Source organism: Carcharhinus amblyrhynchos, chromosome 10 (assembly GCF_965287045.1).
Source record: "Carcharhinus amblyrhynchos chromosome 10, sCarAmb.v2.hapA, whole genome shotgun sequence".
Lineage (NCBI taxonomy): Eukaryota > Metazoa > Chordata > Chondrichthyes > Carcharhiniformes > Carcharhinidae > Carcharhinus > Carcharhinus amblyrhynchos.
The window spans coordinates 106382218-106599081 of NC_137333.1; the positions used below are offsets into that span (position 1 = coordinate 106382218).

At 47.4% G+C, this 216864-nt stretch overlaps 4 protein-coding genes and 1 non-coding gene across 9 annotated transcripts in view; 3 read left to right on the forward strand and 2 right to left on the reverse strand.

Moving 5' to 3' along the window:
- Positions 1-259: 259 nt before the first annotated feature.
- Positions 260-108006, reverse strand: nup98 (nucleoporin 98 and 96 precursor). 3 transcript variants are annotated; one of them, XM_080197732.1, is made up of 34 exons: positions 107756-108006; positions 98262-98362; positions 95151-95255; positions 90676-90849; positions 82527-82669; positions 79995-80102; positions 78481-78667; positions 76006-76071; positions 72959-73128; positions 71196-71333; positions 70155-70284; positions 66659-66748; positions 65255-65395; positions 59867-60000; positions 53501-53691; positions 36189-36308; positions 34505-34788; positions 31909-32022; positions 30986-31124; positions 30143-30320; positions 28030-28176; positions 26704-26880; positions 24290-24425; positions 22567-22993; positions 20298-20527; positions 18521-18790; positions 16526-16683; positions 15938-16078; positions 14807-14958; positions 14321-14542; positions 12618-12859; positions 11662-11816; positions 8793-8904; positions 260-3359 (listed from the first exon to the last, which is right to left on the reverse strand). In XM_080197732.1, exons 2-34 carry the CDS (start codon positions 98332-98334, stop codon positions 3145-3147), a joined length of 5469 nt encoding a protein of 1822 aa, XP_080053858.1. In that variant the 5' UTR covers positions 98335-98362; positions 107756-108006; the 3' UTR covers positions 260-3144. The 3 variants fall into 3 exon arrangements, with proteins under 3 accessions (XP_080053858.1, XP_080053857.1, XP_080053859.1); XM_080197731.1 differs by lacking the exon at positions 107756-108006 and adding an exon at positions 107461-107571; XM_080197733.1 differs by lacking the exons at positions 76006-76071; positions 107756-108006 and adding an exon at positions 107461-107571.
- A 10301-nt stretch (positions 108007-118307) lies between these two features.
- pgap2 (post-GPI attachment to proteins 2) lies at positions 118308-153935 on the forward strand. Of its 3 annotated transcripts, none has more exons than XM_080197748.1 (6): positions 118308-118589; positions 120903-121068; positions 129653-129905; positions 130058-130164; positions 145699-145807; positions 153379-153935. In XM_080197748.1, exons 1-6 carry the CDS (start codon positions 118579-118581, stop codon positions 153507-153509), a joined length of 777 nt encoding a protein of 258 aa, XP_080053874.1. In that variant the 5' UTR covers positions 118308-118578; the 3' UTR covers positions 153510-153935. The 3 variants fall into 3 exon arrangements, with proteins under 3 accessions (XP_080053874.1, XP_080053872.1, XP_080053873.1); XM_080197746.1 differs by lacking the exon at positions 118308-118589 and adding an exon at positions 119082-119414; XM_080197747.1 differs by lacking the exon at positions 118308-118589 and adding an exon at positions 119084-119414 and having other exon boundaries at positions 130058-130152.
- Positions 153936-167419: 13484 nt separating this feature from the next.
- Positions 167420-197660, reverse strand: rhogb (ras homolog family member Gb). The gene is made up of 2 exons (XM_080197754.1): positions 197568-197660; positions 167420-168285 (listed from the first exon to the last, which is right to left on the reverse strand). The coding sequence occupies exon 2, from the start codon at positions 168245-168247 to the stop codon at positions 167672-167674; it is 576 nt and encodes a 191-aa protein (XP_080053880.1). The 5' UTR covers positions 168248-168285; positions 197568-197660; the 3' UTR covers positions 167420-167671.
- On the forward strand, positions 172690-172883 carry LOC145349605 (U2 spliceosomal RNA). The gene has a single exon (XR_013888117.1). It is a non-coding gene; the product is annotated as a U2 spliceosomal RNA (small nuclear RNA).
- LOC145349322 (interferon-inducible GTPase 5-like) overlaps positions 178276-216864 on the forward strand; it is a 59000-nt gene continuing 20411 nt past the window's right edge. The window contains exon 1 of the mRNA XM_080197821.1: positions 178276-178367. Within this exon, the coding sequence (XP_080053947.1) occupies positions 178276-178367 (92 nt within the window). The remainder of the gene's footprint in view (positions 178368-216864) is intronic.

A 216864-nucleotide genomic window follows, 5' to 3' on the forward strand; every position in this document is an offset into this window, starting at 1 on the left:
TCCTCACCAAGTCATCACCACACCAACTCAAAACTACATTGCCTTTCCTTCACTGCCGCTGGGTCAAAATCCTGGAACTCTCTTCCTAACAGCACGGTGGGTGTACCTACACCACATGGACAGCAGCAGCACAGGAAGGCAGCAGCTCACCACTGCCTTTGCAACATAATGCAAAATGGGCACTAAATTCTAGCCCAGCCAGCGAAGCCCACATCCCGTGAAAGAAAACACACACACACAAATACAAAACTCCCAACAGTCATTGAAATTCGCACATTTATTAAAAAATATTGCATGTTCCCTCTCCCCACACAAAACAGTTAAAAAGAATACTCTTAACAATCTATGGAATTTACTTTATTTGCAATTTTGTTTTAATTAAAAAAACTTTTCAATGCATTTTTTTTTTAAATCACACCACCTGCAAGACACACACACACACACACACACACACACACCCCCCTCCCTCTCCTCACCACCACGAGAGCAGGAGCTGAGAATACCCAGAGGCAGAAAGGGGGATGAAGATGCTCATTTGCAATATGATAGCAGAAGTACTGTTATAAAGCATTTTGGGATATTGTGATACTGAGACCTGTATTCTACTGATTGACGAGTAACGTTCACATACACACAGACACCGACCTCACTGAGATCATAGTTTCCTTAAATTAAATGAACTGATCTTTACACGCTGCCTCCTGGGTTCTGATCAGAGATGTGCTGGGGTACAAGGTATCTGGGCTATATTGATGGAACCAAATTTCACCCCAACTATCTGGACAGTTCACAAGGAGGTGCCCAAATATCAGATCTCTCACCCCAGCCATCTTCCCTCCCCAAAAATTGAAGCAGGACCCAATAGTTCAACAGTAAAGCTGGAGTGGGAAATCTGGCAGATCAACAATCCAAACTAGAAAGCTTCACCAAACATCAATTCCAGAATGGTGTGGGGGAGGAAAATTCCTGAGATATTTCAGAAATCATATTGCTGTGCCCAAGAATTTAGCCTTGATAATTTCCCTTCTTTACCCTGGTGTTACTAATACCGCACTCTCTCTCCCTCTCTCTGTGACATGCCACTCTTATCATTTATTCATGGACACATTCTCTCTTCAGGTAACAGTCCTCCTTTCAGACACTACTCCAGATACTTCTGCCTTAGTGTCCTGGCTAAAACACGGATCTGGCTGCTGTGGCTTTCTGCAGTGTTTATAATAGAGGGAGGTGGATGGATCAAAAAATTTCTCAGTCCTCCCCATTGAAAGCTTTAGGAGATCCTGAGGTGTGACTGCCCACATAACCTTTAACAGTTGACAAGGGGTTGCTACCAGAGGATTTTATTTTAATTTAAAAGTACTTGATTTGGTTTTAATATTTGGACATTGCCAGTAAGGGTTGGATTAATTAACACAGACTTCAGGCAGCTCCTACTTGATGTCTCAATCAAGAAGTGAGGACGCAACACATCACCAGGGAGTGACGAGGAACAGACAGTCCAGTGGATTGTCCCTGCCCATTCATCCCTGCAGGGCTAAAGGCCAACTGCATTGCACCCTGTGTGGGTCACTGCTGAATGTAGATCAGTGAGAGGCGCATCAGAACAGGAGGTGGCTGGCTGAGTGTGGAGATATCACTGAGTCTTCCCTGGTTACTTTCATTGTCTACAATTCCATTTTTAAACAGATTAATTGGTTAGGTTTGAGTTAAGAAGCTCCACAAGGACAGTTAATGAAGTCCACTCTGGCACATCAAACTAATGCAACATTCCAGGATTCTCTCCAGCTGCTGGTTTCAGGAGACAGTTTGATAAAACCATCCACTGGCCAGAGAGATATTACAGGTGGTTGTGCAAGCATTATCCCAGCTTGCAGTCTGTTTAACACTCATTGCTCAGAACTCGGATCTCTGAAGCCTACTGTGGACTCCAGGACACATAGGACTGTAAATGGCGTGGCTGTAACCCGAGTGCTGTGTGGAACAAATCTCCCCTCTCCTCACGCTGCTGTGTGACCAATTTCACTCAGTCCAACTTGAGAATCCTTCCCAGCTCCCTTAACTTCAACATCCTCCCCTTTCCCAGAGGGGGTGGGGGGTTTATACAAACTTGTTCATTCTGATAGCATCAGAGGGGAGCGAAGCTGGATTTACAAGCGATCTGGGAAAGTTGCAAACAGGAAGAAAGCTCCTAAACACCACGTTGTTTGTGCTCAGAGGCAGTGAAGGCCAGCAGCAGGAGAGGACAGTTCCTTTACCATTGCCAGAGTGAGGAAAATCAGAGGGACCAGAGTTAGCACATACCAACAGCATTACAAATGAAATAACGGCCCCACTGCACAAGACAAACTATGGCAGTTCAGCCTATACAGAAACACCAAAGAATAACTCCCTAGGCAACAGTTAATGCACAGATCCACACATTACTGAAGGATTGGGAAATTCTGCACAAGGTCAGGGTGGGGGGAATGGGATAAGAAGGGAGTTGCTGAAGCTGCAGCTTTAAACAAGCAAATCTAAACTGTTTCTCTGATGTCTTGCATGCCTTGTGACTAAACCAAACTCCACAGCACATTTCCTTCCCCATTTCCTCGCTCTCTGGGGGTGGGATTACTGCACTGCTCACTGGCATCACCTAGTGACAGATATCGTCCAGCACAGGGGGATCTTCCACCTCACACCAATGTGTTATTATCAGGCAGATCGTGCAGCTGCACTAAACACAATTTAAAAAACAATGTTTATTGTCAGTTTGATCCCTCTCAAAGTGACAAATTATTTAGCCAGATGGTTTTAAGCAAACTAGCTCCCGGTATTGACAAGTTGCAGGCACTATTGCTGATCCTTCATCAACACTGCAAGACTTGGATAATGACTTAACTTAGAACAGAAGTAAATAAAAAGCGAGAAAGTCCCGCCAACATGCGAGCCACGTGGCACCTGGTAACATTCCGGGATACAGTCCTTGCTCAAGAAGCCGCCTCTCGATGTTTAAAAAAGGTCTTTGAATGATTCCTCTATTTAACAATGGCCAGTGAAGACTCGCGGCAGCATTGCAACTTTGTCAGAGGAACTTCAGCTCAAAGGGGGAAGCGTACAGGCGGAAAGGGCTAGAACTGTTCTCTCAGCCCTCAGCAGGACAGGAGGCTATGGGCTGACAACCAGCTCCCGCAGATAGGTCTGAGTCAGGCTGCGCAACTCCTCCAGAGCATAGTCTTCAGGCATGGGCAGTTTGCGGATGTAAGGAGCGAGCAAGCGTAGAGGAACATGTTGGAGACTGGGGGCCCTATCACCAGGTAATTCGGCACTGTGCTGCAGTCCGAGCACAGTACGCAGCATGTTAGCGATCTGTTTAGCCATGTCTGAGGAGAGAGAGAGAAAGAAAGAGAAACAAGTCAGAAACAACAGCAACTCCACTGCCACTCAACACATCATTAACAATACTCATATCTCCCTCCCAGTCTTGCCCACAGCGTCAATATTCACCTGAAAACATAGCAGCAATGCAACATTACTCAATAGGCTTTTGGAGGATGGTTTGGGAGGTGGCAGGAGATTATGCAATTAGAAATTCAGAACAGGCAAAACAGAGCAATAGTGAAATTGCGCCATCCCCAACTTGGACTCGTGGTCACAGCAGAGTTTTACAACATAGTAATAGGCCTTTCAACCCAACTTGTCCATGCCGCCCCACTTTTTTTTAAGCCACTAAATTAGTCCCAAGGTTCAGAGACTTGTAGAGAAAAGAGATTGCTCCCCTTCTCCAGAGAATACAGTACAAATCCAACTGCTGCACTGATCCTGGCCTCCACTCCCACCCAACTGAATCCAGTAATGCTGTAGGCACTGCACATAAACCAGATGACACTGTGCTCCAACAGAATGTACTGATGTAACTTGTAGCTCCTAATATTGGTAATGGAGGGACAATCTAATCAAAGTGATTAAAGCAAATCAAGCATCTGATCAACAGATTTCCCGCTGACTATTTGGGGCCCTATTGTACAACCCTATCAAAGTGATCTCTCCCTTATTTCACAGTTCTATCCATATAGACTCAGTGGGTGGATATACCCCTTTTCAGTACTGCCATGATGTTTTCCCTAATCAAAAGTGCAACTCCACCTCCTCTGAGCTGCTAGTCCTGCCCCTGCCTTAGCCATGTTTCAGTAATTGCTATAATATCCCAATCCCATGTACCCTTTCATGCTGAGTTCATCTGCCTTGCCCATCAGGCTCCACCGTCCTACCATTTGTTGGTCTGCAGTCTCAGAAATTAACAATACAGCAGCATCAGTATCAACCTCCATCCTAACAGGTTGTTCACTTAATTATGGAATCACCCAGGATCTATATGGATCACTGTGTGGATAAGATGTTCAGTGGAAGTGCTTCACCACATTTCTGGACAGTCTTTTCTTCCCATGTTGTAAATTATTTTTGTAGAACGCAACTTCTTGAAAGTACTCGGATTCTTCTTTCCCTGGAAAGAATATTCAGAAGCTGGTCTAGCCCAACAAGCTTTTGCAATGTCACCCATTTTGCCAAAATCCTTCAATGAATGTCCTTGCTCCAGTATTTATTTAGGCACATCTGTGACATGCTGATTGAGTTTTTAACTTCTTATGGCAGTTCCCAACTTGTGGATTTCAATGCCTGCACCAGATTATGAGGCATCTTTACAGCCAGTTCCATTGGCACTGCCATTTTGATTAGATTTACTGTCAGATATATTAATTAGTACACAGTGAAAAGTATTCTTTCTATAGAGAAAACATATCGTTCACAGGAAGGAGAGAATGCAGAAGGTAGTGTTACAGTCACAGCTAGGGTGTAGACAAAGATCAACTGAATACAAGGTAGGTCCATTCAAAAATCTGATGGCAGCAGGGAAGAAACTGTTCTTGAAATCGGTTTGTACGTGACCGCAAGGGTTTTGTACCTTTTTCCCAATGGAAGTAGATAGAAAAGAGTATATCTGGGTGCGTGGGGTCCTTGATTATGCTGACTGCTTTCTGAGGCAGTGGGAAGCGTAGACAGTGTCAATGGGTGGTTTGCGTGAAGGATTGGGTTTCACTCATGACCCGTTGCAGTTTCTTGGGCAGAGTAGGAGCCATACCAAGTTGTGATACAACCAGAAAGAATGCATTCTATGGCGCATCTGCAAAAGTTGGTGAGTCTCATAGCAGACATGATGAATTTCCTTAGCTTCCTGAGAAAGTAGAGGCATTGATGGACTTTCTGAACTATAGTGTCGGCAAGGAGGGACCAGGACAGATTGTTGGTGATCTGGACACCTAGAAATTTGAAGCTCTCAACCATTTCCACTTCATCCCGTTGATGTAGACAGGGGCATGTCCTCCACTGCTTCCTGAAGTCGATGACCACCTTCTTCATTTTGTTGAAATTGAAGACGAGATTACTGGACCCGCACCAGTTCACCAGATTCTCTCATTCCTGTACTCTGTTTCGTCATTGTTTGAGATCCGACCCACTATGATGGTATCAGTAAACTTGAAAATCGAGTTAGAGGGTAATTTGGCCACAGTCATAGGTGTATCAGGAGTATTATAGGGGGCTGAGGACACAGCCTTGTGGGGCACCAGTATTGAGGGTAATCATGGATTTCTACCTGACCTTAAAGTCAAAGCATGTTTAGTAAGCAAGCTTCTTTGGACAGCCTCATTTTGTAGACCACAAACTAGATAGTCTTGAAGAGCATCTTCTAATGACTCAAACTCAATGTTGTGCAGCCTTAAGGTAACCATAGATTCAACAATGCTTTCACGTTCCATTGGATTCCTTCAGTGGAAGCTGAACAGTTCCACGATGATCAATGATTTTGGACAGTAATGCTCTTCAAGGATTTTTAGCAAGTCATTATATGTTTCGTTTCCCAGCTTTGAACCAAGCTTCTGAGCAAACTGAAGGCTTCACTTTCTATTGTATGGAGAAAAGCTGATACGAGCAACTTGTCTGCCTCCTTATTCGCTTGTACAAAATACTGGAAATACTCTACATGCAAACACTCATGATACATTTTCTTCATTGAAAAGGCCATGGATCCTCAGTGACCCCTCATTTCTCTGGCAGGCACCAGCGAATCAAGGCTGCGCAGTATACATTTCTTAAACTGTCTTTCCAGTTCTCCCTTTTTTAACCCTGGCGACTGTTGCCTGGATAATATATTTTAAATCAAACCATTCCAGCTGTACAGTTAAGTATCCCTTCTTTTTAAATATGCCAGACACTGCCCAGGATCTCACTCTGATCAAAAAAACTCTTGAAGCCACATGGAGAGCTTACATCCATTTTGAACTGTGCAGCGAGTCTCCCGCTCTGCAGCTACACATTGCAACACGTGCAGGACGTTGTAGCTTACAGTCCACACAATTTATTTTTCAGGTAAGAAGCACAATTCCTCCCCCTCCACTTTTTTCTTTATTTGATCTTCTCTCATCTGCATTCTAATAAGAACATAAGAAATAGGAGCAGGAGTAGGCCATCTAGCCCTTCGAGCCTGCCCCGCCATTCAATAACATCATGGCTGATCTGTCGTGGCTCAGTTCCACTTTCCCGCCCTCTCCCCATAACCCTTAATCCCCTCGCTTATCAAAAACCCATCAACCCACGTCTTAAAAATATTTAGCGAGGCAGCCTCCACCACTTCAACGGGCAGAGAATTCCAGAGATTCACCACCCTTTGAGTGAAGAAGTTCCTCAACTCCGTTCTAAACTGCATCCCCCTTTATCTTGAGGCTGTGCCCCCTAGTCCTACTGTCCTTTCTGAGCAGGAAGAGTCTCTCCACCTCTATCCTATCCATCCCATTCATCATCTTATATGTCTCCTGTCATTGATTCTTCTCAGCCTTCTAATGCTTGAAGCACAAGGACAATTTTTTTTTTATAAACTGGAGGATCTTTTCTCAATGTTTTTGATGAAACAGAATCTCAACTCATTACTGATTTTCATTTTGTAATCTCCTAACTCTATTAGAGGTTGTGGATTTCCCGTTCACCTGTGGCTGTGTGTCTGTCCGTGACGCCAATATCATCAAGTTTGCGGACGACACTATGGTGGTAGTTCTGATCACTAATAATGAGTCAGCCTACAGGGAAGAAGTCCAACGTCTGGTGATGTGGAGTGCTGGAAACAACCTGGCCCTCAACACTAAGATGACCAAGGAACTCACTGTGGATTCAGGAAGTCTAGAGGCAGCACACACACTCATTTAAATCAATGGGGTAGAGGTGGAAAGGGTCCATAGTTTCAAATTCCTGGATATCCACATCACGGAGAACCTCCCCTGGTCCCTCAACTCCTCCTTCCTAGTGAAGGAGGCTCTGCAGCGCCTATACTTCCTGAGGAGGCTACACAGCCAATCTGCCCCTCCCAGCTTCTTTCAAACTTCTACCAGTGCACAATAGAGAGCATCTTGTCGAACTGCATCGCAGTGTGGTACAGCAGTCATTCCATTTCTGACCAAAAAGTCTGCTGCAGGTAGTCAAAACTGCCCAATACATCATCAGCACCCAATTAGCAACCATGAGGGAGGGGATTAAGGGTTATGGGGAGAGGGCGGGAATGTGGAACTGAGCCACGACAGATCAGCCATGATCTTATTGAATGGCGGGGCAGGCTCTGAGGGCTAGATGGCCTACTCCTGCTCCTATTTCTTATGTTTCATCACAAACGCTGTCTACGGAGATCCCTCAGCATCACCAGAGATCCCACCCATCCCAGCCTAAGACTGTTTGCCCCCTGCCATTTGGGAGGCGCTATAGATGCATTTGAGCCCATACAACCAGGTTCAGAAACAACTTCTTCCCCAGAGCTGGTAGCCAGTTGAACTCTATTCCCAGGCGATGGGCATTGTGCAACATGCGTGTTTACTTAATGACTATTGGCTCTATTTTATAATGATTACTTGCATTTGCTTTTTTCTTTGTATCTTGGGAGCCTGCAAGCTTACTTTTTGTTGTATTTATAGATTATATACTGACAATAAAGTTGAAATGAACTGAAGATGTAGTTTGTACACATAGATCCAAACTGACAGATTTATTCAGGTGCTTTTGCCTGTACAGACCGAAACAAACTAAGGAGAGGTTGGAGAAACTTGGTTTGTTCTCACTGGAACCATGGAAGTTGAGGGATGACCTAATAGAAGTCTACAATATTACGAGAGGCATGGACAGAGTGGATAGTCAGAAGCTTTTTCCCAGGATGGAAGAGTCAATTACTAGGGGGCACAGGTTTAAGGTGCGAGCGGCAAGGTTTAAAGGAAATGTACAAGGCAGGTTTTTTTTTAAACACAGAGGGTGGTGGGTGCCTGGAATTCGCTGCTGGGGGAGGGTGTGGAAGCAGATACAATAGTGAGTTTTAAGGGGTGTCTGGACAAATACATAATAGGATGGGAATAGAGGGATATGGTGCCGCGAAGGGGGTTTTAGTTAAGTCGGGCAGTGTGGTTGGTGCAGACTTGCAGGGCTGAAGGGCCTGTTCCTGTGCTGTAATTTTCCTTGTTCTAAAAGCAGCACCTCCATAACATCATAATAACATCACCATAAATCATGTGATGAACTCTTAAAGTTATCATACAACAACTAAAATATATAACACCCATGCACAAGGACACCTGGATTCCTCTGCATCTTGGATGTTATACATTGAGACACGCTACATTCCAAAAGTACTTGCATTGGTTATTGGAGATACAGTGCCTTTCACAATTTCTAAATTCCCATTCAAGAACAAAAGGGACAGAGAAAAACAAAAGCGTTAAAAGTGATACCAGATTGAGCCAGTCGATCTTTGGCTGAGAGACAGTCGATCAGTTCTATCCGGCTACACAGAGACATCACCTCAGTATGGATTCTCTCCAGCTCATAGGTCGGATTCTCCACCTACAGAACACAGGCAGTTAATTCTTTGCCATACATATAGCTTCCATATCGCTACCGAGAAAACAAACGCCCATTTCAGTGGCCTTTCCAGTGGACTGTATCAGTGAGAACGATTTCTGAATTAGGGAGGATGGTGAGAAAGCAGCACAAAGGAATTCCAAATTAGAAAATGGTAGTCACAACCTGACACACCCTACAGTGTGGGAGACATTGGATCATTGCAGCAATGATGCGTCTCTCCCGCCACCTCCCCTGTGACTCAGTGATGTCAACTGTTTCACACACTAACAATTCATCTTGCTTGTACTACACTGATGAGGAGAGGGGCTATTCTGATCTTGTGAGCCAGTGGGAGTCAATGGTGTAAATTGAAATGCTGCTGTACCGCTTCCCACCACCGGATGGCGAGAACTCCACAGTTTTGCCAGCACACACCCAGAATTGTTGGTGCATAAATTTCACTCCAGCGTCACAATGCCCTTTGGGTGTGAGATCACCCTCCAATACCACTGTGAACTGGAATTTATTCAAGCACAGAAAAGACTATTCAACTATAAGTAACATCAGAATTAAGCCTCACCCTGCCCTCCAAAAAGCAAAGAAAAGCACAATAACAGTGTTAAGTCACAGGACAGCATCAGCAGGTATAGAAACCTTGGGAACATTATACCACTGCTGTTAGACACAGCTTGCTGTGTACAAATCAGCTGCCCACGTTTCATACAACAGTAACTACACCTCAAGTGCTTCACTGGCTGGGTAGCAGACTGGGGTGTAATAGGGTCACAGAAGGCCCTATAAAATGCAAGCTTTCCTTTTCTTTCTATTCAATCACTGTTAACATCTCTTCACTGTCCTGTAGGCCACTTTCCACAAACACCAACATCTCCATTTTACCAGTGCTGCGGTGTCAGAGATGCTGAGTCTTTCAGATGCAACATTAAAATGAGGACTTGTTGGGATGGATATATTCCTGGGATGGAGGACTGATCTTATGAAGTGGAGATGCTGGCACTGGACTGGGGTGGGCACAGTAAGAAGTCTCACAACACCAGGTTAAAGTCCAACAGGATTATTTGATAGCACAAGCTTTTGGAGCGCTGCTCCTTCATCGGGTGAGTGGAATGAAGAAGGAGCAGCGCTCCAAAAGCTCATCCTATCAAATAAACCTGCCGGACTTTAACCTGGTGTTGTGAGACTTCTTACTGATCTTATGAAGAGAGGCTGAACAGGGTATGCCTTTACTCATTGGAGAATCATAGGTGAGGTTATTGAAACATAGAAGATTCTGAGGGGACGTGTGAGGGTGGATACCAGAAGGATGTCACTGGATTAGTAATCCAGAGACCCAGGGTAATGTTCTGGGGACCTGGGTTCAAATCCTGTCATGGCAGATGGTGAAATTTGAATTCAGTAAAAAAAATCTGGAATTAATCTACTGACGACCATGAAATTATTATCGATTGCTGTAAAAACCCATCTGATTCATGAATGTCCTTGAGGGAAGGAAATCTGCCGTCTGTACCCAGTCTGGCCTACATGCGACTCCAGAGCCACAGCAGCGTGGTTGACTCTTAACCGCTCTCTGAAATGGCCAAACAAGAGACAGTTCAAGGGCAATTAAGGATGGACAACAAATACTGGCCCAGCCGGCGACACCCATATCCCATGAATGAATAAAAAATATTTCCATCTGTGGAAAAATGATCAGGATAGATATATATTCCACTCCACAGCGAGGCACAGGATTCTCTTTTCACTTATCCTTGTTGGCTGTTGTTAATGAGCCCATTTGCTTTTGAACAAGTAGTTTATTTCTGTACAGCAAGATTCTATCAATGAGGTGGTCCTCATTTTATTCTTGGTGATGGACAGCACGACGGCACAGTGATTAGCACTGCTGCCTCACAGTGCCACAGACCTAGGTTCGAGGACAGTTGAAGAGGAGATGGAGAATTAGTTTCTCCCAGAGAGTTTAGTCTGTTGAAATTCTCTTTCTCAGAGCAGTGGTGGCTGGGTTGTTGAACACATTAGAAAGATTATTGTTAAGAGAATCAGGGTTATGGAGTAGATGGCAAAGAGGATTTGAGATTGAATATCAGCAAAGACTCAAAGGACTGTACGGCCCACTCTTGCTCCCAAGTCCTGAGAGAGTTGGCCTTTGATCTTGACCATTCACCTCACCCCACCGCCCCCCCCCCCCCCCCCACCCCCCAACCCTATCTTAAGTTTAAACTTTAAGTTCATTTATTAGTGTCATATGTAGGCTTACACTAACACTGCAATGAAGTTGCTGCGAAAATCCGAGTTGTCACACTGATGCCTTTCGGGTACACGGAGAGAATTTAGTCAATGCACCTAACCAGCACATCTTTTGGACTGTGGGGGGAAACCGGAGCACCCGGAGGAAACCCATGCAGACACAGGCAGAATGTGCAAACTACACACAGACAGCAACCCAAGCTGGGAATTGAACCTGGGTTCCTGGTGCTGTGAGGCAGCAGTGCTAATCACTGTGCCACCATGGCATCCATCACCAAGAGTAAAACGAGAACCATCTCATTGGTAGAATCTTGCTGTACAGAGAAATAAACTACTTGTTCAAAAGCAAATGGGCTCATTAACAACAGCCAACAAGGATATGACAGAAGAGAATCCTATGCCTCACTGTGGAGTGGAATATATATTTACCCTGATCATTGTTCCCTGTTATTCTTCAGAACAAGTGATACTGCCCCTCACGTCCACCCCGCATACCTTGTCAATTCCCCGCACTGTTTCCATGATTCGGATATAGTCGTAGAAAACTGCTCCAGCTGTCTCCCAGTCCTGTATCTGTAAGGTGCACTCTGGAGAGGCCAGCTTTTCCAGGAAGTATTTCAGGTAGCTGTAATTCTCATTGATGATGGCATCTAAGAAGGAGGAGGTTAAAAACACTGAGAGGAGGGAGGTGTACTCAGGAGCTATTCTGTTTCACATTCCACTGCTTACACCAGGTCAGATTTGTTCAGTGCTCAGCTTGTCAGTACAAGTGTGAAAGTGGCCACACTCTAAGTGTAGGTAACAGGGCTGAGAGTGGAAATCACTACCACAGAAAGTAGCTGAGGCCAAAACACTGAATATTTTCAAGAAGCAGATATGGCAATAGGTCTGCCTACTTCTCTCTCTCATGTTATCCAATTCAAGCTACTGCTGAATCCAGGCCTTTACCATCTCCAAAGCTGACTGAAGTGATTCAGAGCTGCCCTCCCAGCTCTCCGCCTCTACAAACCCGCACTCAGAAACCCCACTGCCTGTGCGCCAACTCTCACCTAATCCTGCTCATTTAGCACCTGTACTTTTAGTACTCCCCTCCAGTAAAGGAATATCTTTACTGTTATTTCTAAATCCCTATACAGCTTCTCTCAACGTCTGAGCCTCAAGCCCTAGTCCTCCAATTCTGGGCTATTATACAACCCTGATTTTTATCACTCGCCTGTGACCCTGTATCCACTGCCTGGGTCCCAAGCTCAGAAATTCTCTCCCTAAACCTCTCTGACCAAGCTTTAGGTGCCCTGTCTTGAATATCTCATGTGACAAGTCTGTTTGAGAACCGCTCCTTTGAAACGCCAAGATGGTTTATGTTGACAGTGCTTTATAAATGCGAGTCATTATTTTCAATCTTGCCGTGTTTCCTGGTTACTGCGATTGGTTTGAGCTACATTTCCTGTTACCTGATGCCAGATGTCTGACCACCAGTTGGTGACACCTGTTCCAGTGCCCTGCCTCGATCAGGTGAAGTGCTTCCTTGTGGATATCGCCGCATTGGTGAGCCCTCAGGCTCTTGGCATCGTGGATCCACTCTGGAGGGATACCGAGCTTCTCCTGCAGGAACAATTCCTTTGCCTTCTGCTCCTCCGTCTCCTCCAGGGTGCAATGCCTGTTCAGCTGCTCCCGCACTGCATTCATTCGCTGCCTATGGGAAGAGGGCAACTTGTTTAAACTGTTGCACTGATACAGTACGAAGCCTTCAACACTCTCTAACTGCCCTCGGGATATACATTAGCATGTGGAAAGCCTGTGATTGACACCACTAAAATACTTCTTTTTGGCAAGCTTCCTGTCCCACTATTCCAAACAACATACTGCTCATTAAATCTTCTCTAAGTAAGCTTTCATGATGACTGAGTTTATAACCTGGCTTGTGCTATGTTACTCATTTCAGCGTGGGCTATTGGAAGTTAGTGGGAAACAGAAGGAGAATCGATATTCTATCGTTAGGAGTTGTGCACCCAGCAACTCCCCTTACATCAAGTCATTAGATACTTATAATTTTTGATAGAACTGTAGACTAGGCAAAGTTTACACCCACAAAGAGGCCATTCAGCCCATTTGTACCTGATGGATCTCTGCTAGAACCAACCATCAATAATCCCACTTTCCTTATAACCATGTCAATCCTCATCGCACTCTCTTCTCTTAACCCTATATCAATCCCCAAACTAATCCCACTGCCCCACTCTCCCTATAGCCCTGTATCAATCCCAAACTAATCCCATTCTCTTGCTCTCTCCCCATAGCTCTGTATCAATCCCTAATGAATCCCATTCCTGCTCATAAGCCAGTTCTCTTCCATATTGCTGCATCTTTGCTTTAACCATTTATCCAAATTTTCCTTAAAAACTAATGACTTTTGCCACAAGCATTCAGTGATGAGACATTTAATACTCAACAGTCCTTTACCAACAGAAATTTCTACTGACAATTGTCCTCTAGTTTAGCACCATGACCTCACCATTACTGATGCCCTAATCCTAGAATCCTAACAGTGCAGGAGGAGGCCATTTGACCCATTGAGCCTGCACCACCAACAATCCCACCCTATCCATACAACCCCACATATTTACTCTGCTACACTCTTGACACTATGGGGTAATTTAGCATGGCCAATCAACCTAACCCATTCAGCTTTGGAGTGAGGGGAGAAACCGGAGCACCTGGAGGAAACCCACGCAGACACAGGGAGAACATGCAAACTCCACACAGACAATGACCCAAGCCAGGAATTGAATCTGGGTCCCTGGCGCTGAGAGGCAGCAGTGCTAACTGCTGTGCCACCGTGCTGCCCCAATGACAAGGATGTTTCTCAATTTGCTCTGTGCAAATCCTTCATAATTGGAAAAAGTTAGATTCCTCCTCTCTGTTCTGAGAATCACCCTGGTACCTCTAGTTATGAGGAGAGTGGGGAATGTCCAATTATGTTATTATTGTGTACCTGCTGTGGGTTGTGTCAGATCCATAACCAGACTCTAAAATGTGCACACAGTTCCATCAACTATCTAATACCCTGAATAAACTGTAACACTAACAGAGCGACTGGAGGCAATAGAGGCAAGATCCCAATATATCTGAAGTTGCGCTTTAGGACTAAACTTACTGAGAATTGGAAATGTGCAGCAAGACAAAGACTGCCCATTCCCAGAGGCCGGCTGCCTCGAGTTGAGCAGCGAAGCTGGTGTGCACCATAGCCTGGTGCTTGTCAGACAGGTGAGTGTAGTTCATTGCCTGTAGCACCATCCATAAGTGCCAGCTTAGCCGGTAATCCAAATGGTCTGCAGTCACAGTCCTTGGGTTCAGCAGCAGGTGCAGCTCATAGTGTCTGTGAAAAGGGAACAAGGAAACAAGAGTAAACCAAGGAAGGAATCGGAATCAGTACATAGTACAGAGTGTAGGTCAGGCATATCCTGTCGGCAGTTCAGGTACAGACAAAGTGGCAGTAAACCTGGTCTACCCTCAGAGGGGAGAGTTCAAATTAAATCCAACAGAGCTCACGTTGATAAACCTCAGACTGAGAATATAATACTCTCACTTCGGACAGCCGCTGATTGGAGGATATAATACTGATTGCGGAGGCCTTCTGTACCTGTCGCTGTAGAGTTTCAGTAAATGGTAACAGATGTCCTGATGGAGGGCACCTTCCTCTTCACTCTCAGGAACTTCAATCAGGTCAATATTAGTATCTTCCATGTAGGGAGGTAGTGGATAGCGTGCGTACTTCTGGACTTCTTCACTGCCCTGTAAATTCAGCCAGAACTTTAGTTGACAGAAATCTCTCATTTCTTACAATCACAGAATCCCTACAGTGCAGAAAGAAGCCATTCAGCCCATTGAGCCTGCACTGACAATAATCCCACTCAGACCCGATCCCCGTAACCCCACATGTTTACCTTGCTAATCTCCCTGACTACAAGAGGCACAGCCAATCATCCCAACCCACACATCTTTGGAGTGTGGGAGGAAACCCACGCAGACACAGAACATGAAACTCCTCACGGACACTCACCTGAGGCTGGAATTGAATCCGGGTCCGTGGCACTGAGAGGCAGCTGTGCTAGCCAATCTGCCACTTTCCTTCTCTTCAAGGCAGATGTAGAAGCAAAACTGTCCAATGCCCCAGTGGACAGTTAATGGACAGCTGTAGAGTGAATATACAGCCATTGTGGTCATTTATCAGAGTACAGCTTTGTAGCCTCCCACTCAGAAGACTGAGTGATAAATCCCATTGTCAGGGAGCGCACAGAATCCAGTGGTACAGAGGGAACACTGAACTGCTGGACATGCTGTCTTTTAAGAGAGACATTAAGCCAACATTCTGGGCCAATACTTTGCCTACAACCAGTTACACTCAAAAATAAAAGCTCATCTGTCATTGTCACACAGCACATTCATATCACCAAGGTGGGATCTAGCTGCCATGTTTCCACATTTGCAACTGAAATTATATTTCAGTAAGTATTTCTGGCTTGAGAGCAGAATGTGCTGTTCTGAAGTCAAAGATACAGAAGGGGATAAATAAATGTAAGTACTCACTTAACCGCTAAATGCTGTCTGGCACACAGCAAATTGCACCAAGAGAAACGACTGCCTTGAGTTCAGTGTTACGCACAGACAATAGTTCATCGTTCAGCAGTAGTCAGAATTGAACTAGAATCATTTAACTCTGTTACAGGAACAGAAAAAAATGGATTGATTCTTTGAGTAGATACTCTGATACCTGAAAAGCTTCACTGTACATGTTGAGAGCATCAGCAATGGAAGCTCTGGGTGGCAGCATGTACCAAAGATGGACAGCCAGGCAGCGCTTCCAGTCCAGCTGTGAGCAGATGTTAATGTAACCCTCTGACGATTGCCATACCTAAACAAAAACGCAAATAGCAATGTGAATGTTTGATGCTGAATGCACAGACTCTGGTGCAGTGTCCCCCATACACTCTCCAATAGTTGACTGTCTGGACAGCCCATACAGCAGGCAGGCTACCACCTAGACCCACTGTATTGATTCACCCCCTTCACTCTATCACCTTCCCTTCACACCCTCCCACAAACCCCTGCCACTCTCCCCTCCCCCCTCCCCCCAGGAACCCTGCCGCTCTCCCCTCCCCCAGAAACAGAATTATCTTTGGGTCCCACTGACATTTTTTGCTTCCACGTCACTCCCTGGGAGCAGGTTCCAAGATCCTATTCCTGATCATCAAGCCCGAAGGAACAATTACCAGAACTTTGTAATTTTCCCTTTAAAATCCACAAAATCTTTTCCAAACAGTAATCCTATGTCTGGAAGGTTAACAGAGAGAATACTTACTGGTTTTCCAGCCAGCAGGGCAAAGATCTTCAGCCTCTCCTCCTGGATGAAGGGGTCAGCCAACAGTTGGTTCCAGTCAGCCAGCTGCAAGCTGAGGAGCTCTCGGACCTGGTGGCCCCCAGCAGCCTGAGCTAGCAGCAAGGCCAGCCTGTGATCCCCTGTATCACACAAACAGCATGTCAGCACTCAGACACACATCACCCTCTTCCCCAACTGGCCCATGCACTGACACTCCCCTGGACCCACGCTCTCACCCACACCCCCCCAGTCTGCCCAGAGAGCTGCTGGGCCATTTCACATGATGGTTAAGAATCACCACATCACTGCAACAAGTAGGGAAGAACATTGCTGTACTTTAACTAGTCTTCTAACTACCTCTCAACACAGGAACTGCCTCCTTAGACTGGAAAACTGTATACATTACTCCACAGAAGTAAAGCAAGGGAGGAAAAGTGAGAAGGGGAAGTGTCGGTAAGTTAGTCTGTTGTCAGGAAGATGTTGGAATTGATAAGTAAGGCTAGGATGAAATGTTGAGCTGATGAGAAAGAGCCAGCCTGGATTAGTAAAGGATGAACCTGCCTGATGAACTGGGTTGAATTTTTGAAAAAGTGGCTAAAGCTTTGACAGGACATGTCGATGGAGGTTAGTTATAGGAACTTACAGTAAAGTCCCTCACTAGAGGCTATTGACTGAAGCTAAAGCTCCTGGAATTGTATGTAGCAAGTTATTGTTCAGGGTCAGTGATTGGCTCAGCAACAGGAGACAGAATAATGGATGTGATTCATAGCACACCAGAAGGATCCACAGATAAATACAAATTACTGCGGATGCTGGAATCTGAAACAAGAACAGAAAAAATGCTGGAAAATCTCAGCAGGTTTAACAGCCTCTGTGGAGAGAGAATACAGCCAACATTTCGAGTTTGGATGACCCTTTGTCAAGGATCCATGTTGGGTTCAAACTGGTCACCACATTAATAATGGGATAGAAGGCCACATACCCAAATTTATTGATAGGCTGCATTGTAAGCAGTATAGATGGAAGCAGAACATTATAAAATGATTAAGTGATCGGGCAACCAAAAGAGAAAATGTTGGATAATCTCAGCAGGTCTGGCAGCATCTGTAAGGAGAGAAGAGCTGACATTTCAAGTCCAGATGACCCTTTGTCAAAGCTAAAATGCTCAGAAAGTGGGAGATGTTTATACTGCAGAGCGAGAGGAATGAAAGATGAGTCACAGCCGTGGAAACCAGGGGAGAAGAGTTGGGGGGCTGTAGAAAAGAGGAAGCAGGGGGAGAAAAGCTAAGGGAAGGGGGATGAAGTAGGAGGAAGAAAAGAGTGGGGGTGGGGGAAAAAAATGAGGAAGACCACAAAGTAGTAAAAGATAGAGAACAGTAAAAAATGAAACAAAATAGAAAGCAAAGGGGGCCAAGGTGAGGTAGAGCAAATCATCTGAAATTGTTGAATTTGATGTTAAGACCAGAAGGCTGTAAGTGCCTAGCCACTGTTCCTCCCGTTTGCGTTGAGCTTCACTAGAACATTGCAGCAAGACAAAGATAGACATGTGGGCAATGAATAACTGAATGGGCAAATGGATTTCAGTGTAGATTAACTGAAGTCACCCATAGAGCTAGACCTTACAGGAGCGAAGCTAAAACTCTTCCACACACAAAGGTGAGTATGGGCTTGGAACTCTCTTCCACAAATGACAATTGATGCTAAATCAACTGTTAAATTTAAACCCATTGTTAGAATTTTGTTAACAAAAGTTATTATGGGATATGGGGCAATGGCGGGGATGTGGAGTTAAAATTCCAGACCGGCCATGAATGGTGAAACAGCCAACGAGGGGCTACAGTGTTGTGCCTCCTTGACTCTGGAAATCAAGAAAGTTGGGGGTCAAATTGTCAACCTCAATTCATCGCCCCAAACAAAAGGTACAGAAATGGCAGGAACAGCTGAAACTTGCTGGCAAAGCAGTGGATGTGTTTTTACCTTGCTGCTGTGCGAGCTTGCATGCCTCGCTGATCCTCTTCCCAGTCAGGTAGCTGAAGACAGCATCCACATGACTCTTGTGATGAGAGACTGCCACCTCCTCCTCGATCCTATCCTCCGCAACCTGAGACAGCCAGCGGGAGAATGCCCTGCGACGCTCTAACTGCTGGACGTACAGGCTGGGCTGTGAAAAGCTAGCATCCAGTTCGTTCAGGTCACCCCAGATGGCCTTGCACAGAGTCCATGCCAACGACCAATTCCTCACAATACCTGGAACAGTCACACTTGTTTAAATGAAGAGATAAAATGGAAAGGGGCTCAAAGACCTACCCTGGCTAAAACACCAGAACAAACCAGAGCTTATTTCATAAAAACCGTGACTGGGACTTCAAATTAAAGATTAAGCTTAGCCTGTTCCCAAATGCTGGATAGCTTAGCACATTTGAGTACTCTTACCAAAGTTCAATAAAGGTGTGTGGGGATAGGACTTAGAAAGGTCTGCAAACAGATTTCCTTTCTAACAAGGACATTACTGAAGAGGCTGGGTGTTTTGAATAATAGTGGTCATTGTTGCTAATGATGAGATTGTAAACTCTCAATTTCTGACCCAGAGTTCAGAGAGTAACCCATTGTACCAGTTGACTATTTTTAATATAAATTGATGGGTTTGAGACAGCAGTGCAGCAGGGGTGGTTAGGGTTTACCACGATGTGGAGATGCTGGCGTTGATCTGGGAAAGCACGGTAAGAAGTCTCACAACACCGTTCTGCACACATGAGGATGGCCTCAACCGGGATCTTGGGTTCATGTCACACTATCTGTAACTCCCATGACTTGACTGGGCTTGCACAATCTCACTAACTGTCCTGGCTGGAGACGATACACATCTCTTTAACCTGTGCTTAGCCTTCTCTGCACTCACATTGTCTGTATCTTTGAGACTTGATTACTTGTAAAGATTTACATTCCAGCCATTATCTTGTAAACTGAGTTTGTGTTTGTATATGACCTGTTTGTGAACACAAGTCCTCACTCAACTGATAAGAAGGAGCGTGGGACTCCGAAAGCTAGTGCCAAATAAAACCTGTTTGGACTTTAACCTGGTGTTGTGAGACTTCTCACTAGGGTTTATCATACAGCAGTTCCAAAAACCCTGATGTACCATTCCCACCCTGCCGTAGGAGGCAGTGATTAGGACAAATGCTCAAATCCTTGGTCAAAGAGATAGGCACTCCTTAAAACCTTTCTTAAAGGAAGATTGAGGATGAGAAATCAGCAAGTATTTTTTCCCACCAGTTGGTGAATTGTGCAACAAAAGAGCACAAAATGTTAACTCATATTTATATTACATGTTGAATGAAATGTCCAAGACCATTTCATAGGGGCCAGGTTACAAAAAACTTAGTCAGTCAAAGAGACAGTGTCTTAAAAGGAGGAAAGAGAGAGAGAGAGAGAGAGAGAGACACACACACACACACACACACACACACACACACACACACAGAGGGGAGGGGGGGGGCAGGGAAAAGAAAGAGAAAGAAATGGATGTAGAGGGGTGGAGAAGTTTAGGGAAAGAGTTCCTGAGCTTGGACTTCCACCAGTTGTAGAGCAGTTAAAATTGGGATGGGCAGGAGACTGGAATCAGAGGGGCGCAAAGATCTGAGAGGCTTGTGGGACTGGAGGGAATTACAGAGAAAGGGAGGAATGAGGCCATGGAGGGATTCGAAAACAAGGATGAGAATTTTGAAATGGAGGTGTGATTCCACTCTTCAAATACCTTCTGCCTTCTCACTCCTGTCTTCAGTCTCTTGGATCCAAGTTGCATATTCGTGCAAAGCTCCTACACCCTGCTCAGGTTCAACAAAGGGCAAGTCATCCTCAATTCCCAGGCGGCTGTGACGCAGAGCAATCTCCAGCTGCTCCGTGTACAGGGACACATCTTGCCTTGCTCGCTCTTCCTTCAGCATTACCTTCTCCACGTGCACCTTGAATGGAAGCTCTGAAACGCTGTATAATCCAAACACACAGACAATTCAAAGTCAGGCCAGAAATTGTTTACTCAGTATAATATATTCCTACCCTACCTTGCCTTTTCTCCCCCCGAAATTCTGTATCCAATTCCACAGGGTCCTCACGCAATTCTCAGCATCCTGACCAGCCAATTCACAACTGGATCTTGGTGCAAAAGATTGAGAAGTGGAGATGCCGCCATGGGACTGGGATAAGCACAGTAAGAAGTCTCGCAACATCAGGTTAAAGTCCAACAGGTTTATTTGGTAGCACAAGCCACAAGCTTTTGGTGCGCTGCCCCTTCATCAGGTTAATGGGAGTTCATTTCACACACAGGGCATATAAAGACACAAAGTCAATTTAGAAAATAATGGTTGGAATGCAAGTCTTTGATTACCTGTAAAGACTTGCATTCCAACCATTATTTTATAAGTTGAGCTTGTGTCTTTATGTGCCCTGTTTGTGAACAGAACCCCCACTAACTTGATGAAGGGGCAGCGCACCAAAAGCTTATGGCTCGTGCTACCAAATAAACCTGCTGGGCTTTAACCTGATGTTGTGAGACTTCTTACTGTGCAAAATACTGAGCCCAGTCCTCCAGCATTATTAAATGACTGATTCCCTCTCCAGATGCACATTAGTTTGTAATAAATCGGGAGCGGAGGTTAGGGAAATGGAGCAGATGGGACAAAGGGCCTGCTGCTGTGCTATCAACTCTCTGCACAATGGAAAATGGGGATGACACCTTGGTCTTCCCAATACTTGTAGCACTCAAGGCAATGACCACTCAACACAACGAGATGAATCACCTTCAGGCACTTCAGTCTGACTGTGCAGTCAAGGTTTCCCCCACACTCCCTCTTATAGCTTTAGGATGTGGACAATGCTACCACATAGCATACATTTGTGGTGTCTGAAGGCATTAAGGTTGGACACTGACTGCAGTTACTTGTTGGCCAGGCTGCGTAAGATTGCAGGTTCCTTGCTGGAAGGATTTTAATTTTCTGTTCAGGAATTTTCAACCTCATTACTCCCTGGTACCAAAACAAAAACTATTCACTGTGATGGTGGGCAGGGAGTGTAACCTCCTGGGAGCTAAACCAACTAAAAAAAATTCAGTAGCAGCTTTGGGAGAAGTTTGTTAGGGAATTTGGGAATGCAAGTGGGATGTTGAAGGTTTTTCCATTCACTGTGGAGAGAGATGGAGGCAAGAGGAGACTGAGAGAATGCAGGGCTCTCTGTTTGACCTCTCATCCTGTGTTTCCTCAGCCTGGAGTAAGAGTATTGGCCTGGATTCTGAGCTAAGGGCTTTACAGCGTTCTGACGCAGTTGGTGAGAGTGAGACTGACTGATCCACCGCTAGCAACAAGGTTAGGGCAGCGCTTGGGTAGTCTAATTTTGATAAAAGGGGGGAAGAAGGTAACGGGGGGCAGTCAGTGAAGACTGCCCCCTGGGAAAGTTCAGCAGAGGGTTTAGGGTGCTTCATTTAGCCACTAGTGGAAGCTCGTTCCTGGCTTGCTGATTATCGCAAACACCAAAAGAAAACAGCAAACCTGGTCAAGTCAGTTTCCTGCTGCCCATGGTACCTTGCAATGTGTTAAAATTAAACATTATCTAGGATTCGGTGACTGCCTGAAATTATCAAATACCCCACTGCCTTTCCAGGAGGCCTTCCCTCCTGTTTCAACATTTTCACTCCAGATCTTGACAAGTTTGATCAGACACCACAATAACCAGCATTTCACATCTCTAATATGGGAATACAAAATAACACTGAGCTACGTCAATGACTAAGAGCTCGGATTTAAGGAGCAACTTCTCAGAGCTTAAAGCTGAGGAAACTGAAGGTACAGTTGCCAATGATGGAGTAAAAGGTGAGGTATGGGGTAGATGGAGCAGAAAGGACAGAATTGAACAAACAATTCTAGCAGTGCTGGAGCCAATAACGTCACCAATGTCTGACTGAGTACCTGAGTTCAAATGAATATTAACATTTCACAATCAGACTCAAAGCCTCAGCAATTTCCGTTACTTACTGTTTGATCTTTGTAGGTTTTGGAAAGAAGTTATACTCCATGTCGCATGGATCAGAATCCTCCTCTGTCGTAGAGCACAGCTGATCCCCACTGTGACACAGTGTGCAATTGGGTGCCCACCCAACCCGGAATGAACGCCCAGCAAAAAGGGCCATGTCCATCAGGAGCTTTCCTTTGCCATTGGTAACTGACTCTTTCAAAGGCACTAGGCTCTGCTGCCGCCTAATTCCTACCGTCTTCAGCTGCACCTCAGGTGGGTGGCTGGAAATGGCAAAGGCAGAGGGTAGCTGGCCTGCCACCGGCCAGGAGTGAAGCAATGGTGAGCGAAGAGCCTCCACGCTGGCAGAAGATCGAAAACGCCTCGACTCCTGCTGCCCACAGCTAGGTAGAAGTGATTTGGCAAAGCTGCAATTAAATAGGCCTCCACCTGGAACAAATTCAACGAGAATAAGTTAAGTATCCTGCCTCACAATCACCTTCCAGACAGAGTGAGCATTCTAATGGTTACAATGCATTGCTAACAGCCAGAAGATTCTCATTTTACCAAGTCAATGAAATTCAATTCCAGAAAATGAAATGTGGTGCACTGCTATGAAAACTGAACAACACCTGACCCCATGGGAAGCAATGTATCAAAGTAATTGTCTCTTAGAAACCATAGAAAATTACAGTTCAGAAACAGGCCTTCTGGCCCTTCTTGTCTGTGCCGAACCATTTTTTGCCTAGTCCCACTGACCTGCACTTGAACCATATCCCTCCACAGACAAAAGTTGTAGGTAGGAGGATTGGAATGGAGGCACTCACTGAATATTAAAATGGGCAGCGCAGGCTTGTAGGGCCGAAGGGCCTGTTTCCTGTGCTGCATTGTTCTTTGTACCCCTCCCATCCATGAACCCGTCCAAGCTTTTCTTAAAAGTGACCCTGCATTTAGCGCTTTATTTGGCAGCTCATTCCACGCTCCCACCACTCTCTGCATGAAGAAGCCCCCCTCTAATATTCCCTTTAGACTTTTCTCCTTCCACCTTTAACCCATGCCCTCTGTTTTTTCCTTCTCTAACCTCAGTGGAAAAAGCCTGCTTGCATTCACTCTATCTATACCCTTCAAAATCTTATACACCTCTATCAAATCTCCCCTCATTCTTCTATGCTCCAGGGAATAAAGTCCTAACCTATTCAATCTCTCTCTGTAACTCAGCTTCTCAAGTCCCAGCAACATCCTTGTGAACCTTCTCTGCACTCTTTCAACCTTATTTACATGCTTCCTATAACTAGGTGACCAAAACTGTACACAATACTCTAAATTCGACCTCACCAATGCCTTATACAACCTTACCATAACACTCCAACTTTTATACTCGATACTCCGATTTATAAAGGCCAATGTGCCAAAAGCACTCTTTACGACCCTATCCCCCTGTGACGTCACTTTTAGGGAATTCTGTACCTGTATTCCCAGATCCCTCTGTTCAACTGCACTCTTCAGAGTCCTACCATTTAGCCTGGAATCTTTACGCTGAACCCCATCAAACACTCCCAGGACAGATACAGCATGGGGTTAGATTCAGAGTAATGTTCCCTTTAAACTGTCTGATGCTTAGAACAGCATTTTTGTTGAATCCACGTGACAATTTCAGACAGCTTGGGCAAAACCAGTGACAATCTGTTCTACTATCTCTACTCAATTGCCCCAGTCTTAAAGTTTTGAATTGAGAACAGTATTTACCCAAGCCCCTTGATCTTTGCAAAGCCTGCCGCGCTAACACCCTCTCGCAACCCTCTTCAGCTGTGCGCTGTGCAAAGCGGTGATCCTGCATTCCGTCCACTTCCTCATCTTCACTAAAAAGTGAGGCCTTCATTACCTGGAGGGGCAGAGAGCACAGAAAACAGGCTTAGATTTGAGATTCTAGTACAGGTTAAATAGTTTCACTGCAGTTGCAACAGGTGGGGTGGCATAGTGGACTAGTGATCCGGAGAGCATGGGCTTTAATCCCACCTGGCTGTTTGGGAATTTTTAATCAAAAATTGGGATCACTAAAAGTGATCATGAAGTTGTCAGAACCTGAGTAGCTCACCCCTGTTCCTTTAGGGAAGGAAATGTGCTGGTCCTTAACTGGCCTGGGGCTGTATACAACTTCAATCCAATGCCAGCTACCCTCTGAAGTGACCCATTAAGTCAGTCACTTAGTTGCATTAAATCAGTGAGACTGTCCATCACTTTCTCAGAGCAACAAAGGATAGGCATTAAATCTGGCCTTGCCAGTGACTCTCTCATCGCCACAACATATAAAAGGGCTCTTTTGTTAAACAATTAGGTGACTGTCAGACTCTCTAACATACTTCACAGGCTAGCCAGGGAAGCAAATATGGAAGTCAGATAAAACCATATCTTTTCTCACCCTATACATCCATCTCCCAGGAAAGCCTCACTAGAACCTGGAGTAAGAACAATCTTCTTCCCAGCCTCCATCTCCCAGTGATGCAGTAAGGACACCAAATGTCATTCTGCAACTCTGTCCTGGCAGGTAAGTTAGTAACAGATCAGGAAATACAGCTAGGTGGACCGAGTGGCTCTTGGTTCATACCGCTCAGAATACAGTGGTCTGTAAACTAAACAATGGGCAAGGTCCAAGGTCCAGCTGCTATCTGCTTCACTTTGCTCCACTCTGATGCATTGGCTTTAATTTTCCAAAACTCCCTAGACTGGGGGAAGGTTCCATTAGATTGAGTGATAGCAGATGTAACTCCTTTATTCAAAATGGGAGGGGGACAGAATGTGGGAAACTGCAGGCCAGTTAGCTTAACATCTGTCATTGAGAAAACGTTAGAAGCTATTCTTAAAGTTATAGCAGGGACTTGGAAAGATTCAATGCAATCAGGCAGAGTTAACATGATTGTGTGAAAAGGAAACCAACTTATTGGACTTCTTTGAGGAAGCGGTACGTGCTGCAGATAAAGGGGAACTGCGGATGCTGCACTGAGATTTGATAAGGTATCAAATCGAAGGTCGTTGAGGAAAATAAAAGCTCATGTTCTAGAGGTATATATTGGCACGGTTTGAAGACTGGCTGGCAAACAGGAATCAGTGAGTATGGACAATGGGTTATTTTCTGGTTAGCAGGATGTAATGAGTGCTGTGCCATAAGGATCAGTGCTGGGAGCTCAACTGTTTATAATTTATATTAAGTGACTTGGGTGAAGGAACGTTGTCAAATTTGCTGGTGACATAAAGATAGGAGTAAAGTAAGTTTGTGAAGGGGACATGGGGCTACAAAAAGTTAAGCAAACAGGCAAAGATCTGGCATACGGAACAATGTGGGAAAATGTGTAATTGTCCATTTTGACAGAAAGAATAAAACAGACACACATGATCCAAATGGTGAGAGATAGCAGAACTCAAGTGCAGAGGAATCTGGGAGTCCTAATGCATAAATCACAAAAGGCTCATATGCAGATACAGCAAGTCGTTAGAAATCTAATAGAATGTTATCATTTATTGCAAAGATGGAATATAAAAGTAGGGAGATTATGCTTCAGTTGTAGAGCACTAGTGAGACCATACCTGGAGTATTGTGTAAAGTATTGGTTACCTTATTTAAGGAAGGATATAAATGTGTTGGAAGCAGTTCAGGGAAGGTTTACCAGACTAATACAATGTGTGGGGCTGTCTTATTAGGAAGGGCTGGACAAGCGATGTTTGTATCTGCTGGAGTTAGAACAGTAAGAGGCAACTTGATTAAAACATGTAAAATCCTGAGTGGTATTGAACAAGGTGGATGTGGAGAGGTTGTGTCCTTTTGAGGGAGAATCTAGAACTTGGGGTCACTGTTTAAAAATGTGTTGCCCATTTAAAACAGAGATGAGGCAAAATTTGTTTGAGGGTGGTGAGTCTCTGGAACTCCCTTCCTGAAAAGGTGATGGAAGCAGGGTCTTAGAATGTTTTTAAGGCAGAGGTGGATATTCTTGGGAATCGAGGGGATGATTGGTTATCAGAGGTGGGCAGGATGCAGATTGAGGCTTGAGGGGCTGAATGGCCTTCTCCTGCTCCTTGTTCGTATGTTATGTACTGTGACCCCAACATCTGGGAGTACCACAGCAGAACATGCCTGGCCCCCAGCACTGTCATTCAGAATTGATTACCTGAAGAGTATGGGGGTTGATGCCTAAGCTGGATGCAATGTTGCTAGAAGCAGACACGGGGTCCTGTTCCTCTGTTATATCCTCATCCAAGAAACTGTCTGGCACAGGCTCCTGGGTGATGTCAGCCATGTCGCTGTCGAGCTCAGCCACACGTCCCATCTGCTGCAGCAGAGTGTTCTAGGGAGAAGTCAGACTCCATTAGGTTACAGAGAGAGAACTCAGGCTCACATCAGCAGAGTGAAAGCAGGGAGAGACACTCATTCTTTTATACTCAAAACTGGGGAAGAAAAGAACAAAAGATTGAAGTTTCCATTTTCTGAAAAAAATAAAAAATTCACTTTCCTGTAAGTGCCTTCACGATGTCAGAACATCAGTAAGCACTTTAAAGCCACTGGTTACATTTCAAGGGCGGCATGGTTGCAGTGGTTAGCACTGCTTCCTCACATGTTCAGGGACTGGGATTTAATTCCCGGCTTGGGTCATCGTCTGTGTGGAGTTTGCATGTTCTTCCTTGTCTCTCCTCCGGATGCTCCAGTTTTCTCCCACAGTCCAAAAATGTGCAGGTTAAGTGGATTGGCCATGCTAAATTGCCCCTCAGTGTCCCGGGACGCATAAGTTAGAGGCATTAGTGAGGAAAATATGTGAGGTTACGGGGAAAGGGCCTGGATGGATTGTGGTTGGTGCAGACTCGATTGGCCGAATGGCCTCCTTCTGCACTGTAGGGATTCTATTCTATTCTATGTCAATGTCCAGAACATGGATATTGATACATAGCAAGATCTCACACGCACAAATGCTAAAACAGCTAGACCAGCTTTTTCAGCACTGGCGGCTAATAGATAAATATGGGGCCAGGACACCAGGGAGAACACCTGACTCTACTTTCAAACAGTGCCCCAGGATCTTTTACAGCCACCTGAAAGAGTGGACAGGGCCTCAGCTCACTCCCTCAGTGCAGCACTGGACTGTCAACCTGAATTAGCTGCTCAAGTCTCTGGAGTAGAACTTGAATTCTCAACCTTTTGATTTAAGAGACTCGTTCGCTAACAGTGATGGCTGACTCAGCAGGAAGGCAGAAGCATTGGTTTGCATTTCCTGGACCATTATGTGGGAGTCCTGAAGTCTGGGAGAATTCACTCAGCAGGACTGCAGCGTCCAATGTGGATCTGACCTTCACAAAGCATGCTGTATAAAGGTACGTCGATAGAGTGGAGATGAGCATGGAGTAAATGAATGAGGGAATGCGGCAGACAGAATTCCACTGGGAGGGTGTCTGTTGGGAAGGAGTTACACGTAACCCAGCAGTAGAGTTTGGTGTGGTATTACCTCCATAAGCGGTTTGACAGGCTTGCAGACTGGTGCTGGTGGTTCAGTAGGAAGAGCCACCGTTTTCATCTTCTTGGTTTCAGCCTTCGAAGGCTCATTGTCCTCTTCATCTGAATCCTGCAGCCCATACTTGGAAAAATGTGTCACCTGGGATGGGGAAGGCAAGGATTAAAAGGTTAGCTCCAAGTAGCAGCTGCCTACAGCAGAAGGCACGCAGCCAGAAGAGAAGTTGTTTTGCAAAGAAGGGCATTCCTACAACTAGCACACACGGCGGCAAGGTGGCACAGTGGTTAGCACTGCTGCTTGAACGCGAGGGATCCAGGTTCAATTTCTGGCTTGGGTCACTGTCTAAGTGGAGTCTGCATGTTCTCCCTGTGTCTGCATGGGTTTCCTCCCAAAGTCCAAAGATGTGCGGGTTAAGTGCACTAGTAAATTGCCTCTTGTCAGGGGGAACAACAGGGTAAATAAATGGGGCTATGGCCTGGGTACGATTGTGGTTGGTGCAGATTTAATGGGCCAAATGGCATCTTTCTGCACTGTAGGGATTCTGTAATTCTAAAACTGCCTCTGACATGATTTAAGAGCAGCACAGCCACTGGAGGCTTCAGTTAATTGTAATGGTAAGAATTACATTTCTACATTTCACAGCCAATCAATATTTTAGTAGTGCAGGCACCGTTCTAGTGTAGAAACATAGGGGATATGCCCACAGCTGGACAGAACACAGAAGTGATTCATCATAGGGAAATAATGAACAGGTAGCCTGTTCTATTGATAGTAGAGGAATAAACATTGGTCAGAAGGTGAGGACGGTCTGGTCTTCTTTGAACAGTGGCCATTGGATCTTTTGTATCCACCTAAGAGAACAGATAGGGCCTCTAAACTGACACTGTGCTGCACCCCTCAATGCTGGCACTGAGCGATGGTCTCAGATCACTGAATACACAATCTTCTGAACCATGGCTGTGCCTTTTTACATCATGGAGACACCGAACACAAAAACTCCCCCCCCAAGACTTTTCCCTTTACCCTGAGCATCTTCAGCTGTAGGGGAAAGCACAGTTAATTAATGGCAATGGTAATATCACACGGTCTGGACATCACATATTAGCCTACAGTGAAAACCAAGTGCAGCTTTGCTTTGGTCAGTACCAGACTTTGAAGAGAGGCAGGGGAGAGTAGAGAAATGGAGATACAGTAGAGGAATCAGTAGGGATAGAATGAGAATAAGCATGCAGGAAAAAACTCGAGAAGAAAGGAAGCAGAAAATTGCACAAATAGCACACCTGCTCCTTATACAGCTGCAGTGTGGAGTCTTGTCAAAACAACAGACGAGATACAGGCAATAGTGAAATATTTAGATTAAACACTTCAGGAACTGGCATCAACTCTCTCTGCAGGTCTCTCACTGGATGTACTGTGGAGTCAGGAAATTTTTTTAAAAATCAATTTGCACTGCAGAAGAAGCCCCTCTACCTAAAATGGAGCTGTGCAAGAATTCACGGAGTGCTTTCTTGTCCTCTGTGGAAGCTACGTGAAGAGTTTTCCACTTCACCAAACTCATTGTCACCTCACGCTTACACTGAGCCCACAATTTGCATGTTTTTGGGTGCAGACAGTGATCTGTGGGGTGAAGCATCAGTGACCCAGACTGAAGTTCGAGCAGTACATTGCTATGGGCCGTGCCTCATGTTTTAACTTGCACTTGGTGCACTGGAGGCTCTTTATAATTGGTAATTATCTGTGGTTCTCAGGGTGCCTCTTGTATATTTTACCCTGCAAGATATTTGGGTCTCTATGTTTGAAAGAGAGCAGGATTCACTATAGTTCCACTCTAACAGGCAGCAAGGTGGGAGAAAGGAACCAAAGGGCAATAAAGCAGAGCAAGCTGCTGTGGGGATGGGGAGAACAGAAATTTTAATTAAAGGAGCAGAGCAGGAAGGTGCAGAACCAAATCTCTATCAGTCTGTAGCCTCAGCTAAGCAGGAAGCCAACGTGTAACCATGCCCTGATTCACAGCTAGCATGACAGTGTTTGACCCAATGACATTTTTGCACTAATCAAACGGGGTAAAGGAAACCGGAGGATGAAATGCAACAAAATCAGTCCTTACCTCAAATACCCAGGAGCCGGTTTCAGATCTGTATTCCAGGAAACGGGCTCCCTGCTTCCGGGATGAATTCTCCAAACGTTCCTCAAAACCCACCTCCATCAGCCGCTCGGGAGATTTGATCAGGCAGCGAGTGGTTTTATCGGTTGGCCAGATTCCATCCAATGTTACTTCAGCTCGCCTTTTCAGAGACAGAAAAGAGAGAGAGAGAGAGATGTGGGGGGGTGGAGAGAAAGAGACAGAGAGAGAGGGGGGGAGGGGGAGAGAGGGGGGGAGGGGGAAAGAGGGGGGGAGGGGGAAAGAAGGGGGGAGAGAGAGAGAGAGAGAGAGAAGGAGAGAGAGAGAGAGAGGAGAAGGGGAGAGAGAGAGAGAGAGAGAGAGAGAGAAGCGTTTTGCAGTCATCAAGTATTTTTGAAGTTTAGCTATTTAAGATTGAATATTTCACCCAAAGAATGAGCATTTAGCTGGAGCCCACCGAATTGCATCCCTGAAGGTATCAGTTGTAGATGTGATTTACTGGAGTGTTCCAAAGATGGGTGACTTCAGTTGTATGGAGATACAAAAGATTCTGGGATTGTTTGCCTCAGAACAGACAAGGTTCGGGGTTTTTTAACGTGTGTTCAGAATTATGAAGGGTTTTGGCAGTCTCTCCTCGGTGGTTTCTAATTGATATACTGAAACTAGCACTTGGAAATGAGATCTCACCAAAGCTCCCAGAGAACTTCAGCCCCCTTTGAATTTCACCCACCCACATGGGCCAAGGTCTGGACAATGTTAAATCCTAGTCACATTTCAAAAACTATTCCCTGAGATGCTATTGCTCAATAGCTCTACTCCAATGTTTACCTGTTCAGGCCCTCACCCACAGGGGGCTTTTTCTCATCATCCGGGTAAACTGTCACCTCCTTCCTGCGTATGTGCACAATGTCATCCAGGTTCATGTTGGTCAGATTCACAATGCCGGGGAAATACACCGAACCGTAACCTGGATTTTAAAAGAGGCAAGTTAGTGCTAGGCAGAAGCTCCCTTTTCTCACAGACACCCTTCTCACAACCCGTCTCACCAATCTCTCAACCCAGCAAGCACCCTCCTCAATCCCTCCCAACACTGACAGACAGATTCCACTTTACAGCACCGAAGAACAGGAGATGGCAGCTTTGTCAAAACTGAAAACGAGGCAAAAGGTTTCAAAGAAAGAGCAAGGGACTGTAGTCCATTGCACCAGAGTCCACAGTTACAAAATCAGATAACAGTGGGCCTTTCTTGTTCATTCAGTTCATTCACAGGAACGAGTGTCACTGGCAAGGCCAATAATATTGCCCACATCGGAGTTGTCTTCAAGATGATGATGATGAGACTTTTCATTGAAGCATTGCATCCAAGCAGTGCTGCATGGAATGGCTTTATGGAGTCAGGTGATATACCCAACCGCTGATCTGCTTTAGTAGCCATGGCATTTATGTAGCTGGTTCAGGTGAGTTTCTGGTCAGTGGATATTGATGGTGGGGATTCAGCAATGGTAATGCCATTGAAAATGAAGGGAAGATGGTTAGAGACTTTCCCTGGTTGGAGATGGTTATTGTCTGCTGTGTGAGAGATGCTTCTTCCCATTTCAGGCCAAGCCTAGAATGTTAGGTAGGTCTTGCTGTCCCCACATAAACTGCTTTATATTCTCAGGAGAGTTGTGAATAGCATTGAATACAGTTAGTTTACAACCTCAGTTTGTTGACTTCCCATCACCCAGTATAATCATTTATTGAGCACTGACCTTTGCGGCCGATGGTGAAGTTCTCCACGATACATTCTCCGTTCTCGCTTAGCTGCTGGGCCAATTCGTCCATGGAGGGGATGGTATAGTAACCAACTCGGGTCAGCACGATGCCTAGCAAACAGATTTCCCACAATCAACATGACAGACTTGGGTAAGAGACAAGTATTGCAAAGCTTTTTCATCTCCTAGCTTTGATCATTAAAAGGGTTTGAAAAGGAATTCCCTCAATAGTCATTCCCCTAAATTGCCTGGTTTTTACTTCTCTCAGTTCACATGGCTCTGGGTGGCCTGTCTTTTCCATTTAACAATGGGACTGCTGTGGACAAGGTCAGCGTTCATTACCCAGCCACGCTCATACTGAGTAAGAAACGTACGTTTGTAATATTGAACTGAATAAATGCAAAGATTTGATTACAGTGCTGTCCTTCAGCAGCTGGCTTTCTAGAGATGAAAGGTTAAGAACATAAGAACATAAGAAATAGGAGCAGGAGTAGGCCATCTAGCCCTTCGAGCCTGCCCCGCCATTCAATAAGATCATGGCTGATCTGTCGCTGCTCAGTTCCACTTTCCCGCCCTCTCCCCATAACCCTTAATCCCTTCTCTTATCAAAAACCCATCAACCCACGTCTTAAAAATATTTAGCGAGGTAGCCTCCACCACTTCAACGGGCAGAGAATTCCAGAGATTCACCACCCTTTGAGTGAAGAAGTTCCTCCTCAACTCCGTTCTAAACCGCCCCCCCTTTATCTTGAGGCTGTGCCCCCTAGTCCTACTGTCTTTTTTGAGCGGGAAGAGTCTCTCCACCTCTATCCTATCCATCCCATTCATCATCTTATACGTCTCAATGAGATCTCCCCTCATTCTTCTAAACTCTAACGAGTACAAGCCTAGTTTATTCAGCCTCTCCTCATAGCTCAACCCCCTCAACTCCGGTATCAGCCTAGTAAACCTCCTCTGCGCTCCCTCCAAGCCCAAAATATCCTTGCATAAGTACAGCGCCCAAAACTGCACACAGTACTCCAGCTGCGGCCTCACCAATGCCCTATACAGCTGCAGCAAGACCTCCCTACTTTTATATTCAATCCCCCTCGCTATGAAGGCCAGCATCCCATTCGCCTTCCTGACCACCTGCTGCACCTGCAAGCTGGGTTTTTGCGACTCATGCACAAGGACCCCTAGGTCCCTCTGCACCGTCGCCTGCTGCAGTTTTTCACCCCGTAAGTAATAGTCCTTCCTACCATTCTTCCTACCAAAGTGGACCACCTCACACTTGCCAACATTAAATTCCATTTGCCATTTCCTGGCCCATTCGCCCAGCCTATCTAGATCCTTCTGCAGACTCTCCACACCCTCCGCACAATTTGCCGTTCCCCCAATCTTGGTGTCATCAGCAAATTTCGACACCCTACACTCGGTTCCCTCCTCCAGATCATCTATATAAATGGTAAAAAGCTGAGGCCCCAGCACCAACCCTTGGGGCACTCCACTAGTCACCATCCGCCAATCCGAATAGCACCCGTTGACCCCCACTCTCTGCCTCCTATTTGACAACCAATCCTCTATCCACGCTAACACCCTACCCCCAACTCCATGTCCCTCGACCTTCTGCAATAACCTCTTGTGAGGTTACCTAGTCCACTTCATAGATCAGTAAAACTGTGAAGTGCATGTAGGTCAAAGCAGCAAGGACAACAGATTTTGAGTATTGTTGAAGGAGAGGCAGACACGCTATCGAAACTTTTCATCTTATTTATACTCATCAGGACAGACAGAAGAATGCCAAATTTCAAAGGGAGAATCAACATGAGCAAAAGGTGCCGAATAGTTGATGTGTTGACTGATTGGAGAATGCACGAGGAAACTAATACCCCTCCATGCTTCAGTTTAGTTTTTTTTTAAAAAAAAGGGCCTCATGCTGGACATGATCTTTTTCCCTGCACAGGACAGCTTCCGACATATAAATATTTGTAACGAGTGAGCTCCCGTATGAGTTTGGCGGATAATTCTAAATCAATTCTTAGCACACTTGGGATTGTTCAGCAAGTGCCGTCTAATCGCAGAATCATATCTAATGTCAGACATTTTGTTCTGAATTTTACTAGCATTAGTTAGTTGAGAACGGCCGAAGAGATGCACTATTTAATATGATTGAGTTATTGCGGTGTGCGGCCTGTATACGGGACACTGCACTGGCACTGAAATTCATACACCACATTACGCATGTGATAGGCACACTGTCTGGCTTCACAGCAAATTTCCTTTTAAAGGATATCAGTGAATCAGACTTTTTTTTATTTAAAGAAGTTCAAAGCCTGAGCTTTATTCCAGAATCAACATCACTTGTCCCACTGATATTGACTTATGTATTTTGCTGAATAAGAGAAACTTTAAATGATAATAAATGTATACGTAAGAAATAGAAAATACTTATATAAATTTGCTTTTGTACATTTGTACCCATTGTGCAAAACAATTGATTTTATTCTTAAACATAATAACAATGTGCCTCAGGTTCTGCCAATATCCTTGGGAGGTCAAAGGGGTTCTGTGGTTGGAAAAGTGTGGGAAAACTCCCTACCTCACAGTGACTCACCTGCTGGGTGAGGGGGCAAACTTTCGTCAATCTCAGATTCCCGCTCCTCATTCAGGGATCCATTGATGAAGCACGGATCCTCACTGCTCCCATCCAACGTGCCATTCCGCAACTTGTTCCTCAGGTTCATCTCGGTGATGGTGTCATCCATGGCACAATTCTGGTGCTTGATGCAGTTCATTCCTTCGGGTGTCTGTGGGATCGGCTTAACTATGGTGTTGGTGTAGCACTTATTCACTTCCTGCTGGTCATCATCCTCTCTCTCCAGCCGGCATTCCCGCTCACTGGGGAGGAACCAAAACACTGATTATCTGGAGTCTGTGTGTGAAGGAGGGAGGGAGATGGGAGCCAGCTTCCAAAGGTTTCTGGATACCAGAACGGTTCTAGAAGTTTCTTCGGTTGAAATTTGAGATTTGGAATAGGAACTGAATACTAATGAGAAAAGGCCTTGATCTTAAGAGGTTTCCTTACCACTGAAGTCAAACCAATCTGCAACAGCCAGCTTTATCCTTGCATCCCTTTTTGAACAATCCCCAATTCTCCAATCCTCTGGAACCACCCATGTCTAAAGAAGACTGGGAGATTTTCACTGGCGTCTCGGAAACTTCCATACACACTTCTGTGTCTCCTTGGATACATCTCAACAGATTGGGACCATATCTAAGTAAAGATAGCCTAATATCCTCTCCTTCCCCACTGTAAATTCCTTGAGAGTGTCAGTTACCTTTCTCACACCTTGGCCTGGGCAGATCCTCTTCCTTTATGAAGACGGATGCAAAGTGGTTAGTACCTCTGCTATTTCTCCTGCATTTGCTTGCACACCTTTCTTCATCCCTAATTAGGCTAATCCTTTCTTTTACCATCCTTTTGTATGCTTATAAGAGACTTTGGAATTCCATTTGCCAGACTTTAGGAAGTTAAATGCTTGAAAAGGAGAAAAGCATGGGATAAGAGCAGGGGAGTGGCACCGACTGGATAAAAGTACGATGAATGTGATTTTACCATTCCTTCCACTCTTCTAGTCTGTTATATATCAAGGTTCCTCTGCAGAACCATGTCAGTTTGATAGTTTAGGCGATGGGGTGAGTAATTCAGTCCCAAAGGAGTATCACATTGGACACAATGTTAACTGTTTCTCCCTTCACCAACGCTGCCAGATTTGAGTATTTCCAGCACTTGGTTTTTATTTCAACTTTCCAACCGGGCAGTATTTTGTTTTTATTTTCAGGGTTAGTGATGGTCTGACTTGTGAAGGCTGGCACTGTTTGGGTGCACTGAGCACACTTGGTGCCAATTGAGGATACCATCACCAATCCCAACCAGGTTTGGTACAACACATCTACTCACTGAGCCAAGCATTAGGGAACACGACAGTACAAGTGCCTGGAAATGCTATGCCCACTGCACCAGATTTACACAGGACAACTGGGATGGACGCTTCCTCTCAGCTGGGGAAACACTGAATTCTCCTGGTACTCCAGGCATACAGTTAGGAATCTTATGAAGAAGGTACAAGGCGACCTGGTGTTTCGAGATTCTGTTAGATTGCCTGGCCTGTGCTGAGGGACTATGGCAGAGTGCACATGGTACGCAGAGACTCCAAGACCAGGTCAGGTCCCCTTTCAGGACATGCTCCCCAACAAACAAAACACAGGCGTTGAGCAAAAGGCTAAGTTGTACTCACCTCTCCCCGTTTTCTGGATATTCAGAAGGTGATGCCAGGTCGTTAGGTTCCTTGCAGAGTACAGGTGAGCAGAGACTCGAATTATTCATGCTCTTTAGCACCAGTTTCTTGATGCTCTTTCTGTTGACAAGGACATTTGGTTAAGTAAGAGTTAAATGATTAGTGGGTATGGTAGCATAGTATTTATGTTGCTAATAATCCAGGCATCAGTTCAAATGGGGAATTATACTGGAATAAATTAGTAAACTGATAACCCTTAATTCCCACTGCCCTGCTCTCACCTTGAAGCACTTATCAATCCCAAACTAATCAAACATATGCATTAGGAGCAGGAGGCCGCCACTTGGCTACTTGAGTCTGCTCCACCATTCAGTAAGATCATGCCTGATCTAATTTAACCTAAACCTCACATTCCTGCCAACCCCCAATAACCGGTCAGTCCCTTACTTACCAAGAGCCTATTGACTTTGACCTGAAAGATTTTCAAAGACACCGTCTCAACCATCCTTTGGGGAAGAGAATTCAAGCTTCTCACGAAGCTCAGAGCAAAATTATTTCATCATCCAAATCTAAATTATTTTAGAACACTGACATGGTTCTTCATTCTCCTTCTCCCACAAGAGGAAACATCACCACATCCAGCCTGTCAATATCTCTCACTCATATCAATCAATATCAATCCAATTGCCTTTTGCTTTTCTACCCCAGTGAATACAAACCTAACCCACATAGCCTTTCCTCATGGAACGACACATCCATTCCAGGTATTAGCCTGGTAAACCTTCGCTGAATTGCTTCCAGCACATTTACACCATTCCTTAAATAAGGAGAGCAAGACTGTACTTCGTACAACTGAAGTATAACCTCTCTACTCATGTATTCAACTCTCTGTGCAATAAACTACAACATTCTTAGCTTTGCTAATTACTTGCTGTACGCTCACCCTTTCATGCACTCGGACACCCAGATTCCCTTTTGTAGCCTCATGTCCTCTTCACAACTTATTTTCCTATCCACCTTTGTTTCATCAGCAAATTTAGTAACCACACCAATGGTCCCTTCATCCAAATCTTTGATAAATTGTTAAAAAAAAAAAGAAACCGCAGCAATGAGACAAGGTACTGAAAGAAATGGCGGAGGTGATAGTGGATGCCTTGGTGGTTATGTTCCAAACGTCGTGAGCGGCTAATGTTACGCCGTTGTTTAAGAAGGGTGCCAGGCAAAAGGCAGGGAATTATAGGCTGGTTAGTTTAACGTCTGTTGTAGGTAAAATGTTAGAATCCGTCATCAAGGAGGAAATAGCGAGACATCTTGAGGGGAATTGCTTGATAGAGCAGACGCAGCACGGTTTCGTTAAGGGGAAGTCGTGTCTGACAAATTTATTGGAGTTCTATGAGGATGTGTCTAGGGCGGTGGGTAGAGGAGAGCCGGTGGATGTGGTCTTTCTTGATTTTCAGAAGGCGTCTGACAAGGTACCTCACAAGAGGTTATTGCAGAACGTAAGGGGGCATGGAGTTGGGGGTAGGGTGTTAGCGTGGATAGAGGATTGATTATCAAATAGGAGGCAGAGAGTGGGGGTTAATGGGTGCTATTCGGATTGGCGGTTGGTAACTAGTGGAGTGCCCCAGGGGTCGGTGCTGGGGCCTCAGCTATTTACCATTTATATAGATGATCTGGAGGAGGGAACCGGGTGTATGGTGTCGAAATTTGCCTTTGACACCAAGATTGGTGGAACAGCAAATTGTGCGGAGGGTGTGGAGAGTCTGCAGAAGGATCTAGATAGGCTGGGCGAATGGGCCAGGAAATGGCAAATGGAATTTAATGTTGGTAAGTACGAGGTGGTCCACTTTGGTAGGAATAATGGTAGGAAGGACTATTACTTACGTGGCGAAAAACTGGAGCAGGAGACGGTGCAGAGGGACCTCGGGGTCCTTGTGCATGAGTCGCAAAAACCCAGCCTGCAGGTGCAGCAGGTGGTCAGGAAGGTGAATGGGAATGCTGGCCTTCATAGCGAGGGGAATTGAATATAAAAGTAGGGAGGTCTTGCTGCGGCTGTATAGGGCATTGGTGAGGCCGCAGCTGGAGTACTGTGTGCATTTTTGGTCGCCGTACTTACGCAAGTATATTTTGGCCTTGGTGGGAGTGCAGAGGAGGTTTACTAGGCTGATACCGGAGTTGAGGGGGTTGAGCTATGAGGAGAGGCTGAATAAACTAGGCTTGTACTCGTTAGAGTTTAGAAGAATGAGGGGAGATCTCATTGAGACGTATAAGATGATGAATGGGATGGATAGGATAGAGGTGGAGAGACTCTTCCCGCTCAGAAAGGACAGTAGGACTAGGGGGCACAGCCTCAAGATAAAAGGGGGGCGGTTTAGAATGGAGTTGAGGAGGAACTTCTTCACTCAAAGAGTGGTGAATCTCTGGAATTCTCTGCCCGTTGAAGTGGTGGAGGCTGCCTCGCTAAATATTTTTAAGACGCGGGTTGATGGGTTTTTGATAAGTGAGGGGATTAAGGGTTATGGGGAGAGGGCGGGAATGTGGAACTGAGCCACGACAGATCAGCCATGATCTTATTGAATGGCGGGGCAGGCTCGAAGGGCTAGACGGCCTACTCCTGCTCCTATTTCTTATGTTCTTATGTACACAGCTTGTCACATTTTGCCATCCTGAAGATGGCCCATTTATACTTACTCTTATTTTTCAGCAATACTGGGAAACAAGGGTTTTTGTCAAAGCTTTGAATTTTGCACCCACCAGGAGTTATCAAGAATGCCATTCAAGGGAATCAACAGATTTATACTGTAAGAATGCTATTGGCTGGCAAGTGGAATGCGATTGTTAGAGGCGTTGCCATGGAGAATGCACCAATTGATGACAACTGTCAGTAACTGCCAAGCATTGTTTGAAATTTAAATCAGGCTGATTAGTCAAGGAAATAACCAATGAAAGGCTATCATTTATTTTGTTTCGCTGAAATAGGTTCAGTGCGTGTAAAGCAATTAGAAGAAAAGGAAAAGGAGTAAGGTGATTGCACATTTTGACATGAGAAATGGGGAGGTTTTGGAGGCTCTGATGGGCTTAAAAATGCACAAACCCCCAGGCTCGGATGAATTGCATCCCAGGTTGCTATGGGAGGTGAGGCGAAATTGCAGGGGCTGACAGGTTCCACTATTCAAGAAGGGTGATAGAGATGAACCAGGCAATTAGAGAGCGGTGAATCTCACATCAGTGGCAGGGAAACTACAGGAGAAAATTCTGATGGAGGAATTAATTTCCATTTGGAAAGGCATAGGTTGATTCGGGATAGACAGCATGGTTTTGTCAGAGGGAGATCATGCCTAACAAATTTGATAGGATTTTTCAAAAATATGATTTGAGTGTGTGGATGAGGGAAGTGCAGTTGATGTAGTTTATGTTGATTTTAGCAAATCCCACGAGATTGAAAAGGTTAAAGCACATGGAATTTAGGGAAACTTTGGCAAGAAGGATCAGAAATTGGCTTAGTAATAGGACACAAAGGCTAGTGGTGAAAGGCTGTTTGAGTGACTGAAGGCTGGTGTCCAGCGATTTTTTTTATTCAACCATGGGACATGGGCATCACTAGCTGGCCAGCATTTATTGCCCATCCCTAGTTGCCCATGAGAAGGTGGTGGTGAACTGCTTTCTTGAATTGCTGTAGTCCATGTTCTGTAGGTTGACCCATAGTGCCATTAGGGAGGGAATTCCAGGATTTTGACCCAGCGACAGTGAAGGAATGGCAATACATTTCCAAGTCAGGATGGTGAGTGGCTTGGAGGGGAGCCGGTGTTCTCATTTATCTGCTGCCCTTGTCCTTCAAGATGGAAGTAGTCATGAGTTTGGAAGGTGCTGTCTAAGAATGTTAGTAATACAATTGCACAGTACAGGGCACAGCCTTAAAATAAGGGGTGGGGTGGGGGGGGGCGGTGGGCAGTTTAGAACAGAGTTGAGGAGGAACTTCTTCTCTCAGAGGGTAGTGAATCTCTGGACTTCTCTGCCCATTAAAGTGGTGGAGGCTACCTCGTTGAATATGTTTAAGTCGCGGGTAGATAGATTTCTGATTGATAAGGGAATTAAGGGTTATGGGGAGCAGGCAGATAAGTGGAACTGATCCACTTCAGATCAGCCATGATCTTATTGAAAGGCAGGGCAGGCTCGAAGGCCTACTCCTGCTCCTATTTTTTATCTTCTTAAAGAGGCCATTTGCCCATCGAGTCTGTACTGACCACAATCCCACCCAGGCCCTATTCCCGCAACCCCATGAATTTGCCCTGCTAATATCCCTGACACTAGAGTCAATTTAGCATGGCCAATCCACCTAACCTGCACATTTTTGACCTGTGGGAGGAAACTCGCAGACACAGGGAGAATGAGCAAACTCCACATAGACAATGATCCGAGGCCAGAATTGAATCTGGGACCCTGGCGCTGAGAGGCAGCAATGCTAACCACTGTGCCACCATGCCGCCATTTGGTGAATTTGTATCTTTGGTGAATTGCTGCAGTGCATCTTCTAGATAGTACACCCTGCTGCTACTGAGTGCTCGGGGTGGAGGGATTGAATGTTTGTAGATGTGGTGCCAATCAAGCGGGCTGCTTTGTCCTGGATGGTATTAAGCTTCTTGAGTGCTGTTGGAACTGCACCCATCCAGACAAGTAGGGAGTATTCCATCACACTCCAGACGTGTGCCTTGTAGATGGTGGACAGGCTTTGGGGAGTCAGGAGGTGAGTTATTCACCACAGTATTCCTAGTCTCTGGCCTGCTCTTGTAGCCACTATTTATGTGGTGAATCCAGTTGAGTTTCTGGTCAATGGTAACCCCAAGGTGTAGCACAGGGATCAACACTGGAATCCTTATTGCTATACACATAAATGATATAGATGATAAAGTGAGAGAAATGATAAGCAAGTTTGCAGATGACAGCAAAGTTGGCAGGCACATTAATAGTGAAGGAGATTGTAGATTACAGGAAGATATAGATGGGTTGATCAGATGGGCAGAGTAGTGGCAGATGATATTTAACCCTGATAAGCGTGAGCTGCTGCACTTTGGAAGAAGTAACAAATTAAGGGCATATTGGGACAGGTGATCTTTGGGTACTTAGTCACAGATCTCTGAATGTGGCAGAGTGGGTGAGTAGGATAGATAAGAAGGCATGTTATTTTGGGTTCTGCAAGCATGGGCTGTTTGGGTACAGTCTGTATCTTGTTTTTTGTTGTGAACAGCAAGGGTCATGTTGTTTGATACAATCCGTCAGCTTTTGGAATGTACGTACCTGGCATCTAGAACGAGAAGTACACTGTTTAAAAATAAGGGGTCGCTCATTAAGACAATGATGAGGAGAATTTTTTTTTCTTTCAGACAGCCAATGTCTCTGGATTCTCTTCCTCAAAAAGCAGTAGGAGCTGAGTGAATCTGACTATTTTTAAGGCAGAGGTGGATAGATTTCTGATTAACAGGGAGGTGAAAGATTATCGGGGGGGGGGTGGTGGTGGTGATGAAAGATTATCGGGGGTGAGGAAGAGGCAGGAATGTGGGATTGAGATTGCAATCAGATCAATCATGATTTTATTGAATGGAGGAGGCGGCGCAAGGGGCCGAGTGGCCTACTACTCCTGGATCAATAATCCAGAGGCTGGGGCAATGATCTGGGGACATGGACTCAAATTTCAACATGGCAGCCAGTGGAATTTGAATTTAATAAATAAATCTGGAACAAAGAGCTCATCTCAGTAACAGTGACCATGACTACTATCACTGATTGCCACAAAAACTCATCTGCTTCACTAATGCCCTTTATGAAAGGAAACCAGTGCTAACCCACTGTGCCACTATGCCACCCCATAGTCCTGTATCAATACCCAAACTGCCCACTGTCCTTATCCTTCCTTGTGTGTGCTTGATGTCGCAATGACATCTGCACCAATTCCACACACAAACTGCACTTGTCTCCAAATCCCTCTAAGAATTTTAAATAGATCAACCTCATCACTTATTATTCACACAGAGAAAACCGTCCATAGCAGGGCATTCTGGGGACAATGAACAGCATGGTACCAACTACAGGATGAGGAGCTGCAAGCTGAGTACAGAAACTTGAGAGACAAATTAAAATGTAGTAACCTCAGGATGACTCCCAGTTTCATATGCTAGTAAGAGCAGGAACAAGAGGATAGACCAAATGAACACGTGGCTGGAGAGATGGCGAAGCTGGGAGGAACTTGGATTCTTGAAGCACTGGGACCTGTTCTGGGGAAGGTGGGACCTGTACAAACAGGGCGGGCTGCACCCAGGCAGAGCTGGGACTAATGTCCTTGCAGGGGTTTTGCTAGTTCTGTTGGGGAGTATTTAAACTAATGTGGCAGAGGATGGGATCCCAGGAGTAGAATTAGATCAGGAAAATTCAGATCAGGAAAATGGAGATAGAACATGAGCTAGTGAAAATGTAGTAACAGACTTGGATATACAGGAGAAGGAAAGTTTAAGAAGTGCCCAGCAAGGGCATCCCCCTCTGTAACTGTTGGGGGGGAGATAGTCTATCAGGGAATAACAGCATCAGCAACAAAAACAGTGGCACCACAGCTGGCTTTGTTGTTAAGCAGGGATGGACAAAGAACATAAGAAATAGGAGCAGGAGTCGGCCATCCAGCCCTTCGAGCCGGCCTTACCATTCAATAAGATCATGGCTGATCTGAAGTGGCTCAGTTCCACTTTCCCGCTTCCTCCCCATAACCCTTGATCCCCTTGCCTACCCGCGTCTTAAATATATTTAGCGAGGCAGCCTCCACCACTTCAACGGGGAGAGAATTCCAGAGATTCACCACCCTAAGTGAAGAAGTTCCTCTGTTCTAAACTGCAGCCCCCCCACCCCCCCGCCCTTTATCTTGAGGCTGTGCCCTCTAGTCCTGCTGTCCTTTGAGCAGGAAGAACCTCTCCACCTCTACCCTGTCCATCCCTTTCACCATCTGATACGTCTCAATGAGATCCCCCCTTATACTTTTAAACTCTAACGAGTACAAGCCCAGTCTATTCAGCCTCTCCTCATAGCTCAACCCCCTCAACTCTGGTATCAGCCCAGTGAACCTCCTCTGCACTCCCTCCAAGGCCAAAACATCCTTGCGCAAGTGAGGCGACCAAAACTGCACACAGTACTCCAGCTGCGGCCTCACCAGTGTCCTATACAGTTGCAGCAAGACCTCCCTACTTTTATATTTAATCCCCCTCGCTATGAAGGCCAGCATCCCATTTGCCTTCCTGACCACCTGCTGCACCTGTAGGCTGGGTTTTCGTGACTCATGCACAAGGACCCCCAGGTCCCTCTGCACCGTAGCATGCTGCAGCTTTTCACCCTGTAAGTAGTAGTCCTTCCTACTATTATTCCTACCAAAGTGGATAACCTCACACTTGCTAACATTGTATTCCATCTGCCAGGTCCCCGCCCAATTGCTCAGCCTATCTAGATCCCTCTGCAGACTTTCCACACCCTCCGCACAATTTGCTGTTCCACTTATCTTTGCGTCATCGGCAAATTTCGACACCTTACACTCGGCTCCCTCCTCCAGATCATCTATATAAATGGTAAATAGCTGAGGCCCCAGCACCGATCCCTGGGGCACTCCACTAGTCACCAACCGCCAATCCGAATAGCACCCATTGACACCCACTCTCTGCCTATTTGACAGCCAATCCCCTATCCACGCTAACACCTTACTCCCAACTCCATGCCCCCTGACCTTCTGTAATAACCTTTTGTGTGGCACCTTATCAAACGCCTTCTGAAAATCAAGAAACACCACATCCACCTGTTCCCCTCTATCCACCGCACTGGACACATCCTCAGAATTCCAATAAATTCGTCAGACACGACTTCCCCTTAACGAATCCGTGCTGTGTCTGCTCTATCAAACAATTCTTCTCAATATGCCTCGCTATTTTCTCTTTGATTACGGATTCAAGCATTTTTCCCAACTACAGACGTTAAACTAACCGGCCTATAATTCCCTGCCTTTTGCCTGCTACCCTTTTTAAACAGCGGCGTAACATTAGCCATTTTCCAATCTTCCGGCACTTCTCCGGAATCCAGAGAGGTTTGGAAAATAATCACCAAGGCGTCCACTATCACCTCTGCCATTTCCTTCAGAACCCTTGGGTGCATTCCATCCGGTCCTGGGGACTTGTCCACCATCAGTCCCTCTAGTCTGTCGAGCACTGCCTCTCTAGTAACAATGATCTCATTCAGGCCCTCCACTCCTACCATCTTTCCATCGTTAACACCCGGCAAACTATTCGCATCCTCCTCCGTGAAGACCGAAGCAAAAAAGTTATTCAAGGCCTCAGCCATTTCCTCATCCCCCACCACTAAATCCCTCCTCTCATCCTCTAAGGGTCCAACATTCACCCTAGCCAGCCTCCTCCTTTTTATATATTTATAAAAACTCTTACTATCCTTTTTTATATTTAGCGCTAGCCTAGATTCATAGTCCATCCTTCCTTTATCAACTTCTTCGTCATTCTTTGTTGATATTTAAACCTCTCCCAATCCTCTTCTCGCCCACTACTTTTAGCCACTCTAAACGCATCAGCTTTTAATTTAATACTCTCCTTTATCTCCTTCATTATTCAAAGAGGACGAGAGCAATTGTTATAGGAGACGCCTATAGTTAGGGGTGCAGACAGGCACTTCTGTGGACGTGAAAGAAACTCCAGGATGGTATGTTAACTCCCTGGTACCAGGGTCCAGAATGTCTCTGAACGGACAGAAAGCATTCTGAACGGAGAGGGTGATTAGCCAGAGGTTATGATACATATTGGTACTAATGACATAAGTAGGAAGAGTGATGAGGCCCTGCAATAGCAGTTTAGGGAGTTAGATAGAAAGTTAAAAAACAGAACCTCTAGGGTTGTAATCTCAGGATTACTCCTGTGCCACGCACTAATGAGGCTAGGAATAGGAAGATAGTGCAGCTCAACACGTGGCTAAACAGCTGGTGTAGAGGGAGGATTTCAGATATCTGGACCACTGGGGTCTCTTCTGGGGCAGATAGGCCCTGTACAAGAAGGATGGGTTGCATCTAAACTGGAAAGGCATAAATATTCTGGCCGGAAGGTTTATTAGTGTCACATGGGAGGATTTAAACTAGTTTGGCAGAGGGGTGGGATCAAAGCAAAGGTGAATTAGCTGAAGGGGAGCCAGAATGTAGGGCCAGTAAGACTCAAACAGCAGGGTGGGGTTGCTAATCAAAGCGGGTCTAGTGGACTGAGGTGCATTTGTTTCAATGCGAGAAGTGCAACAGGTAAGGCAGATGAACTTAGAACTGCAATGTTGTTACCATTACAGAGACTTGGTTAAGGGAAGGACAGGATTGGCAGGTTAACATTCCAGGATATAGATGTTTCAGGCAGCATAGAGGGAGATGTAAAAGGGATGGCGAGGGGTTGCATTACTGATTAAGGAGAATATCACAGCTGTACTCCGGGAGGACACCTCAGAGGGCTCATACAGCTGGGCAATATGGGTACAGCTCAGGAATAAGAAAGGTGTAGTCACAATGTTGGGGGTTTACTACAGGCCAGCCAACTGCCAGTGGGAGATTGAGGAAGAGATCTGTAGCAGATTTTGGCAAGATATAAAAGTAACAGGGTTGTTGCAGTGGGAGATTTTAACCAAGATATTGACTTGGATTCACTTGTAGCTAGGGGTGTGGATGGGGCAGAGTTTGTAAGGAGCACCCAGGAGGGCTTCCTGAAATAGTATGTGGATAGACCAACTAGGGAAGGGGCCATACTGGACCTGGTATGGGGGAATGAGACCGGCCAGGTGGTCAATGTTTCGGTAGGGGAGCAGTTCAGGAATAGTGACCACAATTCAGTAAGCTTTAAGGTACTGATGGATAAAGGTAAGTTTAGTCCTCAAGTTAAGGTGCTAAATTTGAGGGAAGGCGAATTACAATAATGTTAGACCAGAACTGAAGAATTTAAATTGGGGCAGATGTTTGCTTCTCTCAGTATTCTGGGGTTTATCCCATCAGGCCCTGGATACTTGTTTACCTTAATGTTTCTCAACAACCCCAATACCATCACCTTTTTGATCTCGACATGACTCAAATTATCGACACAACTTTTCCCAGACTCATCATCCACCAAGTCCTTTCCTTTGGTGAATACTGACGCAAAGTTCTCATTTAATATCTCACCCATTTCCTCTGGCTCCATGTATAGATTCCCCCCCTTGTCCTTGAGTGGGCCAACCCTTTTGCTGGCAACGCTCTTGCTCTTTATATATGTGTAAAAAGCCTGGAGATTTTCCTTAATCCTGCCAGCCAATGCTTTTTCATGACCCTTTTTAGCTCTTCATACTCCTTGCTCAAGTTTTATTTTCCTTGTATTCCACATTTGCTTCATGTGTTCCCAGCCTCCTAGCTTTGACAAATGCTTCCCTTTTCTCTGACTAAGCTCACAATACCTCTCGTTATCCAAGGTTCCCAAAACTTGCCATACTTATCCTTCATCCTTACAGGAATGTAACGGTCCTGAGTCCCTATCAACTTACACTTGAAAGACTCTCACATGCCAGATGTTGATTTGCCCTCAAACATCTGCCCCCAATCTACATTCTTCTCTTCCTGCCTAATATTGCCTTCCCCCAATTTAGCATCTTCACCTGAGGACTACACTTATCTTTATCCATCAGTACCTTAAAGCTTACTGAATTGTGGTCACTGTTTCCAAACTGCTCCTTTACTGAAACATTGTCCAGCTGGCCTGGCTTATTCCCCAATACCTGGTCCAGTACAGCCCCTTCCCCAGTTGGACTATCTACAAACTGTTTCCGGAAGCAAATTTACTGGAGTTCTATGAGGATGTGTCTAGGGCGGTGGATAGAGGACAGCCAGTGGATGTGGTCTTTCTAGATTTTCAGAAGGCGTTTGACAAAGTACCTCACAAGAGGTTACTGCAGAAGGTCGAGGGACATGGAGTTGGGGGTAGGGTGTTAGCGTGGATAGAGGATTGGTTGTCAAATAGGAGGCAGAGAGTGGGGGTCAACGGGTGCTATTCGGATTGGTGGATGGTGACTAGTGGAGTGCCCCAGGGGTCAGTGCTGGGGCCTCAGCTTTTTACCATTTATATAGATGATCTGGAGGAGGGAACCGAGTGTAGGGTGTCGAAATTTGCCTTTGACACCAAGATTGGGGGAACGGCAAATTGTGCGGAGGGTGTGGAGAGTCTGCAGAAGGATCTAGATAGGCTGGGCGAATGGGCCAGGAAATGGCAAATGGAATTTAATGTTGGCAAGTGTGAGGTGGTCCACTTTGGTAGGAAGAATGGTAGGAAGGACTATTACTTACGGGGTGAAAAACTGCAGCAGGCGACGGTGCAGAGGGACCTCGGGGTCCTTGTGCATGAGTCGCAAAAACCCAGCTTGCAGGTGCAGCAGGTGGTCAGGAAGGCGAATGGGATGCTGGCCTTCATAGCGAGGGGGACTGAATATAAAAGTAGGGAGGTCTTGCTGCAGCTGTATAGGGCACTGGTGAGGCCGCAGCTGGAGTACTGTGTGCAGTTTTGGGCGCCACACCTGCGCAAAGATATTTTGGCCTTGGAGGGAGTGCAGAGGAGGTTTACTAGGCTGATACCGGAGTTGAGGGGGTTGAGCTATGAGGAGAGGCTGAATAAACTGGGCTTGTACTCGTTAGAGTTTAGAAGAATGAGGGGAGATCTCATTGAGACGTATAAGATGATGAATGGGATGGATAGGATAGAGGTGGAGAGACTCTTCCCGCTCAAAAAAGACAGTAGGACTAGGGGGCACAGCCTCAAGATAAAAGGGGGGCGGTTTAGAACGGAGTTGAGGAGGAACTTCTTCACTCAAAGGGTGGTGAATCTCTGGAATTCTCTGCCCGTTGAAGTGGTGGAGGCTGCCTCGCTAAATATTTTTAAGACGCGGGTTGATGGGTTTTTGATAAGAGAGGGGATTAAGGGTTATGGAGAGAAAGCGGGAAGGTGGAACTGAGCAGCGACAGATCAGCCATGATCTTATTGAATGGCGGAGCAGGCTCGAAGGGCTAGATGGCCTACTCCTGCTCCTATTTCTTATGTTCTTATGTTAAGCCCTCCTGGATGCTCCTTACAAATTCTGCCCCATTCACGCCCCTAGCATTAAGTGAATCCCTGTCAACAGAGGAAATTAGTGGAGTGATAGGGATACAGCAAGATATAGATTGGTTGGAGACTTGGACAAAGAGGCGGCAGATGGAGTTTAATCTGGACAAATGTGAGGTAATGCATTTTGGAAGGTCTAATACAGGTAGGAAATATACAGTAAATGGCAGGACCCTCAAGAGTATTGACAGGCAAAAGGATCTGGGTGTACAGTACATACATCATTAAAAGTGGCAATGCAGGTGGAGAAGGTAGTCAAGAAGGCATACGGCATGCTTGCCTTCATTGGCAGGGCACTGAATTTAAAAATTGGCAAGCTATGTTGCAGCTTATAGAACCTTAGTTAGGCTGCACTTAGAATATAGTGTCCAATTCTGGTCACCACAATACGTGAAGGATGTGGAGGCTTTGGAGAGGGTACAGAAAACATTTACCAGAATGTTGCCTAGTATGGAGGGCATTAGCTATGAGGAGAGGTTGGAGAAACTTGGTTTGTTCTCACTGGAATGATGGGGGTTGAAGGGTGACCTGATAGAAGTCTACAAGATTATGAGGGGCATGGACAGAGTGGATAGTCAGAAGCTTTTTCCCCAGAGTGGAAGAGTCAATTGCTAGAGGGCACAAGTTAAAGGTGTGACGAACAAGATATGCGAGGCATATTTTTTTTTTACACAGAGAGAAGTGGGTGCCTGGAACGGTAGAGGAAGAGATACAGTAGTGACTTTTAAGGGGCATCTTGACAAATACATGAATAGGATGGGAATAGAGGGATAAGGGTAGGGGGTTTTAATTAAGTCAGGTAGCATGGTCAGTGCAGACTTGGAGGGCTGAAGGGCCTGTTCCTATGCTGTAATTTTCTTTGTTCTCAGGGGGCCACAGCTGCCACAGTGTCAGGGGTCTGGGTTCAATTTTGGCATCTGCACAGGTTTCCTCCAGGTGCTCCGATTTTCTCCTAGTCTAATGATGTGCAGATTAGGTTGATTGTGCTAAATTCACCATTGATGTTATGGGGATTTGCAGGGTAAATACATGAGGTTGTGGGGATGTGATCTGGGTGGGATTGTTGCTACTGCAAGCTCGATGGGCTGACAGGCCTCTTTCTGCACTGTAGGGATTCTCTGATTTTATCTAAGGGCAACTGATCAGGTTAAACTGTTTATACTTCAACGCAAAGAGTATTACAAACAAGACAGATGAGTTAATGGTGCAGGTAGACACGTGGCAGCAGGATGTCATTGTGGAAACCTGGCTAAAGGGGCAAAATTTGCAGTTCAGTACCCATGGTTATAGAGTCTTCAGACACAATAGAGTGGGAGTTAAAAAAGGAGGGTCATAGCACTAATAGTTAAAGAAGCAAAAGAGAAAGGATGACATACTGAATGTCAACAAGCAAGGCTTTATGGGTTGAACTTAGAAACCAAAAAAGGGGCAGTCATACTACTGACCCCCAAGTAGTCGGAGAGAGATAGAAGAACAAATATCTAGGCAAAAATCTGCCTGTGAAGAACAAGAAGGTAATACTAAGAGGAGACTATTAACTATCCCAATATCAAGTGGGATTCAAACAATACAAGGGGCACTGAGGGAGAAAAATTCCTGTAGTGTGTCCAGGAATTTTTTGCCAACCAATTAAATGACAAACCCAATGAGAGAAAATGCAATTCTACACTTTGTGGGGAACAAAGAAGGACAAGTGGCAGGAGTGATAGTTGGCAACCATATGGGGGATAATGATCACAACTGAGTTAGATTTAGCATTACCATGGAGAAGGACAGAGAAAGTAGGCTGCCTGGAAGAATACAGGTAAGTTGTAGCTGTACTGGAAGAGCATGGCTAGGGGTTCTGGAGCACAGGTCTTCAGTGCTATTGCTGGAATGTTGTCAGGGCCCACTGCCTTTGCAGTAGGTAGTGCCTTCAGTGGTTTCTTTGGCTGGAGACCGGCACCTGTGAAATTGGGGATCACTGGAGGAGGCCAAGATGGATCACCCACTCGGCACTTCTGGCTGAAGATTGCTGCGAATGCTTCAGCCTTATCTTTTTGATGTGTTGGGCTCCTCCATCAACGAGGATGGGGATATTTGTGGAGCCTCCTCCTCTACTGAATTGTTAGTTGTCCACCAGCATTCACAACTGGATGTGGCAGGACTGCAGCTTGGATCTGATCTGTTGGTTATGGGATTGCTTACTCTATCACTTGCTGTTTGGCATGCAAGTAAAACTGTTTGGTAGGTTGACACCTTATTTTTAGGTATGCTCAGTGCTACTCCCGGCACACCCTCCTGCACTCTTCTTGCAATAAACAACATTCCATTTGCCTTCCGAATCACTTGCTGTACCTGTATACTGTTTGATTCACGTACAAGACACCCAATTCTCTCTGTACCTCAGAATTCTGCAATATTTCTTCATTTAAATAACTTGCTATTCTTCTATTTTCTTGCCAAAATGGACAAATTCACATTTTTCTGCATTATACTCCATCTGTCAAATTTTTGTCCACTCACTGAGCCTTTCCATATCCACGTGCGGACTATTTATGTCCTCTTCACAAGGTATCTTTGTGATCAACAAATTTAGCAACCACATATCCTAAAAATGACTCATTTATGCAGACTCCGTACCCTATTAGTTAACTAGTCCTCTATCCATGCTTATATGTTAAACCCCCTCCCCCACAAACATGGTTGTGCGGTGACCTTTAATTTAGCATCTTGTCAAATGCCTTCTGGAAATACAAGTACACATCTACAGGTTCCCCCTTATCTCCGTTGCTTGTTATTTTTAGAGCTCCATGAGTTATACACAATTTCCCTTTCATAAAGTCACAATCATTCTAACTGTACTGAAATCTTCCAAATATCCTGTTACCTTAATAATAGATTGCAGCATTTTATCTACATCAGATGTTAGGATAACTTTCTGCCTTCCTGCTTTGAGATACGGGAGTCACATTCATTATTTTCCAGTCTGATGGGCCACTTCCAGAATCTCAGGAATTTTGGACAATGAAAACTATTCTTTCATTAGCCACGTCTTTTAAGACACTCGGATCAAGTCCATCAGGACTAAAGAACTTGCCAGCCTTTAGATGCAAACAGTCCTTTTTCTTCAGATTCATTTATTATCCTTTTCTCACATTCATGGCTTTCTAAAATCTAAAACATTACTTTTCTTTTGACTTCACACATTTCTTTAGATAAACCATGTATATCCTTTATCTTCCCATCGAGTCCATACACATTGCTGGCTTATCACCTGAATGCTTATGCACAATAAACAGCATCTGCTAGCGCTCTGCTGACCTGCCTGATTTTTGAAAGCACAGAAAAGGTTGGAAATAAGCAAGAGGCTATCGACCGGTTGTCAAATAGGAGGCAGCGAGTGGGGGTTAATGGGTGCTATTCGGATTGGCGGTTGGTGACTAGTGGAGTGCCCCAGGGGTCGGTGCTGGGGCCTCAGCTATTTACCATTTATATAGATGATCTGGAGGAGGGAACCGGGTGTATGGTGTCGAAGTTTGCCTTTGACACCAAGATTGGTGGAACGGCAAATTGCGCGGAGGGTGTGGAGAGTCTGCAGAAGGATCTAGATAGGCTGGGCGAATGGGCCAGGAAATGGCAAATGGAATTTAATGTTGGCAAGTGCGAGGTGGTCCACTTTGGTAGGAATAATGGTAGGAAGGACTATTACTTACGTGGCGAAAAACTGCAGCAGGCGACGGTGCAGAGGGACCTCGGGGTCCTTGTGCATGAGTCGCAAAAACCCAGCCTGCAGGTGCAGCAGGTGGTCAGGAAGGCTAATGGGATGCTGGCCTTCATAGCGAGGGGGACTGACTACAAAAGTAGGGAGGTCTTGCTGCGGCTGTATAGGGCATTGGTGAGGCCGCAGCTGGAGTACTGTGTGCATTTTTGGTCGCCGTACTTACGCAAGGATATTTTGGCCTTGGAGGGAGTGCAGAGGAGGTTTACTAGGCTGATGCCGGAGTTGAGGGGGTTGAGCTATGAGGAGAGGCTGAATAAACTAGGCTTGTACTTGTTAGAGTTTAGAAGAATGAGGGGAGATTTCATTGAGACATATAAGATGTTGAATGGGATGGATAGGATAGAGGTGGAGAGACTCTTCCCGCTCAGAAAGGACAGTAGGACTAGGGGGCACAGCCTCAAGATAAAAGGGGGGGGGGGGGGGTGTGGTTTAGAACGGAGTTGAGGAGGAACTTCTTCACTCAAAGGGTGGTGAATCTCTGAAATTCTCTGCCCGTTGAGGTGGTGGAGGCTGCCTCTCTAAATATTTTTAAGACACGGGTTGATGGGTTTTTGATAAGCGAGGGGATTAAGGGTTATGGGGAGAGGGCGGGAATGTGCAACTGAGCCATGACAGATCAGCTATGATCTTATTGAATGGCGGGGCAGGCTCGAAGGACTAGATGGCCTTCTCCTGCTCCTATTTCTTACGCTCTTATGAACTAAAGCGTTAAACTCTGATTCTCTCCAGAGCTGCTGCTTTTATTTCAGAGTTTGCAGCATCTGTAATATTTTGCTTTCATTTTCCTTTTTTGTGCCATCAAATTAGGAATCATATTCCTACAGTCAAATACTTCCACACTCAGCACCTGTTACCCTTCACAGGGTAACCTTAAACCCACACCTCCCAACTAAGCCTTAAATATGCATTGTTACCACATCACCAAATGTTCAAATGTGTTGGAAACATCTTTTGAGACACCACCAATACACAGACATCCAACAATGATTCTGTTGCACTTATTGTATAATTGATTATTAACTTAAAAAAATTTACCAAACACAGCCTACTAAAGGTGGCAATGGCAACCTAATGTCAATGGAATAGCAATCCAGAGGCTCAGGCCAATACTCTAAAAGCACTAATTGTCATAAAAACCCATCAGGTTCACTAATATCCTTTAAGGTCTGGCCTACATGTGACCTCAGACCAACAGCAGTGTGGCTGACTCTCAACTGCTCCTAAGGACAAATAGGAATGGGCAACAATAATCAACTACTTATCCAACATTAGCTGTTTAGACTCTGGATACAGATCAGAGATTGAGACCTCAGCATTCCATGACAGAGGTACCGAGACAGGCTGGAGACACCTCCAGGATTAAAGGTTTTTACCTGGGCAGGAAAGTGCCGTTGGATAGGGATGTAGGTTCGTCATCGTCCAATCCATCAAAGAGCTGGGATTTGGAGGATCCAGTGGCTTGCAGGGCTTTTGGACGCACTCTGGTGGCAGGACGTGGAGTCAACTTGTAGTGAGTGGGGGTCGTCAGTGCTTTCTGGGCTGCTGGATTTGTGGGTTTCAATCGCTGCCAGAAAGAAATAAATTTAATTCAAAGCATAGAAAGGGCAGTCTCAAATTTGCCCACACCTGATCTGCATGGCAACTTCATCTGCCACCTTAATTCCAAATCCAGACTCCACTACTTCCAGTTATGCAATGCTGTAATTTTAAAGTTCTTATCCTCATTTTCAAATCTATCCATAGCCTTATCCCTTCTCAATATTTCTAACCTCTTTCACCTTTCTAATTCTCAGATCTCTGCACTCCTGGCACTGTATTTCTAATTGTAATCCTTGCAACAAACCATGCCTTCAGTTGCTGAGGTTCAACAGCTCAAAATTCCTACCCTAAATCTTTGACCAAGCTTCCCTAATATATGATGACGCTCAGTGTCAAACTTTGTTTTATAAGCTCTCCTGAAAACACCCTTGAAGTTTTAGATTATTAAAGCTGCGATATAAAATGCATGCTGTTGCCTCCCAGAGACAGATTCTGAGATTTATACTATCCTTGTGTAAAAAATGCTCTGTAGATTGATTCTGAATGGCTTCATTCTAAAGTTATGATGCACCCAGTTCTGGATTCTGTCCCAGCAGAGGAAGGAGCTGTGAAATCTTGTATCAATTGAAACACTAGATACATCATTTCTGATGTGTTGCTCAGCCAGGTTGGTCTCAGTTGTTACCACTTCCCCATTTCAGTCAGAAAGGTATGGATGCGAGTCCTGAGTTACGCCCCTAGTGATTATAATCCTGATTGTGATGTTGTCTCTTATCTGTTATTTTTTGAAAGCTAGGGATGTCCAAGTATGCTCTGGTGGTGGAACAAGGGAAACCTTAGTTTAAGATGTGTTACTGTTTAGATTCAATCTTGGTCTGTGTGTCATCAGGGAGCAGGGTGGGTAAGGGGGTCTATCCACCCTGTTTCTGGCCCTGGTTCTAGTGCTTGTAAGAGATGTTTGCTTGTGGACTGGTAATTGGTCTCTATTAGTTTACTGGGGAATATGCTGGGATGATTATATGGCAGGAGGTTTATGCAATTTTTTTTCATTGTAAGCCTGATATTTATAATGGAGGATTACATTATATAGTATCCTTTAATTATGGATAACATAAATAGCACCTCAGCATGGTGGTGGGTATGGCTTTTTAAGTCATTAGTGGATGAGGAAAATCTCCTTTAGGACCAATGGTGTTGCATTTTTCTTTTGTTATTTTGGACCGTAAGAATCCTTTGTCTTCTGTGATGGTAAAGACAGTTCATGTATCCTGGAAAAGATTGACTTTTATTGCCGTTGGCATTTGTGGCATAGCTGGAGTTGGGGAAAATATTTTACTGGTGCACGTCCAAGCATGGCTGGGAATCCTGGGCTGTCGAGCCTTTCCTAGGCTGGTCTCCTATATTTCTCTTGGCTGCACAGGTTGTGAAAGTGGCTACTTAGTATTTTGGCTCCTGGAATGTATGGCAAGCACATTATTCTGTTGGAAGGTTCTTGTCTTCCCCAGAGATATCCTGACTGTGGATGTTTGGGTGACTCCTTCTTCTCCTGTTTTGTTCTGTTTGAAGCCCAGGGGTGGGGTGCATACTCATGGGCCACTGGCCCTTCTTTTTAACTGTGTTATGCTTCTATGTTTACCGTGGCTATGTAGGTTTGGACAGTTGCTACTTTGATGTCCTGTTTCCAGGCCAAGGAGAACATATCAGCGGAGGGAATAGGTTGTTGTCCATTGCTTTGGGGGTGGGGGGTAAATATTGGGGCTCTGTATTATTTGAAGAGTTTTGCTTATGCGGTTATGTGGTTCTGTTCCTAATATCCAACATGAGTGTATAATGTCAAACCTTGTTGGTTCTATGCTCTTATCCTAGTGTTCCTCTCCGAGGCGTCCTTCTGTTATCTAGATCAATGAGGAGGTGATACAGCCTTCACTTCAATACAATTGATCCCAATGGGTTTCCCTCATAGACAGGCAATGGCCTAGTGGTATCATCCAGAAACTCAGCTAATGTTCAGGCGACACAGATTCAGAATCCATCACGGCAGGTCATAGAATTTGAATTCAATAAAAAAAAATCTGGAATTAAGAATCTACTGATGACCATGAAACCACTGTGGGAAAAACACATCAGGTTCAATAATGTCCTTTAGGAAAGGATATCTGCCATCTTTACCTGGTCATAAGAACATAAGAAATAGGAGCAGGAGTAGGCCATCTAGCCCCTCGAGCCTGCCCCGCCATTCAATAAGATCATGGCTGATCTGTCGTGGCTCAGTTCCACCTTCCTGCCCTCTCCCCATAACCCTTAATCCCCTTGCCTATTAAAAACCTATCAACCCGCGTCTTAAAAATATTTAGCGAAGCAGCCTCCACCACTTCAACGGGCAGAGAATTCCAGAGATTCACCACCCTTTGAGTGAAGAAGTTCCTCCTCAACTCTGTTCTAAACTGCACCCCCTTTATCTTGAAACTGTGCTCTCTAGTCCTACTGTCCTTTCTGAGCGGAAAGAGCCTCTCCACCTCTATCCTATCCATCCCATTCATCATCTTGTACGTCTCATGAGATCTCCCCTCATCCTTCTAAACTCTAACGAGTACAAACCTAGTTTATTCAGCCTCTCCTCATAGTTCAACCCCCTCAACTCCGGAATCAGCCTAGTGAACCTCCTCTGCACTCCCTCCAAGGCCAAAATATCCTTGCGTAAGTGCGGCGACCAAAACTGCACACACTACTCCAGCTGCGGCCTCACCAGTGCCCTATACAGCCGCAGCAAGACCTCCCTACTTTTATATTCAATCCCCCTCGCTATGAAGGCCAGCATCCCATTAGCCTTCCTGACCACCTGCTGCACCTGCAGGCTGGGATTTTGCGACTCATGCACAAGGACCCTGAGGTCCCTCTGCACCGTCGCATGCTGCAGTTTTCGCCATGTAAGTAATAGTCCTTCCTACCATTATTCCTATCAAAGTGGACAACTTCACACTTGCCAACATTAAATTCCATTTGCCAGTTCCTGGCCCATTCGCCCAGCCTATCTAGATCGTTCTGCAGACTCTCTGCACCCTCCGCGCAATTTGCCGTTCCACCAATCTTGGTGTCAAAGGCAAATTTTGACACCATACACTCGGTTCCCTCCTCCAGATCATCTATATAAATGGTAAATAGCTGAGGCCCCAGCACCGACCCCTGGGGCACTCCACTAGTCACCAACCGCCAATCCGAATAGCACCCACTGACCCCCACTCTCTGCCTCCTATTTGACAGCCAATCCCCTATCCACGCTAACACCCTACCCCCAACTCCATGCCCCCTGACCTTCTGTAATAACCTCTTATGTGGCACCTTATCAAACGCCTTCTGAAAATCAAGAAACACCACATCCACCAGCTCTCCTCTATCCACCACCCTAGACACATCCTCATAGAACTCCAATAAATTCGTCAGACACGACTTCCCCTTAACGAAACTGTGCTACTACGTCTGGTCTGGCCTACGTGTGACTCCAGAGCCACAGCAATGCAGTTGACTCTCAGCTGCCCTCGGGCAATTAGGGATGGGCAATAAATGCTGACCAGCCAGCAATGCCTACAGAACACAGAACAGTACAGCACAGTGCAGGCCCTTTGGCCCTCGATGTTGTGCCAAGTTTTGTCCGAACTCAAGATCAAGCTATCCCACTTGCTATCATTCTGGAGTGCTTCATGTGCCTATCCAATAACCACTTGAAAGTTCCTAAAGTGTCCGACTCCACTATCACAGCAGGCAGTGCATACCACACCCCAACCACTCTGAGTAAAGAATCTACCTTGGACATCCCTCCTATATCTCCCACCATGAACCTTACAGTTCTGCCCCCTATTAACAGCTACATCCACCCGAGGAAATAGTCTCTGAACGTCCACACTATCTATCCCCTTATAAAGGCCTAAGTTGCCTCAAATCCTCCTCTGCTCCAAAGAGAAAAGCCTAGCTCCCTCAACCTTTCCTCATAAAACCTACCCTCCAAACCAGGCAGCATCCTGGTAAATCTCCTGTGCACTCTCTCCAATGCTTCCACATCCTTCTTATAGTGAGGTGTCCAGAACTGCTCACAAATGTGGTCTCACCTAGGTCCTGTACAATTGCAGCATAACCCCATGGCTCTTAAACTCAAACCCCTGTTAATAAACGCCACACTATAAGCCTTCTTCACGGCTCTATCCATTTGAGCGGCAACCCCAAGATCTCTGTTCCTCCACATTCCTCAGAACCCTGCCATTGACCCTGTAATCCACATTCAAATTTGTCCCACCGAAATGAATCACCTCACACTTATCAGGGTTAAACTCCATCTGCCACTTTTCAGCCCAGCTCTGCACTCTGTCAATGTCTCTTTGCAGCCTGCAAGAGCCGCCACCTCATCCACTACTTCACCAATCTTAATGTCATCAGCAAATTTACTGACCCACCCTTCAGCCCCCAAGTCATTGATAAAAATCACAAAAAGCAGGAGGACCCAGCACTGATCTCTGTGGTACACCACTAGTAACTGGTCCCCAGTCTGAAAATTTTCCATTCACCATCACCCTCTATGAGAGGACCAGTTACTTATCCAATTAGCCAAATTTCCCTTGATTCCACACCTCCTTACTTTCTTCATGAGCCTACCATGGGGAACCTTATCAAACGCCTTACTAAAATCCATGTATATGACATCAACTGCTCTACCTTCATCTACACACTTAGTTACCTCCTCAAAGAATTCAATCAAATTTGAGAGACAAGACTTACCCTTCACAAATCTATGCTATCCTGGATTAAGCTGCATCTTTCCAAATGGTCATAAATCCTGTCCCTTAGGACATTTTCCATTAATTTACCAACCAAAGTAAGACTATAATTAACAGGGTCATTCCTATTTCCTTTCTTGAAAAGAGGAACAAGATTCGCCACTCTCCAGTTGTCTGGCACAATCCCCGTGGACAGTGAGGGCCCAAAGATTAAAGCCAAAGGCTCTGCAATCTCATCCCGTGCCTCCCAAAGAATCTTCGGATATATCCCATCTGGCCCAGGGGACTTATCAACCCTCAGGTTTTTCAAAATTGCCAATACATCTTCCCTCAGAACATCTACCTCCTCCTCCAGTCTTTCAGCCTGTATCACATACTCATACTCAACATGGCCCCTCTCCTTGGTAAACACTGAAGAAAGGTCCCATTAATATTTTTAAATATCTTAGCTATAAGTAGGGTGTTGTATATGCCCGAGATAACTAGTGGTTGTCTCGACAATTCTTCTTCCAGCTGGTGGAAGATGGGTTAAACTTTCTGGCTGACGGGCTGAGCAGCATCACTAGTGTGGCTGGTTTGTAGTGAACTCCAGCATGGTGTGAGAATCCTTAGCTTATTGGCGGTTCTTTTACCTGTCTCAATATTTCTTTCTTTGGCTGTAAAGGCAAGAACAGCAGTGACTTTGAAAATCCATACTTTAGAAGGTGTGGAGATTATATTCTATGTTTAGTCTCCCTAATGAAAGGTAACTTGTTATCTCGGGCTCCAGGGATGAGTTTAGATACCTGGGCTGCATTCAAAGGCTGTGCAGCTCTACTCTTGTTGTTATTTGGTGTGTGAGAGTGTATACTGTCACACTATGTCTTGGGTTTGGAGTTGTATCTGATATTCCCATCCCTGGGATATCCTTTCACTGTTCAGAGGTTTTGGAACGCTATTTCAGGCTCTGACTAGTTGTATTTGACTCCAGAGGCTCTCTTATGCTGTGTAGCTCGTCATCTGTGGGTGAGGAGGGTGTACCATTGTGTCACATGCTCACGGTTTATCCTGTTATTCCCTCACTCTGAAATATCCTTTCATTATCCATACAGAAGTGCCGATTATAACAATAATTAATTTTAACTGATATTCCAATCATAATTATATTTGTTGGTCTTTTCTGTATGTATATGTGGAAAAATGATTATGCTGCACTGTATCAATCCTTGAGGGTAAGATGCATTGTTTGTAAAAGTGGGGAAAATCTTCCACAAAAGTATTTTTAAAATGTTACGGGGCTAAAATCCATAGCACATATTGTTGCTGCAGTAAAATCATATTATACAACTAGGAACTCGCCCACCCTCATGATGAAACAGCTGTGAATTCAGCCAGGCAAGGATTGAGTCCTGTATCATAGGCTTGTACCCAAAGAACGGCACACTGGCAGCTTACCTCCTCTTTCTTCTTTGGATCAACCATGGGATTTCTGAAGAGTGGAGAGTCTCCAAAAGGGGTGTAGGCCAAGGCATTGAGCTGCTGCTGTAACACAGCCTGCTGTGTGGCAGAGGCATTTGGGTCAGTCAGGCCTATAACAGAAGGGGAAAAATGCAAGATAAAACTAGCACAGAACGAATATACATTACAATTTTTTACTTCATTCATAGGTGGGTGTGCCCATCCTCCAAATAATTGCTTGGTTCTTTGTTCGTTCACTTTGGTCTGTAATAAACAGTCGTGACTGCATACAACCAGCCTCTGTTTGCAAAGCCAAAACAAAAATGTTCACTGTGAAATGCAATTCCGTGATTGGCCAGCATGTGTTGAACAATCCTGAGTGCACTGACAACCAACTATGATAATCAGTCGAGCTCGTCACTAGTCTCATCTACACTGACTAGTGCACATTTACACAAAAGGGACCTATTCTCTGCAAAAGGAAAAGGAACATATTTAAGTCTTGCACCTTCTTAGAATTCCCCAGGAATCTGGGGAACTGAGAGTCCCCTGCTATTTTCACTGTGGCAATATCTCAGCCGGTCTACTTGCCAATCAGCAATGTTTTCTCCTGTAACAAACCGCTAATTGTTTGAAATTTGATATTTTTGCATTTGTCCTGATGGGTGCAAGACAAAAAAACTTAAGCAACATGTCTCCATTTTCACCAATTACTGAAATTTAGTGTCTTTAATGGAGTAAAATATATACCACAGCCGACTATTAAATAAAACTGGCCACTGGCCAGAGGTAGATGTGCAGATTTATTCCAACTGTTTATGGCATATGGGTCCATTGGCTAAGCCAGTATTTATTGCTCATCCCTAACTACCCTTGAGAAGGTAGTGGTGAGCTGCCTTCTTGCACCACTGCAGTCCATGTGGTGTAGGTACACCCACAGTGCTGTTATGGAGGGAGTTCCAGGATTTTGACCCAGTGACCGTGAAGGAACAGCAATATATTCCCAAGTCAGGATGGTGAGATGCTTTGAGGTGAACTTGCAGGTGGCACTATTTCCCTATATCTGCTGCCTTTGATCTTCTAGATCGCAATGGTTGTGGGTTTGGAAGGTGCTTTCAAAGCAGCCTTCCTGCATTGTTACAGTGCATTTTGTAGGTGATACACACTGGTGCCACTGAGTATTGGTGGTGGAGGGGATGAATATTGAAGGAAGGTTGTGGAAGGAATGCCAATCAAGTGGGTTGCTTTGTCCTGGATGGTGTTGAGCTTGAGATTTGTTGGAGTTGTACTTATCCAGGCAAGTGGAGGGCAATACACGACACTCCTGACCTGTGCTGTGTAGATGGCCGACAGCCTCTGGGAGTCAGGAGAAGAGTTACTTTCTTAAAATTCCCAGCCTTTGATCTGCTCTTGTAGCCACAGTATTCACAGGTTGGTCCAGTTCAGTTTCTGGTCAATGGTAACTCTCGGATGTTGACAGGAGGATTCAGTGATAGCAATTGAGTGTCTAAAAGCAGTGATTCCCAACCTTTTCCTTTGTGCAATTACTAGATTGTCATCAAAAGCTTTAGTGAACCACAATATACACAAGCTGTTCTAAACATTTAGTTTTTACATTGCCTCTCCGTGTTAGGAGTCAAACTTGTGTATCAACGGGTATTAAAAATATAGCTATTTTTAATAGCTTATGATGCACACACTCAAATATATTGCACTGATCACAGCACATTTACCTGCAGTAAGCCTTCCGGTGGAAATGCTACGAGAAGGCTAATGTTGTTTAAAGACATCAAATGCTGGATGTCAGTTCTAGGGATGACAGACTCAAATCAGAGATCTGGTTCAACGTCAAAATTTTCCCAATATTTGCTCTTCAAGGCAACAAGCCCTGCAAATCCAGTTTTGCAAAGGTAGGCTGTAGGAAAAGGCATTAAACTTTACTGCCTTGTTGGGACAGTTCTGGACGTACCGAGGCAACTTTAAGCCAAAGATTAGTCAGGTCGTTCTGAGATTAAATCTAACTTTAAGCACTGTCACAGGACAGTTCCACAAGGTGGTCTTGCTCTGTCAAGGTAAGGCTTACAAAGATATCACCATCAAGGTTTGCAGAGGGGTCACAGATGAAGCTGTGTGTTGGGGACAGGGAGGTACTTGAGGAGCTGTTTTTCCAAATGTTGCAGGTGCTCTCTGATGTCACATTTCACACTTTTTGAAAGCTGCATTTTTTGCTGCAGCCAGAAGATTTACAGGTGTTGTAATGTGACTGCTCAAGCTGTTTGGCCACATCTTTATTTTATTGACCATCACTTCTACTTTGTCCTGTTTTATGAAAAATGTCACTGATTTTCTCTGAAGCCCAATTTGACAAGTCATTGAAAATCAGAGTTCAAACTTGAGAGGCAAGTTAAAAAACTCAACTTCATCATGCAACTTGAATAGATGTGCGAATACCTTTCTTCAGGGAGTTAACAGATGTGTGCAGAGATAGTGGATGGTGATCACTGTCCACCTTGTGGCATGGAACTGCAAATATTTGTCAATTTGCCAAGCGGATGGCCCTTGATAAAATTAACTGTTTTAATTGCTTCCTCCGAAACGGCCATAAGATTAGCAGGTCTTTGCAGTTAATGCCTCCATGTGGCTGCATTAGCCTCATCAGGACCTAATGTGCCTTTGGGTTCACCAGGAAAAATAACTGAGCGGCCCTTTTTAATGTCTGCATTGCCTATTTCTGAGGAATGGAACACCTTTGTCGTTATAGCTTTCCAGTTTGTTTCAAGTAAAGAACGAGGAAAATTACAGCTCAGGAACAGGCCTTTTGGCTCTCCAAGCCTGCGCCGACCATGCTACCCAACTGAACTACTTTGTTCACATTCACTACCCACATGCTGTGTACTGCAGGTTCAGCTAATGTTTGAATCATCTTTTAAGCCACTATTTTCTTACAATGGAGTTTTAGCTCTTTTGCATCCAGGCTTTGTGGTTTCAATGCCGGTTTCTTCCTGCTTTTGTTCAACACCGTTTCTTTACACAAGTTGTCACTTTATATGCACTGGGATATTCAGATTTATGTGACTTGTGATGTTAGCTATGTGAATGCCCCGGTCACCATGTGATTTATTTAGAAGCTCCACCTCTGCTATTCTCTGTATTGTTGGGTGCCACAGGCTTGTTAGATTGGATGCATGTCAACTGTCCAACGTATGTTGCTTTCACTTTGAGATTCTTTAGACTAAGAACACACCATTTTAACCCCCTGAAAGCTGTTCAACAGCAATGTGCAGGGCAGACCTTCCCACGTACAGTCTGCTAGGTTGAAGATGTGGATTACTTAATACTGTAATGTATGATGCAAACCACTTTCAGATATCAGTCCATATACATCAACACCTGTATTTGTGAAAACCTGGCTTTAGCTCTTTGCCTGTGGCTGCAACATATCTTTAAATTCAACATTTTCTGCTGTTGCCGCAAGTATTAGTTCCTGTAACCAAAACTCCCTCAATCTTTCCATATTGTTTTTAAAGATACCCTGTTTCGGATTCAGGGCTGTTTTTCTCAGCTCTGGAAAGTCTGGAGAATATCTCAGTTACCATTTTGAACTGAGAGAGATGCTCAGTATTCTGTAGTTATCGCTTCAGATGGATTGGGAGCGTGGAGCTGGTCATGCTGCAGAGATTGATGCTGAACTCTGATGGTCCTTTCATTAGCATCTAGAAATGCTGAACAATAACAAGTCTGGAGACAAGGTTTAGCTTCTCTTGGAGGTGAGATTTATTGACTGAAGTTCTTGGGAATTGTGGTGACTGCTGTGGTCAGTTCTGTATCTGCTTTTAGCTCATTCTCTTTTGACCTTTCAAATGATTTTCCCATTCAATCAGCTCCGCTAAGAAATGGAGCAGAGGGTCCATGTTGGATGGTTCCTCATCAGCTTCATCTGTGAACTTACTTCCACCCACTGAAAATTGGAAAACCATCTGTCTTCACTGAATTCTCCATTTTCCCAAGAATTGTGCATGTCTTTAATTTTTGAATTTAAAATTTACATCTTATAAAATTACACTTGGCATATCAGATGTACGAGTTTCAAGTATCATTTGACAGTACTTTAACCCAACAATCCTGCGGCCTGCTGTGATCTCCATTAGGCATCTCAGTCATATATATTTTGATCAGCTGAGTGATGAACAATGTTGAGGAAGTTGAGCTGTGTTGACTTATTGTTTACTTGTATGTGTGCACTGGAGGAAATAGATAAGAAATCGATTTGCCTTTAGGACTTAGTGGCCACTGATGCATCTTCAACTATACTCGTTCCTTTATCAAAAGGCTCTGCAGCTCTCGCTTCTATTCTCTGACTGCACTGATAACTTCAGGAATAATTTCTTTGATCAGGTCAAATCTCTGTGTACTTACATTCTCTGCGCTGTGCAAGATCCCACCAGTTGCATAACTCAGATCACAACTGGTTGTCTGGCCCTGCAGTGAAGATCTGCACACCTCACATCCATTCATCAGTCATCCTTTTTGAATCAGGTAGTGTGGTTTCAGTTTGCGCATGTCCCATAGACTCTGAGACACAGCTAACAGTGGCAATAAAGGCCAGCTGAGTGCTGCAGACAGGAGGAAACACCTCCATGTGAGAGGGCACAGGAGCAGGGCTTTGTAGCCCCTTCTATAGAACTAGGTGAAGTGTATTGCAATAAGCAACACCATGAGATCTGGGCACGATGGCACTGCAGCACTTGTCAAGACCAAGCTCATTCTGATATCCTTCATTATCCTGATCATAGTTCTCAAGTCTGCAGTAGAAGATCTTTCTATCTGCCCTCTTAATTGCTTCAGCAGGAATCAGAGACTCTCTCCTTGTCACACAGCACCAACGGCATGGGATACTTTGGCAACTTTTTTTCCCACTTGACATTTGTATAACTTTGTCTTCAAGAAGTGTTTGTCTATATGGGGTACACAATTGCATTCCCCCCTCGATGGACCACCTGCAGGAGCCTCGTGAACCACGGGTAGGGAACCACTGGGTGTGGAGGAAACTCAGGGCCCAGGTAGCTGAATGAAAGAGAAAATCAGGGATGTGTGATGCCAAAATTGGAGGGAGGGAACGAAATGATCTGGAAGACCAGCAATGCTGGTCAATGAGGAGCAATGCTGGACAATGAGGATAGGGAGGGAACGGCCACTGAGGAATTTGAAAGCAAGGATGAAATTTAACTGGAAGCCAACACGGATTAGTTAGGCACAGCGATGATGGGTGGATGGGGCGGATGTGACAGTGAGGGCTTGGATGGGGCAGCAAGAGTTTCAGGCGAACTGAGTTTACAATCTTGACTAAACGCAGATCACACACGCCTAGTATAAAAGGTTACTTACAGACAGGAGCCTGAGGTGTCCCGAATCCCACACCGGCATTGGCTACATTGAAGGCGCCTGCTCCAAACGTCCCTGCTCCAAGAGTGGTGCCCAGTTTGGGCTGAGTGCTGCCGAACAAGGATGTCTGCCCAGCACCCAGAGCTAAAGAAGAAAACAAAATCATTGCAAATCAAGAGGAACATAAACTGGTGGATGTGGGCAACACCGGTGTTACGTTCATACCTGCCCACTGACAGGGGATTGGGTAGGCAGGCCTGTCTGCACTTACAACAATGACGGTCTAACCACAATGCTCCAGGTGTCACAGACCACTGTCTGTTTCTCAATTTTGTATGGCCATTTAACAGAAAGGATGAGATTTGTGTGTCCTTGTTGGGTTTATTTTACTCAACTCTTACAGGGATTATGTTACTGGGTGACACAGTGCAGACTAGCATTGGTCAGCATTTATGTTCTTGCCTCCTCTCAGCATAGCCTTCAAATCCCTTTGTACTTATCTAACTCCTGGTTAATCCGTACCATTCGGTTCCACCAGTCTACATGTTAGGAAATTCCACACTGTTGACTGGACTCCAGCCCGGGTCTAGTCTCTCGTAACAAACCATTGCATGGCCCCAGTCTATTTAGTCTCAACTAGATATACCACAGATCAAGTCAGCCTTCACCCATCACTCACTTCCCTACAAAGTGATTCAGACAAAGACCCTTGGCTAATTTCTTCCTTGCACCAACTGAGCCCAAAGAAAGATCTCAACTCTCCTGTTTATCAATCAGAAATCAACCTGAAGAGTTTCTGGCTGAAAGGACACAGTGCACTTGGCTTCTACTCCCATGAGCTTAGAAGATGACAAGTGATCTAACTGGAGTGTTAAAAACGATAAAGGATAAAGCAGAGACTATTTCCTCAGGTGGATGTAGCTGTTACTAGGGGGTATAACTATAAAAGGTTCATGGTGGGAGTTATAGGAGGGATGTCCGAGGTAGATTCTTTACTCAGAGTATTTGGGGTGTGGAATGCACTGTCTGCTGTGATAGTGGAATTGGACACTTTAGGAACTTCCAAGCAGTTACTGGATAGGCACATGGAGCACTCCAGAATGATAGGGAAGGGACAGCTTGATCTTGGTTTGGACATAGCTCGGCACAACAGCAGGGCCTTACTGTGCTGTACTGTACTATGTTCTAAATGTTAGGAAGCGACTTTCTTCACTAGGAGTGGAAATCTGGAACTCTCCCCAAAAAGCTGTTGAAGATTTGGGGGTCAGTTGTAACTTCCAGAGACAGAAACGGAAAAGCTTTTTGCAGAATACAAATCAATGTTTCTGCTAATCTGCACAGCCACCTGGAAGGTGCTGCACAAGCCCAGCGCAGTGTTAAATACCTTGTATGTCCTTGACAACTCACCTGATCCAAATCCACCTCCAAGTGTTGTTCCAAGGGCTCCTGTTGCAGGTTTACTCCCGAATAAACCAGTTGTAGCATTTGCTCCAAATCCTGGAATATCAGATCCAAAGCAGCAAGTCACACAGTGTCATCTCCCAATTAAAACACATCCCATGTCACACCATAGCCCAGCAACCTTCCTGATCCTAACAGCATCAGGACATATTAAGGGGGTCAGAGATTCTAACTGTGCAACTGGCTCTAGAGATTCCATAGCGATCCAGGAGGCCTGGGCACTGACCATAATTCAGATGTGGAACCTACTAAACATGAACAAGAATCAGCATTTTAAAAGAAAGAGGCGGTGACAAAATCCCAACGACAGGAACTGAAAGTCTATCACAGCAGACAGCAGTGTGCTGAGCCTCAGCAAGGATACACTAGCTTTACAGAGGGTGACACTGAGGCTGGAACAACAATCACTGAGACAAAGTCCCAAGCTGCTTCACAACAGCATTACAAAACAAAAGATGACACCAAACTACAGGAGACGATATTAGGAAGTGACCAAAAGCTCAAAGATGTGGGTTTTAAGGAGCGTTTTAAAGAAGGAAAGTGAGCTAAAGAGGCGGAGAGGTTTAGGGAGGAAATTACAGACCCTGTGACCCAGGCAGCTGAAAGCAGGGCTGATAATGGTGGAGTGGTTAAAACTGTGGACGTTCAAGAGGCTGGAATCAGCACAGTATAGAGATTAGAGAGGATTGTACAGCTGGAGTAAGTCAGAGGCAAGGCCATGGAGGGATTTGAAAACATCAAGACATTGCTTGATCAGGAACCACAGGTCAGTGAGCAGAGGGGTTATAGGGAAATGGACCTGGTAAGTTAATGCATGGACACAATGCACAGACTAGGCTTGCATTCGGCCCACTAAGGCAACTTTATTGCCTGCTTAAAAGCAGCAACACCAAATGTCCTATCCTACTTCACCAGCTATCATCCACCTCCTCTGCTCTGGGTTAATTTCACATTGAGCTCAGCTCCTCTCCTGCACTTCTGGCCTTATTCCCACTGAACTGATCTCCCAACCTCCTTTCCTGGCCCCCATGTTAGACATTATTGTTAACTGCTCTCTCTTTGGGAACTCTCCATAATTCAAGTGGGGTCTATTAGGAATAACAGATGTGTTGAGTATAGGGCTAACGGGAAGACTTTGAATAGTGTGGAGGAGCAGAGGGATCCATGTGTATGTGTACATAGATCCCTGAAAGTTGGGAATCAAGTAGATAAGGTTGTTAAGAAGGCATACAGTGTCTTGGCGTTTATTGGTAGGGGGATTGAATTTAGGAGTCGTAGCGTTATGTTGCAACTGTACACAACTCTGGTGCGGCCGCACTTGGAGTATTGAGTGCAGTTCTGGTCCCCACATTACAGGAAGGATGTGGAGGCTTTGGAGAGGGTGCAGAGGAGGTTTACCAGGATGTTGCCTGGTATGGAGGGGAGATCCTATGAGGAGAGGCTGAGGGATTTGGGGTTGTTTTCGCTGGAAAGAAGGCGGCTAAGAGGGGATCTTATTGAAACATATAAGATGATTAGAGGTTTAGATAGGGTGGATAGTGATAGCCTTTTTCCTCTGATGGAAAAATCTAGCACGAGGGGGCATGGCTTTAAACTAAGGGGGGGTAGTTATAGGACAGATGTCAGGGGTAGGTTCTTTACCCAGAGGGTGGTGAGGGATTGGAATGCCCTGCCTGCTGCAGTTGTAAATGCGCCTAGTTTGGGGGCGTTTAAGAGGTCTGTGGACAGGTTTATGGACGAAAGGGGATTGGTTTAGGTTAGTGGGTCATTGTTGTTGTTTTTTTTAACTGGTCGGCGCAACATCGTGGGCCGAAGGGCCTGTTCTGCGCTGTAATGTTCTATGTTCTGCAGGGGATCAGTGTTTGGGCTATTAACAATATACATTAGTGACCTGGAGGAAGGAGCCAAAAGAAATATTTGGCACGAAACTTGGTTGGAAAGTGAATGTCCGAGGCTTTGAGGAGATTTAGACAAGTTGAATAAGTGGGCAAATGCACGGCTGATCCTATCTTTGGACTGCCACCTTCCCATGTGGGGAGGCTTGAACATTCTGCTGATCTTGACAGTGTTGTTGTTGGGAGGTTTAAACTCCTGGCAGGGTCAGCCATGACGGTAAGGTTAGAGCAGAGAAACCAGACAAAGGGCAGCTCAAAAAAATCCTCAAATAGCAGACCTGGTGGAAGACACACATATGGTATCAATGGCTACAGCAGATGAAGACTGCAGCAGGAGGGAGAACCCAGTAATCGAGGTTCCACTGCCACTGGAACTGGACTTGTCAAGGACCATGTGTCTGCTGATGTGAAAATACATTCCCACGTTAAAAGGGACAGGACTGAGACCTAGACCCTGGTGCACAGGGAACAATGTTAAAATTTGCAGATATGAAATTTGGAAGCATTGTAAACTAATAACTATACAGAACTTCAAAAGGACACAGATAACTTAGGGGATAAGTGGCAGACAATTTCAATACGGAGAAATGAGAAGTGACTAATCTTGGTAGGAGGAACACAGAGACAAAATAAAATAAAGGCTACAACTCTGAACGAGTGCAGGAGCAGAGAAAGCCTTCTGATGAAGTCATAAGGATCGAAAACATTTTTCCATCCACAGATGCTGCCAGACCAGTTTATCTAGCATTTATTTCAGGAGCAGAGGGACATAGATCACTGAAAGTGGCAGGACAGATTGAGAGAGAGTTAGTAAAGCAGACTAGTATCTTAGCCTTTATTAAGGGGGCTAGGAGTACAAGAGCAAGGAGGTTACATTGACCTTGTAAAGACACTAGATCAGCCTCAAACTGAAGCATTGTGTCAGTTCTGGGCAGCGCACTTCAGGAAAGATGTGGAGGCTTTGAACAGAGTTTAGGAAGAATTCATGAAAATGATTCCAGCAATGAGGAAATTTGGTGATGGAGATATATTGGAGAATTTAAGACTCTTTTGCTTGGAGAACTAAGGATTGAGAGGAGATTGACAGAGGTTTTGAAAACCCAGACAAATAGACAGGGAGAAATTGCCCCCAGTCATGAAAGCAACGAGAGCACAGACTTTATTTACAAGTAAAACAAAAATTATTTTTCACAGCCAGTGGTTAAGGCCTGCAAAGCACTGCTCGAGTACATGGTGGAGGCAGGTTTAATCAAAGCTTTCAAAATGGAATTCATGTTATTATTTAGAAACACGGATTGTGCAGAGTTACAGGGAGAAGGCAGGAGAATGGCAGTTAGCAAATTGAACATTCCCGTGCAGACCAACAGGTGAAATTTCCTCCTCCTACAGACCCTTTCTGTGAAATCCTCTAGCGAGAGATAGTAGGCCGCTTCCTATAGGAAAGCATTCCTACTGGAATGAGGTTGCTTGCCTGGACATAAGCCAGTTGTTTGATATCCAGCATGGGGAACAGAAACTGGGGCCAGGGGAATTTTGCTCTCACATACCAAAGTTTGAAGTGTTGGCACCAGCTCCGATTGTCAGGCTTGGCTTAGTACCAAAGAGTCCAGCACCACCGAAGGTGGAAGCACTCGTCGTAGCTGTTCCAAACCCAGCGGGTTTGTTAGCAAACAGGGTCTGTGAAAGAGAGAGAGAAAAATACAGTTCACAAGCAGTTAAGAACCAGTTCTACTCCTGCCAATCCACGGTAACCCACTCCATTCGACAGCCTGGTAAATGAGAAAATTACACAATAACCAATCCTCTTTCACCCAACTCCTCACCAAGCCCTCCAAATTCCAGACACTGCCAGCTTCATTTGCCTATCACTGTATACAGCCAAGGTCAAAGTATTTCACTTGTCCCAGCCCTCAGCCCTACAGGACTGTACCAATGTTTATGCTCTACACAAGACTCCTCCAATTCTTTCAGCATATCCCTCTATATCTGCCTCATGTGTTTATTGATCTTAAATCACTCACTGTGGTAGAGTGTTCCACATCTCATCATTCTGATAAAAGACATTCCTCTTAAATTCCCCATTGGATTTATTAGCACTGGACCAGCCAGCGATGCTGGAATCCAATGAATGAATTTTTTTTAAATTTAAGGTCTCTGTGACAAGTGGACACATTTTCTCTAAATCTACCCTATGGAACCCTTCGATAATTTTAAAGGACTTCCGTCATGCAACCCCTCCAACAAACTTTTTTTTTTAAAGTTAAAGCATCCCAGTCAATACAACCCTTGAGTAGTTTCACTTCAGTGTTGGTTTTCCCCATGTGAATCTTTACTTCACCTTTGCCACTCTTGTGCACTTTTTACAGGGATCCAAATTTTACCGAGTACTCTAAGCATGGTCTAATCAAGGTCTGATACAATTTAACAAAGTTGCTCTGCTTTTCATTTCTATATTTTCTTTTAATGGCTTGTAAATTTCATTGATTTGTTGGTGTTGGGAGTTTGAAGCTGTCACTTTCTTTCTTCCAGGATGGCCATGGGTCAGACTCGGTTGGAAAGTTACACTGACCTGCTACTCTGGTACTCACATTGTTGACGTTGGTGAAAGCAGCGTTGGTATTGCCAAAGAGACCGCCCCCTGCGCCAAACGCAGTGCCGGTACTGGTGTTGGTGTTGGTTCCAAAGATCCCACTCGACTGAGATACTGGGGCAGTTCCAAATAAACTCTGAGGAGCAGAAGGCTAGGTTAGTACTCGGAGAGAAACAACTGGTATTTCTACAGCATCTTTCACTGGAGTGAGGCGACTTCTTGCAAGCTGCGCCCAGCATACCTCTAATTCTCTTACTCTATACTTCTAAAACCGTATTCCAACTCAAACTCTCTAACAATGCTCTAATTCAATCTTTATTAAAGTGATTTTTCTCTAAACCCTCACTATATGTAACACTACATTTTGCACTCTCTCCTTTCCTTCTCTAAGAACAGTCTGCTTTGTCTGTATAGCACGCAAGAAACAAGGTATGCTAATACATGCGACAATGATAAATCAAATCAATTCATAATACTGGGATTCTGTAAAGCACTTTACAGAATCATAGAATGGTTATAGCACAGAAGCCATTTAGCCAGTGATATCTGCACTGGCTCTCAGCAAGAACAAGTGATCTAGTTCCACTTCGTCGCTCTTGTACTATAGATCGCATATTGGATCGGTTCTGTGGAAGATGAGGTTTGTACAAACCGGATGGCTTGTAACCAGACAGAACCAGAACCCATCTCCCTGTGGGGCGATTTGCGAGTGTTACTACTTAAGGCTTGGTCACACTGCAAAATAACATGAGCGCATAAAAATGCTCAAAGAGTTAGGTAAAACAGATAGCAACAGAGTAGGAAATAGTAAGGTACAGAGAGGTAAGAAGTTTGAGTAAGAAGGAATGCAATCAGGTTTAAAGTCTCAACACATGTATGGAAGGATCGAGAGCCAGAAGAGAAGATTTATTATTCACAAAAGGAACCAACAACCATAAAGGGAAAACATTTCACATCGTGAGCGGTTAGGATCTGGAACGCACTGCCCAAGAGTGCAATGGAGACAGATTCAATGTGGTTTTCAGAAGGCTATTGAATATGCATTTGGAGAAAAATAAATCAGAGTAGCCTCTTCTTCTGTGCTGTAACCATTCCCAACAGGAAGAAGCTTTTCAATTCCTCGAACTCATTGAGTCCGTTAACCAGACGAAAGCTGTTCTACATCACAACTCTACCCAGCTTGGCTCTGTTAACCTTTAATCCTGTATCACAAACCAATCTGCCAGTCTTTCCCCACTTTAAGAACTGCTACATATCCAAGTGCTGCCAGTTCTGACGCAGGATCAGTGGCATCGAGCAACGCTGCCTTTGTATTCCCTGCATTTTCTGTTCTTATTTCAGATTTCTGCCATCTGCAGTATTTTGCCCTTGTAAAAAAAAAATCGATTAATTCCAGTTTTGAAATTCCCGATTTCCCAAAGGCTCAACAGCTTTCTGAGGGAAAAGGTTCCAGTTTCCCACTCCTCTTTCCGCATAGAAGAGCTTCCTGAAATCCCCTCTGAACGGCCTGGCTCCAATTTTAAGGTTCTTTCCCCTTGTTCTGAATGGCCCCCACCAGAAGAAATAGTTTCTCTCGACCAAGCCTACTGAATCCTTTAATCATCTTAAACATCCCAATTAGATCACCTGTACTCTCAAACTTGAGGGAATACAAGCCTAGTCTATGCAACCTGTCCACATAGCCTCATCCGCTCAGCGCACACAGTTGGTGGTTGTAGGCTGAATGAATACGTGGTTTCTCGGCACTTGCGATGCTCTTACCATGCTGCTGGTGTTGGGCTGACCCAGTGTGTTGGCAGTGCCAAAACCGAAGCCAGTGCTCTGCGTGGTGGTGGCCAATCCAAAGGGTTTGTTCCCAAAGAGGCCAGTGCTGGCCTGCGGCTGTGCCTGGCCAAAGAGGCCTCCCGTTGTTGTGCCAAAAGCACCCGTACCTGAAACACAGACATGCTGGCATCAATAGAGGGGACTGACAGCACCTTGATATCAGGCTAGAGAGAGAGAGACAGACAAGCGGTGTAGGTCAGCCATGTCCAGCGGTTTCCATCTGCTCCCCCTGCCCACCTTCTTGTGGTTGTCAGAACTCTCACAGCCCTCAAACCCCCCAACACACGCACTTTCAAACTGGCTTCCACTGCTGCAAAGACTTGCCTCTCCACTTGTAGCTTGACTGGAGCTGTTGCAATTTCTGTAAAAAAAACAAAACACCCAACAGACAAACCTCCCACAAATATACACAGGGTTAGTTATATCTAGACAGAAGAGTCTAGAACACTGGCTCACAGTCCTGAAGATAAGAAGAAATGTCTTTTTCAAGCTGTGAATCTTCTCCACCGCAAACAGTGTGGCTGCTCAGTCAGTCATTCTGTTTATTCAAGACTGAGTTCAAGTGATTCTTGAAAAGTAAGGGCATCAGGGAATGTGGGGATAGTGTAGGAAGGTCAAGCAGAGGTCAAAGATCAGCCATGATCTCACTGAATGCTGAAGCAGGGTTGATGTTCATCACCTCCACAACACTCAAACCTGTAAGTACACGGTCACATTTAAGGAAAATCTGTTTAACTTTTTCATTAAATTGACCATGGCCTGTGAATCTCCTGTGCAGAATTCCTCGTGGAAGATGACAGAGGGAAACCTTATCAAGTACCAAGATGTGCCTAAAGCATATGCCTAAACACGTCCCCCCACGCCAACACTATAGTTAAGCCCATCAACTCCTCTACTTTCTCAGAAATCTAAGGAAATTTGGCATGTCAGCTACAACTCTCACCAATTTTTATAGATGCACCATAGAAAGCAGCTTGGTATGGCTCCTGCTCTGCCCAAGACCACAAGGAACTATGAAAGGTCATGAATGTAGCCCAATCCATCACGCAAACCAGCCTCCCATCCATTGACTCAGTCTACACTTCCTGATGCCTCAGAAAAGCGGCCTGCATAATTAAGGGCCCCACGCACCCCAGACATTCTCTCTTCCACCTTCTTCCTTTGTGAAAAAGATACAAAAGTCTGAGATCATGTATCAACCAACTTAAGAACAGCTTCTTCCCTGCTGCTGTCAGACTTCTAAATGGACCTATCTTGCAGTAAGTTGATCTTTCTCTACACCTTGTGACTGTAACACTACATTCTGCATGCTCTCGTTTTCTTCTCTATGAATGGTATGCTTTGTCAGTATAGCATGCAAGAAACAACACTTCACCGTATGTTAATACATGTGACAATAATAAATCAAAATCATGTTTTGCTAACTTTTAAGGGAGATCAACCAGGCAACACATTGCACCTGTTACAGACAGCTGCAGCAATGTTAAACATGGATTCAAGCTCCAATCTGATGTGTAAATGTCTCCCACACTAACCCCACATGGCGAGGAGTTCAGATACCATAAAATACAACAAACCAATGCAGTGTGATAAACCGTGAGCAACCTTGAACTGGAAGGAGCCAGTATTCCTGTCAAACAGAAGTAACGGGCTGTTTTAATCCTCCAAGATACGCACTGTACCCTTGCTCTGTTTGTCAGCAAACACCAATTATCTAGTTGGTAGAGGGCTAGGTTAAACTGTGTTGGGAATTGTCGCTGATAGCAGACAGATGCTACAATCACCCTGGATCTTCCTCTTGCTCTTCACTCCTATCAAGTTATGTCACTGGGAGAGAATCTTTCAGCTCTACAGCAACATGGAAATAGTAAAATGCTATGTAAACAGAAAGCCTGTGGTGTCAGGGTGCCCAATGATTCATGTCCATTCAGACAGTAAGTTTTCTGCTGCACCGTTCACTCAACACCTGCTGTCTTTACCCAGCCTGAGCCTAAATGTGACTCCAGTGCAGCATGAACAAGATTAATTATTGACAGCCTGAGGAACAGACCTAGCAAACCACTCAACTGTAACAGAAGCCCCATCATAATCTTTGGAATAGCCAAGGAGAGCAATAAACATTACACTAACAAAAATGAATTTTAAGAAAAGCTGTTCGGATGAAGAGGTGAGATTTCCTGTTACATTAATTTAGCTCACCAAGACTTGACTCCGGCTCTCTCTGCCCCACAAACCTCTCTTCCCTCACCTTTAAGCACTAGTAGTCCTCTACTCCATGGAGAAGGAGTGAATAACTCTGTACGTCAGAGATATTATGCAAGGAAAGCAAGCTTCTTCAGCACTCCTACTTCTGATTGTTCCTTTGATTCTCAAAACTACTGAGCACTTCCAAATTCCACAGGAGAATATCTTCCTTGGACACACTCTAGATAGTGACTCCTATTACTTTCTGTTCACCCTGCTCACCTTAGTAGTTACACAATCCACATGCACACAGGTTGTAAAAGGTAAGTGGGACATAACTGTTAATAAGTTGCATTAACAAGACTGCCCTGTTTTCCAAGCGGGTCAAATTGTGCGCGCTCCCAGTAGCTGGACAGTGACATGTGCATGCATACATGGATATTGGGAACAAAATAAAAGAGGGGCCTGCTGTGAGGCCATCACAATTGAACAATCTGATAAAACCTTCCCTGAAGGCTCTCAAAAGAATGGCCATGCGGGGAGGGGAATTGAGAGCAGTCAGGTAGCTGCCTGTGCCCACAGGGTGCTTAGTTGCAAGAGAGCAGATGCTTTCAAGAGAGGAGGAGGAGGAGGAGGAGGAGGAGGGAAAGATGAGCTGGACCCCAGAGGAGTTCCAACTTTTGCTGTTGGTTGGCAAATGCTTCCAGTGCAGAGTAGTTTATACTTCCTGTAAAAAGACCAAACCACACCTGGTCTCAGCTGTCATCAAAGCTTTTCAATCTCACGATGAAAGTCCCTACCTGTTTTTTGAAGACTGGACCCACTGACTGTCCCCAGCACACCCACTTGGGAAAGGAGACCAGTGTCTGAGGAGAGGAAGTCACTCGTTCAATGTTTGATTTTTAGAAAGAAAATTACAACACATCTAAAAGCGCCAACAAAGGTGACAAACTGACATCTGCAGAGCCCGTGGGCACAGGTAGCTCGCTATCTGTAACTGCTGCTCCAAAGAACCAGGCTAGAGACAGAGCACCGCCCCATCCACACAAATCACAGCCTTCAGTAAAGGAGAGAAAACTCAAATAGCATTTTATAAAAGATGCCACACATATTTTTGTAAATAAAAAGTGTATGTGATTGGGCAGGGGTTCATTAGCCCAGTCCATTTTTGCAGAGGGCTAACAAATATTGTGGTGGTGATGTTACTGTTCCAATGCAGAAATATGAACTAGTAACCCAGAGTTTTCAAATCTCAACGTGGGCAGTTTGAGAATTTGGATAAAGTTTTAAAGAAAATCCAGAAATAAAAATTCAGTACACATGGCTACGAATCTGTCACATTGTCATAAAAGTCCAGCTGGTTCACTGATGTCCTTTAGGGAAGGAAACCTGCTGTCCTTACTTGGTCTGTGTCTATGTGACTCCAGGGCAACAGTAACCTGGCTGACTCAACGCCCTCAGGAAATTCAGGAGGGCAATAACTGGCCTTGCCAGCATCATCCATAAAGAACACACCAGTGTGCATCACTTGGGGGAGGTTCTTGAGCCAGAGGCAGTTGAATTAAGATGACTGTCAGTGTACAGAAAAGGGCATGCTATTTCACCTGAGGCTTTATACTACAGAAAGCTGAAGAAATAAACACTAATGAAAAGTTGTGATAAATTAACCAAATAAAACAGAAAGAACAAGGTGTACATTTAAACATTGCAAAATGCTTTACACAGAATGAAACGTTTTGGATTGTAATGATTGGTTGTGTAGTTAGATGGAACAGATTAATTTTTTAATGTGTACACCCAGACTCACGAAAGCAGCAAAAAGCTGTTTCTTGCACTGCTGTTTTGAAGAGGGGTCTGGCACAGGCCATGTTTCACTCAAGTTTACTTTGGCGTTGTCCCTGTGCAGTGTAAAAATTGCTCAACATGCAACAGCTCTTCAAGGGTTGTTGGAGAATCTCACCCCTGAAACGAGCATCTGCAAGTGCTGCAGCATCCCCAGCAAGGTCCCTTGTTTCACATGTACGGGCACAAATCACTGCTCAGTTTACACCTCAGAAGGGGTGCAGCAGAGGGGAATAGGGATGCTGCCTGGATCATCATTATAGTGATAGGCTCAAGCACGACATGTACCCCAAATCCCAGCGCAGCACATCAAGAGCCAGGATGAGAAATGGCAACTTTGTTGTGTGCAGTAGCAGCAGTTATGTAGATGTCTTGATTATAATGAACAAGCCCAAATTAAAAGTCCCCAAAGATTCCAGCTGCTCAAGGAAGAGTAATTGAGAGTAAGAGTGGAGGAAAACCAACAGTTCAGAATCCCTACAGTGCAGAAAAAGCCAATCAACCCATCGGACCTGCACTGACTCCCTGATAGGATATCTCACTGAGGCCCTATCCCTGTGACCCTGCATATTTGCCATGGTTAATCCATCTAACTTGCACATCTTTGGACAGTAAGGGGCAACTCAGTGTGGCCAATCCACCTAACCTGCACATCTTTGGACTCAATTCTCAGTGTGAGAAGTTGGCCAATCTGCATGTGCACAGTATTGTCAATAAGTGAATTAGCCCCTTCACCATGTGGTCTTGGAGGTGGAGGGAGGAGGATGGAGAGTGTTACTGTTTCTTTCTATTCCCCAAGTATCCTTGCTGAAAACAACAACGGGCATATAACAGTGTAAAAGGTCCCAAGGCACCTCACAGGAAGATTATCAAAACAAAATCTGATACAAATCCATGGAAGGAAATCAAAGGAGAGAGGTACTGAGGTTTAGAGGGAATTCCAAAGCTTAGGACTTAGGCAGCTCAAGGCATGGCCTCTAATATTGGAGCAATTCAAACTGGGGTTCAGCAAGTCAGAAATGTAACAGATGAGAGACCCCGAGACATGCTGAGATGAATAAACAGGGCTGGTGTGAGTATGGTTATGGACATCAGAGCTCTGGACAAGCTGAGACACAACCCGGACATACTACTTGTGATGATCAAACATTCACTCCATATTCTATATACGGAACTGGATAAATGACAAATGGGCAAAATTCCAGGAAGTTGCTGGAATTGGGTAGAATCAGTATCTGGAGGTAGGAGGGAATGAATTAAGCATGATGCTGCACATTCATATTGTAGGGGCTGTTGATCTAACCATCACTTTACTCCTAATACTTTGATATTTGCAACTCCCCCACTGCCTGCCCCCAAAACCTCTCTGAAATCAAAGGCCCAGCCTGGAACGTACCAGGCTGCAGCCCATTCTAAACAAACAATTAACTCACTTGCTCCAAAGCCGGTTTTGGTCTGTCCAAAATTGAATCCTCCGGTTGGGTTGGCTGGAGTAGCTCCAAACAGTCCAGTACCTGCGCTGGATGTAGCAGTCGAGGTGCCAAACAGACCACCACCTCCCCCAAGGGGGGCTGCTTGTGGCCCCTTACGGCCAGCTGTGTAATCTTCCAAACGCAGCTCCTGGACAAAGCAACAATTGCACAAAGGAAGAATATTAATGGGAGAAAAATAAGTAGCGAGTGACCAGGAACGGAATCCAACCTCATTTATTCCTCTATTCTTTAGCTAAGAGATATTGAGATTGGTTCAGTATGATGGAGAGCAAGGCAGTGTTACTGAGAATGTTACTAGAATCTAGAGGCTTAGACTAGTAACCCAGAGAACAGAAGCTCATTTCCCAGCACAGCAGTTTTGGGAATATGAATTTGGCTTTTTAAAAAATCTGACAAAAAAAATGGTTCCAGATAAAGTCATCTTGAAGCTTTAGATTGTTATAAAAGTTTATGTTCCTTATTGAAGGAATAGGCGTAGACAAGGTCATAGGTAGAAGAGGGCACTCACAATGTTAAAATGGCAGCTCTGGCTTGTTTCCTGTGCTGTGTTCTTCTTTGAAACCTGCCATTCTTACCCATCCTGATTCTATTTGTGAATCCAGTCCCATAACAATATAGCTGACTTTTAACCCCCCCCCCGAGTTGTACAAAATTGGATAACTATTCAGAAGACCTATTTATTTTGTGGAAAAGCCTGCATGTTGTTTTGGTAAAGTCCTTTTCAGATAAAAGTGAAATTAGGATAATTCTGCAAATGCCCATGTGACCCAAGGTTACTACAAATATGAAAATAAAAGGCAAAGGGTAAACAGACAGCTAATCAGAAATTCCAGACAATCTCAGAACAGGTTAGGAAAAAGATTAAAAATAGAGGAGTGACTTCTGTCACTGTGTCTCTTATACAGTTAGAAAGAGCAGCAAAGTTGAAGACAGAGAGCAGGAATTGTGAATTAGACAAGACCCTCATTCATATTTGCCAAAATCACTCAGACCATTTAAAGGGAGTCTCTGGTGATTCTGCCTGAACCTGGCTAAGTAGGTTTTCTGCAGAGCAGGTGTGTTTGGTTATATCCTGGAATTTCGGATGGAATTTAGCTGCCAGTAAAAGCAGTTTTGAGGGCCAAATCCATTGAGGGAGGAAGCGAATGACCCCACTACTGGAGAACAGGTTGGAAAGTCTGAAATTGTACATGGAAGTGTTTGTAGCCATGTAAAGACACATTTTTGTGGCACTGACTTTTAAAGTGGAAATTTTCATTTGATTTGAAGTATTGTTTGCCTGTCAATGTTTGAAGTACGTTGATTTTAGTTGGTTTGTTGAAGTTGTAAAGAGTGAAATCCTGTCCATAGGTTTTCTTTCTGTTGGTATTGTGGTATCTGTGGGGATTATACATGTCCAACAACTGCCATTCTTCCCAGAAGCCAGGAAGTACCATTGCCACAATGATACCCACCTCCAGTGACTTTGTCTCATACTCCTTCATGGCTGTGATACACTGGTGTTTGGTGCTAATGTTGGTGCTGACTCCAGACTTCACCATTGTGTCTGTGCCTGTTGGGGGCTGCAGGCATATGAAAGGCAAACAAACACAGCAGTGTTAACGCAGAACAGTACAATACAGAGCTTTGAGCATCTAAAATCAAAATAAATTCCACTTACCACCCGCATCCTCCCCCCAATATCTTGGCTGTAAAGAGCTCACCCACCAGTCTGCTGATTGATGCCAAGTCCTGGCAGCTCAAATCTCAGTGCCACAATGATCAGCTGGGAGAGCTGCCTAAATTCATTCCAAGATGCTGCTATGGGCACTGGTATGAGTTGAGTTTTGCCTGTCTCTACAGGGTATATGGAACATTCCAGCCCGCTCCCACAATTCTTTTCTCAGTATATCAACAACTATCAGAGCCGCTTCATGCTCTTGTTTGGGCCTGGTAAAATTTGTCAATTTTTCTTCCAATTTCCACTCCTCTATCTCCTTCACATGGTCCATCTCTGACACTTCCCTCCCCTTCCTTGACCTCTGTCTCCCATCTCTGGCGATAGATTGCCCACTATTACCCATTAGAAGCCCACAGCTTCCTCAACTACAGTTCTTCACACTCCATATCCTGCGAGGACTCCATCCCATTCTCTCAGTCACTTCACCTCCATCACATCGGCATTCAGCAGGGACTGTGCCCTCTTGGGTAACCTGGTCCACTTCTCCATCACACTCCCACATCAGACCCTTCCCATGCAATCACAGAAGGTGCCTGTCCCTTTACTTCCTCTCTGCTCACCATCCCAAACACTTCTTAGGTGAAGCAGTGCTTCACATTCACCTCCTTCAATCTGGTCTATTGCATTCACTGCTCCAAATATGGTCTACTTTACATCAGAGACACCAAATGAAGACTGGGTGGCTGCTTTGCAGAACACCACTGGTTTGTCCATAAACAGGACTCGGACCTTCCTGTGGCTTCCCATTTCAGCACACCATTTGCTCACAGGTCCACATGTCCATTCTTGGCATGTTGCAATGTTCCAGTTGAAGCCCAACGCAAACTGCGGGAACAGCATCTGATCTTCTGATCAGGCATGTTACAGCCTTCTGGACTGAACACAGTTCAACAACTCTCTCCTCCACCTTCACTCCATTTTTATTCTTATCCATTCAACTTCATTTCTTCCAATGATTAATTTTTCCATCCCTTATTTCATTCCGTTTCCCATCTTTTTTTCCCCCTTACCACAATTTCCTCACCTGCACCCCACTAGGACCATCTGTTACCTGCCCCAGATTGTACGTGACACATTGCTAACCTTTGTTCTGCCATTAACACATTCTGTCTCTCAATGTGCCGCTTTTGGAATGCTTCCTAGCCATAATCACCACCACTAGTTTACATTCTCTTCGGTTTCTTGTCTTTGGCATCTTTGTCAATCTCTCCCTAGCCTCCATCTATTGCTGGCCCTCCATCCAGCCCCATTACTCCATCCTCCCCTCCCAATAAACATTCTACATCTCATTCATTTGAGAGACATGGGCATTGCTGGCTGACCAGCATTTATTGCCCATCCCTAGTTACCCTCAAGGTGGTGGTGGTGAGCTGGCTTCTTGAACCACTGCAGTCCACGTGTTGTAGGTTGACCCACAATGCCATTAGGGAGGGAATTCCAGGATTTTGACCCAGTGATTGTGATCATGTTTCTGACAGATAGTGATCCTGACTCAATGTTGGCTCTCTTCTCTCTCTACAGACGCTGTCACACTTGCTGAAATTTTCTAGCATTGTGTGTTTGAGATTCCAGCATCCGCAGTGATTCTAAACCGTTCAGCCTTTCCTGCTCTCAATCTGACACTAGTTAAAATGCAACATTAAAATGACCTATCAAACAGTGGGACCTCAGAATAACATGGCTGTTAGCTTCCTACTCTGGATCATGAACTATGAAACGTGGCCAGATGGATAAATACCCACTGCAACTCCTTTCCCTAGCCCTCCCCCAAGCTACACAGCATTTCATTTACCAATTTAAAGCACTGGAATGCCTGGGGAGATGGTGGTCTATCAGTAACGTCACTGGACTGACTTGTAACTCAGAGGCCAGAGTTAATGGTCTGGGGACATAGGTTCAAATCCAACAACGGAGTTTAAATTTAGTTAATAAGTCTGGAATATAAAATTGTCTCAGTAATGGTGACCATGAAATTGTTAATAATTGTTGTAAAAACTTACCTGGTTCACTAAATGTTCTTAATCTGCCGTCCTTACCCGGTCTGGCCTACTTGTGACTCCAGACCCACAGCAATGTGGCTGATTCTTAACTGCCGTTTGAAACGGCCAAGCCAGACATTCAGTTCAAGGGCGATTAGGGATGGGTAACAACTGCTGGCCCAGTCAGCGATTCCACACCCATGAAAGAATAATGAAACAAAGTGAACAGTTCAACACTGCAGAAGCCTCAAGTTCTCTCTTTCGCACCAGGACCACATCATACTCACATTGAATTTAACGGTTGTTCCTGTAGGGGCAGCCGTGCTGAAGGTGGTTCCTCCAAACAAAGTCCCCGAGGTCCCACCAAAAGGATTCGAGGCTGTGCTGGTAGTGCCGAATAGGCCGCCTCCAGTTGTGCTGGTTCCAAAAGCTGAGAGAAAGAATACGGAATCGCTGAATTCCCCAGAGTACACACAAATTCAACCACTATAGTGCACAAAGCAGCAAATGTCCCTCCACTCTGAGGTCACGTACCAACCAACTCAAGAACAGTTTCTTTGATTTATCGTCACATGCATTGGTATACAGTAAAGGATATTATTTCTTGTGTGCTATACAGACAAAGCATACCATTCATAGAGAAGGAAAGAAGAAAGTGCAGAATGTGTTAGTCATAGCTAAAGTGTAGAGAAAGATCAATTTAATGCAAGGTAGGTCCATTCAAAAGTCTAATGACAGCAGGAAAGAAGCTGTTCTTGAGTCAGTTGGTGTGCGATCTCAGATCTTTGTATCTTTTCCCCGACTGAAATGTCCAAGGTGCGTGGGTACTAAATTATGCTGGTTGCTTTTCCCAGGCAGAGGCAAGTGTAGACCAGGTCAGTGGATGGGAAGCTGGTTTGCGCGATGAACTGGGCTTTGTTCACAACCCTTTGTAATTTTTCCTGGTGTTGGGCAGAGCAGGAGCCATACCAAGCTGTGATACAACCAGAAAGAATGCTTTCTATGGTGCATCTGTAAATATTGGTGAGAGTCATAGCAGGCATGCCAAATTTTCTTAGCCTCCTGAGAAAGTAAAGGCATTAGTGGACTTTAACTACAATGTTGCTTGGAGAGAGCAGGACATAGAACATAGAACATAGAACATTACAGCGCAGAACAGGCCCTTCGGCCCACGATGTTGCGCCGACCAGTTACAAAAACAATGACCCACTAGCCTATACCAATCCCTTTTCGTCCATAAACCTATCCAGAGATCTCTTAAACGCCCCCAAACTAGACGCATCTACAACTGCAGCAGGCAGGGCATTCCAATCCCTCACCACCCGCTGGGTAAAGAACCTACCCCTGACATCCGTCCTGTAGCTACCCCCCCTTAATTTAAAGTCATGCCCCCTCGTGCTAGCTTTCTCCATCCGAGGAAAAAGGCTATCACTATCCACCCTATCTAAACCCCTAATCATCTTATATGTTTCAATAAGATCCCCTCTTAGCCGCCTTCTTCCCAACGAAAACAACCCTAGATCCCTCAGTCTCTCCTCATAGGACCTCCCCACCATACCAGGCAACATCCTAGTAAACCCCATGTTGTTAGCGATCTGGACACCTAGAAACTTGAAGCTCTCAATCATTTCCACAGTACCCTGCAGATGTAGCTAGGGGCACGTCCTCCACTATGCTTCCTGAAGTTGATGACTATTTCCTTCATTTTGCTGAGAGATTATTGTTGCCGCATCAGTTCACCAGATCCTCTATCTCATCATTATTTGAGATCCGTTCCACTACAGTAGTGTCATTAGCAAATTTGACAATCGAGTTGGAGGGGAATTTGGCCACCCAGTCATAGGCATAAAAGGAGTATAGCAGGGGGCTGAGGGCACAGCCTTGTGGAGCATCAGTGTTGAGGATGATTGTAGAGGAGTCATTGCCTATCTGTACTAACTGTGGTCTGTGGGTTAGGAAGTCGCAAAAGGCCAGAGCTGAGCCCCAGGCCATTGAGTTTGGAGATGAGTTTTTTTTAAAAAGGAATAATGGTGTTCTTCCCTGCAGTCATGAGACTTGTGAATGGACCTACCTCATATTAATTTGATCTTTCTCTACATCCTAGCTATGACTGTACCACTACATTCTGCACCCTCTCCTTTCCTTCTCTATGAATGCTTTGTGGATATAGCATGCCAGAAAGAATACTTTTCAATGTATACTAATACATGTGACACTAATAAAATCAAATATCTGACAATGAACCATCAATCCAGCTACTGCTAGGGAAAGGACTAGATTTGAAGATTGTGGTAAGGGCTCAGAAGAGGAACAGATGATGCTGCACCCCAGAACCTACAACTATAAGATGCATTTAAACAAAATAAAACACTAAAGACTTGAATTTTTACAGCTTCATTCAAGATTTCTTGAGGCATTTTCCAGTCAATGACATACTTTTGAAGTATATTCATTGGTGCAATGGGGGGAAACATAGAACATAACAGCGCAGAACAGGCCCTTCGGCCCACGATGTTGCGCCGACCAGTTAAAAAACAATGACCCTCTAACCTAAACCAATCCCTTTTCATCCATAAACCTATCCACGGATCTCTTAAACGCCCCCAAACTAGGCGCATTTACAACTGCAGCAGGCAGGGTATTCCAATCCCTCACCACCCTCTGGGTAAAGAACCTACCCCTGACATCCGTCCTATAACTACCCCCCCTTAATTTAAAGCCATGCCCCCTCGTGCTAGCTTTCTCCATCCGAGGAAAAAGGCTATCACTCTCCACCCTATCTAAACCTCTAATCATCTTATATGTTTCAATAAGATCCCCTCTTAGCCGCCTTCTTTCTAGCGAAAACAACCCCAAATCCCTCAGTCTCTCCTCATAGGACCTCCCCTCCATACCAGGCAACATCCTGGTAAACCTCCTCTGCACCCTCTCCAAAGCCTCCACATCCTTCCTATAATGTGGGGACCAGAACTGCACACAATACTCCAAGTGCGGCCGCACCAGAGTTGTGTACAGTTGCAACATGATGCTGCGACTCCTAAATTCAATCCCCCTACCAATAAACGCCAAGACACCGTATGCCTTCTTAACAACCTTATCTACTTGATTCCCAACTTTCAGGGATAAATGGTACATTTATGGATACATGGTAGATAATTTTCCTACAGATAGATCCCATAAAGAGTAATCAAATAAATGACCACATAAATATTAGCAACTCCTCTGCTCTTCAAATGACTGACCATGGGATTTTTTTTCCACATCCACTTAAGATGATTTAGTGGGGTAAATATGTGGGGTTACAGGAAAGCGTCTGGGTGGGATCCTCTGTTGAAGGGTCAATGCAAATTTGATGGGCTGAATGGCATCCTTCTGCACTGAAGGCAGTCTAGGATTCTAAAGTAGTTTAATGTTTCCTCTGAAACTCAGTGCAGCAGTACCATCTCGGCAATTGTGACTCAAATGTCTGGATTGGTTCCGTGCCCTAACAAACATTAGGGGTTGTGGGTTTTAACTAGGGAAAAGCTGTGGTTTGCACATATAGATTCAAATAAACATACAACAGGTTTATTGGAAGAGATGTTCTCTGCATTGAACAGTGTACAAACTGAAAGTAAAACAGTAGTCTGTGGCAACACCCTAATCACCATTAATACACAATCTTTTTAAATATTACATGCCTCCCTTTTTACTTTCATGGTCATGACAACAAATTATAACAATAAATAGGATCAATAATCCACTAGACACATTACAAAGCAGAAAGTCTATCAGAAGGGCATCTTTTCCTCTTTGGTTGTAAACAATGCTCTAGAATTCAGCTGTCCTTGACCTTAGAAGTGAGATTCGGAACTTCAGTAGACATCTCATGTAACTAATTCTGCATCGTTCTCACTTGGTATACTAGCAATCATCAGGCAACTCAGGTTTAACGAAGTCCTCTGTACTTGTATTCACAATACTAGGGACTAAAGAAGTTGGTACTTCTGAGAGGATTCAGAGAAATTATTTTATGACAAAAATTCACCAGCATGGCGTTACCACACTAGTTCATCTGCTTCTTCTAGCTCAGCAGTTAGGTTCAGCACTCGTCAGAGTACGCAAAGCAAAAGCTATTGGTTGATCTTCTCCCGAAGATATATTGTGGAAGACTACCACCCTGATTCCGTAAGGTGGTGCATCGCAAACAAGCAGTAATGGTAGCTTTGGATTAAAGCTAACCAATTCTTCAGATTTTTGCAAAGCATCTTTGACACTTATCCCATGATATTTCACACATTAAATTGTGCAAAGACTTCAATAATGTAGCTAAGTGAAGAACAAATTTGCCATAATTTACTAATCTTATTTGATGGACATGGTACTTCTAAAAATAGCCTCCATCTTTTTAGGTGCTGTATTAGACCTTTACTCACAATAATGAGACCCAAGTACTGGACAAATGTCTGGATAAAGTCATACTTTTCTTTCTTGAAACACAAAGTGCTTGAAGGTGTCTGATGTTGCTTCTAAATTATTCAAGTGCTCTTGTTCACAGGACTCTAAAATTAAGATATTATCGAGGTAACATTGTATACCAGAGAGACTGCTTAAAGTCCGATCAATCCATCTTTGGAAAAGGGCTGGTGGGGACATTATTCCGAAAGGCAATCTTTCATAATGAAAAGACCTTGATGAGTAACGATGGTAAGCAACGGCTGAGATTCAGCAGTTACATTCATCTGTAAATATGCTGTGAAAGATCAATCTTGCTGAATTTCTGCCAACCTGATAATCTAGCAAACAAATCTTCAATTAAAAGGAAGCTGATATTGATCAGCGCACAACACCAGATTTATGGTTGTTTTAAAATCACCACACATACAAACTGAAACATCTGGTTTCATGATAAGTACGATGGGGGTAGCCCACTCATTGTAACTGGCTCCAACACACTAGTGTTAACAAGTCATTAATTCTTTGACTTTGGGGCAAATTGCATGTGACACCGCTGTTGTTTTGAGACCTTTTTGTTGACCATTAAAATTCATCTGGAGTTTCATTTGAACTCACTTCATTGGTCCCAGTCTCTCTTCAAATACACTGTTGTATTTATCTAGAAGGTGGTATACATCTATTTTGGTATCAACCAATCTGTTAACAGCACTTCACCACGATCTCCCAAATAGAGCTGAAAAATTATCTTGGACCACAAGAAGAGGCAACTCTGTTTCTTCACTCAACTCAGTGTTGACTATGATGTAACCTTTTAACACCACAATCTCTTCCACGTACATCTTTAAAATCTCATCAGTTAGATGTGAAGGAAGACGCTTCAACTGATACAGCAGCACCAGTATTAACCTCCATCCTAATAAGTTGTCAACGTAACTTCAGAATCACCCAGGATCTAAGTAGTCCATCTTGTATGGATAAGTTGCTCTGATGGAGCTCTTCATTATATTTCTGGGCATTTTCTTATCATAGTCACTTTTTGCCATGCCATAAATTCTTTGTAGATTGCAGCTTATACTTTTTTTTGGTGAAATTCTTTGAGAACATTACATGTGCAATGGACAATGGGGAACCTGTGGATGTGGTGTACCTGGATTTCCAGAAGACATCTGACAAGATGCTGCACCAAAGACTGCTACATAAAATAAAGGTGCACAGTGTTAAGGGTAACGTATTAGCATGGATAGAGGATTAGTTAACTAACAGAAAGCAAAGACTGGGGGTAAATGGGTTGATGATCAGTGGCTAATGGTGTGCCTCAGATCAGTGTTGGGACCACAATTTATGATTTACATAGATGATCTGGAGTTGGGGACTAAGTGTGGTGTGTCAAAATTTGCAGATAACACTAAGATGGGCAGAAAATCAAAGTATGCAGAGGACGCTGAAAGTCTGCAAAGCGATATAGATAATGAGTGGGCGAGGGTCTAGTAGATGGAGTACAACGTTGGTAAATGTGAAGTCATCCATTTTGGTAGGAATAACAGCAAAATGGACTATTATTTAAATGGTAAAAAATTGCAGCATGCTGCTGTGCAGAGGGGCCTGGGTGTCCTTGTGCAGAAATCTCAAGGAGTTGGTTTGCAGGTGCAGCAGGTAATTAAGGCAGCAAATGGAATTTTGTCCTTCATTGCTAGAGGCATGGGAGTTTAAAAACAGCGAGGTTATGTTGCAGCTGAGGCCACACCTGGAGTACTGTGTACAGTTTTGGTCTCCTTACTTGAGAAAGGATATACTGGCACTGGAGGGGGGTGCAGAGGAGATTCACTAGGTTGATTCTGGAGTTGAGAGGGTTGGCTTGAGGAGAGACTGTGCAGACTGGGGCTATACATACTGGAATTCAGAAGAATAAGGGGAGATCTTATAGAAACATAAGATTATGAAGGGAATAGATGAGATAGAAGCAGGAAGTTGTTTCCACTGGTGGGTGAAACTAGAATTAGGGGGCATGGCCTCAAAACAAAAAAGGGGAAGCAAATTTAGGACTGAGTTGCAGAGGAAATTCTTCACAAAGGGTTGTAAATCTGTGGAATTCCCCACCCGGTGAAGCAGTTGAGGCTACCTCATTGAATTTTTAAGGGAAGGATAGATACATTTTTGAACAGTAATGGAATTAAGGGTTATGATGAGTGGGCAGGTAAGTGGAGCTGAGTCCACGAAAAGATCAGCCATGATCTTATTGAATGGTGGAGCAAGCTTGAGGGGCCAGATGGCCTACTCCTGCTCCTAGTTCTTCTGTTTTTTTTGAAGATAACCCAGATTCTTTGCAATATTCTTCTCAGGGGGAAGCTGGTCTAGTCCAACAAGCTTTTGCAAAGTAACCCATTTTGCCACAATTGTTCCATTGAACATCCTTGCTCCAGCATTCACTCACTGCATGCTTCTTGACGTTTTGACTTCTAATGGGCAGTTCCCAATTTGTGGATCTTCATTCCTACACTAAATTCTGAAACCTCTTTAGCAGCCGGTTCCATTGACACTGATTGCTGCTGCCGTCTTTAAAGTCAAAGCATGTTCAGTAAGCAATCTTCTTTAAATAGCCTCATTTTGGAGACCACAAACTGGACGATCTCAAACAGCAGTTTTTAATGTTGTGCCAGTCTTTTTAAGGTTGCCAGAAACTGAGCGATGCTCTCACCTTCCACTTCATTCCTTCAGTGGAATCTAAACCATTCCACAATTCAGTATCTTTGAAGATTAATACTCTTCAAGGATTTTAGTCATCGCAAGTTCTGGTTCTTGGCTTTGCTGCTTGAATCAAGTTCAAGAATATTTCTACAATTTTATTTGCTCATACAAAGTCTGAAAACACTTTACATAGGAACTCCATGATTCATTTTAATTGAAAAGCCCTATGGATCCTAATTGACCTATCATTTCTTTTGCAGGCACAGGTTCTAGGGACTCAAGACAGCTCAGTATATTTATTGTGCCTCTACAGCACTCCCCTTTTTAATCTGGAGACCGCTGACTCAATATATCCTTTTTCAAATGATCCCTGCTGTATAGCGAAACACCGCTCTTTTCAAATATATCAGATATTGCCTGGAAACTCGTCTTTCTCTGATACAAAAAAAATCCTCAACACCACAAAGAGCTTTCTTTCTTTAGTCTTCCTACATTGGCACTTCAATCTTTAAACCTGTTGCTGCTTCTTCCCACTTTTCTAATATTTGAACTGCAAGGGCTCACAATGATTCTATTTTCTATTAGGATCTTTTCTTGATGTTCCTCGAAGAAACAAAATCCCAACTTGTCAATGGTTTGTCTTTTGTGTAATGTTAGGATTATAGGTTTTACAAAAAGAAAAGGCTGTGGTTTGCATGTGTCAAATCAAACTTACATACAATGGGTTTACTGGAAGAGGTGTCCTCTGCACAGGGTACAAACTGAAAGTAAAACAGCAGCCTGTGGCAAATCCTAATGACATCACCATTAGATCATGTGATTAGCCCTTAAATCAATTAATGCAGCTCTTTTAACTATATGACACTTGGGACTTGAACTCATGACTTCCTGACTGAGAGTTGTGACAGTGCTACCCATTGAGCCATGTCTGAATAGTAACTTCAGCCCGTCACTTTTACCAGACCAGACGAGGAAGGCTTTGAGTTTATACAGCACATACCAGACATGCTGCAGCTCTGCGCATAAAACAGAGCATCTAGTCTGCCAACTGTGCAGTCACCTAGCATGCAATGAAACCCAGCAAGGTGACCAAGTCTCCCTAAGGCATTCAGCTGAGGAAGGGAAGCTGCAGTGATATGCTGGGAGAACTCAGGCATAGGACCTGTAATGCTTAAAAGAATATCCAAATCAGGGCACATTTGAGATGCCGTGTGTCTCTGATAGTGCAGTGCTGCCTTATGGTTACATGCAGTAATCAAACCCATGTTAAATCTGCCCTCATTGCTCTCCGATGCCAGACAAAGCCATGCTTACTTCCAAAGCCTCCGGCAGGCTTGCTCTGCGTGAAGGCATTGCTCTGCTGATTGGAGAAGAGGCCGGTGCTCGTGCCCCCAAACAGGCTGTTGGATGTCGATGTGCCAAAGCCAAAGCCGGCATTGGTGGATGATGTTGCCGGCTGCCCAAAAGTATTGGAACCGAACAGCCCACCTGGAAAGAAGATAAGCAAGGCATTAGTGGGTTTGACAATACAGGAAGTCTGATGTGCAGTTGTTGAGTTTGTACTTAATCAGAAACAAAATTTGCAATTGGAAAGAATGAACTTGTGCTTTTTTGCATTTTTCACAACATCAAGAAGCCCCAAAGCACTGTAGCCACTGTTGTAGTTTTCACACAGCAAGCTCTCGCAAACAGGGGTGATGATCTGGGATTGGCAAGAGAATAGGAAAATCACCTGCTCCTCTTTCAAACAGTGCTCAAGGATCTTTTACATTTATTGGCAGCACCATGGCACAGCAATTAGCACTGCTGCCTCACAGTGCTACAGACTCTCATTCAATTCCAGCTTTAAGTGACTGTCTGTGCAGAGTTTGCATATTCTCCCTGCGTACGTGTGGGTTTCCTCCAGGTCTTTCAATTTCCTTCCTTTGTTTCAAGCTGTGCAGGTTAAGTTGACAGGCCATGCTAAATTGCTCCTTAGTGGTCAGGGGATTAGTAGGGTCAATATATGGGATTATGGGGATAGGACTGAGGTTGTCAGATTGTTGTCAGTATAGGCTCAACAAGCCTCCTCTGCACTGTAGGGATTAGAGTCATACAGCTTTACAGCATGGAAACAGGCCCTTCGGCCCAACTTGTCTGTGTCACTTTTTTTTAAAAGCCCCTAAGCTAATCCCAATTGCCTGCATTTGGCCCATATCCCTCTTTGCCCATCTATCCATGTAACTATCTAAATGCTTTTTAGAAGATAAAATTGTACCTGCCTCTACTACAACCTGAGGTCACCCCTTAGCCTCCTACGCTCTAGAGAAAAAAGTCCCAATCTATCCAGCCTCTCCTTATAACTCAATCCATCAAGTCCCAGTAGCATCCTAGTAAATCTTTTCTGCCCTCTTTCTATTTTAACAAGATCCTTTCTATAATAGGGCGACCAGAATTGCACACAGTATTCCAAGTGTGGCCTTACCAGTGTCTTATACAACTTCGAGGCGTTCCAACTCCTGTATTCAATCTGACCGATGAAACCAAGCATGCCAAATGCCTTCTTCACCACTCTGTCCACCCATGACTCCACTTTCAAGGAGCTATGAACATGTACCCCTCGATCTCTTTGTTCTGTAGCTCTCCCCAACGCCCTACCATTAACTAAGTAAGTCCTGCCCTGGTTCAATCTACCAAAATGCATCACTTCATACTTGTCTAAATTAAACTCCATCTGCCATCTGTCAGCCCACTGGCCCAACTGATCAAGATCCTGCCACAATTGGAGATAACTTTCTTCGCTGTCCACCACGCCACCAACCTTGGTGTCATCTGCAAACTTACTAACCATGCCCCCAATATTCGCATCCAAATCCTTAATATAAATGACAAATAACAGTGGGCCTAGCACTGATCTCTGAGGCACACCGCTGGTCACAGGCTTCCAGTTGGAAAAATGACTCTCTACAACCACCATCTGGCTTCTGTCAAGAACCCAATTTTGTATCAATTTAGATACCTCAGCCTGGATCCCATGAGATTTAACCTTACGCAACAACCTACCATGTTATGATTTTATGATACCCAGAGAGCAGACAGGGCCATGGTCTGATATCTCATTTGAAAGGCTGTCTCTTTAACAGTGCAGGATCTTCCTTAGTACTGCACTGAGAACCTATATTTTGTGGAGTGAGATTTGAACTAACAATCTTCTGAATCAAGAGGCAAGCCTATTAGCTGACATCTTGACAAAAACCCAACTCTCTGCTGATATCCAGGGATAGAATTCTGCCACCCTTATCCAGTCTAATGTACATGACTCCAGGTCCACACCAAAATAGGGAGAAGTATCACATCTTAAAAAAACATTTGATTAAATTTTTCCTGGAGGTGACTAGCACTTCAGTTGATGTAGTTTTATACAGACTACAATAAGGCTTTTGACAAGATACCACATGAGAGACTGGTCAAATTGCCCTGAATCCCAATTTGGATCCAAAATTGGCTTAGTGGCAGGACACAGTGATGGTCAGAGCTTGTTTTCGTGACTGGAAGTCTATGTCCAGTGGCATATACACAGTAAGTAGTTTCACAACACCAGGTTAAAGTCGGCATCTCCGCATCCGGTGGTGTATTGCAGTGATCGGTGCTGCGTCCCTTGCTGTTTGTAGTGCATATTAATGATCTACATGTGAACGTGGGAGGTATGACCAGCAAGTTAACAGATGAAAAAATTGAATGTGTGTAAGTGGTGGGGAGGAAAGCCTTGGATTACAGGGTGATAGAGATGGGTTGGTCAGATGTGCAGAACAGAAGCGATTGGAACTTAACTCTGAAAAGTGTAAGGATGCATATTGAGAGGATTAACAAGACAAGGGAATACACAATGAATGGTAGGATGCCAGGAAGTACAGCAGATCAGAAGGGCTTTGGGGTACGTGTCCATAGATCCCTAAAGGCAGGAGAACAGACAGATAATATGTAGAATATAAGAGCAGAGAGATCATGATGGAGCTGTATAAAATGCTTATTAGGCCACAGAGTACTGTGGGCAGTTCTTGTTGCTGCACTATTGGAAATATGTGGTTGCACTTAGAGAGGGTGCTGAAGAGATTCACCAAGACATTGCCTACGATTGAGTGTTTCAGCTGTGAAGAAAGGCTGGGGTTGTTTTCCTTAGAGGAGTGCAGGAAGAGGGAGGAACCGGATCAAGCTGTTTGTCATTTTCATAAATGACCTAGATGAGGGCGTAGAAGGATGGATTAGTAAATTTGCTGACGACACCAAAGTCGGAGGAGTTGTAGACAGTGAGGATGGATGTTGCTGTTTGCAGAGGGACATAGATAAGCTGCAGAGCTGGGCCGAGGGGTGGCAGATGGACTTTAATGCAGAAAAGTGTGAGGTGATTCACTTTGGTAAGAGTAACAGAGTACAGAATATAGGATGTTGCCAGGTATGGTGGGAAGGTCTATTGAGGAAAGGCTGAGGGACTTGAGGTTATTTTCATGAGAGAGAAGAAGGTTACGAGGTAACCTAATTGAGGCATACAAGATGATCAGAGGATTAGATAGGGTGGATAGTGAGGGCCTTTTTCCTCGGATGGTGATGGCTAACACGAGGGGACGTAGCTTTAAATTAAGGGGTGGTAATTATAGGACGGATGTCAGAGGTAGGTTCTTTACTCAGAGGGTAGTAAGGGCTTGGAATGCCCTGTCTGCAGCAGTTGCGGACTCGCCAACTTTAAGGGCGTTCAAATGGTGAGTGGATAGGCATATGGATAACACTGGAATAGTTTAGGTTAGAGGGTCATTAGATTGTTGCACCGACCAGTGGAACCATCGAGGGCCGAAGGGCCTGTACTGAGTTGTAATGTTCTAAAATTATGAGGGACACAGATAGGAAGAAATTTTTTTTTCTAAGAAGGATCAAAACTACTGGAGCCAAATAACCGGGGGCATAGATTTAAGATAAGCGGTAGGAGATTTCAAGGGGATTAGGAGAAAAACTGCTTCACCCAAAGGGTGGTGAGAATCCGTTAGATGAGCATGTGAAACACCGTAGACTACAAGGAAGCAAAGCAAGTGCTGGAAAATGAGATTAGAGTAGATGGATGCTTGATGGCCAGCAGACATGATGGGCTTTTGTGGAAAAGATTGAGGGGAGATTTAATAGAGATATCATACAGGGTCTGGACAAAGTAGATAGGGTGAAAGAATCAAAAACCTGAGAACAGATTATGGTAACTGATAGAAGAAGCAATACAGACACGAGAAGATAACTTTCCACAGGGCGAGCAGTTAGGATTTGAAACACACTGCCTGAGTGAACTGGAGGAAGGTTCAATTGAGGCATTCAAAAAGGGAATTAGGCTGTTATCTGAAAAAGAAATGTAAGAATGCGTGGTGCCGGGGGAAAAGGCACTAGTTGAGATGTTTCTTCAGGAGAGCCTGCATGGACACGATGAATCGAATTGCCCTCCGTGCTAAACCATTCTAATGATTTTCTTGTGCTCAAATAAGTCACTGTGTTTTCTACACGACAATAAGGGCCACATTTCCAAAAGTCCTTCCTTGACTGGATAAGCTGCACTGTGGGTGTATCCATACCTCAGGGACCGCAGTGATTCAAGAAAGTTCACCACCTTCGAGAGCAAATATATATGGGCAATAAATGCTGGCCTAGCCAACTATGCCCAGAGCCCATAAATTAACTGTTTGGAATGATCCAGAGTTCGCAATAAAAATGCTTTTTCTGTCCATGGTCAAAAACACCAAAATCGAAGCTTAGCAGAATGACAATCCACTCCTTACCTGGTTTGTTTTGAGTGCTTCCAAAGAGTCCACCACCAGCATTCGTGGCTGCACCAAATCCAGCTGTCGTAGCACCAAATCCACCAAACCCTGGAGTAGCCGTATCTGGGAACAGGAAATCACAGGGCTTTAGGTTCCTGCTCTGGAGTGAACAGGGCCACACATTCCCTCCAGCCTGCACTCAACCTCATCACCACTTCCCCCATCCCATTTCCTAATCGCACAAGTCCCTTCATTTCCAAACATCTTGACTAACTCAACAACTGAGCATCCACTGGTCTTCCATTTGGAGGATTCCAATAAAACCTGGGACTGATCTCTTAGAGCAAAGTGTAAGGGGAGCTTGAATAAAGACAGAGTGTTTCCAGCGGTCAGTAAGCCCAGACACAGATTTAAGCCAATTGGCAAAAGAATCTGGGGAAGGATAAGGAGAACCTTTGCTTCCATCCACCCAGAAGAGAGAGAAAGACAGAGACTGAAAGAAGAGAGTTCTGAACTTGCCTTGCCATGCCAACCTGCAGGCGTTCAAGTCTAATCCTGGTAACTCAATCCCACGTCCCATTTTTTTCAACCGAGGCTGCCTCTTGCACTAAAAGGAACCCTGTAACCTGACCCACACCCCAGCAGCAGGAAGGCAATCAGATCTGGTTGTAGTGGTTACATTACTGATCCGATTTATTCTGAGAACATAAGCTCGTTTCCCAGTTAGGCAGCTTGAGAATTTCAATTTCAGTTTTAAATAAATTTGGGTAGAAAATCTGACAGCAGGAAAAGTGATGATGTGGCGATGCCAGCGTTGGATTGGGGTAAGCACAACAAGAACTCTCACAACATCAGGTTAAAGTCCCATAGGTTTACTTGGTAGCACAAGCCACTAGCTTTCGGAGCATGACACCTTCTTCAGGTGAGTGACTAGGGAGTGATCAGACTGATCTAAAAATGTCAGCCTTACCATTACTGTCTTTTAGCTTACAGAGCTGATCTCCTTACCCAAGGAAGCATCAACTTGCCTTCGAGAGAAGGTTCACGGCATTAATTTTGGAACGGAGAGACCATTCTAAGAGACAGAGTAGAATGGGCTGATACACACTGGACTTTCACAGAATGAGGGGAGTCGAATAGTAGGAAGGACTATTACTTACATGGCGAAAAACTGCAGCATGCAACGGTGCAGAGGGACCTTGGGGTCCTTGTGCATGAGTCGCAAAAACCCAGCCCACAGATGCAGCAGGTGGTCAGGAAGGCGAATGGGATGCTGGCCTTCATAGCGAGGGGGATTGAATATAAAAGTAGGGAGGTCTTGCTGCAACTGTACAGGGCATTGGTGAGGCCGCAGCTGGAGTACTGTGTGCAGTTTTGGTCGCCGCACTTACACAAGGATATTTTGGCCTTGGAGGGAGTGCAGGAGGTTTACTAGGCTGATACCGGATTTGAGGGGGTTGAACTATGAGGAGAGGCTGAATAAACTAGGCTTGTACTCATTAGAGTTTAGAAGAATGAGGGGAGATCTCATTGAGACGTACAAGATGATGAATGGGATGGATAGGATAGAGGTGGAGAGGCTCTTCCCGCTCAGAAAGGACAGTAGGACTAGAGGGCACAGCCTCAAGATTGGGGGGTGGGGCGCAGTTTAGAACGGAGTTGAGGAGGAACTTCTTCACTCAAAGGGTGGTGAATCTCTGGAATTCTCTGCCCGTTGAAATGGTGGAGGCTGCCTCGCTAACTGTATTTAAGACATGGGTAGATAGGTTTTTGATAGGCAAGGGGGTTAAGGGTTATGGGGAGAAGGCGGGAAAGTGGAACTGAGCCACAGCAGATCAACCATGATTTTATTGAATGGCGGGGCAGGCTTGAAGGGCTAGATGGCCTACTCCTGCTCCTATTTCTTATGTTCTTATGAAACACACAAGATTCTAAGATAGTCTGACAGAACAGATGCTGAGAAGGAGGGTATTAGCCCCTGCTGTAGTATCAGATGAAAGGGTCAGCCATTTAGGACAGAAATGAGGAGACATTTCTTTGGAATCCTTCAGCTCAGTTATGGAGGTTCAAGGCAGAGATCCACTGATTTTTGGGCACTAAGGAAATGAAGGGATATGGGAGCAGAATGGGAAAGTGGAATGAGATCAGGATCAGCCACGGTCTTACTGTATGGCACAGCAGGCTGGAAGGGCTAAATGGTCAGCCTCTATTCTTTTCTTCTGCCACAAGAAGAAACCGTGATGTCCTTACCCAGGCTGGGTTAATTGACTCCAGTCATGCACTAACATAGCAGATTCTTCACTACCTTCTGTTGGGGTTTGGCAGTCATTTGGTTGCATCAAACCTACCAGCTGCCTACTGCCACATTCTCAGAACAACTAGGGATGGGCAAATGGTAGCTTTGCCAATCAGACATAGAAGGGCCGAAAATTCACTCTATAACTACTTGCTACCCAACATCTCCAGAATTTATCCGGAAACAATGTCTTGTTGCTCAGCCCTCGAGTAGCTGGCCTATCCTGGTCTAACAACACAGGTCAGAACACATGCAAAAAACAATATCCAGTGAGAGACAGTCAGCAGCACCTGTAGGAATGTCTCATTATTCCACTCCTAAAACAATATTCCATGTAAAAACACTGCTACATTTAATTACACAGGGAAAATACACGGCTATCCAGGTGCGGTTAGATGGAGGGAGTTTGGACCAGTTATGCGCAATACCATTTGTGCTCCATCTACGAAAGATGCAACCTCCCAGATAATATCCTCTCACTACAGTTTCCATTGAGTGCTGCATGGACAGTTCGGTATGCTGGGGTACCTTTACATTTCAGACAACAGTACACCTGCGTGCATGTGCACAGTGGGTCTGAGCTACCTGTGTGAGCGCTCTCAGATTACTGCACAGCTGATACGGACCTTTAATATCAGACTCACTGGATTGTGAAGACCCAGCAGTCCAATTAGGGTCTCTTGGAGAGGGGGGAACCCAGTCCTCACCTAGTCTAGTTTAAATTGTGACCTTAGTATCCACACTGTGTGGTGTGCTAATGGTCTGGGATGGGAATTTAACTGGACAGTCAATGCTTATTTTGCCACTTCCCAAACACAAAACAGCCAACTTACTTTGTCCAAATGCCGATGTGGTGAAACCGGTGTTGCCAAAGGGGGGCGTGCCAAACTGTGACTTATTAAACATCTTGCCAGGTTATGAAGATCGCAGGCAACTGCAGAGAGAAACAGAACAACACACAAATCAATCACCTAGAACCACGTTTGGGTGATATCACAAACTCTAACCAACACTGGACAAAATATCAACCAAGTCTCCCTCTGATAGATGAGCAACAATGAACAAGAGAATTCTCTCTCTCCAAATTTGCAGTCTGTTAGGTATAGATCTTTTACCAGGGGAATCATTTAAAAAGTCATACGTAAAGCATTGCAATCCATGAGGCATTTGATAAGATTCCACACAAGATAAGGGCTCATGGAGTTGCAATATGTTAGCATGGTTAGAGGGTTGCTTAATGCTTCCAATGGTGCAATTTAATGTTGGCAGGCAGTAACTAGGGAAGTGCCTCAAGGATCAGTGCTGGGGTCTCAGCTATTTACTTCTCCTGATGGATACAAAGCTAGGTGGTAATGCAAGCTGTGGGGAGGACACAAAGAGGTTGCAGAAAGACACTGACAGGTTAAGCGAGTGGGCATCATAAGAACATAAGAACATAAGAAATAGGAGCAGGAGTAGGCCATCTGGCCCTTCGAGCCTGCCCCGCCATTCAATAAGATCATGGCTGATCTGTCGTGGCTCAGTTCCACTTTCCCGCCCTCTCCCCATAACCCTTAATCCCCTCTCTTATCAAAAACCCATCAACCCGCTTCTTAAAAATATTTAGCGAGGCAGCCTCCACCACTTCAACGGGCAGAGAATTCCAGAGATTCACCACCCTTTGAGTGAAGAAGTTCCTCCTCAACTCCGTTCTGAACTGCCCCCCCTTTATCTTGAGGCTGTGCCCCCTAGTCCTACTGTCTTTTTTGAGCGGGAAGAGTCTTTCCACCTCTATCCTATCCATCCCATTCATCATCTTATACGTCTCAATGAGATCTCCCCTCATTCTTCTAAACTCTAACGAGTACAAGCCTAGTTTATTCAGCCTCTCCTCATAGCTCAACCCCCTCAACTCCGGTATCAGCCTAGTAAACCTCCTCTGCACTCCCTCCAAGGCCAAAATATCCTTGCGCAGGTGCGGCGCCCAAAACTGCACACAGTACTCCAGCTGCGGCCTCACCAATGCCCTATACAGCTGCAGCAAGACCTCCCTACTTTTATATTCAATCCCCCTCGCTATGAAGGCCAGCATCCCATTCGCCTTCCTGACCACCTGCTGCACCTGCAGGCTGATGGCAGATGGAATATAATGTGCAGAAGTGTGAAGTCATTCTCTTTGGTCATAAGAAGAGCAGAATACTTTCTGAAAGATGAAAAAGTTGACAATGTTGATGTTCAGAGGGAGTTGGGTGTGCTGATACAAAAAGCTCAGTGAGCATGCAGATACAGCGATCAGGAAGCAAACAGAATGTTGGCCTTTATTGTAAGGAAATTGGAATACAAGAATACATAAGTCTTGCTACAATTGTACAGGATTTTGGTGAGGCCACATCTGGAACAGCGTATGCAGTTATGAACTTCACATTTATGATAGGATAGACTTGCATCGGAGGTGATACAGTAAAGGTTGAAAGTTCACTAAATTGATCCCTGGGATGACAAAATTGTCCAATGATAAGAGACTAAATAAATTGGGCCAATGGGGCCTGGGGTTAGAAGAGGGAGAGATATCCCATTGGAATATACAATACTCTGCAGGGATTTGATAGGGTAAATGCTGAGAGATTCATTCCTCTAGTGGGGGAATCTAACAGAGATAGTCTCAGGATAAGGGGGCCGCTCATTTACTTCACTGAAAGGGTTGTGAATCTTCGGAATTTTCTACTCCAGATAGCTGGGGGTTGCTCCACATTGAATAGACAGATTGAGTTCTCAGGGAATTAAGGGATACAGGGAACAGGTGGGAAAGTGGAGCTGAAGCCCTAGGTCAGCCATGATTGGAATGGTCCAATCCTGCTTCTATTTCTCATACTCTAGTTAGTGAATGGGCTAGCATGTTTTCTAGTTTATGGTGGCAGAGCAGTTAGAACTGCTGCCTTGCAGCACCAGGGACACAGGTTCAATTGACGTTTTGGCTAAGATCAAGTATAGTTTTGCTGTGCTGCACTTGGTTGAAGTCATGAGGTTACACGGAGGCTTCATCTGAAGCAATTTTTTAAAGCAGCATCTAGACCTTTTGGCTAAGATGCAAATAAGATCAAGCCTTGGAGGAGGTGCAATGCCTGCTCCAATCAGCTTGGATCATGGCGATCAAGCCCAAGACAAGAAATGGTGAGCCTGTCTTGTCAGCTTGGACCAGGAATGTCTCAATTGTTGAGACATTTATATCCAATTCAGTCCAAATCAAAAAAAAATTCCAGCCCAGGGTCACTGTCTGTGTGGAGTTTGCACATTCTCCCCGTGTTTGTGTGTTTCCTTCAGGTGCTCTGATTTCCTCCTACAGTCCAAAGATGTGAAGACTGGGAGAAAAAGCGGGATGAATTTGCGAGTTACAGGGATAGGGGGAGCAAGGGGACCCGGGTAAGATGTCTGTCAAAGGTCAGTGCAGACTTGATGAGTCGAATGGCTTCTTCTGCACTGTAGGGATTCTACAATACATTCTAGAATTCAACATTGTCAAATAATAATGGCCCTGGAGTCAGAAAAACTCAGTGGTGCAAGCTGAAATGAATGGACACTGAGTCAGTGAGTATGGGTAGATTCTAAAGCAGAGCTGGTTAAAGGAGTTAAGAAAGGTGAAACTGAGGGGAGTAGAGGAAGAGGAGACGATGTGCAGATTAGGTGCATTAGCTTTACTAAATTCTCCCTCAGTATACCTGAACAGGTGTCAGAGTGTGGCAACTAGGGGATTTTCACAGTAACTTCATTGCAGTGTTAATGTGAGCCTACTTGTGACTGATAAATAAACATTACAAGAAAAATTTCAGATCTTAAAACAGAGCACAGTTACCACTATGCCACCACTCCCTTTGGCAATGATATGGATAAGTGATCCAGGTGCCCTGACTAATATTGTGGAAACATGTAATCAACTCACCATTGCAGCTAGAGAATTTCAATTCAATCGGACACGAAGCTAGTTTCATGACCGTGACGACCATCATCGATTGTCAAAAAAATCCATCTGGTTCACTAATGTCCTTTAGGAAATCTGCCGTCCTTACCTGGTCTGGCCTAGCCTACATGTGACTCCAGAGCCACCGCAATGCGTCTTTAAACTGCTCTCCGACCCAGCAAGCCCACTCAGTTGTAACAAAATGATATAGAAAAGTTGCACAAGAATAAAACGGCAGACTATCGGCATTGACTGAGGAATCAGAAATAACAATGGCAAACCCAATCCTTTCCACAAAGTGCAAAGGAAACTTAAAACACATCAAATCAAAATGTGATTATCGGGGTCTATAACGCACCTCAGCCCCTGTGGTGCCCAACGAGTGCGAAAGGCTTGTACCAAACTTGGGAGAAACATTCCACATATTAGTCAATAACAGCCTGACTTGAATTGTCTGCAAGATGTGATTCCTTGAGCATGACTATGTCCTATGTTGTCATCATCATTAATAGTCATGTGCTCTCCACCACCAATCGCACAGACCCACCAAAGGGCTGGGCAGCAGTCAAGAGGGAGTTCTTCTGGGATTCCTCAGCATTGACTGCTGACCCCATGAAGTCTCATTGTGCAAAGTCAAACAATGGCAACGTAACCCCCTGCTGATGACCACATACTCCCACCACCCCCCACAACAGTTGATACATCAGTACCCCTCCACGTTGGAACACCAATTCTAAGGATTCAAAGGTGGCAACAGCACACTATATACTCCAGATGGGAATTTTGACGTTTGAACCCAAGAATGGTTCAGTATCATCACAACTGATCCAGCTGGTATTCATACTGTGTCTAATGAGAGTACAGCTAAACACCAAAGAACTCAAATCCTCTTCAAATTCCATTAGACAACAAGGGGGACAACAGTGGAGGACACAGACTACATTATATATCAGAACACATTGAGACACTGCAATGTATGTGTTGCGACAACACTCCAGGAGTACCCTTAAACTCTTCATTCCATTTTCTCTGGCCTTGTGTACAATCCCCTCTCTGCACGGTTGGCTTTTCGTCAGCTGCCTAGGCTCCAAACTCTGGCATTCGAACAACTGCTTCCGCAAGTCCCTTTACTGATCCCACCAAGATAAAAGGCAAAATACTGTGGATACTGGAATCTTAAAATAAGAACAGGAAATGCTGGAAAATCTCAGCAGGTGTGACAGCATCCGTGGAGAGAGAATAGAGCCATCATCTTGAGTCAGGGTGACCCTTTGCGCTCATCTAGACTCAAAACATTGGTTCTATTCTCTCCCCGTAGATGCCATCAGATCTGAGATCTTCCAGCATTGTTTACTAACCCCCGTCTCTGGCTTGACATCTATTTATGTCTGATTATGTCACCAATCCCGTGTAATATTCTTCCATATTATAATAAGGGAATGACAAGAGGGGAGGAATTAGGAAGAAACTCATCAAAAACACAGAAACAGGCTGTTAGGTTAAATTGTTCCCTGCTGGTGTTCAAAGTCCACACAAGCCTCCTCCCATCCCCTCTTCATCTCCCACATAAAAACATAAGAAATAGGAGGAGTAGGCCATCTAGCCCTTCGAGCCTGCCCCGCCATTCAATAAGATCATGGCTGATCTGAAGTGGATCAGTTCCATTTTCCCGCTTTCTCCCCATAACCTTTAATTCCCTTGTCTATCAAAAACCTATCTACCCATGACTTAAATCTCTTCAGCGAGGTAGCCTCCATCACTTCAACGGGCAGAGAATTCCAGAGATTCACCACCCTTTGAGTGAAGAAGTTCCTCCTCAACTCCGATCTAAACCGTCCCCCCCCTTATCTTGAGGCTGTGCCCTCTAGTCCTGCTATCCCTTCTAAGCAGGAAGAATCTCTCTACCTCAACCCTATCCATCCCCTTCATTATATGTCTCTATAAGATCTCCCCCATCAGCCTTCTAAACTCCGAGTACAGACCCAGTCTATTTAATCTCTCTTCATCGTCCAACCCCCTCATCTCCGGTATCAGCCTAGTGAACCTCCTCTGTACTCCCTCCAAGGCCAATATATCCTTCCGTGCGGCGACCAAAACTGCACACAGTACTCCAGCTGCGGCCTCACCAGTACCTAGTACAGTTGCAACAAGACCTCCCTGCTTTTACATTCTAGCCCCCTCGCTATAAAGGCCAGCATACCATTCGCCTTCTTGATCACCTGCTGCACCTGCAGACTGGGTTTTTGCGACTCATGCACAAGGACCCTCAGGTCCCTCTGCACCGTAGCATGCTGCAGCTTTTCGCCTTTTAAGAACATAAGAAATAGGAGCAGGAGTAGGCCATCTAGCCCTTCAAGCCTGCCCCGCCATTCAATAAGATCATGGCTGATCTGAAGTGGCTCAATTCCACTTTCCCGCTTTCTCCCTTGCCTACCAAAAACCTATCTACCTACGTTTTAAATATATTTAGCGAGGTAGCCTCCACTACTTCAACGGGCAGAGAATTCCAGAGATTTACCACTCTGAGTGAAGAAGTTCCGCCTCAACTCTGTTCTAAACTGCACCCCCCCTAATCTTGAGGCTGTGCCCTCTAGTCCTGCTGTCCTTTCTGAGCGGGAAGAACCTCTCCACCTCTACCCTATCCATCCCTTTCATCATCTTATGTCTCAATAAGATCCCCCCCCTCATCCTTCTAAACTCTAACGAGTACAAGCCCAGTCTATTCATAGCTCAACCCCCTCAACTCCGGTATCAGCCTAGTGAACCTCCTCTGCACTCCCTCCAAGGCCAAAATAGCCTTGCGCAAGTGTGGCGACCAAAACTGCACACAGTACTCCAGCTGCGGCCTCACCAGTACCCTATACAGTTGCAGCAAGACCTCCCTACTTTTATATTCAATCCCCCTTGCTATGAAGGCCAGCATCCCATTTGCCTTCCTGACCACCTGCTGCACCTGTAGGCTGGGTTTTTGCGACTCATGCACAAGGACCCCCAGGTCCCTCTGCACTGTAGCATGCAGCAGCTTTTTGCCCTGTAAGTAATAGTCCTCCCTACTATTATTCCTACCAAAGTGGATAACCTCACACTTGCCAATACTGTATTCCATCTGTCAGGTCCTCGCCCACTCCCTCAGCCTATCTAGATCCCTCTGCAGACTTTGTAGACCCTCCGCACAATTTACTTTTCCACTTATGTGTGTCATCAGCAAATTTCGACACCTTACACTCGACTCCCTCCTCCAGATCATCTATATAAATGGTAAATAGCTGAGGCCCCAGCACCGATCCCTGGGGCACTCCACTAGTCACCAACCGCCAATCCAAATAGCACCCATTGACACCCACTCTCTGCCTCCTATTTGACAGCCAATCCCCTATCCACGCTAACACCTTACCCCCAACTCCATGCCCCCTAACCTTCTGTAACCACCTTTTGTGTGGCACCTTATCAAACGCCTTCTGAAAAATCAAGTAACACCACATCCACCGGTTCCTCTCTATCCACCGCACTAAACACATCCTCACAGAATTCCAATAAATTCGTCAGACACGACTTCCCCTTAACGAATCCGTGCTGTGTCTGCTCTATCAAACAATTCTTCTCAAGATGCCTTGCTATTTCCTCTTTGCTGACAGATTCAAGAATTTTAAACTGACAGGCCGATAATTCCCTGCCTTTTGCCTGCTACCCTTTTTATACAACGGCGTAACATTAGCCGTTTTCCAATCTTCCGGCACTTCCCCGGAATCCAGCGAATTTTGGTAAATAATCACTAAGGCATCCACTATCACCTCTGCCATTTCCTTCAGAACCCTTGGGTGCATTCCATCCGGTCCTGGGGACTTGTCCACCATCAGTCCCTCTAGTCTGTCGAGCACTGCCTCTCTAGTAACAATGATCTCATTCAGGCCCTCCACTCCTACCATCTTTCCATCGTTAACACCCGGCAAACTATTCGCATCCTCCTCCATGAAGACCGAAGCAAAAAAGTTATTCAAGGCCTCAGCCATTTCCTCATCCCCCACCACTAAATCCCCCCTCTCATCCTCTAAGGGTCCAACATTCACCCTAGCCAGCCTCCTCCTTTTTATATATTTATAAAAACTCTTACTATCCTTTTTTATATTTAGCGCTAGCCTAGATTCATAGTCTATCCTTCCTTTATCAACTTCTTCATCGATATTTAAACCTCTCCCAATCCTCTTCTCGCCCACTACTTTTAGCCACTCTAAGTGCATCAGCTTTTAATTTAATACTCTCCTTTATCTCCTTCGTTATCCACGGCTGATTATCTCTTCTCCTACGATCCTTCTTTACCATCAGAATAAATTCCTGCTGAGCACCAAGAAAGATCTCCTTTAAGATCCTCCACTGTTCCTCGGCAGACCTACCGACAAATCTGCGCCCCCAATCTACATTCGCCAATTCCTCTCGCATCCTATCGTACTCCCCTCTGTTCAAACAAAGGACACAGGTCCGGGATCCTACTTTCTCCTCCTCCATTTGCATCAGAAACTCCACCATACAATGTTCACTCTTCCCAAGAGGATCCCTCACAACAAGGTCACTAATTCTACCTGCCTCTTTACATAACACCAGATCTAAGATAGCTCGCTCCCTCGTCGACTCCAGCACATACTGTTCAAGGAAACTATCCCGGCAGCATTCCAAGAACTCTTCCTCAAGCCCACCACGTCCAACGGTCGACCAATCAATATATAGATTGAAATCTCCCATAATTATCACTGTTCCATTCCTGCACGCATCATTTATTTGCACGTTTATAGCCCACCCCACCTCCAGGTCATTATTTGGGGGCCTATAGACAACACCCACCAGTGTCTTCCTCCCCTTGCTGTCCTTAATCTCCACCCACAACGATTCCACGTTCTGCTCTTTGGCACCTATACCTTCCCTTACTACCACCCTGATACTATCCTTAATCAGCAGAGCTAGCCCCCCCCCTCCCTTTTTCCTCCCGTCTATCCTTCCTAAACACTTGATACCCCTGGCCATTCAGCTCCCAGTCCCTGTCACCTTGCAACCCCGTTGCTGTAATGGCCACCAGATCATATCCATTTGTGCTGATCTGCGCCACCAGCTCATTCACTTTGCATGAAGCATTCGGAACATTCAGATAAAGTGTCTTCATCCCAGCCTTCACCTGGACCCTATTTGAAGGAACGCTACCAACCTTACTCATGCCCCCTACTCCCTTTATTGAATCCCTCCTACTATTATTTCTGCCAAAGTGGATGACTTCACACTTCAGTTCCCCCTTATACACTTCTAGACTCTTCACCCCAACCATTTTGTGTGATAACAAGTTTCATACTCTCAGGGTAAAGGAGTTCCCTCCAAATTCCCCATTGCATTGATCAGTGACCATCTTATATTGCGAACACAGAACGTAAATATCACTGAAAAGAGACATGTTGTTGGAGCTTTTCATCTTGCACCCTTCAGGATAAACACAAGGCTGCCAAATTTCAAAACAGTCACAAGAGAAAAGGATACTCGATTTAAAAAAGTTCCTAAAACATATACTATAGCAGAGGAACAGGTCCTTCAGCCAAGGCGTTGTGCCAAACATGACACCCAATTAAACTAATCCCTTCTGCCTTAGTCCATATCCCTCGATTCCTTGCGTACTCATGCGCTTAGCTAAAAGTGCCTTAAATACCCCTATCATATCAATCACCACCCCGTAGCTAAATTTCTACCAGGGCTCATGTGGTAGAAATTGTCGTGGTTGTTTGAAGTTTGGCATTCTTGCAATTGCCCTGATGAGTGCAAGATGAAAAACTTCAGTGGAAGTGTCTCTATTTTCCCCAATGTGGATGGCCACTGCTTCTGGCCTCAGCCACAAGTGAGAACTTGTAGGAATGTGAGTTGTGTAATCGTAAAGAGCCCCCAGCCTTTACTGGAACCCAGCCTGGTCAATCCTTCCTGGGAAGTAGAGCCAGTGCTAATCCCCTTGCCCTGGATCCGCTCTATAAGATGGAGGGCAGGCCTTACACCCATGCCTGTCAGAGGGCTGAGCCGATGTAATACCCGCTCCCAGCGGCCTCGAGATCCAAGTCTGGCGCCTCACTCACCTCCCGTTGCGCTGCCCTACCCACCAGCTCAGTCAGGCAGCTCCCCGCTTCGCCGCCGCTTCCCTCGGTCCCGCCGCGCACTTCAATATTTCTGACCGCGGCTGCGCCCGGACCAAACTGGAATAGGCCAGGCCCCGCCCACACACGCAGCGAGACGCCCCGCCCCCGCGACAGGCGCGGGCGCCACGGATTGGGCACCCTTCACGTCAATCAAAGCCGCGCCCGCTGTTAATTGGTCCATTCGCACCTCGCCCCGACAGGGCGGGAACCACGTCAATCAAACAGACTGACTCACCCTATTGGACAGCACACCTCCTTCCGCCGGAAGTAGGTAGTATTGTTCATTCCCATTGCCTAAGTAACCACCAGATGTCCGCCCCATTCGCCGTTTCTCACACACCGAGCAATTCTATTGGCGAAGAACCTGTCGATCAAAGCGGGCCACAGCCCATTGGTCTATTTCCATGTCAATCAGCCCGCTGCGGCCAATGGGCGACGCTGTACGCCAACCGAGGCCTCTCTAGCCGCTCTGTGGTAAAAATGTCAGGCGGTTGGACATCATCACGGTTTAGCCTGCCCACTGTGCGCACATCATCCGCTAATAACTGGCAGCGAAAGCCGAACCAGGTCAGCGATAAACATTGCTGTCGCCTCACGGCCATCTTGAAAGGTGCCCACATCAATCAGGCGCGCCCTTCATTGCCATTGGCTACCGGGGAGGATCCCACTCCTTTCGGCACGCCTGATTGGTCCATTCAAAGAAGCCCGCCCGTTACTGCACTTGCGTGTCAATCATAGTGACGTCACATAGCCTCTTAAAAGGGCAATTCCTCCAAGCTCACAATGTGGGAACAGGGTTAGAGGAGGAGACCGTTCAGCCCTTCCATCAGCTACTGGTGATCTGCATTTTAACGCTGCTGCAGTTCTGTAGCCCACTTGTTTTCTGGAATTACCCACCCACCTTTGTACTATTGATAACATGCAAAAAACTAATGCTTAGATGATGAGGTATAGTTGAGAAATAGGAGGGGGCCAAGCAAATACTAGTGTGGAATTGGGAAGAGAAACCACTGCAAATTAGGGTGGCACAGTGGTAATCACTGCTGCCTCACAGTGCCAGCAACCCTGGTTCAATTCCAGCCTTGGGTCACTGTCTGTGTGGAGTTTGCATGTTCTCCCTGTGCCTACGTGGGTTTCCTCTGGGTGCTCTAGTTTCCTCCCACGGTTTAAAGATGTGCCATGCTAAATTGCTCCTCAGTGTTCAAACATATCCTGGTTAGGTGGCCTAAAGTTTGTTTATTCGTCACAAGTAAGGCATACATAAGAACATAAGAAATAGGAGCAGGAGTAGGCCATCTAGCCCTTCGAGCCTGCCCCGCCATTCAATAAGATCATGGCTGATCTGTCGTGGCTCAGTTCCACTTTCCCGCCCTCTCCCCATAACTCTTAATCCCCTCTCTTATCAAAAACCCATCAACCCGCGTCTTTAATACTGCAATGAAGTTACTGTGAGATTCCCTGAGTCATTACGCTCCAGTGTCTGTTTGGATGCGCCATCAACAGGTCCAGGCAGCAGGTGATTGGGGGGGCCGTCCGTCCTGACTGTCTGCCCCTCTACAACAGCTATGTTCGCGGCCGGGTGTCCCTGGAGAGGGAGCATGCTGTGTCTGTGGGCACAGTCAATGCCTTCTGCGCCCGTTGGGCACCGCAGGGGCTGAGGTGCGTGATCGACCCTGACAATCACATTTTGATTTGACGTGTCTTAAACTTCCTTTGTACTTTTTGTTTCTGTTCGGGCTGTTGGGGAGCCGCCTTTTTTTTTGTCCTAATGTAATTTAAGTTTGTTTACTTGGTTTGACCCACCCAAAAGAATGACCCAAAAGACTTGACCCGAAAGATCCCCCCCCAGCGTCTGTTTGGGTCAATGCTGTGGGGGGAAACCGGAGGAAACCCACACAGACACGAGTAGCATATGCAAACTTCACACAGACAGTGACCCAAGCCGGGAATCGAACCTGGGTTCCTGGCGCTGTGAGGCAGCATGATAGCCATGGTAAATGTGCAAGGTTAGGGAGATGCTCTTTTAGAGAGTCGGTGCAGCCTCTGTGTTAAATGAGTCTACGGCTACAATTAGATAGGTAAAGTTGAGGGTCAGAGGGTAGGGATTGGGGTCAATGATTTCATGGAATCCGGAGAGTGCAGAAAGAGGCCATCTAGCCCATCGAGACTGCAGTGACTCTCTGGATGACTGAAACCCTTGTTGAGAGTGTCATTGTCACAAGATGTAACATGCCTTTATTGGAGTCCTTGACACAGCTGAAACACACATCCAATTGCCATTAATGCCAACCTGCCCATCTGATTTCCTCCAATCCCTACTTTGTAAACAGCTACCATTTTCACGAGACATCATCTGGAAACTGTCTGACATTCACATGGTCAGCTGAACTCACCAAATGTTCACCATCAAGACAGTGTGTCCTCAATTCTCCTCAGTTTTGAGCAGGAAATCACTCAGTGGTCAGTTCACGTCTGTAACGTCATGGTGTTAGTTTTGTCACATGTCAGAATTTGGTTGCTGATGTCACACAGGTCTATGGCCGATGTCACAAAAACAGTTTTTATTTTCAGAATCTGCAGCTCCCATTGATGGCTCCAGAATGGATTGAGTAAGCAGACATCTACCCAGTGTGTGTTCATTACCCCTCGCTGTCTAGATCACTCACACTGTGTAGGATAATAGTTATACTCTCCAATGTGACCTGGGTTTGATTCTCAGCTTGGGTAACTGTCTGTGCACGTTCTCCCTGTGTCTGCGTGTGTTTCTTCTGGGTTCTCCGGTTTGCTCCCACAGTCCAAAGATGTGCGGGTTGGCCATGTTAAATTGCCCCTTACTCTCACAGGGATTAGCTAGGGTAAATACATGGAGTTGTAGGGATAGGGCCTGGGTGGGATTGTGGTCGGCGCAGACTTGATGGGCTGAATGGCCTCCTTCTGCACTGTAGGATTCTATGATTCTAACTAAAATCAACATACATCAAACATTAATTAGCCAGCAAATGACACTTCAGATAAAGAGGTAATTTTAGTTTTAAAAAGCCGACACAACGTGGTGACATTCTGATGAAGGGTCATCCAGACTCGAACCGTTGGCTCTGTTCTTGTGCCACAGGTGCTGTCAGACCTGCTGAGATTTTCCAGCATTTTCTGTTTTTGTTAAAGATACGCTCATGTAGCTAGTTGCAATCAAATCTGACACAAACGTGACACTACATGGCAACTCACTGCATTTCCAACTCAGCTTCTGGTTGCGAGGATCTCTCACTCCCCATTCAATCGTTTTGGACCTTGCGTTGCTTTCACTGGTAAACCACATTTCTCCCAAAGCTTCCAAACATGGTTGACAACCAAACAATAAACTCCTGCACAACTCCAAGGGGAATGGGGCACCTCAGTTGGATGGACAGCTGGTTAATGATGCAGAGTGATGCCAATAGCATGGATTCAATTCCCATGCCGGATTAGGTTATTCATGAAGGCCCCAGCTTCTTAACCTTGTCCCTCGCCTGAGGTGTGGTGATCCTCAGGTAAAGTCACCACCAGCCAATGGACATTTGGGACAATGGTGACTTTTATCTAAACTCCTCCACAACCTTCTTAACAAGGTTCATGACAGTTTTGGTGGCACAGAATCCCAAGGGATTCCCTCCTCAATCCCTCTGTCCTTTCCATTTGTGTAACACACACAGCACAATAATCATCAAATTCCATGTGGGCAATGACATAGGCAATTCACATGCACATATACATTTCAATAAGAGATAATCAATAAATATAAATAGCCATTTATAAATGCATAAATAAACAGATCTTAATCCATAAGACATAGGAGCAGAATTAGGCCACTCAGCCCATTGAGTCTGCCCCACCATTCAATCATGGCTGATATTTTTCTCATCCCCATTCTCCAGCCTTTTCCCCATAAACCCTGATCCCCTTATTAATCAAGAACTTATCTATCTCTGCCTTGACCTGGCCCCCACAGCCTTCTACAGCAAAGATTCCACACGTTCCCCACTCTCTGGCTGAAGAAATTCCTCCTCATCTCTGTTTTAAAGAATTGTCCCTTTAGCCTGAGGTTGTGCCCTCTGGTTCCAGTTTTTCCTATTAGTAGAAACATCTTCTCCACGTCCACTCTATTCAGGCCTCGCAGTATCCTGCAAGTTTCAATAAGATCCCCCTTCTAAACTCCAACGAGTACAGACCCAGAGTCCTCAGTTGAGGACTGTTCCTCATACGACAAGTTCTTCTTCCAGGGATCATTCTTGTGAACCTCCTCTGGACCCTTTCCAAGGACAGCACATCCTTCCTTAGATACGGACCCAAAACTGCTCACAATACTCCAAATGGGGTCTGAACATAGTCTTATACAGCCTCAGAAATACATCTGTGCTCTTGTATTCTAGTCTCCTCCACGTGAATGCCAACTTTGCATTTGCCTTCCTAACTGCTGACTAAACATACATTTATATTAGAAATTTAGAATCCCCACAGTGCAGAAGAAGGCCATTCAGCCCATTGAGTCTGCACCAACAATAGGCCCTATCCCCATAATCCCACATGTTTATCCCGCCAATCCCTCAAACCTACACATTCTGGGACACTAAGGAACAATTTAGCTTGAAGGCAATTTAGCTTGAGCCAACCCACCTAACGTGCACATCTATGGAGTGTGAGAGGAAACTGGAGCACCTGAAGGAAACCCATGCAGACACTGGGGGAATGTGCAAACACCACACAGTCACCCGAGGCCAGAATCGAACCTGGGTCTTTGGTGCTATGAGGCAGCAGTGCTAATCACTGTGTCACTGAGCCACGAATACTGACAAAAATCTTAAATATATACATCTAGAAATAATATTTAAGTCTACTCACATAGAAATATGATTAAATAAATCTAAACATGTGAAATAAAGAACAAAGAAAAGTACAGCACAGGAACAGGCCCTTTGGCCCTCCAGTTCTGCACTGACCATGCTGCCCGACTGAACTAAAACCCCCTACCCTTCTGGGGACCATATCCTTCCATTCCCATCCTATTCATATATTTGTCCAGATGCCCCTTAAAACTAACTATCGTACCTGTTTCCACTACCTCCCCCAGCAGCCAGTTCCAGGCACCCACCACAGTCTGTGTAAAAAACTAGCCTCGTACATCGCCTTTAAACCTTGCCCCTCTCATTTTAAATCTGTGCCCCCTAGTAATTGACTCTTCCACCCTGAGAAAAAGCTTCTGACTATTCACTCTATCCATGCCTCTCAATCTTGTAGACTTCTATCAGGTCGTCTCTCAATCTCCGTCATTCCAGTGAGAACAAACCAAGTTTCTCCACCCTCTCCTCATAGCTAATGCCCCCCATACCAGGCAACATCCTGGTAAATCTTTTCTGTACCCTCTCCAAAGCCTCACATCTTTTTGGTGGTGTGTCCATAATTGAACAATATATTCCAACTGCGGCCTAACTAAAGTTCTACAAAGCTGCAACATTACTTGCCAATTTTTAAACTCAATACCCCGGCTGATGAAGGCAAGCATGCCGTATGCCTTCTTGACTACCTTCTCTACCTGCGTTGCCACTTTCAGTGACCTATGTACCTGTACACCCAGATCCCTCTGCCTATCAATACTCTTAAGCTTCTACCATTTACTGCATATTTCTATCTGTATTAGACCTTCCAAAAGGCATTACCTCACATTTGTCTGGATTAAACTCCATCTGCCATCTCTCCGTCCAAGTCTCCAACCAATCTGTATCCTGCTGTATCCTCTGATGGTCCTCATCATTATCCGCAAATCCACCAACCTTTGTGTTGTCCACAAACTTACTTATCAATCCAGCTACATTTTCCTCCAAATCATTTACATATATTACAAACAGCAAAGGTTCCAGCACTGTTCCCTGAGGAACATCACTTGTCACAGCCCTCCATTCAGAAACACACCCTTCCACTGCTACCCTCTGTCTTCTTTGACTGAGCCAGTTCTGTATCCATCTTGCCAGCTCACCTCTGATCCCATGCAACTTCACCTTCTGCACCAGTCTGCCATGAGGGACCTTGTCAAAGTCCTCAAAGAAGGCAATATCCACTGCCCTACCCTCATTAATCATCTTCATTACTTTCTCAAAAAACTTGAACAAGTTCGTGAGACACGACCTCCCCTTCACAAAACAATGTAGCCTCTCACTATTGCATCCACTTATTTCCAAGTGGGAGTAAATCCTGTTTTGAAGAATCCTCTCCAATAATTTCCCTACCACTGATGTAAGGCTCACCGGCCTGTAATTACCTGGATTATTTCTTGCTACCCTTCTTAAACAAAGGAACAACATTGGCTATTCTCCAATCCTCTGGGACCTCCCCTGTAAGAAGTCTCACAACACCAGGTTAGAGTTCAACCAGATTATTTGACAGTAATCCCACAAACTTTCAAAAATGATGTTCCTTCTTTCAAATAAACCTGTTGGACTCTAACCTGGTGTTGTGACACTTCTTACTGTTTACCCCAGTCCAACGCTGACATCTCTACATCATGACCTCCCCTGTAGCCAGTAAGGATACAAAGATTTCTCCCAAGGCCCCAGCAATTTCCTCCCTTGTCTCTTTCAGTATTCTGGGGTTAAATGTGAGTTAAATCTCTCCATGTAGTTATTATATGCTGAGTGCTCTGTGGGCAGAGCCAGCTGGACTAGCTTCACTCATTTGAAACACAGTCTCACAACACTGGGTTAAAGTCCAACAGGTTTATTTGGTAGCAAAAGCCACTAGCTTTCAGAGCGCTGCACTTTTGTCAGGTGAGTGGGAATTCTATTCACAAACAGGGCATATAAAGACACAAACTCAATTTACAAAATAATGGTTGGAATGCGAGTCTTTACAGATAATCAGGTCTTAAAGGTACAGACAATGTGAGTGGAGAGAGGGTTAAACACAGATTAAAGAGATGTGTATTGTCTCCAGGCAGGACAGTTAGTGAGATTTTGCAAGCCCAGACAAGTCATGGGGGGTTACAGACAGTGTGACATTGTGAGCAACAGGTAAAGATGCTGTTAACACATATATCTGTACACCATAGAGAAATAGCCTAAAGTTAGGTAGACTGGATATAATCAGGCACATTGATAACCCACATTATGGAAACAACTGTGATCTTAGTCACAAACATAGGACATAAAATTCGCTGCTGCTAACAGAGCAATAGTCAGGGACAATAAAGAAACTGCCTGTGGCGTAGGAATAACACCAGATGTGTGGTGTGCAGTGAAGCATACACCACATCCTGAAGGAATGTACGAGGTCCAAGTTATACAAAGCAAATGGTATACAAGACGTGTTATTTCTACAACTAAGCATAAAAGGGGGAAAAAGGTCACTGAGATAGTCGGGACAGCAGTGATTAAGTTGGCAAAGGATTGATTACTGCCAATCTGAACTGGACATGTAACAGTGTTGGATAAGACGGATGAGTTTACAAATGCACTCTTGTGATAACAGGAGACATTGTTAGATGGGGAGTAGAGGGGATGGAAACTTGGGGCACCTCGAGCCAATAGGGGAATGACAACACATAGATGGGACAGGGACCACCAATTAGGGGAGAACAACACATTGCAAAGCCATTAGGGACCTTGTGGTGAAGGATCCTCTTGGGGAGAGTGATCATTGTATGGTGGAGTTTCTGGTGCAGATGGAGGAGGAGAAAGTGGGTTCCCGGACACGTGTCCTCTGTTTGAATAGAGGGGAGTACGGTAGGATGAGAGAAGAATTGGCGAATGTTGACTGGGGGAGCGCGTTGGAGGGAGGGTCTGCTGAGGAGCAGTGGAGGATCTTTAAGGAGATCTTTCTTGGTGCTCAGCGGAAATTTATTCCGATGGTCAAAAAGGACCGTAGGAGGAGAGGTAATAAGCCGTGGATAACGAAGGAGGTGAAGGAAAGTGTTAAATTAAAAGCGGAGGAATTTAGAGTAGCTAAGAGTAGTGGGCGAGATGAGGATTGGGAGAGGTTTAAATGTCAACAAAGATTGACAAAGAAGTTGATAAAGAAGGGTAGGAGAAACTATGAAGCTGGGCTAGCACTTAATATAAAAAAGGATAGCAAGAGCTTTTATAAATATATAAAAAGGAAGAGGGTGGCTAGGGTGAATGTTGGTCCTTTAGAGGATGAGAAGGGGGACCTAGTGGTAGGGGATGGGGATATGGCTAAGGTATTGAATAACTTTTTTGTTTCTGTCTTCACGGAGGAGGACGTGAATAATTTGCCGAGTGTTAGAGATGGAAAGGTGGTAGGACTGGAGGGTCTTAATGACATTACTGTTACTAGAGAGGCGGTGCTCAACAGACTGGAGGGGCTGATTGTGGACAAGTCCCCAGGACCGGATGGAATGCATCCGAGGGTTCTGAAAGAAATGGCGGAGGTGATAGTGGATGCCAGACGTCGCTGGATTCAGGGGAAGTGCCGGATGATTGGAAAACGGCTAATGTTACGCCGTTGTTTAAGAAGGGTGCCAGGCAAAAGGCGGGGAATTATAGGCCGGTTAGTTTAACGTCTGTGGTGGGTAAAATGTTAGAATCTGACATTAAGGAGGAAATTGCGAGGCATCTTGAAGGGAATTGCTTGATAGAGCAGACGCAGCACGGTTTCATTAAAGGGAAGTCGTGTCTGACAAATTTACTGGAGTTCTATGAGGATGTGTCTAGGACGGTGGATAGAGGAGAGCCGGTGGACGTGGTCTTTCTGGATTTTCAGAAGGCGTTTGACAAAGTACCTCACAAGAGATTATTGCAGAAGGTCGAGGGACATGGAGTTGGGGGTAGGGTATTAGCGTGGATAGAGGATTGGCTGTCAAATAGGAGGCAGAGAGTAGGGGTCAACGGGTGCTATTCGGATTGGCGGATGGTGACTAGTGGAGTGCCCCAGGGTTCGGTGCTGGGGCCTCAGCTTTTTACCATTCATATAGATGATCTGGAGGAGGGAACCGAGTGTAGGGTGTCGAAATTTGCTGATGACACCAAGATTGGTGGAACGGCAAATTGTGCGGAGGGTGTGGAGAGTCTGCAGAAGGATCTAGATAGGCTGGGCGAATGGGCCAGGAAATGGCAAATGGAATTTAATGTTGGCAAGTGTGAGGTGGTCCACTTTGGTAGGAAGAATGGTAGGAAGGACTATTACTTACGGGGCGAAAAACTGCAGCAGGCGACGGTGCAGAGGGACCTCGGGGTCCTTGTGCATGAGTCGCAAAAACCCAGCTTGCAGGTGCAGCAGGTGGTCAGGAAGGCGAATGGGATGCAGGCCTTCATAGCGAGGAGGATTGAATATAAAAGTAGGGAGGTCTTGCTGCAGCTGTATAGGGCATTGGTGAGGCCGCAGCTGGAGTACTGTGTGCAGTTTTGGGCCCCGCACCTGCGCAAAGATATTTTGGTCTTGGAGGGAGTGCAGAGGAGGTTTACTAGGCTGATACCGGAGTTGAGGGGGTTGAGCTATGAGGAGAGGCTGAATAAACTGGGCTTGTACTCGTTAGAGTTTAGAAGAATGAGGGGAGATCTCATTGAGACTTATAAGATGATGAATGGGATGGATAGGATAGAGGTGGAGAGACTCTTCCCGCTCAAAAAAGACAGTAGGACTAGGGGGCACAGCCTCAAGATAAAAGGGGGGCGGTTTAGAACGGAGTTGAGGGGGAACTTCTTCACTCAAAGGGTGGTGAATCTCTGGAATTCTCTGCCCGTTGAAGTGGTGGAGGCTGCCTCGCTAAATATTTTTAAGACGCGGGTTGATGGGTTTTTGATAAGAGAGGGGATTAAGGGTTATGGGGAGAAAGCGGGAAAGTGGAACTGAGCAGCGACAGATCAGCCATGATCTTATTGAATGGCGGGGCAGGCTCAAAGGGCTAGATGGCCTACTCCTGCTCCTATTTCTTATTACAATGCTTGTAAAAAAGTATAAAATGTGCTGCAAATCTATGTAAGGTGTGCCTATTTTATTGGACACCCGGTCTTGCAAGAACGTTAAATAAAATATCTTGCTCCTTCAGAACTTGACTTGACTAAATTGTTTGACTGTGAGCTGCGTTTCTCACAACATGAACCCCAGATCCCTGTTGAGACCGTCCTCATGTGTGTGGAACTTGGCTATCAGTCTCTGCTCAGCGACTCTGCGCTGTCGTGTGTTGTGAAGGCCGCCTTGGAGAACGCTTACTCGAAGGTCAGAGACTGAATGTCCGTGACCGCTGAAGTGTTCGCCCACAGGAAGGGAACAGTCTTGCCTGGTGATTGTCGAGCGATGTTCATTCATCCGTTGTTTGTGAACAGAACTCCCGCTCACCTGATGAAGGTGCAGCGCTCCAAAAGCTAGTGGCTTGTGCTACCAAATAAACCTGTTGGACTTTAACCTGGTGTTGTGAGACTTCGTACAGTGTTTATCCCAGTCCAACACCGGCATCTCCACATTGAGTCACTTGATCCAAAGACCCCGCCGCCAGGCGGACCCCACCCCATGCAAACCGTGCCCAAAGTTGACCCACCCCCATAAAGACCCCACCCAATAGCAACCACACCCAATATTCACCCGCCAAACATTGACCCCGCCCCTCTCGGTAAGCTCCACCCCTTTCCCCCAGCCCCGCCCACGCTGACCCCACTTCCCTCGCCGGGCCCCGCCCCCACATTGTGGCCTCCGCCCCTCTCCCCGGACCCCGCGCTGACCCCGCCCCTGTCCCCGGGCCCCGCCCTCGCGCTGACCCCGCCCCCACGCTGACCCCGCCCCCTCCCCAGGCCGCCCGCCCTCTCTCTCTCCCCCAGTCTGGGTCTGTGTCTGTCTGGGTCTCTGTCTCCCCCTCAGCCGCGGCTTCTCCTCCTGTCGAAGGTCCGACTCCGGGCTGGGGATTGAACTGGAAGCCCAGGCTTCGGTGTTTGTGGCGGGCCCGGAGGCGGCTCCGGGTGTGAGGCCGGGCCTGGGCTGGGGCCCCGGGGGCCTGGCTGTGTTCCGGGGGCTGTAGCCGCTGCTGGGTGTCTGTGCGCTGGGGTGATTCTCATTGTGGGGTCCGCTGTCGGAGAGGCTGCAATGGCTGAGAGGTAAGCGGCGGCTCGGTCCCCGGCCCCGGCCTCCCGTCCCCGGCCCGCTCCCCCCCCAAACCCACCCCCTGGCCCCGGGACCTGGGTCCCAGTGACTGCCCGGTGGGCTGGGAGGCTGCCCGCCTGCCCGGGCGCAGCTCAACAACCCCCAGGCCAAGGGTCAGTGAACCGCGGGTGGTACAGTGGCACTGCTGCCCCACAGCGCCAGGGATCCGGGTTCAATTCCCAGCTTGGGCCACTGTGGAATCTGCACATTCTCCCCGTGTCTGCGTGGGTTTCCTCTCACAGTCCAAAGATGTATGGGTTAGGCTGATTGGCCACGCTGAATTGACCCTTAATGCCAGGAGGATGAGCAGGGTAAAAACGTGGGGTAATGGGGATAGGGCTTGGGTGGGATTGTGGTCGGTGAAGAGCGGCTGGGCCAAATGGCCTTCTGTGAATCCAGGACAGAGCAGCTTGCTCCGCACCCGCTTCCACAAACATTCATTCCCTCCGCTGCTGATAAACAGCAGCAGCTGTGTGTACCAAGGTACCTAAGGCAACATCTACCAAACCCACTACCATCTATTCTGTGGCAAGATCAGCAGATGCCCAGGAACACCACCACCTGGAGATTCCCCTCCACCTCACTCACCATCCTGACTTGGAAATTTATTGGCCATTCCTTTACTGTCACTGGGTCAAACTCCCAGAACTCCCTCCCTAACAGCACTGTGGGTATAGCTACACCACATAAACTGCAGCAGTTCAAGAAGGTGGCTCACCACCATCCTCTCAAAGGCAATTCAGGATGAGCAATGAATGCTGGCTTGACAAGGAGCCTTGGTAAGTTCCTGTAGATGGTGTACATGGCTGCTGCTGTGTTGGAGGGAGTGAATGTTTGTAGATGGGGTGCCAATCAAATGAGGCTGCTTTGTCCTGCGTGGTGTTAAGCTACTTGGCTTTTGTTGGGTTGAGCTTTGAGCTAAATTTAAGTTTATTTATTAGTGTCACAAGTAGGTTTGCATTAACACTGCAATGAAGTCATTGTGAAAATCCCCTAGTTGCCACATTCTGGCACCTGTTCGGGTATACTGAGAAAGAACTTAGCATGGCCAATCCACCTAACTTGCACGTTCTTTCGGACTGTGGGACAAAAGCGGATCAGCCGGAGGAAATCCACGCAGAGACGGGGTGAATGTGCAAACTTTGCACAGTGATCCAAGCTGGGAATTGAACCCAGATTTGTGGCGCTGTGAGGCAGCCATGCCACTGTGCCTCACTATAAGCTGCACTCATCCAGGAAACCGGAGAATACTGCCTTGCATTCCTGACTTGTGCATGGTGGATGGTGCACAGGCTTTGGGGAGTCTGGTAGTCACCACTGGATTTCTAGCCTCTGAACTAGTCTTGTAGTGGCTGCATTTTTTTTATTTAGCAAGTCCAATTCAGTTTCTGGTCAGTGCTGACCCCCAAGATATTGATGAGAATCCTCATTAGGATGTCCTTGTTCCAGAGGGAGTGCCGAGAATGTGCAGAGGACCGGATTGATTCGTGGAATGGCAGGGTTGAAGTAGGAGGAGAGATTAGGGCAGTTAGGATTGCATTTGCTGGAGTTCAGAAGAATGAGAGGGGAATCTCATAGAAACCTGTAAAATTCCAACAGGACTGGACAGCGTGGATGCAATAAGCATGTTCCCAATGTTGCCCAGAACCAGGGGTCACAACCTAAGCAAATAGTGTCAATGCTTTTGGACAGAGATGAGAAATCTCTTCGCTCGAGACTGGTCAGCCTGTAGAATTCGCTATCACAGAATGCAGTTGAAGCCAAAACATTGAATATTTTCAAGAAGCTGTTAGATATAACACTTAGGGGATCAGAGGGTGGTGGGGCGGAGGCAGGATCAGGCTATTGAGTTGGATGATCAGCCATGATCACAATGAATGGTGGAGCAGGCTCGAAGGGCCGAATGGCCTCCTCCTGCTCCTATTTTCTATGTTTCTGTGCTGTCATCATTCTGAGAGTCGGAGTTTCCATTCCCCTTCTCCCTAACTGCTTCATGTTGAACTGTGAAGCCTGTGATTTTTTTTCCCTGCTTCATATTTCTGCTGTTCTTGTTAATAGCGAATAAGAGGACAGCTTACATTTCGATACCGTCTTGAATATAGAGATGGGTGGAGATGGAGAAATCGGTGTCCCCCGCCTCGGTTTGGCATGGCACTGGGGAGTTTTGGTCCCATGTTTGGAAAGAGGGGATTTGTTGGGACTGTGCATAATGACAATGGATTTGTGTTGCCAGTGACTGAGTTTGCAATCTTTGATTGAATTTCCAGGCTGCTGCCAGTGTTCCAGCCCCTGGATAAGGAGCCAGTGCTGCTTCGGCTCAGATTCACATCCCTGGCTATTGGCACGGTGATGTGCCCGCTCTTTGGCTTTCTCTTCTGCGTTGTCTGGTCAATGCTGTTTAACTTTGAGGAGACAACAGCGACACATTGCCAGGTGAGACTGGGGCTGGGTTCCAATATCTGTCTGATTGTTAGCCTCGGACAGAGAGAGCGAGCAAACAACTTGTGTTTGTACCACTCGGTATTCCAAACAGGCCATTCAGTCCAGCTGGAGCAGGCTCGAATGGCCTCCTCCTGCTCCTATTTTCTATGTTTCTGTGCTGTCATCATTCTGAGAGTCGGAGTTTCCATTCCCCTTCTCCCTAACGGCTTCATATTGAACTGAGAAGCCTGTGATTTTTTTTTCCCTGCTTTATGTTTCTGCTGTTCTTGTTAATAGTGAATAAGAGGACAGCTTACATTTCGATATCATCTTGAATAAGAGATGGGTGGAGGTGGAGAAATCGGTGCCCCTCCACTGTGGTACTGGTGTCCTATACGAGCTACCTCCCACCCACTCTCCATCTCCCCCATCACCATATCCTTCAATTCCTTTCTCCCTCACGTTTGTACAGCTTCCCCCTTATCCCCCCTCAACCATTCCCCGCGGGAGCGAGGCCCACGTTCTCCCCGGTCCCCCGCGGGAGCGAGGCCCGCGTTCTCCCCGGTCCCCCGCGGGAGCGAGCCCCACTCTCTGGTTAAAGAGATTTCCCCTGACTTCTGTTGGATTTACTATTGACTATATTGATGGTCCCTAATTCTTCCTTTTGTCTCCCCTGTTGAACCAGTTCATAAACTTTCAAGCAGGTTACCTGTAGAGAAATCAGTTTTTCACAATCCCCAATTATCTTGAAGCAGTTCATAACCAATGAGGAATTTCTTGAAATCTAATAACTGTTGTGACACAAAATGCAACAGCCAGTTAGCACACTGCTAGATTCCACAAATAGCACTGTGATAATAACCAGATAATCTGTTCTTAATGGAGTTGGTTAGAGATAAATATTGTTCAAGACACCCAGGTGAATCCTCTTACCCAGTTACTCCCAGCTATCAGCTGGCCATCCCTCATGTTGTGGGTGTTCTTCCTGGTCAGTGACTGGCTTTATGTGGAATGTCAGTATTGGCTGTGGGTTCACAGATGGCTTATGAATCTGATCGCAGCCTCTCCCACAGTGAGGATAGATCTCACCCTTACAGCCCCTCTTACAGTGAGGATAGATCTCACCCTTACAGCCTCTCCCACAGTGAGGATAGATCTCACCCTTACAGCCCCTCTTACAGTGAGGACAGATCCCAGCCTCCCAACCTCCCCCATAGTGGGGACAGATCTCAGCTCCGCAGCCTCTCTCACAGCGAGGACAGTTTGCCTATTGCTGCAACAGGTCCACAGCAGATGCCATTTCCAGGGCTCTGCACTCAACCCTGGAACACCTAGATAACAAGGACACCTATGTCAGACTCCTATTTATTGACTACAGCTCAGCCTTCAGCACCATTATTCCTACAAAATTCATTTCCAAACTCTGTGGCCTGGGCCTTGGCACCTCCCTCTGCAACTGGATCCTGAACTTCCTAACTCTCAGATCACAATCTGTAAGGATAGGCAACAACACCTCCTCCATGATCATCCTTAACACCAGTGCCCCACAAGACTGTGTTCTCAGCCCCGTGCTATACTCCTTATACACCTATGACTGTGTGACCAAATTCCCCTCCAATTCAATTTTCAAGTTCAATTTACGATATCACCGTAGTGGGTCGGACCTCAAACAGTGACGAGATAGAGTACAGGAATGAGAGAATCTGGTGAACTGGTGCGGCAACAATGATCTCTCCCTCAGTATCAACAAAATGAAGGAGATTGTCATTGATTTCAGGGAGCATAAAGGAGAAAATGCCCTTGTCTACATCAATGGGGATGAAATAGAAAGGGTCGAGAGCTTCAAGTTTTTATGCGTCCAGATCATCAACAACCTGTCCTGGTCCCCCCCATGCTGACGCTATAGTTAAGAAAGCACCACCAACACCTCTACTTTCTCAGAAGGCTAAGGAAATTTGGCATGTCAGCTACGACTCTCACCAACTTTTACAGATGCACCATAGAAATCATTCTTTCTGGTTGTATCACAGCTTGGTATGGGCTCCTGCTCTGGTATGGGCTAACGGTAGGACTCTGAATAGTGTTGATGAGCAGAGGGATCTAGGTGTATGTGTACATAGATCCCTGAAAGTTGGGAATCAAGTAGATAAGGTTGTTAGGAAGGCATACGGTGTCTTGGCGTTTATTGGTAGGGGGATTGAGTTTAGGAGCCGCAGCGTCATGTTGCAACTGTACAAAACTCTGGTGCGGCCGCACTCGGTGTATTATATGCAGTTCTGGTCCCCACGTTATTGGAAGGATTTGGAGGCATTGGAGAGGGTGCAGAGGAGGTTTACCAGGATGTTGCCTGGTATGGAGGGGAGGTCCTATGAGGAGAGACTGAGGGATTTGAGGTTGTTTTCGTTAGAAAGAAGGCGGCTAAGAGGGGACCTTATTGAAACATATAAGATGATTAGAGGTTTCGTTAGGGTGGACAGTGATAGCCTTTTTCCTCGGATGGAGAAAGGTAGCACGAGGGGGCATAGCTTTAAATTAAGGGGTGGTAGTTATAGGACAGATGTCAGAGGTAGGTTCTTTACCCAGAGGGTGGTGAGGGATTGGAATGCCCTGCCTGCTGCAGTTGTAAATGCGCCTAGTTTGGGGGCGTATAAGAGATCCGTGGATAGGTTTATGGATGGAAAGGGATTGGTTTAGGTTAGAGGGTCATTGCTTTTTAATTGGTCAGCGCAACATCGTGGGCCGAAGGGCCTGTTCTGCGCTGTAATGTTCTATGTTCTAAGACCGCAAGAAACTACAAAGGATCAAGAACATCGCCCAATCCATCACACAAACCAGCCTCCCATCCATTGATTCTGTCTACACTTCCTGCTGCCTCAGCAAAGCAGCCAGCATAATTAGGAACCCCATGCACCCTGGACATTCTCTTTTCCACCTTCTTTCTGTAGGAAAAAGATACAAAAGTCTGAGTTCATGCATCAACCGACTCAAGAACAGCTTCTTCCCTGCTGCTGTCAGACTTTTTGAATGTACTTACCTTGCATTACGTTGATCTTTCTCTACACCCTAGCTACGACTGTAACACTACATTCTGCACTCTCTTGTTTCCTTCTCTATGAATGGTATTGAATAGGCTTGTACTCGTTAGAGTTTAGAAGAATGAGGGGAGATCTCATTGAGACGTATAAGATGATGAATGGGATGGATAGGATAGAGGTGGAGAGACTCTTCCTGCTCAAAAAAGACAGTAGGACTAGGGGGCACAGCCTCAAGATAAAGGGGAGGCGGTTTAGAACGGAGTTGAGGAGGAACTTCTTCACTCAAAGGGTGGTGAATCTCTGGAATTCTCTGCCCGTTGAAGTGGTGGAGGCTGCCTCGCTAAATATTTTTAAGAAGCGGGTTGATGGGTTCTTGATAAGAGAGGGGATTAAGGGTTATGGGGAGAGGGCGGGAAAGTGGAACTGAGCCACGACAGATCAGCCATGATCTTATTGAATGGCGGGGCAGGATCGAAGGGCTAGATGGCCTACTCCTGCTCCTATTTCTTATGTTCTTATGTTCTTATGTATGCTCTGCCTGTATAGCGCATAAGAAACAATGCTTTTTACTGTATGTTAATACATGTGACAATAAATCAAATCACCCTTACAGCCTTTCCCACAGTGATTTGATTTATTATTGTCACATGTTTTAACATATAAGTACTGTTTCTTGCACGCTATACATTCAAAGCATACTGTTCATAGAGAAGAAAACAAGAGAATACAAAATGTAGTATTACAGTCATCAGTAGGCTGCAGAGAAAGATCAACTTAATGCAAGGATAAGCTTAGTGAAGATCTATCCCAGCCTTCCAGCCTCTCCCGTGGTGAGGATATTGGCTGTTGGCTGGTCGAGATGCTAGTGTGGATTGTTTGCCTGAGCAGCTGTCTCTGTGTGTTTCTCTCTGCCTCGGTCCCTCTCAGTGGCTAAATTGATTTGATTTATTATTGTCACCTGTGTTAACACAGTGAAAAGTATTGTTTCTTGCGCGCTATACAGACAAAGCATACGTTCGTAGAGAAGGAAAGGAAAGAATACAGAATGTAGTGTTACAGTCATAGCTAGGGTGTAGAGAAAGATCAACTTAATTTCTCTACGAACAGTATGCTTTGTCTCTATAGCGTGCAAGAAACAATACTTTTCAGTCTGTGTTAATGTATGTCACAATAATAAATCAAATCAAAATGCGAGATAAGTCCATTCTAAAGTCTGATGGCAGCAGGGAAGTAACTGTCCTTGAGTCATTTGGTACGTGACCTCAGACTTTTGTATCTTTCACCCCATGGCAAAATGTGGAAGAGAGAATGTCCAGGTGAATGTGGTCTTAATTATGCTGGCTACTTTTCCCAGGCAGCAGGAAGTGTAGACAGGGTCAATGGATGGGAGGCTGGTTTGCATGATGGTCTGGGTTATGAGGGGCACAGATCAACTAGATAGGCGATATCTTCTCCCAAAAGTCAGGGAGTCTAAAGCTAGAGGGCATGGGTTTATGGTGAGAGAGGAGAGATAGGAAAGTGTCGAGGGGCAATTTTTTCACACAGAGTGGTGAGTCTCTGGAACAAGCTGCCAGAGATGATGATAGAGGCGGGTACAATTTTGTCTTTTAGAAAACATTTAGATAGTTATATGGGTAAGATGAGTACAGAGGGATACGGGGGAAATGCGGGCAATTGAGACTAGCTTAGGGGTTTTAAAACAGAAAAGGGCGGCATGGACAAGTTGGGCCGAAGGGCCTGTTTCCATGCTGGAGACCTCTGTGAATCTATATTCACAACCTTGCGATCTTGGACAGACTGGGAGCCATATCAAGATGTGACACGTCCGGAAAGAATCCTTTCTGTGGTGCATCTGTAAAAATCATAGTGGATGTGCCGTATTTTTGTAGTCTTCTGAGAAAGTAGAGGCGTTGCTGGGCTTTCTTAACTATGATGTCGGCATAGGGGGACCAGGACAGGTTGTTGCTGATCTGGACACCTCAAAACCTGAAGCTCTCGACCATTTCCACTTCATGGTTGATGACTGTCTCCTTTGTTTTGTTGACATTGAGAGATTATTGTTGTCGGACCAGTTCACCAGATCTCTTTCCTGTACTCCATCTCATCATTGTTTGAGATCTGACCCACTATGGTGGTGTCGTCAGCAAACTTGAAAATCGATTTTTGATTGGAAGACCTTGGCACCGTTTTTGTGATTGGATGTTTGCTTGCTGTGTGTTGATGAGCAGACTGTTGTGGAGAGTTTGTGATTGTATTTGAAATGTTTGCTTTAACCCCTGAGTGAATGGATTTGCTGCCGTAGCTCTGAGCAGAGCCCCTGTCTGGGGAGTCTTGTATCAGGCATCCTGACAACATGTGCGGCCCATCTTGGCTGCTGTGAGATTATCATGGCCTCAATACTGGGATGTCTGCATCTTGGAGAACTTTCACCTTTGTCCTTTAGTCTTCTCATGTGAGTCACAGGCTTCTTCACAGACCGTGTGGGTTATGTCGTTTGGTGGCCTAGACAAGCAGTCTGTGAATTGTCAAAGTTTCATTGTGTGACTAAATTCCCCTCAAACTTGATCTTCAAGTTTGCTGACGACACTCATAGTGGGTCAGATCTAAACAATGATGAAACAGAGTACAGGAATCTGGTGAATTGGAGCAGCAACAATAATCTCTCCCTCAAAGTCACTAAGACAAAGGAGACAGTCATCGACTTTGAGAAGCTCAGTGGAGAACATGCCCCTGTCTACGTCAACAGTGATAAATGGAAATGGTCAAGAGCTTCATGTTTTAGGTCTCCAAATCACCAACAACCTATCTTGGTTCCCCCACACTGACACTATAGTTAAGAAAACCCACAAATGCCTCTACTTTCTCAGGAGGCTAAGGAAATTTGGCATGTCCGCTACGACTCTCACCAATTTTTACAAATGCACCATAGAAAGCATTCTTTCTGGTTGTATCACAGCTTGGTATGGGCTCCTGCTCTGCCCAAGACCACAAGGAACTATGAAAGGTCGTGAATGTATCCCAATCCATCACGCAAACTAGCCTCCCATCCATTGACTCTGTCTACACTTCCCGCTGCCTTGGCAAAGCAGCCAGCATAATTAAGGACCCCACACACCCCGGACATTCTCTCTTCCACCATCTTCCATCAAAAGTCTGAGGTCATGTGCCAAACGACTCGAGAACAGCTTCTTCCCTGCTGCTGTCAGACTTTTGAATGAACCTACCTTATGTTAAGTTGATCTTTCTCTACACCCCTAGCTGTGACTGTAACTACATTTTGCACTCTCTCGTTTCCTTCTGTATGGAAGGTATGCTTTATAGAGCGTGCAAGAAACAATACTTTTCACTGTATGTTAATACATGTGACAATAATAAATCAAATTTCGGTGGAGCAGGGTGGGAAGGCCCATTGCCCAGTAACTTAAAAATCAGAAATGATGAGAAACATTTTGCATCTTACAGGAATTCTGTGATTAAAACAGAAGAGGGTATATTGATCCAAAAGCAAAAACGTGAAAGATCTTTTTATATTTCAGAAAAGTTTAGTTTAAAGAAGCGTTGAGGACGATGGAATTGGGGCTGAAAGGGAGAAAGGATGTTTAAGGAGAGATGTTGTGAAGATTTGATGTTGAATGTGTGGAGAAGATCTCCCGAGATACCGGCTCTGGGCTGGGTGATGATGCAGGTTCAATCAGCCATCCAGTCAAGACAGAAGATGCTATCCAATTCCAGTCATTGAGTTTGAATATCTTTTTGCCATCCTCCAACCAGCCTTGGTGTCTCAGTGTTGTGTCTGAGGATTTCGTAGCTAGTGTGAGTGAGGATATATTGCAAAGATCCTGGATGTTACTGGCTGGTGTGATCGCCCTTTTGGTTGTTGGAATTCCTTCAGCTTGACGTTGTTTGACAGGCCAGAAACGTTAAAATTTTTCTGCACCTGTGGCGGCTGCCAGTTCACTTGGCCAGCTGCCTTTGGTGCCAGTTTGTCTGAATGCTGTTGAGTAGAACCATAAAAGGTGTGATATGCACATAGTAGAGCTGTGAAGAAGGCCTATAGCGTGTTAGCGTTTATTAACAGGGGGTTTGAGTTTAAGAGCCGTGGGGTTATGCTGCAACTGTACAGGACCTTGGTGAGACCACATCTGGAATATTGTGTACAGTTCTGGTCACCTCACTATAAGAAGGATGTGGAAGCATTGGGGAGAGTGCAGAGGAGATTTACCAGGATGCTGCCTGGTTTGGAGGGTAGGTCTTATGAGGAAAGGTTGAGGGAACTAGGGCTTTTCTCTTTAGACGGAGGAGGATGAGAGGTGACTTAATCGAGGTTTATAAGATGTTGAGGGGGATAGATAGAGTGGATGTTCAGAGACTATTTCCTCGGATGGATATAGCTGTTACTAGAACATAAGAACATAAGAAATAGGAGCAGGAGTAGGCCTTCTAGCTCTTCGAGTCTGCCCTGCCAGTCAATAAGATCATGGCTGATCTGAAGTGGCTCAGTTCCACTTTTCCGCTTTCTCCCCATAACCCTTAATCCCCTTGCCTACCAAAAACCTATCTACCCGCGTCTTAAATATATTTAGCAAGGTAGCCTCCACCACTTCAACGGGCAGAGAATTCCAGAGATTCACCACTCTTTGAGTGAAGAAGTTCCTCCTCAACTCTGTTCTAAGCTGACCCCCCCCCTTATCTTGAGGCTGTGCCCTCTAGTCCTGCTGTCCTTTCTGAGCGGGAAGAACCTCTCCACCTCTATCCTATCCATCCCTTTCATCATCTTATACGTCTCAATGAGATCTCCCCTCATCCTTCTAAACTCTAACGAGTACAAGCCCAGTTTATTCAGCCTCTCATAGTTAAACCCCCTCAACTCCGGTATCAGCCTAGTGGTAGTTATAGTTATGCCCTAGGGGGCACAACTATAAGGTTCATGGTGGGAGATATAGGAGGGATGTCTGAGGTAGATTCTTCACTCGGAGAGTGGTTGGGGTGTGGAATAGACTGCCTGCTGTGATAGTGGAGTCGGACACTTTAGGAACTTTCAAGCGGTTATTGGGTAGGCACTTGGAGCACTCCAGAATGATAGGGAGTGGGATAGCTTGATCTTGGTTCGGACATAGCTTGGCACAACATCGAGGGCCGAAGGGCCTGTTACTGTGCTGTACTGTTCTATGTTCTATAATACTGATCCTGCATTCACTGTCACAGAGTCCATGATATGCCTGTGCTTTGACCCTCAATGTTGTCCAGATGTCATAGCGGGAAAGATTGTTGGTGAGCACATGCTCGTGTTCAGCACAGTGGGGTAAGGAGGGGTAAAGGCCATTCGGATTGGATTTTCAACAACTCCGTGTTTCCCAAAGGCTGTCCCCTGCCCAGGGATTGAAAGCCCTTCTGAGCAGAAGCTACAGCTGAACTGTTGACAGTTAATGCAGCAAAGCTGAATGGAAAATGTTGATGTTGCAATTTGCAATGCTGAGTATGGGCTTAGAGATGTGAGCTGTAACGGGGGTTTATGCACAGCGATTTGAGCTCTTGTTAATCTGTGCTATTCAATGTTTCAGGTTCCTAACTACCTCCCGTCAATCAGTGCTGCTATAGGAGGGGAGACGCCTCAGCGCTATGTGTGGCGTTTCTGCATCGGCCTGCACTCGGCACCCCGGCTGCTGGTGGGAATGGCTTACTGGAACCACTACCGCCGTGCCCCCTCGCCTGGCCGCTGGTACAGCCCCCTCTGCTTCATCAACTTCTCCTCTAACATGCTGGAAAACCTCGCACTGCTGCTGCTGACATATGTCTCATCAACAGAGAATCATTGTGAGTATGAAGACATCACTGCACGCGCACAGGACGACACACACAGCGCTGTCCCTCGCTGTGGTGGCTTGGGGGGGGGGAGGAGGTAGGAGTCTCCAGTCCCTTACTGAGGGAAGTTCCTGACGTGACCGTACCTGTCTCTGTCATTCCAGGGGTCCACGAGAAGGCTTTTATCACGTTCATGGTATCATCGATGCTTCACATGGTCCTCACCTGCACCATCTGGCAGCTCAGCAAGAAAAGCACAGTAAGTCCAGAGGTAATGTTCAGAAATTCCATTTGTTTCACTGCTGCCTTCATCTCTCCCTCTCTTTTTTGCCTCTCTCTCTCTCTTTTGCCCCTTTCTCTCTCTCTCTCTCTTTTGCCCCTTTCTCTCTCTCTCTATCTTTTGCCCCTTTCTCTCTCTCTCTCTCTTTTGCCCCTTTCTCTCTCGCTCTATCTTTTGCCCCTTTCTCTCTCCTCTCTCTTTGCGCCCCTCTCTCTCTCTCTTTGCGCCCCTCTCTCTCTCTCTTTGCGCCCCTCTCTCTCTCTCTGCGCGCCCCCTCTCTCTCTCTCTTTGCGCCCCCCTCTCTCTCTCTCTGCGCGCCCCCCTCTCTCTCTCTCTGCGCGCCCCCCTCTCTCTCTCTCTGCGCGCCCCCCTCTCTCTCTCTCTTTGCGCCCCTCTCTCTCTCTCTTTGCGCCCCCCTCTCTCTCTCTCTTTGCGCCCCCCTCTCTCTCTCTCTTTGCGCCCCCCTCTCTCTCTCTCTTTGCGCCCCCCTCTCTCTCTCTCTTTGCGCCCCCCTCTCTCTCTCTCTTTGCGCCCCCCTCTCTCTCTCTCTTTGCGCCCCCCTCTCTCTCTCTCTTTGCGCCCCCCTCTCTCTCTCTCTTTGCGCCCCCCTCTCTCTCTCTCTTTGCGCCCCCCTCTCTCTCTCTCTTTGCGCCCCCCTCTCTCTCTCTCTCTGCGCCCCCCTCTCTCTCTCTCTGCGCGCCCCCCTCTCTCTCTCTCTGCGCGCCCCCCTCTCTCTCTCTCTGCGCGCCCCCCTCTCTCTCTCTCTGCGCGCCCCCTCTCTCTCTCTCTCTGCGCGCCCCCCTCTCTCTCTCTCTGCGCGCCCCCCTCTCTCTCTCTCTGCGCGCCCCCCTCTCTCTCTCTCTGCGCGCCCCCCTCTCTCTCTCTCTGCGCGCCCCCCTCTCTCTCTCTCTGCGCGCCCCCCTCTCTCTCTCTCTGCGCGCCCCCCTCTCTCTCTCTCTGCGCGCCCCCCTCTCTCTCTCTCTGCGCGCCCCCCTCTCTCTCTCTCTGCGCGCCCCCCTCTCTCTCTCTCTGCGCGCCCCCCTCTCTCTCTCTCTGCGCGCCCCCCTCTCTCTCTCTCTGCGCGCCCCCGCTCTCTCTCTCTGCGCGCCCCCCTCTCTCTCTCTCTGCGCGCCCCCCGCTCTCTCTCTCTGCGCGCCCCCCGCTCTCTCTCTCTGCGCGCCCCCCGCTCTCTCTCTCTGCGCGCCCCCCGCTCTCTCTCTCTGCGCGCCCCCCGCTCTCTCTCTCTGCGCGCCCCCCGCTCTCTCTCTCTGCGCGCCCCCCGCTCTCTCTCTCTGCGCGCCCCCCGCTCTCTCTCTCTGCGCGCCCCCCGCTCTCTCTCTCTGCGCGCCCCCCGCTCTCTCTCTCTGCGCGCCCCCCGCTCTCTCTCTCTGCGCGCCCCCCGCTCTCTCTCTCTGCGCGCCCCCCGCTCTCTCTCTCTGCGCGCCCCCCGCTCTCTCTCTCTGCGCGCCCCCCGCTCTCTCTCTCTGCGCGCCCCCCGCTCTCTCTCTCTGCGCGCCCCCCGCTCTCTCTCTCTGCGCGCCCCCCGCTCTCTCTCTGCGCGCCCCCCGCTCTCTCTCTCTGCGCGCCCCCCGCTCTCTCTCTCTGCGCGCCCCCCGCTCTCTCTCTGCGCGCCCCCCGCTCTCTCTCTCTGCGCGCCCCCCGCTCTCTCGCGCGCCCCCCGCTCTCTCTCTCTGCGCGCCCCCCGCTCTCTCTCTCTGCGCGCCCCCCGCTCTCTCTCTCTGCGCGCCCCCCGCTCTCTCTCTCTGCGCGCCCCCGCTCTCTCTCTCTGCGCGCCCCCGCTCTCTCTCTCTGCGCGCCCCCCGCTCTCTCTCTCTGCGCGCCCCCCGCTCTCTCTCTCTGCGCGCCCCCCGCTCTCTCTCTCTGCGCGCCCCCCGCTCTCTCTCTCTGCGCGCCCCCCGCTCTCTCTCTCTGCGCGCCCCCCGCTCTCTCTCTCTGCGCGCCCCCCGCTCTCTCTCTCTGCGCGCCCCCCGCTCTCTCTCTCTGCGCGCCCCCCGCTCTCTCTCTCTGCGCGCCCCCCGCTCTCTCTCTCTGCGCGCCCCCCGCTCTCTCTCTCTGCGCGCCCCCCGCTCTCTCTCTCTGCGCGCCCCCCGCTCTCTCTCTCTGCGCGCCCCCGCTCTCTCTCTCTGCGCGCCCCCCGCTCTCTCCCTCTGCTGCGCCCCCCGCTCTCTCCCTCTGCGCGCCCCCCGCTCTCTCCCTCTGCGCGCCCCCCGCTCTCTCCCTCTGCGCGCCCCCCGCTCTCTCCCTCTGCGCGCCCCCCGCTCTCTCCCTCTGCGCGCCCCCCGCTCTCTCCCTCTGCGCGCCCCGCTCTCTCCCTCTGCGCGCCCCCCGCTCTCTCCTCTGCGCGCCCCCCGCTCTCTCCCTCTGCGCGCTCCCCTCTCTCTCCCTCTGCGCGCCCCCTCTCTCTCCCTCTGCGCGCCCCCCTCTCTCTCCCTCTGCGCGCCCCCCTCTCTCTCCCTCTGCGCGCCCCCCTCTCTCTCCCTCTGCGCGCCCCCCTCTCTCTCCCTCTGCGCGCCCCCCTCTCTCTCCCTCTGCGCGCCCCCCTCTCTCTCCCTCTGCGCGCCCCCCTCTCTCTCCCTCTGCGCGCCCCCCCCTCTCTCCCTCTGCGCGCCCCCCCCTCTCTCCCTCTGCGCGCCCCCCCCTCTCTCCCCTCTGCGCGCCCCCCCCTCTCTCCCTCTGCGCGCCCCCCCCTCTCTCCCTCTGCGCGCCCCCCCCTCTCTCCCTCTGCGCGCCCCCCCCTCTCTCCCTCTGCGCGCCCCCCTCTCTCTCTCTCTGCGCGCCCCCCCCCCTCTCTCTCTCTGCGCGCCCCCCCCCCTCTCTCTCTCTCTGCGCGCCCCCCCCTCTCTCTCTCTCTCTCTGCGCGCCCCCCCCATCTCTCTGTCTCTCTCTCTCTGCGCGCCCCCCCCCTCTCTCTCTCTCTCTCTGCGCGCCCCCCCCCTCTCTCTCTCTGCGCGCCCCCCCCTCTCTCTCTCTCTCTGCGCGCCCCCCCCTCTCTCTCTCTCTGCGCGCCCCCCCCCCTCTCTCTGTCTCTCTCTGCGCGCCCCCCCCCTCTCTCTCTGCGCGCCCCTCCATCCCCTCGCCCACCGGTCCCCTCAGCGCGCACACGCACACACACACACACCCTCCCCCCCACCTCCCCCTCTTCCTTCTGCACTGTAGCGTTTCTATGATATTGTCTAACTATTCTGGTTGCAGAACACTTTGACAATATCAACAGGATTAGAGAAAGTTAACATGGGTTTCTGAAAAGAAAATCATGTTTGAGAAACCTACTGGAGTTTTTTGAGGACACTGAGGCGAGTCATGGATACAGAGAAGAGTGGGCACTCTCGGGTGAGGGTGCTTAATTGGGCGAGGGCCAACAACATCCAAATTAGGCAGCACTGAGGAATGTGGATTGGGAGCAGCTACTTGAGGGCAAATCCACGTCTGGCATGTGGGAGGCTTCTAAAGGCCGGTTGATTGAAGTGCAGGACTGGTATGTTCCCATAAAAATGAAGGATAGGAATGGCAGGATTCGGGAACCATGGATAACAAGGGAAATTGTAAGCCTAGTCAAAAGGGAAAAGGAAGCATTTGCTCGGTCCAGGCACCTAAAAACTGACGAAGCTCTTGAGGAGTACAGTGAAAGTAGGGAGGAACTTAAACGTGAAATCAGGAGGGCTAAAAGGCGCCATGAAATGTCTTTAACAAACAGGGTCAAGGAGAATCTCAAGGCTTTTTATACATTTATTAGGAACAAGAGAAAGAGTAGACTCACTCAAGGACAATGGAGAGAAGTTATGCATGGAGCCACAGGAAGTGGGTGAAATCCTTAATGAGTACTTTGTGTTGGCATTCACCAAGGAGAAGGATAGGTGGGTGGACACTCTAGAGAATGTCAATATATCGAAGGAGGAAGTGTTGAGTATCATAAATTGCATTAAAGTAGAAAAGTCCCCAGGGCCGGATGGGATCTATCCCAGGTTATTGTGGGAGGCAGGGGGAGAAATAGCTGAGGCCTTAACATAGAACGCTACAGCACAAACAGGCCCTTCGGCCCACAAGTTGTGCCTATCTGTAAGCCTCAATCCCATTAAGGGATCAATGACCCTGAACATATCTTCACATCCCCTTTGACCACAGGCGAGGTTCTCGGGGACTAGAGAATAGTCAATGTTATTCCCTTGTTTAGGAAAGGAAGCAGGGATAATCCAGGAAATTCTAGGCCGATGAGTCTGTTGTCAGTGATGGGAAAGCTTTTGGAGAAGATACTGAGGGACAGGATACATGCACGTTTGGAGGAAAATGGACTAGTTAGTGACAGGCAGCATGGTTTTGTATGGGGAAGGTCATGTCTCACCAACTTGATTGAGTTTTGTGAAGAGGTGACAAAGATAATTAATGAGGGAAGGGCTGTGGATGTAGTGTATCTGGCAGTAACTTCATTGAAGTGTCAATGCAGGCCTTTCTTGTGACTAATAAATAAACGTAACTTATAAATGTATGCATTGCAATGCTTACACACTCCTTAGCCAAAGCACAACTGGAAGAGGACAAGCAACACACTATTTCCATGGCAACCTCCTTCATTATTCTGGGATGGAGATGATCAGGCTCTGGGGGTTTAACAGCTTTCAGTCCCATTCTCCAGCACGATGTCTTTATTAATACCAATTTCCTTTGATTCCTCCTTCTCACAAGACGCTTTGGCCCTTCGTGTTTCTGGGACGCTATGCGTGTCATCCTTCATGAAGTTGTAACTAAACAAGTTGTTTAATTGCTCTGCTATTTCTTTGTTGTCTATTATCAATTCTCCTGTTTCAGGTTGTGTGGGATCTATATTTATCTTCATTAATCTTTTTCTTTTTAGCTTTCATAGTCCCCTAATGTCACTTGCAAATTTACACTCATACTCTATTTTTTCCCTGTTAATCAATCTCTTGGTTCCCCTTTGCTGAATTCTGAACATCTCTAATCCTCAGGCTGCTACTTTCTCTAGCAGCTTATATGACACCTCCTTTGATTTCATACTAAGTTTTTTTAGCCCTGGTTGGACTAATTGTGCTTTGGCTAAGTAATGTACAACTATTGCAATGCATATATTTATAAGTTGAGTTTATTTATTAGTCACAAGTAGGGCTTGCATTGACACTTCAATAAAGTTACTGTGAAATTCCCCTAGTTGCCACAGTCTGGCGCCTGTTCGGGTCAATGCACCTAATTGGCACATCTCCCAGAATGTGGGAGGAAACCGGAGCACCCGGAGAAAGCTCATGCAGACTTGAAGAGAACGTGCAAACTCCACACAAACAGTGACCCAAGCTGGGAATCGAACCCAGGTCCCTGGTGCTGTGAGGCAGCAGTGCTAAGTACAGTGCTATCCTGCCACCCTTAAATTTTAACCAGTGTCTGTCCACCATAACGTCTTTTAATGACATTTCCCAGTCTATCTCAGCCAGTTCCTGCCTCATATCTTTGTACTTTCCTTTGTTTAGATTTGGGACTCTAATTTCAGATCAGACTTCTTCACTTTCCGTCCGAATGAGAAATTCTATCATGCAATGGTCACTGTTCCCTAAAGAACCCTACCCAAGATTATTTATTAACCTCTTCTCATTGTCAAATACCCAATCTGTTAATTATCCAGGCCAGGTAATGTGCGATGTATATCACAGATAGAAAGGTGTTTGAGTGCAGAGTGTTGGTGTCAATGGGTGCTGCACATCCTGAAGTTTGCAATTATTGTGTGACTAGGTTCTTCCCACATTGGGATTGAGCAGAGATGTAAGCAAAGAATAAGAGATTTAGCAAATGATGAAGACTTGTATAAAACTCCCTCAGTACTGACCCTCTGACAGTGACTAAGTCACGGATAGATAGGTTTTTGACAGATGGGAATTAAGGGTTATGGGGGGAAAGTGGAACTGATCCACTTCAGATCAGCCATGATCTTATTGAATGGCGGGGCAGGCTCGAAGGGCTAGATTACCTACTCCTGCTCCTATTTCTTATGTTCTTATGACCCTCTGACAGCGTGGCACTCCCTCGGCGCCGCCCCTCTGACAGTGCGGCACTCCCTCGGCGCCGCCCCTCTGACAGTGCGGCACTCCCTCGGCGCCGCCCCTCTGACAGTGCGGCACTCCCTCGGCGCCGCCCCTCTGACAGTGCGGCACTCCCTCGGCGCCGCCCCTCTGACAGTGCGGCACTCCCTCGGCGCCGCCCCTCTGACAGTGCGGCACTCCCTCGGCGCCGCCCCTCTGACAGTGCGGCACTCCCTCGGCGCCGCCCCTCTGACAGTGCGGCACTCCCTCGGCGCCGCCCCTCTGACAGTGCGGCACTCCCTCGGCGCCGCCCCTCTGACAGTGCGGCACTCCCTCGGCGCCGCCCCTCTGACAGTGCGGCACTCCCTCGGCGCCGCCCCTCTGACAGTGCGGCACTCCCTCGGCGCCGCCCCTCTGACAGTGCGGCACTCCCTCGGCGCCGCCCCTCTGACAGTGCGGCACTCCCTCGGCGCCGCCCCTCTGACAGTGCGGCACTCCCTCGGCACCGCCCCTCTGACAGTGCGGCACTCCCTCGGCACCGCCCCTCTGACAGTGCGGCACTCCCTCGGCACCGCCCCTCTGACAGTGCGGCACTCCCTCGGCACCGCCCCTCTGACAGTGCGGCACTCCCTCGGCACCGCCCCTCTGACAGTGCGGCACTCCCTCGGCACCGCCCCTCTGACAGTGCGGCACTCCCTCGGCACCGCCCCTCTGACAGTGCGGCACTCCCTCGGCACCGCCCCTCTGACAGTGTGGCACTCCCTCGGCACCGCCCCTCTGACAGTGCGGCACTCCCTCGGCGCCCGGGTCCCCAGATGATTAGCTGAATTTCTGGATTAATAGTCTGGTGGTAATACCACAAGGCCATTGCTTCCCATTGAACTTGTGGGCTAACTGATGGTGACCAGTCCCAGCATTGAAGTAGGTTTTGAACTGTTGCATCCCAACTGAAATTAAAACCCTCCGGGATAAATTGCTCATATTTTTAATTTGTAATTCGTTCGCTGCCATGAGAGGGCAGCATTAAGTCACTTTAGAGGAACTGGGAGGTTATTGTTCTCTGAAGGAGTGTGTGTCTCCCTTTGTGTATGGGGTAACATAGAACATTCCAGCGCAGTACAGGCCCTTCGACACTCCATGTTGCGCCGACCTGTGAAACCAATCTCAAGCCCATCTAATCTAAACTATTCCAATATCATCCATATGTTTATCCACTGACCATTTGAACGCCCTTAAAGTTGGCGAGTCCACAACTGCTGCAGGCAGGGCATTCCATGCCCTTACTACCCTCTGAGTAAAGAACCTACCTCTGACATCCATCCTATATTTATCGCCCCTCAGTTTAAAGCTATGTCCCCTCATGTTAGCCATCACCATCTGAGGAAAAAGGCTCTCACTGTCCACCCTATCTAATCCTCTGATCATCTTGTATGCCTCTATTGTCACCTCTTAACCTTCTTCTCTCTAATGAAAACAGCCTCAAGTCCCTCAGCCTTTCCTCATAAGACCTTCCCACCATACCAGGCAACATCCTGGTAAACCTCCTCTGCACCCTTTCCAATGCCTCCACATCTTTCTTATAATGCGCCAACCAGAACTGTACGCGATACTCCAAGTGCTGCCGCATCAGAGTTTTGTACAGCTGCAACATGATCTCACGGCTCTGAAACTCAATCCCTCTACCAATAAAAGTTAACACACCGTATGCCTTCTTAACAACCTGGGTGCCAACTTTCAGGGATCTAACGAGGCCTGTATGTGTTTTGTGTTCTGAGATTATTGCTGCAGTCCTGTCTTCAATCTTTCTATGACTGTATGTGGGTATTGTTGGCAAGGCCAGCATAAGCTCTTTATAACTGCCCTTGAACTGAGTATCTTACTCGGCCGTTTCAAAGAGCAGTTGAGAGTTAGCTACATTGCTATGGCTCTGGAGTAGATTTCCTCCTGTAAAGGGACATCAGTGAATTAGATGGTACTTTACTACAAACGATGATAGTTTCATGGTCACCGTTATTGAGACTGATCTTAATTCCAGATTTTATGAATTGAATATAAATTCCACCAGCTGCCCTGGTGGGATTTGAACCCACATTCCCCAGGGCATTAGCCTCTGGATTACTGGTCCAGTGACACATCATTACACCACCTCGAGCTGCCTCCATCAACTGAGATACTCTGCTGGATGGGAAGTGAGGGTGAGAGGGGGACACACATGTTCCATATCAAACCCACTCTGCTCCTGAGATACTTCTGGGACATTTGCTGAAGAAATTTATCTCCACCACAGGCCTCCCCGTTCCCCAAGCACAGATTTACAATTTCCTGGTTAGGGACAGTAAGAAGTCTCTCAGCACCAGATAGTCAACATTTTTTCCCAAAGGTAGGAGAGTCTAAAACTAGAGGGCATAGGTTTAAGGTGAGAAGGGAGAGATACAAAAGGGTCCAGAGGGGCAATTTTTTCACACAGAGGGTGGTGAGTGTCTGGAACAAGCTGCCAGAGGTAGTAGAGGTGGATACAATTTTGTCTTTTAAAAAGCTTTAGACAGTTACATGGGTATAGAGGGATAGGAGCCAAATGCGGGCAATTGGGACTAGCTTAGTGATTTAAAAAGAAGGGCGGCATGGACAAGTTGGGCCAAAGGGCCTGTTTCCATGCTGTAAACCTCTATGACTCTTAAGAGTTACCTGATGAAGGGACAATGCTCCAAAAGCTCTTGCTACCAAATAAACCTGTTGGACTTTAACCTGGTGTTGTGAGACTTCTTACTGTGTTTACCCCAGTGCAACGCCAGCATCTCCACATCCTGGTTAGGGACATTAAGGTCAGTATCCAATAACAAAGAAAAGTACAGCACTTTTGTGAGTTTTTACTGTAGTGAGTTCCAGAGCCCCATCACCCTCTGGATGAAAAACTATCAGTGGACTCAATCCAGAAACTTGGCTAATGCTCTGGGGACCCGGGTTCGAACCCTGCCATGGCAGCTGGTGGAATTTGAATTCAGTAAAAAATATCTGGAATTAAGAATCTACTGATGACCATAAAACCATTGTCTATTGTTGGAAAAACCCATCTGGTTCACTAATGTCCTTTTGGGAGGGAAATCTGCCATCCTTACCCAGTCTGGCCCACATGTGACTCCAGAGCCACAGCAATGTGGTTGACTCTCAACTGCCCTCCAAGGGCAACTAGGGAATGAGTGTTATTGGGGGCAGGCAGGTGAGTGGAAACCAGGCCACAGTCTGATCAACCATGATCTTGTTGAATGATGGAGCAGGTTTGAGGGGCTGAATGGCCTACTCTTATTTCTTTTGTTTTAATGTCCAAAAAAGACAATGGTTTGTGTTGTAGTGCTCACTCTCATGTTCAGCTGTGGCTGCGGTGCCTCACTCTGGCAAGGCAGCCTCTACACATGAGAAAGACAGAAGCTGAGACAGTGCGCAGTTAGCTGCCCTCTATTTTCTCAACCAGCTTACTTTTTCATTTCTGCTTTCTTCTTCCTTTAAAGCAGTCAGTCTCCTGAGGTTGCGGAAATCATAGAGGGTTACAGCATGAAACAGGCCCTTCGGTCCAACTTGTCCATGCCGTCTTTCTTTAAACCCCTAATCTAGTCCCAATTGCCCGTGTTTGGCCCATATCCCTCTATACCCATCTTACCCATGTAATTGTCTAAATGCTTTTCAAGGACAAAATGATACCCGCCTCTACTACTACCTCTGGTAGCTCGTTCCAGACACTCACCACCCTCTATGAAATAATTGCCCCCGGCACCTTTTATGTCTCTCCCCTCTCACCTTAAATCTATGCCCTCTAGTTTTAGACCATTGGGAAAAGATACTGACTATCTAGCTGATCTATGCCCCTCATTATTTTATAGACCTCTATAAGATCACCCCTCAGCCTTCTATGCTCCGGAGAAAAAAGTCCCAGTCTATCCAGCCTCTCCTTATAAGTCAAACCATCAAGTCCCGGTAGCATCCCAGTAAATCTCTTCTGCACTTTTTCTAGTTTAATACTATCCTTTCTATAATAGGGTGACCAGAACTGTACACTGTATTCCAAATGTGGCCTTACCAGTGTTTTGTGCAACTTCAACAAGACTAACCCAACTCCTGTATTCAATGTCAGCCACTGTCTCCCAGCTGTCAGTGTCCTCAATCTCTGTATCTCACTTGCAGCTTCTTGTGATGGAGGTTACAGTCATGCAGGTGGTCCTAACCCAGTGGCCGATTCATTGTTCAGGAGATCTTTGGATATCGAGCTGTTATCTATCTGATGACCATGCCTGTGGCAGTGCCCACATCACTGACTTGGCAATGAGTTTATGCTGATGGAACACAGTCCAGGACTGCTGGGCTGGTGACCTTGTCCTGCCAAGAGAAGCCAAGGATATGTTTGAGACAGCAAAGGTTCAGCCTTTTCTCCAGCCTGGCATATACTGTCCAAGCTTCACCACTGTAGGTGATTCATTTGAGTTGATTTATTGTTGTCACGTGTATTAACGTACAGTGAAAAGTATTGTTTCTTGTGCGCTATACAGACAAAACATACTCTTCATAGAGAAGGGAAGGAGAGAGTGCAGAATATAGTGTTACAGTCATAGCTAGGATGTAGAGAAAGATCAATTTAATGCAAGGTAGATCCATAAGAGCGTAAGAAATAGGAGCAGGAGTAGGCCATCTAGCCCTTCGAGCCTGCCCTGCCATTCAATAAGATCACGGCTGATCTGAAGTGGATCAGATCCACCTTCCTGCTTTCTCCCCATAACCCTTAATTCCCTTGTCTGTCAAAAACCTATCTACCCGTGACTTAAATATATTTAGCGAGGCAGCCTCCACAACTTCAACGGGCTGAGAATTCCAGAGATTCACCACCCTTTGAGTGAAGAAGTTCCTCCTCAACTCCGATCTAAACCGCCCCCCACTTATCTTGAGGCTGTGCCCTCTAGTCCTACTGTCCTTTCTAAGCGGGAAGAACCTCTCTACCTCTACCCTATCCATCCCTTTCATTATCTTATATGTCTCTATAAGATCCCCCCCTCATCCTTCTAAACTCCAACAAGTACAGACCCAAGTACTGTACTCCAGCGAGTACAGATTTTCAGAAGTCTGAGCAGCAGGAGAGGAGTTGTTCTTGAGTCAGTCGGTACGTGACCTCAGACTTCTGCACCCTTTTCCTGACTGGAGAAGGTGGAAGAGAGAATGTCCGGGGTGCGTGGGGTCTTTAATTATTCTGGCTGCTTTGCCGAGGCAGCGGGAAGTGTGGACAGAGTCAATGGATGGGATTGAGCTGAAGATGTAAGCTTAGTAGATTCACAGTTTGGTGCTCTCGGTCGGGTTGCTATTGTTACACCCTCTCACACACACATATTTAATATCTCACCCTTTGGGAGATACAGATATATGTGTTAGAGAGCGTGTATCTATTTGCGTACAGTACACTGAGGTTTCGCACAGGTTATTTTTCGAGTGTGGAGCCTGAACAGTGAGCTGGGCTGTTTGGGTGTGTGGGGTTGGGTTGCACTGGCCCACCCAGCTGGGGGTGCACGGGTTGGGGTAGGAATCCTCGGGCAGTTTCCCGCCTCCCTGCCAAGCCAGGAGCTTGAGCCTCAGGCTGAGCAGTCCTCCTCCATCAGCTGAAACTAGGCTCAGTTTCTACAAGCCTATCTGTACCCTTCCTACCAGTAACCGTGCGAGGGGCTGGCCGACTGTTGGTGTGTATTTTTTGCATCGAGTGGGTTGTTGCCTGTGGTTGTTAAATTGAACACTGAAGGAGGAACATTCTGGAGATGCAGCTTTGCAAGCTGTGTGGTGAAGCGGCAGGAACCCTAACTTTACTGAGTGTACAGGGACATTGACACAGCAGAAACATCGGTTCCGCAACTCCAGAGCGTAATTCCCCCCCTCCCCGTCCCCGTCCCTGCCTGGTGCTGTTTTCACTCCTGACAAAAGCTGGTTAATCAATGTGAGGGCTTTTATTTGGTGATTTGGGGGGGTAGGGGGAAGTGGGAGGGGATGAGATAGAGCAGAGGCGACCATGCTGAATAACACACTTTACACAGTGTGGCTTTGCAGCAGACACTTTGCACAGACCTCAGTGACTCCCTGCAGCTATTTATTCCAGTTTGCAGCTTCCGACACTTCCTCTGGTATTTTTGTAAGAGAAAAACTCGAATGCAATTTGTAGAAGTTGTGTTTTAGGCTGGGGTTGGGGGGGAAGAACCGGGATGTGCGTGCGATTGGCCCACACACATCAGGAGCTTTTTTTAAAAGAGACTATCGAGAAGCGCGTGAGTCACTCGATTCAAAGTGAGACTGTTAGTCACTCAGAGACTAGTTACCAAACTTCTCACAACTCTGCATTTCCACTACAGCTCCCACTATTCTCCCACTCTCCCTTGAAACAAAGAAACACAGGCGTTTCTGTAGCACCTATTACGTCCCATTATGTGGCAAAGCTTCATACAAATGAAGAAGGTTTCACTTCTGCTTGCTGTTGTATTCTGCAAAGGGCAGTCACGTTATACACAGCAACATCCCATTAACAGTACTGCAATCGAGATCAGATGAGCTGTATTTCAGTATATTGATTAGAGATAAATATTGGCCTCAGGACACAGTGGAATTCCCTATGCTTCTCTTTGCCAGTGGCACAGTGGTTAACACTGCTGCCTCATGGCGCCAGGGACCCGGGTTTGAATCCTGGCTTGGGTCACTGTCTGTGCAGAGTCTGTATGTTCTCCCCGTGTCTGCGTGGGTTTCCTCCAGGTGCTCTGGTTTCCTCCCACAGTCCGAACGATGTGCTGGTTAGGTGCATTGGCTGAATTCTCCCTCTGTACCGGAACAGGCGCTGGAGTGTGGCAACTAGGGGATTTTCATAGTAACTTCACTGCACTGTGAATGTAAGCCTTACTATTGACTAATAAATAAACTTGACTTTTGAATAGTAACCAGAAGATTTTTCACATCCACAAGACAGCATTTCAGGTTAACGCCTAAACAAAAGATGGCACCTTCTGACAGTGCGGCACTCCCCCAGCGCCGACCCTTCTGACAGAGTGCGGCACTCCCTCAGCGCTGACCCTTCTGACAGTGCGGCACTCCCTCAGCGCTGACCCTCTGACAGTGCGGCACTCCCTCAGCGCCGACCCTTCTGACAGTGCGGCACTCCCTCAGCGCCGACCCTTCTGACAGTGCGGCACTCCCTCAGCGCTGACCCTTCTGACACAGTGTGGCACTCCCTCAGCGCCGACCCTTCTGACACAGTGCGGCACTCCCTCAGCGCCGACCCTTCTGACACAGTGCGGCACTCCCTCAGCGCCGACCCTTCTGACACAGTGCGGCACTCCCTCAGCGCCGACCCTTCTGACACAGTGCGGCACTCCCTCAGCGCCGACCCTTCTGACAGTGCGGCACTCCCTCAGCGCCGACCCTTCTGACAGTGCGGCACTCCCTCAGCGCTGACCCTTCTGACACAGTGCGGCACTCCCTCAGCGCTGACCCTTCTGACACAGTGCGGCACTCCCTCAGCGCCGACCCTTCTGACACAGTGCGGCACTCCCTCAGCGCCGACCCTTCTGACAGTGCGGCACTCCCTCAGCGCCGACCCTTCTGACAGTGCGGCACTCCCTCAGCGCTGACCCTTCTGACAGTGCGGCACTCCCTCAGCGCTGACCCTTCTGACACAGTGCGGCACTCCCTCAGCGCCGACCCTTCTGACACAGTGCGGCACTCCCTCAGCGCCGACCCTTCTGACACAGTGCGGCACTCCCTCAGCGCCGACCCTTCTGACAGTGCGGCACTCCCTCAGCGCTGACCCTCTGACAGTGCGGCACTCCCTCAGCGCCGACCCTTCTGACAGTTTCAGCCTGGACGTTGCCCTAGAGTGGGTTCTGAAGCAGTGATGCTTTGACTGGGAGTTGAGTTGCACAGCTCACTGAGCCAGTGACATTGCTGCACCGTGTGTCATGGTTAGTGGTAGCAGATAACCCGTGCCACTGACCCGACAAGCCATCCCTCCAGGGAGGGGATGGGCAGTGAGTGCCAACTTGGGCAGTGGCTGGCTGTTATTTTTCGGAGTATGTGGTGGCCTCCTGCACAGGATGTGCTTGTCACAGATGGCCAGTGAATGATGCAATGCATCTCTCACTTCCCCCTTGGCTCAGGGCAGTCAGTGCAATCTGTGGTTTTCTCCGTACTGCGAGAGTGTGAGGGGAAAGGTTACAGTTCAAAGCCACACTCAGCTGGATCCACCCTGTGGCCAAGTGGTTTAGATTCCTGCAATTCCGGAAGACTGGGCTCAAACTCGTGTCTTTTTTCTGTAAATAGTCATCTTACTCGTAACATTCACATCCTTCCTCATTGACCCATATTGATGGGACTAATGTGCTGTACCTGTCCTGGGGCAGTGTAGAGGGAGCTTTGCTCTGTATCTAACCCTGTGCTGTACCTGTCCTGGGAGTGTTTGATGGGGGACAGTGTAGAGCTGTCCTGGGAGTGTTTGATGGGGGACAGTGTAGAGAGAGCTTTACTCTGTATCTAACCCCGTGCTGTACCTGTCCTGGGAGTGTTTGATGGGGGACAGTGTAGAGGGAGCTTTACTCTGTATCTAACCCCGTGCTGTACCTGTCCTGGGAGTGTTTGATGGGGGACAGTGTAGAGGGAGCTTTACTCTGTATCTAACCCCGTGCTGTACCTGTCCTGGGAGTGTTTGATGGGGGACAGTGTAGAGGGAGCTTTGCTCTGTATCTAACCCCGTGCTGTACCTGTCCTGGGAGTGTTTGGTGGGGACAGTGTAGAGGTAGATTGGGAGTTATTGCACTCAATCCCAGATTTGTGAAGTTCTTTTTCTGCCTTGGATATTACAGTTATGTGTTGCAATTTGTTGAACTTTTTCCTCGAATCGGGGCTGAGGATAGATCTAAGCTGATCTTTCTCTACACCCCTAGCTATGACTGTAACACTACATTCTGCACTCTCTCCTTTCCTTCTCTATGAACAGAATGTTTTGTCTGTATAGTATGCAAGAAATAATACTTTTCACTATATGCTAATACATGTGACAATAAATGAAATCAAAAGAGACTGAGATTAGGAATTTTAGTTCTGAATCCTGAAGCCTTTTGAAATTCACAGCATGATTATATGTTTGATTCTGTTGTTTTTCCTTTGCTCTCTTTCTTACTTGACCCCGTGCCTTTCCCTTGTAGCCCCCGCCACCCCTTGCCCTCTCCACCCATCCCTCTTCCTCTCTATTCCAGAGGTAATATCTAGTGAGTAATTCTCATTGATATTGTTGGAGTCAGTATATTTGGAAACACAGGAATCATGATCTTTCTCCTCTATGTCATTCACTCTCTCCCCCCCAACCCCGTTCCTCCTCTACCTCCCCCCCGTTCCCTCCTCTCCCTCCCTCACCCCCGTTCCCTCCTCTCCCTCCCTCCCCCCGTTCCCTCCTCTCCCTCCTCCCTCCTCCCCCCTCCCACAGGAGAGGACCTCCCTGAGTTGGAAACGGAGATTGTTCATCTTCAATCTGAGTGCATTTGCGATTGCCGTTTGTTTCTACTTCCGGCACAACGCTTACTGTGAAACTGGAGGTGAGATGTGGTAGGGCGTTGGGGAGAGTTACAGAACAAAGAGATCTCGGGGTACAGGTTCATAGCTCCTTGAAAGAGGAGTCACAGGTGGACGTTTTTTAAAATTCATTTACAGGAGATGGACCATAGAGGTTTACAGCATGGAAATAGGCCCTTCGGCCCAACTTTTTTAAACCCCTAAGCTAATTCCAATTGCCCGTGTTTGGCCCATAACCCTCTACACCCATCGTACCCATGTAACTATCTAAATGCCTTTTAAAAGACAAAATTGTACCCACCTCTACTACTACCTCTGGCAACTTGTTCCAGACACTCACCACCCTCTGTGTGAAAAAATTGTCCCTCTGGACACTTTTGTATCTCTCCCCTCTCACCTTAAGCCTATGCCCTCTAGTTTTAGACTCCCCTACCTTTGGGGAAAAGATATTGACTATCTAGCTGATCTGTATCCCTCATTATTTTATAGACCTCTATAAGATCACCCCTCAGTCTCCTCTGCCTATCCAGCCTCTCCTTATAACTCAATCCATCAAGTCCTGGGAGCGTCCTAGTAAATCTTTTCTGCACTCTTTTTAGTTTAATAATATCCTTTCTATAATAGGGTGACCAGAACTGTACACAGTATTCCAAGTGTGGCCTTACCAATGTCACGTACAACTTCAACAAGATGTCCCAACTCCTGTGTTCAATGTTCTGACAATGAAACCAAGCATGCCGAATCTCTCCTTCACCACTCTGTCCACCTGTGACTCCTCTTTCAAGGAGGTATGAACCTGTACCCCGAGATCTCTTTGTTCTGTAACTCTCCCCAACGCCCTACCATTAACTGAATAAGTCCTGCCCTGGTTCAATCTACCAAAATGCATCAGCTCGCATTTGTCTAAATTAAATTCCCATCTGCCATTCGTCAGCCCACTGGCCCAATTGATCAAGATCCTGTTTCAGTTGGAGATAACTTTCTTCACTGTCCACTATGCCACCAATCTTAGTGTCGTCAGCAAACTTACTAACCATGCCCCCTGTATTGTCATCCAAATCATTAATAGAAATGACAAATAACAGTGGACGCAGCACTAATCCCTGAGGCACACCGCTGGTCACAGGCCTCCAATTTGAAAAACAACCCTCAAGCCAATTTTGTATCCGTATAGATACTGGTGTCACTGGCTAGGTCGGCATTTATTGTCCATTCCATATTGCCCTTTGAGAAGGTGGTGGTGAGCTGCCTTCTTGTACCACTGCAGTCCCTGTGGTGTAGGTACACCCACAGTGCTGTTAGGGAGGGAGTTCTAGGATTTTGATCCAGCAACAGTGAAGGAACAGCGATATATTTCCAAGTCAGGATGCTGAGGAGCTTGCAGGGGAACCTCCAGGTGGTGGTGTTCCCATGTATCTGCTGCCCTTGTCCTTCTAGATGGTAGAGATTGTGGGTTTGGAAGGTGCTGTCTAAGGAGCCTTGGTGAGTTGCTGCAGTGCATCTTGTAGATGGTACACACGTCGGTGCTGAGGGAGTGAATACTGGTGGATTGGGTCCCAATCAAGCTTTGTCCTGGATGGTGTTGAGCTTCTTGAGTGTTGTTGGGAGCTGCACCCATCCAGGAAAGTTGGGAGTATTCCATCACACTCCTGAGTTGTCCCTTCTCGATGCTGGACAGGCTTTGGGGAGTCAGGAGGTGAATTACTTAACGTCAGAGGTTTACAGCATGGAAACAGGCCCTTCGGCCCAACTTGTCCATGTCGCCCCTTTTTTAAACCCCTAAGCTAGTCCCAGTTGCTCGCGTTCGGTCCATGTCCCTTGCTGCAGAACTCCCAGCCTCTGACCTGCTCTTGTGGCCACAATATTTATATGGTTGGTCCAGTTCAGTTTCTGGCTGATGGTAACCTCCATTGACAAGACGATACATGGACAATATTTCCACCTGTGGGAGCGACCAGACCTGGGGACTCGGTTTAACAATAAGAGACCCACCATTTCAGACAGAGAGGAGCGATTATTCCTCTCGCAAAGTAATTTATTTCTGGAATTCTCTTCTCTGGTGGGGGCTGTGGGTTATTGAGTCTCAGTTTAATCGACAAGGGAATCATGGGTTCTGGGGGACAGACAGGAAAGTAGAGCTGAGACCACAACCAGACCAGCCAGATCAGATTGAGTGACGGAGCAGGCTGGAAGAGCGGAATGACCTCCTCCTGCCCCGCGTCCTGTGTTTCAGGATGTTGATCGTGGGGGATTCAGTGACAGTAATGCCACTCAATGTAAAGGGGAGATGGTTAAGTTCACTTGTTGGAGATGGTTATTACCTGGCACTTGGGTTATAATCCAAGGTCAGAAACTCCAAGGCGTTTTATGGAGTCAGCCTCGGCCAAAACTTCTGCACTTTGAACTTGGCTAGGGTAAGCATCAGACGTTTCACTCCTGGGACGATTCAAAAGACCCACTAGGGAGCTTTTATCAAGCAAAGTTTAAGAATATAAATAACATATAGAAAATTAGCAACAAGTTTTACCAAACTAGAAGAAAAATGTTGTACTATTGTAAAACCTTAACAGCTCAATGTACTGTTCCAGCACAACAAATACTCCCCATTTCGGTTTAGCACAGAAAATACATCTGCTTAATGACTTTTCAGTTCTGCAACACCTGCTGTGAATTAGTCCTTTGGATGGAGAATTGAAACTCTGGCATTTCTGTTCTGTAACTCCCAGCACCTCGAGGTAGAGATAGAACCTCTGCTGTTGCCAGCCAGCAAATCACCAACTGCAAAGTACATAAGAACATAAGAAATAGGAGCAGGAGTAGGCCATCCAGCCCTTCGAGCCTGCCCCGCCATTCAATAAGATCATGGCTGATCTGTCGCTGCTCAGTTCCACATTCCCGCCCTCTCCCCATAACCCTTAATCCCCTCGCTTATCAAAAACCCATCAACCTGCGTCTTAAAAATATTTAGCGAGGTAGCCTCCACCACTTCAACGGGCAGAGAATTCCAGAGATTCACCACCCTTTGAGTGAAGAAGTTCCTCCTCAACTCCGTTCTAAACCGCCCCCCCCTTTATCTTGAGGCTGTGCCCTCTAGTCCTACTGTCCTTTCTGAGCGGGAAGAGTCTCTCCACCTCTATCCTATCCATCCCATTCATCATCTTATACGTCTCAATGAGATCTCCCCTCATTCTTCTAAAGTATTCACTCCAAAAAAAGTAAAAAATACTGCTTCCAACTAGCCAGGGGAGAGAGACAAACACTGCTTCCAACCTGAGTCCAAGCACCTTCTGACTAGCCAGCAGCCTAAACTGAAAGAAGGACTCCTGTGAGGAACAAAATCAACCCACCTGTCAATCATTCTCTCCCCCAACACTTCCAAAAAGGTAGTAAACTCCAAGAGAATACATTAGGCCCAGCTTAAAAATAAACAAAAACCCATTAAGGTGTTTTTAAAGTTTATTTATTTATTATTCACAAGTAAGGCTTACATTAACACTGCAATGAAGTTACTGTGAAATTCCCCTAGTCACCACACTCCAGCGCCTGGACCAGCATGTCTGTCGGAGTGTGGGAGGAAACCGGAGCACCCAGAGGAAACCCACGCAGACATGGAGAGAACGTGCAAACTCCACACAGACAGTGACCTGAGCTGGGAATTGAACCGGGATCCCTGGCACAGTGAGGCTGCAGTGCCAACCACTGTGCCACTGCCATTCAAGCAGTAATAAAAGGACAACAGCTGAGTGCCTACTGATAACTTGCTGAAAGTACATTCCCTAAAGGCGCTGGAGTGTCACACTTGTGTGGTGTGAATGTTATTTGGCACTTGTCAGCCCAAACCTGGATGTTGTTCGGGTCTTGCTGCACATGGAGGCAGCAGGGTGAGTGATGCTGGAAGCCCTGTCTGGTTTTATTCTCAATCGTCTTTACTGTAGCGATTGTTACAACTGAGCGTCTCCCTCGGCCATTTCAGAGGGCAGTTGAGAGTCAACTGCATTGCTGTGGCTCTGGAATCATGTAGAACCATAGAAAATTACAGCTCAGAAACAGGCCTTTTGGCCCTTCTTGTCTGTGCTGAACCATATTTTGCCTAGTCCCACTGACCTGCACTTGAACCATATCCCTCCACACCCCTCTCATCCATGAACCTGTCCAAGTTTTTCTTAAATATTAAAAGTGACCCTGCATTTACCACTTTATCCAGCAGCTCATTCCACACTCCCACCACTCTCTGCATGAAGAAGCCCCCCCCTAATATTCCCTTTAAACTTTTCTCCTTTCACCTTTAACCCATGCCCTCAGGTTTTTTTTCTCCCCTAGCCTCAGTGGAAAAAGCCTGCTTGCATTCACTCTATCTATACCCTTCAAAATCTTATACACCTCTATCAAAACTCCCCTCATTCTTCCTCGCTCCAGGGAATAAAGTCCTAACCTATTCAGTCGCTCTCTGTAATTCAGCTTCTCAAATCCTGGCAACATCCTTGTGAACCTTCTCTGCACTCTTTCAATCTTATTTACATCCTACCTGTAACTAGGTGACCAAAACTGTACACAATGCTCTAAATTCGGCCTCACCAATGCCTTATATAACCTTACTATATAACACTCCAACTTTTATACTCGATACTCCGATTTATAAAGGCCAATGTACCAAAAGCACTCTTTACGACCCTATCCACCTGTGATGTCACTTTTAGGGAATTCTGTACCTGTATTCAACTGCACTCTTCAGAGTCCTACCATTTATGCTGTACTTTCTACTTTTGTTTGTCCTTCCAAAGTGCAATACCTCACACTTGTCTGCGTTAAATTCCATTTGCCATTTTTCAGCCCATTTTTCTAGTTGGTCCAAGAACATAAGAAATAGGAGCAGGAGTCGGCCATCTAGCTCTTCGAGCCTGCCCCGCCATTCAATAAGATCATGGCTGATCTGAAGTGGATCAGTTCCACTTTCCCGCTTTCTCCCCATAACCCTTAATTCCCTTGTCTATCAAAACCTATCTACCCGTGACATGACTTAAATATATTTAGCGAGGCAGCCTCCACCACTTCAACAGGCTTATGTTGAGGCTGTGCCCTCTAGTCCTGCTATCCTTTCTACGTGGGAAGAATCTCTCTACCTCTACCCTATCCATCCCCTTCATTATCTTATACGTCTCTATAAGATCCCCCCTCATCCTTCTAAACTCCAATGAGTACAGACCCAGTCTATTTAGTCTCTCTTCATAGTCCAACCCCCTCATCTCCAGTATCAGCCTAGTGAACCTCCTCTGCACTCCCTCCAAGGCCAAAATATCCTTCTGCAAGTGCGGTGACCAAAACTGCACACAGTACTCCAGCTGCAGCCTCACCAATGCCCTGTACAGTTGCAGCAAGACCTCCCTGCTTTTATATTCTATCCCCCTCGCTATAAAGGCCAACATTCCATTCGCCTTCTTGATCACCTGCTGCACCTGCAGACTGGGTTTTTGCAACTCATGCACAAGGACCCCCAGGTCCCTCTGCACCCTAGCATGCTGCAGCTTTTCACCCTTTAAATAATAATCCCTCCTACTATTATTTCTGACAAAGTGGATAACCTCACACTTGTTAACATTATACTCCATCTGCCAGGTCCTCGCCCACTCGCTCAGCCTATCCAGATCCCTCTGCAGACTTTCCACACCCTCCACGCAATTTGTTTTTCCACTCATCTTTGTGTCATCAGCAAATTTCGTCACCCTACACTCAGCCCCCTCCTCCAGATCATCTATATAAATGGTAAATAGCTGAGGCCCCAGCACCAATCCCTGCGGCACTCCACTAGTCACCAACTGCCAACCAGAATAGCACCCATTGACACCAACTCTCTGCTTCCTATTAGACAGCCAATCCTCTATCCACACTAACACCTTACCCCAACTCCATGTACCTTAACCTTCTGTAGCAACCTTTTACGAGGCACTTTATCAAACCAAATCCCTTTGCAAGCTTTGAAAACCTTCCTCACTGTCCACTACACCTCCAACCTTTGTATCATCAGCAAATTTGCTGATCCAATTTACCACATTGTCACCCAGATCATTGATATAGGTCACGTAGGCCAGGCTGAGTAAGGACAGCAGATTTCCTTCCTTAAAGGACATTCATGAACCAGATGGGTTTTTCTGACAATTGGCAGTTTTTCATCGTCTCCACTACTGAGATAAGTTTCTCCGGAATGAAAAACTAAATTTTGTGAATTTAAATTCTTCCACCTGCCGTGATGGGATTCGAACCTGTTTCCCCCAAAGCATTGCCCAGGCCTTAATCTCAACATTAACCTCTCCCTCACTGTCAGTAAAATGAAAGAGATTGTCATCAGCTCCAGGAAGTATAAAGGAGAACATGCCCCTGTCTACATCAACAGGGATGAAGTAGAAATGGTTGCGAGCTTCAAATTTCTAGGTGTCCAGATCCTGGTTTCCCCCCATACGACACTATAGTTAAGAAAGCCCACCAACACCTCTACTTTCTCAGAAGGCCAAGGAGTTTTGGCATATTCACTACGACTCTCACCAACTTTTACAGATGCACCATAGAAAGCATTCTTTCTGGTTGTATCACAGCTTGGTATGGGCTCCTGTTCTGCCCAAGACCGCAAGGAACTACTAAAGGTTGTGAACGTAGCCCAATCCATCACACAAACCAGCCTCCCATCCACTGACTCTGTTTACATTTTCCACTGCCTTGGCAAAGCAGCCAGTATAATCAAGGACCTGATGCATCCCGGACATTCTCTTTTCCACCTTCTTTCTATGGGAAAAAGACACAAAAGTCTGAGGTCACGTACCAACCAACTCAAGGACAGCTTCTTCCCTGCTATTAGACTGCTGATTGGACCTACCTTGCATTAAGTTGATCTTTCTCTACACCCTAGCTATAATTGTAACACTACGTTCTACACCCTCTTGTTTCCTTCTCTATGAACGGTGTGCTTTGTATAGCACGCAAGAAACAATACTTTTCACTATGTTAATATATGTGACAATAAATCAAATCAAATCAAATTACAGCATGCTTCTCCCCAACTTTGATCTGTTTTGGCAGGAAGTGGACACATATCTCAGGTGGGGTGAGGGTGTGTTTGGGGGTACAGGGGTATGTGTGTCTCATTGGCATTGGAAAATCAGAATGCGCGCACACACACACGTCCGCCTCCCAGTGTACATGTCAACACTCCTATCTGTGCCTCAATACCTTGCTGGGATCCTGCTCTGTAACTGGGATCCGGCCCCGTGCCTCAGCGCCGCGCTGGGATCCGGCCCCGTGCCTCAGCGCCGCGCTGGGATCCGGCCCCGTGCCTCAGCGCCGCGCTGGGATCCGGCCCCGTGCCTCAGCGCCGCGCTGGGATCCGGCCCCGTGCCTCAGCGCCGCGCTGGGATCCGGCCCCGTGCCTCAGCGCCGCGCTGGGATCCGGCCCCGTGCCTCAGCGCCGCGCTGGGATCCGGCAGTGTGAACGGCTGGAAGAACCCTGGGTTCATAAATGATTTCCACTTGAATTGTCTCTCATGTGGATCCTGTTTCGAAGCTGACCCTTGACCCTGCGTCTCTCTCTCTCTCTCCGTCACTGCAGTTTACACAATCTTTTCGTTCCTGGAGTATTTGGTGGTTTTGTCAAACATGAGTTTCCACATGACGGCTTACTGGGATTTTGGAAACAAGGAGCTGCTGGTTGGGAGCCTACCCGAGAACAAGCGATTCTGAGCAAGCTTGCTGAAGGCCTGTGTCCATGGAGAGTGGACAATCAGAGGCCTGTCTGAGGCACAAAGCAGGGCCTGTCTCTGTGGGTCAGAGGTGACCCATTAAATGGGGAGGAGCGAGTGTGGGGGAGGGGACAGTAACTGTGACGGTCACTGTGGGGACAGTGTTCCTGCTGTAGGAGCCAGAGGATAAAGGAGTGTTTGAGAGAGAGTGTGTGTGTGAAAGCAGCCTTTATACTGCACACTCTGCCACTCCATGTTTCCTGCACACTTTAAACAAATGCTGTGACTTCTGGATGGGGCTGGTGTTTTAATCATTTCCAATCCGCGTTCCAGAATCTCATCTTCACACAAATTGTTCCTTTCATTTTGTTTTTTCTCACTCCCTGTCCCCACCCCCCTCGCTCCCTGTCCCCACCCCCCTCGCTCCCTGTCCCCCCCCCTCGCTCCCTGTCCCCCCCCCTCGCTCCCTGTCCCCCCCACCCCGCTCCCTGTCCCCCCCCCTCGCTCCCTGTCCCCCCCCCCCCTCGCTCCCTGTGCCCCCCCTCGCTCCCTGTGCCCCCTTCTTGCCGTGATTCCTAATTACTGAGATGTATTCTGAGTTATGGTGACACTAAAAGGTTTAAATTATGTGAATAGATTGCAAAGATCCGGGGATGGGCCATGATATAATCAAGAGCATAAAGCAATTCTTTTAATAGTTCTGTGGTGTGAATAAATTTTTAAAACCATTTGTATGGGGATCTGTTTGAGGTGATTGTACTTTGTGTGAAGAATTCATCTCTTTAAAATTAATCTCAGTGACTGAGATGGGATTTTGTACTGAAAATATAGAATAATTAAATAGTGTTTTTGCTTTCTGTAGCTGTGTGTGAGCTCATTGAGTATGTGTGTCTGAGCATGTCATGTGCATGTATAACCCAATTTAGTACACCTGTGATATGCTTATGGCAGTTGTGACTTCTTACGGGTAATTCCCAACTTGTGGGTCTTCCCACACAACTCTCTTTAGCAGCAGCCAGTTCCATCGACACTGCGACTGCTGCTGCTGTCTTTAAAGTCAAAACATGTTCATCAAGCAATCTTGTTTGGATAGCCTCATTTTGGAGACCACAAACTGGACGGTTTCGACCAGCATCTTCTAACAACTCATCAAACTCACAACGTTGTGCCAGCGTATTACAGTTGCACACCCATGGTGTGCACAGACCCTGTGCATGCACACTCACTGTCACACACCCACTGCGCACACACTTACCACACAGTTACAGTGTGCACCACCACCAGTGGCCACAATGTGCACACTCAGACACATACCTACTGTGTAGCCCACACTGTCATGCCCACAGTGTGCGCACACTCTCACACACACCCACTGTGCACACTCTGTCACACTCAGTGTGTGTCAGGTTTACAACCGCCAGCAGAATTTGTTTACAGAAAACGGAAGGAAGTCTTTACCAGCCTCGACCCTGCCGATAGGCAGCTGCTGTTGAGATCAAATACATTCTGTCTGAGTTTGTCTATTTCACTTCCTCTCTCCTCATCTCACTCTCTCTTAATCCCACTCTGTCTCACTGAAATTCTCTCCTTCATTAGGTTTCTTCCCCCTTTCCGAGCACTCTCCCCTTTTAACATAGAACATAGAACACTACAGCACAAACAGGCCCTTCGGCCCACGAGTTGCGCCGATCACATCAACACCTATCTATAACCCCCAATCCCATAAAACCCCATATACTCATCCAGAAGTCTTTTAAAAGACCCCAGCGAGTTCGCCTCCACCACCACTGACGGCAGCCGATTCCATTCACTCACCACCCTCTGAGTGAAAAACTTACCCCTAACATCACTTCTGTACTTTCCTCCCCGCACCTTAAACCTGTGTCCTCTCGTAGCGACCATTTCAACCCGGGGAAATAGCCTCTGAGAATCCACCCTATCTATTCCTCTCAACATTTTATAAACTTCTATCAGGTCGCCTCTCAACCTTCGTCTCTCCAGGGAAAAGAGTCCCAGCTCCCTCAACCTAACTTCATAAGGCATGCCTCCCAGTCCAGGCAACATCCTTGTAAATCTCCTCTGTACCCTCTCAATAGCTTCTACGTCCTTCCTATAGTGAGGCGACCAGAACTGCGCACAGTACTCCAAGTGAGGCCTGACAAGGGTCTTATAAAGTTGCAGCATTACCTCCCGATTCCGAAACTCAATCCCTCGATTAATGAAGGCCAGTACACCATACGCCTTCTTGACCACATCCTCCACCTGCGAGGCCGATTTAAGAGTCCTGTGGACCCGGACCCCAAGATCCTTCTGCTCTTCAACACTACTAAGACTCCTGCCCTTGATAGTGTACTTGTTCATCCCATTGGTCCTGCCAAAATGGACGACTACACATTTATCCGCGTTGAAGTCCATCTGCCACTTCTCCGCCCAGTCCTGCATCCTATTTATGTCCTGCTGCAACTTTTGCCATCCTTCCAGACCATCCACAACACCACCGACCTTCGTGTCATCAGCGAACTTACTTACCCATCCCTCCACTTCCTCATCTAGGTTATTTATGAAAATGACAAACAGCAAGGGTCCTAATACAGATCCCTGGGGCACTCCAGGGATCTGTTTGCCACACTCTCGCTCTCTCTCCCCATCTCTGTACCCTCCTAGCCTGACCATGTCTCTCTGTGATTCTCCCTCCCTCGAACCATCTCTTACTCTCAGAGCTTGTCTGCCTCTCTCTTTCTCTGCTCCCTTTCCCTGTCCCTCTGTTACTGGACTGTTTCATTCTCTCTGTTCACCACAATAAAGCCTCCTGTGATGGGTTCCTTTGATAAAACGCTCTCTCTTGACCGAAACGCATGAGTTCGGATCCCATCAGGGAAAACTCTGAAACTGAATTTAATCAATCTACTGATCGGTGACCTTCTGCCAGCACAATGAGAACCAAAGCTGCACAATTGTTCGTTAATGTTCTTCAGGGAGGAAATCAACTAACTATCCAACTGGGGGAGAGAGTGGGATTAGACTGGGTGAGATATTAAAGGGTGTGGGGAGTGAGGGGGAGAGTGGGATTAGACTGGCTTCATTGAAGGAGTGCTTGACCACACTTTGTGTAATGTGCTGGGACTCAGCCTGCTATTACTGTGACCAGAGCGAAGCAAAATACTCCCCACACCAAACTGACAGAAAGAAAATTGCTTCTCTGAATGAAGCAGTTCCCAGTATCCTGATTGAGGCAGCAGCTCTGAGGAAGAATGGGCATGTGTGCTTTGCTCCATCGCTCTCTGTTTCCCTGGCCGTTGTGTCCAGCTGTGGAGATGCCAGCGTTGGACTGGGGTAAACACAGTAAGAAGTCCAACGATGCCAGGTTAAAGTCCAACCTGTTTGGACTTTAAAAGGTTGGACTTCAGCCTGGTGTTGTGAGACTTCTTACTGTGTTGTGTCCTGCCCAGATCACTGACTCTGACTGCAGTGAACAGTCATGTTTCAAGTCCCAGTGCAAAGTCACTTAATCACAATGTAGCAGCACATCTCTGTGAGGGCAACAGGCAGAATACAATAGCACCCCACACACGGCATCGCACGCACAGCACCCCACACACAGCGCCCCACACACAGTGCCTCACACACAGCACCCCACACACAGTGCCTCACACACAGCACCCCACGCAGAGCACCCCACGCACAGCACCCCACGCACAGCGCCCCACACACAGCGCCCCACACACAGCACCTCACACACACACTGACTCACACCCACAGTGCCTCACACACACAGCATCTCACACACACAGCGCCTCACACACACACTGCCTCACACACAGTGCCTCACACACACAGTGCCTCACACACACAGCATCTCACACACACAGTGCCTCACACACACAGTGCCTCACACACACAGCATCTCACACACACAGTGCCTCACACACACAGCATCTCACACACACAGTGCCTCACACACACAGTGCCTCACACACACAGCATCTCACACACACAGCGCCTCACACACACAGTGCCTCACACACACAGTGCCTCACACACACAGTGCCTCACACACACAGCATCTCACACACACAGCGCCTCACACACACAGCGCCTCACACACACAGTGCCTCACACACACAGCATCTCACACACACAGCATCTCACACACACAGCATCTCACACACACACTGCCTCACACACACAGCATCTCACACACACAGTACCTCACACACACACAGCATCTCACACACACGCAGCATCTCACACACACTGCCTCACACACAGTGGCTTACACATACAGCATACTGACACTCTGACAGTGCAGCACTCCCTCAGTATTGACCCTTTGATTAATATATCAAATTTAACACTGTCAGGGATGCATCTGCTAAACTGAGGTTTGGGAAATCTCTGAATCACCCTCCTGTAAAAAGGAAGAATGGTTAGGATTGATTTTCCAGCTCCTGATCAGGTGTGCCTGTACCCAGAGCAATGTGATCAGGAGTAGGATTGGGAGCTCAGGTGCCAGGTTTAAGCTGGTGTTAACAGAAGGTTGATTATTGAAGCCTCGGATTACAAGGGTTTCTTTGCTGCTGTTGAGAGACCGGTTTTTCTTCCTCAGTAATTAATCCCGCGTCTTTTCTCTGCAGTGACATATGTCAGGAAAAAAGGAAAGGTGCTAACACTGGGTCACGCAACTGCAAATTAACCTGCCGAGTCTTGTTCAAACTCATCTCGAGCTGCTCTTGTGAGCTGGGATAACTTTCCTGCATTTCATTGTGATATTGTCATGGGATCAGTGAGGGCAGCAATTTAGTAACTCACTGAAAGATGCCATCTGCAACTGTGCAGCAGTCCCTCAGCACTGACCCTCTGACAGTGCGGCACTCCCTCGGCACTGACCCTCTGACAGTGCGGCACTCCCTCAGCACTGACACTCTGACAGTGCGGCACTCCCTCGGCACTGACCCTCTGACAGTGCGGCACTCCCTCAGCACTGACCCTCTGACAGTGCGGCACTCCCTCAGCACTGACACTCTGACAGTGCGGCACTCCCTCAGCACTGACCCTCTGACAGTGCGGCACTCCCTCAGTACTGACCCTCTGACAGTGCGGCACTCCCTCAGCACTGACACTCTGACAGTGCGGCACTCCCTCAGCACTGACACTCTGACAGTGCGGCACTCCCTCAGCACTGACCCTCTGACAGTGCGGCACTCCCTCAGCACTGACACTCTGACAGTGCGGCACTCCCTCAGCACTGACCCTCTGACAGTGCGGCACTCCCTCAGCACTGACCCTCTGACAGTGCGGCACTCCCTCAGCACTGACCCTCTGACAGTGCGGCACTCCCTCAGCACTGACCCTCTGACAGTGCGGCACTCCCTCAGCACTGACCCTCTGACAGTGCGGCACTCCCTCAGCACTGACCCTCTGACAGTGCGGCACTCCCTCAGCACTGACCCTCTGACAGTGCGGCACTCCCTCAGCACTGACCCTCTGACAGTGCGGCACTCCCTCAGCACTGACCCTCTGACAGTGCGGCACTCCCTCAGCACTGACACTCTGACAGTGCGGCACTCCCTCAGCACTGACCCTCTGACAGTGCGGCACTCCCTCAGCACTGACACTCTGACAGTGCGGCACTCCCTCAGCACTGACCCTCTGACAGTGTGGCACTCCCTCAGCACTGACACTCTGACAGTGCGGCACTCCCTCAGCACTGACCCTCTGACAGTGCGGCACTCCCTCAGCACTGACCCTCTGACAGTGCGGCACTCCCTCAGCACTGACCCTCTGACAGTGCGGCACTCCCTCAGCACTGACCCTCTGACAGTGCGGCACTCCCTCAGCACTGACCCTCTGACAGTGCGGCACTCCCTCAGCACTGACCCTCTGACAGTGCGGCACTCCCTCAGCACTGACCCTCTGACAGCGCGGCACTCCCTCAGCACTGACCCTCTGACAGTGCGGCACTCCCTCAGCACTGACCCTCTGACAGTGCGGCACTCCCTCAGCACTGACACTCTGAGAGTGCGGCACTCCCTCAGCACTGACACTCTAACAGTGCGGCACTCCCTCAGCACTGACCCTCTGACAGTGCGGCACTCCCTCAGCACTGACACTCTGACAGTGCGGCGCTCCCTCAGCACTGACCCTCTGACAGTGCGGCGCTCCCTCAGCACTGACCCTCTGACAGTGCGGCACTCCCTCAGCACTGACCCTCTGACAGTGCGGCACTCCCTCAGCACTGACCCTCTGACAGTGCGGCACTCCCTCAGCACTGACCCTCTGACAGTGCAGCACTCCCTCAGCACTGACCCTCTGACAGTGCGGCACTCCCTCAGCACTGACCCTCTGACAGTGCGGCACTCCCTCAGCACTGACCCTCTGACAGTGCGGCACTCCCTCAGCACTGACCCTCTGACAGCGCGGCACCCCCTCAGCACTGACCCTCTGACAGTGCGGCACTCCCTCAGCACTGACCCTCTGACAGTGCAGCACTCCCTCAGCACTGACACTCTGAGAGTGCAGCACTCCCTCAGCACTGACCCTCTGACAGTGCGGCACTCCCTCAGCACTGACCCTCTGAGAGTGCGGCACTCCCTCAGCACTGACCCTCTGAGAGTGCGGCACTCCCTCAGCACTGACCCTCTGACAGTGCGGCACTCCCTCAGTACTGACCCTCTGACAGTGCAGCACTCCCTCAGCACTGACCCTCTGACAGTGCGGCACTCCCTCAGCACTGACCCTCTGAGAGTGCGGCACTCCCTCAGCACTGACCCTCTGAGAGTGCGGCACTCCCTCAGCACTGACCCTCTGACAGTGCGGCACTTCCTCAGTACCCAGATCCAGTCAAGAATGCTGTGCGTGATGCTATGGTTGATGCAGTAAGAAGTCTCACAACACCAGGTTAAAGTCCAACAGGTTTATTCAGTAGCATGAGCTTTCGGAATGCTTTTCTTCCACCAGGGGAGTGACCAGGTCAGTCACCTGATGAAGGGGCAGTGCTCCTCCCAGGGGAAACCCAGGCAGACACGGGGAGAATGTGTATACACCGCACAGACAGTGAGCCGAGGCTGGAATTGAACCCAGGCCCAGGCTATGAGGCAGCAGTGCTAACCACTGTGCCGCTGTGCCGGCCAGTCCTATATCTTATGGTGTTATGGCTTATGTGTCATGTCAGTGGTTTAAGCAGAGACCAGACTGCGTTTATAAAACCCTCACACTGCAGAATTTTCACAGCTGACACCACACATTGCTGTAAAGTCTGTTCCGCCTATTGCTGCTAAACCTTCTGAGCGAGTGCAAAGAGGAATCAGAGAGCCTTGCTCAGCACAATCTCTGCTTCTTGCTGTCTTCTCATTTACTTTAAATACATTTCCAATTCCCTGCACTCTGTTCCAGAGTGGGGGAGGACAACACAGTGGCAGCGAGGGGAAGATGGTTGTGGGACACACAAAGGGAAAACACTCGGGCAAATTAGCCTGAGTTGAATTCCGGATTGAACTCAGTGCTGTGTCGAACCTTGGTTCTAAAAATGGACAGTTGGCGAGAACAGAGTGAAAGCCACTGTCAGCTTTGCCTCACCCAATCCACTTCCACACCCTGCTCACGAGCTCATGGGTTCCTGACCCTCTGACAGTGCGGCACTCCCTCCGCACTGACCCTCTGACAGTGCGGCACTCCCTCAGCACTGACCCTCTGACAGTGCGGCACTCCCTCCGCACTGACCCTCTGACAGTGCGGCACTCCCTCAGCACTGACCCTCTGACAGTGCGGCACTCCCTCCACACTGACCCTCTGACAGTGCGGCACTCCCTCAGCACTGACCCTCTGACAGTGCGGCACTCCCTCAGCACTGACCCTCTGACAGTGCGGCACTCCCTCAGTACTGACCCTCTGACAGTGCGGCACTCCCTCAGCACTGACCCTCTGACAGTGCGGCACTCCCTCCGCACTGACCCCCTGACAGTGCGGCACTCCCTAAGTACTGTCCCTCTGTCAGTGCAGCACTCCCTCCGCACTGACCCTCTGACAGTGCGGCACTCCCTCAGTACTGACCCTCTGACAGTGCGGCACTCCCTCAGCACTGACCCTCTGACAGTGCGGCACTCCCTCAGCACTGACCCTCTGACAGTGCGGCATTCCCTCAGCACTGACCCTCTGATGGTTTCAGTCTGGATGTTGTCCTAGAGTGGGTTCTGAAGCAGTGATGCTTTGATGGGGAGTTGAGTTGTGCAGCTCAGTGTACGCAAGGGTCCTAGCTGCTGACACACAGTAGGCCTCTCTACTCCACCTCTCCACTGATATGCCATTACTGTCCCAATCCCATAAGGGGAGGCATCACATATCAAGATGGCCTCCTTTTTGGGGTGAAAATGGGCCAATAGACAAAAGTTATTGTTGAAAGTTCCCAGCTGTGGCCCTCCCCCACAACACCACCTTTGATATTTCTGTAGTAGGGCACACAGGGGGTCAGGCAAGAAACTAAATTAGGTTTTATTACGCCCAGATTATCCCGGCATTCCAGTTCCGATTCTGTTTCCTCCAGTCGGGAGTATGGAACTGGTCTTGCCCTAAAATACTTAGGTGTAGCATCAGGGGTTGGTGTAGACCTTAGCCACAGCTCCCCTTGTTTCTCTAAACCCTTCTTGGGAAACTTTGGGGTACTTACTGATGTGCAGCTCCCCTCGTGTCCAGCCTGAAGATCTGCAGCCAGTTCAGTCCTATGCCTTGGAACCAATCTCTCCCCGTGAGGTTGGGTCCTGCTCCCTGTACGGTGATGAGCAGCAGTCAGACTGCTTTTGACTGTCCCGCTATCTGCTTCCTCTAAATCACTCGGGCAGTTGGGTGGCAAATGGTTCCCCGTGTTGGTGGCCAGCCTGGCCTTTGTGTTTTCCAAACTCAGGAGCTGAATACCAGCCCGGAGATGATTATATATCTCCCCAATAACAGAGACCGCAGCCCCCCGCCCCCCCGTATCCACTTCCATTTTTAATGTGTGGCCATTTACTGACAATTCCATCATGGCTGAAGCAACCTTGGCTATGGAGATGCCATTGTCACTGGTTGTGGGCTATTCTGTAAGGTATGGTCCAGTACTGGTCTTGATCTTTTCTGGAAATAGCTCATGTTTTGACAGTCCCTCTATCTCAGTCTCAGTAATGGTTGTCTGCCATTTGGCATCTTCTGGAATGTGCTCCCTCGGAGTCTGAAGGCTGGCCTGAACCTTCCTGGAGATACACCTTGGGCTCCACTACTGTAAGGGATTTTGGGATATTTTACCAATATCATCACTCCCAGTTGAGGGATGGATGTTGCGTGAGGCCCCCTCCCCTCCCCCAGTCAGGGGACCCTGCTAGCTGACATCCCCTGTCGTTCCTGAGCTCCTTTCTCTGCATTCTCCAGTTGTAGAGCTATCTCAATGGCTTCCTTTACATTCAATAAGGGTTCTGCCAATAATTCTTTCTGGATTATCACATTGTTAATTCTGCAGACCAATCGATCTCGCCACATGTCTTCCAGGGGTGGCCTGAATTCACAGCGCTCTGCCAATTTCTGTAACCTGGCCAGAAACCTGGTGCCAGATTCCCCAGGGATTCACCCTGCTGTCTTAAAGCAATATCGCTGGAGTGTTATGGGAGGTTTACAGCATAGGCTTTAACCAAGTCCACCAATTCATTAAAGCTTTTGGAGTCAGGCTTTTTATTACACTCAAGGTCGGGACCCCGCGTGCGATCGATAGAACCACTTCCTGCTTTACGTCCCCCGTGGTAGGGTGGGACAGTCAATTCCCGGGGGGGGGGGGCACAGGTTTAAGGTGCAAAGGTCAAGGTTTAAAGGAGACGTACGAGGCGGATTTTTTACATAGTGGGTACCTGGAACTCGTTGCCGGGGGAGGGAGTGGAAGTGGATACGATAGTGAGTTTAAGGGGCACCTTGACAAATCCATGAATAGGATGGGAATAGAGGGATATGGTTCCCGGAAGGGGAGGGGGTTTTAGTTCAGTCGGGGCAGCACGGTCAGTGCAGGCTCGGAGGGGCCGAAGGGCCTGTTCCTGTGCTGGAATTTTTTTTGTTCTTGATATTGTTGGCACTCTGCGTATTGGGCCTAGTGTTCTACACTTACATCACAGGCTTCAAGTTTACCAAGAGGCATGTTTCTTACCGGACAATTACTTGGCTCAATGGTAAAGACAGTCCGGAGGGAAGAAAACTTGTCTTACTCCTCGTTGCCAATGTAACAATCTTACCGAGGCTAGTCTTCCGTCGCCAATCACCTTTTATTTACAGTGACATCTGAGCAGCGTTCAGTGGCGATAGGGTGCAGATCAGCCCCAAACCTTTCCATTGCCAGCCTGAGTGGAGCCAGTTTGTTTAAACCCCACCTCCCCTGCTCCTTCCCTTTCGGGAAAACCTCCACTTGCCTCATACAGGAGCTTGTATTCATAGAATTCCTACTTACAGGAGGCCATTTGACCCATTGAGTCTGTACTGACCACAATGCCGTCTAGGCCCCATTTCCATAACACCCTTTATCCTGCTAATCCCTCTGGCCCTAGGGTCAATTTCGCATGTCCAACAAGGAGCATACATGCGGGGGCTGCTCTTGGATGTTTCGAGATTGGCCTAGTGCTTCATGTCGTTAGTGTGTGTTTAAACTGGACCAGATGCTGGGCAACACGACAGCTCAGTGACTATCACTGATTGCTGTGCAGACACATGGATTTGGGCCAGTGTCTGTGGGAGTTTGCGCATTCTCCCCGTGCTTGCGTGGGTTTTCTCCGGGTACTCCGGTTTCCTCTTAGGCTGATTGGTGTAACAAATTGTCCCTAAATTAGTCTCCCCTCAATCTGGTTTCCAATGTGGAGTGCCATAAACGTAGACAAGGGTCATGGGTGAAAGAGGGGATTCACAATGTTGAAATGGTGGTGTGGGCTCGTTGGGCCTGTTTCCCATGCTGTGTTGGTCTTTGTTCTTTAATCATAGCAACCCGCATATCTTTGGAGCGTGGGAGGAAATTGGAGCACCCGGAGGAAACCCGCACAGACATGGGGCGAATGTGCAAACTCCAGAGTGGCCCAAGGCTGGGAATTGAATCCGGGTCCCTGGCGGTGAGGCAGCAGCGCTGACCACTGTACCACCCCAGGCCCACTGCCGATCCCCCGTGGCCATCATAACTTGGAGAAATACAAACCCCGTCCGTCCTGTCCTCAAACTGCCTCAAACCTGCTGGCATGTTAGACTCAGGTGCAACAATAAAAAAATCTACCCCCAGGCTTCAGCCACTATGAAAATACCAGGCCGTCTGATATCAGAGCTCCAAAAACAAAGCCTTTATTAGCTCAAAGATTAAAACAATGCAATGTCAGAGATTATTAAACATTTTCAAGCCATAAAAAGCATACTTCAAACACCACACATTAGGAACAGATTTACAAATGAGCAGACTTATTACATCCTTTATTAATTACCAATACTTTTTATTTAAAAGCACCTACTAATTTAAATCAGGATATTGTAGCAGGTAAACGAAGGGGGCAATTATTAATCAGCAACGTCAACTGCAAAACCCAAGGCTTCAATTTAATTTCTCGGATAGACCGCAGAGTAAAGGCTGCCCTCTGGGTCTCGAACCTGAGCTTGAGAGAGTGGCACTGACTCCTGCACGATGCCCAAGAGCAGGTCATTCAACTACAGGAGCAGCGCAATAGGCAAGCATGAGACTGTAAGGAAGATAAAGATGGGCTGGGGGCGGGGGCGGGGGGGGGGGGGGGGGGGGGGGGGTGGGAGAGGGGGGGTGGGTAGAAAGAGGGGCTGTGGGGGGGGGGGGGGGGGGGGGGTGTGGATCGGACTTTAGTGACCTGTTTGTTTGGTAGCAGCTGTTAGACACCAAAGTTTAGGCCCAAGGCTTTTGGGGGCATCAATTTAATATTTGATTCAGTTGGTTGGGAAGGGAAGGTGGGATTGGGGCAGCATCAAATCTCCCAGTTGGCTTCAACAAGAAGGCATCAGCAACGGTGACTGGAGATATTGCCGGAGGGTTTATCGCTAGAGATCTGACACCACCCCACCAAACTCCCAGCCATTGGCTACCCACCAGGTCAACTGTCATGGCAGCAGTGGACAGGGGGTTTCAGCTACTTGTTGTTTGTGAGACAGATGGAATGGGATTGTTGAACTTGTGTGCCCCGTGCTGAGAGTCACCTGACCCAGATAGTGAATGAAGGTTCACTCCCTGAGAGTTAAAGAGCTGGACTATCTCCTCACACTCTCCCCACATCCACCCTTTGTCAGGCTGGACTCAACCCCAAACCAATTCATCCAATCTCTGGCCAGGAGGGAGCCAGGAGGTCAAACCAAATAAACAAACTCAAGTTAAATCAGGACAAAGTAAGAGTAACCTTTAGACAGTGGCCTGGTCAACAACCACACAACCATCTCAAATTCCAATGGGGGCCGAACCCTCCCTACCCCCAACCTTACCCCCCACTCCACTCCACCCCACCCCCACTGAAATCAATCAGCCTGAACACCAACATACTGAACCCACCCCCCCCAACACAATTCTTACGTTTGCCATTGATTCTGGTTGGGTAAGAACAGCGATTACAACGTTCCAACGAGACTTCCCAATATTCCTGATCTGTCCAAGCCTGTGTTGGGGGGGGCCTTGTGATGTTGGCACTGGGCCAGTAATCCAGAGACCCCAGGCTAATGGGGGCGCTGAGGTCACGGGCTCAAACCCCACCACAGCAGAAGGGGGAATTTAAATGCAATTAATAAATCTGGAATATAAAGCTAGTCTCAGTAATGGTGGCCATCGTCAAATCTTGTAAAAACCCATCTGGTTCACCAATGTCCTTTAGGGAAGGAAATCTGCCATCCTTACCCGGTCTGGCCTACACGTGACTCACAGCAATGTGGGCGACTCTGAAGAGATCTCTGAAATGGCCGAGTCAGACATTTAGTTCAAGGGCAATTAGGGATGGGCAATAAATGCTGGGCCTTGCCAGTGATGCCCCCTCCTCTCCCCCCAGGGAAGAATACATAAGAATCCTTCTGTTCTGGATTGTGGAGGAGATATTAAAGGATAGGAGAGGGGGGAGCAGGTTTCAGACTCCGGCCTGTCTCTCCCCACCCTGCCCATGGCTCCAGTATTAGAGGAAAGGACGGCAAAGTTTCACATCTGGATTCAGTTGAGGACTGACTCACTGGGTGTGAGAAGGAGCAGAAACTGAGACCACGGCTAAATGTTTGGAAAGAGAGTCCGATTGGACTCGACACATTAACCTGATTTCTCTCTCCACAGATGCTGCCAGACCTGCCGGGATTTTCCAGCACTGCCATGCCTTCATTATGGCTCAAGGTGTTCCCCATAATGCAACGTGGAGACGTGGACAATCCCTTATCAACATCTTATTCCAGGAGAAGGAATGTCGAGAATGTCCGGCTGGGATGAACTCTGGGGAGGGATACACACACGGTTAATCAGCTGGGCAAAGTGAGGGGGGGAACAGTGAGCCGGCTGGAATGGTGCCAGCGATAAGGACCCCTTCCCACATTCATCACAGCTGTGGGCTCTTTTCAGATGATTCCTGGATGTTTCATGAGGGAAGGAGGGAGAGAGGGAAGGAGGGAGAGAGGGAAGGAGGGAGAGCGGGAAGGAGGGAGAGCGGGAAGGAGGGAGAGCGGGAAGGAGGGAGAGCGGGAAGGAGGGAGAGCGGGAAGGAGGGAGAGAGGGAAGGAGGGAGAGAGGGAAGGAGGGAGAGAGGGAAGGAGGGAGAGCGGGAAGGAGGGAGAGCGGGAAGGAGGGAGAGCGGGAAGGAGGGAGAGAGGGAAGGAGGGAGAGCGGGAAGGAGGGAGAGCGGGAAGGAGGGAGAGCGGGAAGGAGGGAGAGCGGGAAGGAGGGAGAGCGGGAAGGAGGGAGAGCGGGAAGGAGGGAGAGCGGGAAGGAGGGAGGAATAGGTAGGGTGAAGAATGGGAACCAGTCCAATTGGAGACCTCAATCTGGTCTTTCTCAAACTGGATGAAGCGGATTTCTTCCTGTGGAACATTGGTGATTATCCAGAGGCTGGAGCGAGATTATAAACATCCCGACTGTGTGGTAAATCAAGGTGGGAGTGGGTAGGGGAGTGTGAGACATGGTGGGGGGGCGGTGGAGGGAAACTTTCCTCACAAGAGCACACAACCCTTTTTGCTTTTGACCGGAGCCGGGTTAATGACAGCTCTCACTGCCTCGGCAAACACCTCTTTAATTCCTTCCTGGTTGAGTGCTGAGCACTCCATGTACTTCACAGCCTGGATCTGCTTGGCCAACCCATTGCCCTGGTGCTGAGAGATGGGCGACTGGCTCTGCTCCTTCAACTTCTTGATAGTTTCCGGGTCGTTCCGCAGGTCCTTCTTGGTGCCCACCAAGAGCATGGGCACATCTGGGCAGTGGTGGGTCACTTCAGGGTGCCACTTGTGACGGACATTCTCGTACGAGGGAGGACTGGCTATGGAGAAGCAGATGATGAAGACATTGGTCTGGGGATAGGACAAAGTCCTGAGTCTATCGTACTCCTCCTGACCAGCAGTGTCCCAAAGGTTCAGACTAACTGTCCGAGTGTCCACCGTGATCTGCGCGCTGTAGTTGTCGAAGACAGTTGGGATGTACTCTTTGGGAAAGGCGTTGGTGGTATAACAGATCAAAAGACAGGTCTTTCCAACGGCGCCATCTCCCACCACCACACACTTAATGCTCTGCATCCCTGGGCCACGGTTATCAGCTTCTCACCGTCAGCAACCTGCAGAGTCACCAGGAAGGAAAACATCGGCAATTAAACAAACCATTTCCACCCTCCCCCAATCTCTCACACACCCAACTCTGCTAGACTCAAACTTTAGACAATGACATCTCCAAAGCCAGATCAGAGGATGAAACATTCATTTATCCAACGCTGATGTTAAGAGTGGTATTGCAATGACATTACTGCACTTGTAATTCAGAGGCCCAAGAGAGACAGTGGTTCAAATCATACAGGGCAAGAGGCCATTCGGCCCATCGAGTCAGCACCGACCACAATCCCACACAGACCCTATTCCCATAACCCCACACATTTACCCTCTTAGTACTCCTGACACTAAGCGGCAATTTAGCACGGCCAATCAGCCTGGCCCGCACATTTTTGGGCTGTGGGAGGAAACCGGAGCACCCGGAGGAAACCCACGCAGACACAGGGAGGATGTGCAAACTCCACACAGACAGTGACCCAACGCAGAATTGAAAGCAGGTTCCTGACACAGTGAGGCAGCAGTGCTAACCGCTGTGCTGCCCCAGTACACTGGCACTGCAGTGAAGGTACGGGACTCGTTCAGCCTTTTCAACATTGCACTGCCCCTGATATTCATGAGAGTCTGAAAGTCAAGGCTTCAAATTCAATCCAGAGAATTGCAAGCATAAAATCTGGGATTGTAATCCCCCTGAACCGCTGAGCGAGCGCCGCATCGCCAGAGGGTCAGCGCCGAGGGAGCGCCGCACCGCCAGAGGGTCAGTGCCGAGGGAGCGCCGCACCGCCAGAGGGTCAGTGCCGAGGGAGCGCCGCACCGCCAGAGGGTCAGTGCCGAGGGAGCGCCGCACCGCCAGAGGGTCAGTGCCGAGGGAGCGCCGCACCGCCAGAGGGTCAGCGCTGAGCGAGCGCCGCACCGCCAGAGGGTCAGCGCCGAGGGAGTGCCGCACCACCAGAGGGTCAGCGCTGAGCGAGCGCCGCACCGCCAGAGGGTCAGCGCTGAGCGAGCGCCGCACCGCCAGAGGGTCAGCGCTGAGCGAGCGCTGCACCGCCAGAGGGTCAGTGCTGAGGGAGTGCCGCACTGCCAGAGGGTCAGTGCCGAGCGAGCGCTGCACCGCCAGAGGGCTGTCTTTGCTATGAGACGCTTTGAGAAAGTGAGGGGGCATGGGATCCAAGGGGACATTGTTCTGTGGATCCAGAACTGGCTTGCCCACAGAAGGCAGAGAGTGGTTATAGATGGGTTATATTCTGCAGGGAGGTCGGTCACCAGTGGAGTGCCCCAGGGATCTGTTCTGGGACCCTTACTCTGTGATTTTTTTATAAATGACCTGGATGAGGAAGTGGAGGGGTGGGTTGGTAAGTTTGCTGATGACACAAAGGTTGGAAGTGTTGTGGATAGTCTGGAGGGATGTCAGAAGTTGCAGCGAGGCATTGATAGGATGCAAAACTGGGCGGAGAAGTGGCAGATGGAGTTCAACCCGGATAAGTGTGAAATGGTTCATTTTGGCAGGTCAAATAGGATGACAGAATATAATATCAATGGTAGGACTCTTGGCAGTGTGGAAAATCAGAAGGATCTTGGGGTTTGAGTTCATAGGACGCTCAAAGCAGCTGCACAAGTTGAAGCTGTGGTTAAGAAGGCGTATGGTGTACTGACCTTCATCAATCGAGGAATTGAGTTTAGGAGTCGAGAGATAATGTTGCAGCTTTATAGGACCCTGGTCAGACCCCACTTGGAATACTGTGCTCAGTTCTGATCGCCTCATTACAGGAAGGATGTGGAAGCCATAGAAAGAGTGCAGAGGAGATTTACAAGGATGTTGCCTGGATTGGGGAGCATGTTTTATGAGGATAGGTTGAGGGAGCTCAGCCTTTTCTCCTTGGAGAGACGAAGGATGAGGGGGTGACCTGGTGGAGGTGTATAAGATGTTGAGATCGAGTGGATAGTCAGAGGCTTTTTCCCAGGGCTGAAATGGTTGCCACAAGAGGACACAGGTTTAAGGTGCTGGGGAGTAGATACAGAGGAGATGTCAGGGGTAAGTTTTTCACTCAGGGGGTGGTGAGTGTGTGGAATGGGCTGTCAGCAATGGTGGTGGGGGAGGATTCGATAGGGTCTTTTAAGAGACTTTTAGATGAGTACATGGAACTTAGTAAGATAGAGGGTTATAGGTAAACCTAGTAATCTCTAAGGTAGGGACATGTTCGGCACAACTTTGTGGGCCGAAGGGCCTGTATTGTGCTGTAGATTTTCTATGTCTCAGGTGGATGTAGAGGATGGTACGGCTACCACCTTGAAGCAGAGCAGAATGTCCCCCCAGTGTCTTGGTGAACACGTGACCCACAGTCACCAACACTGAAACAGTCTATCAGCACGCTCGGATGGTGGTTTGTGGGATCTTGCTCTACACACATTGGCTGTGAAGTGGTTTGGGAAGCTGGAGGTTGCTATAGAAACACCAGCTGTTACTTCCTCCCCACTCAGTACCTCACAGGTTAACAACTGTGAGACTCTGGTCTGATTGAATTCAATAATAACACGTTAATTAACCATCGCGTCAAGGGAATGGGAGGGCCCAGTTCATCCAGACAATCTGATAAGGGGAGTGTGGAGGAAGTGACTGTTTAGACAGTTTGCCTGGTGCTTTTGCCCGTGGATGCAGCCAGTGAAGGGTGGGTTTACACAGGGCTGACATCACTACACTCCAATGACCTCCTACCTCTGGACTTTGCCCCCACCCAGGTTGGGAAGCGAGCCAATGGGTGCTGGATGTCAATGCTTCGTTCAAACAGGCCAAGTTTCCCTTCAGTCAAAACCTCAACTGTTCAAACACAACCCCTCCCTCTGTGAACCCCAGCCCCCACACACTCCAGCGCTCCCTACTCGAATTCACTAATTGGGGGGGTTACTCCCGGAGACAGAGGCAGCAGCAGCAATAAGAGCAGGTTCGTGCCCCAGAATAGTGAGAGTGGAGAATCATTAACCAAGGCAGCAGGCCTTGGGTTTAACTCCTGCCACGCACAGGGCCAGACTGAGCAAGGTCAGCTTCAGGGCTCAATGCTGGCTCAGTGAGGCTGGATTACAGGTGGATGGGAGTTATACTGAAATTATTCAAAGCTCCACACGGACCTCCATCCAGAGTGACTTCAGTTTGAGCCTCGGAGCTCAGGACAGAGATACCAGTCTTTTGGGTGGGGCGGTGGTGGTCGTTATACAGGGGGTCACCAGAGAGTAAATAATCTCGGAGGCTATTTCCCAGGGCTGAAATGGTCGCTACGAGAGGACACAGATTTAAGGTGCTGGGGAGCAGGTACAGAGGAGATGCCAGGGGTAAGTTTTTCACTCAGAGGGTGGTGAGTGAGTGGAATCGGCTGCTGTCGGTGGTGGTGGTGAACTCACTGGGGTCTTTTAAGAGACTTCTGGATGAGTATATGGGATCTAATGGGATTGAGGGTTATAGATAGGCCTGGTAGGTAGGGATATGATCGACACAACTTGTGGGCCGAAGGGCCTGTTTGTGCTGTAGTTTTTCTATGTTCTAATGTGGACCAGTCACACACGCTGGGCCTTGTGTTCCCTTCAGTTTAGAAGGTCGAGGGCTGATCCATTTAAGATGATTAAAGGATTTGCTCAGGTTGAGACAGAGGAACTATTTCCTCTGGTTTGGGGGGGTAGAACAGTCCAGAACAGGGTTGGGGGGGGTACAAACGTTTAAATGGGAACTTGGCCATTCAGGGACAGGTATCAGGACGTCAAACGAAGGGGAGTGGAAATCTGGATCTCTCTCCCGAGTTGTAGATCCACTGAAATGTTTAACATTAATTGGCTTTTTGGATAATCAAGGGGTTTGGAGCAAAAGGTGGGTAATTAGAGTTAAAAAGAAATTTGTATGATTCACCAGCATTTACTGCCCATCTCTAATTGCCCCTGGAGGTGATGGTGGTGAGCTGCCTCTTGAACCTGCCACAGTTTCATGTGGTGTAGGTGCATCCACAGCGCTGTTAGGGAACTAACCCAAATGTTTCTCCAAGGGACTGACATTTGCTGGGCAGGTTCCCACGGTAACGCAAGGCCAACCTTCAGACACAAACTCTGACAGTCAGTGAGCAATAGCAGAATGAGACACACACAACACAAAACTTTGATGCAGTATCTCACTAAGGTTGTTTTTTTACAGTTCTCCCTGGATGTGTTGGTTTGGTTAGTGACAGGTAGCCCACACTGCCTGAAATCCCAAACACCTTCAGTGTCCCAAAAAATCGGTTTCTTTCCTTTGAGTTGCACTTAATCTCCAAGCACCCAGTGCTGGCCGGGGGGGTGGGGGGGGTGGCGCTGGGCAGGTGGGGGGTGCAGTCTATCCCTCTGCCGGGTGCCTTCCACCCCCAGAGACATTCGGGCCCCATGGGGACCGCGATGTTTTATTGACCCCATTAATGATGGATATAAACAAACAATTAAAAAGATTTGTTCTCGTCAGTTTAATGTCTGATAGGTCCCCTATCTGGGGGGCCAAATCTTAAGAGGATTTTTGGGACAGGGTGGTGGGAAAGGGGGCTCGCTCCTTCCAGCCCACGTGTCAGCCTAGTCTCACGATGCCTCCAGGAGCAGCGCAGCCAGCCCCTCTTTGCTGCATTCAAAATGGCAAAGATTAGTGGGAAATTAGAGGATTACAAAAAGCCACAAGAAATGTTATAAAGAAAAGTAAGACGGATTATGAGATTAAACCAGCTCAGAATATAAAAACAGATGGGGCAAGTTTCTATAAAACGAAAAAGAGTGGCTAAGGTAAACATTGGTCTTTTAGAGGACGAGGAGGAGGATGTAATAACTGGAAATGAGAAAATGGCTGAGGCATTGAACAGGTATCTTGTGTCGGTCTTCACAGTGGAAGATACAAATAACATGGCAAAAATTGATGACAGGACGGTTATGGCAGGTGAGGACCGAGAAACTATCATTATCACAAAAGAGGTAGTGTTGGGCAGGTTAATTGGGCTAAAGGTAGACAAGTCTCCAGGTCCTGATGGAATGTATCCCAGGGTACTAAAAGAGATGGCGGGAGAAATAGCAAATGCACTAGTGGTAATTTACCAAAATTCACTGGACTCTGGGGTGGTTCCTGCAGATTGGAAAACAGCAAACGTGACACCACTGTTTAAAAAAGGAGGTAGACAAAAGGCAGGTAACTATAGGCCGGTTAGCTTAACTTCTGTAGTGGGGAAAATGCTTGAATCTATCATCAAGGAAAAAGTAGCGAGATAGCTGGATATAAATTGTCCCATTGGTAAGACGCAGCATGGGTTCATGAAGGGCAGGTCATGTTTGACTAATTTGGTGGAATTCTTTGAGGACATTACATGTGCAGTGGACAATGGGGAACCTGTGGATGTGGTGTATCTGGATTTCCAGAAGACATTTGACAAGGTGCCGCACCAAAGACTGCTGCACAAGATAAAGGTGCACGGTATTACGGGTAATGTATTAGTGTGGATAGAGGATTGGTTAACTAACAGAAAGCAAAGAGTGGGGGTAAATGGGTGTTTTTCTGGTTGGGGATCAGTGAGTAGTGATGTGCCTCAGGGATCAGTGTTGGGACCGCAATTGTTTACGATTTACATAAATGATTTGGAGTTGGGGACCAAGTGTTGTGTGTCAAAATTCACAGATGACACTAAGATGGGTGGAAGAGCAAAGTGTGCAGAGATGCTGAAAGTCTGCAAAGGGATATAGATAGTCTAAGTGAGTGGGTGAGGGTCTGGCAGATGGAGTATAATGTTGGTAAATGTGAGGTCATCCATTTTGGTAGGAATAACAGCAAAATGGACTATTATTTAAATGGTAAAAAATTGCAGCATGCTGCTGTGCAGAGGGACCTGGGTGTCCTTGTGCAGGAATCTCAAGGAGTTGGTTTGCAAGTGCAGCAGGTAATTAAGAAGGCAAATAGAATTTTGTCCTTCATTGCTCGAGGGATGGAGTTTAAAAACAGCGAGGTTATGCTGCAGCTGTATAAGGTGCTGGTGAGGCCACACCTGGAGTACTGGGTACAGTTTCGGTCTCCTTACTTGAGAAAGGATATACTGGCACTGGAGGGGGTGCCGAGGAGATTCACTAGGTTGATTCTGGAGTTGAGAGGGTTGGTTTATGAGGAGAGCCTGAGTAGACTGGGGCTATACTCATTGGAATTCAGAAGAATGAGGGGAGATCTTATAGAAACATATAAGATTACGAAGGGAATCGATAAGATAGAAACAGGGAAGCTGCCCCTTATTTTGAGGCTACGCCCCTAAAACTAGAACTAGGGGGCATGGCCTCAAAATAAGGGGAAGCAGATTTAGGACTGAGTTGAGGAGGAATTTCTTCACACAAAGGGTTGTGAATCTGTGGAATTTCCTGCCCAGTGAATCAGTTGAAGCTCCCTCATTGAATGTTTTTAAGGCAAAGATAGATAAATGTTTGAACAGTAAAGGAATTAAGGATTATGGTGAGAGGGCGGGTAAGTGGAGCTGAGTCCACAAAAAGATCTACCATGATCTTATTGAATGGCGGGGCAGGCTCGAGGGGCTGAATGGCCGACTCCTGCTCCTAGTTCTTCTGTTCTAATGATGTTTTACATTTCCGCTGAGGTTCTGTTTACTTTGATGTAACATCCTTCTAAAGGGCTGCCTTTCAGTTTCCCCTCGATTTGATGATTTAGTTCATTTGGTTAAACCCAGAAGCAGCACATCCTGCAGTTCAACATGGCCCAGAATCTCTCTCTGCCTTAAAGCCCAGACTGAAGCAGCTCTCCCTGATAGTGATCACCTGTCTGTGCAGGGCCACCCTCCCCCCACCCCCCGCCCCGCTCCCCCTCCCCCCTGCTACCCCTCCTCCCCCTCCCCCTGCTACCCCTCCTCCTCCCCCCACAACCCGTCCTCCCCCTCCCTGCTACCCCCCCGCTCCCCCTCCCACTCCCCCCCACTCCCCCTCCCCCCCGCTCCCCCTCCCACTCCCCCTCCCCCTCCCCCTCCCCCCCCGCTCCCCCTCCCCCCACTCCCCCCCCCCACCCCCGCTCCCCCTCCACTCCCCCTCCTCGTGGCTGAAATAAAGCAGCTAAAGGCTGCAGACTTCTTGTCTGTAACCTGAATACCAGCACAACAAGAATATTGCATTTATATAGCGCTTTTCCAAGGTGCTTTAGTCAGCTTGAAATCAGATACTGGTCTTATACCGAGCCACATAAAGTGATACCAGGTCAGGTATCGCAAAACTCGCTCTAAGGAGCTGATTTTAAGGAGCTGATTTTAAGGAGCTGATTTTAAGGAGCTGATTTTAAGGAGCTGATTTTAAGGAGCTGATTTTAAGGAGCTGATTTTAAGGAGCTGATTTTAAGGAGGAAGGTGGAGAGGTTCAGGGAGCTCCAGAGCTCAGGGCAAGTGAAGGTACAGCAGCCAATGGTAAAGCAACTGATATTCAGATGGTGACAAGGTCAGAATGAGAGCAGTGTACAGATCTCAGGAGGAGTGAGGGGCTGGAGGGGCTACAGAGTGAGGGAGGAGTGAGGGGGCTGGAGGGGCTACAGAGAGAGGGAGGAGTGAGGGGGCTGGAGGGGCTACAGAGTGAGGGAGGAGTGAGGGGGCTGGAGGGGCTACAGAGAGAGGGAGGAGTGAGGGGGCTGGAGGGGTTACAGAGTGAGGGAGGAGTGAGGGGGCTGGAGGGGTTACAGAGTGAGGGAGGAGTGAGGGGGCTGGAGGGGCTACAGAGAGAGGGAGGAGTGAGGGGGCTGGAGGGGTTACAGAGTGAGGGAGGAGTGAGGGGGCTGGAGGGGCTACAGAGAGAGGGAGGAGTGAGGGGGCTGGAGGGGTTACAGAGTGAGGGAGGAGTGAGGGGGCTGGAGGGGTTACAGAGTGAGGGAGGAGTGAGGGGGCTGGAGGGGCTACAGAGAGAGGGAGGAGTGAGGGGGCTGGAGGGGCTACAGAGTGAGGGAGGAGTGAGGGGGCTGGAGGGGTTACAGAGTGAGGGAGGAGTGAGGGGGCTGGAGGGGCTACAGAGAGAGGGAGGAGTGAGGGGGCTGGAGGGGCTACAGAGTGAGGGAGGAGTGAGGGGGCTGGAGGGGTTACAGAGTGAGGGAGGAGTGAGGGGGCTGGAGGGGCTACAGAGTGAGGGAGGAGTGAGGGGGCTGGAGGGGCTACAGAGTGAGGGAGGAGTGAGGGGGCTTGAGGGGCTACAGAGTGAGGGAGGAGTGAGGGGGCTGGAGGGGCTACAGAGTGAGGGAGGAGTGAGGGGGCTGGAGGGGCTACAGAGTGAGGGAGGAGTGAGGGGGCTGGAGGGGCTACAGAGTGAGGGAGGAGTGAGGGGGCCGGAGGGGCTACAGAGAGAGGGAGGAGTGAGGGGGCTGGAGGGGCTACAGAGAGAGGGAGGAGTGAGGGGGCTGGAGGGGCTACAGAGTGAGGGAGGAGTGAGGGGGCTGGAGGGGCTACAGAGTGAGGGAGGAGTGAGGGGGCTGGAGGGGCTACAGATCTCGGGAGGAGTGAGGGGGCTGGAGGAGGTTACAGAGTGAGGGAGGAGTGAGGGGGCTGGAGGAGGTTACAGAGTGAGGGAGGAGTGAGGGGGCTGGAGGAGGTTACAGAGTGAGGGAGGAGTGAGGGGGCTGGAGGAGGTTACAGAGTGAGGGAGGAGTGAGGGGGCTGGAGGAGGTTACAGAGTGAGGGAGGAGTGAGGGGGCTGGAGGGGTTACAGAGTGAGGGAGGAGTGAGGGGGCTGGAGGGGTTACAGAGTGAGGGAGGAGTGAGGGGGCTGGAGGGGTTACAGAGTGAGGGAGGAGTGAGGGGGCTGGAGGGGTTACAGAGTGAGGGAGGAGTGAGGGGGCTGGAGGGGTTACAGAGTGAGGGAGGAGTGTGGGGGCTGGAGGAGGTTACAGAGTGAGGGAGGAGTGAGGGGGCTGGAGGGGTTACAGAGTGAGGGAGGAGTGTGGGGGCTGGAGGAGGTTACAGAGTGAGGGAGGAGTGAGGGGGCTGGAGGGGTTACAGAGTGAGGGAGGAGTGTGGGGGCTGGAGGAGATTACAGAGAGAGGGAGGAGTGAGGGGGCTGGAGGAGGTTACAGAGAGAGGGAGGGGTGAGGGGGCTGGAGGGGTTACAGAGTGAGGGAGAAGTGAGGGGGCTGGAGGGGTTACAGAGTGAGGGAGGTGTGAGGGGGCTGGAGGGGTTACAGAGTGAGGGAGGAGTGTGGGGGCTGGAGGAGGTTACAGAGTGAGGGAGGAGTGAGGGGGCTGGAGGGGTTACAGAGTGAGGGAGGAGTGTGGGGGCTGGAGGAGGTTACAGAGTGAGGGAGGAGTGAGGGGGCTGGAGGGGTTACAGAGTGAGGGAGGTGTGAGGGGGCTGGAGGGGTTACAGAGTGAGGGAGGAGTGAGGGGGCTGGAGGAGGTTACAGAGTGAGGGAGGTGTGAGGGGGCTGGAGGGGTTACAGAGTGAGGGAGGAGTGAGGGGGCTGGAGGAGGTTACAGAGTGAGGGAGGTGTGAGGGGGCTGGAGGGGTTACAGAGTGAGGGAGGAGTGTGGGGGCTGGAGGAGGCTACAGAGTGAGGGAGGAGTGAGGGGGCTGGAGGAGGTTACAGAGTGAGGGAGGTGTGAGGGGGCTGGAGGGGTTACAGAGTGAGGGAGGAGTGAGGGGGCTGGAGGGGTTACAGAGTGAGGGAGGAATGAGGGGGCTGGAGGGGTTACAGAGTGAGGGAGGAGTGTGGGGGCTGGAGGAGGCTACAGAGTGAGGGAGGAGTGAGGGGGCTGGAGGAGGTTACAGAGTGAGGGAGGTGTGAGGGGGCTGGAGGGGTTACAGAGTGAGGGAGGAGTGTGGGGGCTGGAGGAGGCTACAGAGTGAGGGAGGAGTGAGGGGGCTGGAGGAGGTTACAGAGTGAGGGAGGAGTGAGGGGGCTGGAGGGGTTACAGAGTGAGGGAGGAATGAGGGGGCTGGAGGGGTTACAGAGTGAGGGAGGAATGAGGGGGCTGGAGGAGATTACAGAGTGAGGGAGGAGTAAATCCATGGAGGGATTTGAAATGGACGATGAGAATTTGAACCTGGTGATGTTAGTGACGGGAGAGGCAGCGTGGAACAGTGACACAGAGGGTGAATGGTGAGTGGGACTCGCCGGGAGTTCAGACACAGGCAGAGTTTTGAGTGAGGTGAATAGATGGAGAGCAGTGAGGAGGAGAGTGAAACCAGGATTGAGAAAGTCTGTTCCCTTCATTAAATCAAACAGATTGTACATTCTTTCTTCAAATCTGCACAGAGGCTTGTGTTCATTCCTCTCTGAGCTTTCACAATGAGCTCTATCCTCAGACAGGACAATGAATCGCCACAGATCCCAAAGATCCTTCATAAACCCCAGGCACTGAAAATCCAAGTTGGATTTAGTCTAAACTCCAGCCTCATTCTATTCTCCTCTGAACTCTGCTCTTCCTTGCCTCTTGTGATCTTAATAAAGATTTCAAATTTTTAGATGGATTTAAAATTCCACTCAGTACTTTAGAATAGATAACAGAATTTTTTTCTGTATTTGTCCATGGGAATCGCTGACCGGACCAGCACTTACTGCCCATCCCACCGAGCGTCGCACTCGGCCAGTTCAGAGGGCAGTTACGAGCCAACCATTGCTGTGGCTCTGGATTCACAAGTAGGCCAGACCGGATAAGGATGGCAGATTTCCTTGTGGGAATCTGGTCTCAAACCCACACCATGCGCCTGGCGGTGCTGCTGGATCCCAACATCAGGAGGGACAGCAATGGCTGACTCTGGTTCCTGCCACGCTCTGTACCTCACAGCCACTCTCGTAATCTCATTCCAAAACAGCTTCAGAAATGACTTCAGGGGAAAGACCCACTCACTCATTCAAAAAAGTGTCGTGTCGGTTAAGCGAGGGGAAAACCCAGCTCACTGAATGGAACAGGCTGTGCCGTGAATGAGTTCGGGCAGAGTTACACAGGAACAAGAAGAGACCATTCAGCTCCTCTGACCTGTTCTACCGTCTAATTAGATTGGAATCTTAACTCCATATACCCAATTTGACCGCTAATGCGCTAACCAGTGGGAATCTATTAAGCAGGATTGACAACAGCTAAAGAGAGTTTCAAGTCAAAGATCCTTTTGCATTTCAATGAAAGGTCACGGATCTGAGAGATTAAAGGTTGAAGTTTGTTTATTAGTCACAAGTAGACTTACATTAACACTGCAGTGGAGTGACTGTGAAATTCCTGCAGTTGCCACACTCTAGCACCTGTTCGGGTACACTGAGGGAGAATTTAGCACGGCCAATGCACCCTAACCTGCACATCTTTTCGACTGTGGGTGGAAACTGAAGCACCCGGAGAAAACCCACACAGACACGGGGAGAATGTGCAAACTCGACACAGACAGTGAGCCAAGCCAGGAATCGAACCTGGGTCCCTGACGCTGTGGGGCAGCAGTGCTAACCACCGTGTTTCTCTCCAGAGGTGCTGCCAGACCTGCTGAGTTTATCCAGAATTTTCTGCTTTTGTTTCAGATTTCCAGCACCTGCAGTATTTTGCTTTTGTGAAAATCTATTAATCTCCATTCCCAAATTTCCAATCAGATTCCCAGCCGGGATAATGTTTTGGAGGGAGAAGGTTCTGGATTTCCACTGCCCTTGAGGAAGTGCTTCCCTCTGGCCTCAATTTTAAGGTTCTGTCCCCTTTCCGGACTCCACCGTCATCCCCCCCACCCCCACAATCAGAGCCCTGTCAGATCCTCCAATCATCTCAGGGACTGAGACTCCCTCTGACTGAGGGGGTGCCGCACTGTCAGAGGGTCAGTGCTGAGGGAGTGCCGCACTGTCAGAGGGTCAGTACTGAGGGAGTGCCGCACTGTCAGAGGGTCAGTGCTGAGGGAGTGCCGCACTGTCAGAGGGTCAGTGCTGAGGGAGTGCCGCACTGTCAGAGGGTCAGTACTGAGGGAGTGCCGCACTGTCAGAGGGTCAGTACTGAGGGAGTGCCGCACTGTCAGTGGGTCAGTGCCGCACTGTCAGAGGGTCAGTACTGAGGGAGTGCCGCACTGTCAGAGGGTCTGTCTTTCCAATGAGATGAAGCGGAGGGCTTCTCTGCTGCTTCAGGTGGATGTTAAAGATCCTGTGTCCACTATTTTAAAGCAGGGGTTATGGAGTTGGTGTTCTGGCCAATATTTATCCTGCATATCAACACTGCTAATATTAAAGGTTATCTGGTCATTATCAGATTGTCATTTGTGGGATCTTACTGTGTGCTGAGTGGCTGCCCGGTTACAGTGTCCGTGCTGTTCCAGCAACTTCACTGGCTGAGCCATCTCGATGTACAGATGGAAATATCTCTCTCTCAGATTGATCATGTTCCTAATTTGAGCTTTTGCCCACTTTACATGTGAACACAGCTTCCCAAACCACCAGGAACAAACAGAACAAATCTTTGTTCCTTGTGGTTTGATTTGGGTTAGAGCTTTGTTACTGATGCCAAACCCAAGAGTAAAGTGTTTGAGAGATGCTGACTCTCTGAGCGGTGAGAATGTGAAAGTGGTTATTGCAGGGAGTGGTCAGAGCCGGGAGTGGATACATTTCAGGAGGAGTAGAACATCCAACCTCAAACTCCTTCCCAATTCAACAGCATCATGGCAGCACCAACTCCCACTGCCCAACTCCCCTCAATCCCCCAGACAGCAAAACTCTCTATCCCAGCCTGAAAGAATGAACCCTCTGACACAGAGAGAATTCCAAAGATTCACAACCCTCTGAGTGAAGAAATTTCTCCTCTCCTCAGTCCTAAATGATCAAATGGTATTAAGATTGGTGGCATAGTGGACAGTGAAGAAAGTTATCTCCAATTGCAACAGGATCTTGATTAATTGGGCCAGTGGGCTGACAAATGGCAGATGGGAGTTTAATTTAGATAAATACGAGGTGATGCATTTTGGTAGATTAAACCAGAGCAGGACTTAATTCATGGGAGGGTGTTAGGGAGAGTTACAGAACAAAGAGATGAGGGGTACTTGTTCATAGCTCCTTGAAAGTGGAGTCACAGGTGGACAGAGTGGTGAAGAAGGCATTCGGCATGCTTGGTTTCATCGTCAGAACATTGAATACAGGAATTGGGACATCTTGTTGAAGTTGTACAAGACATTGGTAAGGCCACACTTGGAATACTGTGAGCAATTCTGGTTACCCTATTATAGAAAGGATATTATTAAACTAGAAAGAGTGCAGAAAAGATTTACTAGGACGCTCCTGGGACTTGATGGATTGAGTTATAAGGAGAGGATGGATAGACTGGGACTTTTTTCTCTGGAGCGTAGGAGGCTGAGGGGTGACCTTATAGAGGTCTATAAAATAATGAGGGGCACAGATCAGCTAAATAGTCAATATCTTTTCCCAAAGGTAGGGGAGTCTAAAACTAGAGGGCAGAGGTTTAAGGTGAGAGGGGAGAGATACAAAAGGGTCCAGAGGGACAATTTTTTCACACAGAGGGTGGTGAGTGTCTGGAACAAGCTGCCAGAGGTAGTAGTAGAGGCGGGGACAATTTTGTCTTTTAAAAAGCATTTAGACAGTTACATGGGTACGATGGGTATAGAGGGATATGGACCAAATGCAGGCGATTGTGATTAGTTTAGTAGATTAAAAATAGGGTGGCATGAATAAGTTGGGCTGAAGGGCCAGGCTGTAAACCTCTATGACTCCGACTCTAATTGCTTGCTGTATCTGAACGCTAACTTTGTGTTCCTTGCACAAATACACCCAAGTCTCTCCGAAGTGCAACATTTACAAGTTTCAGGCCTGCATTACTTTACTATCCTTCCAAAGTGAATAACTTCATACTTCCTCACATTATACTCCATCTGCCACATTGCCACCTACTTACTTAAACTATATCTTTTTAGCCTGTGTCCTCCCCACTGCTTACATTCCCACCTAACATTGTATCGTCAGCAAACTTAGACACATTGACTTCAGAGAGACTGGGAGTATTGATATAAATTGTAAATAGTTGAGGCCGCAGTATTGATCCTTGTGGCACTTCACTATACACTGCCTGCTAACATTCACTCCTATCCTCTGCTTCCTGTCCATTAATCAATCCTCTATCCATGTTAATACATCACTCCCACTCCACCAGCTCCATTTTACCAATTAACCTTTTGGAAATCCAGGTAAACTGTATTTACTGCTTCCCCTTTATTGATACTTGTTACATCCACAATACATTTACCATCCATTGACTCTGTCTACACTTCCTGCTGCCTCGGCAAAGCAGCCAGCATAATTAAGGACCTCATGCACCCTGGACATTCTCTCTTGCACTTTCTTCCTTTGGGAAAAGAATACTAAAGTCTGAAGTCAGATCCTAATCAACTCAAGAACAGCTTCTTCCCTGCTGCTGTCAGACTTTTGAATGGACTTACCTTGCATTAAGTTGATCTTTCTCTACATCCTAGCTACGACTGTAACACTAAATTCTGCACCCTCTCCTTTCCTTCACTATGAACAGTATGTTTTGTCTCTATAGCGCACAAGAAACAATACTTTTCACTGTATGTTAGTACATGTGACAATAATAAATCAAATCAAAAAAAGTCTTTTTTTTTAAACAATGCACTTAGTAAAAAGCTTCCTTACAATAGATTCCAGTACTTTTCCAATTAACTGAAGTCTGATTAACTGGCCTGGAGTTCCCTTCTCCTTTCCTGAATAGTGTTTACATTTGCTAACTTCCAATCCACTGGGACCATTTAGAATCTCAGTACTTCTTAGAAAATCATGACAACAGCCACTATCTCCAGAACGATCTCTTTCACAACCCGAGGGTGGAACCAACAGGTCCCAGAGATTCTTCAGATTTTAGTCCCTAAAACTCCTCCAATATTTTGTCTCTGCTAATATTGATCCCCCCAATCTCCTCACTCTTCTTAGCCCCCAGGTTATTGCCTATTCCTGAGATGGAACTCGTGTCTTCTCCTGTGAAGACAGGCACCAAGTATTGGTTCAATACCTCTGCCATTTCCTCACTCCCTGGGGTTATCTCTCTTTTTATAGGCAGAATGTTTACTTCAGCTGCTCTTTTTTTAATAAAATTAGATTTTAAGAGTGTTTATAAGTTTAAGTTCCTGGCTTGTTTACTCAATGTTCTGTTTGTTCTTGCAAGTTTCCACCCTGGACATTCTATGCAACATTTCAAGCCTTTTCTTTTAGAACATAAGAAATAGGAGCAGGAGTCGGCCATCTAGCCCTTCGAGCCTGCCCCGCCATTCAATAAGATCATGGCTGATCTGAAGTGGATCAGTTCCACTTTCCAGCTTTCTCCTCATAACCCTTAATTCCCCTGTCTGTCAAAAACCTATCTACCCGTGACTTAAAAATATTTAGCGAGGCAGCCTCCACCACTTCAACGGGCAGAGAATTCCAGAGATTCACCACCCTTTGAGTGAAGAAGTTCCTCCTCAACTCTGATCTGAACTGCCCCCCCACCTTATCTTGAGGCTGTGCCCTCTAGTCCTGCTGTCCTTTCTGAGCAGGAAGAATCTCTCTATCTCTACCCTATCCATCCCCTTCGTTATCTTATACGTCTCTATAAGATCCCCCCTCATCTCCGAGTACAGACCCAGTCTATTCAATCTCTCCTGATAGGCCAACCCCCTCATCTCTGGTATCAGCCTAGTGAACCCTCCTCTGCACTCCCTCCAAGGCCAAAATAGCCTTCCGTAAGTGCGGTGACCAAAACTGCACACAGTACTCCAGCTGCAGCCTCACCAGTGCCCTGTACAGTTGCAGCAAGACCTCCCTGCTTTTATATTCTATCCCCCTCGCTATAAAGGCCAGCATCCCATTCGCCTTCTTGATCACCTGCTGCACCTGCAGACTGGGTTTTTGCGACTCATGCACAAGGACCCCAAGGTCCCTCTGCACCGTAGCATGCTGCAGCTTTTCATCCTTTAAATAATAATCCCTCCTACTATTATTTCTGCCAAAGTGGATAACCTCACATTTGCATTACATTGTACTCCATCTGCCAGATCCTCGCCCACTCACTCAGCCTATCTAGATCCCTCTGCGGACTTTCCACACCCTCCACGCAATTTGCTTTTCCACTCATCTTCGCGTCATCAGCAAATTTCGTCACCCTACACTCAGCCCCCTCCTCCAGATCATCTATATAAATGGTAAATAGTTGAGGCCCCAGCACCGATCACTGCGGCACTCCACTAGTCACCAACCCCAACCAGAATAGCACCCATTGACACCAACTCTCTGCTTCCTATTAGACAACCAATCCTCTATCCACGCTAACACCTTACCCCAACTCTGTGTACCCTAACCTTTTGCAACATTAATCTTTTAATCTAATCCGTAACTTCCTTAGAAACCACGGATGGATCTTTCTCATAGATTTTATTATTTTTAATGGAATGGATTTTTGTTGAATGTTTTGATTTGCTCCATATTTACCCAGTGAACCTCAGCCAGTTCCCCCTCGTATCTATGTAATCGGTTATAAGTTTAAGGTTCTGGTTTATGACCCATGAATGTTTCTTTTAAACTTACTATGGAATTTAAATGATATTATGATCACTATTTCCCACTGGATCTTTTACTATGAGACTATCAACCCTGCCACACTGCACAACACACTCTCAAATCGCTTTGTCCCTAGCTGGTTCCACAATTACTCCAGGAAGCAAGATAAATGCATGAGGGAGAAAGGAATATATCAAATTGGAGCAGGAGGAGGCCATTCAGCCCCTCAAGGCTGCTCCGCCATTCAATCCTATCACAGCTAATCTGATTTTGCCCTTAACTTCACATTCTGCCTACTCACTCAGTCAAGAATCAACTACCTCAGACCAAAACACATTCAGTGACGCTGCTGCCTCCATTGCTCTCTTTGGAAAGGGGGTTCCACACATTCATTACCCTCTCTAGAGGGAGAGATTCCTCCCACCTCCTGATTAAATGGGAGACTCCCTATTTTTAACCTGGGTCCCCTAGTTCCAGTCTCTGCCACCACAATATTTTGGCCTCAGCTACTTTCTGTGGGATTGAATTCCACACATTCACCACCCTCTGGGTGAAGAAATTTCTTCTCACCTCAGCTCAAAGGTTTATCCCTTATCCTCAAACTCTGACTCCATCATCGGAAATATTCTTTCTGAATCTACCGTCTCACCCTGTGTGAATTTTATAAGTTTCTATCAGATTCCCCTCTCACTCTTCTAAACTCCAATGAATATAATCCTAACCGACTCAGTCTCTCCTCATATGACAGACCTGCCATCCCAGGAATCAGCCTGGTAAACCTTTGCTGGACTCCCTCGATAGCAAGGACGTCCTTCCCCAGATAAGGAGACCAAAACTGCTCACAATACTCCAGGCCTCACCAACACCCTGTACGATTGCAGCAAAACATCCCTATCCCTGTATTCAAATCCCCTCGCTATGAAGGCCAGCACACCATTTGCCTTCCCTACTGCCTGCTGTACCTGCGCGCTTACTTTCAGCGATGGAGGCATGAGGGCTCCAAGGTCTCGCTGAGTATCCACTTCTCTCAATTTACACCCATTCGAATAATAATAATGTCTTCCTATTATTGTTCCCAAAGTGGATAACCTCACATTTATCCTCATTATACTGAACCTGCCATGCAGATACCCACACACTCAGCCTGTCCAAATCACACTGGAACATCTCTGTATCCTCCTCACAGCTCACCCTCCCACCCAACTTTGTATCATCTGCAAATCTGGAGATAATACATTCAGTTCCTTCTTCCAAATCATTCATATATTAATGTGAACAGTTGGGGTCCCAGCACAGATCCCAGTGGAGCCCCACTAGTCACTGCCTGCCAATCAGAAAAAGACCCATTTATGCCAACTCTTTGCTTCCTATCTGCTAACCAGCTTTCTATCCATCTCAAGACATTACCTACAATCCCATGTGCTTTAACTTTACACAACAGTCTGTTATGTGAGACTTGTTGAAAGCCTTCGAAAAGTCTAAATAAACCACATCCACTGGTTCCCCTCAGTCAACTCTACTAGTTACATCCTCAAAGAATTTGTTAAGCATGATTTCCCTTTTGTAAATCCGTGCTGACTGTGTCTGATTATCCCACTGCCTTCCAAATGCTGAGTTATGAAATCCTTGATAATGGACTCCAGTAACTTCCCCAGTACTGACATTAGGTTCACTGCTCTATCGTTCTCTGATTTCTCTCTACCTTCCCTTTTTGAATGGTGGGCTCACATTAACCTCCAATCTGTAGGAACCAGTCCAGAGTCCAAAGAATGCTGGAAAATAACCACCAATGGATCTGCTATTTCCACGGCCACTTCCTGAACTGCTCTGGGATGAAGATTATCAGGATCTGGAGATTTATCCACCTTCAATCCCATCAATTTCCCCAAAACCATTTCTCTACGAATGCTGATTTCCGACAGCTCCTCACTAAAACATGTTTCTCTCAGCGCTTCTGGTACATTATTCCTGTCTTCCTTTGTGAAGACTGAAGCATAAAGAATAAATTTAATTCCTTGGCCATTTCTTTATTCCCCATTATGAATTCTCCCGTCTCTGACTGTAAGGGCCTACATTTGTTTTTGTCAATCTTTTTCTCTTTATATACCTATGGAAACTTTTACAGTCAGTTTTTATGTTCCCAGCTAGCTGACTTTCATATTCTATTTTTCTCTCCTTAATCAATCCCTGGGTCGTCCTCTGCTGAATTTTAAACTGCTCCCAATCCTCAGGCCTACTGCTTTTTCTTGCCGATTTGTATGCTTCTTCCTTGAATCTGATACTATCTACAATTTCCCTGTAAGCCATGGCTTGGCCACCATTCCCTTACCACTCTTGAGCCAAACAGGAATAAACAACTTCTGGAGTTCACTGATTTGTTCTTTCAATGCCTGCCATTGTTTGTCCACTGTCCTTCCTTTCAGTAATGTTTCCCAGTCCATCCGGACCAATTCATGCCTCGTACCATCACTGTTCCCTTTACTGAGATTCAGGACCCTGATCTCAGGGTCAACTACGTCACCATCCAACTTGACAAAGAATTCTACCATATTATGATCACTCATCTCCAAGGATTCTCTCAATGAGACTGCTGAGTAAACCTCTCTCTTTGCATCCTCAGTACCGCACTGGGAGTGTCAGCCTGGTTTATGTATTTGAATCTTTTCAGTGGGGCTTGAAGCTGCATCCATTTGACTCAGATACAAGAGTGCTCCCCACTGAACCCAGGCTGACAAAAGACGGGGAAAATAACCCTGGCCTTGCCTAAAACTTGGGAGAGACAAACCGCTGTGACGGAGCCAAGACCCTTCTGGAGAGAGTGAAAGAGTGAGGGAGGTTTGGGGGGGGGGAGGGTGGCTGTTGGGGGACTGTCAATGGAATTGAGTAACCTCTGCCCGTCAGCGCATTGCTCCTGCTCGATTGCTTCACCTAGCGAGATGTCGGAATCTCAATGTCGAAAGGGTTTCCAAACACAGCAGCAATTCTGTTTGAGTTTCCTCACTGACACGAGGTGAAAACACAAACAGCAACAAAAGGAGAAGAAATGTCTGACTGCAGGAATGGGCGTTGGCTCAAAAATGCACCAACTGAGACTTTTGCAGATTTCAAACCTCCCCACATCTGCTCACTTCTCTTTACCCCACAATAACCCAGCAGAGTTCATCAAATCTACAGCTAATCCTAACCTCTACCCAATATCCAGCCCACTGACCAACGGGCAGGAGAAATGAATGCTCACTGATCCTCAGTGCTGGGGAAGCTTCGAGAAACAATAATTTGCATCTAACTTACAAATCACATGGACAATCCTAAGGAAAGCTAGCATGGATTGTTAAGGACAAATCACGTTTAACTAACTTGGAGTTTTTGAGGAGGTAATAGAGAGGATTGATGAGGGTAATGCAGTTGATGTGATATACATGGACTTTCAAAAGGCATTCAATACAGTGTCACACAACAGACTGAGAAAAGTTATAACTCATGGAATGAAAGGGTCAGTAGTAACATGGATATGGAAGGTTTGTAGCGGTGTTCCCCAGGGTCATTACTGGGACCCATGCCTTTCCCGATATATATTAATGACCGAGACCTTGGAGTACAAGAGATAAATTCAGAATTTGCAGAAAATACAAAACTTGGAAGTATTGCAGACTGTAGAACTGGTGGGAGGTGGCGACACGGTCATCATTGCTGCCTGACAGCGCCAGGGACCTGAGTTCAATTCCGGCCTTGGGTCATTGTCTATGTGGAGTTGGCATGTTCTCCCCATGGCTGCATGGGTTTCCTCCGGGTGCTTTGGTTTCCCCTCTCAGTCCAAAGGTCTGAGGGTTAGTTTAATTGGTCGTGCTAAATTCTCCCTTAATGTCAGAGGGATTAACTACGTAAATATATGGAATATGGAAATAGGGCCCAGGTAGGACTGTTGTCGGTGCAGAATCGAAGGACTGAATGGCCTCCTTCTGCACTGTAGTGATTGTATGATTCGCTCAGTGCACTAGTAAATGCAGAGACCCAGGGTAATGCTCTGGGGAGCTGGGTTCAAATCCCACCATGGCAGATGGCGAATTCAATAAAAATCTGGAATTAAAATCTGGTTCACCAGTGTTCTTTAAGGAAGGAAATCTGCCGTCCTTACCCGGCCTGGCTTACACGTGACTCCAGGCCTACAGCAATGTGCTTTAATCTTAGCTGCCCCTCAGAAATGGCTGAGTGAGACACAGCTCAAGGGCAATTAGGGATGGGCAATAAAGGCTGACCCAGCCAAAAAAATAAACTTCAAGAGGACAGACAGATTGGCGGAATGGGCAGATAGATGGTAGTTAAAATTTAATGCAGGGAAGAGATTCATTATGTCAGAGAGAACACGGAGAGACAGTTTAGAATAAAGGGTATAATTCTAAAGGTGGGTTCAGGAACAGAAAGGTTATGAGTGCATAAATCATTGAAGGTGGAAGGATAGGTGGTTAATAAAGCGATATGGGATTTAAAGAGTATAAATGTGTGGTTATGGCAAACTTCTATAAATCACTGGTTCAGCTTTCGCTGGAATGGTGCGTCCGGTTTTGGGTACCTTGCTTTCGGAAGGATGTAGTGACGTTGGAGAGAGTGCAGAAAAGATTCACAAGAATGGTTCCAGGCAGGAGGAATATCGGTCATGTGGACAGATTGGAGAAGTTCAAACTGGGTTCTCCTCGGGGAAGGGAAGGCAGAGAGGAGAGGCGGTAGAGGGGTCTGGACAGAACAGTGGGGTGCCGTGGCCATTCTGCAATTCTATCCCAGCTGAACGAAGCGCAACCATTTGTCACCGAACGTCAGCCATCAGCTCCCGCTCGAGAACTGAGAATGATTCAGAATTTTAAGTCAGTTTGTGGTAAATGTTCCTCTCAACTCAGCAGTGCTAGCAGTTAAAGGAAGCAGACCTCTGTCTCACCAACACGTTATGTTAAACTGCGAGATTTGGGCCGTACGGAAAGGCTAAGTGTGAATAAGTGTGAAGGGGCCAGCTCACACTAACAGTAAATATCAACATCACGCTCCAATATTACATTTCAAAACCAAATGTACATCGAAGGAAAAGGCAGAGTTACATCTCCACAGCAAATCCCACCACGTTACAACATAAACAAGCGCTTTACAGCCAATGAAGTACTTTAGAGGGGTAGCCATTGTTGTGATGCAGGAAACACAGCAGCCAAATTGTGCACAGCAAGATCCCAAAAGCAGCACTGTGATAATGACCCAGATTGAGGAATAAATATTGGCCTGGAGACCAGGGAGAATTCCGTTATAGTCCTTCAAAATGCCCATCAGAGCTGAACCAGTGTCTTATAGAAAATCAACATGATCTCTTTGTTTTTGTAATCGATGCCCCTATTAATAATGTCCAGGATACTGAGTACTTTATTGACCACTTTCTCAATCTGTACATCTCCTGCTCGCTCTGCTCCCTTTGGGAGTTGTACCCTTTGTTTTATAATCCTTCCGACCAAAATGACTCATTTCACATTTCTCTGCAGCACCCTGACTGCCGATCCCACCAACCTGCCCAGCTCCTCCTCAATCCTGTCTCCTCACCGTTCACTATCCAAACTTTGTATCATCCACATACTTAAAGTTGTGCCCTGCGCACAACTCTCGCTGTAGTGACAGTGAAGAGGATAGCTGTGAACTCCAGAATTACATCAATGCCACAGAATCCCTACGGTGCAGAAAAAGGCCATTCGGCCCATCAAGTCTGCACAGAACAATCCCACCCAGGCCCAATCCCTGTAACCCCACACATTTACCCTAGCTTGTCCTCCTGTCACTAAGGGGGCAGTTTAGCATGGCCAATCCACCTAATCCGCAAATCTCTGAACCATGGGAGGAAACCGGAACACCTGGAGGAAACGCACGCAGACACGGGGAGAATGTGCAAATCCCACACAGACAGTGACCCAAGCTAGGAACTGAACCTGGGTCCCTGGCGCTGTGAGGCAGCAGTGCTAATCACTGTGCCACCCAAATGGTTGGTTGAATGGACAGAGAAGTGGCAAATGGAATTCAATCTGGAAAATTGTGAGGAAATGCATTTGTGGAGGGCAAACAAAGCGAGGGAAATACTGAATAAACAGGAAAATACTGAGAGGGATCGAGGAAGTGAGAGAGCTTGGAGTGAATGTCCACAGGTCTCTGAAGGTGGCAGGACAGGTGGATAAGGTGGTCAAAATGGAATGTTTTCCTTTATTGAGCGAGTTATTGAATCCAGAAGCAGGGATGTAATGTTGGAACTGGTTGGATCACAGCTGGAGTTTGTGTACAGTTCTGGTCACCACGTTACAGGAAGGACACTCTGGAGAGAGTGCAGAGGAGATTTACAAGAATGTTGTCAGGACTTGAAAACTGCAGCTTATGAGGAGGGATTGGATAGACTGGGGTTGTTTTTCTGAAGACAGAGGAGATTAAGGGGGTGATGTAATTGAGGTGTGCAGAATGATGAGGGGCTGGGACAGGGAGGATTAGTTTCTCCGAGCTGCGGACTAATTACTGAAGGATTAGAGGGGACATGAGGAAAATCTTTTTCACCCGGAGGATGGTGGGTGTTTGCAATTCACTGTCTAAGTTGGTGATTGAGGCTGAAACTCATTTAGAAGGTGCCTGGGTCTGAAATATTGGAAACTGCAAGGCTGCAGGCTGGGTGCTGGAAAATGGGATTAAAATGAGTGGAAAGTTTACTTTTCTCCTTCAAGATCAGTGCAGGCGTGATGGGCTGAATGGCCTCTTTCTGCACCGTAACTTTTCTGTGGTTGTATGGTTGTAAGATCTACGTCATTAGTATCTAAGTCATTGATATAGAACATAGAACACTACAGCACAAACAGGCCCTTCGGCCCACGAGTTGCGCCGATCACATCAACACCTACCAATCTACAGACCTATCTATAACCCTCAATCTCATTAAACCCCATATACTCATCCAGAAGTCTTTTAAAAGACCCCAGTGAGTTCGCCTCCACCACCACTGATGGCAGCCGATTCCATTCACTCACCACCCTCTGAGTGAAAAACTTACTCCTAACATCACTTCTGTACTTTCCTCCCCGCACCTTAAATCTGTGTCCTCTTGTAGCAACCATTTCAACCCGGGGAAATAGCCTCTGAGAATCCACCCTATCTATTCCTCTCAACATTTTATAAACCTCTATCAGGTCGCCTCTCAACCTTTGTCTCTCCAGGGAAAAGAGTCCCAGCTCCCTCAACCTAACTTCATAAGGCATGCCTCCCAATCCAGGCAACATCCTTGTAAATCTCCTCTGTACCCTTTCAATAGCTTCTACGTCTTTCCTATAGTGAGGCGACCAGAACTGCGCACAGTACTCCAAATGAGGCCTGACAAGGGTCTTATAAAGTTGCAGCATTACCTCCCGACTCCTAAACTCAATCCCTTGATTAATGAAGGCCAGTACACCATACGCCTTCTTGACCACCTCTTCCACCTGCGAGGCCGATTTAAGAGTCCTGTGGACCCGGACCCCAAGATCCTTCTGCTCTTCAACACTATACATCAGAAAAAAGCAAAGATCCCAACACTGACCCCGGAACTCCATTATCATAGAATCCACACAAGATTGCACAAGGAGGCCATTCGCCCATCGAGTCTGCACTGACCACAATCCACCCCAGATCCCATCCCTTTACCCTAGTTGGCTCCCCTGACACTAAGGGGCAATTTTTAGCATGGCCAATCCACCCAACCTGCACATCTTTGGGCTGTGGGAGGAAACTGAAGCACCCGGAGGAAACCCACGCAGACACGGGGAGAATGTGTAAACTCCACACAGGCAGTGACCCAAGCCGGGAATCGAACCCAGGTCCCTGGCACTGTGAGATAGCAGTGCTAACCCACTGTACCACCACATTGCCCCATTACAAATCTTCCTCCAGCCTGAAAAATATCCATTAATCTTTCTTCTTTTTCCTTTTCTCAGCCAATTCTGTATCCATATTGTTACTGTCCCTTTTATTTCACAATCTCTAACTTTGCTCACAGTTTGAAAGTCTATGTACATCACATCAACAGCATTGCCCTCACTGAACCTCAATTAACTCATCGAGAACCCCCCAACAAGATCATCACCCAAGCTGGAACCATTGGCTTCCACTGCTGTCACCCAGAGACTCCACCAGCAATGCTGACCCTCCCCTTTACTACTACAGGCAAGAACCTCCACACGTACAGTGTCTGTAAGATAGTAAATTCTGCAAGGTGCTTCACAGGAACTCTATAAACCAAAACTCAACCCTGAGCCACATCAGACCCAGAGTCTGAAAGGAGGAAAACAAAATACAACAAAGAACAAAGAAAATTACAGCACAGGAACAGGCCCTTCAGCCCTCCAATCCTGCACCGACCATGCTGCCCAACTGAACTAAAACCCCCTCCCCTTCCAGGGACCAAATCTGTCTATTCTCATCCTATTCATGTATTTGTCCAGACGCCTCTTAAAACTCACTATCGTATCCGCTTCCACTCCCTCCCCTGGCAATGAGTTCCAGGCACCCACCACCCTCTGTGTAAAAAATCTGCCTCGTACATCTCCTTTAAACCTTGCCCCTCACACCTTAAACCTGTGCCCCCGAGTAATTGACTCTTCCACCCTGGGAAAAAGCTTCTAACTATCCACTCTGTCCGTGCCTCTCATAATCTTGTAGACTTCTATCAGGTCTCCCCTCAACCCCCATCATTCCAGTGAGAACAAACCAAGTTTCTCCAACCTCTCCTCATAGCTAATGCCCTCCATACCAGGCAACATCCTGGTAAATCTTTTCTGTACCCTCTCCAAAGCCTCCACATCCTTCTGGTAGTGTGGTGACCAGAATTGAACACTGTATTCCAAGTGTGGCCTAACTAAGGTTCTATAAAGCTGCAACATGATTTTCCAATTTTTAAACTCAATACCCCGGCTGATGAAGGCAAGCATGCCGTATGCCTTCTTGACTACCTTCTCCACCTGCGTTGCCACTTTCAGTGACCTGTGTACCTGTACACCCAGATCCCTCTGCCTATCAATACTCTTAAAGGTTCTGCCATTTACTGTATATTTCCTATCTGTATTAAACCTTACCTCACATTTGTCCAGATTAAACTCCATCTGCCATCTCTCCGCCCAAGTCTCCAACTGATCTATATCCTGCTCTATCCTCTGATGGTCCTCATCGCTATCCGCAAATCCACCAATCTTTGTGTTGTCCACAAACTAACTTATCAATCCAGTTATATTTTCCTCCAAATCATTTACATATATTACAAACAGCAAAGGTCCCAGCACTGTTCCCTGAGGAACATCACTTGTCACAGCCCTCCATTCAGAAACACACCCTTTCACTGCTACCCTCTGCCTTCTTTGACCGAGCCAGTTCTGTATCCATCTTTCCAGCTCACCTCTGATCCCATGTGACTTCACCTTCTGCTCCAGTCTGCCATGAGGGACCTTGTCAAAGGCCTTACTGAAGTCCATGTACACAACATCCACTGCCCTACCCTCATCAATCATCTTTGTCACTTCCTCGAAAAACTCGATTAAGTTCGTGAGACACGACCTCCCCTTCACAAAACCATGTCGCCTCTCACTATTGCGTCCACTTATTTCCAAGTGGGAATAAATCCTGTCTTGAAGAATCCTCTCCAATAATTTCTCTACCACTGATGTAAGGCTCACCAGCCTGTAATTACCTGGATTATTCTTGCTACCCTTCTTAAACAGAGGAACAATAATGACTATTCTCCAATCCTCGGGGACCTCCCCTGTAGCCAGTGAGGATACAAAGATTTCTCTCAAGGCTCCAGCTATTTCCTCCCTTGTCTCTCTGAGTATTCTGGGGTATATCCCATCAGGCCCTGGGGACTTGTCCACCTTAATGTTTCTCAAGAACTCCAATACCACCTCCTTTTTGATCTCAACATCACTCAAACTATCTACACATCCTTTCCCAGACTCATCATTCACCAAGTCCTTTCCTTTGGTGAATACTGGCACAAAGTTCTCATTTAATACCTCGCCCATTTCCTCTGGCTCTATGTATAGATTCCCTCCCTTGTCCTTGAGTGGGCCAACCCTTTCCCTGGCTACCCTCTTGCTCTTTATATATGTGTAAAAAGCCTTGGGATTTTCCTTAATCCTGCCGGCCAATGATTTTTTTGTGATCCCTTTTAGCCTTCCTCACTCCTTGCTGAAGTTTTATTTTCCTTGTATTCCACATTTGCTTCATGTGTTCCCAGCCTCCTAGCTTTGACAAATGCTTCCCTTTTCTCTGACTAAGCTCACAATATCTCTCGTTATCCAAGGTTCCCAAAACTTGCCATCCTTATCCTTCATCCTTACAGGAATGTAACGGTCCTGAGTCCCTATCAACTTACACTTGAAAGACTCCCACATGCCAGATGTTGATTTGCCCTCAAACATCTGCCCTCAATCTACATTCCTAATATTTTACTCAGGTCAGGCCAGTCTGACGGTCTGCGTCATCTGTACCCAACTCTCACCAGAACCCTCCAGAACAACTGGGCAAGGGACAAGTTAACTCAGAAGGCTGGCTCGAGTACCCCAGATAAATCTTGACTCCAGACCCCACACCACTCCCCCAGCCAGGAGGATTCTGGCAGCAGCCCCCCCCCCACCAGCACTGGCCCCCAGCCCCTCCCCACACAATGGACCCCAGCCTCAACCCCGCCCCCCAGGAACTGGTCCCCCCCAGCCCCTCCATGCCCCGAACCGGACCCCCAGCCCCTCTCCCCCTGAACTGGCCACCTCCAGACCTTCTCCCCCCTGAACTGCCCCCCCCCCCCCCCCAGCTGCTTCTGCAGATTGACCCCCCACTCCACTCCAGACTGATGCCACCCCCAGTCCATACCCATCTTCCATACCTGAATAACAATGGCTCTCTCCTTTATCTCTCCCTCCCTCCTCTGACTCCCTCCCTCCCCCATTCCCTCCTTCCCTGCGTCCATCACCAGGCTGGTACCAGTGATGGTGTAGCGGGATTGTCATTGGGTTAGTAATCCAGAGAACCACAGCAATGGCCCCGAGTTCAAATCCCACCAATCTGAATTCATTTTAAAAAATATCTGGAATTAAGAAACTGCAGATGGCCACAAAACTATTGTCGATTGTCGGAAAAACCCATCTGGTTCACTAATGTTTTTAGGGAAGGAAATCTGCCTTCTTTACCCGGTCTGGCCTACATGAGGCACAGCAATAGGGTTGATTCTCAACTGCCCTGTGAAATGTCCGAGTGAGACACTCAGTTCGAGAGCTCATTATGGACGGGTAATAAATGCAGGCCCAGCAACACCCACATCCCATGGAAGAATATAAAGTGAGGATACAGATTTGTATCTGAAATCTCAGCTATCAAACACACACAACACAGTGAATCCGGGTGAGGAAACTCCAGCAAAACAGATCAGGGATGTTGTTGGTGATGAGAAGGAATGTTTTCCTGTGTTTTGTGCTCAGCACTGGATGAAGAGGCAAAGCAGGAATGCTGCCCAGAGTTTCCAAGGAGTGAACAGCCCCACGGGGGAAGGGAGGTCCAGAAACAGCGATCCAATTCCAACCCACACCCATCTCAACCCACACAGGGGCAAAACAGTAACTCAGCAACCAACCCTGGTCCTGGCATGAGCGGCAAAGAGACAGATGGGGTGGGGGTGGGAAGAATGGACAGAGAGAGAGAGAGGGGGGGGAATGGACAGAGAGAGAGAGAGAGAGGGGGGGGAATGGACAGAGAGAGAGAGGGGGGGAATGGACAGAGAGAGGGAGGGGGGGAATGGACAGAGAGAGAGAGGGGGGGAATGGACAGAGAGAGAGAGGGGGGGGATGGACAGAGAGAGAGGGGGGGGGATGGACAGAGAGAGAGAGAGAGAGGGGGGAATGGACAGAGAGGGAGAGGGGGGGAATGGACAGAGAGAGAGAGGGGGGAATGGACAGAGAGAGAGAGGGGGGAATGGACAGAGAGGGAGAGGGGGGGAATGGACAGAGGGAGAGAGGGGGGGAATGGACAGAGAGAGAGAGGGGGGAATGGACAGAGAGGGAGAGGGGGGGAATGGACAGAGGGAGAGAGGGGGGGAATGGACAGAGGGAGAGAGGGGGGGGAATGGACAGAGGGAGAGAGGGGGGGGAATGGACAGAGGGAGAGAGGGGGGGAATGGACAGAGAGAGAGAGGGGGGGAATGGACAGAGGGAGAGAGGGGGGGGAATGGACAGAGAGAGAGAGGGGGGGAATGGACAGAGAGAGAGGGGGGGAATGGACAGAGAGGGAGAGGGGGGGAAATGGACAGAGAGGGAGAGGGGGGGAATGGACAGAGAGGGAGAGGGGGGGAATGGACAGAGAGAGAGGGGGGGAATGGACAGAGAGGGAGAGGGGGGGAAATGGACAGAGAGGGAGAGGGGGGGAATGGACAGAGAGAGAGGGGGGGAATGGACGGGGGGGGTGGTGAAAGGAGGGGAAGGATTTGAGTTTGTTCATTTGTTTCGCCCCAAATCCAGAGGCAGCGATTGTGAATGTCCCGGGGGGAGAGACAGACAGAGACACACAGACAGAGACAGAGACAGAGACACAGACAGACGGCCCCCTCCCTCTCCCCTCATTTCCGCTGAAACTTTTCACAAAGCAGCGAAAGTTTGGGTGGGTTTATCGGCTCCCGCTGCCCCTCCCTGTCCCTGACCCTGTCCCCCACCCTCACCGTCCCACACTGACCCCCCTCTGTCCCCCCTGTCTGTCCCTGTCCCCCCCGCTCTCACTCACCGCTCATTCTCCGCACCCTCCGGCTCCGCTCCGCTGAGGAAGTTCAGCCCAGAGGAAACTCCTCACCCAGCAGGAAGTAACAACCCCACCCCCCCAGCCGGCAACACCCCCACCCGGGGGACAGGGGGAGGGGGGACAGAGAGGGTGGGGGGGACAGTGGGGGTCGGGGGGGGTCAGAGAGAGGGGGGTGGGGGAACAGAGGGGTTGGGGGTGGGTGTGACAGTGAGGGTGGGGGTGGGTGAACAGAGAGTGTGGGGGGGACAGAGAGGGTGGGGGGGTGGGGATAGAGGGGTCAGTGGGGGTGGGGGTGGGGGGGACAGAGAATGTGAGGGTGGGGGTACAGAGAGGGAGGGGTTGGGGGGGTACAGTGGGGGTGGGGGGGTTGACAGAGAGGGTGGGGGTGGGGGGACAGAGAGGGTGGGGGTGGGGGGACAGAGAGGGTGGGGGTGGGGGGACAGAGAGGGTGGGGGTGGGTGTGACAGTGAGGGTGGGGGTGGGTGTGGGGGGGTGAACAGAGAGTGTGGGGTGAGTATGGGGGGGACAGAGAGGGTGGGGGGTGGGGATAGAGGGGTCAGTGGGGGTAGGGGGGACAGAGAATGTGAGGGGGGGACAGAGAGGGAGGGGTTGGGGGGGGACAGTGGGGGTGGGGGGGGTTGACAGAGAGGGTGGGGGTGGGGGGGAACAGAGGGTGGGGGGTTGACAGGGTGTGGGTGGGGGTGGGGGACAACAGAGGGTGGGGTGGGTGTGGGGGGGACAGAGAGGGTGGGGGTGGGTATTGGGGGGACAGAGAGGGTGGGGCTGGGGGGACAGTGGGGGTGGGGGTGGGGGGACAGAGAGGGTGGGGATGGGGATGGGGGTGGGGGTGGGGGGGACAGAGAAGGTGGGGGTGGGTATGGGGGGGACAGAGAGGGTGGGGCTGGGGGGACAGTGGGGGTGGGGGGAGACAGAGAGGGTGGGTGTGGGGTTAGGGGAGACAGAGAGGGTGGGTGTGGGGGAGGACACTGTACTGTACGCCAAGATCTCCCTTCATCTATACTGAGTATATTCCCATATATTGTGTATTCTGTGTGACTGTTTGACTTCCCGAGGGTGGCACAGTGGTTGGCGCTGCAGCCTCACAGCACCAGGGACCCGGGTTCGATTCCCGGCTTGGGTCACTGCCTGTGTGGAATTTGCACATTCTCCCCGTGTCTGTGTGGGTTTTCTCCGGGTGCTCCGGTTTCCGTCCACACTCCAAAGATATGCGGGTTAGGTGGATTGGCTTCGATAAATTTGCTCCTTAGTGTCAGGGGGACTAGCCAGGGTAAATCACTGGGGTTATGGGGATAGGGCCTGGGTGGGATTGTGGTTGGTGCAGACTTGATGGGCTGAATGGCCTCTTCCTGTACTGTAGAAATTCCATGATTCTCAATGCATTGCCTCACATTTCTGTGTTAAAATCCATCTTCCACTTTACCGCCCACTCCACCAACACATCAACATCGTTTTGTAGATTGTAGCTATCATCTACACAATCCTGTCCTCGGTCTATCTTTGTGCTGTTTGCAAATTTTCCAATCATGTCCCCCCATGTTCATGTCCAAATTGTTAATATATAATACAAGCAGCAAAGGTCCCAACACCAAACATTGAAACCTTACTTGAAACAACTTTCCATTTGTAAAGGCATCCATCCATCATTATCCTTTGTTTCCGGTTACTGAATCAATCTTTAATCCAGTTTGCTACATTACCCTGTATCCCACACACTTTTACTTTATTGGGGTTTGAGTTTAAGAGCTGTGGGGTTATGCTGCAACTGTACCAGACGTTGGTGAGACCACATTTGGAATATTGTGTACAGTTCTGGTCACCTCACTATAAGAAGGATGTGGAAGCATTGGAGAGAGTGCAGAGGAGATTTACCAGGATGCTGCCTGGTTTGGAGGGTAGGTCTTATGAGGAAAGGTTGAGGGAACTGGGGCTTTTCTCTTTGGAGTGGAGGAGGATGAGAGGCGATTTAATAGAGGTTTATAAGATGATGACAGGGATCGATAGGGTGGACGTGCAGAGACTATTTCCTAGGGTGGATGTAGCTGTTACTAGGGGGCATGACTATAAGGTTCATGGTGGGAGATATAGGAGGGATGTCTGAGGTAGATTCTTTACTCAGAGTGGTTGGGGTGTGGAATAGACTGCCTGCTGTGATAGTGGAGTCGGACACCTTAGGAACTTTCAAGCAGTTATTGGATGGCCACATGGAGCACTCCAGACTTATAGGGAGGGGATAGCTTAATCTTGGGATTGGGCATTGCTCGGCACAACATTGAGGGCTGAAGGGCCTGTACTGTGCTGTACTGTTCTATGTTTCTATGTTTCTATGTGTGATCTTGTCAAACGCCTCGCTAAAATCCATATACACAACATCCACTGCATCTCCTTCATCAATCCTTCTTCTCACTTCCTTAAAGAACTCAATCAGGTTTGTGAGGAAAGACCTTTCTTTAAAAGATCCATGCTGACCATCCCTGACAGGTCAATGTCTTTCTCTGGGACAGTTAATCCTACCTCTCAGGATTCATTCTATAGTTTGCCCAGCACCAATATCAAACTAACTGGCCTGTCTATAATTGTTTGTCATTTCCTTTGATCCTCAGGAATCCTTGTATCTAGTGAGAACTGGAAAATCATCTTCAGAGCATCTGCTATTTCTTTTCTCAGCTCATTCAGCAGTCTCGGAAAAAATCCATCTAGCCCTGGCGACTTGTCAACTTTCAAGGCTCCAACCCTTCAAGGATTACTGATCATGCATGACCTTGGATTTACACTTCATTTTTCAATCCCTTTTCAGAAATTTTCAACAGGCTCACCTGGTTCACAAGATTGAACATGACACTCGCGCAAAATCATCGCCCAGTCTCCCTATGCCAAAGAAAACAAGCCCAGTCCTCATTGCTAAAATTCTCCATTCCTCATAAATCCCTCTGTACCTTTGCCGTGTGGAATCTAATGGGTGTTGCCAAGCAGAAACACCTGGATGGGACACTGGAGGGGTCGAGGATAGGGAACAGCAGGTTAGCAAGTGAAGGGGTTCACACCTGAGGAGAGGGAAACATTAACAGAATGGGAATGGCCAGAGTAAGAAGTCTCACAACACTAGGTTTAAGTTCAACAGCTTTATTTGGAATCACGAGCTTTCGGAGCGCTGCTCCTTCACCAGGTGAGTGGAGGATGGACTTTAACCTGGTGTTGTGAGACTTCTTACTGTGCCCACCCCAGTCCAACGCCGGCATCTCCACAATATGGGAATAGTTACCGATCCCTAGGCTGATCTCGCACATTGAGCTGCTAATGTGGCAGCTTCTTTGACCTTTGTTGGCCGAGTCTTTCAGAGGTGGCCATGGGGAGAGGGGGAGATGGGGACTTAGGGCTCCATTGAGAACACAAGCCACAGGCGAGGTGTGAATGGCTGTATCCACTCTATCTTTCACAGTCTGTGGGGGGGCAATCCCACAAACATCACTTAGGGTGAGTGTAAACACAGCTCATCACCTAAGTTTAAAATGTAATTCTTGGGATGTGAGCCTCGCTGGCTAGGTCAGCATTTATTACCCGTACCTAATTGCCCTTGAGGTGGTGGTGGTGAGCTGCCTTCCTGAGCCGCAGCAGTCCACATGGTGTAGGTAAACCCATAGTGCTGTTAGGGAGGGAGTTCCAGGATTTTGACCCAGTGACTGTGAAGGAGCGGCCAATGAAACAGGGAATCTGGTGAACTGGTGTGGCAACAATAATCTCTTCCTTGATGTCAACAAAATGAAAGACATTGTTATTGACCTCAGGAAGAGTAAAGAAGGACATGCCTCTGTCTACATCAATAGGGACAAAGTAGAAATGGTTGCAAGCTTCAAGTTTTTAATGTCCAGATCACCTGTCCTGGTCCCCCCCATGCCAACACTATAGTTTAGAAAGCCCACCAAGGCCTCTACTTTCTCAGGAGACTAAGGAAATTTGGCATGTCAGCTACGACTCTCACCAACTTTTACAGATGCCCCATAGAAAACATTCTTTCTGGTTGTATCACAGCTTGGTCTGGGCTCCTGCTCTGCCCAAGTAGCTACAAAGGGTGGTGAATGTAGCCCAATCCATCACACAAACCAGCCTCCCATCCATTGACTCCGTCTACACTTCCCGCTGCCTCGGCAAAGCAGTCGGCATAATTAAGGACCCCCACCACCCCAGACCTTCTTCCGTCAGGGAAAGATACAAAAGTCTGAGGTGACGTACCAACCGACTCAAGTACAGCTTCTTCCCTGCTACTGTCAGACTTTTGAATGGACCTACCTCGCATTAACTTGACCTTTCTCTGCATCCTAGCTATGACTGTAACACAGTCAATATAAAAGTATAAAATTGAATATAAAAGTAGGGAGGTCTTGCTGCAGCTGTATAGGGCACTGGTGAGGCCGCAGCTGGAGTACTGTGTGCAGTTTTGGGCGCCGCACCTGCGCAAAGATATTTTGGCCTTGGAAGGAGTGCAGAGGAGGTTTACTAGGCTGATACCGGAGTTGAGGGGGTTGAGCTATGAGGAGAGGCTGAATAAACTGGGCTTGTACTCGTTAGAGTTTAGAAGAATGAGGGGACATCTCATTGAGACGTATAAGATGATGAATGGGATGGATAGGATAGAGGTGGAGAGACTCTTCCCGCTCAGAAAGGACAGTAGGACTAGGGGGCACAGCCTCAAGATAAAGGGGGGGCGGTTTAGAACGGAGTTGAGGAGGAACTTCTTCACTCAAAGGGTGGTGAATCTCTGGAATTCTCTGCCTGTTGAAGTGGTGGAGGCTGCCTCGCTAAATATTTTTAAGAAGCGGGTTGATGGGTTTTTGATAAGAGAGGGGATTAAGGGTTATGGGGAGAAAGCGGGAAAGTGGAACTGAGCCATGACAGATCAGCCATGATCTTATTGAATGGCGGGGCAGGCTTGAAGGGCTAGATGGCCTACTCCTGCTCCTATTTCTTATGTTCTTACTACATTCTGCACTGTCACCTTTCCTTCTCTATGAATGGTATGTTTTGTCTGTGCGGCACGCAAGAAACAATACTTTTCACTGTATGTGAAACAACAACAACTTATATTTGAATAGCACCTCACGCGCACAGTGAAACATCCCAAAAAGCTTCATGAGAATGATGATCAAACAGAATTTGATACCAAGTCATGTAAGCAGATTTTCATTTAAACAGGAGTCTAAAGAACTGTCTTATAAGACAAGAGTGAGGTGGAGAGCTTTAGGGAGGGAATTCCAGAGCTCCCGGAACAACAGCTGTAGGCACGGCTGCCAATAGTGGAGAGACGTTTGGAGTGATATGAGGCTGGAAGAGATGACAGGGATAGGGAGGAGATTGCAGGGATAGGGAGGAGATTACAGGGATAGGGAGGAGATTACAGGGATAGGGAGGAGATTGCAGGGTAACATAGAACAGTACAGCACAGTACAGGCCCTTTGGCCCTCGATGTTGTGCTGAGCTATGTCCAATCCCAAGATCACTCTATCCCACTCCCTATCATTCTGGAGAGCTCCATGTGCCTACCCAATAACCGCTTGAAAGTTCCTAAAGTGTTCGACTCCACTATCACAGCAGGCAGTGCATTCCACACCCCAACCACTCTCTGAGTAAAGAATCTACCTCAGACATCCCTCCTATATCTCCCACCATGAACCTTATAGTTATGCCCCCTAGTAACAGCTACATCCACCCGAGGAAATAGTCTCTGAACGTCCACTCTATCCCCCTCATCATCTTATAAACCTCTATTAAATCGCCTCTCATCCTCCTCCGCTCTAAAGAGAAAAGCCCCAGCTCCCTCAACCTTTCCTCATAAGACCTACCCTCCAAACCAGGCAGCATCCTGGTAAATCTCCTCTGCACTCTCTCCAATGCTTCCATATCCTTCTTATAGTGAGGTGACCAGAACTGAACACAATATTCCAAATGTGGTCTCACCAAGGTCCTGTATAGTTGCAGCATAACCCCACGGCTCTTAAACTCACACCCCCTGTTAATAAACGCTAACACACTATAAGCCTTCTTCATGGCTCTATCCACTTGAGTGGCAACCTTCAGGGATCTGTGGATATGAACCCCAAGATCTCTCTGCTCCTCCACATTCCTCAGAACCCTGCCGTTTACCCTGTAATCCACATTCAAGTTTGTCCTACCAAAATGAATCACCTCGCACTTATCAGGGTTAAACTCCATCTCTCACTTTTCAGCCCAGCTCTGCATCCTATCAATGTCTCTTTGCAGCCTACAAGAGCCCTTCACCTCATCCACTACTCCACCAATCTTAGTGTCATCAGCAAATTTACTAACCCACCCTTCAGCCCCCTCTTCCAAGTCATTGATAAAAATCACAAATAGCAGAGGACCCAGCACTGATCCCTGTGGTACACCGCTGGTAACTGGTCTCCAGTCTGAAAATTTTCCCTCCACCGCCACCCTCTGTCTTCTATGATACAGCCAGTTACTTATCCAATCGGCCAAATTTCCCTCTATCCCACACCTCCTTACTTTCTTCATGAGCCTACCATGGGGAACCTTATCAAACACCTTACTAAAATCCATGTATACAACATCAACTGCTCTATCTTCGTCTACTCACTTAGTTACCTCCTCAAAGAGTTCAATCAAATTTGCGAGACAGGACTTACCCTTCATAAATCCGTGCTGACTATCCCGGATTAAACTGCATCTTTCCAAATAGTCATAAATCCTATCCCTCAGGACATTTTCCATTAACTTACTGACCACCGAAGTAAGACTAACCGGCCTATAATTACCAGGGTCATTCCTATTTCCTTTCTTGGAGAGGAACAAGATTCCCCACTCTCCAGTCCTCTGGCACAATCCCCGTGGATAGTGAGGACACAAAGATCAAAGCTAAAGGCTCTGCAATCTCATCCCTTGCCTCCCAAAGAATCCTAGGATATATCCCATCTGGCTCAGGGGAATTATCTGCCCTCAGGTTTTCAAAGTTGGTAATACATCTTCCCTCAGAACATCTACCTCCTCCATCCTATCAGCCTATAGGGATAGGGAGGAGATTGTAGGGATAGGGAGGAGATTGCAGGGATAGGGAGGGGATTGCAGGGATAGGGAGGAGATTGCAGGGATAGGGAGGAGATTGCAGGGATAGGGAGGGGATTGCAGGGATAGGGAGGAGATTGCAGGGATAGGGAGGAGATTGCAGGGATAGGGAGGAGATTGCAGGGATAGGGAGGAGATTGCAGGGATAGGGGGGAGATTGCAGGGATAGGGAGGAGATTAAAGGGATGGGGGGGAGATTGCAGGGATAGGGGAGAGATTGCAGGGATAGGGAACAGAGGCCATGAAGTGATTTGAAATCAAGGAGAGAGTTTTAAATATGTGAACTCTGACTCCGTACAATACAGGGTCAGAACAAAACTGTCAGCTAAAGGCCCACTTAATCACTCTAAGTGAGATTATTGCACCATGGAGGTGGGGGGGGGGGTGGTTGGTGGAGGGGGGTGCAGTGAGGGGCAGTGTGGGTCAGTGAGCACAGGGGGTGGGGGGACCGAGGGGGGGGTGCAGTGTGGGTCAGTGAGCACAGGGGGTGGGGGGGAGCCGGGGGGGCAGTGTGGGTCAGTGAGCACAGGGGGTGGGGGGAGCGAGGGGGGGCAGTGTGGGTCAGTGAGCACAGGGGGTGGGGGGGACCGAGGGGAGGGGTGCAGTGTGGGTCAGTGAGCACAGGGGGTGGGGGGGAGCGGGGGGGGCAGTGTGGGTCAGTGAGCACAGGGGGTGGGGGGAGCGAGGGGGGGCAGTGTGGGTCAGTGAGCACAGGGGGTGGGGGGGAGCGGGGGGGGCAGTGTGGGTCAGTGAGCTCAGGGGGGTGGGGGGAGCGGGGGGGGGCAGTGTGGGTCAGTGAGCACAGGGGGGTGGGGGGAGCGGGGGGGGCAGTGTGGGTCAGCGAGCACAGGGGGGTGGGGGGAGCGGGGGGGGGCAGTGTGGGTCAGTGAGCACAGGGGGTGGGGGGGAGCGGGGGGGGCAGTGTGGGTCAGTGAGCACAGGGGGTGGGGGGAGCGAGGGGGGCAGTGTGGGTCAGTGAGCACAGGGGGTGGGGGGGAGCGGGGGGGGCAGGGGGGGCAGTGTGGGTCAGTGAGCACAGGGGGTGGGGGGAGCGAGGGGGGGCAGTGTGGGTCAGTGAGCACAGGGGGTGGGGGGGAGCGAGGGGGGGCAGTGTGGGTCAGTGAGCACAGGGGGTGGGGGGGAGCGGGGGGGGCAGTGTGGGTCAGTGAGCACGGGGGGGTGGGGGGAGCGAGGGGGGGGGGCAGTGTGGGTCAGTGAGCACAGGGGGTGGGGGGAGCGAGGGGGGGGGCAGTGTGGGTCAGTGAGCACGGGGGGGTGGGGGGGAGTGGGGGGGGGGGGCAGTGTGGGTCAGTGAAGGACGAGGAGGGAAAGGTTCTCCCTGTCACCCTCAGACAGGATGTCAGCTGGGAGTTTGATAAGAGCCTTTGTGACAGGGATCTGAATGGAGGGACTGAAAGACGGTGTTCCGGGATTTGGGAGGCGACAACACGCTCCGGGGAGGCGAGGGGAGGTGGGGGTGGGACGCTGGTTTCCAAGGACAGAGCAGTTTGTGAACCGTGTGGCAGAGGAGGCAGAGGTTGAAGAATCGAGCTTGTTTGTTGAAGCTTGTTGCGTTGGGAGGAGTCCCTCCCTCTCCCTCCCCCTCTCCCCCCCTCTCTCTCCGCACACTGACCGCTCCCTTAGCTTACAGCACTCCCTAGTGGCTGCTGAGGCCTCTGCACCCTGCCCCGGATCAAAGGGAATTCTCCAGGCTGGCCCACCGTGGAATAGGGAGCGGACACAGCAAATGAGCGAGGCTGTAAAATACAGAACGGAAGCAAGGTTGCAGGGGACGTAGAAAGTGACCATAAAAGCTTCTATAAATATGTAAGAACATAAGAAATAGGAGCAGGAGTAGGCCATCTAGCCCTTCGAGCCTGCCCCGCCATTCAATAAGATCATGGCTGATCTGTCGTGGCTCAGTTCCACTTTCCCGCTTTCTCCCCATAACCCTTAATCCCCTCTCTTATCAAAAACCCATCAACCCGCGTCTTAAAAATATTTAGCGAGGCAGCCTCCACCACTTCAACGGGCAGAGAATTCCAGAGATTCACCACCCTTTGAGTGAAGAAGTTCCTCCTCAACTCCGTTCTAAACCGCCCCCCCTTTATCTTGAGGCTGTGCCCCCTAGTCCTACTGTCTTTTTTGAGCGGGAAGAGTCTCTCCACCTCTATCCTATCCATCCCATTCAACATCTTATACGTCTCAATGAGATCTCCCCTCATTCTTCTAAACTCTAACGAGTACAAGCCTAGTTTATTCAGCCTCTCCTCATAGCTCAACCCCCTCAACTCCGGTATCAGCCTAGTAAACCTCCTCTGCACTCCCTCCAAGGCCAAAATATCCTTGCGCAGGTGCGGTGCCCAAAACTGCACACAGTACTCCAGCTGCGGCCTCACCAATGCCCTATACAGCTGCAGCAAGACCTCCCTACTTTTATATTCAATCGCCCTCGCTATGAAGGCCAGCATCCCATTCGCCTTCCTGACCACCTGCTGCACCTGCAAGCTGGGTTTTTGCGACTCATGCACAAGGACCCCGAGGTCCCTCTGCACCGTCGCCTGCTGCAGTTTTTCGCCACGTAAGTAATAATCCTTCCTACAATAAGATCTGATCTGAAGTGGGTCAGTTCCACTTTCCCGCTTTCTCTCCTGATTCCCATCCAGGTGAAGAGAAAAAAAACAGTAACACCGGAAACTGGGAAAATTATATTGGGAAACAAAGAAATGGCAGAAGAATTGAACACATATTTTGATACTGTCTTCACAAAAGCGAGCACAAATAATCTCCCAGAAATATTCAGGAACCAAGTGAGAGGGTGGGATTGAAGGAAATCAGTATTAGTAAGAAAATGGTGCTGGGGAAATGAATGGGGTTAAAGGCTGATAATCCCCAGGGCCTGGTAATCTACATCCCAGAGTATTAAAGGAAAAGGCTCTGGAAATATTGGATGCATTGTTGGACATCTTGTGAAACTCTATAGACTCTGGAGCTGTTCCTGCAGATTGGACGGTGGCAAATGTAACCCCACTATTTAAAAAGGGAGAGAGAGAGAAAAGGGAGAATTATAAACCAGTTAACCTGACATCAGGAATCAGGAAAATGCTGGAGTCTATAGTAAAAGATGTGATAACAGAACATTTTGAAAAGTATTAACCGGATTGGACAAAGCCAGCATGGGATTATGAAAAGCAAATCATGCTTAATAAATTGACTGGAGTTTTCTGAGGATGTAACAGGGAGAATAGACACGGGAGAACTAGTGGATGTGGTGTATTTGGGCTTTCAGAAGGCTTTTGGTAATGTCCCTCATAAGAGGTCAGTGGGTAAAATTGAAGCCCAGGGAATAGGGGGTAATGTACTGGCATGGATCAACAAATGGGGAATAGAGAATGGGAATAAATGGGTCTTGTTCCAACTGGCTGACAGTGACTAGTGGGGGGCTGCAGGGCTCAGTGCTTGGGCCCCAGCTGGTCACAATATTTATAAATGACCTGGATGAAGAATCCAAATGTAACATTTCGAAGTTTGCTGACGACACAAACTGATTGGCATTGTGAGCTGTGAGGAGGATGCAGGGAGGCTTCAAGGTGATTTAGACAAGTTGTGAGTGGGAAAACACAGGACAGATCCCGTACCATGTGGCTAAATGTGAAATTATACACTTTGGCGTGAAAAACAGAAAGGAAGAATATGATTTAAAAGGTGATGTATTGGGAAGTGTGGATGGACAAAGGGATGTGGGAGACATTGTACACACTCACACACACACACACTCATACACACTCACACACATACACAATCACACATACACTCACACACACTCAAACACAATCACATTCACACTCACACACACATACACTCAATCACAATCACACACACTCACTCAAACACACACACTCACTCACACACACACATACACTTACACACTCATATTCACACACAAACTCACTGACACACACTCACACACACACTCAAACACAATCACACACACACACACACATTCACACTCAAACACAATCACACACACACACATTCACACTCACACACACAATCACACACACTCTGTCTCACACAGACACTCACACACACTCTCACACACACACTCACTCACATACACAATCACACATACACTCACACACACACTCAAACACAATCACACACACACACACACACTCACTCACACATACACAATCACACCCACACTCTCTCTTACACACACACTCACATTCACACTCAAACACAATCACACACACACACACATACTCACACACACACTCAATCACAATCACACACACTCACTCAAACACACACACTCACTCACACACACACATACACTTACACACTCATATTCACACACATTCACACACACACTCACTGACACACATACTCACAGACACACACACTCTCACACACACGTTATCAGAGTAAGGGCAGGGTTAAACACTCGAGGATTATCTTGGTAAATGTCCCTATTTGTATTGAAGTGTGGATTGAAATGCTGAAGCTCATTGGGTTTGCTGGTTTCTCTATTGTGGTCAGATTGTCAAAGTGTTGCAATGGTTACGAGATCTGGGTTTACTGGTAGGTTTCTGGTAAAAACAGGAAGTTGCATAAACCCAGCAGCTCTGATAGCACCTGTGCACAGAGAGAGTGAACACTTTCAGTCTCTGTGACTCTTCATTAGAGGGTGGGGATGTGGAGAGCTGTAAATCATTGTGGATATTCTGTCTGGAATTGTTTTGGTTTGTTTTGGGAATTCTCTTCCTCAGAAGGCAGTGGGAGCTGAGTCTTTGACTATTTTAAAGGCAGAGTGAGATAGACTGCTGATTAATAAGGGGGTGAAAGGTTACCGGGGGTGACAAGGGGATTAGGCGAGGGGATTAAGGGTTATGGGGAGAAAGCGGGAAAGTGGAACTGAGACACGACAGATCAGCCATGATCTTATTGAATGGGGGGGCAGGCTCGAAGGGCTAGTTGGCCTACTCCTGCTCCTATTTCTTATGTTCTTATGTGAAAGGTTACCGGGGTATGGGCAGGAATCAGATCAGCCGTGATCATATTGAGTGGGGGAGCAGGCTTGAGGGGCTGAGTGGCCTCCTGCTCCTATCTCCTATGGTCTTATGTCTTCCCAATCTGTCTAGCTGATGCTCTGTGCTGGCTTTTTGGCTGAATAATGGAGAGTTTTGATTTTGGGTCACTTACAAAGTCTCTGTGATTGATAGAACATAGATACAGCACAGTACAGGTCTTTCGGCCCTCAATGTTACATAGAAACATAGAAAATCTACAGCACAATACAGGTCCTTCGGCCCACAAAGTTGTGCCAAACATGTCCCTACCTTAGAGATTACTGGGTTTACCTATAACCCTCTATCTTACTAAGTTCCATGTACTCATCTAAAAGTCTCTTAAAAGACCCTATCGAATCCTCCCCCACCACCATTGCTGACAGCCCATTCCACACACCCACCACCCCCTGAGTGAAAAGCTTACCCCTGACATCTCCTCTGTATCTACTCCCCAGCACCTTAAACCTGTGTCCTCTTGTGGCAACCATTTCAGCCCTGGGAAAAAGCCTCTGACTATCCGCTCGATCTCAACATCTTATACACCTCCACCAGGTCACCCCCTCATCCTTCGTCTCTCCAAGGAGAAAAGGCTGAGCTCCCTCAACCTATCCTCATAAGACATGCTCCCCAATCCAGGCAATATCCTTGTAAATCTCCAGTGCACTCTTTCTATGGCTTCCACATCCTTCCTGTAATGAGGCGATCAGAACTGAGCTCAGAACTCCAAGTGGGGTCTGACCAGGGTCCTATAAAGCTGCAACATTATCTCTCGACTCCTAAACTCAGTTCCTTGATCGATGAAGGTCAGTACACCATACGCCTTCTTAACCACAGCTTCAACCTGCGCAGCTGCTTTGAGCGTCCTATGAACTCAAACCCCAAGATCCTTCTGATTTTCCACACTGCTCGGCACAAAAGTGTCGAGCTATGTCTAAACCCAAGATCAAGCTATCCCACTCCCTATCATTCTGGAGTGCTCCATGTGCCTATCCAATAACCGCTTGAAAGTTCCTAAAGTGTCCGACTCCACTATCACAGCAGGCAGTCTATTCCACACCCCAACCACTCTCTGGGTAAAGAACCTACCTCGGACATCCCTCCTATATCTCCCACCATGAACCTTATAGTTATGCTCCCTAGTAACAGCTACATCCACCTGAGGAAATAGTCTCTGAACGTCCACTCTATCCCCCTCATCATCTTATAAACCTCTATTAAATCGCCTCTCATCCTCCTCTGCTCTAAAGAGAAAAGCCCCAGCTCCCTCAACCTTTCCTCATAAGACCTACCCTCCAAACCAGGCAGCATCCTGATAAATCTCCTCTGCACTCTCTCCAATGCTTCCACATCCTTCTTATAGTGAGGTGACCAGAACTGAACACAATATTCCAAATGTGGTCTCACCAAGGTCCTGTATAGTTGCAGCATAACCCCACGGCTCTTAAACTCACACCCCCTGTTAATAAACGCTAACACAGTAAAAAGTCTGACAACACCAGGTTTTAATCCAACCGATTTATTTGATAGTAAATGCACAAGCTTTCGGGGTTAGTCCCTTCGTCAGGTGAATGGAGAGTTCTGGCCTCAGACAGAGCATATAAAGCACAGACAGTTTAGAGATTACTGATTAGAATGCGAATTAGGATTACTGATTAGAATGCGAATCCTAATTCGCATTCTAATCAGTAATCTCTAAACAGTCTGTGCTTTATATGCTCTGTCTGAGGCCAGAACTCTCCATTCACCTGACGAAGGGACTAACCCCGAAAGCTTGTGCGTTTACTATCAAATAAATCGGTTGGATTAAAACCTGGTGTTGTCAGACTTTTTACTGTGTTTACGCCAGTCCAACGCTGGCATACCCACATCATGAATAAACGCTAACACACTATAAGCCTTCTTCCTGGTTCTATCCACATGAGTGGCAGCCTTCAGAGATCTGTGGATATGAACCCCAAGATCTCTGTTCCTCCAGATTCCTCAGAACCCTGCTGTTGACCCTGTAATCCGCATTCAAGTTTGTCCTACCAAAATGAATCACCTCACCCTTACCAGTGTTAAACTCCATCTGCCACTTTTCGGCCCAGCTCTGCATCCTATCAATGTCTCTTTGCAGCCTACAACGGCCTTCCACCTCATCCACTACTCCACCGATCTTGGTGTCATCAGCAAATTTACTAACCCACCCTTCAGCCCTCTCTTCCAAGTCATTGATAAAAATCACAAATAGCAGAGGACCCAGCACTGATCCCTGTGGTACACCGCTGGTAACTGGCCTCCAGTCTGAAAATTTTCCCTCCACCACCACCATCTGTCTTCTATGATACAGCCAGTTACTTATCCAATCGGCCAAATTTCCCTCTATCCCACACCTCCTTACTTTCTTCATGAGCCTACCATGGGAACCTTATCAAACACCTTACTAAAATCCACGTAAACATCAACTGCTCTACCTTCGACTACTCAGTTACCTTCTCAAAGAATTCAATCAAATTTGCGAGGCAAGACTTACTCTCCACAAAACCACGCTGACTATCCCGGATTAAACTGCATCTTTCCAAATGGTCATAAATCCTATCCCTCAGGAGCCTTTCCATTAACTTACTGACCACTGAAGTAAGACTAACCGGCCTATAATTACCAGGGTCATTCCTATTTCCTTTCTTGAAGAGAGGAACAACATTCACCACTCTCCAGTCCTCTGGCACAATCCCCGTGGACAGTGAGGACCCAAAGATCAAAGCTAAAGGTTCTGCAATCTCATCCCTTGCCTCCCAAACTATCCTAGGATGTATCCCATCTGGCCCAGAGGACTTATCGACCCTCAGGTTTTCAAAATTGTTAATACATCTTCCCTCAGAACATCTACCTCCTCCATCCTATCAGCCTGTATCTCACACCCTCATCCTCAAAAACAAGGCCCCTCTCCTTAGTGAACACTGAAGAAAAATATTCATTCAATGCCTCTCCTATCTCTTCTGATGTTCCTGTCTATTGATTTGTAGCAGTGTAACTGTCCTGGGCTCCAACTGAAAGCCCAGGAAGTAACGGGGAATCTATCCCTCTGAGCAGCTTGTATAAGATAATGAAGGGGATGGATAGGGTAGAGGTAGAGAGATTCTTCCCGCTCAGAAAGGACAGTAGGACTAGGGGGCACAGCCTCAAGATAAAGGGGGGGTCAGTTTAGAACGGAGTTGAGGAGGAACTTCTTCACTCAAAGGGTGGTGAATCTCTGGAATTCTCTGCTTGTTGAAGTGGTGGATGCTACCTCGCTAAATATATTTAAGTCACGGGTAGATAGGTTTTTGATAGACAAGGGAATTAAGGGTTATGGGGAGAAAGCGGGAAAGTGGAACTGATCCACTTCAGATCAGCCATGATCTTATTGAATGGCGGGGCAGGCTCGAAGGACTAGATGGCCTACTCCTGCTCCTATTTCTTATGTCCTTTGTCTGCTCCCCTGACCCTCCCCTGAATCAGGAGTGACTGGCTGGGGACCCAGTTAGAGATGTTTAATATCTCACCTGAACCCAACACACATTATTTTGGAGATGAAATGTTCCCCTCCTCAGAATGTTTATAGCACAGAGAGAGGCCATTCAGCCCTTTCTCCATTCTGACCCTTTGGAGGAGCTGTACCACCATTTCCACGTAACCCCACTTATCATTTCTCTTCAGATAATTGTCTGGTTCCCTTTTGAATGTTGTGATTGAATCCACCACACGCTCAGACAGAACATTCCAGACTCTACCTACTCGCTGTGTGAAATATTCCTCCCCGGGTCTCCATTCCTCCTTCTACCATTTCCCTTAAATCAGGGTCCTCTGCTCCTCAATTGGGAACAGTTTCACTCTGTCCAGAACCCTCAGGATTTTGAACATTTCTATCAAATCTCTTCTCCACCTTCCCATTGTCGCCTGGCCTTTGAAGGAGGGGGCGTGGTCTGAGGGCCATGTGACTGGTGAGGACCCTATGGATTGGCTCCAGCAGGCTGAGCCAATCGGTGGGAGGGTCTGGACCATGGGTTGAGGAACTCGGGACCCCGGAGGTTGTTTACCCCCACCCTGCGAATCTTTATATAAATACTCTGCTGGCAATACAGTTTTTACAGTTAAAACTTCATCAAGTTGCCCTGGATCTATTACCCTTCTCTTTCCCAAGGAAAACCGTTCCGAGTTCTCCAATCTATCGACATAATTTCCTCATCTCAACCACCATTCTCATGACATTTTCCTGCTCACTCACTCTCTCGCTCACACGCTTACTCTCTCACTCACTCTTTCACTCATTCTCTCACTCTCTCATTCACTTCCTCACTCACTCTTACTCTCTCGCTCAGTCTCTTGCTCACTCTCACTCTCTCTCTTGTTCTCTCACTCATTCTCTTGCTCACTCTCTTAGTCTATCATTCACTCTTTTGCTCACTCTCACTCTCTCATTCTTGCTCACACTCGCTCACTCTCATTCTCTTGCTCACGGTCTCGCTCACTCTCATTCTCTTGCTCACTCTCTCGCTCACTCTCACTCATTCTCTCACTCTCTCATTCAATCTCTTGCTCACTCTCACTCTCTCGCTCATTCTCTCACTCTCTCATTCACTCTCTCACTCACTCTCTACTCATTCTCTCATTCACTCTCACTCTCTCGCTCACACTCTCTCACTCTCATTCACTCTCTCATTCACTCTCTCATTCTCTCGCTCACTCTCTCACTCAGTCTCTCACTCAGTCTCTCACTCTCTCATTCACTCTCTCACTCACTATTCATTCTCTCACTCTCATTCTCTCGCTCACACTCTCTCACTCTCTCGCTCACTCTCACTTACTCGCTCATTCTCTCGCTCACTCTCTCATTCACTCTCTCATTCTCTCGCTCACACTCTCTCACACTCACTCTCTCGCTCACTCTCTCTCGCTCTCTCATTCTCTCGCTCACACTCTCTCACACTCACTCTCTCGCTCCCTCTCTCTCGCTCACTCTCTCTCGCTCTCTCATTCTCTTGCTCACACTCACTCTCTCACTCTCTTGCTCACACTCTCACTCTCACTCTCTCGCTCACTCTCTCACTCATTCTCTCACTCTCTCATTCTCTTGCTCACTCTCACTCTCTCTCTCTCACTCATTCTCTCACTCTCTCATTCTCTTGCTCACTCTCACTCTCTCTCTCTCACTCACTCTCTCACTCTCACTCTCTCGCTCACTCTAGTAGCTAGTTAATGTCTGCTGTCTGTCTGGGACATAGTGATGAGTGCACAGGCAGTAATACAAATTATTGAAACAACACATGGACATGTGACTTGGTGAAGCAGTGACTATTTAGGATAAATGATTGGTCGGAATTCAGAACAGAAACTGAAAGTGGTGAATGTGTTTGTAGATGTGCCCAGGCCGGTTTTTCCCTGGATCACGAACTGGAATTCTCTCAGCTCAGGTTCCTTGTGTGTTTAAACTGGCTGGTTTCAGTCTCTCTGTATCTCGCTCTCTGCAGTTCACAGCAGCGTGAACCAGGACACGGTGAGTACGTTCTTTCCCCATTTTGTAAACTCGAATCGCTGGGGGCAGAGAGTTAATCTCAGAGCCCAGAATGGTGTCCAATCCCAGGCCCCAGACTGCGGGAAGGATGTCAGAGTTATGGTGAGGGTGCGAGGGGATTTACTGCATTGGGAGCAGGAATGAGAGATTCCAGTTAATGCAGAGCCTGGAGAAGCTGGAATCCTTCTTCTTACAGCAGAGAAGGTTCAGGGGAGATTTAATCGAGGGGTTCAAAATGATGAGGAGTAAATGAGGAGAAAGTGTTTCCAGTGGCAGGAGGGTGGGTAACTAGAGGGACACAGATTGGAGAGAATCAGGAAAAGAACCAGAGGGGGAAATGAGGAGAATGTTTTTTTACACAGTGAGCTGCCTGATAGGGCGGCGGAAGCAGATTCAATAATAACTTTCCAAAGGCAATGGGGAAATTCCAAGAAGTTGACAGGACTGCGGGAAAGAGCAGGGAAGTGGGAATATTGAGACGGCTGTTTCACAGAGTCAGCACAGGCACAATGGGCCGAATGGCCTCTTATCGATGCTGCCTCATTCTTCCATAGCGTCCATTTAAAACCATACCTGTGTTGCTGCTGATTGGATGAAATTGGTATCAGCCGATCCCAGCAGATACCAACACCATTACCCCCAGATATTCAGACCCGAAAGACCCCCCCCCCCCGAGATATTATCCCCACATAGATTGACAGAAATCAGACTGGAAATAGTGGATTCAGACCATCAGGACAGTGTAGAGGGAGCTTTACTCTGTATCTAACCCCGTGCTGTACCTGTCCTGGGAGTGTTTGATGAGGACAGTGTAGAGGGGGCTTTACTCTGTATCTAACCCCGTGCTGTACCTGTCCTGGGAGTGTTTGATGGGGGACAGTGTAGAGTGAGCTTTACTCTGTATCTAACCCCGTGCTGTACCTGTCCTGGGAGTGTTTGGTGGTTCTCATAGTGTTTAAGCTCTATTTTTAAGATCATTCAATAAGACCATGGCTGATCTGTCGTGGCTCAGTTCCACATTCCCGCCCTCTCCCCATAACCCTTAATCCCCTCTCTTATCAAAAACCCATCAACCCGCGTCTTAAATATATTTAGCGAGGCAGCCTCCACCACTTCAACGGGCAGAGAATTCCAGAGATTCACCACCCTTTGAGTGAAGAAGTTCCTCCTCAACTCCGTTCTAAACCGCACCCCCCCTTTATCTTAAGGCTGGTTCCTCTCTGCTCCTGCATCCACTTCAGAATTTTATCTCTTACTTTATGTTGTCTCTCCATGTCCTTCCCACCAAAATACATCATCTCTCACACTTCACTGCATTGTAGAATTCCTACAGTGCAGCTGGAGGCCATTCATCCCAACAAGTCTGCACATACTCTCCCTACAGAGCATCCCACCCAGGCCCCATCAACGTAACCCATGTATTTACCCACTAATCCCCTTAATCTGCACATCTTGGAACACTAAAGGGCAATTTAGCACTGCGCATCACACCTAACCAGCACATCCTTTCACGGACTGTGTGGAACGTACCTCCCAGAGCACCGGAGGAAACCCATGCAGACAC

Bases quoted from the DNA above. Each gene is read 5' to 3' on its own strand.
- rhogb (XM_080197754.1), bottom strand. From the start codon at position 168,247: ATGCAGAGCATTAAGTGTGTGGTGGTGGGAGATGGCGCCGTTGGAAAG.
- pgap2 (XM_080197746.1), top strand. From the start codon at position 119,380: ATGAGCAATGAATGCTGGCTTGACAAGGAGCCTTG. The intron at 121,069-129,652 runs GTGAGACTGGGG...TCAATGTTTCAG, and splicing joins CAACAGCGACACATTGCCAG to GTTCCTAACTACCTCCCGTC. The intron at 129,906-130,057 runs GTGAGTATGAAG...CTGTCATTCCAG, and splicing joins CTCATCAACAGAGAATCATT to GGGTCCACGAGAAGGCTTTT.
- nup98 (XM_080197732.1), bottom strand. From the start codon at position 98,334: ATGTTTAATAAGTCACAGTTTGGCACGCCCCCCTTTGGCAACACCGGT. The intron at 65,396-66,658 runs GTGAGTTGTCAA...TTTCTTCTTTAG, and splicing joins TGGAGGTGGATTTGGATCAG to CTCTGGGTGCTGGGCAGACA. The intron at 8,905-11,661 runs GTATGCGGGGTG...TGTGTTCTGTAG, and splicing joins CAGTGCGGGGAATTGACAAG to GTGGAGAATCCGACCTATGA.